This window comes from Odocoileus virginianus, chromosome 10 (assembly GCF_023699985.2).
Source record: "Odocoileus virginianus isolate 20LAN1187 ecotype Illinois chromosome 10, Ovbor_1.2, whole genome shotgun sequence".
In the NCBI taxonomy this organism is placed as follows: Eukaryota; Metazoa; Chordata; class Mammalia; order Artiodactyla; family Cervidae; genus Odocoileus; species Odocoileus virginianus.
In genome coordinates this window covers 27,064,969-27,288,013 of record NC_069683.1, presented here as the reverse complement: position 1 = coordinate 27,288,013, position 223,045 = coordinate 27,064,969, and the positions used below count along the sequence as shown (strand labels likewise).

General features: G+C 46.3%; 3 protein-coding genes, 2 long non-coding RNA genes and 1 pseudogene across 6 annotated transcripts; 3 read left to right on the top strand and 3 right to left on the bottom strand.

Moving 5' to 3' along the window:
* The first annotated feature begins 28,113 nt into the window (after nucleotides 1-28,113).
* Nucleotides 28,114-40,109, top strand: SERPINH1 (serpin family H member 1). The gene is given in 7 exon segments (XM_020913598.2): nucleotides 28,114-28,386; nucleotides 33,801-34,456; nucleotides 35,985-36,083; nucleotides 36,206-36,438; nucleotides 39,097-39,234; nucleotides 39,236-39,409; nucleotides 40,006-40,109. Coding segments are annotated over 6 exon segments (1,299 nt in total). The 5' UTR covers nucleotides 28,114-28,378; the 3' UTR covers nucleotides 39,401-39,409; nucleotides 40,006-40,109.
* A 5,228-nt stretch (nucleotides 40,110-45,337) lies between these two features.
* LOC139037113 (uncharacterized) lies at nucleotides 45,338-48,148 on the bottom strand. Its single transcript, XR_011489931.1, has 2 exons — nucleotides 47,858-48,148; nucleotides 45,338-46,149 (listed from the first exon to the last, which is right to left on the bottom strand). It is a non-coding gene; the product is annotated as an uncharacterized lncRNA (long non-coding RNA).
* Nucleotides 48,149-54,787: 6,639 nt separating this feature from the next.
* Nucleotides 54,788-134,943, bottom strand: MAP6 (microtubule associated protein 6). Of its 2 annotated transcripts, XM_070473233.1 has the most exons (5): nucleotides 132,437-134,943; nucleotides 76,721-76,934; nucleotides 73,840-74,039; nucleotides 55,802-56,271; nucleotides 54,788-55,771 (listed from the first exon to the last, which is right to left on the bottom strand). In XM_070473233.1, exons 1-5 carry the CDS (start codon nucleotides 133,984-133,986, stop codon nucleotides 54,930-54,932), a joined length of 3,276 nt encoding a protein of 1,091 aa, XP_070329334.1. In that variant the 5' UTR covers nucleotides 133,987-134,943; the 3' UTR covers nucleotides 54,788-54,929. The 2 variants fall into 2 exon arrangements, with proteins under 2 accessions (XP_070329334.1, XP_070329333.1); XM_070473232.1 differs by having other exon boundaries at nucleotides 54,788-56,271; nucleotides 132,437-134,942.
* Nucleotides 121,457-122,383, top strand: LOC110150579 (large ribosomal subunit protein eL6 pseudogene; annotated as a pseudogene).
* A 10,644-nt stretch (nucleotides 134,944-145,587) lies between the features above and the next one.
* Nucleotides 145,588-155,672, bottom strand: LOC139037112 (uncharacterized). The gene is made up of 3 exons (XR_011489930.1): nucleotides 155,466-155,672; nucleotides 147,065-147,235; nucleotides 145,588-146,326 (listed from the first exon to the last, which is right to left on the bottom strand). It is a non-coding gene; the product is annotated as an uncharacterized lncRNA (long non-coding RNA).
* A 9,987-nt stretch (nucleotides 155,673-165,659) lies between these two features.
* On the top strand, nucleotides 165,660-177,672 carry LOC110150581 (2-acylglycerol O-acyltransferase 2-like). The gene is made up of 6 exons (XM_020913592.2): nucleotides 165,660-165,791; nucleotides 169,394-169,572; nucleotides 173,775-173,979; nucleotides 174,296-174,470; nucleotides 175,109-175,308; nucleotides 176,724-177,672. The coding sequence occupies exons 1-6, from the start codon at nucleotides 165,701-165,703 to the stop codon at nucleotides 176,876-176,878; spliced, it is 1,005 nt and encodes a 334-aa protein (XP_020769251.2). The 5' UTR covers nucleotides 165,660-165,700; the 3' UTR covers nucleotides 176,879-177,672.
* Nucleotides 177,673-223,045: the final 45,373 nt, after the last annotated feature.

The following is a 223,045-nucleotide window of genomic DNA, read 5'->3' as shown; positions in this document are numbered from 1 at the left end:
GGCTGGCTTATCTGGGACCGAGGATGGGACAGTCAAAGGGTAGGAACAGGGATCGGGGTGGGAAAAGGAACAGGACGGAAACTAGGGTAGTTATCCTCGGGCAAGTGGAGTCCTCAGGAATAGGGAAGCCCTGGAGACTGGTGGGACATAGCCTCACAGTATCCTTCTCCCTCTCTGGCTTCTAAGGCTCAGCGTGAGATGAACTTGAATACCGTGAAATATTCAGGTTTCTGGAAGCAATGAAAAATAAGTTTTTGAAAATAAAGAGCGGGTCTTTCTTTAACATTCCTCCTTCCCAGAGTCCATCTGCGGGGGGAGGGGGGGCGGGGCGGGGCGTCATTGTCAGCTTTTAAAATAAGAGGCTAAGTAGAGGTTAGGTGGGGACAGCACACAGACTTCTCAGTAGTACTGAGTTTCTGTCCTGTACTCCCACCCCATCCCTCCCCCAGAGCCTTGGAGTTGGAGCTATGTCTGATTTTTCTCTGGGCGCCAGGTTCCCGGTACAGGGCGAGGCACAGAGCTAGTCTTGGAGGGTTTTGATGTATGAATGATTGAGTGTTGAACGTCCAGCAGGGGCCATGTAAAAGCCATTAATTGGCCTGGGAAGGGAAAGGATAGAGGCTACGGTTTTCTGTAAGCCTCACCACCAACCTTGTACAGTAGGTACCCCCATTTCACTGATGAGACCACAAAGGCAGAGAGATGTCACCAAGTGATGTTCCCAAGACCATATAGCTGGCACAGGATTCCTTCCACTCATCACTGTCACATTCTAGGGCAAAGCTAGATGGCTTTGAACAGGTTCCTTGATCCCTTTGAGCCTCTGGTGCCTCAACTGTAAAAGGGAAATAAAGATGTTGCTACTTAGCGAAGGCTGGACAGGCAACAGGCTTCAGAAGATGGAGGGAAGGTCTTCTGGCAGAGGAAATAGCATGTACAAAAGCATGGAGTCTAAAAGAACCCCTCTGGGGATCCCTGGTCTATTCTGGGGGGCTTAAGAGAGGTTTCCTTCAGGGAGTGACAAGCAGACTCAGGCCAGAAATAGGGGTTAGCTAGCTTAGGAGGGAACCTTAGGGAATGGATAGTGTTCTGTCTTTGTAAAGGCCAGCCTGGACTAAACCCTGGAGGTGAGGGAGAGCACTGCTCTGTTGAAGAATCCAGACAAGGTCAGGGTAGCTGGTGCTCGTAGAGAAGGCACAGAATGGATGGGAAGAGTCAGGTGGAGCCAGATATGAGCAGGAGAGTTCTTTTTCCTTTTTTTTCTCTTTTTTTGGCTGTACTGTGGTCTCAGTTCCCCAACCAGGGGTCAAGGCCGGACCCCCATAGTGAAAGCACTAAATCACAACCCTGGACCACCAGGGAATTCCCAAGACTTTTTTTCTAAGGGCCAAGAACTCCATTAGTGTCTTGCTTCTGGCCTTGAACCCAACAGGTTTTTGCTGAGGCCGCAACCTTGAAGCCTTTGATTCTTCTCTCACTGGTTATCAGAGGGGTGTCCTGAGACATTTTTAAGCCAGGTATTGATACGGGAAAGACAGGTAGGGAAGCCAGATAGCATGAAGACATTTAAAGCCCGGAAGAGGCAGATGGTATGAAGAGCTGGAGTCCTCTGTGAGGCCTGGACCCAGAGCTCTGCCCCATCCCTCTTCAGAGTGCACCTTAGAGTCTGGCTGGGAGAACAAGGAAAAGGGTGAGCAGAGGCTGAAGTCCAAGCTGTGTGTGTGTGGGGGGAGAAGCAGGTGGGGGGGAAGCAGGTGTTCTCTCCTGGCCAGGCCCAGGGGTGGGGGTAGGGGAGGTTGGCCCCAGGAAGCTAAAACTGGTGGCTGTGGCTGGAGGGCCTGCAAGCTATTTTGCTAAGAAACCTTGTGACTTCTCCCTCTGCTCAGAACCTTCTGTGGCTCCCAGTTGCCAGCATGATCAACACCTAGGTCCTAGCCTGTTGTTCCAGTCCCTCTGTTGCTGCTCTCTGCCAACCCCACCAGCCTTACCTCCTAATCACTCCCCTCTCCCCTCACACCATACTTCTCTCAGCTTCATCCGTAAGCCGGATACATCTGTCCCTTCCATGTGGTTGCTCCTGCTGTCTGAGGAGCCATGTTCCCCTTTGCTCCTGAGTTAATTCCTATTTCCCTGCTCACCTGAAGGGAAGAAGCTTTGGGGCAAATGCCCATCTGTCCTCCTCATTGCTGTATCCCCAGAGCCTAGCGTAGTCTGGCACGGAGTAGGTGCTCAGTAAATAATTGTTGAATGAATGCTCAACCTTTCAAATCAAGTGCCTCCTCCTCTGAGAAGCCTTCCTTGGATTCTCATAGGAAGTCCACCTTCAGTCTGGAATGGCTTGGTTTGAAGGCTCCATAATCAGGTATTTCATGTCTAGCTGGACCCACTGGGTCAGCCACAGCTCTGAGGCTGTGTGCCCCCACGCACAAGCACCCAGCAGAGAGCCTGGCACCCTTGTGACACCTCAGCATTGGGAGATGAATGAGGCTCTCACAAAGCTGTTCTCTGGCCACCCCTGCTGTGAAAGTCTCCAGAGTGGGGTCAGATGAGCAGAATGCCTGCGTGAAAAGGAGGCTTTCAGCACAGACCCTCTGTGATCCTTGAGGCCCCAGAGACAAGTGCCCAAGGTCAGTAGGAGGGGAGCAGCATGCAGGCCTCAGACACCCACATTCACCCTCTAACTACCCTCCCTGGGGAGGAAGTCTCCCGACCCATGAGAATCAGGCCTTTCTGCCGCCAAAGAGGCTCACGACGTGTGACAGAGGCACGGTCACGGTCACGGTCATGGTGGCTTGTCTGAGGGTGATTGACTCTGAACCCCCGGGGCAGGCAGGAAAGAAGAGCCTTGTCAGCCTGGTGCCTGCTCCAAGGACCTTCACCCTCCTCACATTCTTCTTCCTTTTTTTTGGCTGTGTCTTTCGGCATGCAGGATCTCAGTTCCCTGACCAGGGGTCAAATTGTGCCCCTTGCGTCTTAACCACTGGACTGCCGGGAAAGTCCCCCTTCCCACATTCTTCTGACCTTACTTTCTTCTGCAGTTTCAACTGTGTTGCAAGCTCCTTCCCAATTGCAATACAAATAAACATTCACTTTCATGCTTACATTTACATGAAAATTTTCGCATTTTTTCCTTAAGTCGGGCACCCCATGAGATCTGCTCTCAGTACACCCTTCCTGTGCACCCACCATGTGCAGGCAAGTGCTTGGTGCGGGTAGACACCACCCTCCTGCAGCTCACTGTCCAGTGTGGGATCAGCGGGCTCAGCTGAACTAGTTCACCCTCACAGTACATCCTGCTTTCCTGCCTCTGCCAGCCTGGAGCCCTTTCCCCAGCTCTCCCGCCCGCAGGCACCCCACTTGGCCACTGGACTTTGCGTCATCCTCAAGGCCTAGGACACAAGTTGACCTCTCTGAGAAGCCTGCCCGACTCCCCCAGCGTGGAGCACGGCATCATCAAACGGAGCTAGTGACGCTGCAGGCTCCCTGTGCCTCTCTTGGGGCTCTGATCTACTTAGATATTGGCTGTTTATGGGTCGGTTTTCTCACTGGAATGTGAGCTTCTAGAGGGTAAAGGATGGAATCTTGTTTCTCTGTGCCCCCTGCCTCTGCTCATTCCACATTTACCAAATAGTTCTTTTAAAGAGAAAGAAAGATTACTAAAAATAAAATTTTACTTATTTTTTCCTATTTATGTATTATTCCTATGTTATTTAATTTTTTGGCCACACCATGTGGCATCTGGGATCTTAGTTCCCCAACCAGGGATCAAACCCGAAACCCCCTGCATTGGAAGCACAGAGCCTTAACCACTGAACTGCCAGGGAAGTCTCTTACCAATAATTCTTAGGCTGGATGAAGTCTCAGGTGAAATACTGGGCATCCAGGGATGTAACAGTCAGGGAGGAACCGCCCTGAACATCAAGGAAGCCCAGACCCAGGCTGTCTGCAGTAGCCTCGTGTGTAGAGCGTGCTGTGAACATGGAGGAGGTTGCGTGATTCGGTGGGGGCGAGGGGAGCAGGGGGTTTGAGGCAGGTTCACTGAGAAGGTGACACTTGAGGTAGAAACGTTGAGCCCAAAAGCATGAAAGTGGGAACTAGCAGGGGATGGGTGAGAAGTTCAGTGCGTTTGGAGGAGCAGGAATGACAGGAAGGAAGAAATTGAGGGCGCAGTTAGAGCACAAACTCTGGACCCGCATGGCCTGGGTTTGAATTCTGGCTCTGCCATCACCAACTCTGTCATTGCTCTGTGCCCCGGTCCCCCCCCTCTGTACAGTGAGGGTTATACAACTACCTACATTGTGGTCTATTTAGGATTAAAAAGAGTTAACTTCTATCAAAGCTTAGGGTGGTGTTGGTACATGATAAGCCTCACTGTAAGTGTCTGATAAATAGGATGGAGCTGGAGGGGCCAGCAGAGGCCGTATTAGGTTGGGTTCTGAGTTTGGCCTTTATATCCAGAGGGCACCAGAACATTAGCAAAGGGGGAATGTTGAAGGGAGGAGGTGGCTTGGCTTAGATGCAGCCTCGCTCCTCCCAGCCTGTGAACACCCAGCTGGCCCCCAGCCCTGCCTGCTGCTCTTCCTCTCTGGCCTTCCGGTGCCCCCAGTGGCCCAATGGCATCAATCGACTTATAGTGAGACTGTAGGGGCTAGGGCCACCCCACCCTGGCATACAGGAGGAAACTTTGTCGTTGTTCAGTCGCTAAGTCATGTCTAACTCTTTGCAACCCCATGGGCTGTAGCATGCCAGGCTTCCCATCCTTCACTATCTCTCGGAGTCTGCTCAGATTCATCTCCATTGAGTCGGTGATATTACCTAACCAACACCCCTCTGGGGCTTCCGCAGTGGCTCAGTGGTAAAGAATCCGCCTGCCAATGCAGGAGATGCAGGTTTGATCCGTGGGTTGGGAAGATTTCCTAGAGAAGGAAATGGCGACCCACTCCAGTATTCTTGCCTGGGAAATCCCATGGACAGAGGATCTTGGTGGGCTATAGTGCATGGGGTGAAAGCTGATTGGACATGACTTAGTGACTGAATAACAACAGAGCCTGTGTTACACTGAACGGCCTGCCTTGTTATGCTCTGTATCCAATATGATAGTGAATATGTTGAACCTAAGATCATTGCCAGATCTAGAGAAAATTCTCTGACTTGTTGAGGAAAGTTTATGGCCCAATTAATCGCCAAAGATGGTCAAAGAGGGGTCCAGGGCTCATGGTCAGGGCCTTGTATCCAGGCCCTGGCTGGGCTGAATGGACATTGGGATTGGATCCAAAGGTGTATTGAGTGGAGAATGGGTGAGAGGGACAAAGTCCACTGCCGGGACTGGAGGTGAAGTTGGACATAGGACACTTGAGGCCTGATGCAACAGACTCCTCGGGAGCCAGACATGCATCCTGGCCTGGGCATCACCCACTCTATGTTTAGGCTTCTCCATGAATGAAATGGAGATGAGAAGAGTGGCCCCTTGAAGGTGAAGCAGATGGAAGGAGAGGTGGCAGGGGGACTTGTCACATTTGTCATTGAGTTTGGTTTCTCTGCTGAGGGAAGAGGGGACCCCTGGGAGGGTCTAAGTGGGGCTAGCAAGATCAAATTTGCTCTTCAGAGCTTGCCCTGGTCACTGTCTGGAGAAGAGACCGAAGCAGGGAGACTGGCTGGGGACCGTTTTGAGAGTCCAGGTGACAAGGAGAGAGGAGGGTCTGATTTGGGCTGTGGGGCAGGGGTGGGAGGTTAGGAGCATTTTGGGGAAAGGGGGGAGAGGCAGGCCGCTGATCGTGTCTCTGAAGGGTAAAGGAGAGAGAGAGTGAGAGGCATCAGAGCTCAGGAGAGGGGCTGGGCCCAAGGTTACAGCCCAAGACAGGGAGGAGAGGGTCAGACAGGGAGGAGAGGGTCAGGGGCCCCAGGGAAGGAGTGTGAAAGTCATCAGGAGAGGGGTGGGCAGGGGATGGGGCCCAGGAAAGAGCCAGAGAGGGATTGTCAGAGAAGGGAGGAGGGAAGCGGGGAATCAAACCCTGAGAGAAGAGTGAGCAGCAAGGGGAGGTTAGCAAGGCCAGAATGGAAGCATCCTGGGGTCAGTGGCTGGGACTGAGGGTGGTCCAGGGTGGGAGGCGGGGTGGGAACTGAGACAGGAGGAGGGGTGCATTTGAAGTTGGTGTGGTCACCCTCCCAGGGTCGCTGCAAAGGGTGCATGCTTGGGTAGCAGCTGGAGGAGGAGGAGGCAGGGATGGATACTTTTAGAGATGCAAGGAGGAGGTAACAGGTAAGGGTAGTGAGGCAGGCACTGGTCCGAGATGCAGGAGAGGCAGCTTTACTTTACTTCTGGGACTGGGAGGACCCGAGTGGGGATGAGGCAGGTGAGGAAGGTCAGGGCTGGGGTCTCACATGAAGCAGGGGGCAAGGTGAGGGCCAGGTGGAGCAGCCAAGGGAGTGGCGTGAAGCTGGGAGCCTTGATGTGAAAAGCGAGGAAAAAAGCCAACTGAGATGGAAGCTGGAAATCTGGGGTTGAGGGTGGCCTCAGGGAATGCCTATGTCAAGTGAGCAAGAAATGATACCAGGCCCCCCTTATTCTCCTGGATCCCTGCTCAGGCTCCAGGCTTTTCTTAATATTTCTGGCTGCCCTGAGTCTTCATTGCTCTGTGTGGGCTTTCTTTAGTTGCAGTGAGCAGGGCGCTACTCTCTAGTTGTGGTGTGCAGGCTTCTCATTGCAGTGGCTTCTCTTGTCGCAGAACACCAGCTCTATGGTGAGTGGGCTTCAGGAGTTGTGGTGCATGGGCTTAGTAGTTGTGGCACACTGGCTTAGTTTCTCCAGGGCATGTGGGATCTTCCCGGACCAGGGATCGAATCCACATCCCCTTCATTGACAGGCAGGATTCTTAACCACTGGACCACCAGGGAAGTCCCTCAGGCTCCAGTCTTGAAAGGGCAAGGAACTTCAGGGCCCTCTCTGACCCCAGATCCTATGGGCTCTCTCCCTTCCACCAGGCCTTGCCACCAGCAGATGAGAATATCCATGATCATGCCAAGCTCACCTTTACCTGCACCTCCTGATGCTCTCAAGTGGGGGGTGTCTGGGTTGGCTCCACCACCACCAATTGCCAGGGTCTCTTACCCACTGGACTATGAACTCCTTGTGAGGTTTACTTTTGCATCTCTAGTACAGGGTATGAGTTCAGTTCAGTCACTCAGTCGTGTCCAACTCTTTGCGACCCCATGGACTGCAGCACGCCAGGCTTCCCTGTCCATCACCAAATCCTGGAGTTTACTCAAACTCAAGTCCATCGAGTCAGTGAAGCCGTCCAACCGTTTCATCCTGTCATCCCCTTCTCCTCCCACCTTCAATCTTTCCCAGCATCAGGGTCTTTTCCAATAAGTCAGTACTTTGCATCAGATGGCCAAAGTATTGGAGTTTCAGCTTCAGCATCAGTCCTTCCAATGAATATTCAGGATTGATCTCCTTTATGAATGATACCCAACAAATGGGCACACAATACCTCTCACATAACAAAGGCAAAAGGGGTACCCTCATTTGGCTGCCTCTGCTGCCCCCTGCTGTATGATCCTTGTTGGTGCAGAACAATAATCCTAACCACTAACACCAGTGTCACTAGTAACACTGAACTGAACTGAACTGAACACGAGTGCTCTGGTTCTCAAAATTTTGGTCTCAGGACCATTTTTCACACCCTAAAGTTCCCACCGAACTTTATTTATACGGCTTGTATCAATATTTACAGTATTATAAATTTAGACTGAGACATTTAAAATACTTGTGATTAATTTAAAATAATAGTAACAACTGTAGTAAATGTAAACACATTTTAATGAAAAAAACTACATTTTCCAAAACAAAAAATTAGTGGCATTGCTTTATATATTTACAAAAAATGTTACTGGATGGTCTAATAGAAGACAGTAGGATTCTCATACCTGCTTCTGCATTCAGTCATGCAATATATTGTTTTTGTTGATGTTTACAAAGAAAATACAGGCTCAAACTGATATGAGTTAGAAAGGGAAGGAATATTTTAATGGCCTTTTCAAATAATTGTGGCTATTACTTGATACTAAGTTAAACTTGATGTATTTCTTGAAGTTCAGTTACTATTAAAACCTGAAACCATATCAGTGAGATTTTCTTACTCAGTTACGTTAAAATCCATTGGTCTCTTTTGCATGTATCTTTTACCATGAGTGATTTTGTAAAAGCATGCAATGGGCATTTGGGGAAAAAATAGTTTACCAAGTAATGCAGATATTTCAAATACTGATAAATTTCCAAATATAATATTAAACATCAAATTCATTATTATAACCACCAACCTTACCAGAAAATTTAAAATTTTGGAAGCTGTAAAGCTCACGGTTGGTGAACACAAGCTTCCCAAAATTCTAATTTTTATTTTAAAGCTTGAGTTTTATTATTAGCAACAAATACTGTAAGTTTACCTTGAAATGGCAGACAGATTTTATTCATTTTTGAGAAAAATGTCCTCCAAATACTCAAGTTTGCATAACCATAATTTATGTCAGTATTTCTTTCAAGGAAAAATGGTGTCCCATGAAAAAAGTGGCTAGTTTAGCTCACAATTCAAACTGCACAAATGCTTTTTCTGGAGAAAACCATTGTGCTTGAATCTACAGAAGAAGTGCTTTACCATTTTGTCACACATGATACTTAAAAGATGTGCATTTAAGAGTCAATATATAGTGAATTAAATACATTTTATTGCTTCATCAATGACTTTTTTTTTTTTGGTCCATGCTTTGGGGCATCTTAGTTCCCTAATCAGGGATGGAACCCAGACCCTCAGCAGTGACAGCACAGACTCTTAGCCACTCAACCACCAGAGAATTCCCAACAAAGACTTTCTTTTTATACATTTTATTTGCTTATTCTCATCGTGGTGGCTTATCTTGTTGTGGAGTACGAACTCTAGAGCACACGGGCTTTAGTAGTTGTGGCTCACCAGCTTGCTGCTGCTAAGTCACTTCAGTTGTGTCTGACTCTGTGCAACCCCATCCCTGGGATTCTCCAGGCAAGAACTGGAGTGGGTTGCCATTTCCTTCTCCAATGCATAAAAGTGAAAAGTGAAAGTGAAGTCATTCAGTCGTGTCTGACTCTTTGCGACCCCATGGACTGCAGCCTACCAGGCTCCTCCGTCCGTGGGATTTTCCAGGCAAGAGTACTGGAGTGGGGTGCCATTGCCTTCTCCAGGCTCACCACCTTAGTTGCCCTGAATCATGTGTCACCTTCCCATATCAGAGACTGAACCCACATCCCCTGCATTGGCAGGCAGATTCTTTCTCAGTGGACCACCAGAGAAGCCTCCATCAAAGACTTTCTTGAGTGACACTGGCAGGGATTTGCTGGGAGGATGTGATGGCAGAGAGTTTGAATGACTACTAATAGAATGTGGAGACACTTCTCTGATTTGTACTGAGATGCCAGCAGTTTTTACCACCATTGCTTTTGCCTTATCTGTGAAATGTCATCCCAGTGAAAAGACAACTGACACTTTAGGATCATTATGAAAAGAGTTTGGATCTTAAGACCACTCCCCTACTTCAAGAAGGGTCTGCTCTGGAGCGTGTATTATGCACTAGGTGTTGGTCCAAGAATTTTACTCTTTAAAAAAATACACTGTGGTAAAACATACATAACATAAAATTTACATTTTAACCATTTTAAAGTGCACAGTTCAGTGACATTAAGCACATTCCCTTTCCCATCTCTGTAACAAGCCCCAGAATCCACCTGCTTGCCCAGGCCAGATCCCCAAAGCCAGTCATTCATGGAACTCAGAAAGGGGGACTCCAGAGCTATTGGGGTTCCCATCCTTCCCACTCTGGAGTTTCTGTCTCTTAAACACCTAAACATCTTTCTTTTTAGTTATTTATTTGGCTGCACTGGGTCTTAGTTGCAGCAGGTGGATCTAGTTCCCTGACCAGGAATCAGTCCCAAGCCCCTGCATTAGGAGTGCAGAGTTTTAGCCACTAGACCACCAGGGAAGTCCCTAAACATCTTTCCAACCACTCCTTGACCCCGTGGCTCCCGTAATCACAACCCCTAAGGCTGGGTTCCGTCATCTTAGCCTCCTCACTGCTCTTCTTACCTCTTCTCTTGCTCACTCCACCCCACCTCCCACTCCTAACTCAGATCTGACCACACCAGTCCCTTGATTAAAACTCTCCTTTGGCCCCCCCCCACCCCGTTCCTGGGCACCTGCTGAACCCTCTACGTGAAATGCCTTCTTCCCTGGCCAACCTGGAAGACCTAGCTCCAGCTTTTCCTTCTCTAAGGAGCCTCCCTCAGACTGTGAGGTAGGCCTGTGGTCTGTGAATGGAGAGAGGGAAGGAAGAATTAGGTAGGCAGAGCCTCGGACTTCAGGGCAGCTCTGAGAGAGTCCTGCCAGCCTGGTGGGAAGACCAGAGCACAAATTACCTGTTAGAGGAAGCACCCCATTGGTCAGAAATGGCCAGGCCCTTGTTTTCCTACCCAGTCACTGGCGGGAATTGCCCAGGAAGGATGTGACCTCATCACAACCACTGCGGTAGATCCCAAAGGGGCTGCACCAGGAGGCTGTTGCTAAGAATACCCTACACTACAAGCTCTTTCTCTTTAAAATTTTTTTTCAATTTTTAATTTATTTATTTTGCCTGTGCCGAGTCTTAGTTGTGACATGCGGCATCTTTAGTTGTGGCATGCGGGATCTAGTTCTCTGACCAGGGATCGAAGCTGGGCACCCTGCATTGGGAGTGCAGAGTCTTAGCCACTGGACCGCCAGGGAAGTCTCGCAAGCCCTCTCTTAAAGGGAGAGCTGAGCAGTATGCCTCCAAGACTTGACTGATGCTTGAAGTTGGGAAGAACGCAGAAGCTCTAGGCCAGTAGCGGCCACATTTTACATGTGAGAAAACTGAGATGTGGTGAGGGCACACGATTTTCCCCAAGTCACCCAGCTGGTCAACCAACATGCAAACCCAGGTAGTTCTGCCTTTACATCCATGCCCTTCAGTCTCACTGCTGCCTCCAAGTCAAACCGGACTTCAAGTATTGGTGTGGGAGACTGGCAGGGTGTGGCTTCAGACAGGGCTCGCCTCCTGCCTCCTCGTGGAAGTGCCTCTGTGCTCCCACAGGCCCCTGGGTTTCCCTCCATCCTCTCATTTGCCAGCCACTTCTGTGGATGTCAGTGTAGGTGTCTGCCTCTACTAGGCCACATCCAGCACCTGGCTCAGTGCTGGGTACATTATGGTCCACACAATGGAGGTCGGTCGTCATGACCCCTGCCCCTTGGGCAGCCCAAACCTCCTGCACAGGGAGAGTAACTTCTTCACTTATTCACTGCTCCCTCCCTTTCTTCATTCTTTAAATTCATTTATATTGAGTGACTGGGCTTTCCCCATGTCTCAGTGGGTAAAGAATCCACCTTCGATGCAGGAGACACAGGAGACTTGGATTCTAGTCCTGAGTCAGGAAGATGCCCTAGAGGAGGGCATGGCAACTCACTCTAGTATTCTTGCCTGGAGAATCCCATGAGTAGGCTGGTGGGCTATAGTCCAAAGGGACGCAAAGAATAGAACATGATTGAGCCGCTAGGCATGAATTCTTAACCTCTGGGTGACCAGGGAAACCCAGTTCTAATGTTCTAATACAGCAGCACATATCTCTGCTTTCATGAAATTTACTTTTCAGTACGGGGACCTAGACAATAATTAAAAAAGAAAGAAAGGTATATATTAGATAGGATACATGCTTTGGACAAAAGAAAGAACAGCATAGACAGAGGAGAGTAGGAAGTATTGGTGAGGGGGTTACCATTTTAAACAGAGTAGTCAGGGACGGTGACATTTGAGTAAAAACCTGAAGCAGAGGACGGGTCCAGAGACCCCCAAGGTGGGATGTACCTGGTCTATTCAAGCCAGGAGGCCAACAGGGCTGGGCTGGAGGGAGTGACGGGGGTGGGAGGTGGGGGGTGGGGGGTGGAGAGATGTAAATGATGACATGCAAGGTCATTGAGATTAGATCACGAAGCATCTAGAGTCCAAGGTGAGGAATTTGACTTTTACTCCAATTGAAATGAAAAAAGCACTGCAGATTTCTAAGCAGAGGGTGTCATCGTGTGCCTTATGAGTTAAATAGACCAAGAGGCAGAGGGAGAGGAATGTGGCATCAGATAAGAGGATCAGGGCAACAGCAGGGCAGTGAGGTAATCAGAGGCTGGGTTGTTCCTGGGAGGTAGAACCACAGGATTTCCTAGTGAATAGAATGTAGTTTGTGAAAGAAAGAAAAGAGTCAACTATGACCCCAGGTTTTTGACTGAACACCTCCATGGATGGTGCTGCCAGGATCTGACACTGAGGAAGGTAACAACAGGAGTAGATGTGGGGGACAGATTAGAATTCAAGTTTGGATATATGAATTCACAGATGTCTCTTAGACATCCAAGTGGAGATGTTAGGCAAACAGCTGGGTTTACAAGTCTGGGGGCTGAGAGAAGTCTGGAGACTGGGGAGCTGCTGCTGGTTTCTCCTCTTCCTTAGATACGGGAGTCCTGGAGCTCAGTTTTGGGGCTTCTTTTCTCTTCTCCAGTGGAACCCTTTCCTTATCAAGCTCACCCAATTGCAAGACTTTAAATACCCTCTCTGTGTCTACAGCTCTCGTAGATGTGATGGCTGGGGCTCTAGCCACCATCTGGGTCTTTAAAGACATGGGCCATACCCTAGGGTTGGAGGAGCCATGAGTTAAGGAGCCTGAAATCCTGAGAATGTAGCAGAGCAGTGCCCGAATGCCACCCCTGAACCATCTATTTCCAGACTTTTATAGGACAGAGAAACAAACTCTCTTGTTGAAGCCAGAATGATTTATGGGAGACACCCAGGGGAAAGTTTTGAGGATGATGTGTGTGCATCCTCAGTCACTCAGTTGTGTCTGACTCTGCGATCCCATGGACTGCAACCTGCCAGGCTCCTCTGTCCATGAAATTTTCCAGGCAAGAATACTGCAGTGGGTTGCCATTTCCTACTCCAGGGATCTTCCCGACCCAAGGATCGAACCCATGTCTCCTGCATCTCCTGCATTGGCAGATGGATTCTTTACCACTGAGCCACCTGGGAAACCCTCTGAAGATGACATGGGCAGGCACTGTGGGAACTTCATTTTGCTCTGTGGAAGGTGGAATAGAAAGGGTGGGAATGACGGAGCCAGACAATGAGGAGACAGTTCCTGGAAATCTGAAGAGAAGGGATGAAGGTTTGATTCCTCTGGGAAGGAAGCAGTGGGGAGTATGAAAGATGGGGGAGCTGGGAAAACTTAGAGGCACAGGTCAGCTGCTGGTGGTCTGACCCCTCCCAGCTTTGAGTTCTGGGTCCTTCCTAGGACTAAATACCTGTGCAAAATGAAAATGTGGGGCTCCATGTCCAAAAATTATTAAGAACTTCAAGATAAAGATTGCAAATATTGCCCCAGACATATTCATATTAGTTCATTGTTCACCTGAAATTCAGCTTTAACTAGGAGTCTTGTGCTTTAACTGGCAACTCTACCTGGTGAATCCTGGTGTCTCCTCCATTACTTGGGGCTCCTAGGAGAAGGAACATCAAACTTGCAGCCTGCATCATAATTACCCGGAAAGCTTGTTAAAACAGATTGCTAGGCTCCACCCGAGAGTTTTTGACTCACAGAGGCCTGCGGTGGAGCCCAACAATTTCATTTTTAACAAGTTCCAAGGTGATGCGGACGTTGTTGGTCCTGGAGATACATTCCGAGAATCGCAGTTCAGGCGTCCATTTCTGTACTGAAGCCCATGAATGGTCTCCAGAAAAGTGCAGTGAGCCAAAATGACCACCAGAGGGGGCAAAAGGCACTCACTGTCTTGGAATTGAGCTTAGACCTCTGCTGAGCATTTGCTCTGTGCCCGACCAAGTCCGGGGCCCTGACCGTGATGAAAATATGGGTCAGGCTCAGTGTCTGCTCTTGAAAAGCTCAGGGTCCGGTTAGGGAGAAAGAGGTATTAACTGGCAATTATAATTGGTGCAGAGGGTGCTGAGAGCACAGAGTAGTGGGTTCTTGCTGTTCTGAGAGCATGCCCAATTTGTTCCAGCCTTGGGGCCCTTCCACATGTAGTTCCTTCTGCTTGGAATGCTATCCTCCACTCTAAGGCTTTCGGATGTTTGACTTCATTGGCAGGCGGAAGAATGACTCCCAGAGATGTCTGGGTCCAGTATATGTTTTAACTGCCATGGTAAAGGGCACTTGGCAGATGTGATTAACTGATGGGTCTTGAGATAGATTGCCTGGTGGCCCTGTGTAACCACAAAGGTCCTGTGGGAACATAGAGGAGGCTGGGGGAAGTCAGGCCTGAACCATGAGTAGGGGTCGCCCAGGAGAGAAGAGGAGTAAGGGCATTCTGCATGAATCCACAAATGCAAGGCCATTCAGGCTGGAAAAATCAGGTGTTCTCACGAACAAGTACAGAGGTGTGGAAGAGAGTTGAATGTGAACACTTGGCCAGGCTGGTGGGGGATTAGTTGGACCCTGAGGGTTTCAGGGAGCCTCAGGAGGATTTCAACTGATGGTATGTTAGACCTGCACTGTTGACCCTCTGGCAATGGTGTGCTAAAGGAAAGACCAGAGACAGGGAAGCTAGTGAAGAGGCTGCTGCAATGGTCCAGGAAGAGGTGATCAGCCAAAGCAAGAATGATAACAGTCTCATTCATTCATTCATTCCATGTATTTATGGGACAACACCTCTGATCCAAACCCTGGGCTGGGTGCTGGGACTTGCTGGACTTCTCAGAGAGCTTACAGTCTAACAGGAAAGGCCACCAACCACAGCGCACGGCACAGTCAGCCAGCTGGTGATAGCCGTGGTCCCTGAGGTATCAGGAAGCCAAATGGCAGGGTCTGGGCAGAAGCTGGGGTTGGAGGCATCTCCTCGGAGAGCCTCTGACCTGGGCATCCTGACCTCGTGAGCATAGATGCCTCATTCAGCCAGACTCTGGTGCCCTCCCCTCTGCAGCCCAGAGCTAACAATATGGCCATTGAAGGCGGCTGCCACCACTCGAAGTCCAGCCTTTCCTGCCCCCTCCCGCCCTCGGCCACATAATCCTGGCCTTCAGCAGGGAAGAAAGAGCAGGATTATATGCAGGTAGCAGGGGCTGGGCCCACTTCTCCACCAAAGTCAGTCTAAACCCCAGCTCCAGGTGGGCACCGGGTTGGCACCTTCCTCAAACACCCAAGGCTCTTGTGCTAAGTATGTGAAGGGTCAGCCAGCAAGAAGCAGAGGGAGAGAGGAGATGACCTTCAGTGCTGAGAGGAGGCTCTTTAAGGGCTGTCTTGGCTGCTCAGGATTCCTGGAACACACCACATTCATCTACAAGGGTGAGACTGGGCCCCACGGATGAAATGAATTAAAATCAGGCTACCTGGAGCACTGCTCTCTAGAAGGTTGGCCTTCTTGCTATTCTGAGGACATGCCTAATTTGTTCTAGCCTTGGGGCCCTTGCACATGTAGTTCCCTCTGCTGGGGATGCTCTCCTCCACTTGAAGGCTTTCAGGGGTTTGACTTCATTGGTAGGCAGGAAAGTGACTCCCAAAGATGTCTGGGTCCTGATCCCTGCATATGGTATAGCTGCCATGGTGAAGGGCACTTGGCAGATGTGATTAAATGATGGGTCTTGAGATAGAGAGATTACCTGGTGGCCCTGTGTAACTACAAAGGGCCTTATATGAGCGAGAAGGGGACAGGGGTCAGAGACAGAGATGTGATGACAGAAGCAGAGCTCAGAGAAAGGGGCAGTTGTGAAGATGATACACTCCTGGCGTTGAGCATGGAGGAAGGGGCCTTGGGTCAAGGAGTGCAGGCAGCTTCCTAGAAACTGGAAAGGACAAGAAACAGACTTACTCCAGAGCTTCCAGAAGCAACGCAGCCCTGCGGATCCATCCCAGTGTCCTGACACCCAGAACTGTAAGAAGATATACCTTTACTGTTTTAAGTCACTACGTTTATGGTAATTTGTTGCAGCAGCAATAGGAAACCAGTACAGCTTCTCATCATTCAGGCCCTGAGGTAAAGTACTCAGCTCCCTGGTTGCAACCACTGGCTTTGGTTTCTTCATAGCATTTACCTTTATCTGGAATGATCAGATCTGTTTCTTAGTGTATAGCCTGTCTCCTCCAGCCGCACGTGAGTCTCCCCGAGAGCAAACTCCTTTTTGTTCCCTCCTTTGTCCTTGCACCCTGAGTCCTTATGAATATTGGTTGCATGAAAGAAGGAATAAATAAAATAAAAGGCTTAAGGGACTTTCCTGGTGGCCCAATGGCTAAGGTTCCACACCCCCAATACAGGGGGGCCCAGGTTCAGTTCCCGGTCAGGGAACTAAATCCACATACTGCAAATAAGACCCGATGCAGCACCCCCTCCAAAAAAAATAGCAGGCTTAATATGCTCTCTCCCTCCTGTGCACATTGAAGGCAAGGGCGGGGAGAAGCTGTGACTGGCAGGGGAGGCTATGAAAAGGCAGAAGGGGTCTTGGGAAGTTGGAGGATGGAAGGAGAGGTATGGAGGGTGGGAGACCTGATCCCCGCATGTCCGTGGGAGCTGGAGGGGTCCCTAACACAGAACTCGTGCATGAATTTTCTAGTGGACAGGGCTCTCCAGTTTCAAACTCAGCACCTTTTTCTTTTTTTCGTTTGTCCCTCAACCTGGAAGACAGGCTGCTGAAAGGAACCATTGTTCTCACTTTGCAGATGGGGGCATGGAGGCTCTGGACAGTGATTTGACAGTGGGAAGACACCTAGGTGCATCTATGGCAAGGGATCGTGGAATCTGAGAGGTGCCTGAGGCTGCCTGTCCCCCAAAGCTTCCCCCGGACCCAGGCCCCACAGGCTTCCAGTTGCTGGACAGCCTTCTTTCTAGTTGTCTGATGCCCATTCCGCCTCACCTGCTCTCAAGGCTGGACCAGGGCAGGTGAGTGAGGCATTCACCCTGGCTACAAATTAAAAAGGACACCCCAAACCTCAATAAAATAAAATAAAAAAAATCTTTTCATGCAACATTTAAAAAAAATCAAAACTAATACTTGAAAAATCCATGATGAACGAAATATCAACATTTTAAATAAATAGTTTTGTTTTTTTCTTACCAGGCTCCAACATGACTTGACACAGTATTGTTTTATTCTTCTTATCCAGGATTGGCTACATGGTGTGTGGGTCCCCTCCTTCAAAATTTATTCTGAATTTCAAGATGGCAACCAAGTGCGGGGCTCTGTCACACTGCACAGGTTGTATGTCCATGAAGTTGGCCCTGATCCTGTCTTTATGAAAATGTTGATATTTTGTTCATTATCTTTTTTTTTTAACATTGACTTTTAAAAATATTGCTTGAAAATATTACTTATCTTCATTCCTGTGGTTTTTGGTGTTCCCATTGATTGTGCACCTGGGGAGAGCACCTCCCTTTTTTCACCCTCCCCAAGCTTTCTCTGCTTGATGTGAGCTCCTTCTTCACCCCAGGCTGCCTCCTCCAGGAAGTCTTCCTGCTTTCCCGTCCAGCATGGCCTCTGGCAGCCCTCTGCCTTCTCCCCTGTGTCACAGCCCAGATCACCCTGTGTAGGCTCTGTTGCTTAAGGATGGGGAGCAGGTTTGATTTGTTTCTGTGTTCCCAGCACAGGGCCTGGCTCAGAAGAGCTGCTCCGGAACAATAGGTTTTTCAGTGAAAATGAGTGGCTGAGGAGTCTGGGATTCTATGTCAACAGGATACCTTTGTCAAGCCCTTCTGTCTTGAGAAGGACCTTAGTAAACCCTCCTGGAAATACTCAGGGGTGGCAGAGCCAGCTGTGTGGGCACTGGGCCTGCTGGTCCCCCACCCCCCTCCCCTGAGACACTGTGGGAGACCTAGCCCCATTTCGGGTGGCAGGGCAGAACTCTGGCAGGAGGCGGGTATGGGCCAGCGCTGTTGACATGGAGGAAGGCAGTGTGCGCCCACTGTTGGGACTTTGGCATCGGGGCTACCTCATCTCTGCCCTGTGATGCCCCCTGCCTGTGGCCTGTCACTGACTCATCGTTCCCTGTACAAGCCACAATGACCTGCTGGGTGGCACCTGGCCTCAGGGACTCAGGGTTTTGCTCCTATAACCAGGCTTCCTGCCCTGTTCCTGAGACCAAGCTTGCCTAGATTTACAGCTGAGACCCTTTCTGACACTCAGCCCCATTCCTGCCTGTCTTCCAGGGCAGGGCCTCTGAGTCAGGGAGTTTGAGGGAGCTGCCCATGTGTCCCTGAGCTTCAAGCCTATGCCGATCCCTTTAGATCAGGGGTCCCCAACTCTGGGCCACGGACCGGTACCTCCTGAGATCAGCGGCAGCATTACATTAGAAAATAAAGTGCACAAGAAATGTCATGCATTTGAAACATCCTGAAACCATCCCCCCACTCCTGGTCTATGGAAAAATTGTTTTCCATGAAATTGGTCCCTGGTGCCAAAAAGGTTGGGGACCCCTGCTTTAGATCGCCAACTGTATCCTGGGACCCCATGACACCTGGCCGCCACTTGTCCAAATCCCCCTTCTTTGTAGGCCTGACCCTGGGGCCTGGGCAGGGTTAACAAAGAGGAGGCATGTAGCAGCCTGGGACATCTCTGATGGGTGTCAGTGATGTTAGTCTGAGACTCCCCAGTTGGCTACAGAGGACAAAATCCCGGACCCCAAGCAGGGAACCCTGGCTCAAATCCAGGCTCTGTCATTCCTGAACTTTTGGAGGCTCAGTTTCTTGATCTGCAAATTGAGAGTTAAAATGCTTGCCGCATAGCAGGGATATGGGAGTCAACAGAGAATGCACAGAGCTCCCTGTACAAAGTGAAAGTGAAAGTGTTAGTTACTCAGTCGTGTCCGATTCTTTGTGACCCCATGGACCCCAGAGAACCCACCAGGCTCCTCTGTCCATGAATTCTCCTGGCAGGAATACTGGAGTGGGTTGCCATTTCCTTCTCCAGGGATGTTCCCAACCCAGGGATCAAACCCAGGTCTCCTGCATTGCAGGCAGATTCTTCACCATCTGAGCCACAGGGAAGTGGCTCCCTGCACAAAGCGGGCATCAATAAATGATAATTCCCTTTCTCCTGTTCCAAGTTTGGGTGCCCAGACTGGTCAGCTGTGCCCCTGGTGACCCCCATCCCTGCTCCAGCTCCCAAGCCTTGAGTTCTTTTCCACGACTTTCTGTCCTGGCAAAAGAGATGGGGAAGCTGAGGCTCAGAGGGATCAGGGACTTGCCCAAAGTCACACACAGCATCAGAGGCTTAGCACAGACTGAAACCCCGGGGCCTGATGCTCGCCTAGCCTGGGCTCCCATCTCCCCATCTGGCCTTGAGAACGTGCAGCCTGAGAAGGACAACTGAGCTGCAGCATCCTCTGGGGCCCCTCCCCCACCTCAGGCACCGGCAGAAAGCCCAGGGCTCTTGGTGCTTCCATGAAAGGCGTATTTCCCTCCTGAGTCAGAGCAGACCCAGAACAGAGAGCTCCAGCCTGCCCTAAGAGCCGCCTCCCCCCTCCCCACTGGAACCTCTGGGCAACGGCCAGCACAGCTGCATCCCCTCGGCAGGGCCTGCAACGATAGGCCCACGTTGCATCAGCTGGTCCTGCCCCGGCCCCGGCTCCTGCCTGCCAGCCAATGGGGTCCAGCCGAGTGTACAGAGCCCGGCTCCGACCCACCCCACCCGCCATGGAATCACCACATGGTCTGGTCCTCCCTCGGCTTTCTCTGTGAGGGAGGAGGGGATGGAGGGCATCGTGGCTCTATTGCATCCAGCATGGCCTTCCTCCCTGTATACCCAGGCCCTGCCAACTCCTCCTTGATTCTCCCTCCTGGAGGTGGCAGGAATTCCCCACTCTGCCTGGCAGGGCCTGTTTCTCCCCAGCCTCCGTTCTTCTCCCCCCTGTGCCTGCCCTCCCCGACACTGGCCATCCCATGGCATCCGTCACTCTCCTGTGCCCTGGCTCCCACTGCCCTCTCCAGCCTGGCTTCCTCTCCTCAGTGCCAGACTCAGCAATGCTGCGGCCTCCTGGGTGCCCCCAGTCTGCAGACCATGGAGTTCATCGCCTCCCCCTAGAGTCTCCATCTCAGAGAGGACCTGCTGACCCAGGCCAGACTCCCGAGAGTCCCCCTTCCTCCTTCTCCCTGGCCCGCCATGCCCCAGTCCACTGCTGGACGCTCTTAGCCCCGTGGCCCCTCCCCGGACCCAGGCATCAGCATCTTCTTTTTCTTTTAATTTTTTATTTTGCCTTGAGATATTGGCAATTAACAGTGTTGTGACAGTTTTAGGTGAACAGCGAAGGGACTCAGCCAGACGTATACATGTATCCATTCTCCCGCAAACTCCCTTCCCATCCAAGACACCACCTAACATGGAGCAAAGTTCCAACGAGGCACCAGTGTCTTGTGCTGGGTTATTCTGACATTTTCCTCTCTGGCCGCCCTCTGTCCCTCTCCACTCACCAGATACAGAACTCCTTTAAACACTCCAATATGACCTTGTCACTGTCCTACTAAATTCCCTTCCGGTGGGGGGGCTCCCAAGCTCCTGTGAGACTGGCCTGGCCATTTTCTGCAGCTTTGCACTCCTGTCCCAGGTGGCATTAGTGGTAAAGAACCCGCCTGCTAATGCAGGAGACATAAAAGGCGAGTTTGATCCCTGGGTTGGGAAGATCCCCTCCTCCAGGACAGCATGACAACCCAGTCCAGTTTTCTTGCCCGGAGAATCCCGCAGACATCACACAGAATCAGACGCGACTAAAGTGACTTAGCACACACTCTTGTCCCCATACATGGTTACCTTTGTCAGGACTCTTGCCTGCTTTGGCTGCATGCCATGAAAGCCTGTTACAGTTCAGCTTATTTTAGCCTGAGGCCAAAAGCCTGTGGGGGTAGAAAATGCCTGGCTGGCCAGATGGGCTCCAACCCCAGCCTCCCAGCTTCCGCAGAGCTGCAACGAGGGGGCTGAGCCCCAGGCCCCTCCACAGCCCCTACTCAGACATGGCTTCAGGCCTGGCTTGATCTCCCACTGAATGTTGCTTTTCTATTTACTTTGTTATTGTTGTTTAGTCCCTAAGTAATGTCCAGTTCTTCGAGACTCCATGGACTGTAGCCCACCAGGCTTCTCTGTCCATGGGACTTCCCAGGCAAGAATACTGGAATGGATTGCCATTTCCTCCTCCAGGGGATCTTCCCAGTTCAGGGATTAAACCCATGTCTCCTGCATTGGCAGGCAGCTACTTTACCACTGAGCCATCAGGGAAACCCCCTATTTACTGATAGCTAAAAACTGATTATACAAGTAACATATGCTATTGAAAAAAATCAGAGAAGCAGAGAATTGAAAACAGATATAAAAAGTATTTTCATCTCCAAAGATAAACAGTATTAAGTCATTTAAGAGTATTTCCTTCTGGCCTTTTAAAATGAATATTATGCATCTCTCTCTCTACTTTTTAAACACATTCATTGAGAAATGTGCTTCCCTGGTGGCTCAGCTCATAAAGAATCCGCCTGCAGTGTGGGAGACCTGGGTTCAATCCCTGGGTTGGGAAGATCCCCTGGAGAAGGGAATGGTTACACACTCCGTATTCAGGCCTGGAGAATTCCATGGACTACAGTTCATGGGATTGCAAAGAGTCGGACATGACTGAGCGACTTTCACTTTTATTGAGAAAAAAAGCTCCAAAAAGTAGAAATGGTTGAAAAATCAGAGGGAAATTACCTAGTAACAGAAGTTGACTTTTTGGTGAAATTTTGGTGAACACCCTTTCACAGTTCTGTGCCTCTGCATATAGAATTTTCATAAACATGCTGGTTTATAAGCTGCTCCATTTTTTATCCACCAGTCCATTAAGCTCTCTTCTGCTTAAGGGTTAACACGACTTCCACCTTTATTATGGCTGCCAGTCTTCCTCCCTTACTGACATCGCCTCTAATTCTGGTCTCGCACTTACACATGAGGCCAGGGCTTCCCAGGTGGCTCAGTGGGTAAAGAATCTGCCTGCAGTGCAGGAGATGCAGGAGACACGGGTGGTTCGATCCCTGGGTCGGGAAGATCCCCTGGAGGAGGGCATGGCAACCTACTCCAGTATTCTTGCCTGGAGAGTTCCATGGACCAGAGTCTGGTCCATGGGGTCGCAAAGAGTCAGACATGACATAGCACACACAAATAAGGCCATAATGAACATTCTTGTACATGTATCTACACTCGTGTTTTTTAAAAATAATTTCCTTATACTATATTCCTAAAAATTGATTTTTTCTCCCCAAAAAACAAATAAAAAAGATAAAAATAAACTTATTAACAAGACAGGAATAGACCCACAGGCATAGAAAACAAAGTTATGGTTACCAAAGGGGAAAGGGCAGGGGATAAATTAGGAGGTTGGGATGAACACATATACACTACTATATATATATATTATGAAATAGATAGCCAACAAGGACCTACTGTGTAGCACAGGGAACTGTACTCAATATTTTGCAATAATCTATAAGTGAAAAAATCTGAAAAAGAATATATATTTCATACATGTATGCGTGTGTGTTCAGTCGCTCAGTAATGCCTGACTCTTTGTGATCCCATGGACTGTAGTCCCTGCAAGGCTACTCTGCCCATGGAATTCTCCAGGCAAGAATACTGGAGTAGTAGCCATTCCCTTCTCCAGAAGATCTTCCCAACCCAGGCGCTTTTGCATTGCAGGTGGATTCTTTATCATCTGAACCACCAGGGAAGCCTGCATCTATGCATAGATCTCACTGAATCACTGTGCTGTATGCCTGAACCTAACATGCCATTGTAAATCAACTATGCTTCAATATAATTTTTATTTTTTAAATAAAAAAATTTTTAAAGAACAAATAAAACTTTAACTTGTGTGAATAAGAAATGCATTCATGTAGCCTCAGAATGGCAGATAGCCATTACCCCTCCCCCTCTCCCTCTCACATCCAGTCCTTCCTGGCCATCAAGGAATGTTTCCAGTTTCTACCCAACTGCTGGGACTGTCTGTATGAATCTTAGTAACACCCCCCCCCCCCCCCCCTTCACTTCAGCTCTGAGATCAGAATCAACATTAAGACGCAAAGAACCTCCTCACTTTTTGTTTCTCCTGGTCTTCCCACCTCCTACTGATGGAGAGTTAGGTTGTTTCCAAGCTTTGCAATTACACACAATGCTGCAGGGAGTTATTCAGTTCTCTGCTTAAAGCTCCCAGTGCAAACTGCCTTCTGGAAAAACTGTGCCCATTTCCTCTCCTGCCAACAGAGGGAGGAAATCTTCTTCCTGTTTAAAATGAAATCCCTCAGATCCTTCCAGATCCTGCTCATTTCTTCATGTTACAGGTGAGGAAACAAAGGCACAGAGAGGTGTAAGTGGCTTTCCAAGGTCACTGGGGACGTGGCACTGGGCTTCCTGACTTCCAGGCTGGGTTCTTCCTCCTTTGCTGGGCTGCCACCTCGGCCTCTGTCTGCCCTGAAAGGCCCCATTCCAGCCTTTTGCTACCCTCTTGTGCCTGTGCAAGGCCAGGTGTGAGTGGAAATGACAGGATGGTACTCAGCAGACAGAGCCGGAATGGTCCGAGGTAGCTTCTTAAAGTTAGGAAGGATTTTTACATTTTATTTATTTTTTAATTATTTGGCTGCTCTGGGCCCTACCTGCAGCATGTGGGATCTAGTTCCCTGACCAGGGATTGAACCCAGGCCCCCTGCATTGGGAGCACAAAGTCTTGGCCACTGGACCACCAGGGAAGACCAAAGTTAGGAAGGATTTGACCAGGTGATGAAGAGGTGAGCAGAGATCCTAACGTCGTGCCTCAAAGTGCTCTCCAACTTGTTTCATTTGTGCTTCTCATCATCCTCCAGTTCATCATCCCTATTTGTCAGAGGTGGGGGGCTAGATCACAGGCACACAGCTAAAACAGAGCAGAGCTGGGCCAGGATCCCAGATCTCCTGACCCCCAAGCCAGGGCTTCTCATATCCCATAATGCCAGGATGGCTACACTGGACTGAAGCAGATTGGGGTGGGAGTGGGGTGGTCAGAGCTCAGGGGCCCTTTTCTGAGTGTCAGAGACCCTAAGACAGGGAGGGCAGCCCTTCAGCTGATCTGGGCATCCCTGTTATTACAGCTGCCAGCATTACCTGGGGGAGAAAAGAAGATCTGGGTCCTGGGTGAGTGGGTGCGTAGAGAGGCAACAGGGGAAGGGAAAAGGCAAGAAGGCATGCAATAGCCATCTGACCATGCTACCAGCTCTCCAGCCAGGCAGCTGGAGCCATTTCCGTAGGTTGCCAGAGAAGGCCTGGGAAAGGGAGCCTGACCGAAGGAAGGGAGCTCCCAGTCCCAAAGCTGAGCTTTCTTAACAGCATCCTCCCTTGCTCTGGCCCTAAGAAGGCAGAGTCTCTCAGCAGGAGCACCAAGCACCTGTACTTGGAAACTGGCTTGCCACAAAGGGCCACAAAGGGGCTTGGGCTTTCTCCTGGGGCCACTTGTTGTTCAGTCGCTGAGTCATGTCTGACTTTTTGTGACCCCATGGACTGCAGCACACCAGGCTTCCCTGTCCTTCACTATCTCCCCGAGTTTGTTCAAACTCACGTCCATTGAGTCAGTGATATCATCCAATCATCTCATCCTCTGTCACCCCCTTCTCCTCCTGCTCTCAATCGTTCCTAGCATCCAAGCCTTGGGGCTTGTCCAAGGCGACCACTAGAGAGCCACAGAAGGGTTCTGAGCAGGTGCAATGGACAAAACCCTGGGCTGGCATCAGGAGGCCTGTCCCCGTCTTCTGCACCTGGCTCATTCCACTTCCCAGGTGGAACTGTACCCCTGCTTTGTCAGATTTTGGACACCCCACACATGGTAGATGCTCAAGAAATGTCTTCAGGTTTTGGGGTGAAGGCAGGAGGGAATGTCAACTGGCAGGAGGTGGGGTGGCAAGGAGAAGTCACACTCTCTCATTTTACAACTGAGAATTGAAGCCCAGAGAGGGAAAGTGACTACCCCAAGGCTTCACAGCTAATAAAGGGTGAAAGATCCCGGCTCTGGTCTGTATCCTCCCCTCCTCCCCTTGAGCCTGAGCCTGTGTACAGGTTCCTATCAGGCATGTGTGCCACGTGTGAGTGCATTTATGTTGCTAAAGAGTTAGGCAGACATGTGTACCTGTGGATTGCATGAAGGGGCTGCAGCGGGCAGGTGGACACATGTGTGCCTGCAGTGTCACGTGTCAGTGGGCATGTCTCCTGGGCGTCCTGTCAGGGTGTCAAGCCTGTAGGTGAAGGCATTGAGGCTGCTTTGGCACGAGGAGGACTGTAGGAGGGTCGGGGTGGGGCTTGCTCAGGGAGGAGGAGCGAGGAATCAAGTGTCGGCCCACCCCTCACAGGCCTCCCACCCTCCAACGTGGCAGCTCACAGGACAGCCCTTTGGATCAGAAGGCCCCCACACTACACGAGAGAGCATCAGAGCTTGCAGAAATTGCATTTCCCTGACTCATGCTTGGGACTGCGAGCACATTCTTGGCTTCCGGACAACATCTCAGAGAACTGCCAGTGGCAGCCCTGGTTTCCCAGGGAGAGGGCCCACCAGAGGCTGGTCATCCCAGCCTTTCTTGGCCACAGTCTGATCCTCTGTAAAAAGAAGAAAAGGATGACACTTCCTTCGAATTAGCACCCTAGAATTAAAAGTGAGATACTGTTTAGGGTGCCTGGCCACAGTATTCAAAGTACCCCATGAATGTCACCTCCTTATCCTTTCCCTGCCCCCACAGCCCATCTACCATGGACAAACAATTCAAATCCCAGTTCTAAGTGCAATTTGCTATAAGGGCTTGAACTTAGCCTCAGTTTCCTTGTGTTTAAAATGGAGCCATTCAACTTAACCTGAGAGTATTAAATATGATAATATGAACAGACTGGGCACTTAACATGTTAGTTTCTGTCCTAGAATTCTATAGGGTGAGGACTGCCTGTCTAGCCACTGGGGCTAAAGACAGCTGTTTCTGCAATACCTGGTGGAACTGGGCCTGCCTACCTGGAAGACCCAGCTAGAGACGGTGTGGGAGAAGGAGGGCTGAGGCCCAGGGCGTGGGCTCTGGTTTAGATCCACCTCTGAATTGCTGTGTGACCTTGGGCAAATTGCTGGCCCTCTCTGGGGCCCAGTTTTCTTTTTCCTCTCTGTACAATGTGGATGAAGTTGCATTCTATGGTTTTCTACTTCCTCCTAACCACAATGCTTGGTACTTAGGATTTCCATCTGAGACCCTGTAGAGGGTGGGGTGGGGTAGGTGGGCTCCTGCTGGGAGCGGGGACACAGGAGGAACACACAGCTGAAATGCTCAAGAGTTTCTCTGCATTTCAGAATCTTTCCTCCTTCGGAAGAGTGCTTTTTCCAGAAAGTGCAGACTGGGAGTGTGGGGGAAGGGCTGCAGTCAGCAAGGCCAGGGCTGGGCTCAGAGCTAAGAATACTGTGGCAAAGGCTCTTGAAACTTTTTTGCTGATGTTGGAAATTTAAAGGAGCCGTTGCCTTTCTTTCTTCAGGGAGGTTGCAGGGAGGCTGTGATTGGAGTCCAGCTACTCAGGCAGACACTTCCCATCACTCACTCACTGGTCATGGTTCATCGTGCGCCTTTTCTGGGCATACTCGGTGCTGGGTACTGGGGACTCAGAGGGAGAAGTCTTTGCCCATCCAAAATCACCAATGACATTCAGGGACATTATAGGGTGACGATACAGAGATAATGCAGCAGAATGCCATAGAGGAAGCTACTGACCTAGTCTGAGCTAACGTAGAGTCTAATAAGACTGGGAGAGGCTCTCCAGTGCCCTCCCCAGGCCTCAGCTTCCCTATCTGTATATGGAGGGCATTGGTCCTTTCTACTCTGACCTTCTAAGGTACTAGGCTTATCTAATAGCATGCACTTCAGTTTACCCTGCCCCCTAGGTTCAGTCCCTGAGAGTTGTAGCACTCAGCTTCCTCCCAGAGTTCTGGTGAGGCCTCAAAGAGCAGAGAGTTTCGAGGAAAGGTGTAGAGCAAAGGTAATCTCTGTGGGATTCGGACATCTGGACCTGCTGGAAATCAAGACTAACATCTCCTTTCTATCAGCTTTGATGGACCCTTAGCTGACTGGCTAGGCTTCCCTGGTGGCTCAGCTGGTAAAGAATCTGCCTGCAGTGTGGGAGACCTGGGTTTGATCCCTGGGTTGGGAAGATCCCCTGGAGAAGGGAAAGGCTACCCACTCCAGTATTCCGGCCTGGAGAATTCCATGGACTGTATAGTCCACGGGGTCGCAAAGAGTCGGCTTTGACTTTCACTTCACTAGCTGACAAGTCAATTACCACCCGAGGTCCAAACTGAGGGTGGGATGGGGGTGGGGTAGATGGTAGATGAGCCTGGGACCCAGGTGGTTTCCTCAGTTTCCTCGAATTGCAAGGACTTCTCCTTAAAAGCAATACACAGACGAGGCGGGGGAAGTACATGAAAACCCGGACAGCCAGGTCAAAGATACGGACACCACCCCGAGGCTAAGAGAGTTTGTCAATGATCAGACCTGTCCTGAGAAAAGGATACTAGGCTGCCTACAAGGGAGGTGAGCTCCCTCTTCTTGGAGGAGCCTGGGTGCTTGCCTTTTTGGGATTCTTGCCTTTTGAAGTTCAGAGAGGACTTCTGCCTGGGGCTGCAGACAGGAACCCATGACCTCTAAGATGCCTCATAGTCCAGAGTCCTTAATATTTTTATTCTAAGATTCTTTGACTGTGAATCTTAGAAAATTTTTTTTATTTATTTGGCTGCATTGGGTCTTAATTGCAGCACGTGGGACCTTCACTGCGTTATGCACAATCTTTCTTGTGACACAAGGACTCTAGTTGTGGCGGGTGGGCTCAATAGTTGCCACGAGGAATGATGGATCTCAGTTTCCTGAACGGGGATCGAATCCTTGTTCCCTGCATCACAGGGTGGTTCTTAACCACTGGACCACCAGGGAAGTCCCTGACTGTGAGATTTAACATTCTAAGATTCCTTAGATGAATTCAAAGATTCCACAGGAATATCATATTCTGTGATGACCACCTTAAGATTCTAGTAATCTCTGATTCTTTGACTTTGATTTGAAGAGACTAAAGCTCTTGGGATCTAAGATTTCCCACAGTCTTTGTAATCAGACTGTGAACATCAGCAGCCTAAGTCAGACTGATAAATTAGTTACCACCACCACCTGGCTGGGGTGACCAGAAAAGACCTTCCACTCACCTCTACTGCTAGAGACCTGAATGATTCATCTGCTGGGTGCTGGGCTTCGTTTACTCCCCAAGATCCAGAGATGCACCTGGAAGAAGGATACTCAGCAGTTTGTTGACTGAATGAATGAATGAGTGAGTGAACTGTCTCTATTCTGTCCCTTCCTCTCCATACTGGGCCCATAGGGTTATCTATGATTTCCCTGTTAAAGATTTGGGGTGGGGATGTCCTTAATAATCTGCCTTCTCAAGTTCCCTACTAAGATATGCATACCCTACTAAGAGGGCTTCCCAGGTGGTGCTAGTGATAAAGAAACTGCCTGCTAATGTAGGAGGCATAAGAGATGTGGTTCGATCCCTGGGTTGGGAAGATCCCCTGGAGGAGCCTGGCAGGCTACAGTCCATGGGGTCGCATAGAGTGGGACACGATTGAAGTGACTTAGCATGCATGCACAGACCCTCCTAAGAATATGCGTCCCAAGGGCAGGTACTTTGTCCTGTTCTTGGCTGGGTCTTCTGCACCTGGAATAGAAATGAATACCCCAGCTTAGCTCAGAGCTCCAGAGGCTATCAGTTGTGGGAGGGTAGGGGAGAGGAGCTGATAGTGAGGCCTGTGGGAGGGGATTCAGATAGGGAGGGGGTAGGGATGACCAAGGAGAGAGAGACGGAGACAGACAAGGAAAGGAGGCAAGGAATGACATTTCACAAAGGAACTGAGGCCCAGAAAGGAAAGTAACTTCCTCAGGGTCACACAGCATATTACTTAAAGGTCAGCCAGGGTATTCTCCCTGTGCATCCCTCCAGGCCCAGCCAGACCTGGTGTTCCCCAGGTGTCTCCAAGACCTTCCTGGGGGAAGGTCAGGTACAGAAACCGGCTGCCACTCTTCCTGTCAAGGTGGTCACTGAGGGTGAGCTCCAAGGTGTTCAGGATAAACTGCAGACGGAGACGGGTCCTGCCTCCCAACCTCTGACCACCTCCCCTGAGAAGGAGAGAAGGTGGCTTGTAGGGGGGCCCAATTTCAGTTCGAGAATGGAGGAGTGGATGCACCTGAAGGCAGATCCGCTGTCGGGATAGGGGAGCTGGAAGGTGTGAGATCAGGGATAAGCCGGCTTGTGCAAAGAGCCTTGGGGTGTGGCGGCTCCTCTGAAGCCCCGTGTCTAAGCGATCCGAACTCCCACTAGGGAGCCCCGTGTCCCCTTCATCTAAGCGGTCTGAACTCAAGAGTCTCAACTGAGTGAAGGATGCCCGCTCGCTCCGCAGTCGTGAGGGCCCCGGAGCGCCCAGCACGGAGCTCACGGGCGCTGCGATCCCTTCCGATAAGCAGGGCAGTAGGACCCAGGGGCCGGGTGACTGCCTGCAGAAGGAGGGGGCGGAAGCCCGGGTGGTTTGGGGGAGGTCTCTGGCTTTTTTTGGCGAGGCAGGGGCGCCCTCCGGAAGCTTTTCCAACTTTCCAGAAGTTTCTCGGGACGGGCGGGAGGTGGGGTGGGGGAACGCCATATATAGATCAGGAGCGCGGGGGCGCGGAGGAGAGTGGAATCCGTTCGCGGCTCCAGTGTGACACTGTGACTGCGGTCCCGGCGCCAGCCCAGCCCGGCCAGGTGAGGGGCGGGGGCGGCCGGGGGGAGCGGGGGGAGTTTTTTAGGGGGCTCAAGGGAATGAGAGGGGAGAGGCGCCCGGGCGAGGGTTTAGGGGCCAACCAGAGCCACAGACTGAGCCCGCAGACTGGAGTCCCTGAAACTTTTTGGGGCAGCTGGAGAGTTGGAGACGGAGACTAGCTGGTGACGGCAGAGAGAGCCTGAGGGCCACCGCAGAGATGGAGCCTCGATGGGCAGTCGGGACACTCAGAGGGCCCGGGGAAAGTGCAGGGTTCCCCAGAAGTGTGGGGCTGGAGTGGTGGTGGCCAGGAGGGAACAGGGAGGCTGGGGGCCACGATGCTGAGGCTCCTCTCTCTGCAGGGCAAGGAGGGAGGATCCGGTCTGCAGTCCCTTCCAGTAAGAACAGGGAGGCCAGGCTGGTTGCATTTCCCTATGCCTCCAGTTGTGGGGTGAGGCCCAAGGGCCAGTGGACCAGCCTCCTCACAGGCTTGATGGGGGGCATCTGAGCCTTCTGAGGAAGGGTAGCGGGGAGAGGAGGTGAAACAACCTTGCCTTTTCCTGGGGGCTGTCTTGGCTTTTGGGGTCCCCATGGTTTGGGAGGAGTCACCCTCCGCGGCTCCATTGCTGATCAGCAGCCTGTATGCGTAGGTGATGGCAACTAAAAGAAAAAGAGGGACTTGGCCAGCACCAGTCTCCCCCACCTCCCTCCAAAAAGAGGCTGAGGAGGTGACCAGGTCTGCATCCCCCCAGAGAAGGGAGGGCGGCCAGGGGTGGAGGGGGCTCCCTGGAAGGCTTTTGGTCGCCCGCTCTAATCCTGTCCGCCACCACCTTCTTCCTGGAGTCACTGCAGCGTTAAGGTTACTTCAGAGGCCGGGGTTCCCTGCCCCCAGCTTAGGGACATTCCTGAGGTGACTGGAGTGGAGGGAGAAGAATGAAGCCGGCTTCCAGCATGGCCAGAAAGCCTGGCCCCGCCTCTTCCAGGGTTTCCTGCTGGTCCCCCTGGTCTGCAGGGCCCGGATGGAGGCCGCAGGAAAATCTGGGGGCTTTGGCTCTCTGGAAGTCGCTGGCTGGGACCACACCCTCCTGCCCTCAGACAGTTCATCTGCCCATCCCCCCTTCCTGAGGCCTCCTGGTCCCCTCCTTTTGTCTCTGGGCACTGGGATTCCCAGCAGAAATGTGTTTTTTTAAAACTGGCTGTAACCGGACACTGAATCCAGCCCTCTGGAGGGGCTCTGTGGGAGCTTCTGGGAGGAGGGATCCCTGTGCTAGGAAGCCCGACCCCCACAGATCCTTGAGGCACGGAGGTGGATCCCTGTCCCTCTCTGGCCTCAGTTTCTCCCACTGTGCAGTGATGTGGATGACCTCTGTGGTTGTAGATCTGGAGTTAGTTGTGGCTTCCTTCTGCCAGGGGCAGAGTACATGGGGGTCCCTTAGCGGGGCTGGGCCACCCAGGCCAGTCCTCAACCACCACCCAGCTCTGCCCTACCCCGTCCTCCTCACTCTTCTGCTTTCTTTCAGAATGAAAAAGGCAGGCCTTGACCTCCCCCTGAGGCAGTTTCAAGGTACTTTAGACCTCCTCAAGTGTTTGAGACCCTTTCTGGTGCTCCCACCCTTCCCCCAATCTGCTTCCCTTTCCTCTACTTAAAAAACCTGGAATCCAGTCTCCTTCCGGCTAGCTGTGGGCACAGGCCTTGGTTCTGTGATTGTATATTTTTCTTCGTGGGACTATAAATCATCCAACCTTGGCCTCAGGGCTGGGATTTTTCTGTGGCAACAAGGGCTGGGCTGTGGGAGGCTGGCTTGCTTGCAGTGACTTGCCTTCCTCCGTTCCTGCCATTGGGTTAACAGCCCTTCACCCTTGCTACATGTCTCCCTGCAGAGTCTCCCTGCAGAGTCTGATGTTGCGGGGCTCGAAGCTAGGGCCAGAAAGGCTCCGTGGCACCCCCCCGCCCCGGGACCTGAACCCAGGCCTCCGGCTTCCCGGGCTGGAAGCCCCCCTCTGCAGGCGGGTGGAGATAATTCAGTTTCCAGCCTGCCACGTCACCCGGAGCCGGCAGTAGGAACAGGAGCGCAGCTATGTGGCTGCCTGAGGAATCCCAAACTAGTCATTTGGAGCTTTCTTGAAAAGCCCCTCCCAGCCCTTTGAGGTTCTGGTTGGCTGGGGCTGGGGGTGGGGGCTGTCAAGATAGTGCCTGCCACGTGGCAGGACTGTGAACTGGGCTCCTAGATTATCTCTCTGGGGGATGCTGGTGACCTCTGCAGAGGTCCAAGCTCTGGCATCCCCTGTTTGGACTAAAGGCGGCCTTTGAATAGGATGACCGTATGCCTGTTGTCCTGGCATAATAATTAGTAGTATTCGCATTTTACTCTCTTAAGTGTCCAAGTGTCCTTGTTTGTACAATAATTATATAGGCCCTCTGCCTTTGAGGCTCCAGGCCTGGTGGGAGGAAGGTGACTTGGGCCCAGAGATATTCTTTAGGGTAAAACTATCTTACCTCTGAAATCCCTACTTTAGGCTACAGTTCTCTTTGGTACCTTCTCCCAGGCAGTTGTGTGTCTCGGTGGCCTTCCCTCCTTCCCAAATACTGAGGGTCGTTCCCCAGGATTTTTAATTTCCCACCTTGAGGACCACGAGTTGGGATCTGCTGGTGTAGTGGGATCCCAGCTTCTAGCACAGTTCCTTCCAGCCCTTTTCTTTGCCCTGTCATCTCGTCTTGCTTCATGCTGCCTGAAGGAGAGGCGGAAGTGACCTCAAAGCGGGGCGAGTATGGAAATAAGTCCACGTGGAGAGACTGTCCTGATGGAAGGCCCCAGAGAGGGGAGAGGGGCTTGTCGTAGGGGACACTGTGACAGCTGTGGTGTGAGGATGGCAGTCCTGAAGCCACAGTGTAGATGGGCATGTGTGGCGATCACTGCTGGATGGGAATGGGAGGGCAGAATGGAATCTGAGGTGGCCCCTGCTTCCTGGGAGACTGCACACACATCTGGCCACCAGCCTCTGGTGAACGGGAGGGGGTGTCAATGTTCCTCTGAGCTGTAATGTGCCCTGTCCCTTAATATCCTTCCTCTCAGGAAACCTACCCCACCTCCTATCCCCCTCCTGCTTTTGTCCTGGGGATTTCCCATCCGCTCGATGGGTGGTGGGCAGGCACGTCCTGTCAAGACAGAGGACTGGGCATGGAGACCAAGACCCTTAGAACTTGGAAAATGGGAGCCCGAGACTCAGTGAGGGGCGGACACACACGCACATGCACACTTTCAGACTGAAGGTCACCCTTGGGGCAACGGAGTAGAGCATCTGGGTTCTCTTATTTAATCAGTGAACCTACCGGTGACTCATTAACATCCCAGCGCAGAAGGGAAGGCATGGGGGAGGAACACTGCACTTCCCACCCGACATCCTCTGTCCAGGCCCCTGAGTTTCATATGGACCCTCAGCTCATCTGCCACTTTCCCCCGCCCACTGGAAAAGGGCCCCAGGGTTGTAAGAGATTTGAGCTAACCTTCAGCAAACTGAAGAGCCCAGGTTTGGCCAAGCGGCCCTGGTTTCTGTTCATTCAGGAATAGCTTAGGCCTGTGGTGTGCTGGGCACAGGGGACTGTAAAGGGAAGCCAGTGTGTCCTGCCCTCCTGGAGGACGCAGACCTCCAGGTCTGTGATGGAAACAATATGTAACAGACACATGAGTGTAAATGTTAAGTTCAGTGTAAGAAATAAATAGGGCTGAGGTAGCTATTTGCTTGCTTTAGATGAGGAGTCAAAGAAGGTCTCTGAGAGAGTGGGCAGATGGAGAGCCCCAATTTGGGCAGTCTGGAGTTAGGTCTGGGTTCCCCAGAGCTCTGGACCCTCCTGCTCCCATCTCCAGGGAACTTGGCTGCAGCCAGAAGGGTGGGGATTGGGCAGGGGAAGAACAACTGGGGCTTCAGGGGTGCCCTCTCTCTGCCACCCTCATAGGTCCTCCTCGGTGCTCACAACCCACCTCCCAGCCATGCGTGCCCTCCTGATCATCAGCACCATCTGCCTCCTGGCCAGGGCCCTGGCCGCTGAGGTGAAGAAACCTGCGGCTGCAGCAGCTCCGGGCACCGCGGAGAAGCTGAGCCCCAAGGCGGCCACGCTGGCTGAGCGCAGCGCCGGCCTGGCCTTCAGCCTATACCAGGCCATGGCCAAGGACCAGGCCGTGGAGAACATCCTGCTGTCACCCGTGGTGGTGGCCTCGTCCCTGGGGCTAGTGTCGCTGGGCGGCAAGGCGGCCACGGCGTCGCAGGCCAAGGCGGTGCTGAGCGCCGAGCAGCTGCGCGACGATGAGGTGCACGCGGGTCTGGGCGAGCTGCTGCGCTCGCTCAGCAACAGCACGGCACGCAACGTCACCTGGAAGCTGGGCAGCCGCCTGTACGGGCCCAGCTCCGTGAGCTTCGCAGAGGACTTTGTGCGTAGCAGCAAGCAGCACTACAACTGTGAGCACTCCAAGATCAACTTCCGCGACAAGCGCAGCGCCCTGCAGTCCATCAACGAGTGGGCGGCGCAGACCACCGACGGCAAGCTGCCGGAGGTCACCAAGGACGTGGAGCGCACCGATGGCGCGCTGCTGGTCAATGCCATGTTCTTCAAGCGTGAGTCCAGTGGGGCGGGGCGGGGCAGGGTGGGGCGGGGTTTCCTCTCCCCGAGGCCCCGCCCCTGGCAAGTCTGATCAATCAGTATTTCTGTGCCAAGCACCAGTCCTCATTAACAACTAACAACCCGTGGACGTGGAGGGAGTCAGTTGCAGAACTCTTTATATATGACAAACTAAGTTTAGCGAGGGGTAGTGTTGTGTCTGGGGCTTCCCTGGTAGCCCAGCTGATAAAGAATTTGCCTGCAGTGCAGGAGACCTCCTTTAGGTTACTGGGTCAGGAAGATCCCCTGGAGAAGGGATAGGCTACCCATCCCAGTATTCTTGGGCTTTTCTGGTGGTTCAGATGGTAAAGAACAATGCAAGAGACCTGGATTCGATCTCTAGGTCAGGAAGATCCCCTGGAGGAGGGCATGGCGACCCACTCCAGTATTCTTTTTTTTTTTTTTTTAATTTTTTTTTTTCACTCCAGTATTCTTGTCTGGAGAAACACAGGAGCCTGGCAGGCTACAGTCCATGGGGTCGCAGAGTCGGACACGACTGAGCGACTACGCACAGCACAGCACAGTGTTGTGTCTAAAGGAATGGGACACAGATCCAAGCCCAGCCGAAGGACTCCACAGCATGTGTTTCATCACATCAGAGTGCTGTTGATTGTCTTGGAATTAAATGCAGTAATCATTTCTGCCTCAGTAATGAGCTGGCTCCACACCTGTGATCATGCCTAATGCTCAAAGCAACTTTGAGGGTAGGAGGTGTTACCTCCATTTCATAGGTGAGAAAACAGGCTCAGCTAGGAGGAGAGAAACCATGTCCAGGTACATCTTGAATTGAAGATTTGATTCGGGCTTAATGTGTACTTCTGAGTACCTTATATGGATAGCACTGTTACTCTTACAGGCTGCTATGAGGATGAGGTGCCCCTGTTTGACAAATGAGGGGACCGAGATAGGAGCGGTGAAAGGTCTTGCAGCCTGCTGGTGACTGAGACTGAATTTGAACACAGGTCTGGATGTGACGTAGGTCAGGACTCAGGCCACTGTCACATACGCAAGGTTTTTGGGGTCATGTTTTTTGGTCACAGGGACAGGACTTGCAGACAAGAATTAAAGGCAGTCTTGGGGCATTCTCTGCTTTGGGCACAAACCTCAGCTGGCAGGGGGTGTGGGGAGTCTAGCTCAGCACATGTTGCCCAAATGCCTGGCAGGGGTCAGGGCAGAGGTGGACATGGCAGTGGCCGAACTGAGGGTCCTCCTTTTGATTGTATTTCTTGTCATGTGGAAGCTGCTAGGCCCTGACTATAGAGAGCCATGTCTTCAGGCAGCATGTCCTCGTTCCTAAAGCAGGAACATGTACTCTAGGGGGCTGGGTGCTCAGCAGGGAGGTGGGCTGCAGCCGAGCCCCAAAGACTAGAACGGAGGCCTGTGGCAGGAGTAAATCTTCCAGGATATTCAGTTGGGAGAGTGTCTTAACAGGGTAAGGGAAGCGGTGCATCTATTTCTGATCTTGTGTTCTACTTCCTGCTACAGCGCACTGGGACGAGAGATTCCACCACAAGATGGTGGACAACCGAGGCTTCATGGTGACCCGTTCCTATACCGTGGGTGTCACCATGATGCACCGGACAGGTAGGTGCCTTGCAGAGTAGGGTGGGGTGGGCAGGTGGGCAGTGTGGGGGCCCGAGGGTGCTTAGGGCCTGGCCCGCCCACCCCCCACAGCATGCCCAGTACCCTTTTTGCTTTTCTCTCAGGTCTCTACAACTACTATGATGACGAGAAGGAGAAGCTGCAGATGGTGGAGATGCCGCTGGCGCACAAGCTGTCCAGCCTTATCATCATCATGCCCCACCATGTGGAGCCCCTTGAGCGCCTGGAAAAGCTGCTGACCAAAGAGCAGCTGAAGGTCTGGATGGGCAAGATGCAGAAGAAGGCTGTGGCCATCTCCCTGCCCAAGGGAGTGGTTGAGGTGACCCACGACCTGCAGGTGAGGGGAGGCCCAACTCAGGGGCCTGCAGGGCTTAGAGTTTTGGGGGCGGGGGGGTCTCTCGCCAGCTCAGCGGGTCTGTCCTGAGCCTCTCTGGGGGTCCAGGCAGTACTGGCATGTGCTGAGGGAGGTGGGCATGTTCCCTGCCTTTGGGAAGATAGTGACAACATCAATACCTAAGTGTAATTGAGCACCTGCTGTATGCCAGGCATACTTCCTAAGCACTGTGTATGTATGAAATTCTTAATCCTCAACACTGTATTAGATAGGATGATCAGCCTTATCTTATGGATGAGGAAAGTGAGGCTCAGAAAAGTTAAATAACTTATCCAGAGTCATACAAAACTCAGACATTTAACACCAAGCCATGTCCTTAATCTTATGCTGCACTGCCTCTCGGCACAAGGTACAGGCATACCTCATTTTATCATGCTTTGCTTTATTGCAATTTTTTTTAACCAATTTTTGAAGATTTATGGTAACCCTACATCAAGCAAGTCTGGTGCCACTTTTTCAACATTTGCTCACTTCATGTCTCTGGGTCCCATTTTGGTGATTCTATCAATATTTTAAACCCTCCACCAGCAAAAGATTACAGCTCCCTAAGGACTCAGATGATGGTTAGCATTTTTAGCAATAAAAATTTTTAATTAAGGTACATACATTGTTTTAAGAGATAATGTTGTTACAGACTTAATAGGCTACAGTATAGTGTAAAAATAATGTTTATATGCATCGGGAAAGCAAAAAATTTGTGTGACTCACTTTATTGCAATATTCACTTTATTGTGGTGGTCTGGAACCGAACCCGCAATATCTCTCGGGTATGCCTGGATACACTATTCAAGCTGGAGGATTGTTCCCCTTGCACCAGTAAGACTAATAATAGCTTTCAGCTCTGAGTCACTTGGCTGGAAACTTAACCAACCTGCTCAGCATCATTTCCCCCTCATGACCACCCTGGGTGATGGGCCGAAGCTCAGAGAGAAGCAGTGACTTGCTAAGGTTACCCTGGCTAGTAAATGCTGGGGCTCCAGTTAGTTCTCAGGTGAAAACTCGGGAGAGATTTTTTTTTTTCTTTGTTCAAAAGGGAAAAATTTCATCTCATTCCTCCCTTGGGTTCCAGAAATGGTTCTGTAGGAGATCCCTTGCCTGCAGAATTAATTAAGACTTGCAGCTGAGGGAGTGTGGAGGAGAAAGCTTAAGATGAAATGGGGCTTAGACTCCAAGCTGGAGACGGTGGAACTTGTGTAGTCTGTGTGGTAGACAGTGCGAGGTTTCCAGAGAGAAGCCACACCTGTCTCCCTCCTGGGCTTGTCCTGACACTCCCCCAGCCTGTTCCTGCAGTTGCCATCACCTGACTCTCCTTCTTTCTCCCATGTTTTTCTGGCACCGTGGGTGGACATGTTATTTGCTACCCTATAGTAGATTGAGGTAGAGATTTCCAAGTGGGTGATTTGTGCAAAGTCATGGGGACTGGAATAGCTGGGCCTCGAATGCCTGTCTCAGGACACCTGGACTCTCAGGCTCCTAGGTCTCAGGCCGGTTTGGCCATGCTGGGGAAGTGCACTGTCCTCCAGAAGCTTGGGCCCTGAGGGGTGCTGTTCACTCAGTCAACAGTTCTTTACCACTGCCTCTTCTGCACTAAGAGCAGGGTGAGCCCTGAACATGGGCCCTGTCTTGAGTGACCACTGAGCCAGGTGGGAGAGACAGACAGGACCACACACTGATAGAGGGAGGCCAGGGGTGTGTGGCTCCAGTCTTGTGGGGCTGGGGAGGCTCCCCAGAAGACGTGGTGTCTAAAGGGCCCTACAGAGACAGAGTGGACACAGAGATGCTATTGAGGAGGCAGTTTCAGGGGAGCCGTTGAATGGAGAGCAGAGTGGAACATGCTAGGGGGTGAAACTGTGATGCAAGCACAGTTCCCAGGAAAGAGCTTGTCCTTGGCTTCCAGGGGCTGTGCAGAGCCTTGGAAAGAGAGAGAGAGAAGATAGAGTGTGTGTGTTTTAACTTTTGAAATACTATGGAAATATATAAAAATATATTAAAAATAGATTAATGTAAGGAACCCTCATGTATCCATCACCCAACATCAACCATCACACCCATTCCTCCCCTATCAGATTATCTTGAAGCAAATCCCAGCCTTTATATCACTCTGGAAAGGATTTAATTCCCAGAGTGATGTGGCCAGAGCTGTCCTTGGTCAGTCTTTTTCAAATGTTAGTGTGTCAAGAATTGCCTGGAGAGTTGGTTAAGAAAGGTTCCTGGTCCACTTGCAGACACTGTGATTCAGAGGCTCTGGGCTGGATCAGGAAACGTGCATTTCATATAAGCCCCCAGGAGAGGCCGATGCTGGCTGTCTACCACTCATACCATGGGTCAAGATTGCTGGGCAGGGCCAGGCATATATTCTGCCTTTTCCCCCTGAGTCTTGGTTTCCTCATCTGTGAAGTGGTGATTGGAAGCTCTTGCAGGGCTGTCATGAATTAGGAAAGTGGTTTGCAGTTTCCACACTATGTCTGGCATGCGGAAGGTGGTCAGGGAATGGTAACTTCTGGTCAGAGGAGAGGAGAAACAGTGGGTGGTGTGGGTGGAGGGTAAGGGTCTAGGAACTTTGCCTACCATGGCCTCACTATCACCCACCTGGTTCTACAGAAACACTTGGCTGGGCTGGGTCTGACAGAGGCCATCGACAAGAACAAGGCAGACCTGTCTCGCATGTCGGGCAAGAAGGACCTGTACCTGGCCAGCGTGTTCCATGCCACTGCCTTCGAGTGGGACACGGATGGCAATCCCCTTCGACCAGGACATCTACGGGCGTGAGGAGCTGCGAAGCCCCAAGCTCTTCTACGCCGACCACCCCTTCATCTTCCTGGTTCGAGACACCCAGAGCGGCTCCCTGCTGTTCATCGGGCGCCTGGTCCGGCCCAAGGGCGACAAGATGCGAGACGAGTTGTAGGGCCCCAGGGTAGGTGTGGGATGGCAGGGGGCAGCGGGAGGCTCCTGAGACACATGGGTGCTATGGGGGTGGGGGAGCTGAGGTATCGACCTTGGATAGTCTGTGGGGTGGGGGTGGGAAAACAGGGGGCTTCCTGTGTGTCTGAGCAGTCCTTCCCGGCCTGGATTCACTCTGCCTGGACACTGTCCCCCAGATGTCAGGGTGCTGAGCCCAGAGACCCCGTGTCCCGTGGGAGCTGGGCAGTAGTCGTCGAGCCCCGCTCTCAGTCCTGGGATCCAGCCTGCCTCAGTCAGTGTTCATATTTATAGCCCAGTGCTTTCTCATCTGTGAGATGGAATTGAGCTGGGGGTTCAGCCAAGCCCTCATGGAGTGGGGGCCCTCTTCCTGATATGACCACCACCTCAGCCCCCTCCCCAGCTCTCTCCCCATCTTCTCCTAACTTCCCTCATCTATAAAACTAGGTGCTGCAGCCCCTGGGACAGGTACTCCCACAGTGAGTCTGACCCCAGAGAACAGGTTGAGAAATAGCTCATGGAGGGGGGTGGGTTTGGGCAGACTCTGGTCAGGCATCATGGGGATGAACATTGTTTTTTTTCCTTTTATAGATTTTCAAAAATGGGGAGGAAAGTGGGGAAATGAGCCTTTGTTGCTGTCAACCAAGAACTTATTTGTACAATTGTGTTGTTTTTTTTTTTTCAATAAAACTTTTTCCAGTGAAATTTGTTGGATCATGGATGACTGGATCAGAGGTTACCATGTCATTCTTCCCTGGGGACAAGGGCTCCTTCTGTTAAGCCCTGTTTGCTACTAATAGTCCTTGTCAGGCCCCCAGATCCTGGCAGATAACTGGAGATAATACTGTGTGGCAGGCCCACTGTGTGCTGACTCTGGGGATTGTGGCTCTGGCTGCCCTGGAGAGGTGGAGGCTGCAGGGCTGGAATGACAGCACTGGTCCTGGAGCCCAGGGCTTTGCTGTCCTGCTGGCTTCAGGATCCCAGTCTTCGGCCCCCGAGGCTTTCCTTTCAATCTGACCTCATCCACATCCAGGGCCAGAGGGCACAAGCTCAGGCTGCCTGGCTGGGCAGGACTTTTGAAGGAGCTTGTGGGGTCCTTGCTGTGTACTCGGGTTTGGAGCAGGAGCCAAGGAGAGTCCCGAAACACTCTTCACATTGGTTACCTCTTGTGAGCCTTGGGGCTCCTGGCATCATGGCTTAGGGAAGGACGGGGCAAGTGAGATGCACAGGACAGAAGACCACTGGGCAGCAAGGCAGAGGAACAGAGGAAACTGGATTCATGGCCCATCTCTGCTGCTTGCTGGCTGTGTGTCGTTGGGCAGTTTACTACCTCTCTCTGGGCACCTCTCCGGCTTCCTTTTGCCAACAACTCTGCCCTGGGTGGTGTTGGTCTCAAAATGGAGTCCCTGCCTGACTGGGCAACCTAGGGTGGAGTCCTCCAAGAAGTGAATGGGCTACAGAAGGGCCAGCCGATTTGTTCTCATTATTACCACAATGCCACGGCTATTCGGAGCTCCAGGGCTGTTCTGTGTTGTGGACTCAGTAAATCAGATCTCTGTCCTCAAAAGGTTTCATCTAGAAGTAGAGATGTAGAGATAGTGACAAGCACGCTCAGTACTCACGGTGCCATGCTTATTCTCCTGTGTCAGGGCCTTTGCACTAGTTGTTCCTTCTGGAAAATGATTCTTCTAGATCTTTGTGAGACTGCTTTTTTTTTTTTGGAGGGGGGTATCATCCAGAAATCAGTCTAAATGTCTACTCCACAAAGCATTCTGTAACCTCAGTATATAAGCAGCTCCAATTGTTAGTTGTTCAATCACTCAGTCGTGTCCAACTCTTTCAACCCTATGGACTATGGCACGCCAGGCTTCCCTGTCCTTCACCATCTCCTGGAGCTTGCTCAAACTTGTCCATTGAGTCGGTGATGCCATCCAACTATCTCTTCCTCTGTTGTCGCCTTCTTCTGCCCTCAATCTTTCCCAGCATCGGGGTCTTTTCAAATGAGTCAGTTCTTCACATCAGATGGCCAAAGTATTGGAGCTTCAGCTTCAGCATCAGTCCCTCTGATGAATATTCAGGGTTAATTCCCTTTAGGATGGACTGGTTTGATCTCCTTGCAGTCCAAGGGACTCTGAAGAGTCTTCTCTAACACCAAAGTTCAAAAGCATCAATTCTTCAGTGCTCAGGCTTCTTTAGGGTCCAACTCTCACATCCATACATGACTACTGGAAAAACCATAGCTTTGACTAAATGGACCTTTATCGGTAAAGTAATGTCTTTGTGTTTTAATATGATGTCTAGATTTGTCATAGCTTTTCTCCCAAGGAGCAAGCATCTTTTAATTTCATGGCTGGAGTCACCATCTGCAGTGATTTTGAGCCCAATAAAGTAAAGTCTATGTTACTTTGTTTTCTTGTTTTACTGACTCAGTGCTCCTAAATTTTCTATGTATTGGACGCATTCACGGTCTGTTCCCACTACTAGAATGGAAGCTCATGAGAATAGGGACTATGTCTTGTTTATCTTATTTATGTCCTGCACCCAAATTCAGTGTCTCACACACACATAAGACACTCAAAACATGCGTTAGTAAGTGAAAGATCTGTGTTAGAAGGGCACCAGGGCTTTAGGAATCCAGAGGAAGAAGCCATGACTGCCATGGGGAGATCAAGAGAGATTTCCAGGAGGAAGTGACATGGTGTAAGTAGGCCTTGAAGGGTAAGTAGGCATTTCTTGATCAGAATAATGATTTTAATAATACCAGCTGATCCTACCTCTGTATTTTGCTTCTACTATGTGCCAAACACCATGTCAGTCACTTAAGGTTTTATCCCAGCCTCCTGACACCTTGGCTAGGTAGGGATTGTTCCCATTTTACAGATGAGATAACCAAGGCTGAGAGAGATTAAGTGATCCACCCGAGGTTCCCCAGCCAGTGGGCCTGAGCTGGGAAATGTTCCTAGTCAGTGAAGAGTTCTTCCTCCATGCCACATGGGAAGGGTTGGAGAGGAACTGGCCAGATTTTAATAATAAAGGTGTCTAACCTCACAGTCTCTATAGTTATCCCACTTAATCCCCATAATAGCCCAATTAGGTGGGAAGTCTTCCTAATCCCTCAGGTATAGCTTAGAGATGGGGAGACTGGATTAGAACTCAGGACTCCTGGACCCAAAGCTCAGCCTGCAACAGCACCCCCAGCAGGTGGGCATGGGACAGTGAAGGAAGCCAGAGCTGAGTGTGGGGCTGCCCAGATGACACCAAGGGGGCCCTGAGGCCACCTGCCTCCATCTGGGCACAGGTGGGAGGGTGGTGCGGGGTCTGTGCTCCCACTTCACAGTGAGGGGTGGCAGGGCAGGTGATGGAGGTAGGTAGATAGGTCAGGGTTGGACTGGGTTGGACCAGCCTTGTCAGTGCCCCTGATGGCTCATTACAGCCCAGTGTGGAGCTTTCTTGCCACCTTGAGGCCACTGAAAGGACCTCTTTGCTATATCCACCACGATGCTTGTTAAGTCTCAGAGAAATGATGACCCTGCTTCACTGTGTGGGTCCTGGGTTTGAGTGCAGGTATGAGAAGATGGGGATTAACTTTCTGTTGAGCACCACTGTGTGCCCAGCAATGCTGTGTAAAATCTCATTTAATTCTTAGAGCCTCCCTCAGGGGTGGCTATTACTACTACCTTGGTAGCCCCAAGTTGTAGATGAGAAAACTGGGGCTTAGAGAATAACGTGACCTGCCCAAGGCCACCTAGCAGGTCAATGACAGATCCTGGCAAGTATGGGAGTGCAGGTCTGCTGGCTGTGGAGGAGAGAGGTGGTTAATACACACGAGGTACTCTGGTTTATAGGAGGGAGAAAGTAACCAATGGGATCCTATATAATCTTTACTCCAGTTTATGTACCTGGGGCTCATTATTCTGCATCTTATAGAGGAGGAAACAGATTCCAGCTAAAACCTCATTGAAAGTGGGCCCTTGTCTGCCTGTGCCCTGCCACATCTCCAGACCCAGCACACTACTGGCACGTAGGAGGTGCCTAATAAATGCTCATTCAAAGGAAGTGATTCAGTGGGTCCTTTGGTGCTTAGTGGCAGAGACATTGGAGCCTGGCAGAAAGACTGGAAACTCAGCTCTGCCACTCCTAGCTGTGTGACCTTGGACCAGTTGCTTAACTTCTGTGAGTTTCAGTTTCCTCACTAATAAGATGGGAATGATAACAGTACATACCTCATAGAGTCATGATAATGAAATGAGAATGAATTTGCCCAGTAACCCATGGTACTTTGGCAATATGTGGCTGAGAAATACTAACTATTAAAAAGAGAAGGTAAGTAACTCAAGAACATACTACAGAAATGGGATTTGAACTCAGATCTCTACAACTTTAAAGCCTGATTCTTTTTTTTTAAATTAAAATTATTTATTTATTTGGCTACATTGGGTCTTAGTTGGGCATGCAAGATCTTTAGGTGCAGCTCAAGAGCTTCTCTCTAGTTGTAGCATACAGGCTTAGTTGCCCTGCGGCATGTGGGATCTTAGTTCCCTGACCAGGGGTCAAACCCCCGTCCCCCACTTTGGAAGGCAGGTTCTTTACCCCTGGACCACCAAGGAAGTCCCCCGAAGCCTGATTATTTCTATTATGCCATACAACCTGGGGATCAGGCTGAGCTGAAGTGGTCAGTGGAGACTCCCCCGAGAAGAGGTGCTAGAGGTGGGTAGGAAAGGGAGAAGAGGCATTCTGGAAAAGAGGCCCGGCATGAACAGAGATGTGGCCACTGAAAGGGCCGTGGGAGCTTGAGACACAGAGAGGCCTGGGGAGTCGGGGGCAGGGGAGTGGTGACATGGAGGAAGGCCTGGCTGCCAGGCTCTGGGCTGAACTGCTTAGAGAGGCTGGAAGGAGGGGCTGATGGGGAGGCCCTGAGGTCAGTGAATGGTTTATTTTTTCTCACTTTATCAGTGAATGTTTTTGCAGGAGCAGATCAGCTGATTTTGCCTCTCCCACTCCTCCAACTTCCCTCCTATCCCCAGAGCTTGACTTATGCCTCCCCTGGACTTGCCTCCCTCTCCTTTTGCTCCTGCGGCCTCTTCTGCTGGCATCATACCTCCCTCACCTCTGCCCATGGATGCCCTACTCATCCTTCAAAGCCTGTCTCAAAGGTTACTGACTCCCTGGAGACCCTCCCTGGGCCCTGTCAGAAGTCTGGCCATCTCTGCACTCCCAGGGCCCTATAGAAGCATCTCTGGGCAGCACACACCGAACATTCCCTCCAGATGCTCTTGGCGGGGGGGACGGTATTTGGACCTTCACTACCACTTGCTGTCACCTTTCTTCCTTCCTCTCTGTCATGGATAATGTCTGTTCAGCTCCTCCACATGCCTATCTCCAGTGTCTCTTTTCTAAGGGGAGCATACAGTCCACGTGTTTAGGCACGAGCTGACCCACCCGCTGTTTCAGCAAGAATTAGCAAGTGTTTTGACACTTCAAATACACCTACTGAGAAGTGGTCAGACTTTTCTTTTTTTCCATGTCATTTCTCCATTAGCCTAGTCTTGGTATAAGCCAGAGATGACAAACTCAGCAGGGGAGGGGAGAAGAGGCCGGAGAACAGGAGGGGAGTGCTAAGCTATGTTATATAACTTAACCAAGATGGAACTTTGATGCTGCAGTCAACAAATTACATTGTCAGTTTGTCAGTTGCATTCATGTCACTGCTAGATCTCGGGTGAAATTTAGGGCACTGATCTCAGGATGGGAATCAGGGGCCATATGGGAGGATTTGAATGACTTAGAACACCCCTAGCTCCACTAAATCCCTGTGCAGCACAAGCTGCCTTCCCTGAAGACCTTGAGATGACCTTGTCTTGGAAGTTACCCTGCAAAGTGTTTTAGTTGTTTATTGCAGAGAAACAAACCACTCCACACTTAGTGGCTTAAAATGACAATTTGTTCTTTTTCACAGTTCTGTGGGTTGGCTGGGTGGTTGTTCCGCTGGTCTGGTCTGGGTTGGCTCCGGTGACTGCATCCACTAGATGCTGGGCTCAGCTGGAATGGCCGGGCGCTGAGCTTCTCTCTCCTGTGGTCCTGCATCTCCATCTTCTTTCTGGCATAGTGGTGGCCTCAGCATTCTCAGATGATGAAGGCAGGAGCTAAGCCTCTGAGGCCTGAGCTCTGCAGCTTCAATCATGTTGCTTCCATCTCATTCTGTTGGTCAAAGCAAGTCGCCAAGCCAGCCAGCATTCAAGGCGCGAGGAAGAGACTCTTCCTCTGGATGAAAGGAGCTCCAAAATATCATGGGCATGATTTCAACCTACTCCCCAAGGGGCGGCCAACCCTCTTCATGTCCCAGCCCCATTGTCTCTAGTCCCATAATTGGATTTAGATGCTTTCCTGCCTCAGGGGATTAGTTCCAGAGTCAGACTGGGGAAGAAGTAGCATCCACATCAGAAGAATTGCAAGGTTTTGCTAATTCATTAATATATCATCCAAAAGTCTGCATAATGTTTATGGGGATATTGTCTGTGGATGCTAGTCCTTGGACAGAGGAACATAATTTTCACTGGGATGGACTATCAATGTATGTTTACCTCAGATTCCAGAGTCAGTGTGCTAGTTTGAGCACCTAGGAGTGGTTTTCATTATTTGCTTAGTTGGTTGACAGAAACCTGGATTCAGCTGAGGTCTATGCTTGATATCGAAATGCCAGAATTTTTGTTTTAACATAGAGGAAGGAATCCAGTGCTAAGGGAGGAAACAATGTTGATGTGAATTTACCCTGTGTCATCCACTCATATACCACCCCCAAGCCAAGTTCCACAGTCCCAACCTCCTCTTAGATAGCCTGGAAGAAATTTCCTTCACCAAGGCATGGAGAAACACGTCAGTGAGGGGAGAATCTTTGAACATGATATAGTACTTTTCTCTGCAGGCTAGGGATGCTAGTGAAAGACACTGTCACAGAAACGGACTCCATAATTTTAGTGGAAATGACGGGATCCAGGGGAGCAGAGCACACATAGCAGCACTTGGCCACCTGGGACAGCAGATGCCAAGTGATACTCAGAAAGATCTAACCCGCAAATGTCTTTAGCAAAGACTAATCGTTTAAGGGACAAATAAGACCAAAGGGAATAGACAGGCAGCCTCTAAGTCCTCCTTAATCTGTATAACAGAAACAACAAAGCAAAACCACAAACAAAGCCCTCCAGTCCTGCTAGCAAAAACCTGATTTGATCCATCATGAAAGAGAACAGCCAAGCCCCTTGAAAGGAAGAGAGACCAGTACCCTCAGAGTGAGTCCTTCAATAGAACCCCAGATACATACTGTAAATCTTCCTTTTAGCCTACCTTCCACAAAGGGTCCTAGACCATTTGCCAGAGAACTGTGCTCTGTGCAAGGAAAATACATAGGCCTTTTAGGGATTAGCACAACTTGAGTCTATCTAATGCTAATTCCTAAGAACACAGAAAACCACTGTGTAGAGGTTCACATGTGTCAGGCGACAACTGGCATTTTGACTTAAGTTCAAGCATGGTGCCTGGACTCATCCTGCAACTGCATTTTTAGTTTCAGGGAGAATAAGTGAAATTTACAGCATACATGCACCCGTAGACCTGTGATAAGGGCCATTATGGTAGAAAGGGCCAAGTGGAAGCTTCTGGAACTTTTTCTTCTTACTGATCAACAACCCAAAGTAATGGTGCAAATCCAGGAAAATTACAGAAATTTGTGCCCTCATCAAAGACTTGAGAGATGCAAGCTGGTTTCTATTGCATCTTGCTTAACTTACTTCTTCAGTCTGTGCAGAAGGCATAGGTCTTGGAGGATGAACAGGGAATTACCATAAGTTTACTCAGATGATTCCAAATAATGATTCCAGCAGCTCCCATTTTAGGTGCAGTCTTTTTTTTTTTTTTTTTTTTTTAAAGAATGAATAGGTGTAGTCATTTTATGGGAGCAAATATACATATTTTTTGTCACTTAATATGAAACTATTTATCTGAAAAAGAATTTTTTTTTTTCTCTTCCTCTATAGAAAATACCAGAAGCAGCTTTATTTTTCTTGGCAGGGGCAGCAATACAGCTTTCTCATCTTGTCTTGAAACTCCCCAAGTCTCTGATTCTCTGTTACAATGTAACCTGATCATCCTTCCATAACACAGACACAGAATGTCTATTACATTGATGACATCATGTTCCTAGGATTCAGAGAGTTAAAAGTAGCAGGTACTTCAAGATTAAAAAATGAGATGATAATGGGAGATGAATCCCATTAGGGGCCTGCCACCTGAGTGAAGTTTCTGGGTGTTCAGTGCTCTGGATCATGCCAGGAAAGAGATACTAGTTGGGGTTCTTAAGAGAAACAAAATGAATAGAAGATACAGCTATCGATATGTGTATATAGAAATAGAGAGATACAAAGAGATATATTATAAGGAATTGGCTCACTGGATTATTGAAGCTGAGAAGTCCCGTGATCTTCTATCTATAAGCTGGAGAGCTAGGAGTCCCAGTGGTATAGTTTCAGTTCAAGTTTGAAGGCCTGAAAAGCAGGAGAGGTGATGGTTAGTTCCAGTCTGAAGGTAGGAGATGACCGATGTCCCAGCTTGAAGATAGCCAGGCAGAGAGCAAATGCTGCCTTACTTAGTCCTTTGTTCTATTTCAACAGGTTAGATGAGATCCACCCATACTGGGAAGGGCAATCTGCTTTATCCCATCTGTAAGTCTGTAAGTCTAATGTTAATCTCATTCCTTACAAACACACCTGGAATAATGTTTGACCAAATATCTTGGCACCCAGTGGCCCAGTAAAGTTAACATATGACATTAATTCACATGCTGCAAAGTAAAAGGAACTTGCTGTGCTTTCTGCTTCCTAGGAGTAGTAAGAAAGAAGCATACTTGCTGGGTTTCCATGTATTTTGGTGGCAATGTATGTCACATTTTGGAGTGCTGCTCTGATTCATTTACAGAGTAACCAGTAAGGCTGCCAGCTTCAAGTGGAGCCCAGAGCAAAGGAAGTCTTCCAGGTGTCCAGGCTGAAGGGTAGGCAGCTCTTTCTCATAGCCTTGATGACTCAGCTGATGCAAAGTGATTCATGTGTTTGCAGCAGATGGGGATGAAGTCAGCCTGTGGCAAACCCTGAGAAAAGAGCCGCAATGGAGTGTCTAGGAGTCAGGAGCAAAGCCAGGCACTCCTTGGTAAACAATTTTCCTCCTTTTGAGGAAGAGCTCCTGGCTGGCTGCTGGGCATGCTGAGAAAAGTCCCTGTGTGGAGGTACCAACAGCTATGAAAAATTAATGACTGTCACACACAATCTTCTCTTTTCCCAAGAATACTTGGGGTGTATGTGCCCAGTGATTGCTTACTGGCATACCAGTGAGTCCTGAGTCAGGTATGAGAAAATCCTCTGTTACTGGAATTGGGTTTCTTCTCCCTCCAAAGACTATGCAATTGCCAGGTTCACCAGTAATCTCCTTATTGTTAGTCCAATGGATACTTAAAAAAATCACTTTGGAAATATGGACAATTTCAAATGTGCATGAAAGTTGAGATAGTGTAATGAACTTCCAAGTATCCATCACAAAACTTCAATAGTATTGACAGTTTGAACTTCAACTGTATTGACAGTTTACCCATTTTGTTCAATGGATGTTTTCAATAATCTGTCTCATAGGGAAGCACTCATGTCTCTGATCCTGTTGATTTGTTCTCCCTTGATGCTTTCTCCAAGGTAAATCTTTTCCAGTTCTCCTCTGACCTTGCTGCTGCTCTGTGGCATGCTCTGCTCAGAGCCTCCTTCCTCTCCTACCCCTGAAATGTTGGTGCTTCCCCAAACTCTGTCTTGGACCTTTCCCTCACTTTCCACACTCCCCCTGCATAAATGCAGCCTTTCTCATGGCCTCACATAACTTCCCAGGGCTAGCGAAGCCCACATTTTAATGAGACCCCCATCTCTGCCTTCATCTCAGACTCCTGTCCCAGACTGAGACTACAATATCCAGAAGTCCCCTAGATACATCTCCTTGTCTCAAAAGCTTGTCCCACTCAACATGTACCAGCCTGAGTTCATCCTTCTTAAACCTGCCATTTCCTGTTTTCCTGTTCATCCGCTAAACACACATATCTATTGGGTGTATAAGAAAGACTGGAAGATTCTGGAATAGGCAAAGAAATCACTGTTATAATAAAAAAGATTGACAATAACAAGTGTTGACAAGAATGTGGAGAAACTGGAATGTTCATATGTTGCAAGTGAGAATATACAATGGTGCAGCCCTTGCCCCCGAAGAATTAGTTCTAAGTCCATGGAGGATGTTAAACTGCATGAGCCTAGACGGAGAGGGGGTAAAAGTGTAGGTTTTGACAATGGCCTGTCTTGGGAACAGGGGTGTTTAGAAAGGGGGGGGAGCTGGGGGTCTGGATTATGGGGCCACTAAGGGATGGGCTTAGATGTGGGTGGTGGCAGGAATGTCTGGGGAATGATGTTAACACCACACAACCTGGGCAGGCTTAGGGGGCTCCCCAGCCAAGCATGGCTCGGGGGCATGGGGTCCCCAGTGTCCCTCTAGCTGGGTTGGAGCAGCCATCATGACAACCATCATGTCTTCTCAGGATGGCCTAAGCCTCTTGGACCTAGGGACAGGGGGAGGCTTCAGGAAAGTGACTGAGATTAGAGCTCCTGCCTACCCTGGCAGGGAGAGGAGGAGCTTCAACTAGATTTAATTTGATTTGTCAAAATAAGAAAATTCCTCGTTTCTTACATCCTGAGTGCCATCAGGTAATTCACATACAGAATTACAAACTGTGGTATGTGTGAGGTAAGAGGGGGTGGCCATAGAGATAGAAAAAAGAGGGCAGATTCATTATTTAGCTGGCAGAGGGCATAGGTCTTAGTGGCAGACTGGAAGCAGAGGCTGGAAATGGATGCAATTTACCCCCTAGGTTTCGGACTGAGACTGGGGTGCATTCCCCATCCCCTTCCTCTAGATGTCCATCCTCGCCGCGACAAAGACTGTGGAAGGTGCTGCTGCAATAGGACTCGGCCCTGTGATCTGCCCCGAATCCGCAGGCGCCGTCTCCTTGCTACCCGAAAATGCCAAAAATGTGCCCCGGCGGTACCCGCCCTCGCACCCCCAGGTGTTAAGGGCGGGGATCACAGCGCGAGAGGAGTTAAATCTCAGTCTTTCCTCAGATCAGCCACCAGGGGCTCCAGAGAGGCCTCAGCCTAGTTCCTAAAGGGCCCCCCGGACCCGCCTTCGGGTGGCGCGCGTCCGCGGGTCCCCAGGATTCTCCAGCTAGCCTTCTCCCCGGCCTTGTCTTACCAAGGGCCAGACCCGCGCCCCGAAGTTCTGGCAACTGGAACCGGGGCTGGGGGTACGAGATTAGGGTTTGCAGCCCTGGGGCCACGTCCGATCCCTAAATTCGGTGCCTGGAGCCAGGTTCGAGACTCTTGGGCGGAGACTGAGCATCTTCGGGCTCAGTCGCGGATCCCTGCAGGCTTCCAAAGCAGCGGCGCCGCCCTTTCTCAGACAGCCGCGTCTATGTGGGCGGGGTTGCTGGCTGCGGCCAGTCCGGGTCCTTAGTCTGGATTCGTCAGGCAGCGGAGGGGAGGGGTAGAGAGGGGTGGAGACGGTGCGTGCAGGGGAGGGGCTGGGAAGAAGAACGAGGTCAAGGAGGAAGTCTGCATCCGAGAAGAGATAAGAGCCTCTAGTTAATTTCCCTTCTCTCCCCGCCCCAGCCCAGAACGGGGGCCTTGAGCCGACAACCTCTCTCACTAGGCCTTCTTCCAGTGCAGTGGAGAGCTGGGCGTGATGCAGGTGAGGCGGCGGCCTGCAGCTCAACCCTGGGCTGGAGATTTTGTCTCAGGATTTCCTCTTATCATCGGGACCATTCTACAGATGAGGAAACGGGTGGCTGGCGCTGGACTGGAGGTCGACGGGCTCCTAAGTGGAAGCTGCCAAATCCCACAGCTTCCTGTCCGTCACCTTTCGCCTGAGTTGCACTCCCTCCCTCAGCTTTTGACGCTGGGCATCATTCTCCGTATTGAATCACTCCTGGCACCACAGGCCCTGGTTTCTCTATACAGTTTTGGACGAGCACTTCCTCAGCTTCCTTTGTGCCTTTCTCTTCCTGCCTTTAACAAGTCACCAGAGCCTCAGGCTGGGTCCACTTCTCTTTCCGTTCTGACACTGTCCCTGAGGAAGCTTAGCGGGGGCCCATGGAGGGGCTGACTCTCAGACCTTGTTTCCAGGCAGCTCTCACTTCAGAGGTGGGGCCCTGGTAGCCCATGGCTTTCTGGACATCTTCCCTGGGTGAGATGTTGCCCTCTCAGAGACAGCACCATCTGCCTGGCCCACGGAAATGTGTGTGGCTTGGGACTGGGTGTGTGGGTCAGAGGCAGAGCTGAAAGGAGGGGGTGGCGGTGCCGATACACAATACCGCTTTGGCCTCAGTGTGCCCTTTTCTTGTCGGCGGCAGGGCCCTATTAGAATTCATATAGCAGCAAACTTGTGATGGGCCAGGAAGAAGCTTCATAATCGGGGTGTGTGTGTGTGTGTTTATAGAAGTGGCTAGTGGGGGCAGAAAACCCTGGTTATATTAGGAATAGAGTGAGGAGACAGGCTTGGTACCAGTTGCTTAGAAAATTGGACCATTTGGAAATCATCAGTACTTCCTGGTGGTCCAGTGGTTAAGATGCAGTGCATGGGGGCGTGGGTTGGATCATGAAACTAAGATCCCACAAGCTGTAGGATGCAACCAAAAAGAAAAAAAAGAAGAGTCCTTTAAAGGGGTTAATGTCTATAATGGGTCTCAAAAGTCTTAAAGGGGTAGGAGTGTTCCTTGGGAGCCAGCTTTGGTGGGGGCAATAGTCGCGGCTTCCCCAAGGGTCCCAGGCCCCTGAGGACTTTGACTCCTTTTTATTTATTTTAAAAATATTCCTTTATTTGGCTGCATTGGGTCTTTGTTGTGGCAGGTAGGATCTTTCATTGTGGCATGCAGGCTCTAGAAGGCACTGGCTTAGTTGCCCTGTGCCATATGGGATCTTAGTTCCCTGACCAGGGGTCAAACCCATATCCCCTGCATTAGAAAGGAGATTATTAACCACTTGATGACCAGGGAAGTCCCAGGGCTTTGTGTTTTAAAGAGGAGGCTACTGTAATTTACCCCAGTGGGATTCTAGCAGGAAGCATCTATGGTCAAGGCTGAGTTTTAGCCTCCAGCAGTCCCCCAGCCTTTTTTCCAGTGATACATTCACAGCCTACAGGACTGACTCACTGCCACCTGACTTCCCCCCGAGGTCCTGGGCTTCAGAAAACTGGTCACCCCTGCCTGCTGTCAGTTGTCTGCCCCAGAGGCCTGCTACACTCCTTGGTCAATCCCTCATGCTAATCAGGCTTCTTTCATTCAAGGACTTCCAGGGAGGGCCAACCCTGCCCACACACCCCTGCCCTGGCCACATCCACCATACCCCTTCCTACTGCTGCTGTCTGTACTTCATGGCTACTTTGAGAAGCTAGAGATTTTTCCTTTACTCTCCTCTCAAAGTCGGGCCTTTAGTTGACCTAGGGCCTCATCTGACACCACCTTTTATTGTCCTAAGCGGGATTTCTTTACCACTGTGACCTCATGCGCAGCACGGAGCGAGGCACAAAGTGGGTGGTAAGTCAAACTGCATGCATGAATGAGTGGGGGACTTCAGGCACTGTTTGAGAAGTCCTGGCTGAGCTGTCCTGGATACTGAGTGAGGACTAGCAGATGCTAGGTTCTGCTTCATGTGTGTCCTGGGACTCTTCTGATCGGAGGCCTAGTTTTCTCAAGAAGCATGACCTCTGGATGATCTTCAGGACCCTTGGCAATCGATTGTCATCCAGAATTAACCTGGGTCAGCTGGGCCCCTGCTTCCATTTTCTTCTGTAGGCTTCTGCTCTGAACAATCCAGGGCTCAGCCTGCTGTGGTTTGACACCTGTTTGGTACCTAGGCTTTCATGGAACTTGACCTGTGAAATAATAGAAAATATATGTGTTGGTCTCTGCCCCCGGTTCCTAGCACAGAGCTCTTAAAACTTTTGGAATTTCCTAGGTGATAGGAGTGTCTTTTGTTTTATTTTATTTAAAAAAATTTAAATTTGTTTATTTATTGACGGCACTGGGTCTCCATTGTTGTGCACGAGCTTTCCCTAGTTGTGGCAAGTGAGGGCTTTTCTCTAGTTGTGGTGTGTGGGTGTCTCATTGCAGAGGCTTTTCTTGTTGCAGAACATGGACTCTAGAGCATGGGCTCAGTAGTTGTGGTGTGTGTGTGTCTCATTGCAGTGGCTTTTCTTGTTGCAGAACATGGACTCTAGAGCATGGGCTCAGTAGTTGTGGTGTACAGGCTTAGTTGCCGCTTGGCATGTGGAATTTTCCCAAACCAGGGATCGAACCTACATCCCCTGTTTTGTCAGGCAGATTCTTAACTACTGGACCACCAGGGAAGTCCAGGAATGTCTTTTGTTTTAATGAGGAGACTCTTGGTGGTCTCCTGGATAGCTTCAGGATGGAAACACCAAGTCACAATTAGAAGCTTGGAATTTTCAGTCCCGCCTCCCATCTGCTGGGAAGGGGAGAGGGGCTGGAGATGGAATTAATGTTCGATTATGCCAACATGATGAAGTCTTCATAAAAATCCCCAAAGTTTGAGGTTTGAAAATCTTCCAGGTTGCTCGAGGTACCGGGAGGGTGGTGTGCCTGGCCAGGGCATGGAGGTTGCATGTCTCTTCCTCTATACATTACCCTATTCTTTTCTCCACCTTGGTGTGTTATTTATCCTTTTAGGATAAACCAGTAAACACAAATGTTTCCCTGAGTTCTGTGAGCCATTCTAGCAAATTATTGAACCCAAGCAGGGAGTTGTGGGAACCTGATTAAAGCAAGTCAGTTAGAAGTACAAGGGATAGCCTGGGACTTGCAATTGGCATCTGAATTTGGGGAGACAAGGAGGCAGTCTTGTAGGATGGAGTTCTTAACCTGTGGAAGCTAATGCTGTCTCTAGGTAGATAGTATCAGAATTGAGTTAAATATAGAATCCCCAGCTAGTGGTAGAGAATTGCCTGATGTGCAGAAGTACTACCCTCTACCTGTGGTGTCACAAGTGAAATGTGGTCGGAGTGTGAGAGTTAAGGGGAAAGACAAGTGTGTCCTGCCTACACCCTCACAATGGGGTCCAGTTGTCAAGATCCTAGCATCTCCCACCCACTCCCATTGAATGCTGACAACTCACAGGAGGTGGGGATTTCTCAGATTGCCCAAATGAATAAATGCAGAGCCCTGCATGCCTGCTCTCCAGTATGCATGGTACACATACACACACACACTCAAATGAAGCCAGAGAGACACTGGTGAGCCAGAGGGACCAGTTTTATTAGATTCCAGCAAGACTATACAATACGTGTTTCATGCAGATTAAATAAGTGTCTTTGCTGCCCCTGAGAGGGAGCACTTTCACCTCCAGCTCCTTCTTTGGCATGTCAAGGGGTGAGTGTCAAGGGGAACCATCGACATATTCTGCATGGGGGACAGTTGGGATCATGACTGGGGGTGGTGGTGAGACCGTGGGCAGCTGAGGGCTCCTGAGACCTTGAGTCTTCAGAGGCTTAGGAACCATAGGACCTTGGTCCTTTGCTGGTGGTGGCACCTGAGGATCTTGATCTTTCAGAGGCACCGGGATTATAGGAACTTGACTCTTGACAGGCTCCAGGACCACGGGGCCTTGATCCTTGACAGGTGCTGCAATCACAGAATCATGATCCTGCAGAAGTTCTGAGACCCCCCTCCCTGGATCTTTGACTGACTGTGGGACCAATAACCCTTGTTTCTCTACAGACTCAGATAGCACAGAACCTTCCTTCTTCACAGGTTCTATGACGCGGGCACTTGTATCCTTCAGTTGCTCTGGGACCATAGGACCTTGGTCCTTGACAGGTGCTGGGACGATGGGACCTTGATCCACAGGCTCAGGGACCATGGGGCCTTGGTCCTTGACAGGTGCTGGGACGATGGGACCTTGATCCACAGGCTCAGGGACCATGGGGCCTTGGTCTTTGACAGGTGCTGGGACCATGGGGCCTTGATCCACAGGCTCAGGGACCATGGGGCCTTGGTCTTTGACAGGTGCTTGGACCATGGGGCCTTGATCCACAGGCTCAGGGACCATGGGGCCTTGGTCCTTGACAGGTGCTGGGACCATGGGGCCTTGGTCCTTGACAGGTGCTGGGACCATGGGACCTTGGTCCTTGACAGGTGCTGGGACCATGGGGCCTTGGTCCTTGACAGGTGCTGGGACCATGGGACCTTGGTCCTTGACAGGTGCTGGGACCATGGGACCTTGATCCACAGGTTCAGGGACCATGGGACCTTGGTCCTTGACAGGTGCTGGGACCATGGGACCTTGGTCCTTGACAGGTGCAGAGGCCGTGGGGCCTTGATCCTTCAGAAGCTCTGGTACCACAGAACCTTCATCTTCAATTCTTGCTGGAACCATAGGAATTTGATTCTTTAGAGGCATGGGGTCCAAGGAATCTTGGTCCTTGACTGGTGCTGGGATCACAGAACCTTCTTTCTTTAAAGGCTCAGGGACTGTGTGATCTTGATCCTTAAGTGATGCAGGGACTATGGGACCGAGATCCTTCAGAGGCCCCGGGACCACAGGAGCTTGATCCTTCAGAGGCTCTGGGGCTGTGGGGCCTTGACCCTTTGAAGGCTCTTGGATCCCAGGACCTTGATCTTTCAGAGGCCCTGGGCCCACTGGACCTTGATCCTTGTCTGGCTCTGTGGCTACAGGACCTTGATTCTTAGGTGAATCCCTGGTGGGTTCGACCTGGCTCCTGCAGAGGAGAGAGAGGTGGTCACTGTGAGGGCCAGCACTTGGACCAGGGATAGGGCAGAGCACAGAGCTAAGTCTTGCCTAGTGGAGCCTTGGCAGGGCAGCTCTCGCTGGGGAGTCAGGAGGAGAATCTGATCTCCAGATCCTTAGTATAGAATGTGGGGTAGGGTGAGGGGCAGGGTTGGGAGTTGGTCATTCAGTGTGCTTGCCAATTGATTATAACCTGCAGGTGGCATGGAGGGCGGCCCCCAGGTGACACTGGCAGTACTGTAATGGGACTCAGAGTCTTCCAGTGGGCATCCTAGCAGCCTGTCCACCCCACGCTCTCCCCAGGCCTCTCTTCCTTCCTCCAGAATAGGTGGGGTCCATCCTGGGGGCCCATCTTTGCTATCCACTCAGGTGACCCTACAGGCTAGAGTGCTTCTGTTCTCAGGGCTTCCCAGACTCCTCCCTTTCTCCAACCCCCTTGTTAAGCGCTCAGTGGGGAGCGGCAAGGGGTCCCAAAGCACATATGAGAGAAAGAGGGCAGTGGGAAGGTCTCTCTTCCCCCCTCCCTGAAAAGGGTAAAAAGTATTTTATCATATTGTTGAGCACAGCTGGCTGGGGTGACTGTAAAAAATAGACCAACTTTTAATCAGTTTTATTATAGCTTTTAAATTCTCTTATAGACCATGCACTGCATTGTCACCTGCACCATATTTGGTGGTGACTGGCTGGGACTCCCCATTCAGGCAGTGAAGAGGCCCTGCTCCCCTTGCTCTGTCCCCACTCTGGCTCCCTTTACTCTCCCTGGGCCAATCAAATCTTTGCACTTAAAACCGCTTCAGTATTATAACAGTTCCTGTCATTTAAAGCGGGTCCTGCAAGACTTCTAGTTGTACACTTTCTTAGCTCATTCTGGTTTGCCTCTCTGGGGATCAGGTGTGTCATCTATATCATTGGGTAAAATGATATCTACTCAGAAATTTGTGATGATTAGAAATTATATACATAGAGCACCTGTACCATGTTCCGTGTAATATTGCTATTATTTTTCTGTCTACTTAGAAATAAAGTTACACATCTTTGGACTATTTTTATTCTGACATGTCATCCCAGTCCAGAAGCTTCTTACCATATTTAGCATCTTGAGCCTCCTAGGAACTGACATTTCTCAACAGAGTACAGAGTGCCACAGGCAGCTTGTCCATCCTGTCCCTCTGGATGTCTCTGAGCATCACAGTGGAAGAGAGGGGCCGGGGTGGCTCCCTAGTTCAGAACAACATGGATCACAGCTGCCCTGGTCACATGGACTACCATTAGCAGGACCTTAGTGTTTATGGAGGGAGCAAGGCTACGAGGAGCATGCAAAACCTAAGAATGGCATTAAAATATCTCTAATATTTGGTGGTTGGCCAGAGAGGAAAAATAAAAACCTAATTCAGAGTAGAATCCAGCAGGAAATTGATTAGATCATCCTATCTGGAAGTGAACTACCTGGATGGAGTCATCCCAAATGGGGTGATGAAGCTGAGACATGAGACAAAAGAGGTGACTAAAGCTTAACTTGATCTCAGGGCTTGGGTTGCAAAACCTATCCCACTGGCAGGATATGGGGCCAGTGATCTCTGCTGGCATGGAGATTTAAAAGAGGGCCAGACCCACGGCATGGAGTGCAAAGTACCTTTCCCTGGATGTTTGTGGCACTGGTTCCCATGCCCTGCCTCATTTTTCTGCTTAGTGAGCATTCTCAGCCAGCTGTGAGCTAACCCCGAAATTGCTCTAATATACACCTCTATACTGATTTGGTTAGGAAACTTGTTTTCTTAGTAAGTGTCTTTAATCATGGAAAGATTTAGAATTAGATTAGAAATGATAAATTAAATAATATTACCTTTGGAGGTATTACATTTAGGAAAAAAATCTGTGTAGATTTAGTTTGAAAGTATTCATGCTGTTTAAAATAATTTGCATATTATATCTAATATAATATATATTGTTATAATATATATAATATATTTGGCATATTATATTTAGACTAGTTTTGTGATTCCAATATAAAATGTGTAATGGAATAATTAATTTAGAGTTGTAGTTTTAAGTTGAAAGATATGACAATTTTATAAATTTTATAAACAATGATGAACTTTTATTAAAAATCGATAGTAAACACATTTTTAAGCTTAGTTTTTTTAAAAAAAATTACTAATAATTAAAAAAATTTAGATGAATTGAATTAAGTTATAAAATCCTCCTTAAAGGGTTTGTTCCATTTTACTAGATTTTTAAGTTTGTTACTTTTGTAAATTAAACATTTCTTTTTAAAACCAAAGCAGTCTTGGTTGGTCTTCCTGTGAACAAAACCACCCTCAAGTGCAACATAAAACACTCATTGACACTGACTGGCCATCACTTGGTTCCATGGTGGCCTGCCAGTCTCCCCATCTGTAAAATGCCCCACCACTCACAGTGTCCTCTGTGTGAATGAGACAGAGCCGCACACCCAAGCTGGAAGCCAGCGTGTGGTTGGTGACTGGTGGTGGGCCATGTTCAGGCCACAGGCCAGCTGCCTAGGGGCCTGGTCCAGCCTGCACAATTGAGTCTATGTCTGGTGCCTTGAGCCAGCTGCACATCTCAAGACAGCATAGAGGACAGGCTCCTCCCGCTTCCCAGCTTGTGTACTCTCTCAGAAATTAGAATGACCTGCTGGCTTTTCCTTGGCTTCTGTGCTGCTTATTCCCTGCCAGGTCTTGGGCAATTACTCAACCACAACAGACCTCAGTTTCCTCATCTGTAAACTGGGGATGACAATACAAATGCCAAAGAGCATTATGACGGAGGATCAGATGATCCTGTTTGCATCTGAAATCATAATTGGTGACAGTTGTAGAGAGCTTTGGTGCCTTAAGGGCTTCTCTGGTGTCTCAGGTGGGCTTTCCTGGTGGCTCCTGCATTGCAGGATACCTGGGTTTGATCCCTGGGTTGGGAAGATCCCCTGGAGAAGGGAACAGCTACCCACTCCAGTATTCTGGCCTGGAGAATTCCATGGACAGAGGAGCCTGGCAGGCTACAGTCCATGGGGTCACAAATAGTTGGACACGACTGAGTGACTTTCACTTTCACTTTGGTGCCTCACATAAGTAAGTCCATAACCACAGTAACTGTGTAAGAGTTTACCAGATGCTCACAGGCGCATTATTTTAGCTCACTGAAGCCTCCTGGCAGCCCTGGAGGAAGGTAGGAAGGTGATGGACAGCCTTGCAGTCTCACCCTCTTGCAATGTCCTCTGGCCACCCTTGCAACTTGACATACTTTCAATGTTTATTTCTTTGTTTCTGCTGCCTGGATTGCCCTCTTTCACCTACTTTCCTCTGTCTGTCCCTGAGGGCTCGGCTCGGATTCCCACCTCCTCACAAGGTCTTCCTGGATGCTCAATTAGTTTTGCCTGTATCTCCCTGCAGCACCATTTTACAGTCTCTCCCTGCATTTATAGATGCCCTGATTGCAAGTTCCCCCCCTACCCCATTTGATTGTGTGATCCCTGAAGGCAGGGACCATCCACCTGGCCTGCAGCCCCAGTGCCCAGCACAGTACCTGGAACAAAAAAAGGTCAAACAGAATCACAAATTACTGTTGCTGAAACCTGGTTTATCATCTATCCCATGGCCCCAGCCAGAAATTCCGAGTCATCCTAAATACCTTCTGCTCCCTCAAAGCCTTCACCCAATCCATGTGGAACCATCTTTTCTGGCTCCTAACATGTATCTCCTAAATAGTCACATTTCTTTCCCTCCCTATCTTCCCCCCAAGCTGTGCCATCATCTCTGTGGACCACTGTCACAGCCCACTAACTGGTATCTCTGGCCTCTCCTCCAACATAGTCTTCATAAAGAAAAAAAAAAAAAGAGCAAATCCTTGGGACTTCCCTGGTGGCCCAGTGGCTAAGACTCTGCCTTGTCAATGCAGAGGGGCCAGGGCTCAATCCCTGGTCAGGGAACTAGATCCTACATGCTGCAACTAAAGATCCCGCATGCTGCAGCTAAGACCCAGTGCAGCCAAAAAAAAAAGAAAAGAAAAGAAAAGAAAAGAAACCCAAAGGAAGTCTTTCCCTCCGGCTGAGATGTCTTCAAGGCTTCTCCTTGCACTGAGAATAAAGAAGTTTTACTCTGTTCCACGACCCTCCCTTGCGGACCAGCCTGCTCCCATCGCCTTCCAGCCATCTGTGTCCTAGCCTCCCAGCATGCCCTGCTCCTTTCATTCACAACTTTGCACATGTTGCTGTCTCCTCCTGGGACATTCTCTTGCTTCCTCTTCCTTGCTAATCCTGCTCATCCTCCAGGGAAGCAGATGTGACCAGGCCACTGTACAGGCTCTCTTTGTCCCTGCCATTTTCTTTCCTATCCCTTATCACAGATAATTACTTGCATTCTTTTCCATTAATGTTTCCCCTTCTAGACTGAAGTGTTCAAAGGGCAGGACCATGTCCATTTTGTAAATCATTGTACCTAAAACAGTACCTGACTCAGGGAAATCTCTGACTTGTCCAATCAATGAATAAATGAGAGGCTTTTCTGTGCCAAGCTCTGTTCTATTTGCAAAATGTAATATTCCTAGGTTATATGAGAAAACCAAAGTCTTAGAAACTTAATTTTCTGCCTGTTTTCCTGTTTCCATGGTGACAGGCAGTGCCTCCTGGGTGTACACATGCTGACCTTGAAGCCAAGCTTTATTAGCGTCTGGAAGTAGGATTATCAAGCCCTGCCTGAGACTATCTGGAGAAAGGGCTTTCTTCCCTCCCACTGATTCTTGCCTTTGCACACAATTCTAATCTCATAATCCACCTATGATTTTTTTTTACTTCCCAGATTGACTCCTGATGCACCGTCACAGCGGGCCCCAGTTGAGGCCATGCTCCTGGCATAGGGCCTTGTTCAGAAATCAGGGGCCTTGTTCAGACATCAGGGGCCTGTGGACCCTGTCCTTGAAACCCCTGCTTCCACAGCTTGGAAAAGCTCTGAGAAAGAAACTCTTGTTCAGTAAAGAGCAGCCTGCTGGAGGAGAAAGTACTGACTGGACTTGAGGCCAGAAGAGCTGGGTTCAAATGCTGACTCAAGTCCATCCTAGCCGTGAATGTAATCATGGACATCCAGGCTGCCAGTTTCAGTTTCTTTAATCTATAAAATGGGAGACTTCTCCCTTCATCTATGGTAACCCTCATGGCATGACCCCTGGAATACAGGAGATATTTCACAAACATTAGTTCCAAAAAGGAACTTGGTGATCTGGTCCAATGTCTTATTCTACAGATGGGAAACCAGGCCCAGAGTAGGCAAGCAACTCTCCACAGCCACACAGCTAAGAAATAGTGGGTCTAGGACTTAACAGAGGCCTCTCAAAATTCACTGGGTGGGTGGAAGGGATGGAGCAAGCTCACTTGAAGTAAGGATTGGCAGGAGAGACTGAGAGGGGCCAGGCTGTCTGTACCTCATTGGCCCTACAGGAAGAGGAGGGGGGACAGTGGGCCAGGCGATTTCACAGCTTTGTCTCCTTCTGTCTGTCTCCAACAGCCCTGTACAGATGTGCACGTTTCCCAGACACAGAGCCCAACATATTATAAGAGATGCAGCTACTCGAGGGAGAGTGTCAAGGAAACTGCCTTTGAAAAGCTTGTTATTCTTATAAAGAATTGCGGGAGACAAGGCTTTCTCAAAACAAGAACTCTTGCCCCACCCCTGTCTCCCATGAGGCTCCATGGCCTCTATTTTAGCAATTATCATGGTGTTTGGTAATTACCTGCCTCTCCCCACCCCAGCTCATGGGTTGTGTTTTATTCATCTCTGCATCATGAGTATCTAGTGTCTGGCTCCTAGTACCTGGCAGATATTTGTGGGAATAATGGGTAGCTGGCGTAGAGCTGTTTCTCTTTATTCTATTGATATTTGATGTTTTTTCTCTTTTATCCATTCGTTGGATCAAGTCTGCCAAACCCGTGCTCTGGGTTAGGCCATGTGCTGGGGGGCACAGGCGGGCATGAGGGAGGCGGGAGCCCCCACTGTGGGGACTGCACCACAAACCCTGTAAAGCTCCCAGTGTACCAGGACCACCAGCCTTGGCCCCAAGCCCTCATCTGCCCATGTCTCTCCAACCAGAGAGGCCTAAGTTCCTGCAGTGCAAAGACATCACTGTGTTGGGCAAGTCCTCCCTCTCTGGTCCCGGAAAGCACAACTCCACAGAACCGATTCAAAGGTGCCTGGGCTGGAAGCACAGATCTGAGGGTCATGGGGTCTCCTGAACTTGTGCTGCTGTCTCCCCACCAGCCGGCCCCAGCCACTGCCTGAGCTGCTCAGGTCTGGGGGGTAGGGCACACAACTGCATGAGGCAGCCCACCCTCTGTGGCCAGGACCCTGAGCAGAAGGCTGGATTTCTGTCAGCTCCACTCCCTCCCATCCCTGCCCTGCTCCAGATCTTGTACTCTGGCGTCACCCTTCCAGAGAATGCCCTGTCGGCTGACCCAGGACTGATACGTGAGGATAGTTGAAAGGACAGCAATCATGTCCATATTCCTGACTTCTCCGGGCAACATGTGCCCCATCACAGCTCGGAGCCCTCACTGTTCCGCCTGCTCGCCTCACTACACATCTCAGTTGGCTCCCTTCCTTTGGAAAGTGTGACCCCAGAACTGAAAGGGATGTCCCCATTGGGTCTCCAAGCAGCACACCCCTCCTCTGCCCCAGCACCTATACCTCCATGGATACAGCCCCCGCTGCTGTCTTTTAGGCACAGCAATACTGCCACCCAACACCATCCTCCTCAGCAACTAATGGTTCAGTTTCAGGGTCACTTCCTGAGTGAAATCACCCTGACCCTCTACCATCAAGGGTCAAATACCCCTTCTCCTGTGTCCCCACATCTGCGCTCTGTTCCCACGCCCTCGCCTGGACACAGCAGCCCTCATCAGGTCAGCTGTCAGCAGTTTTGAAGCTGCCTCTCCAGACGGGGGCTCGGTAGGGCAGAGACCACATCTGCTTCATTCTCTTTCCTCTCTCTTTCCCTCCCTCCCTCACTCCTTCACCATCCCCTGCCCTCCCCTCCTTGTTACTCCCTCCATCCTTCCAGAGGGCTTCCCTGGCTGTTTAGTGGTAAAGAATCTGCCTGCAATGCAGGAGACCCAGGTTCCATCCCGGGTCGGGAAGATCCCCTGGAGAAGGGAATGGCAATCCACTCCAGTATTCTTGCCTGGAGAGTTCCATGGACAGAGGAGCCTGGTGGGCCACAGTCCATGGGGTTGCAAACAGTCGGACACAACTGAGCGACTAAACAATCCTTCCACAACATTTAGCTAGAGTGCCGTAGCATCAGGCTAGCACCACAGGAGGACTCCTCCCCAAATGGGAAGCTTAAAAAAAAAAAAAAAAGTCACACAGGATAAAATTCTAGCAACTGTATTTACATGATACACACTTGCTTTACTATTTCTAACTGCCTTAGCACTTTTTTGTTCTCCCAAACTGCAACCTCTCTTAATGGTTTTCTAAGAGGACTTTATATTCAAGGTGGCACATTGTATTCTCACAGCAGCCTGTCACCTAGGCAGATGGGCTTCACTTGTGTCCCTGTTTTCCAAAGGCAGAAGCAGGGCTCCAGAAAGTCACATAATGAGCCTGTTAATGCCAAGACCTTAACTGAGGATGACAGACTTGCAGTCAAACTCTTTCCTTTCTGCAACAATATCCCTTAGGGATGTGACTTCAACCACTGAGATCCCAAATTTGTCTGCAGATGTCTGAACTAGGTCTGGCTTGACATAACTCTGATTGGTTCTGTGTGGTCCAGAAGGCTAGAGTCACTGACCTCTACGGGTCCCCAGCTCTGAGCTCCCAACTGCATCTCCTGAGAGTTGCCCCTTTGGGACTCCAACACCCAGCTCCCCTTTGCCTCGGCCCTTCCTGCATCTGCTGCACAAGGACCTCCTTAATTTACCTCCAGGTGTTCAGCAGACCCTGGCAAAGAAGCTAGTCTCAGAAAGCTGGTGCATCCTGGTCTAAGAATGCCCATCTGCACCCACACCTGTAAGCCCTACCTGTATGGCTGCCAGTCAGTAGATCAGCCTGGGGCTACACAGAGTCCATCTATTTGTGACTTATCAGCACAGGAAGAGCAACTAGGACCATGGCTGGATAAAAGGCTGCCACCACAAGGCTTAATTCTGGGTGGGAAGTGAGGGGGGTGGAGCAGTGTGTGGTGGGTAGTAACTGTCTGAGCAAACTCAGCATCTGTGACCCTCATCTGATTCATTTTCCAAAGATGATTTGAGTCCTTAGGGTCACTGAACGCTTTGGAGCAAGGAAAGGACAGGATGAGATTGCTCTTGCAGGAATTCTTTACAGTAGGAATCCTAGAGATGGTCCCAAGTGCTGGACAAGAAATGGGTTTCAGTCACCCAAACCTGGCTCCAAATCCTGGCTCACCACGTACAACTTGTGTGACTTTGTTATCTAACCACTGAGTCTTAGTTTGTTTTTTTTAATCTGTGAATGGAGATGGTGCCTACAACACACCCTCTAGTCCTATTGTGAGGATTAAATGGGAACAAGTGTGTAAGGTCAAACACATGCTCCTTCCCTTGCCCTAGGCTGTGCCACCTCTGCCTTTTACAAAGTGGCACTAGACAGCTGGAGCAGACTCCTAGTTTGGATTTTTCTCCACCACTCCCAGGTCCCCTGATGGCTTCCCTGACTGCTCTGATGGTAAAGAATCCACCTGCAAAGCAGGAGACCTGGGTTCGATCCCTGGGTTAGGAAGATCCCCTGGAGAAGGAAATGGCAATCTACTCCAGTATTCTTGCCTGGAGAATCCCATGGACAGAGGAGCCTGTCGGGCTACAGTCCATGGGAATCACAAAGAGTTGGACATGGCTGAGTGACTAACATCAACTAACACTAACCGAGTCCCCTGTAGACAGATATATCCCTGTTTCTTTTTTAATTTCCTTTTTTTCTTCCTCCCTCTCTTCCTTCCTTCCCTCCTTCTTTCCTTTCCTTCTTTTTCTCTCTCTTTTTTAACTTTATTTTTGGCCACTCTGTGTGTGGCATCTGGGTTCTTATTTCCCTGACCAGGGATCAAACCCATGACCCCTGCAGTGGAAGTTTGGAGTCTTAACCACTGTACCTCCAGGTAAGTCCCTGCTTTTTCCTTTTTACTGTTAAATACCTTTTCTAGATATAACCTGCTAAGAACTAACTAAATTCCAAGTTGTATAGTAGATATTTTAAAAGCTTCTTTGGTTGTCTTAACACCAGGAAGGCTAAGTCAAGAGCATAGTTGACTGTCTTAATGAGCTATCATGAATCTGATAATCCTGCTAAAGACCCTTTTAAAAATGTGAAGTGCTGGACTAAGGCAGCCAGACAGTAATGGCTCAGTTCTCGTCTAGCTGGGAACTTGCAAATCTATCTTTGTCCTTCTCCCCATCCCATCTAAAGCAAAGGATAGGCTCTTGAGCCATTGATCAAAAATTGGTTTGGTGTGTTCAGAGTGAATCAGTGAAAATGACCATGTAATTGCAGAAATGGAGTCTGTACCAGATTGACTGATAGGGTGCTCAGGGAGGACGGGCTGGGGCAGGGCTGGGGAGGGGAGAGGGCAGCAAGAGCCAGTGCTGGAGGGGCTTCATCTCAAGCAGTTGCACGGCAGAGAGAGTGGATTTGCCATGTGTAGCTCCAGCTACCACCAGTCTGTTGGGGTGAAAGGTGGTAAGTAATGGAAAGTGGAGGTCAGCAAGCTACCCCAAAAATCAACTATGACAAGGGTGTTCCAGAGGCCTTCTGGAAGTTCACAGAGGCCTTCGCATGCAACCCCACGAGGCCCTCTCATAATAGTCCTCTGAATCACAAACAGGATTTTCTGTTACCACCAGCTATCCCACACTGGAACCAAACAGATTTGGATCACACTATATCCCTTGCTGGCCAAACTCCTACTTTCGGAATCTTGGGAGTCACATAGATGGATATCTGTAAGCTTGTTATCCTCTTTGAGGCTCAAAGAAAGTAAGAAACTCAACCAAGGTCACACAGCTAGTAACTGATAGAGCTTGGATTTAGAGCCAGGACTGTTGGTGTTTGGAGAAGGAAATGGCAACCCACCCCAGTATTCCATGGACGGAGGAGCCTGGCAGGCTGTAGTCCATGGGGTCACAAAGAGCTGGACACAGCTGAAGCAACTGAGCACTGTCGGCTCTAATTCCCAGCCCCTATGTCTAGGACATGCCCCTTGAGGGATGCCTCTGCCATCTCAGAATTAGGAGCTCTGCACTGGGCAAGGGATGGGCTCAGCCAGCCTCTTAAGATTACCCTGTAGCCTTAAATCTATGTTTATAAAGTCAGGACTGTTTAGGAAAAGCATCCATATAAAGTACAGAGGGGGCTTGCCTGGAGGCTGGCCTTTTTAAAACCAGCCATTGATGCCTCTGGGTTCTCCTGTTGCCATGACCTTTCTCAAAACCACCCCCGTCATGTGAGCAGAGCCAGTTACTGGGCAGAATAAAGCCTTGTGGAGGCATTGTGGTGGGTATGGAGGCAGATGGTGAATATCATCATTCATTCATTCGCTCACTCTTCATCCAACAAGCACTTTAGAAGACATGATCTGCAGGAGACAATGGGCCGGAAGCTAGGACTACAAAGATGAGCAGAAGAACTGAGTCCTTGCCCCGCGGGAGCACACTCTCGTGGGGGAACACATACACAGATGAGCAGACACAGTACATGTGCTAAGTTCCATGATGAAGAACACATGGGGAGCATCTTACCCAGCCTGGGAGCTTCGGGAAAGCCTTCCTGGAGCTGTCCCCTGAGCGGAGTCTTGAAGGATGAGTTAGCTGGGTGGAGAAGCAGGAGGAGGGCAATCTGGGCAGGTGGGGCGGCGTGGGTAAAGCATGGAGGTGAGAAGCGGCATGGTGCGCTGAGCAGACACAAGCTTCTGCAGGCCGAGAGGAGCCCACAGGCGGTTTAAAGCAGGATGTGACATGGTCAGAACTGCATGTCCTATAGATCCTTCTGGCAGCTTAAACCAGTACCAGTGACAGCAATTTGTGTATCTCAGTATCTGAAGCTCCCTTGGCCCCAGATAAGATGTCTGGATTGAGATAGATATTAGACAATACCAAATAAACCAGCGATCGAGGGCCACTTATATGAGGACAAGGGACAGAGAGTTAAGTTCAGTTCCACTGTTTGAAATAAAAAGCATGAGGTGATGGTCTCTGAGCAAAGCCCTCCAATGTCAGGTTTGGACACCAGTTTTATCTTGGTATCTCTAGTACACACCAGTTTTATCTTGGTATCTCTAGTACCAAGTGTATTTTTTACGAATGAAAACTGTTGGAACATTCTGTATTCAATAACCATGCATTTTAGTCCCCCGGTCAGTTATTTTAGCACCCTAAGGAGAATACCTATATATTTAGCAGAGACAATTGGTCAATTCATTCAGGATGTTTGAGCCAGTTGTGTGTGAAGACCTGACCCAACTCTTACTTCCCCTCATTTGTATCTAGTTCCCAAGATTTAAAGGGGACCCTAGGTGAGCCTGCAGATGCCAGAACAGACAGGGCCCCTTGAGGGAGGGAGGATATAGCTTAGTTAGGAATCCAACTCATCTGAAGCCTGTCTCACTTCAGGGTGCCCGCCCCACCTTGGGTGAAGGGGAGAAGCAGTCCAGGCTGTGACGCAGGCAGACACCCTTCCCTCTGAGCTGCCTTGTCCTGTCTGCCACCTGGTGTAAACACCTGCTCCACTATATCCGGAAGGGTCAGTGGGGTCACATGGAAAGGAATGCTTTGTAAGCAATCAGTAAATATAAATTCTTAGAATGTTACTGTTAAGGTTTGTGGGCTCAAGGTAATTCAGTAGCTGGAGTTTTATAAAAGAGTTCCAGTGCTCGCTTCGGCAGCACATATACTAAAATATAAAAGAGCTCCTCTTAATCAGTGTTTGCCTCAATCCACTTCATATATTGTCAGAGATTATCAGAAAGATGAAGAGATGAAGAACACAGACCTCTCCAGTGCTGTACAGGGAAGGTGGAGGGGCCTGAAATGAGCTCTAAGTAGTGTCCACTATGGGTTTCCTAGAGCCATCAAGTCATTTCATCCTCACTCCTCTCACCTAAGGTGAGTATTAGTGTCCGCATTTTCAGAGGACACCAAAACTCAGAGAGTTTAGTGAATGTCACAGACTTGCCTAGCTGGCATCGACATCCATCCATGAATCTGGTAAAGACCTAAGGGCACTGCCACTGTTAACCTGTATTCACATGCTGAGGAAGAAAATACGTGAAGATGGCAATTCTGTTATTAGAGCTACTCTGGGATGGTCTAGTGTCGTGAGGATTGATGCATTAATGGCAGTGGGATGGAGAGCTTTGGATCACGTGCCCGGTTCTGCATGAGGGGAGGCTGAGGAGGGTTGGTTCCATGCCTTTGAAACTGCTGCCTCTCCTGTCTCAGCTTGGCTGTCACCACCATCAAGCCCGCCGCTATTCCTGCCCTGTTGTCCTCAGCTGGGGCTGCAGAAGGGTCTCCCCTTAACTGTAGATAGTCCATGGCCCATGTCCTGAAAGAAACTTTCTATATCTGAGGTCCTGAAAATGTAAACCGCCTTAAGGCATTTTAGCAGGGAGAGAGCCTTGAAACCACCATGACACACGGAGGGGGTTCACAGCCTTTGTGAAAGCAGACTGGACAGTCCCTGCCAGTCCACAGAAAGCAGGCTGTGCATTGTTAAACCATAGTGGGCAAAAAATGAGGGAAGAACTTCACTAAAGAACACACAAACTCTAAGGAAGGATTAAACTACACTTACAGCTAATGTATTCATAGCACTGGGGACCTATTTCAAAATAAGAGGCTGGTTTTAACTTTGTTTGCTATTTCAGAGAGGTGGTGACAGTAATGGGTGAGGACTTGCCTCCTGGGCTTGGGCAGCATCAGAGAGCATGGAGGAAGTGAGGCCGAGGCTCTGGGCGAACCTGACCACTGGGTGGTTCCCACCTTCCTGCTTCTTCACTGCCCATCCTTGCTCTTTTCTCTGATTCCGAGTGCATCTCACCTTCTCCTGGGTTAATCTCAGTGCGTCGTCTTCTCTCTCTGCCTCTGTTTCTACCTCTTCTGCCTTTTCACCTCTCTCAAGCACTAGTTTTGATAAAAAAATTCTTAACTGATCAAAAGAGAGTTAAATAGCATACTGTTTTGTGTGTTTTATTATTGAACAGTATTTTGCATTTCTGCCTCATACAAAAGCAGGCAGGTGGGTGGAATGTTTTCTGTTCATCTGGAAAACAAATATATAATGTTTTTTTTCTTTTCATATACGTGACCCTTGATTATTCCGACCACAGCTCCTTCCCAAAGTCCAGATTTTGAGAACCAGCAACAGAATGAGTCCCAGCCTAGAGCTCTGAGCCTAGAGCAACAGAGGACTTGTGGCTGGTGCCCGGTATGAGGGTGAGGGTGAGCAGCGTAATGGTAGGAGCATGCACAGGTGGGGTACTAGCTGGGGGTGTGGATGGAGACCCTGGTTAGTGGCCCAAACCCCCCGCCATAGCATCAGGATGAACACACTGCCCTGACCCTCCCCGAATGAACCACTCCCCGGGACTGAGCTCATCTGGTGTGGGGCCCCCACACCTCTGCTTCTGGCCAGCCCTGGCTCTGTTCACTTGGTCACCACCTCCCCATTCACTGACACATGGAATCTGCTAGAACAGATTCCTCCTTCGTGTCTCACTGTGATTGGAGGTGGGGGGTCTGAGCCATCTTGGTTCTCTGCTCGGGGCACAATGCCCAGTACATGATAGGTATTCAATCAACATGCACTGGAAAAAGGAAGTGGGATCCCGAAGTACAGAATCTTTCATCTCCCGTTTCAGCAGGAGGATATTAAGGTGGGCACCACTGGCCCTGGCTCTGGGGTGCCCATGCTTCTGCTCTCCCATCTGTAGGCCAGTCCCTGCATGCCCCACACACCCACATCCCACCCTCTTTCCAAGGTCCCTCCACTCATCAAGAAGCTTTCTGATTCTTCATTCCCAGTGGGAAGAATCCTGACCTCCATCTGAGCTCCCCACTACCTGGTCTGTTGTTACGTTATTTGGACTCTCTATGGCAGTTTCCACACTCCCGAGTTAGGTACATGCCAAGACTGTCACCCCATAACCCACACAGTGAGCTAGCCCCCAGGGGGTGGAGCCTCAACAATGACCAGATTAAATGAGTAAGGGAAGGCATCTCTGCCATCCCTTGGGAGGAGAAAAACCAAAACAGACAGTCCTGCGGGTTGACAGGAAGAGGATGGGGGTCAGGGGCCAGCCTCCCAGCCTGGCGAGGCAGTGCTGGCCTCTCACCCCCAGCAACAGGGGATCAAATTGTTACACTACCTTGTTGGCCACTGGGTCTCCTGGTCCATCGTCGCCTTTCCCAACACTTAGCTCTGACTGCTTGCAATTAGTATCTGAGAGGCAAGTATCTAAAAGAGTCAAGCTGTGTTATGGAGGACCCCCAGAGAAACTGCAGGGCACAGCTCCTCTCGGGGAGAGCAGCTCAAATGGCAAAATGTGGTTCCTTCACCTACTCAGCTGGGCCTTACCAAGGAAATAAGATCAAGAAAGTGGTGTTCGTCTTTAGCATTTATTTATAATTGGAAAAACTGTTTGTTTGTTTGTTTCTGAGCAAGCACAGACCACAAGCACGGCACAATCAATTGGCTATACATGAATATTTTTGTCATTTTCTTACTAACAGCAGGAATGAAATAGCACCAAGAAAGGTGTGCGCTACACATACATAGACAATCTGTGGTACGCAACAAAACCCAGGCCACAAAATCGTAATTAGACGCTTCCGGTCTGCCTTGAGAGCAAAGGCATCAAGGGAGCACCGGCAGAAAAGGAACAGCATTAAGGACCCGACGCACAGCTGCAGGGATCGGGTTTGCGGGCGAGTGAAGCAGATGGTAGGGAGGCTCCAGTCCTCGCTCTTTTGTCAGGGGGGTTCAGGGAACCACAGGGAAGTGTACAAAAACAGGCCGAACAGGTGTTTGAAGCTTGGCCGCCTTCAGAAAGGCAAGGCCGAAACACTGCTTGTGAGGCTGAAATCAGTTTCAGTCAGCATGTTTGGGATGCAGAACAAGACCGACTGAGTTTTATTTGTAAACAGCAGAAATCAAGGAGGTTTCTTGCTAGTGAAGTGACACATTCAAGAGTCAAAGTGAACTACCAATGGATTTTTCTCAGTGGGAGGCGCTAAAAAGATGGGGAGACTAAAGACGTGAAGAGACACCCTACAGGTTATGGAAAACCTCAGGTGGGGCAGGGAGGAAGCTCGGTGCCTGGGGCTGCAAGGGGGCAGGAAACACTACAGTTTGGACAACACAAGCTTGGGTCAGACACAGAGATAAGTCCTATGCACCCTGGTGGTGCAGTGGTGGAGCCAGATTTATACACACTACCCATTATGGCTGGCCCCCTGTCAGGCACACAGGCCTTCAACAATCGAATGTTGAGGGAATGGTCCCTTGTGTGATGTAAAGTTTTGTTTACTTGATCTGCAAAGAAAACCAGATAACTATTCTATGGAGAAATTCAAACTGTGGCTAACATCAACATGTTTGATGAATAGCAGATATCAAAAGAGAACAAATGTACGTTGGCGAATTTCCTGGACAAAGTTAAGGTCATGTTGATGGAGCTCTCTGACATTGTTTAGACCAGCTAGCAAATACCTGAATCAGTACTTAGATCTATTCTAGCCCCTTCCATCGAGGCATCCAAATCTGTGATGCACAAACACTGACACTCACTCACATCTTCTACCTTCCTCAGTACTTCATCCTCACAGTTCCTTCTCTGGAACTTCTCTGGAAGTTCTCTGGAACTTCCATGGAACTGCCTTTTGGAAGATGGCAGAAAGGCCTGCCTGGCCCAGTGCTTTGTTTCTGCAGGTCCTGTCCTATTAGGAAATAGGGCCTGCATAGCGAAGGCTCAATTAATTTACAAGAGACATATTAATAAGCCCGAAGGGGACAAATAAAATGGTGTAAATGGGGATTTTGCTGCTTGAACAGTCAGAATATGAGAGAGCTTGTGGAGGCTCTATTTCCTCCGACCTGAAGGACCTAAACAGACTTCTGAGGTAGGGAACTGTGAGGACTTCACTCTTCACCACTTTCAGGACAAAAGAAAAGTACTCCTGAAGAGGCTGGCGTCACACAACAGCCCAGCAATTTCAGAATGCTGGCAACAGGAAGCACCCTGCATACATGAGAAATAAAGGGTACCGAGGAACGTACACGCCATGGGGTTTGCAAACGTAATTGTTCTGGCAGGTAATATGGGGTCTTTCCACGACTCCCTGACTAATGCCCACAACACAACTCAAGCACAGCCGGGGTGGCACTCCCACTCCCGGCTGCTTTGGCCACACAGACACAAGACACACAATACAGGGAGAGCTGCTTTTCTTCAGGAATGAGGTAAAAAAAAAAAAAAAAGCTTGCTAATCACCGAGCAGGGAACGCTCCTCATCTTAGGCTAAGTCACAGAAATCTCCCAGAACGTGGAGTTCAGCACGTTCCGTCCTCTCCAAGAAACAGAGCAAGAACAGTCCAGGCAGGGACAGCAATCATTGTCACAGTAGCCGCTATGTCTGCTTCCTGCTGTGTGTTCCTCAGAAGCAAGAAAGCCACATTCTAAATACACTATCGTTACACCTTGAACTTCCTTCCTCCAGTCCCCCGTAACCAGTCACTTTGCAAAATTAGCAGCACTGGATAGGTTGGGGGTTAACAGGAAAACAGGCTCATTTCTGTCACCTTCCTATGATGTCTGGAGTGTACCTCTGACACCTAACTATTTTGCCCTGGCCTCGTTTTGGTCATCAGTGGCACATCTCTTACTCAGCATACAGTTTAAAGCCCACTGATAGGAAACTAAACGTAGTCACCTGTTTCAAGCAAAAGAGTCTATGAAAAAATTACTTAACAAACACAACTCATTTTATTGAGATTAAGGCCAAAAAACCTTTTTTGTTGTTGTTTTTTTAAAAAATATTTCCACAAATCTTGTCAATTGCTGAAGCCCAGGTCAAGCTTCTATGGCACATAACTTTGCGAATTTTGGAAAAGAACACCTTTACCTAAGTTCAAAATTGATTACCAGCACAGACACTGGGGAAGAACAGGAGGAGGATGCCCCATATTCATGTCGAAGCATCAGGACAGTTCCTCCAGTGTCCTGCCTGCTTCACTAGGCGTGCCACCCCTGCTCGGAGGGAGGCACCGCCCTGCAAGTCAGCCGCTGACGGGTCCAGGGGCCCCGTGGCGTGGCCCTGGTCTAGATCTGGACAGGAGGCAAGTTGCCTGGTCTCTGAAATAGGATCCCCCTGCTCAGAGAAACCAAAGAGCTCCTAGAACACTCAGGACCCACGCAGACGGGAAGCCTCTAATCAATTTTGTGGCCTTTTTTGTTGATTAGTGAAAGAAAAAGAAAAGAAAGGAAAAAGAAGGGAAGAAGAAAGAGAAGTGCAGTGCATTACTCTTTAGCCTCAGCCAGCTTATTGTTCATCTCTGCGCTCTGCTCCTTGTCGGCGGCGGGCGGGGCGGTGCGCGCACCCTCCGCGCTCTTCTTCTTGGACGCCCGGCCCGACGCCCCCTGCTTGTCTTTGGCCTTCCTCGGGGGCTTATGGCTCACTGAGGTCTTTTTTGGTTTGGAGCTCTGGAGACTAGGTTTCTCCACCTGCACGGAGAGACAGACAGACCACAAACAGAAACACAGAGGGGGCGGGATTTGGAGGGAGAATTTAGAGAGAAGATATGATTAGTGAAAGGATAACCTTAACGAAAGCACGGGACTCTGAGAAGCATGGCATGTAAAGCCCCTTTGCTGACGCCTGGTCACCTGGCATCTCTCACCTGGAGCTCCTGGTCCCCCGTTATAGCTGCCCTCTTGCTAGCCACTCTGGCTCCTGATGCAGGCTCTGGCCCCCAGGTCCCCCAGGCGCTGGACTGTATCTCTGGGCTGCTGCCCCTCCCGGCGGGGAGACTGTATCTCACTATCCTGCTCAACTCAGGCAGGCACTGGAGTGGCTGTAGTTAATGAAATGTGAGCCAAGGTGACGAGTCCCCCTCCAGACAGAAGGCCAGGAGTCGGCCCACGCTTCCCAATGTACTCGTTTCCTCTGCCAGAGAGAGGCTGCTCCTCACCCTGAGGTTCAGCCTGAAGGGGTGTGGACGCAGAGAGCTGTAGCCCACCCACGGTGGACACATGGTAATAAGAAATCAACCTTTGTTGATGGAAGACATCAAGATTCTGGGTATCTTCCATTCACAGCAAAGAGTCGGACATGACTGAGCGACTTCACTTTCACTTTCCATTCACAGCAGCAGCCAATCTGCCCTGTTTCTGAGCTCCTGTGGACAGACGTCCTCACTGAGAGGCTTGGGTGGGCAGTCTTGCCCAGTGAGGCCTTCAGCTCTGCCCAGCATCCCCTCCTCCTCCTTGGCTGGCTCCCCAGATGGTCTTCTCCAGAGCTGCTGTTCAAGCCCACTTCACTCTCCCCAAGCTTTCTCTGCTAGTTCTGCCCCCTCATTCCTAGAAGACGGCAGTGGCTTTTTTTCTCAAGAATTCTGGGCTACTGGATATGGTCCCTCAATATGTTACCCTCCTTCCATCCATCTCTGGATTTCCTTTCCCCAATCTTCCCTCCTTCCTCCACTCAAATCTTCTTTTGTCCAGAGCCAACCCTATACCTTGGTCCCACTTCATCTGCAGAAGGGGGACAGAGATGATGCGGGGCCTCACCAGCTGGGTCATCCACTCAGTGAGATTCAGGGGCTCTCAGTCACTGTCAATCTATAAATAAGATCATCCTGGCTTGCCTAGGCCTGAGGGCTTTCATGGAATATGGAACCATTAATGTTATAACTGGAGTAGTCCAGGCAAACTGGGTTGGGTAATTCCCTTACCTGTAAACCAGTCCTGGATCAAAGAGGAAACTCCACTGGACTGCAAGACTTTAGGGCAAAGCAGAGCAAAGGCTACATAGGTTCTCAGACTTTTTCTGCTATTATAGAAAGGACAGCTGGTATTTTCATGATTCCATGTGACTTGATATCATAGAATAAGTTATGGCATGTGTGATTCCAGCCTCAACAGCAGAATCTCCAACAGGATTTTCCCCTCTCACGATTGCACATCGGGATACAAATAAAGCAAAGCATTGTTGGATGGCATCACTGACTCAATGATCATGAGTTTGAGCAAAACTCTGGGAGATGGTGATGGACAGGGAAACCTGGTGTGCTATATAGATCATGGGGTCACAAAGAGTCGGAGTGACTTAGTGACTGAACAACAACAATTGTCTTCATAGGAAAACACCTGAATCCATCGTATCTTACTTAGAAATGAAAATCATTCACAAACTGTTAATCAAAGTAACAAATTACTTGGAACACTTCTTGCAGCTGATGTGACAGGTGTGTTCTGACAGACTAAGGATTGCTGCTGGATGGAGGGAAAGGATAAGAAAGAGCAGGTGATTTTCAGGGACTTGGGAGGTGAGAAACTGTCCAGTGATTGGAGCAGAGAATGAGGCAGGGGCTGGGTGGGAAAGAAGTCAGGCGAGGATGCCCCCACGTCTGGGCCAGTGCTTTAGGGGCAAAAGCACAGTTATTTTAAGACAGGGGGGTTTAGGGCTCAGGTGAGATTTTCTACCATTTCTTTCTCGGTTTCTTAAAATCAGAAGCTAATTCTCTGGAAATCTAACAGTTTTTAAGCTGTTTTCCTTTTAGGTAATGTGTGATCAGTTGCTGAGTTGTGTCCTACTCTTTACGAGCCCATGGACGGTAGCCCAGCAGGCTCCTCTGTCCATGGAACTCTCCAGGCAAGGATACTGGAGTGGATTGCCATTTCCTACTCCAGGGGATCTTCCCAGCCCAGGCATCAAACCCTTGTCTCTTGAATCTCCTGAATTGGCAGTCTCCAGAATTTACCACTGACCCACCTGGGAATCCCTGTTTTAGGTAATGTTCCTTTAGAAATTCCCTTTCGATTTAGCAAAAGTTGGGCTTCCCTTGTGGCTCAGCTGGTAAAGAATCCGCCTGCAATGTGGGAGACCTGGGTTTGACCCCTGGGTTGGGAAGATCTCCTGGAGAAGGGAACAGCTACCCACTTCAGTATTCTGGCCTGGAAATCCCACGGACTGTATAGTTCATGGGGTTGCAAAGAGTTGGATAGGAGTGAGCAACTTTCACTTTCCCGGTAAGAAGCCATTCTATCTCTGTGTGCTAAGAAGGAAAGCAGGGACTTTAAGGAAGCTCTAAGGACCAGAGTTGGCAGTATCCCCGCCCCCATCTCTGCTACTATTAACCCCTCCATGCCAGACTGCTGATGGGTCCCCAGAAGATCTGTCTCACCTTTGGAGGTTCCTTGAAGGGCTCACTATAGAGGCTGCGTATTCTTCTGCGATCAATGACCTTATTGTCAGCTGGGGTTGGCTTATTGGCCTCCCCTTTGAACTGGGCACTGTAGCTGGTCTCATGAGCCATCTTATCATCTGGAGGCTTGTACTGAGGCTTGGCTTTTATGGGTTTCACAGGTTTGATGTCCGTCCATGCTCTGAATTCATTCCTGCAAATCAAAGAAAAGCTAAGTGATTCGATACATCCTCTACCTGGCAGCAGGGCCTTCTCTCAGACCTGCAAGCACAGCAAGCTCTCTGTTAATGCCTGTCGTTCTGACTGATGTGTGGCCGAAGAGTGAACTCTCTCTCCTCCTGCATAAATGTAAGCATTCCTTCTGGCCCAGTCGAGGTAGATTGTGGCAACAGCAGTAGTACCTCAGAGAGAGAGTGCAGGCTCCCAGCTCCCACTGCGTGACCATGGACAAGCAGTTCTAATCTTTGGGCCTCCTTTTCACAATATCTAAAATGAGGCTGAGAGAAAAAAAGATCAAAAGCTAAGATCATGGCATCGGGTCCCATCACTTCATGGCAAATAGATGGGGAAACAATGGAAACCATGACAGACTATTTTTTTGGGCTCCAAAATCACTGCAGATGGTGACTGCAGCCATGAAATTAAAAGACACTTGCTCCTTGGAAGAAAAACTGTGACAAACCTAGGCAGCATATTAAAAAGCAGAGACACTACTTTGCCAACAAAGGTCTGTCTAGTCAAAGCTATGGTTTTTCCAGTAGTCATGTAGGGATGTGAGAGTTGGACAGTAAAGAAAGCTGAGCATCAAAGAATTGATGCTTTTGAAATGTGATGTTGGAGAAGACTTTTGAGAGTCCCTTGGACTGCAAGGAGATCCAACCAGTCCATCCTAAAGGAGATCAGTCCTGAATATTCATTGGAAGGACTGATGCTGAAGCTGAAACTCCAATACTTTGACCACCTGATGTGAAGAACTGATTCACTGGAAAAGACCCTGATGCTGGGAAAGATTGAAGGCAGGAGGAGAAGGGGTTAACAGAGGATGAGAGGGTTGGATGGTGTCCAAACTCAATGGACATGAGTTTGAGCAAGCTCCAGGAGTTGGTGATGTACAGGGAAGCCTGGCATGCTGCAGTCCATGGGGTTGCAAAGAGTTCGACATGACTGAGTGACTGAACTGAACTGAAAATGGGGCTGAAGACTCAATCATCAGTCATTTATGAGTTCAGCACATATGACCCAATGCTGCTGTGTGTGAGGTGAGAGAGTTGTGACTGTTACATGGACTGTGTGCCCGGTAGGTTGTGGTCAAACAAAAAATGCCAGTTCTGTTCCTTCCTTTGTTGTGATGAAGACATTTCATAACCCTGAATCCTTAAAGTTCATTCCTCCCTGTGATAGCAGGGGGCTTGCTTTTTGTGTGCTGCCTGAAATTTAACAATCTCAATCATTGTAGATGAAAATCCTTATGAAATGTCTAAATGCCTGCAGATCATAAGCGACGTGTATTGAACACAACTGGATGTCATCATGAGGACGTGTGTTGGGATGTATGATGTATAGGAGAGTCTTGGTGGGGCTGGTGTAAATGGCGGCTGGCTCTTACCCTACGTGATCCCCATCTGCTGCTTTTCACAGTCTGTCAGTCTGCTTGCTCATAGCACTCTCTCTCCTGGTTCCTGATCTGCTACAGGACTGGTGAAGAGATGGTGACAATGTTGAAAACAGGGTAAAATTAATATCGCTGCTGATGGAGGCCACCGGGTCTGTCCTGTTTGTTGAGTGCTAGACATTGAGCGCCTAAGCTCTGTGGCTCTGAGCTTTTTATCAGGTTTCCCTTCACTGGGCCGTGAGAAGCTGTGGGAGAGGAAGAGCCAGCGCGTGACTCTCTGCCGAGTTAGGTTCTCCAGCGCCTTCTCTCATCCTCATGGTAACTCCCTCCTCTGGGCTCAGACATGAGTGCCACCAACAAGAGGCCCCAGGGCACAGTAGAGACAGTGCTCAGACTGTGATGGAGACACACAAATTCTAGCCCTGGCTCTACCTCTAGGTAGCTGCTGAGCAGGTTTCTCCCCTCCCTGAGTCTTAGTTTCCTCATTTGTCAAAAAAAAAAAAAAAAAGAAAAAAAAGACTGACTAGATGATGTCCTTACAATGTCCTTCGGACTCTGAGGGAGCTACACCCTGGTCATTTGAGCTCCTGAGGGGCACAAGCTCACATGTGAACAGAGAGACCACTGTTTCTTAAGAGACCTTCCCCAAGCTTCAGGCTCACCTTTCCAGTGTGGCTGGGACCTCCACCTAGATGCCCCCACCAACTCAAACTCAGCGTCCCTAGAACCAAATCAACTTGTCTCCCCTGCCACGTGGTCTTCTCTTCTTGGATTCCCTCACTGCTCCATCTCACTCACCCACCCGCCATTCATTCATTCATTAAACATTTACTGAGTGCTTAGGTCTGCTTAGGACGCTGAGCTCAAGGTGTGGGAGTGGGAGGGGTGGGAGGACAAGTGAGGCTCTGTGTAGGAGAAGGGGCTGGGAGCACAGGGGAGGAGCTCCTGGGCCAGGTTGGGAATTGAAGGACAGGTTCCGGAGGAAACCACAGAGGTTGGCAGGGAGCTGACGGAGAGAAGGGGTGGGTTCCAGGCAGGATGAGGAGCACACAAAGAGGCACGGCCCCCCAGGAGGATGTGTGGGAAGCTGGGGTGACAGGGCTGAAACCTGGTGGGGGCATGAGAGGCTGGGTACGTCATGAAGTTCCTGCCAGTCTTGCTGAGGGGGTGGTCTGGACTGTAACAGGGAGTTGCCAAACGAGTTCAAGGTGCATGTGGCCAGATTCCTTTTGGGGAAGAGAACTTTGGAAGCAGTGTGAATGGGGACAGAGCGGAGCGGTGGGCTGGAGGCCAAGAGGGCTATGCAGTGAGCTGGGAGGAAAGCGGAGGCCTGAATTGGGAAGGGGGTTGCTGGGAACACAGTGCTGAGGGGATGGGCAGGACTTGAACTCCGCTGAGCTGGGGAAGGCCGGCTCAGAGAGAGATTTGGGGGTTTGTGGGATGGGGTGGGGGGAATGTTACCCAGGAGCCAGGGAATCTTGGAAGAGAGGGGGTTTAGGATTAGGGCTGAGACCCTCCTGATTCTGTTAACAGCAGCACCTACTTAGCTTCTAGAGAGCTTTTTGATCCTCTCCTCCTCCCTACACCTCTGTAGACTCAACCCATTACCACAACCTGACTTCTGAGCCATTCTGTCTCCACAGCAGGCCCAGCTCTGGCTCGGGTTGTAGCTGGGTCTCTGATCACCATTACCTGCCTGAGGTGCCAGGCCCTCCCTCCTTCTTCCCACCCTCAGTTCCAAAGCCCTGATACTTGGCCCAGGTCTCCCAGTAGCCAAAGCAATAAGAACCTGGCTACCAAAATATGATGGCAGAAACCTGGGTTCTCTGCTCCCACCCCTGCCTGCTTGCTACAGAATGAGGGCTGAGGTAGGTATACACTGGCCCTAAGCACTGTTTCTGGGTCATCTCTCCTGGGCCAGCCTTCGCAGCTTTCTCTCTGCAGTGGCTGGCAAAGGTCTCACTGTGAGCATTATCAATGGGACGTGTCCTTGAGGGGACAGCTCGGTAACCCTGGTCTTGAACAACTTTGGTACATCATCTCTATGTGGGATGTGTTAATGAGTCTCATAGTAAGTTCACTACAGTTATGACAGGCTGATAGGTTTAAACCCAAATTTTATTACCTAGGACTTTCTTTGAACCCTCCACAAAGCCTTCCCCAGCCACATGGAACAACTAATCATATGTCATAAAAGAAGAATTATGTACCATTCACTAGTTACCTCTTATAAGCTGGAAGATTGTTTTTGTATATTTTCTATAATCCTTACAATGACTTTGAAAGGAGGTAGTATTATTTTCCCTTTTATGAAAGGGGGTCACCAAGGCTCAGAGAGGTTAAGTGACTTGCATAAGGCCACACAGCTGGCAAATAGCAGAGCTGATTCTCAGCCCAGGTCAGTCGAGCCCCAGAGCCCACCTCCTTCCCACTGCACTTGGACAATGTGCTGGAGCTGCAGCGTGCCCGAGGCTCCTGCCTGGGTAGGGTTGGGCCTGCTGTCTGCAACACCCTGAAGGCTTATATGACACAGACTGGACAGAGAATACCTGTGCTCCTCTGGCCCTCAGATGCTCCACCCAGAGCAGTGTGGGCCACGCTCCCAGGTCAATCACATCTAGTGTCTCTTGCCATGAGTTTCATGGTCCCCTATAACCATCAATTCCCCTTTCTGGGCCCTCTACTGTACTGTCTGACTCTGTGGTTACCTAGCAGTCACATGATGCTTTAACTCTTTCATGATTCCATTTGTCTCTTTTGGGGGATAAGATACTTAAGAGAAATTTCAGAACAGAACTCTCCTTCAAGTCCAGTCTCACTTGCATGGCTGTAGAGTAATATTCTTTAACTTGCCCTGTGGCAGACGGTAGGCAGGTTAGGGGCCTGGCTGGGTGAGGACCCCAGTCCCCACCTCCCTGCCAGGGCCCTTCCCTCCCCCTGGGCCATCATTCAGAGCCATACTCCATGTCTTTCCTATATTCTTCATAAGACTTGGCATTCAGTAGGCATTTATTAGAAACTGTTAAAGGAGTTCCTTTCTGGTCTGCTCCTGGCCCTCCTCTGAGCCCCTCTTGCCCACCCAAATGGGGCAGTGCTTGCTCCTTGGAGACAAGAGAACATTGGAGACTTCTATCCAGCGTCCATCATGCTGAAATGATGATGGCCTCATCAGCATGGCTCCTTCCCTCACCGGAGGCCCTTTCCACCAGGTACCAAGCTCTGTTATCTGTGTTTCCCTGCTGCCCTGCACAGCACAGCAAAACAACCAAGAAATATTTGGAGGATCTAAGAAAATCAAGTGTTCTGTTCTACTGCAGAGACTTGTGAAGGCTGCTTACATGTGGGGCTTCTATTATTACTTAAAGCGTTAGTTGCGCAGTTATGTCTGACTCCTTGTGATCTCATGGATTGTATCCTGCCAGTCTCCTCTGTCCATGGGATTTCCCAGGCAAGAATGCTGGAGTGGGTTGCCATTTCCTTCTCCAGGGTATCTTCCTGACCCAGGGATTGAATCTGGGTCTCCTGCATTGCAGGCAGATTATTGCTTAAACCACCTCCCCTAAAACCCATGAACTGCAGGTCTTAAGCCCTTGTCAGGAAGTTTCCCTTTCTAGGGTGAACATGCAAAGTCATCCAGCTTGCATAGACTCCATCCTCCCTAGATAGACAGGAGGCACCCAGCATCCCCGCTGAGTGAAGCTGCCGTGGTGGGAAAGGGGCTGATTGGGGGCAGTGGGAGACTCAAGGCAGGTAAGGAGAAGAAAACTTAACAAACACTTGCCCAACACCTACTTGTTAAAAGGCTGAGCCGTTTAAAAATCTAATCCCACTTTAGCCTTTGAACACCCTGAGTGGTCACTGTTACTCACCCCATGCTGTGTATGAGGAACTCAGTACGAAGCAAAGGGAAGGGACGCCAAGTCAGTAGAAGCTGGTATGTGGTGAGGCAGTTACTGGACTGCAGTCTGCCTGACTCCAAGGCCTTGTTATGTCCGCTTCCCTGCACTTGGGGATGGGTGTGTAACCCACCTCCAGCTCCTGGTGACTTGGCTCTTGGCAGTAAACACAAGAAAGCACTGCCCTTCAGCCCATCTGGTGCGCACCGCAGCAAGGCTCTGGGTAAACTGGGAGGGTCCCCCGGAGGGTTCCCCCCCCCCACCACCCCCTGCCATCTGCAGACTGCCACCCTGGCCTCCTGGAGTTGTTCCTCATCCACAGCTTTTCCTGTATTGGGATGTAAGGAAGTCACGGGGACAGGATGATCCAACCATGTTGCCAAGGGCCCCCTGTGCCCTCCACAGCAGACCCCCAGATGGACCCCATCATTGGAGGGTCAGTGCCTGACTGATGTCCTAACAATCCCTGAAGGGGCAGAGAGGGTTTGGGACTGTGATGTCTCTCTGTGGTGGGCCAGCTGCACAGAGAAGTGGCTGCACTACTGTGTTCAGATCTGGGCTTAAGGACTCCTTAAAGGACCCTGCTGACGGCTCCGTGTGCTGGGAAAACCTATGGAGAGAGCCTGGGCTGGTCCCCAGGCCCTAGCCAGGGATGGCAGAGCAGACCCAGGGTGTCAGGGGGACTCAGTGGACAAGACTTTCTTGATCTGTTCCTTCAGGACTTTTAAATCACAGCCCGGTCATGTTAGAGTGACTGCTGAAGCAGGGCTTTTAGATCGTGCTAACCAGGTGAAGTTTTTAAAGGGGTCAGCAGACACCCTACCTTCACCTTCTCTTGTCCAGCCCCTCTGTCCACGTCATCTGGGCCCCCAGCACCTCTTCTCTCTCCCTGGACCTAGCATCAGGATCCTGGTCCCTGTCCCCTCTTTCTGACCCACATGAGACATGCTGCAGGGTAAACCTGACTCCAGCTCAGCTGTGGGCACACTGCTCCCATCTGGAAACACCTTAGCTGTTCCCAGGGTCCCGAAGGACCAAGTTCCCAGCCAAGGGCCCTTCTGGTTGCCACGTGTCATGATTTCTCAGGATGATATGCAGGGCCCTGTGATGTGGCCTGACGTGACCCTTCCAGCTTCCTTTATCTTCCTCTGCTTCATCACTGAGTGAGTGTTTTCTGCATGCCAGGCGCCCTGTAATGCCCTTAGACTGCACTGTCCTATGCAATCCTCACAGGGACCCTGTGCCAAGGGGACCATCACTGCCTGGGAGGACTCCATGGCCCCATATCCCCAGACACAGACTGTGCTCTCCTGCCACGCTCTTCCCCTTTCTGGCATGCTATTCCCTCCACACCTCCAGTTGCTGAAGCATTGCATGACCTTCTGTGTCAGGCTCCAGTGCACTCCTCTCTAGGGAGTTCCCTAGAGAGATCACTGCTGAATCCAGCCTGCCTCCTCTGACCTTCATCTCTTGGTAGCACTCATTTTGCTTGTCTGTCCTAGGCTCCCTGTGGAGGCATTTTCCTTCCCTCCCAGACTGTGCCCCCGCTGAAGGTCAGGACTGTCTTTCCACCTCTGTGTGTAACCCTCACTATGCCTTGTGTAACCCTCACTGTGCCCTGTGACCCTCACTGTGCCCTGGAAAGGGATTCAGAATGCCACCTCCACCTCACCCCTGTGACAGCTAAACACGAAGTCCCTGGGCTGCCCCAGCTGGGAAGGGGAGATAAAGTTGCTACACAAGCATCTCATGGCCTGTATACCACTTCTCACAGTATGTCCACAAATTCCTCAACACTCTTCCCTTAGTGTTAGTATCAGTCGTTCAGTCATGTCCGACTCTTCGCAACCCTATGGACTATAGCCTACAGACTCCTCTGTCCATGGAATTCTCCAGGCAAGAATACTGGAGTGGGTTGCCAGTCCCTTCTCCAGGGGATCTTCCCAACCCAGGGATCGAACCCAGGGTTCCCTCATTGCTTGCGTTGTAAGAACCTGAAGGAGAACATTTTGCAGCCTTCACTAGAGGTAGTAAAGCCTCCGATGCAGCAAAGTTGGTTAAGAAATAACGTGCCTCGGGGCATGGTCACAAGCAGAAACAGAGAAACTCAGGCACTCATGGGAGAAAATGATGCCTCAGTGCACACAGCACATGCAGGGCTCAGGGAAGCACAGGTATGGAGGTCAGGGAGGTGGGAACAAGCATAGAAACTAGAGAACAGAGATGGTAGTTCCGTGGCAAGAGCGCAGGCTCTAGAATGAAATAAACCGGGGTGCCATCTGGGCACTAACTCTCCATCAGCCCCTCATCTGCTCTGGAGCTCAGTGAGCTCGTCTGGAAACTCCTGGACAAGGCCTGTTTCACAGGATTGATGAGGGTTTCAATGAGAATTGTTAGCTGCAGAAGACCTGAACACCAGAATTATCAAATCTATGGTGGATAATTATATACTAATGTATTTGGTTTTCATTACAGAGTCACGTGTTCAAGAAAAATGATGGCACGTCTTCTTCATTCCAGTCACGGAGCTGGAAACTGTGAAAGCCAGATGCTGCTTCTGCCTCACTGACCTTGCAGTCAGTGGGGAGGTCTAAACAATTACACAGACATCAAACATCCGTCAAGGCTATTGTTTGCTTCTTACCGCTGCAGTCAACGTTCCAGTGCCCGAAATGCACAAAATGTGGACAGAAGCTCCCAGTAGCAATTTCATTTTGTTTCCAATGATTCATTCTGAATGCATTTCATGTTAAACTCAAACAAAGTGGCATTCAACCAATGCCTGATTAACTGAATCTCCAATACTGAGGGTCCACTATAAGCAGATGTTCACTTCTTAAGGCCTTGTCCCACTTAAGCACATTTTCCTCCAGTGATTCAAGGGGAGATATTGAAAGAGCAATTACAGAGGGAGAGACGGAAGACAGGCGGGAGCTGGGTGATTGATGAAGCCAGGTCCCAAAAGAGGAAGGGGGAGGGAAAGCGTCTGGGGGATGCAGGGAAGATTTGGCCTTGGGGAGACATTGTAAAAGAAGAGAATAGAGACTAGCCCTTCGTTTCTCCTGTGGAAAAGCCTGACGTTAACAAGAAACAATGGAAGAGAATTATAGGAGGACAATTTTACAGCTGTGAAGAATATCTACGTGCATTAATTGGTATAAACCACTTCTTAGCAGAAGTGAAGGCAGAATAATAGATTACTGCCAACTACAATCAAATATAAATTCTATTTCTCTGCCCATAAGCTCAGATTTATTTATTAAGTGTCCTAAGTCCTTGGGAAAGAGAATGCTTTCCCCATTCTCTTGACAACGGAATTCTCAACAACATTCCTCAACTGCTTTATGAGGAAAGAAAACCACACTTTACAATCTTAATGGTTTAAAATCTTCCTGTGGATGCACATCCGTGATTTGTGTTGTCATGGAAACACTGTCTTTGTTCAAAAATCACGTCTACACTTGTTATATTAAAGTGTTCTAGAAGGGAAGCGGGCTCCTTCTTGAACTCTGACAGAGGCAGTCAGAGAGTGATGTCGGTTGCCAAGCTATTGTCAGGAGTTGGCTAAAGGACGCAGGATTTGTAGATGAAAAAGAAATGAACATCCCTGAGCCTAGAGGGTGGCAGGAGGCTTAGAAGTTCTCTTCTTCCAGAGGGGAGTGGATGGTCTCTTCTTCCAGCCAGAGATGTCTGGGTCAAGAGCGAAGCGTCATGATCTATGAAGGTTTATGTGCTTCATGCATCTTTCAGTTTCTTTTGGGTGAAAGGAAGCAAAGGGACTCTTATGGAGAATGCCAACATTCTAATCATTTAAGATTGCTCTTCTTACCCATTAAGACCTGGTATGCACGTGCACACTGTGTACGATGGTTTTCTAAAATAAGGAAAGCACACACTGGGCAAAAAAAAAAAAAATTGTCAGTATGTAAAGTTGGAAGCTAATCTAACGTGAACAGAGAATGAAAGGAAAAGAATCCTCCTTTCTCTTACATGGAGATATCTGCCATGGACATCAGTTGGCAAAGACAAGTGTCGGGATGTGGGTCCCCTCAATAGGTAAATGGCTCATTCTGCAGGTCACTGCCATCTCAGTCTGTCACAGGCTGAGTGGGGCTCACAGGCCCTGTGCACCTGGGAAACAGTGCCTCACATAGAGAAAGACACGTCATAAAATATATATAATTATGAGTTGTTGTTTAGTCGCTGAGTTATGTGTGACTCTTTTGTGATCCATGGACTGTAGACCGCCAATCTTCTCTGCCCACAGGATTTCCCAGGCAAGAATACTGGAGTGGGTTGCCATTTCCTTCTCCAGGGGATCTTCCCAACCCAGGGATCAAACCCACGTCTCCTGCATTGGCAGGTGGATTCCTTACCACTGAGCTACCAGGGAAGCCCATAATTTAGAATACAGATAGATAAAAGTGAAAACTGCTCAAACTAGGAGTCAAACATTTGTTTCTATACAAATTCAGATTGCAGTATTTATGCTAGGAACTGTAGGGAAGGAAAAGGGTGCAAAATAAGAAACTTACAGTTGGCAGAGTGAGAAAGCTTGGTGGTGAAGGGAAGTACACACACAAATATGCCTCATGCAGAAAAGAATAAAAGCTAGATGAGAGGTTGTGAGAAAATTACAGTTAACTCGCTCCTCGATCCCCTGCTCCCATGTTTGCATTATTATCTTGGTTTATTGGTTGCAGAAATGCAGGGGTAGTTGTGCTGCAAGATCACAGTTATCTGGTTGAGGCTGCTTTCTTCTGGATGGTTGTGTCCCCAAGGACCCATGTCTATTACTAGCAGAAAGATGGTTCCTAGGATAGGAAATGGGAACCCTTAGAGTTGTCCCAAAAATGGGAAAGGAGTGCTGCCTCCTTCTGGGTAAACCTAGAATTCTGGGAGAACACTCCCATGAGATGATCTATAAAAAGTAGTTGATACACCTTTTATGATACACCTAATGAAGTGCTTGATAAATATGTATCCTCATTCTTTGTTCTGTGTATAGGAGGGATTTGTAAATCTTTTTCAATAATCAAAGCTGATGCTGAAGGTATCATTTTATGACTTATTGAGATCTATGCTAATTTACTCTTTAAAGTTTAGCTCCATTATAAGGAAATACTAAGAACAATTTTATGTCAATAAACTTGACAATATAAATGGACAAGTTCTGAAAAAGATGCAAATCACAAAAGCTGACTCAAAAAGAAACAGAAAATCTAAATAAATGTATTTCAAGTAAAGAAACTGAATTGGTAATTTTAAACCTTTCCACAAAGAAAATCCAAATGCCTGGTGATTAAATGAATTAAAATTTACATTGTTGAATTCTATCAAACATTAAGGAAAAAATAAATAACCATCCTAACAATCTTTTTTAAAAATAGAGGAAGAGAGAATACTTCCCAACTCATTTTAAGATGGGTAAAATCAGGTATTACTCTGATACCAACCCAATGAAACACACTGTAAGAAAACTATAGGCTAACATTACTCTTGAATATAGATATTAAAACCCTTAACAAAAGATTATAAAAAAAAAAGATTATCAAATCAAACCCAGCAATATATTAAAAAAAAACAGTTAAAGCAGCATTAACAAGTGAGGTTTATCCCAAGAATGCAAGTTTGGTTTAACATACAAAAAATAAATTATGTAATACATCATTTTCATAGAGTAAAGAACAGAAATCATATGATCATTTTTAATAGATACAGAGAAAACACTAGATAAAGTCTAACACCTTTTCATGATTAAAAAAAACTCGGTAAACTAGGAATAGAAGGAAATTTCCTCAGCCTAATGAAGGACACCTACAGAAACACTAAAACTACCATCATGCTCAATGGTAAAAGACTTAATGCTTTCCCCCTAAGATCTAGAGTAAGATAAGGTTGTCCACTGTCATTATTTTTATTCAACATTACGGTGGAGTCAATAGCCAGTATATAATAAAGAAGATGAAATTAAAGGCATACAGATTAGAAAAGAAGTAAAACATCTTTATTTGCATATAACATTAACTTGCATTTAGAAAATCCTCAGGAAACCACAAAAAGTTCTAGAACAAATGAATGAGTTTAGCAGGGTTATTGGATACACACTCAATATACAAAAATTAACTATTTTCCTACAGACTAGTCACAGACAGTAAGAAAATAAAAAATTTAAAAATCCGTTCACAACAGCATCAGGAAGAATAAAATACTCTGGAACAAATTCAACAAAAGAAGTGCAATGCCCGAATACTGAACACTACATAATATTGCTGAGAAAATTTGAAGACCTAAACAAATGAAGGTGATGGCACCCCACTCCAGTACTCTTGCCTGGAAAATCCCATGGATGGAGGAGCCTGGTAGGCTGCAGTCCATGGGGTCGAGAAGAGTCGGACACGACTGAGCGACTTCACTTTCACTTTTCACTTTCCTGCATTGGAGAAGGAAATGGCACCCCACTCCAGTGTTCTTGCCTGGAGAATCCCAGGGACGGAGGAGCCTGGTGGGCTGCCATCTATGGGGTCGCACAGAGTCAGACACGACTGAAGCGACTTAGCAGCAGCAGCAGCAAACAAATGAAGACCTACACAATGTTCTTAAATTGGAAGATTCAATAATCCTAAGATGGAATTCTAGAAATTGATCTTTAAATTCAAAGCAAATCTTATTAAGACCCCAGCAAGACTTTTTGTAGAAAATTACAAGCTGATTTTAAAATTGCTATAGAAATACTGGAGACCTAGAATTCATATAACTTTTTTGAGAAACAGAAACAAAGTGAGTATTTCTATTTCTTTATTTTAAAGCTTATTATGAAGCTACAGTAATCAAGTGTGCTACTGGCATAAAGATGGACACATAGATGCATGAACAAAATAGAGAGTTCAGAAATTGATCTTCGTAAACAGTAGTGTGTTGAAGTTTACCTATCTTAACTCACAGAGCTGATAGTCAAATTTTCAGAAATTTGGTGAGCTAATTGTTAAATTTTTGGTAGTTTCAAATTAGCTATGTGAATGTATTCATACTAGGAAATTGGCCAACACTACAAATTAAGCCCTTTCTTTCCCCAGCGTTAAATATTTATCATCATACCACTACTCACAAATTTTTTTTTGACAAAGGTGCTAAGATAAATCAATGGAGGAGAGGATAGTCTTTTCAACAAATGGTTCCAGGAAAACTGGGTGTCCATATGGAAAGAAAATTAACCTCAATCATTGCCTTATACTACATACAAAAATTAATTAAAATGGAGCTAGATGAAATTCTAGATCAATTTCTAGAATGCCGTAGACCTAAACTAAAGGTAAACTCTAAAATGACACGACTTCATAAAGAAAATGTGGAAGAAAATCTTGTGACCTTGGAGTAGGCCAAGATTTCTTAGATATGACACAAAAGCCAAAAAACAATAAAATATAAAAATGATAAATTCAGTTCATCAAAATTAAACATTTTTACTCTTCAAAAGACACCATTAAGGCAAGGAAAAGACAAATCAGAGTCTGAGAGAAAATATTGCAAAAGAAGTACCTGATTAAAAAAAAAATCTGTATCTAGAATATATAAAGATCTCTTAAAACTCAATAATAAAAAGACAGACAACCCAATTTTAAAATGGGAAGCCTACTGATAGACACTTTACTAAAGAAGACATACAAATGGCAAATAAGTACATGAAAATTTGGTCAACAGCACAATTTATAGGGAGATAAAGTTAAAGCCACAGTGAAATACCACTACACACTCACTAGAATGGCTAAAATAAAGATCACTGACAACACTAAATTTTGGCAAGAATGAGGAGCAACTGGATCTTTCATACATTGCTGATGGGAATGTAAAATGATACAGCTATTTTGGGAAAAAATTTGTTTTTAAGTTAGCCACACACCATTGTGCTCATTCACGTCAGTCGTGTCCAACTCTTTGCAACCCTATGGGGTGTAGCCTGCCAGGCTCCTCTGTCCATGGGATTTCCCAGGCAAGAATACTGGAGTGGGTTGCCATGCCCTCCTCCATGGTATCCTCCTGACCCAGGGATCAAACCCGCATCTCTTGTGGCTCCTGCACTGTAAGCAGATTCTTAACCGCTGAGCCACCAGGGAAGCCACACACCACATAACCTAGCAATTCTATTCCTAAGTACCAAAGAGAAATACACTGCAAACAACAGATACAGAAGTGTTAACAACAGTATTATTCATGGCAGCCAAAAAAGCTGGAAACAACCCACATAAATATTTAACAGCTAATAAATGAATAAAGAAAATGGTAAATCCACACAAGGGAATAATACTCAGCAACAATAAGGAATGAACCAATATGAATGAAATCTCAAAAAATATCATGCTAAATGAAATGGCCAGACAGAAGATACAATGCATTATTTGATTTTGTTTATACAAAATTCCTAGAAAAGACAAACTGTAGAAACAGAATGATCAATGGTTGGCTAGACCTGGGAGTGGGAGGAAGGATTGACTGTAAAATAGCAGGAGGGTGGTGATATTCTAACACTGTCTGGTTGCCCCAATGCATAAACTCACTAAATCTCATCAAACTGGACTCTTGGAAGGGGTAAATTATTTTTCACGTAAACCATACTTCAATAAAGCTGTTAAAACATCCAGCTGGATCATCCTCTTTCCTGACGTCCCCCCTCATCTTGTAGAGCTGATCTCTGGCTCTTTTGGTGCCCCGGGACTTCTCTGTACCAGCTTCTGTGTCTGATTGCTCACAGCCTGCTCTTGGCTGTTTCCAAGCCTGTTTGGGAGGCCTGGGAGGACAATAGGGACTTCTAAGCCCTTTCTGTGACCCAGGTGCTTGGTTTGGAGGCGGGAACATTTCATCATGCACTCAACCAGTGTTGCTGAACAAGCAGACATGTACTCTTGTCTTTGCTTTTTTTTCTTTTTTGGTCACGCAGCATGTGGGATCTTAGTTCCCTGATCAGGGGTTGCACATGTGACCCTGCAGTGGAAGCATGGCCTCTTAACCTTTGGACAGCCAGGGAAGTCCCTTGTCTTTACTTTTTTGATTGTAAACGTAACATGTCGTTGTCCATTTTTCTTTTTCCCATTAATTGGTAAGAATTTCTGTGAGTGTTACAGAGAAAAATAAGACATAATGTTTCCCTGCCACTGTGTTTCCCAGTTTGTCTTTTGCCTACATCTCTATGGCTCTATCCATGTCTATGCAAATCCCAGTGGCCTGCCACGGCCTCCCGTCGGGACTAGAGCCCTGCTGCTTGGGGCCTCAGGGTGTTTGGATGAGTCTATGCTGAGAGACCCCAGTGTGTTCTACAGCAGTCTTCTGAGCATTACTGGAAAGCTGTGTACATAAGGCCTGAGAAAGGACAAGAGTCAGTGCGGCTTCCTTGCTTGTGGCTACATCCATATATAAGCTTTAAATTTCCACATGGCCTAATCTATCAATTTTTTCCTTTATCCTTTTACTCGAGGTTATGCTTTAAAAGTCCTCTATGTCAAATCATATAAATATTCATACCTTTTCCTTTGTGCATTTATGTATTTATTTTTCACCTTTAAATCTTAAGCCATTGGGAATATACTACTATTTTTACATAGACTGCCAAAATAGACAGAGCATCACAGTACTCACTATTGGCAAGGATGTGGGGAAAGTATAGCCTGGTCCAGCACAACAGGGCGTCTCTGTAACCCTGGGGCCCAGCAGAGGGTCTGGAATATCACATGTGATCACTGCATACTTGTTCAATTTGTGAAGTTAGTGAATGAAGTTTTAAAATTGCTATCCTTTGATCTCACAATTCCATTTTTAGGAACTTTCCTTAAAGAAATAACTGGACAAGAAAGTTTTTTTTTTTTTCATGTATCATAACACACTTGGTTATCAACATGTGTGAAGGCTGCAGATCATTCCTTGTTGGGAAATAGGAATACATTCTCAGTCTGACAGTGCTGGAGCGTGGCTCCAGAAATTATTAAGTAATATTGAGCATAACATATTAAACAGATGATCCCCATGATGCCACTTTTTGTGCATTTAATGCCAGTTTGTTTCTTGCTGCTAATAATTCACTGGAAGTAATACTGCTTAAATTCTGCCTTCGACTGCCCACGCTCCACTCGTCTGAGGTCAGGGGGGCCCTGAGGTGCAGCAGGAAGAGGGTAGCCTGGAAGGAAATGGGTGGGTGGTCTGGTGAGTGAATAAAGGACTTCATTTACCCAGGCAGACTAACCTTTCTCTTTATGTTGTAAGTTTACTTCCAGGAAGTCTTTCAGCAATCTGCAAGTCTGAGGAAGCAAGAGACCATCCTCAGAGGCATCAGAGGCTGAGAGAATGTGAGCCCATGTTCAGGCCACACAGTCTGGAGGGGCTTCTTCAAAACTGGGGTCCAGAATCTCTTCCTGAAGCTACCATGTAGAGTGTAGTCTTGTTTGTTGCTTGCTTGGGTCAGAGGCCAGCGTAGCAGTGATTTGATGTGGCAGATGCCTTTAGAGGCCGGTTGCTAGGGCGCCAGAGAAGAGCTAGGGCTGCACTGTGTCTGTCTTCCTCTCTGTTCCAGGGAGGGAGGAATTTACTTGTTCACTCTTCAACCTTCTGTGTAGTCCTTATGGCTGGAGGTCCCCTGAGTCCAAGACTAGGGCAAGAACTTACTTGGGCTATGTCTGTCAGTCAGGGCCGGATCTGAGCCCAGGTCTGTGCAATTCCACGTTTCAACACCATAGGCTGCCCTGTGAAACCTGAAACACTCCCATTACTTTTTATGTTGTACATAGCTGTCCTTACTTGGGATATATTATTCTTCCCCTTTTTTGGCTGGAAAAACTGCTATGTCAAGATGCAATTCAAATACAGGCCCCTAAAGAGGTTAGATACAAACCTGTATAACACAGGGGCTGTTAGGAAAAGGTCTATGTTTCTGACACGGGCAAATGTTGGGCTGTGACTAGATCCTGCCTGACCCCTGGCCGCATCTCGATTGAGCAAACAGGATTGAACCCGGCACATCACACATAGCAGGTACCCAAACAATATTTCAAGTCCTGTTTCACACCTCTGAACCTCTGCTAGCGCTTCTGTTCAATAGGCACCTGTGAAGCATCAATGAACACCATGAAGTATGAACTTGACTTACAGGAACTTTCTGTCCCATAGGGCAGGAGCCCCACCAATACTGGAAAGCACAGGCAAATGGCAGGGCCTGAGGAGGGCAAGTGCTCCAGAGTTGGAGGCCTCCCACCTCAAGGAAATCTGAGGGGATTCAGAAGGTGAGTAGGGGTTTATAGAGAAGGGGAGGCACTGACATTTCTGGAAGCAGCATGGAAATTTCTTTCCCTCTTTGAGCTCTCCAGGGCTGTTGAGAGGAAGAAGATCCCATCCATAAACTCAGGAACACAGCCCATACTTGGAGCCATCTCAGAAACATCCCCCAAAGCAGCCTGGAATGGCAGGTTCTAGCTGGGAAGGTCACGAGCTTTCAGCTGGGCAAACACAGCCCTTCAGAACACCTAGTCTTTGGGGGAAGCAATTAATATTTCATAGGTAAATTCTTTCAGATCAGTGACCTGCCTTCTTTATCTAACACACTGGCAGGTCATCAGAGGGGTGGCTGAGGAGGAGAGAAGAGAAGGAATGTGTCGAGCCAACAGTGAGCCATGTGCTTCACAAAAATACGCGCTGCCTGCATGCTAAGTCATATCTGACTCTTTGTAACCCCGTGGACTGTAGCCCATCAGCTCCTCTGTCCATGGGACTCTCCAGGCAAGAATACTGGAGTGGGTTGCCATGCCCTCCTCCAGGGGATCTTCCCGACCCGGGGATCAAATCTGCGTCTCTTATGTCTTCTGCATTGGCAGGCAGGTTCTTTACCACTAGTGTCACCTGGGAAGTCCCACTCTCACGTAAATCCCCACCTCAGCCCCAGAGCACATCCTCTCCGCTGTCTTTGTCTCTTGACAAGCTGGCATCTTTCTCTTATTGGAGGTTCTTGAGGGAAGGAGTTGCGTTCCCAGAGCAAGTCCAGGGCCAGGCACAGAGAAGACATTCAGAAAAGGCTTGTTAAGTGAACACGACTGCAGGAGAATCACAGAGGAGCAGACCTGGACAGCCACTCTGAGACTCTCAGAGGCTTCCACAAGGGGCCGTGGAGCAACAAAGGAGAGGCAGCAGAAGACACTGGAGACTTCAGAGCAAGGGAGTGATGTGATGATGTGGCTGGGAGGTACTCTGGTTGGGTGACTTGGGGGCAATTAGAGATGGGGAAGATGGAGAGACAAGATTGCACATTCATGTATGTTTTAGTAAATGATAGAATTACAAACTTAGTGTCAGCTCTGCTAACAAATCACTGAATTCCTCACTGAGTACCTTCAGCAGTTATAAGATGGTTCTTCTCTGTTGAGGGCCTGCTGTGTGCCAGGTGCTTTGCACTCATTATTTAATCATTTAATCCTCAGAACTACCTTTCCAGATGGACATGATTCCTTTCCATTTTAAGGGTGAGGACAGCAAGCTCAGAAGAGTAAAGTGACTGTCTAAGGCCTCAGAGAGCGCCGGGGGCCAGGTACCACGGAGAGAGGCTAAGGCACTCCCCGTCTATGAGGGCAGAGGAGAAAGATAAGCAGCCTTGAGACCTGTGGTATGGGAGGTGCTGTAATCGACAGACACAGGGGAGACCAGACTGTTCTTAGGGGGTGAAGGACAAAGTCTTTTCTTTTTTTGGCGTGAAACTAGACTATGCAGAACCTAAAAAGAAACAACTAAAAGCAGAAAGAAAAGTATGCAGAGCATCACTGCATGAGATTCTAAAACCATCTTCACGCTTATAATCATTTAACACAGAGGCTCCTGCATGTGATTTCCTAACAATGGGATAAGAATGTCTTTCTGCTTCAGGAAACACTGGGGCCATTAGCAGAGTCCAAGGGACTCTGGGAGAAAGATGGCTGATAATCTAGCAGCAGATGGCTCCACATGGGCCACCACTTAATTAGGGTGCTGTGAGGGACCAGTGTAAAAGACACATGAATTAGGGGTGGTGGGGGAGAGGGCACCTAGGGTGCTGTTGCAGGACAGCCAACATCAAAGGGGGTCAGGGACTGAGACACCCCCAAATAGCCACTACTCTGTGCAAGCAGCCAAGCCCGTATGTCCCCTGCGTGTTCATATGCATCAGTGTGTGTGTGCGCGTGCTCTGGCCAAGCAGTAAAAGGAGAGAGGGTTGGCAACAAAAGGAAAATGAAAATGAGTGATCTTCCCACTTGGACACTGATTTGCTTAGAGATTAATCACGATGACGGTGATGGCAGTGAAGGTAGCTCACATTACAGAGAAACTTCTCGGTGCCAGGGACTGTAGAAAAGTCCATTGTGTGCATGCTCTCCTTTAATCCTCATGGAGGACTTACGAAGCTAGCACTATTATTATCATTCTCATTTCACAGATGAGGAAACAGGCGCTGAGGATGTTAAGTATTGTGACCTTGGATGGCAATAAGAGGAGTTGCTGGAGGTAATTTATCAAGGGACTTCTAGGCTGAGATCTGTCGTGCTAAGTGGGGGCCTCAAGAGAACCCCACACAGTGCCCACAAGAGAGTCCACCCCCCACATCTGCTGATCCAGAGAGCACCGATCACCACGACCGTGCCAGTTCAGACTAGAACCCGCCTGGTTCCGTCTCTTGGCTGTTACTCCCTGAATACCAACCCCCAGCAGGTTAAATGCTGCAGGAGGAGAGGAGGACAGGCAGGGCAGGGTGGAGATACAAGCCCCAACACAGACATTTGTTCTGCAGTAGGCAGAGCTGCAGGGGGGTGGGGGAGTCTTAACTTGAAATAGATGACATTTTGACTACAATGTGGGACTGGACTGCTTATTGACTGGAGAGCTTTTCATTCACTGAAATCTGCTGTACAAGTGATGGGACTTGCCCCAAATTTCATGGCAGGGTGGGGGAAAAACTTATCCCACAGAATAAATTTATAGGGATAGAGGAGGCAAAAATAAAGTCATCTTACTATTCTGTCCTATCTTACAAGTTACAATTAGTGAAAACTTACTGTGTGCTGGAAGCTTTCATAGTTGATTCACATACTTGATCTAGTTTAATCTCAAACCAATCCTTCAAGATAGAAGCTACTATTTCCTATTTCACACATTAGACCATGAGGCTCAGAAAAGAAAAGTCTAAAATCACAGAGCTGGCAGAGTGACCCAGATTCACAGGGACTCCAGGGAGTCCAGGGATTTTTCTCTTGTATCTTTGTTCCAGATGCTGTCAGGTCAAACTGAGCTGAGGAAAATTGGGATGGGTGCTTCTTTAACATTGTGAATCACCAGTACATTTATTCTGCATTAATTTTGCTCTCACTCAATAAAGACTTCACTACAAAGGATAAAAGGCTTTGATCCATGCTGTGTAGCACATGGAACTCTGCTCAGTTATGTGGCAGCCTGGATGGGAGGGGAGTTTGGAGGAGAATGGATACATGTATATGTATGGCTAAGTCCCTTCTCTGTTCACCTGGAACTATCACAACCTTGTCAATCAGCTATACCCCAATACAAAATTTTAAAAAATTGTAAAAAGGTGCTGGTCTAAATACTAAGTGACTCAAAGGAAGTCAAAGGGATTGGAAAGGAAACAGTTCATTCTGAAGATGTCATCACTTGACTGACAGTCAAAGGACTACCACAAACGGCAGGAGCCATAAATAAATGAAACAATGAAAGAGGCTCGATCTGGATCTGAAATCAAGTTGGGAAACAAGGCTTAGCTCTTACTGGCAGGGGTGTGTTGGTGTTCTATGGAGCGAGCTCTAATTACAGGGAAGGAGGGGGTAGGAGGGGAGTGACGGCTGAGAGGGGAGAAGAGATGTCAGGGACAGTAAGTCTGGCTGACATAGGAGCAAGAATTCTGATTCTTGCTCATAAGATAGACATTTTATTTTAATATCTCTGTTAATACATTATAATTATCCACAGAAAGGAACTTTCTAGAGAAAGGGAAAGACCAGGATCTACCTTAGAAAAATGCTTGACAAAAACATAGGGCTGGATTTCGGTCTATGTCTGTGTGCATGTGTGCACACTCTGCTGTGATGATAATCACCAGCACAGTCACTGTCATTGTCTTCATTGCAACTGATGTCTCTGTCTCACCTGCTCCCTGAAATCCGCTTGCCAGAGTCAGAGAACGAGCAGGTGACTCGGGCTCACACCTCCCACCTTCCTCGGTGAATCTCATGCCTTTGCCTGATTTTGGTATCAGGGAACACTGGCTTTATAGAATGAGTTGTGAAGTGCTCCTTCCTCTACTATTTTTTGGATGAGTTTGTGGAGGATTGGTATTAATTCTTTTTGAATATTTGGTAGAATTCACTAGTGTATGTATTGATTTATTTTTGGGAAACCCATTGCACTTAGCACAGAATTGATATTCATTAAAGGATACTGAGACACAGAGGGAAAACTAGTGGGAAGAGGGAGGGGCAAATCAGGGGCAAGGGATCAAAAGGCACAAGCTACTATGTATAGTGGAAATAAGCTACAAGGGCATAATGTACAGCACAAGAGATACAGCCAATATTTTACAATAACTATGAATGGAGTGTAGTCTTTAAAAATTGAGTCTCACTACATTGTACACCTGAAACATATAACATTGTACATATAATATTAATATTGTTGCTATTTAGTTGCTAAATATCTGACTCTTAATTTAGAGTCAGTCTTAAATATCTGTCTTATTAATTTAGTTGCTAAATTAATATCTGACTCTTTTGCAACCCAATGGACTGTAGCCCCGCCAGTCTCCTCTGTTCATGGGATTTCCCAGGCAAGAATACTGGAGTAGATTGCCATTTCCTTCTCCAGGGGATCTTCCCGACCCAGGGATCAAACCCGGCTCTCCTGAATTGGCAGGGGCAGGTGGACTCTTTACCACTGAGCCACCATGGAAGACTACATATACTATTACACCTCTATGAAAACTTTTTTTTAACTTAAAAAAGGATATTTAGAAAACAAATCTGTTTCTATAATTTTGCGTCTTATCTGATAAAACTTATTACAAATATTTTACTTAAACTTGGAAGAGGCTACTTGCTATATCATAGAATATTACAGAAGTCCAGAATGGAGGCTACTTTCCCAGCTATTTATACCAGAACTTGAATTTTTATAGTTGTGACCTACAATCAGTCCTAAAAATAAATTCCCTCAAATTCCTCTGGCTGCCCAGAAATATTTACTTGACTCAACATGTACTGAGTTCCAGCTTCCTCCTTTTATTTTTCTTAAACTCATTCCCCGTTCACTAGAAGAATCCATAACTGCACTTCAAATACAAAATGCTTAGCTTAGAAAGTCTTCAAAAAAGGTAGTGATTTTCAGTGTTTGCCTTAATTACGAGAATTTATTACCTTTTAAGAACTGTCCTCCAACTGTGGGTGGCAAACATCACCAGTGACTCTGTTATTAGTGAAAATTCCACTGCTTCTTCCCTTGGGGTTAAGTCTTGGGATTTGTATTTCACCAGGCTCCTTGGGGTGATTCTGATACAGTTGGTCAGAGATCTAATAGAGAATTGGTCAACTGTATTCTAATACAGCTTGTCTAGTACAGTTTTCATTCTGAGAAACATCACTTGAAGGTTACCATGATTGTGTGGATGGAAAGGAATGAGTAAAGAGACAGTGTCTGGGAAGGGCCTGACACAGCCCAGGCTCAAGGCACATGCCGGAGCCAGTATGACTAGTTTAAGTATAACCTGAATGACCTCAAAGAGGTTGCACTTGGGTAGAAAGCTAATTGTTATAGCTTTGTAGACCATATCCAGGTATTTGGGGTCACTCTTCTACAATCTCCATTCATTCTCAACAATAGCAAAGCCTGGCTTATCAGAAAGAGCTTGGATCTGAATCCCAAACATGCCATTCACTAGCTGTGTACCCAAGAAAGACACCTGCCTTTTCTAAGCCTCAGTTTCCTCATCTGTAAAACAGTGGTAATATCATCTACCTTGCTTTCATAGTGTGATGATTTAACAAAATTTAGCAACAGTATTTTCTTACCTGACTTTTGCCCTTTGCTAATCCCCTTTCCTGCCCCTCCCCCATATGGGAACATTTAAAACAGGGCTGTCAGGACACAGCAAGATGCACTTTCACAACTCTGATAATGGTTAGCAGTCGGGTGGCTCTCTGAGCTAAGAAAACTCAAACATGAAAAGGGGCAAAAAGAGGCAGATTAAAAGGCTGGTGACTAGAAGATCACAGGCTTGCTTCTGAACCCAAACCTCAGCATGAGAGCAGTGGAACTCAATTGAAGGAGAAAACACTTAAATCATGGGTGCTTTGATATATTTAGGGGGAGACAGGAAGGAATACCAAGGTCAGATCTAAAAGGAGATCAATGAAAAATGATCATTTCTGCCATCCCAGGAGAGAGGCACTGAGTATCCAATTATGCTACTTAGATGGAATCATACAGTTCCATCCAGCAAATACTACCTGCTGAGGCATTTCTGGCATATTTTACTGCAATGGACACCAAGTGTGTGAGTGAGTAAATGTCTAGGAATGGTGAAATTACTTCTGCAGGAATCGTATAGACATTTTTACTTTAAATCAGTTAATCAACAGATACTCTAAAATTATGAGTCTCTTTTTGATTCTTTTTATACCCACTTCCTAATAGAGCTTTAGGGTTCAAAGATTAGTTCTGTGACCTTGAAGGCAAATTACTTTACCTCTTTGAACCTTTTATTTAATTCTTAACTCTATTAACTATATTCTTCAGGGAAAATGAGATATAGTGGGTACTTTACCCAAGGTCACCTAGAAAGTGAGTGGCAGACAGAATCCGGACAGGCTTCTCTGTGTTCTCACTTATGCCATCTCTGGGCATTTGCCCAAGGATACCAAGTCAGGTGGGCAAGATCTCATTTACGTTTTTTTTCCTGGATCTTTCCATATCCAGCCATCTGGGATTATAATTTGCAAGGGGAAGGATTCAATGTGTAATTCTCTGTAATTTTTGTGTGCAAAAGTGTGTAAAGAAATGCTTCTCAAAAACAGACAGTAACAAGTAAGGCCAGCCCCATGAACTTGATCTTCTTCCCCAATTCTTGGATGTAAGTCAATATATTTATCCCTCTTCTTTCTTCTTTTCTCACAGAAAAAACATACTTCAGTTACCACCATTTCTGGTTTTGTTTGTTTTTACCAATCTACAATCTACTGTTTTCTAACTGTCTACTATTCAAAAAGGACAGAATGACCTCAGGGTTATACATAACAAATTTTCAGGTAAAGAGTAGGGATCTTTTGGACCAGGAAAAGATCCAGAAACTAGAACCTACCAGGAGAGTTAATACTGTGGAAATGTGGTGGGATTTTAGAGCTGGTAGATTGTGGAGATGATTCAACCCAATATATTAGTTATACAGATTGGGAAAATGAAGTGGTGAGAGAGGGAGTAACTCCATGGAGTCACATAAAAACTAGTGGCAGAGATGGAACCAGCATTCAAGCCTCTCAACTCCTAGTCCAGGTTTTTGTTTTTTGTTTTTTTTCTGCACCAGAATAGACTGATTATTATTATTATTTAACTTTTTATTTTACATTGGAGTATAGCTGATGCTGGGAGGGATTGGGGGCAGGAGGAGAAGGGGACAACAGAGGATGAGATGGCTGGATGGCATCACCGACTCGATGGACATGAGTTTGAGTAAACTCTGGGAGTTGGTGATGGACAGGGAGGCCTGGTGTGCTGCGATTCATGGGGTCGCAAAGAGTCAGACATGACTGAGCGACTGAACTGAACTGAACTGATAGCTGATTAACAGTGTAGTGATAGTTTCAGAATAGATTGATTATTTTAAAATTGCTAATATATGCTGTTAAAAACAAGAAATAATACTTGCACAAAAGCTAACAAACAGGTTGCAATGTAGGTTACATAAATATTTCACTTGAGTCACCATTTAGAGGGCATTAGAAACCATCCCACTGTGTCCTCCAAGTTCCCTGGCGTTTGCTCATAAATCCCCATCCCGCAGGATATGTGAAGGCAAATGATCCTTTCAACAGATCCACCTGTCTATTGTTCTTTAGGTTAATCCTCCCATGACTTGAAATTAAATCTCTCTCTTTTGGCAGATACACTGAGCAAACAGGATTTTCCATCAGTAAGTACTGAGGGATGGCTGAGTGATGCTCAGTAATTAACTCATTCATTTATTTGATGTGTATTAACCTAGATTCTATGGACAGGAGATTGGGATACAAAGAGGCCAGAACAGATCAAGTCCCTGCTTCCTTGGACAGAGTGACATACATTATGGTGAAGGGAGATGGGCAATAGATCAATAAGCAGTTGTATAGTAAATGGTGGAGAGTTCTAACAAGACTGATAAAAGTGACAGAGAGTCACAGGTGCGTGTATCTGTGTGTGCTGTGCTAGCAAGTGTCCAGGACAGCCTCTCTGATGAAGGGACACTTGGCAGAGACCTGAAGAAGTGACCCTTGTGAATGAGCGGGGAAGATTACTCCAGACAGGATACTGAGATGCTGAGGCAAGAGCTGTGTGAGGAACCAAGGCCAGCATTCATGGACTGGAGTAAGGTGGCAGGGAGGGGTCAGTGGGAGACACGAAGGAGCAGGAAACAACAGGCAGATTGGGTGGGCCTTGCACGTGTTAGTGAGGGATCTGGTTTTATTCTGTGAGAGCTGGGTGTCACTGCAGGATTTGAAAAGACCTCATCTGGTGCTGAGCACCACGATTCAGTGGTCATTTTAGGAGGCGAAGAACAGACATTACTTATGCAAGGAGGAATCAGGGAGGCCGGGGAGAGGCCATGTCAATAGTCTCCATGAGAGATCACAGGTGATTGGGCTACAGTAGCTGTGTCCCCATCCCCAGGCCAGGCAGATGAGACTCTGAGTGGAGATGGGTGCTGAATGAATGAGTCATCTTATACAGCATCTATGTGAACAGTGCTAAGGGCAAATACAGGAGAAAACTTATTTCGCTTTATGGGAAAGGGGGCAGAAATGTCAAAGAGTTCCATCTTGACTCTTAAGAATGCACCAAAGATGGGGAACATAGGGTTTTCATGGCTAAAATGGTAAAAATAAATTCATAAAGACCTGTGTGATCTGTGTCTTGAGGGAAGGGAACAAGGGGGTGTATGGCAGTCAATGGCCAGATGGCGGGGAGCCAGACCAACTGTGCTGAGCAGCCCCTTCTCATCCCTCCATACTTCAGGCCAAGAGTCAGGCCGGAAAGGTCTGGGCAGAACAAAGACTTGGCCTCCAGGGGCTCCTGACCTGGTTTCAGCAAAAGGACTTTGAGGAACTGGCACCAGGGACCAATGACCCGGATGCTAGCTCTCTTACTGGGTGTGCCTTTTCCAGTTTTATGAGACCTTCCCCTACATTCCGCCCCTCCCCTGCCCCTATCATGGTCAGGATGGGGGGCAGCGGGGCATGTGAGGCTGCTCATCATTGTTGCTGCTGCTCTTCATTTCTAGAACTTTTAGAGGGCTCAGTTAGGAATGGGCTCTTCCGACCACAAGGAAAACTTAGACATGTGTCAATTAAGAGTTATGCCAATACTTTTCAAAATATCATGCAGGAAAAAATTCTCCCTTTTCTTCTAGTGAGGCTTCAAGGGTTGTGAAAACTGCATTTGTCATTTGTAATTTCTTCGCTATAAAGAGACGCCCCTTTTATTATTCTTTTGCAGAGCTTTCTCACACCAAATTACTAATGATGTAATTACCAACATGATAATTACTGCATGATTACTAGTGGAGTGCAAGGGAAATGCAGAACAGCAGCAGCAGCCAGGGTCTGGGTTGTTCCATCAGAGATTCGGTAAGAATGGTCTCCATGAAAGGCAGTAACTGAAAGTTTTTCAGTTCATAAACGAAGAGCTACATCCATGGCTTTATAAAGTAGTTAGAATCATGCCTTTTAGCCCCAGCCCTGGGAATCAGCTATGACAAACCTAGACAGAGTATTAAAAAGCAGAGACATCACTTTGCTGACAAAGGTCTGTATAGCCAAAGCTATGGTTTTTCCAGTAGTCAAATACGGATGTGAAAATTGGACCATAAAGAAGGCTGAGTGCCAAAGAACTCATGGTTTTGAACTGTGGTGCTGGAATAGATTCTTGAGAGTCCCCTAGGCAGCAAGGAGATCAAGCCAGTCAATCCTAAAGGAAATCAACCCTTAATATTCATTGGAAGGACTGATGTTGAAGCTGAAGCTCTAATACTTTGGCCACCTGATGGGAAGCGCCGACTCATTGCAAAAGACCCTGATGCTGGGAAAGACTGACGGCAGGAGAAGGAAGTGACAGAGGATGAGATGGTTGGATGGCATTACCGACTCAATGGAGATGAGTTTGAGCAAACTCCAGGAGATGGTGAAGAACAGAGAAGGCTGGTGTGCAGCAGTCCATGGGGTGGGAAAGAGTGGTACACGACTCAGCGACTGAACAACAACAAGAACTGGGGATCCAGCATCTTCTTGAGGCAGACTGGCCTGGAAAGTAAGGGGTCCCCGTAATTCAACAGTTGCCTGGAATGACCCCTTACCCCTCCTTCCTTGAAACCTACATGAGCCTCGCTGAATTAGAGACACAACAATGTGGTGGGGACACACACCTTGGAGGCCTTCTAGGAGGATTAACACAGCACTGTCAAGGCCAGGCAACACTGCTCACCAAGCCTTCCTCTCCTTGACCCTCCCAGTGACCACCAGTTCCTATAGCTCCAATTGCCAAGACACCAGTTAGGCAAGGACAGAGGACCCAGCATTATTCGTAATTCTTACGTATTTTCCCTTGAAAGTGCCCAAATCACTTTCAGTTAGTCTGTCAGATCTTATTTTAAAAAATCTGAGCTAAAGATACAAACTCTGTAGGTAAACATGGAATTTGAAAGACCAAACAGCTACGCTGGAGGCCAAGCCATGCGTGGAGCCTACTGGTCATCTGAGGGAACTTGGCTCCTTGGCTGTGTCCTTCCTGGAGCCATCAGAGAATCTGTAACATCAGCTACCCCAGCAGTTAGCTGCAGACAGCTGGGGCGGAGGAGGCGGGGCCGGGGCGGCATCTCTTCTGTCCCGTGTTTAATACGGAGCTCAGCAGATGCCGTGTGAGGCAGACAGCCCAAACACGTTTCTTGTTTTAAGAGCTGACATGTAGAAGATACTGAAGGTTAGCAAGGGTAAAGGTTGGGATAGTACCTAAAATCTCTTTACGTATGTATTTTACCCCATAGATTCTATGCACCTAGCTTACTTTCCTTAGGCTGATCTCCAACTTCAGTGTCCCTGAGGTTCAGCTAGGGTGGAAGAGTGGATTTATAACATGCAGATCCTGGGCTCCACCCGCAGAGTTTGATTCTGGGTCCCAGGAAGCTGCATTTCAAACAGACCTTCCATGTGGTTCTGACACAAATCTACGTACTGTCACAGGGAGAGAAACACTGAGGTATTCATTTGTTCTACATAATAACTTTGATATAAACTGAATAGATGCAGATGTACACAAGATATAAACAGAATAAACTTTGGTCAGAGGGTTTAAGTGATTTGCCCAAGGTGGGCAACTTGCCAGTGAGTGGCTAGGGCTCCCTCCCTTTGCCCTGTCTTGCTGAAAAGCCATTTTTTCTTTTCTTTGGCTGTGCTGCATGGCATGAGGGACCCTAGTTCCCCCACTGGCCTCCTCTCCTCTCCCGCTTCCCCCAGGGACCAGGGATCAAACCTATGCCCCCTGTAGTGGAAGTACAGAGCCTAACCACTGGACAGCCAGGGAATCTGAAAAGCCATTTATTCCATTAGCCGCTGTCAGGACAAGTATTCTTGAAACAATCCTTTCCTCTTAATACTCCAAGCGTGCTTTCTTTTTTTTCTTTATTACTTAGTTTTCCTCCTTGTACAGTGCTAGAATAGGCATCTGCCTTGTCTCTGCAGTAAGCACGTGTTTTAGTCTGGTGTTTTGGCCTCTGGGGCCTTACTGACCTTGGGGAGACTGTTCCCACCCCTACTGCAGGGCTAGCCATTCCTAGAGAGCAAACAGACTTTTCACATGCAAACCACCCAAATCCAGTGCCCACTCCCATCACCTCCTTTATTGGGCTTTCATTCTTGGGCCCCCACCCTCTTGCTCTAACCACCCTAGACAACTGTGGACAGCCTCTATGCCCCAGAGCCCACTGGACTTGTTCAAACTAGTCAATCCTGACCCTGCTCAGCCTGCTTATTCTGCCTCACCCATTCCTTTCTGTGAAACCCGCAACAAAGCCCTCTGCCAAGGTTTTCCTTCTGCCTCCTGACCAGCCCTGGTGCCTCCCCTAAGGAGCCCTGCAGAGCCTGAGCAGCCTGCCTTTCCTCTTGAGAACGAACTGTCTTTTCCTGATGTGTAATGGCAGTCCTCTCCTGATGTGTTGGCTTATCACACCTGAGTAATAATAAAGCCTATACTTTCTAGCAGCCTCCCAGAGTAAACCAGAAGCAACCTAAGGGCAAACTGTCTCTCTCTGAACAGCTATTGGATTAACTCAGTGTCTTGTTCACTACGGGTGTTCAAATATATTTGTTGAATTGATTCTAAAATTTAATCAAGAAGCCTTCTATCTGTGACTTTGTTCACTTTGGGGGATTTGAATTTTAAGTAAAATTTGAAGTTTCCCTGAAACTGTTGTTGTTTTGTTTTTTTTTTAAGTAGAAGTGTACAGCAAAACAGCATATGGTCATATGGTGGTTGAGTTATTGAAACTATGGGTAAAATCTACTTTGCCTGCCTTCATTAATCAAAGTCTTTTTAAGACCTGCACGTCCTCCAAGCAGTGCTTCGTCTAAACAACATGATGTTGGCCCCGAGCTGTTGTCCAGGAACATGGAGTCGGCTGTGTCTTTTTCGAGCTGAGCTGATGAAGGCTGGATGGGACCACTGACCGTTCAGCTGGGCAGGTGTGAGTGTCCACCCTCCGTTCACTGCCCTTTGAACGCGCAGTCTCTGCTGCGCAGAACAACAGTTGTCACACCTTTTCCCAATCACTTTTCCCCTGCCCCTTGAGCCTCATACCACCTTGCTTCTTTATTCTTTACCTTCTAGATACCCTGAGCCCCTTGCCTTTGGGAGGCAGGTCTGAGACTTGTTCTCCTGTCTCTTCGCTTGTCTGCCTTGTGAATAAACCCTCTCTTGGCAGCAAACTTTGATGTTCTCAGTGTTTTGACTTGCTGAGCATAGGGGAAAATGAACCTGGTTTGGTAACAGGATCACAGGCTCCCTTCAGTCATTCAAGGACAGTATTTACTGACACCAAGTGGAAAAAGACATATTTCCTGCTTTCCAGTTTGCCAGGAAAAGTTTTGACTCATTAATAAACTTGTAAAAGGACAGAAATATTTAAAAGGGCAGAAGCACATCCAATCAAATAAACTCAGCTATTTATATAGAGGCTCAAACGGACTAAGCTGGGAGTATTCCTGTGAAAAGGATGTGAAATATGTGAGCAGGCCAAACAAAAAGATGGAGCTGAAGGTTGCTTGGTGAGAGAAGAGTGCTCTGGACCAGTGCTCAGTCACTGGACTGGTCCAGTGCTCATTGGACTGGCCTGTCTAAAACTGAACTTGGGGCTTCCCTGGTGGTCCAGTGGTAAAGATTCTGCCTGCTAATGCAGGGCACATGTGTTCAATCCCTGGTTTGGGAGGATCTCAAATGCTATGGGGCAACTAAGTCTGCGTGCTGCAACTAAGCCCACATGTGTAGCTACTGAAATCCCCCGTGCCTAGAACCCATGCTCCTCGACAAGAGAAGCCACTGCAATGAGAAGCTCACGCAGGGCACCGAAGGCCCAGCGCAGCCATAAATAAATAAATATAAATTCTTTAAAAAAAAAAAAACCAGGAGTTAAATGCCTCAGGAAATTTTGAGGCTACTACAGTAGCCCTTATTGAGTCCCACTTGCTTACACTCTCCTCACTCATCACCAGCAGCCCTTATTACAGCCCTTCTGTTATCTGTGGAGTGTCTTGTTCAAGGTCATACACAACTGAGTGAACCCATCAGAAAAGAGTTGGTGTCGACAATGAACTAATCTGAGAAATACTCTGTTTGAAACGGCATCTTGGTCTCACCAGTACTTTGCACATTTCAGTGTGTGAAGTCACTTTTCCTCAAATATGACTGGTCATTCGAGGATGCTGCACCTGCTATGTGGCATAAGTACTCTTGGGGCAACAGGAATGATTGGGTTTGGTTCTATCAGGAAAATCTGGAGAAATGATCTAGATATACAGTTCTTACTCACTATGTCATGTTTTATGTCCAGTACATCAATTCAAAGTCAATGCTATTCCTAGAAATATCTCAGCAAAACAATCTCCTTTCTCTTCTTCCTTTAGAAGTTGCTTTTCTTTACACACAGGCTTCACCAAAGTAGCTTAAATGCACAAGAAATGCTCAATTCAAAAACTGGTGAGATGACTGAAATGGATGCCGCTGGCTCAGATGGCACAATGAGCCATCACTTAGGAATATCCACTTCAGATTAGTTTGTCATTTTGCCCTCAACCATTCATTTTCAACCAGGCAGATCTTTGATGCACGCGCGGGGGGCGCGGGGGGTGGGCATCTCATTACAATTCCAATGGTTTTTTTTTGCCCTCAAAGCTAAATGCCTGACTCAAAAGAACCTTTTAGAAAACAGAATACCGAACTGAAAATGCATGATTTCAACCTTACAAAAATACGCAGAGAGAAAAAGACAAACACACACCAAAATTAAAGCAGCCAGTTATTGAGTGGTGGGATATGAGGTGATTAGAAATTTCATGTTTAATTTTTCTGCTAAGTTGTACTTAAAAAAAAAACAGCTATTAAAGTAAGGAGGGAGAGAGAGCAGGAAAGAGGGAGGGAGGAAGAGAGAGGGAGAGAAATGCTAACATTTAAACAGCCTCAAGAGATCCTTCTGGGCGCAGCTGCATGAGTCACACTGCTGTCTGCACTTTCCTCCTGGGGCCAGACGCTGGGCTGCCTGTGCTCATGCCTCCGCCTTGCTCTCACAGCGGATGGCCTCCCACTCCATTGAACACACATGAGTCTGTCACTTTTGGTTCCACTTCATTTCCACTCTCCCCTCTGGCTGGTGGCCCCGAAGCCCTCCTGGCAACCTCCACACTGGTTCCCATGGATACCCTCTGACTCTCAGACAGGCGGCTGCTCAGAGCAGATGGTCACTGGCTCTGGGTGAGGCACAGGCTGGGGGACATGGGAGTTGCCCAGCACTCGGCAGCTTCCTTTTCCCCTCCTCCCAACAGACTGAACATAGACACACACACACACACACACACACACACACACACACAGAAATGTTTTTCCCTAGATCCTGCTTGGTTTTGGTCTTGACAAAGAACTCACGACATTTCAAATATCACAAATGCTACAACAACAATGCTAACGTTTTTTGAGTACCAACCCACCTGCCAGCCATTGACCTATGAAGCACTTTGCATATGAAGGGAAGGAAATACCTTACCGAAACAGTCTGAGTTCAGTTTTTCTGACCCAATTCAAACATGATTATTTGGACCAAGTCTTTTTGTCATTAATGTGATTGCTGGTGTGCCTATGAATAATCTCAGAAGCATACTGAAATTTCAAGTTCCTGGGTCCAAACTTAAAAATGCAGACTCAGGAGATCAGGCATTGGACCCAGGATTCTGCGCAGGGGGCCGGGTGATTCCAACGCAGTTGGTCTGGACCACCTGAGAGAAAGCCTGTCCTAGCTCAGGGATGCCCAGACTTTAGAGCACCCATGGGGTCTGTTAAAATGCAGTCTGACTCAGGATACCCAAGGCGGTCCCTGAGATTCTGCATTTCTGATTAGCCCAGATGAGGCTGATGCTGCAGGTCATTGGAACACACTTTGAGTAACAAAAACCTAAACAGTCAGTCTTCCAGAGGCTGGTTCATGCAGGACTTAGCTACCAACAGCCCAGTCTGCGACCCCATGGACTACAGCCTGCCAGCTTCCTTTGTCTATGGGATTTCCCAGGCAAGAATACTGGAGTAGGTTGCCATTTCCAGGGGATCTTCCTGACCCAGGGACTGAGCCCTGGTCTCTGGCATTGCAGGCAGATTCTTTACCAGCTGAGCCACCAGGGAGATCTCAAGCCATAGGATTTAGCAATTATTCGGTAGTGTGGTTCGGGGTGAGTGCAGAACACTGACCGCACTTCCGGCCAGTGGAGTCCAAGCACAGAACTATCTCCAACACATCCACTGGCACAAGGCTCCTTGACGCTGTGTTAACAGTGCCCGGATTTCCAGCCACATCTCTGCTATTCTCCAGCCGGAAGTCTATGCCCAGGCTTCCCATACCATCCCCGCTTCCTGTGTTTGGTTTCTCGCACCTCAAGCCTTTGCCCATGCTGTCTGGGTGCACTTGCCTCACCACGTGACCTCCCTAACCTGGCACCTTACTGACTGCACCCCAGCACCATGGCATGCTCTGCTTCCAGCCTTGCCCCTCTCCAAACCTCTCACCACACAGCTCCCAGACAGGTCTCTTGAGAATGCAAATCCAGTCACTCACTCTCCTCTTTAATACCCATCCACAGTTCCCTAGAATTCAGGGGTAAGGGGTTCACAAGACCCTTCAAGAATTACAAACTCTGCCCGTCTTCTCTGGTCTTCTCCTATTTCCCACCCTGTTCCTCAAGAGGCCTGGGGATGTATTTTCCCTCACTCTGTTCCCTCTGCCTGAGATGCCGCCCTCTACTTTACCCAGTAGACTTCTACTCAACCCTCAGAACCCTGCTCAAACACCAGTCCTTCAGAAGCTTTCTCTGATTTCCATGTCTGTTTCAAAGGTCAGTGATGTGCTGCAGCCAGCTCATACTACCTTGAGAGAGCCAACTGTTGGATGTTCTGAGCCAGTTGTTAAGCACAGCATTTATAGAAATGTAAATACATAATACAAACATGTGATTAAATAAGTTACAGCCACTATGGAGAACAGTGTGGAGATTCCTTAAAAAACTGGAAATAGAACTGGCCATATGATCCAGCAATCCCACTCCTGGGCATACACACCAAGGAAACCAGATCTGAAAGAGACCCGTGTACCCCAATGTTCACCACAGCACTGTTTATAATAGCCAGGACATGGAAGCAACCTAGATGCCCATCAGCAGACGAATGGATAAGGAAGCTGTGGTACATATACACTATGCAATATTACTCAGCCATTAAAAAGAATTCATTTGAATCAGTTCTAATGAGATGGATGAAACTGGAGCCCATTATACAGAGTGAAGTAAGCCAGAAAGCTAAAGACCATTACAGTATACTAACACATATATATGGAATTTAGAAAGATGGCAATGATAACCCTACATGCAAAACAGAAAAAGAGACACAGATGTACAGAACAGTCTTTTAGACTCTGCGGGAGAAGGCGAGGGTGGGATGTTCTGAGAGAATAGCATTGAAGCAAGTATACTATCAAGGGTGAAACAGATCACCAGCCCAGGTTGGATGCATGAGACAAGTGCTCAGGGCTGGTGCACTGGGAAGACCCAGAGGAATGTGATGGGGAGGGAGGTGGGAGAGGGGATCGGATGGGGAACACATGTAAATCCATGGCTGATTTATGTCAATGTATGGCAAAAAACCACTACAATATTGTAAAGTAATTAGCCTCCAACTAATAAAAATAAATGGAAAAAAAAATAAAGGTAATGAATGCTCAAAACATACCACTTTCTAACTATTTTACCATATGTTACTGTTATCTGTGCTTTGGGAGTGATTTAGATCTATTGTATGCATTGGATGAAAAGGTTACATACTGGTGTGCTCCTGACCACCCTGTGGGAGGTGATGTCAGGTGGGCAGTTATTGCCATGGTGGGATGTGCTGGGATGCTGACACCATGGAAATCAGCAAATGCCATTAATACAAATCAGCACGTGTTTTCTTGTTTTGCTGACTGTTCAGACTTAAGCAAGTGATAGGGTAAATGTTTATAAAGCAGATTAAACTTAAAAATGTGCTATATCTGAGGCTGTTCCATTGTGCACAGCACAAAAAATTAAGGAACTATTTTTCCAGCATTCAAAACTATTATCTGATCAAAGAAGCTCACAGTATTGACTAAAGAGTGAAGTTCTGACATGTCTTTGCATCTTCATTGCTTCCTTTTCACCTCCTCTTAAATATAAACAAAAGTAGTGGCTAACATTAGTCAGAACCACACTCATGTGTCTTAACATCAATATCTTTGCAGAGTCAAATAGTGATGAAGCACATAGTCAGTCTGGTTTGTGATCTCTTTGCTGGTGGTGGAATTGTAAAAACTGATGGTGAATGTGTTAGAAATATAAAGTCATACTGAAGTTATAGGTGTTTGAAATTTACAGTAAATAATATTATGTGTTTTATTATTTGTCAAGTGTGTGTTCACATCCTTTACGTCAATAAGCTATATTGTATTTTTGTCTTAAGGAGCTGGTTATTCAGCACAAAACTGAAGATGTTCCTCCTTTGTTTTCTTACAGCAGCCCAATCTAGCATTTTTAAAAAAGAACTATGAGTTTGTCATCTATAAACACATAGTTTCTTCTTCATCCAGAATGCAGACTCCTTGATAGCAGAGACTAGAACTTTCTATCTTATAACCCTGCTAATTAACAAGGTTCTTGGCACAAAGGAGGACATTGGTAGGTGCTGAAGGCAGATCTGACTTCATCTATCATGTCTTTCTTGAAATTCATAGTTGGTAGAACCAGCTAATTCTGTACACTTGTGGCAATTTCCACCTGGAGAAAGAAATGGCAACTCACTGCAGTATTCTTGCCTGGGCAATCCTATGGACAGAGAACCTGGTGAGCTACAGTCCATGGGGTGGCGAAGAGCTGGACATGACTGAGTGACTAAAGAACAACAGCAATTTCCACATATCTCATACATCCTTCCTGGCGGTCCCAGAGATGAAACTCAGAGCAGGCCCTTGACTATATGCAGAAACAAGTAATAATAATAAAAGCTGACATTTCCTGCACATGTTATGTGCTAGGTGCTTCTCTAAGTGCTTTACATGCATTAACCCATTTGATCCCCACCCCAATAAGGTAGGTGCTGTTATGATTTATTCTCATTTTATAGATGAAGAATGTGAGGTTTAGTGAAGTCAAAAAGCATGGCCAAGGTTAAGGAGCAGAGTTGAGATTAGAACCCAGGCCATCTGGCTTTAGGCATCCAGGGATGAATAGGTGTATGTATAGATGGACAATTTGCAAAGCAGCTCCTCTCCTATGAAGCTTCTGGTTCTCTATATTATAGATAATGCTTTCAACACACTGGAAAACAGGAATTCTTATTCTTAGAGGTGAAAGGCTATAGGCTTATTTCTTTCTCTAAGGTCCTTCTCAAGAATCCTGCCTAGCCCTGTGCTTTTCTCCCAGTTTGTTCTGGAAGTGCTAAGCAAGGTATCAGGACCTTTGTCCTCCAGGTTCCCACTGATGGCCTGCCAAGTTCTCTGCCCAGGACCTGATTCTGCAACAGTGTACAAACTACTACTCCAGTCAGGGGGAGCATGATCTAGGGAGGGGAAGATACAGTCTCAGAGGACCTGTTCAGGGCTATAACGTATGCTTCCCGTTATTAGCTAGGAGACACTAGGAAAGTGTTTAACCTCTCTGAGCCTCAGACAACAAACCAGTACAATTGATTTGGGAAGACTAGTTATAATGTATAGTAAGCTACTATTGGGTTGGCCAAAAAGTTCATTTGGGTTTTTCTGTACGCTGTTATAGAAAAACCAGAATGAACTTTCTGGCCAATCCAACATTACTGCTGATAATTAATATTTATGATACTTGTATTATAGGTCAGGGACTAATCCAAGTGGTTTACCAATAGTAACTAATTTAATTCTAAAAATAATTCTTCAAAGTAAATACTATCATCCCAGTTTATAAATGAGAAAGCCAGGTTTAAATAAGTAAGCAATCTGCACAAAACCAGAAGTATTAGGTCACAGAGCTTGAATTCAATCCAGATTTGCTAGATACCAAAGTGAGTGACTATATTATACCTCCTTCTCTGCTATACTAGTCTATGGAGAAGCTTTGCAATGTTGTACTGGTGTTCCAAGACAGTGAATTAAGACAAAACTGAATAAATTAGAGGGAGAGAGGTTATAAAGGCAGAGAAAATATTGTCATTAATTGCAAATAATATGATCATTTACATAGAAAAATCAAAGAATGGAAATTTGGTTGAGTAAGCTAAGCTCTTCTCTCCCCATTAAAACACATAGAAATCAGGATAAATTATAATAAAATATAATAAAGATCTTTTTACATTAGAGATGAGCCCAAAAGAAATAAATGTGAAACCTCAGATGCCAAAAACGAAGGCACCTCCGCATCAGAGCAATAAGCCTGAGAAGTGACTCCACTATGGCCAAGGGGGACCTTGGACCCCAGTGTTGGCTCTAATGGTAAGAATACCTGCCCTCTGGAGTCTGGGCAGTGGGAACTGAAACTCCTGCATGGAACAGGGCCACAAAGGTGCCCCTGCTGTGTAAGGGCGTCGCTGACCTAGAGGAGTAACAAGGAAGCCCCTTTCTGCTAAGGGTCCAGGTAGGGGTATCACAGTCCATCAATACACTAAGCATGGCGGTGGAATCTCTCATTGTGCATAAGTGCTCTAGGGGCCCACTTTTACAACCCACAATAAAAACTTTAAAACCATGTGAGAAATGGTTTGCCATAATGATTAGTATCCTAAGAACTTGAAATAACATTAAGACCTGAAACAGACTATTTAATAAATGTTGAAAGAAACAAAGAAAAAAAAATCATAATAAGACAGTAGGGAACTATGAAAGAAAGAATAGCACATTTGAAAAAGTCAAATAGAACTTCTATAAATGAAATACTATAGAAACAAAAACCTCAGGGAATGAAGTAAAATCATGTGTGAAAATTAGTGACATATTGAGGACATTATCCAGAATTAAGCACAAAGAGATAAGATATATGAAAATATGAAGAATTTTCAAAGACAAAGAGGATATATGAGAAGAAACAGTGTATGTAAGTTCTAGGGGAGAGAATAGAGAAAATGGAGAGAAGCATTATTCAGAGATACAGGTCAAGAAATTCATGGGATTGAAGAAGTAATGCATCTTCAAACTCAGGAAAACAATAACACTCAAGCAAAAATATAAGTTCATGAGGCAACTTGCTATGAGATAGAGGGAACTTTTTAAATTGGGGGGAAAATGACCCTTCAAACAAAGTGGATTTGGGTCACTGGTCTTCTACAGAGAAGAACATGAAAATGTGTCCGTATCTCACACTAAACAGGGAAACTAATTCCAGGTGTAAATATCACAGACCTCAATGTGTAAAAATAAACCTTGAAATTGTCAGGAGAAAACATAAAATAATGTGTCTCTCTCTTTGGGATAGTGAAGTATTTCTTCAATTAGGAATAAAAACATAAACCATAAGGGCAAGGACTAAATACAGTAAATACATTAAAATGAAAATTTTCTGTGTGACAAAAGACACTATAAATAAAGGTAAAAGAAAAGCCACAGGGAAAAAAAGGATTAATAATCAGAATCAATGTAGATAAACAGAAAAAAGATAACCTCCTCATAATACAAAAGCCACAATGAATATCCAGTCCACAGGAGAGGAATGCACATTGCCAATAAACACACGAAAAGCATCTTAATTTCACTGAAAATTAGGGATATATGAATTAAACAACATACCATTTCCACACTATGAAATTGGCAAAAATTTAAACTTTAAATTCTGACATTAGAAGAAAAAGGGATACTTTTATACACTGTCAGTTGAAATAAAAATTAGTCCAGTAAATTTCCAGTAAAATTCATATAACCCAAGATTCAATAGTTTCATATTTAGCTCTTAAATATATTCACAGAGAGACATATACAAGAAAATTCATTGCAGCATTATTTGTGATAATTAAAGATTAGGAAAACCAAAATGTAAATAAAGATAAATAATAACATGTGATATATTCATTTGCTGGCAGATTATACAGCCGTTAAAAAGAAGGAACTGTATAAGAGTGGATGTTTAGATATGCATATTTGTATTTCTTTCAAGATATATAATGTTGAGTGAAAAAATAAAGTCACAAAATGATACATAGCATTGGAGGTCATTTAAGAAAACACACACATACACGCATAAAACAATGTCTTACATAGTTTATGGATAAAGAGGTGTGCACACCAAGGTTGATGGTGGTGACCTCCTGGGGGTCGGAGTGGGGGCAGAATGGGTCTGGACCAGGTGGGCTAAAAGATGTTTGAAAACAAAAATGAATGAAAGTAAATATAATAAAATAATTTTTACAATTCTGGGTAGCAGCAATATGGGTGTTATTCTATTCTTTGTGGAGTATTTTTTAAAGTTCTAAAAAAGAAATAAAAAGTGCTTTGAAGATTTCTTGGACAAGATGGCATCAGCTATTTAGAAGGGAATGAGAGCAGTATCAAATGAATGAAACCAAATCCTGAGCCACAAACTCTCTCTTCAATGTCACTGAGTTTTCCCATCACGGTCATGCTCTCTCCTCTACACAGGGTTGTTTACTGCAAGCCAACGACAAGGATGCTTTGGCATCATGCATGGGGGGTCTTTGAGTTTGGTCCTTCAGCACTGGAAGGACTTTAGTAGTGGGGGACTGGGCCAGCCCTCTAGTGACAGATGAGGAGAATGAAATCAGTGGAGGAGAGGCTTGTTCAGGGTCACCCAGGAGGCAGTCATCAAGGCTCACCTTCATCCTTCCGGGCTCAGCTCAAATGCTGCTTCCTCAGATGACAGCTCCAACTCCTGGTCTAGGTGAGGCCTGTCAGCTCTCATTAAGTGCTCTGTTAGTATCTTGTACTTCCCCTGTCTAGAATTCCTCTCAGCTGTGTTTAATATTAGTTACCGGAATGCATGTTTAACACTGTATCTATTGTTGTACTGCTTACCCATGGTGAATCGCACCTGTCTTGCTCATAGCACTAGTCCAGCAACTTAAGTGCAGAGCCGAATCCCAGAGTGACTCCACTCCTCGCCTCTAGGCTGCTGTGCATTTGGATTCCATGCTCTTTCGGAGTATTAACATTTTACAATTGCAAGACCTAATGGTTTACAGAACACATCCACATCCACACAACCTATGATGTATAATATTGCCCATTTTCTGGAGGAGGAAATTGAAGTTCTGAGACTTGAAATAACTTCACCAAGGTTACATAAATGGTAAACAGGAAGGCTGCAATTTGAACTGAGTTTTATCTGATGCCAAGACATTTGGTTGATCTATTGCACTGTGGCTACCAGATCAGTATAAGTGACTATTAATTTCCCTTATGTTCCTCACTAATTTCCTCAGAGCTCGCCTCTCTTCTTTTGCCCCCAGTACTAAACACCTTTCTGGTTAAAAGCATTCATGCTTCTGCCAATGCAATATCTTCTGCTTTTTCCTCCTTTTCCATCATCATCATCACCATCTTCTTCCTCCTCATCTATCTCCCTTCTATTGAAGTAGGAACAGACATTGAGCAAATTAGGATGTTCTGAACTGTGGACCTCACAATCATTTCCCCAGAGCCAAGCTCAGTGTCTTATACATAGGAAGTACTTGATAAATAGGAATTGAATTAAATTGAATGAATGAATTGAATATGAATTGAATCCATTCATTCATGAAGTAATACTCTCTACCAAAATCCCTCCATCTAGAAAGAGATTAAGGTAGCACTTATAAAATATCACCTTCTTACAAATGTTGTTTGAAGTAGGACTACTAGGATGTGCTAAAAAAAAGTCTCCCCGGAGGATGGTATTAGATTAGATTCTTTGCAGCTAGAATCACCAAGTCTCCAATTCTTCAGCCAGTCTTAGGCTAACTCTGGAGGGATGCTGGATCAGGGGCTTCTTTGAGGAGTCAGATAAAACTCTTATGAGAGAGCTTTCTTCTCTACTTAGGTGCAAGTGGGTTAAGTCTCAATGCACTTTTTAACACCGCTTTTCCCTTGTCTGTTTAAAACAAAAAACAAGCACCTGTTCCATTCCTGGGGAACTCCAAACATGATCACAGCAGCCAGAGACTAACATATTTCACAATGGCGACGCCCGTACCTTGTATCCTTGTTGCTATGAGAGATGGGCTGGTTACCCATTATATATGAAGACAAAGGGACTCTCACATACATCAGTGTCCTGTTGCTTTTCAGTTGTAAGGAAACAAGAGAGGGACTATGTCACTTGGGAAGAAAAGGCGATGTGCTAAATCAGGCATGGTCAGACCAAGTATCCTCAGGCACTCTGTTCAGGAGGTGATTTGCTACTTAAATTCAGAGCCTGAACCTTGGTAGCACAGTGTTCTGTCCTCAGTGATATAGATCAGAGACTGGCAAACCATGATCCATGAATCAAATCCAGCCCTCAAGTTGCTTTTGCTCAGCCAGGAGCTAGGAATGGTTTCTGAAGATAAATGTTTGCAATCAATATGAAGAAAAAGAACACTAATTTTGGATCCATTTTCAGCAGATGTTATCCCCTAAAGAATCCAATCTTCTCATTAGTAGAGTCTCTATTATTATTATACTTTGAATTTCATCAATGAAACTTTTTGGAAATTTATTATTTCTGGTTACATAAGGGTCAGCAAAGCCTAAAATATTGACTATCTTCCCCTCTACAGAACAGATGCTGATCACTTTTCGGACTTGCCACCTGCCGTATGACCCCTCACACCTGGACATCTGTCATATCTGAATAGCTGTGGTTCCCCAAATGCACCTTGCTCCACCTGCTCCTGCTGTCCCTTCTCCCCGCTGTCCCTTCTGCCTGCAGTGTGTTACCTCCCTGCCCACCTGACAGTGTGTTTCTACCGAAATCTGACTGAGCCCTCAAAGTTCAGCTTAGGTGATACCCTCCACCCTGAGGTTTTCCCTGATCCTTCATATCAGACTAAAAACACAGAAAATCTTTTATCTGAGTATTTCATGGTTCTGTTCCCAGAAATTCAGACTGTGTGCACACAGAAGGGCAAAATTACCTCTTTATATTAGCCAAGTGGTTCTCACACCTACTGAGAGTGATGAGGAAGAGAGTTGCCATTTATTTAGTGCTTACTATGGGCTAAGCACCATGTTAAGTGCCGAACATACATCATTCATGCATTTGTTCAATTAAAATCTATTTAGCATCTCCTAAAAACCATGCACTAAGCTTGGTGCTGGGAGTGCAATGGTAAATATGACAAGCGAAAGAGTCACAGATTTCATGAAACATTAAGTCATTTGAAAACCTTACAAGATAGGTATTATTGATTCTGTTGCACCAACCAGGAAACAAAATCAGAGACGATAGGTTAAATAACTTGATCAAAGACATACAGTTAATAAATGGTAAGCAGGATTTGAACGCAAATCTCCATATAGAGCTAGACATCTGGGAGGAGCTGGAATTCCTATTAAGTATTGTAGTCTTAAAAGGCCTTCTTTGTTCTTATCTCATTGGGAAAACCTCTAGGGAGGACTATATAGTTCCTATTTTTTGCTTTTCTGGTGGAACTAACTCTGCTCTTGACACACTGCACAGGTCACTTACTCAGGAAGTGGTCCCTAATTCAGACTGAGTCAGATCCCCGTTTCCTCTCAGTTCGGTTCAGTTCAGTCGTGTCCAACTCTTTGCGACCCCAAGGACTATAGCATGCCAGGTCTCCCTGTCCATGACCAATGCCCAGAGTTTATTCAAATCTATGTCCATCAAGTCGGTGATGCCATCCAACCATCTCATCCTCTGTCTTCCTCTTCTCCTCTTGCCTTCAATCTTTCCCAGCATCAGGGTATTCCCCAATAAGTCAGTTCTTACTTCTCCACTTTTCTCTAGTAGCATACTGGGCACCTGCCGACCTGAGGAGTTCATCTTTCACTGTTGTATCTTTTTGCCTTTTCATACTGTTCATGGGGTTCTTAAGGCAAGAATACTGAAGTGGTTTGCCATTCCCTTTTCTAGTGGACCACGTTTTGTCAGAGCCCTCCACTATGACCTATCCATCTTGGGTGGCCCTACATGGCATGGCTCATAGTTTCATTAAGTTAGACAAGGCTGTGGTCCATGCAATTGGTTTCATTAGCTTTCTGTGTTTCTGGTTTTGCCTTGTGCTTATTTCTATTATTGCACTTAATATCATTACTGTAATTTTCTTATTATGTTTCACTTTAGACCAAGAACCCTTGTAGGACAGATTCTGTGTAATTTATTTCTTTTTTGTGTTTTTGTGTGTAATTGATTTCTATAGCCCCAGGTTCTAGCATAGTGCCTGATACCAGATGTGGTAGATGTTAAATAAATGAATCAATGAAAGTCTTATTGGTAACCTGCTCCGTTTCATTCTCTCAATGATAACTACAAAAGTGGGCAGCACTTACTGATGGGCATACACTCGTAAAAACATTATCTCCCTTCACCTTCATCATGACTCTGTGAGGTCACTACTGCATAATTATCTCCATTTTATTGATGGCTTCCCTGGTGGCTCAGATGGTAAAGAATATACGCGCAATGCAGGAGACCTGGGTTTGATCCCTGGGTCTGGAAGATTCCCTGGAGAAGGGAATGGCTACCCACTCCAGTATTCTTGCCTGGAGAATTCTATAGACAGAGCCTGGAGGGCTATAGTCCATGGGGTCGCAAATAGTCAAACATGACTGAGTGACTCACACTTTCACTTCACTTTATTGATCAGAAATATAAAGGGTTTCTCAAGGTCATTGATTTTTAGTTAGAGAGAGATGACACAAATCCTAGGTTTACTGGTCACCAAATCCTTTACAGCAGGGATCTCCAGGCCTTGGGTCACACGGTACCTGCTGTCAGATCAGCAGTGGTGTTAGATCAGAAATAAAGTGCACAATAAATGTAATGAGCTTGAATCATCCCCAAAGCATCCCTGCTCCCTGGTCTGTAGAAAAATTATCTTCCATGACACTGGTCCCTGGTGCCAAAAACGTTGGGGATCGCTGCTTTACAGGGCTCCAGGACATCACCCAGGACTCATACAATCATCCTTCCATGAATCTTCCAACAGAATTAACCAGCCCTAATTTCAGACCTTGAGAACTCAGATCCTGATTAAACTTCAGCAGGCCCTGCCTGGTACTTTAGATACTTGCATGCATGTTGCCTTCCACATAAGACTGCAAGCTCCTATACGGGGTGGTGGGGGGGAGTGGGGTGGTGGGGGGGAGTGGGGTGGGGGGGGGTGGGCATCCATTTCCATGTGCTCTGCACCTTGAATCCTCATAACGCATAGCCCCAGCCCTTGCATGCTCTTAAGATGTTGCATTGAACTTGGAATAAAAATGATATTAAGCCCACTGTATTATTATAATGATGATATTATGATCAAATAAATCCAACCTAATTCCCTGCTTTTATAGTATAAGCCTCTTTCACCATGAACTAAAAGCCCTGAAGGATAGAAGGATTTCGAAAGAAGATGGAAGGTGGATGGAACGGAAAATTGTGAGCAAAATCCAGCAATGGTTATGTGTGGAGCTTGTCAAGGGTCAGCTCAGCCAGTAATCTGGCTATATCACTCCCTGGGGTCCCTGAGATTTTAATGTTCAACCAGAACTGAGAATCTGCAGGAAAAAGCATCAGGTGTGCGAAGTGAGCAGAGGGAAAAAGTGCTGACTGCTCCAGATACATCAGAGCCTGGGAAGCCTTGACAGGAGGCTAAGCCGCTAAGACCTTGCCCTGGAAGGGAAGAGGATCCAGGGAGCCCAGGACAAGGAGGAGTGAAACCACTCATCCTTCTGCCACTGCAGAAGATGGTGAAGGAAGAGAGTATGAGCTTAGGAGAGTGGAAACTGGGGGACAGACGGCTGCCCTCCCAGGAATGGCATGTCGAACTGTAGGAACAAGGCAGAGGGCTGCTTGGGCTGCACAAGAAAGACACAGCTGGAGGCTGGAATGAGGAGAGCCAGGCCCCTGAACCAGCTCAGCCACTGACTGGTGGTCAGTGACTTTAGCCCCCAGACCGCCCTGACTCTATCCTTCATCTTTTAAGAGAGAAAGGTTTACCTTAAAAGGTCATGATAAAGTCTAATTAAAAGGTATGTTAAGCTCTTTCCCATCTTGCAAGATGGCGGGTGAAAAGGCTGAGAAGCCAGATACTAAGGAGAAAAAACCTGAAGCCAAGAAGGCTGATGCTGGCAACAAGGCTAAAAAGGTGAAAATGGTGAAGAAAATTAAGAAGGGTAAGCCCCACTGCAGCCGAAACCCTGTCCTGGTCAGAGGAATTGGCAGATATTCCCGATCAGCCATGTACTCCAAAAGGGCCCTGTACAAGAGAAAGCATTCAGCAGCTAAATCCAAGGTCGAAAAGAAAAAGAAAGTTCGGGTTCTTTCTACTGTCACAAAACCAGTTGGTGGCGACAAGAATGGTGGTATCTGAGTGGTCAAACTTCGCAAAATGCCTAGGTATTACCCTACTGAAGATGTGCCTCAGAAACTGTTGAGTCACGGCAAGAAACCCTTCAGTAAGCACATGAGGAAGCTGCGCGCCAGCGTCACTCCTGGGACCGGTCTGATCATCCTCAGGGGGCGCCACAGAGGCAAAAGGGTGGTTTTCCTGAAGCAGCTGGGCAGTGGCTTGCTTCTTGTGACTGGGCCTCTATCCCTCAATCTAGTTCCTCTGCGTAGAACACACCAGAAATTTGTCATTGCCACCTCCACCAAAATCGATATCAGTGGTGTGAAAATCCCAGATCATCTCACTGACACTTACTTCAAGAAGAAGCTGCATAAGCCCAGGCACCAGGAGGGTGAGAACTTCGACAGAGAGAGAGAAATACGAGATCACAGAGCAGCGCAAGGCTGATCAGAAAGCTGTGGACTCACAAATTCTGCGAAGAATCAAAGCTGTCCCTCAGCTCCAGCGCTACCTCCGCTCTGTGTTTGCTCTCACAAATGGAATTTATCCTCACAAAGTAGTATTCTGAACTTCTTGCAAAGAACCTAATTAAATAACCTGTCCATTTCAAAAAAAATAAAAGGTATGTTAAATCAGTATGGCATTGTGTGCTCAGTAAATGAGGTTGAGACTCGGTTATGTCTCGAACAATCTGCTTTTTTGCTTTCTGCCACTGACTGTTTTTCTCCCGCTATAGTTTAATGAGAAACCGTTCTTAAGGGCCACTCTAAGATATTCTACAACATGGGCCAGCTTTTTGAAGTCACTGCAGGAAATAGACAGTGACCACAGGCAACAACACAGTGAAAGGCACTCAGGGTGGGTTTTGTGGTTTGGGGCTTGGGCCCTATTTTCCCATTGAAAGAATTATATGAGGCTCATTCCTACAAAGCCTCTTCATTCAGTCTGAAAAGAAATACACACCGACAATGGACTGTGATGGGATCAGAAGGACGGACAAGATCACTACTATGCTATACACGTGAGGGTAGCTTTTGCGGGACTATAGCGGGCCCATGCTCTCAGTCTCAGATGAGAACAACACAGACATGTACGCTCCTTCCTTGACTGACTCTTCTGCTCATCCCTGAGATGTCGGGGTGGCTGGGCTCTGGCTGCAGCATATTCTTCGTCTCACCCCCTTTCTTCCCAACCACTCTGACCCCCACATGCTTGATCCTCACTGACAGCTTGATATCCAGATTTTTCTTTTCTGTTATGCCTTTTCTCCTGAGCATCAAATTTGTATTTCCATATACTTAGTTTATAATTTGTTTCTTATTTTTTATTGAGGTATAACAAAGTTTCTAGCAGCCTGCCAGGCACAGGGGAGGCACTTGATTATTATTAGTATTTCTAATGGTGAAAACTAGCATTTTTAAAAGTGAACATCAAGAGAATTTTTAGTTTGCTGGTCAAGGTCCATTTTCAGTTTTCTTCATTTGGCAGAGAATTAGAAGCTCACTTGTCTACGTGTCTACAACTGACAATCTGAAAAACCAAAGCTGCATTGATCACAGAGATGGCTCTCTTTAGTTTTAGAGGACACTGTTGGATTATTTGAGTTATATATCTGGGACACTGAGTGGTTCTTTGTGATTATAGGTTTAGAACTGTCACTGCCTTGGCTGCTTTTTTGAAAGCTCATAGATGCATTAGATGCCTCTTTTTTTTTTTTTTTCTTTTTCTAGGAGAGCAACCAACTGCTAATGTGGGTATCTTCTCTCCTCTGGTCTTTGTGGGTTAGTCTTGGTAACATTATATCTAACTGTGCAAGGTCAATCAATGATCCAGAAAAATGCTTTGCACACAGTAATTCCTCAGTATTTTCCAGGGTGGCATAAGGTTTTGCTGAGATAGGTACCCAATGTGGTTTCCATGATTAATTTCTCTCCTACTTTTCTTCCCTCCCTTCTGATCAATCGTTTGTCTTTTTCATGGTTATTCCTCCTGCTGTCAGTACCCTCAATGCATGTATCCCTCAGGGCTCCATTCTCTGCTGGCTAATTCTACTTCTTCTCTAGGGTTGATTTCACCTCCTCCCATGTCTTTAATCATTTCCACAGGATGTTTCAAATCACAGCCCTGAACTCTCGCTACACTTCAGATCCATTTATTCATCTGCCCCTTGAAACTTCTTGTCAGATATCTCATAGACAATTCAAATTCTAAAAATAAGCTCAACTTCCACTCCTGACTTTTTCTTCTCTACATTCATCATAGAAGTCTGAATAAGAGTCTGTTCCAATGACTAGGACCATTACCAGTTATGCAAACCAGAAAAATTTATTTTGAATTTATCCTCTTCCTTGCATCTCAGTTGATCATTGAGACCTGTTTTTCAGTAACTATATGTACTATGCTTTAAATTTCAAATCCCAAAGTCATACTCCAGGCTTTATCATTCTCTCTGTATTACTCCAATAGCCTCTTACTGGCCACCCTTTCTCTCACCTCCCCAGGTCACCAGCCAGTGGGACATTTATAAACTTTAAATCATATTCAACTATCTGTAGTTCCTGAGCCTAGATTCTTTCAGTGACTCATTTATTTAAAAAAGAAAATCCAAACTCCTTAGCCAGGGATATAAAACTGTTCCTAGTATGACCTCTCACAGCATAAAAATAAAGGAATGGTAAAAATAAGAGGAAAGCTTACTAAAAAGGGAGATGATTAACAAAACCAAAATGTGACTCTAAAAAAACTAAACAAACTTTAATAAAACAACTATGAAAAAAGAGAGAAGGTACCAATTAAGTGTGAAAGAGGATTTAACTGCAGATAAGTAGAATTGAATATAAAATCCACAAGATAATGCTATGAGGACTCATGTCAATAAATTTAAAAATTATAAAAGAGTGATCACATTACCTTGAAAAATATAAATTACTAAAATTGGCTCAAGAAGAAATACAAAAGCTGAATAAATGAGTCACTATTAAAGACATCAAATTGATAGTAAAAAAATAGTCTATTCATGAAAAAAGAGATGAGTACAGAGAATTTTACAGAAGATTCTTATCAGCTATTTAAGGAGGAACACTTGTTATAAGCGTTGTTCCAATAACTGAAAAGGAGAAAAATCTGCCTATCTAATCGTGTAGATACAACCACGATTGCAATATTGCACCATAGTGATATAAAAAAGGAAAAAGTTTTAGACTAATTTTACCTATGAATATATGTGCTGCGAAGAGCTGACTCATTTGAAAAGACCCTGATGCTGGGAAAGATTGAGGGCAGGAGGAGAAGGGGACAACAGAGGATGAGATGGTTGGATGGCATCACTGACTCGATGGACATGGGTTTGGGTGAACTCTGGGAGTTGGTGATGGACAGGAGGCCTGGAGTGCTGCGGTTCATGGGGTTGCAAAGAGTTGGACATGACTGAGCGACTGAACTGAACTGATATGTGCTGCTGCTGCTGCTAAGTCGTTTCAGTCGTGTCCGACTCTGTGTGACCCCATAGACGACAGCCCACCAGGCTCCCCTGTCCCTGAGATTCTCCAGGCAAGAACACTGGAGTGGGTTGCCATTTCCTTCTCCAATGCATGAAAGTGAAAAGTGAAAGTGAAGTTGCTCAGTCATGTCCAACTCTTAGCGACCCCATCGACTGCAGCCTACCAGGCTCCTCTGTCCATGGGATTTTCCAGGCAAGAGAACTGGAGTGGGGTGCCATCACCTTCTCCGGAATATATGTGCAAACATTTCAAATAAAAAGTAGCTAAAGAATTCGGCATCATAAAATACATTTTTATCTAAGTAAGATTTATCCTAGGAATGAAAAGATGGCACAACATCAGAAAAATCTATAAACAGACTAAAAATGAAAACCATATGACTTTCTCCGTTGATGGCCCCAAAAACCATTTAATAAGATTCAATACAAATCCATAGTTTTAGAAACCCCTAGAAATTAGTATAAAGACAAATTTCTTAACCTGATATGATGCTGTCTCCTAATGACACAGAGCAAACCTCATATTTAAGGAAAAAACTTCAGGAGCATTCCCCCTTGTCTCAAGACAAACATGCCCGCTATCACCTACCATCAAAATTATACTGGATATCCCTACCAATGTGGCAATATACATACACACAAAAATACACGAATATCAGAATGAAGATGATAAATTGGCATTTACTAAAAGCATACATTATCTCCACAGATGGCCCAAGAGAATCTAAAAACAAAATTAGAGAGTGGTAAAAAGTTGCTGAATATAATATGAACATATAAAAATTAATACATATGAGTAACAACAACAAATTAGAAAATGTAATAAGATATATGTTGAAAGCAAGAAAGCTAACTTTAAATAGCTCAGAAAAAAATGATAGTATGGTATTAGCTCAGATGAATGGACTAGAAGAGAGATCTCAGAAATACTCAAGCATGTGCTACCTTATGTGATAAAGAGATATCAGTGGGGATATTAATGCAGAAATAAACTTTTAAAAAATGTATTGGAATAAATGGCTTTCCATATGAGAAAAGGAAAATTAGATCCCTACTTCATTCCATACATAAAGTTAAATCCAATTATGTTATTAGAGGCTTAAATATAGAAAAATAAACTTAAAAACTATTTTGTATGTGTGTATGTTGTTTAGTGGCTAAGTTGTGTTTGACTTTTTTGCGACCCCAGGGACTGTAGCTCGCCAGGCTCCTCTGTCCATGGGATTTCCCCAGCAAGAATACTGGAGTGGGTTGCCATTTCCTTCTCTAGCGGATCTTTCCGATCCAGGGATCATATCTGAGTCTACTGCTTGGCAGGCAGATTCTTTACTATTGAGCCACCAGGGAAGCTGTATGTGTGTACATGTGTGACTTTTGCAGAGAAAATTACAAAATGTAAGTGAAGGACATAAAGACAAATAAATGGCAAACAATACCATATTTGTGTATGGGAAAACACACTACCTTAAAGATAGCAAATCTCCCCAAGCAGTGTTTTCCCAAGTAAAGCCTGAAGTTCACTTGCATCAAAATTAGCTAGAGTGCAGGACTTGCCTGGTGATCCAATGGTTAAGAATCCACCTTGTAATGCAGGAGATCGACCCCTGGGCAGAGAATTAAAATCCTACATGCCTGTGCACTGCAATGAAGATCCTGCATGCCACAGCTAAGACCCCACACAGCCAAATAAGTAAATATTTAAAAAATTACCTAGAGTGCTTGTTAAAATATAGATTCTTAGGCTCCATTTTAAACCTGCTGAATCAGCATGTCTGAGGATGAGGCCAGGAATCTACATTTTAGGAAGCTCTCCAGATGATTCTCTTGTGAACTAAATTTTGAGAAATTCTGCCTTAAGGGAAGAGGGTGTAACCTGAATTGCACATGAGAATTATCTGGGGGCAGTTTTCAAAGACTCACATGCACAGGTCATACCCCAGACCCATTAAATCAGAATATCTGGCAAGGCAGTTATGTAACAGTTTTTTTTTTTTTTTTTTTTGGCTGTGCTGTAGGGCATGAGGGACCTTAGTTGCCAACCAGGGATCAAACCCTCACCCCGCCTCCACTACAGTGGAAGCACAGAGTCTTAACCAATGGACTGCCAGGGAAGCCCTTGCAACAGCATTTTTATTTTTTTTTTTTAATTTTTTTATTTATTTATTTTTTGCAACAGCATTTTTAAAGTTCACCAGTGATTCCATTGTATGGCTCAGGTCGAGGACCACCACTGCCCTGGTTAAAGTGCACCTAGAATCAGGTCTGTAAGGTTTGCTGCCCTTCCCCATTTGAACATTTCTTCTAGTGCTAACCGAGTAGGAATCCCACTTTATTTTGATTAAGGAAAACACAATTTCTTTACATAAGGGTTATCACCTTTCGGTGTCCTGAGATTCCTGTCTGATACATAGCAGGGGCTTGGTGGTCATTTTCCAAAATTAATTCAGTTAAATGAAACAGAGTGAAATGAATCAATCTGTAAGTGAATAAATTCTTCACCAAACTCTAAAAAGTTCACTAGATTCAACAAAACAATATGGTCGTTAGGCACAATGTTAAGCTGTGAGAAATACAGAGATGAACAAAATACAGCCCTTCTCTTTAAGTGTTCCTATCTGGTAGGGGAGGCAGATAGAGACAAGAGTATCCTCCAATCAAGCAGACAATGAGAAGTGCACAGAATACGAAAAGGAAATGAGAGAAAAATTAGTCCCTGGTGGCAGGACCCGGAAGGCATTTTTGAAAGCTAGTATCTGAGATTGGCCTTGAAGAGTTGCTGAGATTTAGAGAAACAGGCAGTTGGCTGTAGGCATAGGGCAGTTCTGTATTGTTGCTGCTTAGTCGCTTAGTTGTGTCCAACTCTCTTATAACCTCAGGGACTGTAGCCCACCAGGCTCCTCTGTTTCTGGGATTTCCCAGGCAAGAATACTGGAGTGGGTTGCTGTGTTCTTCTGAAGGGGATGTTCCCAACCCAGGGATCGAACCTGCATCTCCTGAATTGAAGGCGGATTCTTTACCACTGAGCCACCTGGGAAGCCCAGGGCAGTTCTGAATAGCATAGCCATGTCAGATGGACCTTCCTGTAACCTTTATGGAAAACTGTAGGGATAGTAAAGACTCCTTTTCTTTCTGATTTCCTTGTTACCCTTCTCATTTTTCAAGTATTATTTTGCCTCTGGTTTATTAATTCTACCTCCTGGTGCCCCAGCTGATTTCTTCCAGGAAAAGTTGCTTATTAACATTTCTATGGGGAGCACCTCCTACTCTATCACTCTTAACTAATGGCTGGGACAATGGGGTTGGCTGAGAGAGGAATTTTAATCCCCTCCTGTGACTTATCTATTTTCTGATTGAGAAATCTAGGTCTAAAGTCACAGACAGCTGCCCAGTGAAATCATCCTTAACATTAAAATGATAATAAAGACATGTTTCTCAATTTTTATAATATTATTTATGTAATATGAAAGTAGTGAAAATCAATTTCATGATTACAAATAATTCTAAAGATACCTCAGATACCACTTGAATGCAAAAATACCTGGCTAGTCTGGGTAAGCTATGAATTAGAATGGTTGAAGAGGGATACTTTCTCAAAACCATAGCATCAAAGGACATTTGATGTTAACTAAGGCTTCCCTGGTGGCTCAGATGGTAAAGCACCTGCCTACAATGCAGGTAGACACGGGTTTGATCCCTGGGATCAGAGGAAGATCCTCTGGAGAAGGAAGTGGCAACCTACTCCAGTATTCTTGCCTGGAAAATCCCATGGTCGGAGGAGCCTCGTAGGCTACAGTCTATGGGGTCGCAAAGAGTCGGACATGACTGAGCGGCTTCACTTTTTTTCTTTCTTTCACTCACTGATTGTATACTGCAGGGGAAAACCAAATAGCACGTGCTGATATATGACTCTGGATGAATATATATTTTATATTACATACCAATATATTAAGCTGATGGATTGTGTATCCTTTCTCTAGTTAAGCAAACTACTCACATTGATGTTACATGACTGATGTCATTTGTAAAGTCCATAAGATGAACCAGTCACCATGGTATAAACTACCATTATTTATGTAGAGTGACAGAAGAAATGGATTTGTCAATCAAATTATTGGTAAAATGGAGCCCAGTTTGGCTTCTAAGGTGATGTAAGACACAGCATACTTAAATTCAAGAGATACTCAAAATCCTGGCAAGGAAAAGGATGTGAGAGAATAAGGAGGAAAAAAATCAAGTTTACAGATAAACCTATAATTTACAGGCATTTTTTTCCCTTATTGTATATTTAATTAATTATCTTATTTCTTCATACCTGCTTTTACTCAAAGTGCATTTCCCTATTATTAGTTAATTTTTCTTCTGGAACAAAAATAATATTAAATTTCACATCAAATTTGTCATGCACTTAAATTGTCCATTAGAGAAATTGATGTCTCTTAGCAACACTTATTCTCTTAATGCTTCCAAACCCTTCTGATTACACAGCAAAATGGAACAACTGACCCCAAAGTCATATGCATAATTAAATTTTACAGAGGACTCAAATTAGAAAAAAAAAAATTGAGGTATGCAGAGATTTTTCTGGACAGGTTGATGAAATTTTGATAGCTATGAAAAACCATTCTTAATGGCTGCAAGAGCATAGTTCCCCTATTCAATCCAATCACTTGCATGATGTGTATAATTCTAACTAGCAGTATGACACGCTTACTGCACAGTCAAGGTATTGTTTAGGAGGAAGAGGCTACACAGAACAAAGGTACATCCCAAAATATTTGGAGTGAATTGTCTGAAGGGTGATTTTTAAAAATTTTTATCTTAATTGGAGGATAATTGCTTTACAATGTTGATTTGGCTTCTTCTGTATAACAACATGAATCAGCTATAAGTATATACATATCCCTTTCCTCTTGAGCCTCCCCCCACCACCCTATGAAGGGTGGTTTATACCTTGATTGTCTGGCCAATCGCTGATGGACAAAGCAAGTCCTACCTACCTGGAAACACAAACTAAGTAGGGTCATCAAATGAAATTTGAGAGTCTGGATCTCTCTTGATTGGTATTGACTATACTGAGGTGCTCATGCTCATTGCTCAGTCGTGTCCCACTCTTTGCGATCCCATGGATTGTAGCCTGCCAGCCTCCTTTGTCCATGGAACTTTCCAGGCAAGAATACTGGAGTGGGTTTCTGTTTCCTACTCCAGTATTGAGGTGAGGAGAGGTTGATTCTGACTGGTAGGTGATAAGTTTCCACCTGCCTCAGAGTGGTAGTTTGGGAGTAAGATGATGAAGATGTCAGTCCAGAAAACTGATGTTAGGCCAGCCTTAGGGTTCTTAGGGAACAAAGTAGAGCCTTATAAACAAGAAAGCTGTGGCAAAGTCACAAAACTGTATCTTGATTTTGCTTTTGTATTCCCCTTGCTTATTCATTTCCATTCTTTTCTTTTAGATCCTCCTTGGTAACAGCATAAAGATTTTGTGAACATTCCACTTTCTCATAGCTAGAGCCAAGGGAAAAGATCTGTGTCCTTGTCTGACCCAGAGCTTTAAAAGGAAGCGGTATACTCTTGGGTGACCAGTATGATCATGATACTGGTAAACGAAGAGAGAAATGCCAGGTGAGAGGTAGAATTCAAGAGGAAGGAATAGGGGCCAATTGATAAGCTGCCCCTTTTAACTGTGAAATGCTTTCCAGAGGCAAAACCTGGAAGGGGTCTTAACAAAAGACCTTGTCTATGAATGCTGTTCTTTCCTCAGCATAAGAGGGAGTGTCTGTCATATTTACTGGAGAGGGACATCAGTGTGATGAGGCTACATATAAGGTCTTGGCAAAAGACACTAACTCTGCAGTCCTCCTGTCCACACCCTTCTGCAGGAAGGAGGCTGCTGGCTGTGGCATTCATGAAGGACCCCATAAGTCACATTTGCACACTTCTAGCTCAATCACTCATCATGAACATCTACTTCCCTGGTGACCCCAAGCCCAATGCCATGTATTCAAAGTCAACAGTAATCTGTTAGCTAATTGTTTTGGTTTGAAGCATAAGGGCAGGACTGAAAGCTAAGCATTCAGAAATATATGTTAAATGGAGAAAGGGTGAGAAAGCAGACTGGAAGAGCTGAGGCTGCAGCAGAGGGAGAATTCTAGAAAGAAAGAGAGTGAATGAATATGCTCAGGTTTGAAGGCATTCATTTAAAGGGAATTTAAGTATGCCGAAGAGGGGGTTCTTGATGGTAACAGGATGATAACCACATCTGGCGAACAAGAAAGGAATAAGGGAGAAGGCTGGAAATGTCTTGGACATGGAAATCAAAATAATGAGAAGGTCAGAAAGGAACCAAGATGTACTAATTACCTATCATGTGCCAGGCATAATTCTTCTGAATCATCTCATTTAATCTTCAAAATGTCTAGCACAGTGTTCAGCATATAATAGGTGCTCAAAAATAAGTTGAGTATTTAATATTAAATCAGTATATGAGCAGACAGTCTAAGAGAAGAATCTGTTATCCATCACATTTTACAGATAAGAACCGGAGGCCAAGAAAGGTTAAGAAACTTGCCCAATGTGACACAAATAGAAGCATAAGCAATCTGCTTTCAAAACCTAGGGGACTGAAGGAGGAGGGTGCTCTGTAAGCATCTGGCAGGGAATCTTGAAAAGGGTGTGGTGCTTGGGTGTCTGCCAAGGACTGAGATGGAGGAAGAAAGAAGGAAGGGCTGGGTGAACCAGGCTAGGGAGGTGGAGAAGGGGTAGAGATCACTCTGTTTTGGGGGAGGACCTGCCCTGCAGCAAGGCACCAAGACTCTGGCGTCAGCTGAGCCGGCAAAGGGCAGCACCCAGGCTAATGAAGCCGGTGGCTTGGGTGGGGCAGAATGGACGCAAAGCCTGTGAAGAGACTGCAACGGTCTCTGTTGGGCAAGCAGGGACTTGGGGTGGGGCGGGGATGGGGAAAAGATGGCTGAAGTGGTTAGTGAAAGACTTCAGCAAGATGGGATGGATAACAGCTTTCACAAAAGAGTCAAAGAGCAGTCGGCCGGGAGTTGGGGGAAGGAGGGGGTGTGTTTTGGAATGGGAAGGGGAGGCTGCCAGGGATGCCTGCGATGCGGAGAATCTATGGGAGAGGGTAAGGATGACCAGCCCCGAGGCCTGAACTGTGGACCGCGTCTCACCTGTAGGAGCTGCTCACTGCACTCGCCACCTCCTCGCGGATTTGCCTGTTGAGCGCGTCGGCCGCCGCACGCCCTCTGCCCGCCTCGGGGCCAGTGGCCTGGACCTGGTCCTGAGCCGCGGGCAGCGGCGTCTGCTCCTGCCCCAGCGCCTCGGCGCGCCGCACCATCCAGGCCGGCCCGGGTTTCTTGCGAGTGTCGCGCTCATCTGCACCGGACGCTTTTCCAGCCGCAAGGACACCTGTTCCACTAGGGGCCGCCTCCTGCTCCGGGGCTTCGGCGGCCTGCCCCAGCCAGTGCTCCTGGCTCTGAGGCACCTCGGCGCGCCGCACCATCCAGGCCGGCCCGGGCTTCTTGCGAGTGTCGCGCTCATCTGCACCGGACGCTTTTCCAGCCGCAAGGACACCTGTTCCACTAGGGGCCGCCTCCTGCTCCGGGGCCTCGGGGGCCTGCACCAGCCAGCGCTCCTGGCTCTGCGACACCTCGGCGCGCCGCACCATCCACGCGGGCCCGGGTTTCTTGCGAGTGTCGCGCTCATCTGCACCGGACGCTTTTCCAGCCGCAAGGACACCTGTTCCACTAGGGGCCGCCTCCTGCTCCGGGGCTTCAGCGGCCTGCCCCAGCCAGTGCTCCTGGCTCTGAGGCACCTCGGCGCGCCGCACCATCCAGGCGGGCCCGGGTTTCTTGCGAGTGTCGCGCTCATCTGCACCGGACGCTTTTCCAGCCGCAAGGACACCTGCTCCGCCAGGGGCCGCCTCCTGCTCCGGGGCCTCGGCGGCCTGCAACAGCCAGCGCTCCTGGCTCTGCGACACCTCGGCGCGCCGCACCATCCAGGCGGGCCCAGCTTTCTTGCGAGTGTCGCGCTCATCTGCACCGGACGCTTTTCCAGCCGCAAGGACACCTGCTCCGCCAGGGGCCGCCTCCTGCTCGGAGGCCTCGGCGGCCTGCACAGGCCAGCGCTCCTGGCTCTGAGGTCGGCGCTGGGGGGCACGGAGCGCAGGCACTGCCGCCTGGGAAGAAGTGGCGATCTGCACGGGCTTGGGAATCCACGGGTGGTCCCCGCGGCGCGGCAGCGGCCAGGCGCGAAAGTCCTTCTGGTACTGGGTCTCGCGCTCAAAGGGCGCGTCCGAAGGCTGGTATTCGCTCCGCGGCCGGCAGCTCGGCTCAGGCCGCTGCACCTTCCAGGCGCGGTAGTCCTGCCGCATCACCGAGTCCGCGGGACCCGCGCTGGAGGTGGAGCCGGAGCCAGAGGTTGGGCCCGGTCCGCTCCGGCCAGAGGAGGCCCCAGCCTCTCGTTCTCCGCTAGGCCCCGGCGCCAGCCCTGTTGCCCGGGCAACCGCATCCCCGTCGCCCTGGGCCGGCTGTGTTTCTATGGCGACCGTGCGCGCCGAGGGGGGCGCGGGCGCCGGCTGCTGGTGCGACGGCGGGGCACCCGGGTGCTCGGTGGCCTCCGAGTACTTGGTGAAAACCAGCGGCACGGCGATATCCGCCTTGTCCAGCTGGTTCCAGAAGCGGGCGATGCAGCAGGCTCGCGTGATGCACGGCCACGCCATGGTGCTCGCTGCAGAGCTCGCCCTCCTTCTTGCTGGATTCTAAAGCAAGTCCCTAATCTTCCTCAGTCCCCTCGACCGGCCAGTCTGGTTCCCACCTTGTTTTCCTTGGTGGCCTGAGCTACCGCGCCCTCCTGTCTAGAGAGCACCCGGGAAGGTCGGGCTGGCAGAGCTATCACTGAGATAAAAGTCGGTAAAGTCCTTCGATACCTTGCTATAAACGCCTCCTGGAGCCGCAGCACAGGTCTCGGGAGCGCGTTCTGCTGCGGACGCCGCAGCGGGAGACACGGCGACCCGGGTCGCCGGCGAGGGCGTCTGGGACGCGCCCCTCCCTGCGGCTGCGGCGGCGCGCAGACCCCGGCCAAGCGAGGCGACGCGAGGCGAGGTGGCTGCAGGCTTAAGCCATGGCGCAGAGGAAGGGACGGGCAGTGCGGTCGCAGGGTCGCGGACAAAGCTCTCTCTTCTTCTTCCCGCCGGCGTCCAGTCTCAGCTAGCCGCCTAGCAAGGCTCGGAGGCAATCACCACTCGAGGAGACCGAGCATTGCTGCCGCCGCCGCCGCTCCCAAGGATGCTGCAGCCGCCGCCGCCGCCGCCGCCGCCGTCTCTGCAGCAGGGAAGCGGCCCCACCCTTTTCTCCGTTCAGCAGAGGGGGGAAAAATCCAGGAAAGATGCTGAGAGAAAGAGCGCTGCGGGAAAAAAAATCACCTGCTGTCGTCAGCTAGCGCTGCTGGGAGCTCGCCTTCTCTCTTTCCCCTCCCTCTGATCTGGCAGCTCCTCCCTCTTCAGCTCCTAGGCAACCATGGAATCTGGGGCCTAGGTGGGTTCAAGTCTCAGGCTCCTTATGACTTGCAGTCTTTATTCTGGTTGCTTCGGGACTGGGAGCCCCAGGCTCCTCTTTTGTGAAATAAGGGTTAAACATGGGGGAAGGGGGGAGATTCAATTTAAAAATACGGAGGAAACCCCTAGTGAGATGTCTGTCCCAGAATATATGTGTTTTTTTTTTTTTTTTTTTAAAGGAGCTCCTGTTATTGGCCAAAATCTATGGCCTGAATTTGAACCCCTTTGGCTGGCTTCTGACCTAAGCACTTGTCAGTCTTATGCACAGGCTTTGCTCATATGTGGAGTCAGAAAACTGCAGGCTGATGGTACCTTAGCTGTTCTCTTTCTGGGGGACCCTTTGCAGAGAGAGATGTCTTAGAATGTCCCAAGAACTACAGAGTCCCTGTTCAGCCCAGGGACCACACAGGAAGAGATGAAGTGAGAAGAAAATTCTCAAAAGGGGCCTAAGTGGGGAGTTTGGGGTGGGTGGGAAACAGCCAGATAGTATCCTGGGAAAGGGTGGGGCCTGACATGCAGTGGCTTTCTGCCATGTTCCTGACCCCTGGCCTTTGCTCTTCTTCTATCTGGGAGGCAGAAAAATTTTGGAGTCAGATGTTCCTGCTTTTGCTCAGACACTTACTACCTGTGTCACTTGGACAAGTTGAGTCATCCCTGGACTGCAGTCTGCTTACCTGGAGGAAATTATAGCTACCTCATAGTGGTTTTGTGAAGATAGTTAAAGACTCAAAGCTTTGAGTCAAATCAGATCCCAGAGGATTCAAATCCTGGCTTTTGCATGCCTTAGCTCATGGCCATGGGCACATTACTGCAAGTTTCATCCATGAATGAGGGTGCCAGTTCTCAACTCATAATGTTGCTCTGAGAATTAAAATGATCATCACTAAAAACCCTTGCCACAACATCTGGAATATGGCAATGGTTCAATAAATGGTAGCTATTAGTATTCACAGAACCCACCCGGGGAAACCCAGAGGTGGAGCTTCCCAAGCAGGCCAGCCTCTTGGATACATTCTCCAGCAAGACTTCTTGTTCTTCCAAGTGTCTCCTTTGGGTATCTCCTTGCACTATCTTCCACTTCTGACTCCTAGCTACATTCATTGGCCTATAGCTCTGTTTCTCTCCAATACAGCCACAGTTTTCAGCATCAGTTAAGTCAGGGGGGCATTGATATCTGTTGGGGGGGGGGGAAGTAATTTATGTGTTTAGATTGGGAATTGATTTTAAAATATAGCTCTTTTTAAACCTTAGAATCAAACACAATGAGAAGACAGCTCTGACTAGTCAATTAAATGCTGAACTTCCTCCTGTGTGGGTCTTTGCCTGTTGGTAACTTGATTTGAGTTCCACAAATAAAATGATGCCTGGCACTGTTTTCCATTCATTAGGAGATACATTTCTATAAACAAAATAATCTGGTCTTGCCCTTCCTCTCCCCAGTTCTGGAACTCCCTGGGATTTGGCTTATGACTTTCCAGTAACAATTTCCAAAGATAAAAAGATGGACTAGCAATTGGAGTTGGAAGTCATTAAGAGTCATGAGATTTTACCCTTCCTTAACTTAGATGCCCACTCTGTGCCTTGGGCCCTATGGAACACAGATGGGTTCTAGCTCGAGGGAAGCCCTCGATTACAGGGGTGTATTATGAAAGGACTGGGAGACTGATACATAAATAATTAGCAAATAGTATGGTCAACACAGAGGTTCATTCACAAGGTGCTGAATGAATGACTAATGATAACTGAACAGGAACTCTCCTAGTCAAGGTGTAAGCATTAATAAGAGTGCTCCAGGCAACTTCTTTAAGGGGCTTCCCTGGTGACTTAGACAGTAAAGAACCTGCCTGGAATGCAGGAGACCAAGGTTTGATCCCTGGGTTGGGAAGATACCCTGGAGAAGGGAATGGCAATCCACTCCAGTGTTCTTGCCTGGAAAATTCCGTGGACAGAGGAGCCCGGTGGGCTACAGTCCATGATGTCGCAAAGAGTCAGACACAACTAAGCGACTTTCACTTCTCACTTCAGGCAACTTCATCATCAGTATCACCTTCCACATACATTCATTTAGATTTTTAAAACACATTCAATTGTATAATCTCCTAGAACCATCTAATGGCCCAATGGGATAATCAAGTCTAATGGTTATCTGTTAAATAGATTGCTTAGCATCAATTCTGATGATAACAATACCTCATTGGTTGACTTTGGATATGCCTCATTTCTAATTTCAGTCCATATGATTTGGGTGGGGTTAACCTTACTTAGTCTACCTTCCAGAGCTGACTCTGTGACCCACACCCATTTACTAGGCCCTGCATCATTCTGGCCAAAGTGACTATAGTGACTGACACATGATCCATATTAGACCAGCTGGAGGAAATCCTAGACATTAGCTGAAACCACCCATAAAAAGCCACTCTCTTTTCCACTGAATTGTTACATGGGAGACCATGAGGCTACTGTTGTTAGTGACCATCTTTGCCATCACTGGGGGAGGCTGCCTGCCTAAGGCTGAAGCAAACAGAGAAAATCAGAAGAGGATGCAGGATTCTGATCATGTCAATGAAAAACTGCAATTTTTCCCCTGCACTCATTCTCTCCTTATATTCCTTCTAGTAGCAGAAACCTCCATGTTTTAGTTGGGCTCTTGTTTACCCAACCAGAGACATTTTCCAACTTACCTACAGCAAAGAGCAATTGTGTATACTTCCAGGCCACTTCCTTAAGGTAACTGTTTGGGTTCAACTTCATCTTTCTCCTTCCCATAGCATAGAGTGTGGACATGGTAGATGTAAAGTATTACCTGGGCATTAAGGGATAAGAAAGTTCTGGTGCCAGGATTTAGTCCTGGGTCTGGGAGGATAGAGAACAAAATAGAGGAAACTTGTCTTGGGTGACCTCCTAGAACTGAGCTCTCTCAGCAACCTTGGGCCACCTGCCTGCTTCTGCACCATCATGTGAGTAAGAAATGCATTTTCTTTTGTCTGAACCACTGCTCTGGGGTCTCTGTTTAGCTTTTTAGTCATTTGAGCATGTGGATCCGGTCATGCTTGAATTAATATGAGGTACATGAAAACAGTGTGAAACTAAGATACATGTAAGATGGGAAAGGGTGATCAGAGTTAAAGTATTCCAAAGTCCTTATTTGTTTGTGAGGAAGAGAGATATCGATTCATTTATTAACCTAAAATATTTTTAACTTAAAAATGCACATGGAAGGAAAGAAAAGAAGATATAGAAAACTTTATTAAGGCCTGCAAAAGGGCAAAACTAAGCAAAGAAAATATCTAGAAAATAGAATATAAGGTGGTGGGAATATTTCCAAGTATATCAGTGACCAAAGTAAATGCACATGATCAAAACTTTCCATAACGACTTCTCTGGCAGTCCACCGGTTAAGAATCGACTTGCTGGGGCTTCCCTTGTGGTCCAGTGGTTAAGACTCCGAGCTCTCAATGCAGGGGGCCTGGGTTTAATCACTGGTCAGGGAACTAGATCTCACACATAGCAACTAAAAATCCCATGTGTTGAAACTAAGACCTGGGGCAGACAAATAAATAAATAAAAATAGGTATTAAAAAAAAAAAAAAGACTCCACTTGCCAGTGCAGAGGACATGGGTTTGATCTCTGGTCCAGGAAGATTCCACATGCCTCAGGGCTGAGTCCACAGTGCCCTGGGGCCCATGCTTTGCAACAAAAGTCACTACTAGAGAGCAGCCCCCACTCACTAGGGCTAGAGAAAGCCTGCACACAGTAACAAAGACCCGCCCAGCCAAAACAAACACAAACACAAACTAAAACAACAAAAAACCAACAAAACTTTCCAGTTAAAAGACTGAGAGTGTCAGGTTGGAGAAAAACACAAAGCAAAATGCAACTAACACATTGTATGTAGGAAACATATTTGGAACAATGACACAAAAGAAAGTTGATACCATTATATTAACATCAGACAAAATGATCTTAAAACAAAAAGCATTATTGGGGATAAGAATGAATGGTCATCATATAAAAATAGAAGAAACAATTCATCAGAAATATATGACCTAATTTGTATCTAACAATATACCCTTCAAAATATATACAGCAAAACTTGGTAGAATCTATTATTTATTTATTTAGGCTGTGCTGGGTCTTCATTACTGCACAAGGACTTTCATCTAGCTTCAGCCAGCTGGGGCTACTCATTGTGGTGGACAGACTTCTCTTGTTGCAGAGCCTGGGCTCTGGGCTCACAGGCTTCGGTAGCTGCAGCTTGTGAACTCTACACTTGGGCTCAGAAGTTGTGTCACTTTGCTTAGTTGGTCTGAGGCATGTGGAATCGCCCCAGATCAGAGATTGAACCAGGGTTCCCTGCATTGGCAGGTGAATTCTTATCTACTGTACCACCAGGGAAGTCCCAAAACTGGGTAGAATTTTAAGAAAAAAATGCACAGCTCCATAATTATAAAAAAGAGATTAAAAATTAACAACTAAGTAACTGGTAACAACATAAAACATTCAGAACGCAGAAGATTTAACAGTTAATAAGCTTGATCTGATGATTGCTGCATTCAACAATTAGAGAAAACACATTTTTCAAATTTACATTATATATATACATATATATACATATATATATATATATATATATATATATATATATATATGGATACTAGAAAATATTCAGTGCTGAAAGAAAATGAAACTATTATCCATCAAAGTTTATGGGGTGCAGCTAAAAACAATATTAACAGGAAATTTATAACCTAAATACATACTTTAGAAACAAAGAAAGGTAAAGAATACTCTAGTGATTAGACTTAAAAAATTAGAGATAGTCCAGAGCAAACCTAAAGGAAGTAGAAGGGGAAAAAATAAAGTAATAAGATAGATAATACATATAAAATAACCATACACTAGAGATTTTAAAAAAAGAAAAATCTAAAAGCAGCTTCTTTAAAATAGACAAGTCTCTGACAGATTGATCCAGAAACAAAAATCGCACAGCAGCAATTTCAGGATAGTAGGAGGGACAGTTGTAGATACAGCAGAGATTTAAAGACTCTTTGGCAAACACTAAAAATTACTGTCTGCTGATAAATTTATAAGCCTTGTGTGGTAAGAGCCTCCAAGATGGCCCACAATAACCTTGACCCTCTGGAAGGCATAACTCTGTGTAGTCCTCTCCCACACTGCCTAGAGCTGACCCATGCAACCAATAGGATACTGTGGAAAAGATGGTGTGTGAGTTTCAAAGCCAGGTCAGAAAAGACATTGTGGCTTCATCTTGATGTCCCTTGGATCATCCACCCTGGGGAAGCCAGCCACCATATTGGGAGGATATTCAGGCAAGCTCAGCTCCTAATGATGAGGAACTGAGCCCTCCTGCTCTCAGCCATGTGAGTGACCCAAATTAGAAGTGGATCCTCCAGCTCCAGTCAAACCTTCAAATGATAGCAGCGCTGGCTGACATCGTGACTGTATCTTCACATAAGACCCTGATGCAGAATTACCTGGCTAGTCATTCCTAAAGTCCTGACACACAGAAATTATATGAAGTAATATATATTGATAGCTCAGTTGGTAAAGAATCCGCGTGCAATGCAGAAGACCCTGGTTTGATTCCTGGGCCTGGAAGATTCTCTGAAGAAGAGATAGGCTACCAACTCCAGTATTCTTTGTCTTCCCCTGTGGCTCAGCTGGTAAAGAATCTGCCTGCAATGCAGGAGACCTGGCTTCGATCCTTGGGTTGGGAAGGTCCCCTGGAGAAGGGAAAGGCTACCCACTCCAGTATTCTGGCCCAGAGAAAGCCATGGGTTGTATAGTCTATGGGATTGCAAAGTGTTGGATGCAACTTTCACTTCACTTCACTTTGGGGTAAAATATTCCTAATTCTTTCACTTATCATATGCAAATATTACACTAAAAGCCAGATACTTTGATATGCTATAGATCTCCCATTACCCATCAAACTTTCATCCACTATTTTAACAACTATTGATGGCTCTTGCCTGAAACAGTTATTATGCTGTTTGCCAAATAGTGATTTTCTACCTCCACCATTCCTTCTACATTTATTAGTTGACATCATTGTTTATACCAGCATGAATTTTTTTTCCAATGGACATAATTTTTATTACTATCACTTTTTATTTTGATGCTCAAATTTTTCCAGATTTTCACAGTGGGAGCCACTTGATATGACTCTGCAGCTCCCCTTAAATAAAATGATACAGATATATATTAAGGTCCATGGTGAACACCCTCCCTATCTTCTTTTCTCTGAAATTACCTCCAAAAGAAGATGGTATAGATGCATGTTTTTGTACATGTATTACATACACATGTACCTACAATAAATTTCGTATTTTTTTTCTGAGTGGTATCATAATTAATGAAGCTTTTCAATGTGCCTTCTCCTTCATCCATACTGATATAGCTTGATTTAGTTAGGCCATTTCAACTGCTCTCTAGTAGTCTGTTGCATGATAAACCACTTAAAAAAATCTAAACTTCCACTGCCGAACAGTTACGATGTTGCCACTTTTTAGTTGTTACAATTGGTACAGCATATTTTTCCTTATGTCTGTCTCCATTTGAGAGAGTTAAAGCTTAGGCAGGTTGATAGGCAGTCCAAGGCTCTTTCACATTCTTTGGCTTTAGTCAGGGTAGGCTGCACAGGCAACAATATATCTTGCTCATACTTTCCTTAAGCCTTGTGCAATGATGTATCTTGCCCGAGAGAACTAGCTTTTTTTAGAGCTGGACCTAATGAACACACAGCAGTAATATATCTTAATCATGGGTATGATTTTCTTAGTCTCTATGTTAATGATTCTAATTGTAATACATCTTGTGTCTGGGAACATGTTTTCTCATATCACTGCTTACTAAGAAACAATATATCTTTTTTTTTTTTAAATTAGTTGGAGGCTAATTACTTTACATCATTACAGTAGTTTTTGTCATACATTGAAATGAATTAGCCATGGATTTACATGTATTCCCCATCCCAGTCCCCTCTCCCACCTCCCTCTCCACCCCATCCCTCTGGGTCTTCCCAGTGCACCAGGCCCGAGCACTTGTCTCATGCACCCAACCTGGGCTGGTGATCTGTTTCACCCTAGATAATATACATGTCTCAATGCTGTTCTCTTGAAACATCCCACCCTCGCCTTCTCCCAGAGTCCACAAGTCTGTTCTATACATCTGAGTCTCTTTTTCTGTTTTGCATATAGGGTTATCGTTACCATCTTTCTAAAGTCCATATATATGTGTTAGTATACTGTAATGGTCTTTATCTTTCTGGCTTACTTCGCTCTGTATAATGGGCTCCAGTTTCATCCATCTCATTAGAACTGATTCAAACGTATTCCTTTTAATGGCTGAGTAATATTCCATGGTGTATATGTACCACAGATATCTTGCCCAGAGACATTCTGCCAGGAACTTGTTCTTGACGAATCTTGGGTCAGTGGTATTTGGGGATGTATGTTGTGGGAGGAGGGATTTGGTAAAACTTTTACAGCCTTGTACAGACTTGAAGTATTCTTTTTATCTATTTTCAGCAGCCAATTGAAAAGTATATAATGCCTTGCTTAAACTAATGAGGCGGATACTCTTTCTACCCCCTTCTGATGTCTTTGTCAGAAGTTTTCTCTGTCCTTTCACTTTAAATAAAAATCTTTGCTGCACGGACTGAGACTGCTTCTTTGGTCCCGGAGTTAAATCTTCTCCTTTGGAGACGATGAACTTAGCACCAAATGCTGTAAGCTATCACATTGCCTATATGAGAGCAATTCTCCAGGGTTGACAATCCAGAAGTAAAATTTCTAAGTCATATACTATATGTTTCTTTTAATACAGAAGGAACGATTTGTTCTCCAAAGTGATTTTACCAATTTACACTCCCACCTGTGACGTGAGAGTTCCTGTTTCTCAGTATTGTCACCAATATTTGGTATTACCAGACTTTTATAACATTTGCCAGTCTGAGGGATATGAAATGTTGTATTATGGGTGTTTAAATTCAAATACTAGGAATGTTAGGCATCTTTTTATATGCTTACTGTCTGTTGGAGTTTCTGTGCATTACCTCTTTGTCTACTAGGTTAACTTTAATGAATTGTTTTGAGGTCTTTATATATCTTGCAATATTAATTACTATGACTTGTATGCATTAAAAATATCTTCTCTCAGTGTGTGGCTTATCCTTTAATCTTGTTTATAGTATAGTTTGGCATACAGAGGTTTAAATTTTAACACAATCAAATGTATCAATGAAATCAAAGTTTATCAAACTTTGCGGGTTGTAATTTTTGCATCTTTAAGAACTCTTAGCAGGACTTCCCTGATTGTCCTGAGGTTAAGAACCTGCCTTGCAACACAGGGCACTTGGGTTCAATCCCTGATCAGGGAACTAGTATCTCACATGCTGTGGGGCAACTAAGCCCTTGTGGCACAACTAGAGAGACCACGTGTTGCAATACTGAGCCTGCATGCAGAGTGAAAGGCCCTGCATGAAGCAATGAAGATCTTGCATGCTATAGCTAAGACCTGCTGCAGTCAAATAAATAAGTATTATTTAAAAAGAACTCTTAGTTACTCTGATGTTAAAGATATTCTCCTTTATTGTCTTTAAGATTTTTGTTTTTATATTTTTATGTATCCTTTGTGCATGATGTGCTTGTGGCAACCTCCTGTTCTTCCTTACTTACCATGTTCCATGTTATTTCAGTTTCCATCAACACTGTACTTCCTTGTCTTTCTGACTTCCTTAGAGCCAGAAGTGGTTACATGACTTGATTCTATCCAATGAGGTGTTAGCAGAAAGCTTCTTGAAGAAAGTGCTGAAATACTGCAGAGAGGCCCCTGTACCCATCACCTATCATCTCCTGATGGTAACATCTCAAATAACTATAGTACAGTACCAGAAAGAAACTGACATTAACACCATACAATTAAATAGACTACAGACCTCACCTGGATTTTACCAGTTTTTGCAAGTACTCATTTGGTTAAGTATGTCTTTGTGCATAGTCTATGACATTTTATCACATGTATAGATTTATATAAACACAACCACAATCAAGATATAGGACTGTTCTATCACCACAAAGGATCTATCTCTTTCTTTCTAACTCTTCATAGTCACATCTGTCCCTGATTTTCCTGGTGGAAAATGTCCAGAGGAGATGTGGCAACTACTAGTCTGCTGTCCATCTCTAAATTTTTGAAGTTTGGAAGTATTGAGATTGCTTTTCTTTTTCACTCAGCAGAGTTCCCTGAAGATCTACCAAAGTTGTTGTATATTTCACTAGTTTGTTCCTTTTTATTGCTGAACATTATTCCTTTGGTTTAACCATTCTCTTATAGAAGGACATTTGCATTTTCTTCCAGTTTGTGGATATTACAAATAGAACTGCTATAAACATACCTGTACAAGTTTTTCTGCGAACATGTTTTCATTTCTCTAGGATAAGTGCTCAGGAGTGCATTTACAAGTTGTATGTTAAGTGTATGTTTAACGTTTTATAAACCACCATGTATTTCCAGAGTGTCTGTACCATTTTACATTCCCATTAGTAATGGATGAGAGATCCAATTCTATCAGTACTTGGTGCTATCAACCTTTTTCACTTTAGCCATTCCAGTGAGTGTGTAGTAGTATCTCATTATTTTAATTTGCAATTCCCTAGCAGCTAGTGATGCTGAACATATTTTCATGTGCTTCTTTGAAATGACATATTTAAAAACTGTTTCTTTCACTGTACTTATAAACAAGATAATTGAATTTCTGCATGTATTGCTCTCTATTCAGGAGTCATACTAAGCTCTCTAATTAGTTTTAATAGTTTCTAGATGAGCTTGAACTTATTGTTCACAAAAATGACAGTGATGCCTCCTTCCTTCTTATTTACACCTCTCACTTCTTTCTCTTATCCAGTTGTTCCTAATGTACCCCTAGAATTATTATTCTCAACTTCAATGGAAATGTTTCCAGTATCTCACCATTAGGAATGACATTGATTTTTGGCATATGATATTTATAATTCATTTATCTACTCCAATTTTACTAAGAATTAAATAAAATTGAGAATATATGGTGAATTGATCAAATGTCTTCACAGTCTCTTCAGAGATAATCATGTCTCTTCCACTTTTATCTTTCAACATATTTAATTATAATTTAATTACTAAAATTAAACCATTCTTGCCTTTTTGGTATAACACTAATTTGTGGGTGGTATGTTATTCTTTTCGAGTGCTTCAGAATTCTACTTACTAAAATTTTGAGGATTTTTGTGTATTAATACTTATAAACAAGCTTGGATTGTTTTCTTTTTCCTGAAGTTTTTTGGTCACAGTGGCCAACAGTGTTATGATGACTTTACAAAAAGCATTTGGATAGTTTCCTTTTCTGTGCACTCTAACAGTTTAAATGGAACTGGAGTTATCCCTTCCCTTAAGATAACTCACCCATGAATCACCTGCACCTGGGGCTTTTGGGGGCAGCTCCTTGCCACCTGCGAGATGGATCATGTAATTCTCCAATTTGAGGCTCTTCAATGACTTGCCAATTTCCTTAGAATAAAATTTGACTCCTAACCATAGCCTTCCAGGCCCTGCAGGCCCTGGCCCAGGTCTGTTAACACCCTCCTCTGATACATTCACCTGCTGTTCACAGCACTCCAGCCTCACTGGTCCCCTTTTTGAACCTGAAACACACCAGGCTCTTTGCAGTCCTACAGCCCTTTCATTTGCGGGTTTCTCTGCCTGGAATGTTCTTCTTTTTGCTCTTATATTCAATGGCTTATTCTCATCCTTCAGGTCTTACTTAATATCACATATCAAACAAGCCCCCCTCCCCACCAGCTTATCTGCTGTGAGGTCCTTTCTTTCTATCTCATCATTCTCTTTATTTCCTTAAGGTATCACTCATTACGCTCCGTTATCATCTTGCTAACTTCTTACTTGCTGACTGTTTGCTACATCACCTTCCACCCTACTGTGGACTGGGAACTTCTTTGAGTCCCTTGGAAAGTTGCCTGTCTTAGGGACTCTGTCTCCATTGTCTACAACTCTGGCACACAGCAGGTAGTCAAACAAATGAGCAAAAAACACTGCTGACTGAATGAACTAAACAGAAGACCGGTGAAAGGAGCACCATTGTCAGAAAAGAGATAAGAAATCACCTAGGGTAGCGCTCAGGTTTGTACAGGTTGAGATGACAGCAAAAGAGCCAAGTGGAAAGTCCTAGTAGGCGTCTGGAGATGTAAGAATCGAGTAAACTGAAATGCTGACTTGAGAGTTACCCTTAACCATCTGTTAATGCACTTAATCATCTCTCCACTCATCCATTAATCCATCTGTCTCTTCATCCATCTGTCCATACATGGATATATTCATTCATGGATTCAGTCTACAAACTTCTGAATAAACTATGAGCTAACCATGAGCCAAGCCCTGGGCACCTGGGTTACACTGACCAATAGGCAGTCTCCATCCTCAAAGAGTAGAAGTCTGAAACAGATGGGAGAATAGTGGACATAAGTAATAACAGACTGTATTAAGCACTGCTATGAGGTAGCTACAAGAGCATAATACAGAGCGTAGTCAAAAACATACAGATAAAATACAGAATTTAATCTTGAGGGTATGCCAGAAATGAGGGAGCACTGGAAAGGAGGAGCTTACGAGAGCTGATAAGCAAAGGGAGAGGCAGTTCATGGTGATAAAAGGAGAAACAGGAGAGACATTGTATCACAGTAAAACAAACAAACAAATCTGGGCTTTAGAGTAACCACACTTTGAATCCTAGCCCTTATCAGCTGGGTAAGATTGGAGAAATGATTTATCTTCTCTGAGCTTCAGTTTTCTCTCTGGAAAATAGGGGTAACAGTGCTAACCTCATAGCAATGTTGTGTGGTGTATCCTGCCCGATACACAGTAGATGCTCATGATGATGGGTGGATAATGGTGATGGTGGTGGTAATGGTGGTGGTAGGGATGATGGTGGTTGGTTGGTGGTGACAGTGGTGGTATTGATGATGGTAGTTGGCTGATGGTGATGACAGTGGTAATGGTAATGGTAGTAATGGTGGTAGTGATAGTGGTAATGGTGGTAGTGATGTTCCTGAAGCAGTGGTGGTGGTGATGATGATGATGGTGATGGTAATGATGGGGTGGTGGTAAAAATGGTAGTGGTGATGAAATGAAGATGGTGGTGATGGTAACTAGAAGACAGTTTAGAGAGCTTACCTCTTGCTTGTCGAGTAGTCTTTGACTTGGATTTCTGGAGGCATTGCCCCTTGTTAGAAGAAAGCTGCAAGAAGTTTTGGTGCACAACAGAAGGCTGGGTCAAGTTTGTGTTGCCATCTTTTGCAGGATGACTGTAATTCTGGTGGAAGCTGGACACAGGCCATCTGCTTTCTGTAAGGAAAATGCATTAGCTACAGTCCATTAAGTTGGTTTGCTGACTCAAAATCTTTTATGATGAGCACTGAAATTAAGTGATTATATTTTTTTCTATTTTAAAAGATATGCCTTCCTGCTGGGCTTAAATAGTAGGGTTGAGTTCAATGGTCAGGGGAACCAGTTTTAGTTATAATCAATTTTCTCTTGATGAATACAGGAGACTATGGCTTATAACTTCACCAAGAGGACCCACATTTTGCCTTCTGCACCTCTGTAGAGTGGTGGAGCACCAGGGATACTGAGGGTGGGGAAGTGGAGCAGAGCCTGTTGGAAAAAGATAACTATTTCTCTCTAGCAGTCCTTGAAGGGTGATAGTATCACCTGCTTAAAGCATCCACCACTATGCCCAGTACCTATCAGCTATGTGGCAAACAGACCTCTCATTTTCTTCCTCACATAGGCTTGGCATTCTCACAGGCAACTTAGTGGCAACGATCACCTAAAAAGGGCAGGAAACCAGGACATGAGAACCACATTCAGTGACTGGTGAGACTGTGGGTTCAGAAATGGCTGGAGGGAAAGATACTACTCTTTACTATGCGCCTACAGTCTGCCAAGCACTGTGCCAGCGGCTTCATGTTTGATCCTTACCATAGCCATGAGTTAGCATTATCCAATTCATCTTGAAAATGAGGAAATCAGGTCTCAGAGAAGGGAAATGACTTGCCCCAAATTATCGAACTAATTCAAGGCCTAGCCAGCATGCCAGTCCAGGCCTTTCTGACCCCAAAGTCTCCACTCTTTCCATTATACAGCTCTGTGAGGCTGGAATGCTGGGGACATGGGGTCTTATAAATGGAGTATTGGAAAAGAGATTGAGATATGGGACAGCCAACATCTATGATCTCTCTTCACTGAGCTCACAGCCTAAGTTCCTGGAGGAGCCAAAGTTCTAGAGAGCTAGGTCTGAGCCAGCCACATGTGGGGAGGGGGCGTGGGAAGCAGGAAGGCGCAAGATGAAGGTGGGAGGGCATGTTCAGAATTTCCATGATCGCCCCCTACCCCAAGCCTCTTTCCCCGTTTCCTTATCCCCAGGCACAGTGCATGCCAGGAACCACCTGGCTCTGGTATTAGTTCAGCCCTAAGCTCTTGGGGGAGCCAGGCCTCTGCAAAAACCCAGAAACATTTTAATAACCTCATAGCCTCATAGCTTGGGGCCCACAAGCTTTCCAAGATCTTACACAAATAGTTAAGCCCCCAGAAGAAAATTATATTGACTCTAAAACATGAGCAGATAGCAATATCAAAATTAATAAATGTTCAAATGTCTACAAATGCAGTATGATGCCAACTAGTCACAGGCATCCCAAACTAATTCTTAACTTAGTTAGAATAAAGTTAAGTTACAAAACAAAGTGAATAGTTTACTCCTCACAAAACTCAGAATTATAAAAATCCTTTTCAAAACTTGTATTGCGGAAAATGGTATTTGATGCAGGAGCCAGTTATATAATGCTTGGCACAACGAGTTTATTATGCTTGCCAGCCTATGAAGGCCTTAGGAGGCCTCTGCTAGCCTTGCAGGGCTGGGTCCCTTTGAGTCATAATGGTGGCCACAGAGGAAGCTGTTGCTGATTTCCTTGCAGAACTGGGTATCATAATTTAGTAGACAGGGACGTAGCTGGGGGCCATCTGCCGTCAGCAGTTGTGGTCTCCTAGGAAACACTGGAGCAGGACAAGGAGCAAGGCGGCTGATTGGCCACACATAGGAGACTGAAACATCCATCTGTCATCTGCTCTGTCTGGGCGAGGAGAGCAAAACGCTCAGATGCGGGTTTTAGCAGCTCTTTCTGGCTGCTGCTGTGTGAAGAAGGGGCTGGTTGGAGGAGAAAAACCATGAAGGAGGCTGAAGCAGGGTCCAGTGAAAAGGTGATGGTCGTCTGGCCTCCAGAAAGGGGCAGTGGAGATGGAGAGAGGAAGATGGGTTTGAGAGATGAACATATGGTAGAAATGGCAGGACTTTGTAAATTAGATACGGGAAGTGAGAGAAGGAAGAGGCCCGGACTGGGGGTGGGGGAGGGGTACATGGTGGTGCTGATGACCTGATGGCATCAGGGGATACAGCGGAGCAATGTTTGTTACATGCGGTGTCAGTCTGCATCATGCAAACCCAGTAGGCTTGAGGGGCTTGTGCGATGTCCAAAGGAAACCATCCAGGATGCAAAGTGATGTACTGGCTTCACAAGGTGGGCCCAAGGTGAGGACACAGATGAGGGCATCCACTCAGGATAGACAGAGCATGTTTATTTCACTGTGGAACCAGAGAGCAAAGCCCTCTTCTAGAACCTTGGGCTTTCACCTTATAACACCATTCATTCAGTCTGTCTATGAAACCTCCTCTGATGTTCACAGTCTGGTGGATAAAGAGATATGAACGAGGGCAACTGTGCTGCAAGGTGGACAGGGCTCCCCACTGTCAATGCTGTGGACTCTACTCTATCTGGTGGGTGTGGTGGGGTCATAGCAGACCGTGTGATGGAGGAGGTGTTGAATTGGGCCCGGGAGGTTGGGCTGGCTACCCATGAGAGCAAGTCCCTCTGGGCAGAGAAAAGAGCAGGCTAGCTCATGGTGCACAGATTACGGGCTAAGGGTTTTGCCATGGTCATTTGGGATTGCAAGAGAAAAGGAAAAATTTCCAAATTAAGACTTACTGAACCTCTTCAAGGTGCTACATTAGCTTCCCATCACAATTACCACAAATTTATTTATTTATTTTATTAATACTATAGTATATGTATTTCCAGATCTTTTTTTTCTTTTTTTAAAAAATTAATTTATTTATTTTACTTTACACATTGTATTGGTTTTGCCATACATTGACTTGAATCCACCATGGGTGTACATGTGTTCCCCATCCTGAACCCCCCTCCCACCTCCTTCCCCATCCCATCCCTCTAGGCCATCCCAGTGCACCAGCCCTGAGCATCCTGTATCATGATTGAACCTGGACTGGCGATTCATTTCACATATGATAATTTACATGTTTCAATGCCATTCTCCTATATCATCCCTCCCTCATAAAATAATACAAAGCTATTCTTTTACACTTCTAGAAGTCAGAAGTCTGAAATCAGTCTCACTAGGCTAAAGTCAGGGTATCAGCAAGGCTGACTTCTCCTGGAGGCACTGACGCAAGAAGCTGTTATCTTGCTTTTTTCAGCTTCTGTATTCTTTGGCTTGTAGCCCTTTCCTTCATATTTAAGGTTCATCACTCCAGCCTCTGCTTCCATCATCACACCGCCTTCTCCCATGATTCTCACCCACCTGCATCTTTCTTCTGAGGATAGTTGTGATTGTATCGGGCCCATGAATAATGCATGATCCAGGATAACAGCAAACTTCTTTAATCATGTATGCCATGTCCCTTCTGCTATGTAATGTAGCATTCATGTCTCTGGGGGTTAGGATGTGGTCATCTTTGGGGATCATTATTCAGCCTACCACAGGTGCCCAGTACACTCATCACCCCCAGGGTATGGAGAGCACACTCAGGCCCTGGAAGCCTGTCTGGCCCAAGGTCCAGGCTTTCAGCTTCTACTCCAGGCTGACTCTGCAGCGATTCTGTATGGAATCTGGCCATTGTCCTTGAGCTCAGAAATTGCCATTTCTGATTAAGTTGTACTGCAATATTGAGGCAAACAAGGTAGGTAGGGAGCAGAGGAACTGAACAGAGCTAAACAAGCTCTTTATAACAGGACCTCAGCATGCTGTAAGTATGGACAGTACTATAACTCTCCAAATGTAACTCATCATGAAACTTTTCTGCGATAGCAAGGCTTCATTGAACATAGTTTAGGCAGTGCTGCATAGAGCAGGCTACTGTGTTGGGTGTTTAGCCTGAAGGGGAAAATGCCACAGAGGAGGAGGTGCTTCCTTCTGCTCTGGGACAGGTGAAAGTGAGAAGGAGAAAGCCTCAGTCCTACATTTTTTAATTTAATAAATGTACCTTCTAGCTGCTGGATATAGACTGGTGAATTATATAATCATGATTCTTGCCCTACAGGGGTTTACAGTCTATGTAGTAGATAAAAGTAAAAATGATTGATTTTAATACCACCCAGGGAGATAAAGGCTATGGAAGAAATGTCCAGGATGGAAGGAGAGGGAATAACAGGGTGTTCAAAGGTGTCATTTACATCAAGACCTAAAGAAGAAGGAAATAGCAATTAACACTCCAGGCAGAGAGGACAGCTTGAGCAAAGGCCCTGAGGTGGGAGGGAGTGTGACACAGATAAGGAACTGGAAGGATGAAAGGAGGGCAGTGTGGCTAAAGCACATGAACATGGGTAGAGAAGAGGAGAAGGTTGGCAGGAGAAACTACCAGAGAGGCCAGATCACTTCTGTGCTTGTGGGCCAAGATGAAGAGTTTGGAAATCACTGTATAACTGTTAAGCAAGCAAGTTGCATAATTTGAAAAAAAAAACCAGTTATAACACAATGATAACACCGAAGAACACATGACAAGAAGCCAGTGGATAAGTCTTGCTCCTGCTGTGTTCCCAGTATCCAGAACGGTGCTTGACAAATGGGACGTGCTCGTTTGACAACTATCTGTTGAGTGAATAAGTCAGTAAGAGAAGTAGGACCCTGAGTACAGAGGCTGTTGTGGTAGTCCCTGCAGATGGAGGAGAAGGGAGATGGGAAGACATGGAGGCATTCAAGATGTATTCCAGATCTAGAAATGACAGATGTTACTGATTGGTTGAGGGTAAAGGGAGTGTTAATAAGGGAGGAATTTAGAATGTCTCCTGGATTTCTGCCTCAAACTACTGGATAGATGATGGTGACATTTTCTGTGAAGGAGTAGACTGGAAGAGGTTAAGGAATATTGGGAGTGAGAGTGAAAAAGAGAACCAAGAGTACATCCTTGAACATGTTAGCTGTGAGATGCTTTTGAAATAGCCAAGTACAGATATTAAGTTGACAGTCTGGAGGACAGGTAAAGCATGTATTTATAAATGTGGAAGTCATCACACATGGATGGGTAATAAAACCATGTCATGAGGAACATCACCAAGGGAGAGTGTGTGAAGGAAAGAAGAAGATGGCCAGGACATAGGTGGATTCAAAATGGCGGTCTTAACTTCAGACAACACTACAAAGCTACAGTAATCAAAACAGCATGGTATTGGCACAAAAGCAGACATGGATCATGGACAGATTAGAGAACCCAGAAAGAAACCCACACACATGTGGTTAATTTCTTTGACAAAGGAGCCAAGAATATACAAGGGTGAAAAGGCAATATCTTCAGCAAACAGTGGTGAGAAAGATGGACAGCTGTGTGTTAATCAATGAAGTTAGAACACTCCCTCATATCATACACGAAAATAAGCTCAAAATGGCTTAAAGACTTAGATATAAGACAGGACACCATAAAACTCCTAGAAGAGAACATAGGCAAAACATTCTCCAATGTAAACTGTAGCAATGTTTTCCTAGGTCAATCTCCCAAGACAACAGAAATAAAAGCAAAAATAAACTAATGAGATCTAATCAAGCTTATAAGCCTTTGCATAGCAAAGAAAACCATAAACAAAATGAAAAGACATCCTACAGAATAGGGGGGCAATATTTGCAATGAGGTAATTGATAAGAGCTTAATTTCCAAAATTGATATATAATATAAATAATAATATAAATAATATATAATATATAAATAGTTCATACAGCTCAATATAAAAAACACAAACAACTCAATCAAAACATGGGCAGAAGACCTAAATAGACATTTCTCCAAAGAAGACATCCAGATGACCAACAGACACACAAAAAGATGCTGAATATCTCTAATTATTAGAGAAATGCAAATCAAAACCATGAGGTATCACCTCACACCAGTCAGAATGGCCATCATCAGAAAGTCTGCAAATAATAAATGCTAGAGATGGTGTGGAGAAAAGAGAACCCTCCTATACTGTTAGAATGTAAAATGGTGTAGCCACTATGGAGAACAGTATTGAGGTTCCTTAAAAACCAAAAAATAGAGTTATTATATGATCCAGGAATCCCACTCTTGGGTGTGTATTCTAAAAAGATGAAAACTCTAATTTGAAAAGATAACATGCATCCCAGTATTCATAGCAGTACTATTCTCAACAGCCAAGAATGGAAGTAACCTAAGTGTACATTAGCAGATGAATGGATAAAGAAGTTGTGGTATATATATATATATATATATATACACAATAGAATATTACACTCAGCCATAAAAAGAGTGAAATAATGCCATTTGCAGCAGCATGGATGGACCTAGAGATTATCATACTAAGTGAAGTAAGTTAGAGAAAGACAAGTATCATATGATATCACTTACATGTGGAATCTTAAAAAAGATACAAATGAACTTATTTGTAAAACAGAAATAGACTCACAGATATAGAAAGCAAATTTATGGTTACCAAAGTGGAAAACAGAGGCAGGGATAAATTAGGAGCTTGGGAGTGACATATACACACTACTATAAATAAAACAGATAAACAACAAGGTCTTACTGTATAGCACAGGGAACTATATTCAATATTTTGTAATAACCTATAATGGAAAAGAATCTGGAAAAGAGTATATATACATGTGTATAACTGAATTAGTTTGCACTGTATTCCTGAAACACAGTATTGTAAATCGACAATATTTCAATAAAAACAAACAAAAACAAACAAAAAGGTTATATTATTGTGATGATCTGGAGAAATCTGTTTAATCCCTCTGAGTTTGTTTCTTCCTCTGCAAAGCGCGAGTAATTCCTCCTCCTAGGTCCATGCTTCAAAGCACCAGACACACAGGAGGGGCTCCACAGGGGACACAGCCCTAGGAAGGCTTAGAATTCCCCATGCTGACAAAGCTGGAAAAGGGACAGATTTAGCCGCTCTGCAGCCACACCTAGCAGAAATAGACGACTTAGCCATCTCTGTGAGCAAGCTCTCCTCAACAGCTCTGCCTATTACTCAGGCTCCTCTCCAACCCTCGCCAGCCCTGGGCTACAAAGGAAGTCCACCCCGCCTGCAACTCCAAAGAATCGCCACCAGAGGGAGCGCCTCCCCAGGGCTGGTACTGGCTGGCTCTCTTCCATCCCAAACTCTCCTCGCTTCCTCTTTACTTGCTTTCTCCTTTTCTGTTTGTTTTAATTTCAGAAGCACCCGAGAGTCTTAAAAAGCACAAGAATCCAAATAGAATTTGGACAGCTCCCAAATCTTCTGTATTGTTTCTGCCTTTTATTGTCTAGTTGTTAATTACCAACAATCCTGTTTGAAGACTTGTTAGAACCTTGAGAATTTGATCATTTAATTTGGGCCTTAGGAGCATCATTTCTTTAAGGAGAAGATGATTCTACTTAAGATGATGTTCTAATCCAGAAGTTTTAGGAATACAGGCTGGTTGGAGAGACGGGCTGAGGAAGGAGCCCTGAAGGGCTGCTTTCTCAAACAGCTCGAAGTGAAGGTGGGATGTGAGAGGCAAGTGGACCACAGATACTGGAAAAGGGTGGATGGACCACAGGATTCCACGTGGTGGCTACAACCTGCGGGTGGACCCAGGAGCACCAAAGGCTGGGCAGGAGTGCAGAGCTCAGGCCCTGGCCCTCAATCAGGCCGCTGGCCTGGGAGAGGGGCGGGGATAGGGATAGGGGGCAAGAGGTGGGGCAATAAAAGTGGGAATAGGGCCAGGGGTAAGAGAGCAGAATCATCTTCTCCTTAAAGAAATGATGCTCCTAAGGCCCAAACTAAATGGTCATATTCTCAAGGTTCTAACAAGTTTTCAAACAGGATTGTTAGTAATTAACAACTAGACATTAAAAGGCAGAAACAATACATAAGATTTGGGAGCTGTCCAAATTCTATTTGGACTTTTGTGCTTTTTAAGACTCAGGTACTTCTGAAGTTAAAACAAAAAACAGAAAAGGAGAAAGCAAGAGGTGGAGGGACAGTTTGGGGTGGAAGGAAGAGTCGAGGGTCAGGGGCTCGGGGTCAGGGTTTGAGGCTAGGGGTCGAGGGCAAGGTTAGGCATAGGGTTGGGGGCAGGAGGTGGGATCAGAGACAGCGGTGGGACTGGGGGTGGGGGAAAGTCAACGGTGGAAGGGACAGTCGGGGGCAGGGGTGGGGGAGATAGTCAGGGGCAGGGGGGATGCGGGTGGGCGCGGGTCCCGCACTCCTCGATCTGCTGTTGGAACTCGACCCTGATGCCTCACCATGGGGTTCCAGCAGCCAGATTGTTGCGGTTCTTGAGCGCCGGGCTCACCCTCCTGGACAACGTCTTCCAGTCGTAGACGAGGAAGTATTGATATACTTCTTCCCATTGTCCGTCTTGCGCTCGGCTGCTTTCCGCTGCCCACGTGGTTGAGGAGAAAGTCCACCTCCACTCTACCCGAAGCCAAAGAAGCGCGGGCAGATGTCGCCCGGCGTGGGAAGGCGGGAGGGCGTCCGCGCTCACTGCGCAGGCGCAGTTCCGCCGCCGAGCCTGCGCGACCCCCGCCCGCAGTGCGGTGGGGGCGGAGCGGACCAGCCAGCCGCCCGCCTTGGAGTAGCGGTGTAGTGTACACCGCTTTGGCCGCTCCGCTGGATGTGCAGGCCTTCTCCCTTTTTTCAGTTTTTTAATCAAAACATTTCTATCCTCTCGGTCTGTCTCTCATACTGGGGACACAGGATTACTGAGCTTCGAAGATTTTATGGACTGTTCAAGAAAGGAAACCAGTCGTAAGCATGGAATGGAGAGTGTGAAGAAGGGGAAAGAAGGCTCTGGAGTCAGGAAGACCCCAACCGAGCCCAACTCCTGTCGTCTGTGAATTGAGAGACCTTAGATAGATCACTGCACCTCTCAGAGCTGTGATGGGACCAGCATTTATATTGGAGAGGTGAGAATAATGTGAGATGCCAGTTTTTATGTGTGTAAATTAGTGATACCAGTAGCACCTACCTCATAGGGTTGCTTTGAGAACTGAATGGAATAGTGCACATAGATCGCCTGTTTCTTAGTAGACAGTCAAAAATGTTGGCTCTTTAAAAAGTGTTAATACAAAGAACAGCTCATAGTCCTGTAGGCCCTTAATCTGAGTACTTTCCTTTATAGCTCTAACCTCATCTGTTCTATAGAGGTAGAAACAGGTCCAGAAAGGGTGGGTGCTTCCTCAAGATCACCTGTAAAATGAGAATCAGAGTAGGGATCACCATCTTCCTTTAGTCCCCAGTATAAAGCCAGCAGCAAAGACAGAAATCCTGGGCTCTTAGGGTGAACTGTCAAGGAGGGTTTTCTTCTTTTGCTAAAGTTAGGAGGCCACCTGGATGGCAGAGCAGACAGGACCTTGCCCACAGGCATGGGGGCCCAGCACCCAGCAGCTGATAAAGTCTTCTGCACAGTGCCCACCTCCTGCACTTGAGTTTGGACTCAGGTCCATTTGGTTATTTCTAGTTGGGCAGTTCTGCCTGCTTTCTGGGAGCTCAGAGGAAGTCAAGGTCTTTTACCAATGAGTTATAATTGAATTCCTAATTCCATGCTTATCATCCTGTGTTCTCTCAACACCTTATGTTCCAGATACTTTAATTAATTGATCCAATAAATATTTGAGTGTTTACTTTGTAGCCAGATCAGGGAGGTCTTGCTCCTTACAAAAGGGCAAGGGGAGGAGCTACCACTGGAGCCTGGGGGAATGGCAGGATGGAGAGGGTTGCCTGGAAGGATCTATGCAGCCAACCCATGAGACCCAGAAGGGTGTTAGTAGATAATAAGAAACATAGAAGAATGCAGGAACAAGGAAGCACATATCTCAAAGATAGGCAGACGGCTGTACTGAGGACCTAGTGTTAAAATGAACAGAAAATTGGAAATAATAAGAAAGAGTCAAGTGGAAATACTAAAATTATTTAAACAAACAAACAAAAAGAGATGAAGAGCTCTGTGCTCATCAGTAGACACAAGATATCCAAAGAAATGATTACAGATATTGATGATAGGTCAATAAAAATTACCTAGACTGAAACACAAAGAGAAAAAGGAGTAAAAACAAACAACAGAGCTCTAAAGAGTTGCAATACAATATTGAACAGTCTAATACCCATGTAGCTGAAACCCCAGAAGAGATAATAGAGCAGAAGTATTCAAAGAGGTAGGCTGAAAATGTCCCAAAAATAATGAAAGAGATGAAATCATAGATCCAAGAACACAGAAACTCTCAACAGGATTTTCTTTTCTTAATCTAGATGCGTTATGTTAAAATTGCTGGAAACCAAAGCTAAAGTGAAAATGTTGAAGGCAGTCAGAGAAAAAGATACATTACATTCAGAGGAACAAGGATAAGAATTGCTTCTTTAAGGACCTGAAAGAAAAAATATGGTCAACTCAAAAAGGTATACCAGTAAAAATATCTTTCAAAAATTTAGGCAAAAATACAGATGCTTTTGGACAAACAGAAGCCAAGAGAATTAATTCCCAGTTGTCTTGTGCTATAAGAAACATTAAAGGAAGTTTTTCAGGCAGAAGATATATGATACCAGAAAAAAAACCTGGATTTATAGCAAGAAATGAGCAACATCAGAAATGATAACAATGAAGACAAATGCAAAATACTTTGCAGGCTTTCCAGATACATAATCATACCACCTTCAAGGGATAGGTTGACTCCTTTTCTCCCCCATTCTTAGGCCTCTTACTGATTTCTCTTACTTTTTTCTTAATGCCTCCAGTACAGTGTTGAGGGCCTCTTTGGTTTATTGCTGATCTTACGGAAATACCCTTAGTGTTTCTATGTTAAGTTAGATTCTAGCTTTAGGAACAAAGTGTATATATTTTAACATATTAAGAAATCAGTCATAAATTTCACTGTGTGGTGAGTTTTGATCAGGAGCTTTTTCAACATCTATGGAAATAACCATATAATTATCTTCCTAAATCTGTTAATCTGATGTACTATATTAATGGTTTCCCTCATCCTACCAGTTCATGGTATATGGTGACGAGACGTTGAATTGTTTCCTAATATTTTTGAGTGTAATATTTCTATTTTCCAGGCAAGAATACGGGAGTTGGTTACCATTTCCTTCTCCAGGGGATCTTCCCAACCCAGGGATCAAACCCTTGTCTCCTGTATCTCTTGAATTGGCAGGCAGGTTCTTTACCACTGAGCCACCTGGGAAACCCATTTTATTCAAATAGTTTGCTTTAATATTCATAAGTAATTCAGTCTATAGTTCTCTTTTTCATGCTCTTTTCTACAATATTGAGTTTAAATATCAATATAATACTTGCTAAAGAAGAAAGAAATTGGAAGTTTTTCTTCATTTTAAAAGCATTGCAGTTGATGGTGCATCAGAGGTCTCTATCTTTACAGATTTGGTTAACTTCTATGAAACTTTCTGGAGCTGATTTTTTGTTGTGTGTGTGTGTAGGAGGGGGAAATTCCTTGGTAATGTTCTCTGTTTCTTCTTTGGAAATTCATCTGCTTAAGTTTTCTATCATTAATTGGCTTGTTTGGTAAATTGTATTTCCTTAGGAAACAGTCAATTTTATCTAAACATGCAAATGTTTTTGCATTAAAGTTTGCAAAGTAGTTTCTTTTGATTTTTATTGATTTTCTTTATTTATTTTTTGGCACTTGACACAGCTTGTGAGATCTCAATTCCCTGACCAGGCATTGAACTTGGGTCACGGCAGTGATAACATTGAATCCTAAGCATTAGGACACTAGGGAACTCCTTCTTTTGATTTTTAAAATTTCTTCTATTTCAATTATATCTCCACTGTGCTTTCTTTCTTACTTTGTGTATCTGTGATTTGGCCCTTTTATTCTTGATTACATTAGCTAGTAGTATGTTTCTTTCATTCTTTTTTTAGAAAACTAAAAATTTAATTTATTCATTAGAGCTGTTTTTTTCCAAACCTCTCATTTATTTCTACCTTTATCATTATTATTTTCTTCCTGTGGTTTCTTTGTTGTTCTTTTGCTAGATATTGTGACATGTGTCCCCTAAGTTGTGTCTGACTCTTTGTGACCCCACGGACTGTGGCCCACGAGGCCCCTCTGTCCATGGGATTTTCTAGGCAAGAATACTGGAGTGGATTGCCATTACCCCCTCTGGGGGATCTTCCCGACCCACGGGTCAAACCCAGGTCTCCTGTGTTGGCAGGCAGATTCTTTACCACTGAGCTACCTGGGAAGCCCAGATAGCATGACTTGCGAATTAATTTATTTTTTCTTTCATTTTTATTCACGTGTGTTTCCTCAAAATGAACTGTGATTCAACATTTTATGAATTCCAACATCCAAGAGAGAATTTTTGAAAACTGTTGAGATGATTTCAAAATGTATATGGAAGAGTAGGATTGAATTATAGCATGGACACTTTTAAGATATAAGAGCCAGCAGACTTGCCCTCCCAGATATAGGAACTACATAAATAATTAAGATGGTGTGGCACCAGCAGATATAGACAAATAGACCAATAAAAGTTAATAAGAGTCCTGACACAGGCCACATATGTGTAGAAATCTGTTGTATGACAGAGGTGGCACATTACATCATTGGGGAAGAGAGACATGTTCAACAAAAGGGACTGCCCAGAATGGTTCTCATATGTTAAAGATACAATTGGAACCTAACTCATACTCATACTACATAAGCATCCAGAAAGGACTTACATATGAAAACAAACTTTAAATTCTTAATGGTAAATATAGGCAAGAAAAATTTTCTGAATCAGACCAAGCAATGACTATTTAATAAAAGCCTGATAAATAGGAATATATTAAAATGTAAAAGGTTTGTTCATCCAGTGACACCTTAAAACACAAGCTAAAAATTAGGAAAGAGATTCACAGCATGTGTAACCAACAAAGGTTAGTATCATGAGTGTATTAAAAATTTCAAATTTAGGTAAAAAACACAAAAAACAGCTGATGCCATGAACAGTGCAGGGGAGGCACAAGTACAGTGCTTCCGTTACAGTTTTGCTGAGAAGCTTCTCACGGGGGATGGCTCCAGAGACCTGTCTGTTGACCTCTTCAAGCACTACCAGCATTGCAGCTTTGCCGAGAAGCTTCTCACGGGGGATGGCTCCAAAGACCTGTCTGTTGACCTCTTCAAGCACTACCAGCAGTGTGTTCAGAAAGCATAAAGGAGAAGGAGATTCCTGTTGAAGGACTGGAGAGTTCATGGGCCATGGCAAAGAGAAGCCTGAAAGCTCTTCTTGACCTTGAAAGTGGACTCCTCAAATCAGGAAATTGAGTACTCTGGATCTCGTCAATTAAAACTGAAGATAGCATTGATTTGACAAATTTAAGAGGGAGGAGTTTCCTTTCCTCCTTAATATTTTTTTCTCAATTGTAAAAGATGATGAGCCATCACTCTTTGCTTTGAGATTTCTGGTTTTTTCATCTCAGCACGAACTCATTGTTCTGAATAATGGGATTATTTGGGATTGTGGTTGCAATCTGGATTAAATTTGCCCATTCCCATCCATTTTAGTTCATTGATTCCTAAAATGTCAGTGTTTACTCTTGCCATCTGCTTGACCACGTCGAATTTACCTTGATTTACCTTGACCTAACATTTCAGGTTCCTGTGCAATATTATTCTTTACAGCATCAGACTTTACTGGCACCACCAGACATATCCACAACTGAACATCATTTCCACTTTGGCCCAGCCTCTTTTATTCTTTCTGGAGCTATTTCTCCACTCTTCCTCAGTAGCATATTGGACACCTACTGGCTGGGGGTGGGGTGGGGGCTCATCTTCCAGTGTCACATCTTTTTGCCTTTTCATACTGTTAATGGGGTTCTCAAGGCAAGAATACTAAAGTGGTTTGCCATTCCCTTCTCCAGTGGACCATGTTTGGTCAGAACTCTCCACCATGAACCGTCTATCTTGGATGGCCGTGCATGGTGTGGCTCATAGCTTCATTGAGTTACACAAGGCTGTGATCCATGTGTTCATTTTGGTTAGCTTTCTGTGATTGTGGTTTTCTTTCTGGAGGCTGTGGAATTGTAGTTCTTGCTTTTTCTGTCTACCCTCTTCTTGATGAGGATAAGAGGCTTGTGCAGGCTTCCTGATAGGAGGGACTAGCTGTGGGGAAAACTGGGTCTTGCTCTGATGTGCAGGACCGTGCTCAGTAAATCTTTAATTCAATTTTCTGCTGATGGGTGGGGCTGTGCTTCCTCCCTGTTAGTTTTTTGGCCTGAGGCTGCCCAGTCCTGGAGTCTACAGGCTCTATGGTAGGGCTAAAGGTGACCTTTAGAAGGACTTATGCCAACATGTGCCTCCCAAGACTGCTGTTGTCAGTGCCCCATCCCAGCAGCAGGCCACTGCTGACCCATGCCTCCATAGGAGATCCTCTAACACTCACAGGCAGGTCTGACTCCGTCTCTTGTGGGGTCACTGCTCCTTTCCCCTGGGTCCTGGAAAGCACAAGGATTTGTTGGCACCCTTCAAGAGTCTGTTTTCCCCAGTCCTGTGGAAGTTCTGCAATCAAATCCCACTGTCCTTCAAAGTCAGATTTCCTGGGGATTCCAGTCCCTTTGCGGGATCCCCAGATTGGAAAGTCTGATGGGGGCCTAGAACTTTTGCAACAGTGTAAAAGTTTTTTTGGTATTGTTCTCCAGCTTATGGGTTGCCCACTCAGTGGGTATGGGATTTGATTTTGACGTGATTGTGCCCCTCCTACTGTCTCATTGCAGTTTCTCCTTGGTCCTGGGATGTGGGGTATCTTATTTTGGTGGGTTCCAACTCCTGTCAATGGTTGTTCAGCAACTAGTTGCATTCTGGGTGTTCTCACATGTTAACCAAAAGGATGCACAATGTGAGAGTTGTAAGTTGTTAAGTTTCACTTGGGGCAAAATGAGGACTACAGTCTGGGAGACAGCATTTCAGATAGCTCTGAGAGACTGCTTCAAAGGAGGGGGGAAGATCAATATATAAGATTTTGGTAAAGGGGGAGTTCAATGCAAACCAATGCTTACTTTACAAAAGGTTCTCTGCTAGTCATGAGGAGCTGATGTTCACCAAGAAGGGATTGAGTGATTTTCTGAATATGAAGAGATGCAAGGATTGGGATCATGAAATCAGTTCCTGAAAATACCCAGTGATTTAAAGATCTACCCCATCAGTTTCCCTAGAGCACAGAGTGCCTCACTCTCCACCCTGAACTCCCCTCAGTGGATATTGAAGGTCAGCAGCTGCAGCAGCATAGGGTTGAATCTCCACAGACCCAGATGGCAAATGCTTTTGTTGTTGTTGTTCAGTAGCTAGCAAATGCTCTTGGCAGGTGCCAATTTGTAGTTGACACACAGGAGAAGATGAGCACACATCCTTTTACTTTGCCATCTTGTTAACGATGACTTCATAGCAAATCACTTCATGGTCCCATCACTTCATGGTAGATAGAGAAAATGTGAAAACAGTGATTCATTGGAAAAGACCTTGATGCTAGGAAAGATTGAAGGCAAGAGGAAAAGAGGTGGTCAGAGGATGAGATAGTTAGATAGCATCACCACTCAATGGACACAGATTTGAGCAAACTCCAGGAGATAGTGAAGGACAGGGAAGCCCAGTGTGCTGCAGTCCGTGGGTTTGCAAAGAGTTGGACGAGACTTAGCAACTGAACAACCTTAACAAGGGTTATCAGATTTCATATTAAGATGTGAAATCTTCATGAATGCTGTGGTGAACACCATTTCAGAGCTCATGGTGTAGTTCAAGAATTCAAATTCTTGGAGAGACTATGGAGGAAGATCCTAAATTACAAAGATTTGCTGCTGCCAGTTTTTAACTTAAGTCAATGAATTAAGTCAACCTGTATATAATAAAAATGCCAAAATCCTGCATCTGGTTGAATGGGGGGATGAGGAGAAAAGAGTTAAGCTTTATTTCCCTTGTTTACTCACCCTGCCCTGTAATGCCTGTAATCATGAAAATGAAATAAATCGTTCCATTTATTTAGTTTCTATCATTAAAGAAAAAGCACAAAAAACACTGCAGAGGAATGGATGAAAATTAAGAATGAGTTTTTCAAAGAAAAGGAAATTCCTATGACTAAAGCCATGTGCAACATGCGTATTAAGGAAATGCCAATATCCCAACCCTAGCTGGCAAACAACCCAACACTAGCAAACAATAGTAAGTCTGACCACACCGTGAGGCCAGCATCCACATGATCTCACATACATTCCTGGCGGGGGTGTAAACTGGTGCTGCTGTTTTGGGGAAAGCCTGGCACTACTCCTCCCCAGCTCGTGCAGTCACATACCCTTTGACCCTGCAGTCCCTCTGCCTGTTGAGAGGGAGAAAGGACACAGAGACAGAGGCCAGTGAGAACCCTGGTATCAGAGGTGATCAAAGAGGCTGGCTGTGGGTGTAGCTTTCCCATGCAAGAGATATTTAAATCAACGGAAGACTCATGGGTGAACCTGTGATAAAATGATATTCAAAGGGCCAGTGAACATTTTAAAACATGCTCAGCCTCATTAGGCAACCTCATTAGGCACAGAGGAAGCCACTGTGAGCACAACAAAGTGTCCCCACATCTTCACTACAACGGATTAAATGTTGAGGAGGATGTGAAGCAACTGGAATTCTCATGTGAAGCTTGCGGGTATAAATTTATACAATCACTTTGGGAGATATGTGACTTTATACAAAAAGACCCAGCTGTTGTATTTCCAGGCACATACTCAACACAAATGTATATAAATGTGCACTACAAGCCAGGTACAGAACACATCTCCTGCTGTGTGATACGTAAAAGAGCTGTGAAGACGGTAGATCAAAATTCTCATCAAAAGATTTTTTTCTCTTTCCTTTTATTGTACTATGTGAGACAATGAATGTTAACGAAATCTATTGTAATCATTCGCAATGTATCTAAATCAAACCATCATGCTGTATACCTTAAACTTGTACAATGATGTATGTCAATCTTTTCTCAAAAAAAAAAAAAAAATTGGAAAAAACAGAAAAGAATGCTCATAGCAGTACAGTTGACAAGAGCCAGACTCACGCAATACCTTACATGTCCCCCAGCAGATGAATTATGATATATTCACCCAGTGAAGTCTTATGTAGCAATGAAAAAAAACATACTACAAATATACACAATTTGGGTGATTCTTGAAATATAATCTTTAGCCAAAGAACCAGTCTCAAAAGAATATTTTCTGTGAGACTCACTTATAAATCTCAGAGCAGACGAGGCTGGTATGAGGTTTGGGGAAGAGCAGAGTGACAGACAAGGACACAGGTGCTGGTCAGGTCCTATTTGTCCATCAGAATGGACATCACACCAGTACGTTCACTCTGGGACAATGCATCACTCCTATACTTAGGATTTGTGTCTTTTCCTGTATGTTTGATACATTTCAGTTCAAAGTGCACATTTAAAGGAAGAGATTTAGGAGAACCGACTGAGAGAGGTGAATGGAGAGGGACAGAAAGAGTCTAGAGTGATGCTAAGGTTTTGGCCTGTGTAACCAGGTCACTGGAGTCCCCTTTCCTGAGATGTCAAAGAGCAGAGGAAAAGCTGGCCTGGGTGGGAGAGGGAAGATCAAGTTCAGTCTTAGACAGGCTGTGAAGGAGATGCTGAGCAGACTACCAGGGAGGATATCAAGAACCCACCTACATAGTCAAGTCTGGAGCCCAGGGGAAAGTCAGGCTGGAGATGCTGTTTGGAAGTTAGTCCTGTAGACAGACTCCAAGGCCATGAGCCTGGGTGAAGTCTCTGCGGGAGAGAGGAGGGAGGATCCAGGGACAGAGGGGACAGGAGGGCCCTCAAACACTTAGCCTGGTGAGGAATAAGAGCCACCATGGAGACCCAGGGACAGCCAGAGGAGCAGGGGGGAAACCAGGTGAGTGTGGTGTCCACAGGCCAAGTGGTTTCGAGGAGGAGGGAGGGACCAACTGTGTCTGAGGCTGCTGAGAGGTCAAGATGAGGGCTGAGAATTGACCATTGGATTCAGCAGTGTGGAGCCCACTGGTGAACTTGCCAAGGGCAGTTCCACAGGACAGGAGCTGTTACTGTATATTTGAGGAGGGGAACAGTGGACATGGAAGAAGAGGGGAGACAGCTACTGCAGCCAAGTCACTGGGTAGATGTGGAGGACAGAATTGCCCTATACTTAGCACTTGACCTGTCAAGTGGAGGACAAGATTCAAGCAAAAAGAGAAAGCTATCTGGAAGATAAGGTATTGCCTGAGGAGGCAAATGTCCTTCCCTTCCTCCTTCCTTTAGCTGACTCCAGGGCAGGTGGGTTCAAAGGTTTCTCCTAGGAGACAGATTCCTGCCAGGGTGAGGGCAGGGAACCATAGGCTGGGCCAGGTGGGGTGTGGCACCCTCCTCCCTGACCACTAATGCTTACTCAACCTCTGGCAGCAACAAAAACCAGTAGGTGCCTCAGACCACAGCAGAGCTCAGAGAAACGTGTGGAATCAACCAAGGAGACAGCATGGTGAAGTTCGCACCCTTGTCCGTGCCGTGGGAGCGCAGACTGCAGACCTTTGTGGTTCTGCAGTGGATTTTCTCCTTTGTGGTCCTGGGTAAGGCGGGCTGGGCTGGGGGGACTGGAGACCATAGGATTCTCCATCTCATCTGCTGGCACCATACTAGTTAGGAACAGCTCCCCCCAGGGCTAGTATTCAGCCTGTGGACAGACCCTACTAGACTGGGGTTAAAATATGGACATACTCTGTACAGGCTCTGAAATGGTCAATAGCCATTTCACACACTCACAAACAAACATGCATACACACACGCATGCATGTATCTTAAATATTACCCCGTGTCCTCCCTCAGAACTTCCCTAAAATTTTGCAGCTAAAGCGTTTATCCCCAGGAAAGCAAGAAACCCAGTTCTCTACCGCTGGCATCCTTGATGACTGACTTGTGTCTCTGCTCTAGAGGTTGTTGAAACATTTTAAATGTCCCTAGTTACCCCCATTACACAGATGAGCAGGGAAGCTGAGTGCCTTAGATGTGCAAGGCTGTAGGTCTGGGCTCCTGTGCTGCCAAAAGATGAAAGGGAAGGAAGCAAAGGGAGGAGACAGGGCTGAGGTGTGGGAGGGGAGGGCTACCCCAGGGCAGGGGACAAGTCCCTTGGCTCCTGGATGAAGGATTCTGGGGGCCCAGAACCAGGTAGGCTGATGACTGAGGGTCACTGTGCGGGAGTGGGGGTGGGAGGATGAGGGACATCTTGCTCACCTGGCCTTGGTGCAGCTTTGCCAGCACGAGTGTATCTGTCTGCCCTCATCCACCCCCAGCTCAGCCCAGGACCTGGGAACATCAGGAAGAGCACAGGGAGGTTGAGTAGCCCTCGGCCTGGAGCTAGAAGGAGGACAGTTGAGAAGAGAGATCTGGGCCAGCTGGTGCCGGGAGCAGGAGCTTGTACCTTGTCCCTTATCCTGGGGAAAAAGGGGAGCCCCAGGAATGCTTTCCAAAGGGAGGCACAAGGTTCAGTCTGTGCAGTACTGGTCCCAGTGCTTGAAGCCTATGGATCTGCTGTGTTTGGAGTACAGGGGTAGACTGCTGGCAGGGAGTATATATAGGGGGAAAGTGAGTGCCTTAGATGTCTAAGCTATATCAGGGGTCCCCAGATTATGTGGTATGGGTCAAATCCAGCCCACTGTTTTTTTTGCACTTGTACAGCCCAAGAATAGTTTTTACATTTTAAATTCTTGCATAATTTAAATGATTATGGGCCTAAGTAATATCCTCCAAGTTGCCCCATAGAGCCACAAAGTATACAAAATATTTTCAATCTGGCTCTTAATAAAGATTCCTTACCTAGATCTAGGGAGGCTTCCAGTGGGTGGAAAGAAGGGACCGCTTCCAAAGACACTCAGGAGATGGGTCACAGGGCAGGATATATAGGCTGGCAGGAAAAGAAAGGGGTTCCAATGGGCCAATAAATGCTGGACATACGGTGAACAGCCGGTTCACACTGGACATAGAGCAGGCATTTGGGGGAGAGGCAAAGAAGTAGCCAGAAAGGTAAACAAGGACGTGTCACCAAGGACTCAAGGCCCAGAAACAAACACTTTCCAGTGGGTTACTTGTTTACTCTGTTTCCTCTCCTCTGTAGCTCACACACTCACACAGGAAGGTAAGCTCCTCTCAAACAGTTGGTCTTGTTCTCAGCTGAATCTCCAGCTCCTAGAAGAGTTGGTGTCCACGAACATTTGTTGATGAATGTCTTGTCCCATCTGACTAACTTGCTGTGTGGGCTCAGCCAATTTGCATACCCTCTCTGGGCCTCTATAAAGTGGGGTTTTACATTTTTCCTTCTTGGTGTTATGAGGGGAAGGTAGAGGTCTCCCTTAGGGACTGAAAAGATCCCCAAGTTTGGTTTTGCCTGCTGACAGGAGTTAAGGGTGATGAGGATGGTAGGAAGTTCTTTCTAAGTGCAAGGGCCTCTTGAGTGGGTTTTTCCTAACCTTAACGTGCCAAGTTAATTGCAAAAACCAGCATGTGCTGTTGTGACACATCCAAACAGAATGTGTATCCTACAAGTCAAAGACTTCCCCAAATCCACTATATATATATATATATATATATATATATATATATACACACACATATGTATGTATGTATACATATGTATATATATATATAATTTTTTTTTTTTTTGGCCTCTAGCAGCACGGCTTATATGAAAGCAGCAGTAAAAGCACAGAGTCCTAACCACTGGATTGCCAGGGAATTCCTTCCAGGGAGCCACTGTTAACAACTCAGTTTTATTCTCTATAAGCAGTTCTCTTAAGTTTTTCTTTTTTTTTTAATGTTGACAACTTAAAGTCTTTATTGAATTTGTTACAATATTGCTTCCATTTTAAATTTTTTGGATTTTTAGCCCCTGAGGCATGTGGAATCTTAGCTCCCTGACCAGAGATTAAACTCACACTCCCCCTGCATTCGAAGGTGTGGTGTAAAATATATATAACTTACACTTTGTCATCTGAACCATTTTTAAGTGTACAGCTCAGTGACACGACATTCATTCACATTGACTGTCATGATTATCCATTTTTAGAACTCTTCATTTTCCCAAACTGAACCTCTGTACCCATTAAACAAAAACTCCCATGTCTCCCTCCCTTAGCCCCTGCCAATCAACATTCTCATGTGAATGAATGTAGTGTCACTGAGCTGTACACTTAAAAATGGTTCAGATGACAAAGCATAAGTTATATATTTTTTACCATAGAAATTTAATAAACAAAACAAAGTGCCCTAAATACAACAATGTGGAAAGTCAGCTCCATGAAGGCAGGGATTTCTGTCTGTTGTTCATGACTGAACCACCAATGCCTGTCATATTATAGATGTTCAGTGTTCTGTGAGCTCCAACCTATTTTCTCTGGTTTATGAATTTTACTACTGTTCAGACTGGGTCAAAAGTCCCCTCTTCCTGGAAGCCGGCCAGGAATGACAGACCCAATCTACTCTCTTTCATGTTCAGTACAACTGGAAGCTGACAATTTTAAGAGTGTGAGTGCATGGTATTGAGTAGAAGGAATGGGATGGGGTGGGAGAAATATTCTCTGAGAATGATGCTCCGTTGGCATTAGGTTAGGGTCAGCCCCTCAGACATCCTGACCCTGAGATGAAGCCAAGATTAGCCTGCAGCAAGGGACTGGGAATTGTAGGTAAGAAGGTATTTCCTCACTTGACCAGGTCATAACCATGCTGCATCCTTGACCCATGGGCCAGCCACAGGTTGGCCTCTTCCTTCCTCCCTTCAGCAGCAAAGGGCGTGGTAGAAAGCATGTCTCCTTTTTCTTTGGGGTCCTGAAGGGTGTACATTAGAAAGTGTTAATCTAGTCACTTCTCTCCAAGGCATTTATTGAGCACCCAGTGAATACAGGCTACTTAACTGGACAGAGATGGGGGTGGAGGGGTAAAACTGGAACAAATAAGCAGCCTGGTACAGTGGGAAAAACTTAGTTTGGAGTTGGGTCTACTTGGCTTCAAATCCAGGCTCCCAGTGTGACACTGGACAGGCTGCATTCTTTCTCCTTGAAGTCAAGAGAGTCTCACCCCTTCCTCCTGGGATGAGGGCTGGACAGGACAGTGCTGCTAGTTGTAGGAGGAGAGCTTGTTCCTTCATTCCTCTGATCACTTATCTTCCTGCTTCTGTTCCCAGCCCAGATCTGCATTGCTGTCTTCATAGGCCTCCTGTTCACAAGATTCTGGATCTTCAGTGTCCTGTATGCAGTCTGGTGGTATGTGGATCAAGCCAAGCCTTGGCAGAGGGGCAGGCAGAGTGATGTACTAAGGCACTGGGTCATATGGAGGTACATGAAGGACTATTTCCCCATCTCGGTGAGTAATGGACATTTACAAATGTATCCAGTGATCACACCAATCCCTGACACCTGAGTGCTTTTGAATCTCTGACTTTCTGACTCAGGGCACCTGATGGCCATTTGGACACTTGACCCTGGACCCAAAGTTCAGACTTGAGTGGAACAGGATCCTTGATTTGAATGAACTGACCTATGACTCCTTTTCTGAATCCCAGACAGACTAAAGTCTTGGATGTAAGCAGCTGGGCGAGGATGATTTATTGACCAGATAGAATGGGGAAGGTGACAGGGACACAGAGAGGTACAAGCAGGGACAGGTGTCCCTCCTCTGGAAACAGGAGAGTGAGTGGACAGTGCTGAGCCAACCTGAAGGGACCAGGTTGGGGGGTGGTCTTCCCAGACCCCATATCTGCTTCCTCTGTAGGGTGCCTTCCCAGGACCTTGTCAGCAGAAGCTGGTAGGGTTTGCTGGGGCCCTAGAGGAGCCATGGGCCTGCCACAGGCAGAGCCCCTCATCCTCACCCCAGAATTTCTTAACTTTGAGATTCTGAATTCCCATCTCTCCCTCTCTTCTTCCTAGACCAGGGCTTACTCTTCTATGCCAGGAAGGTCAGAGTTTCCATGGGGAAGTGTTGTGACATCAGCCAGCAAGCCAAGGAAAAGCCATAAGCAATTTCTGGCCTCAAGTAGAGCTTTCTGGCTTTCTTTGTGGATTCTGTCCCTGTGGTCTCACTCCACACTGTGAGCTGAATCCCAAGTCCAGCAGGGAAGGAAAGGTGGCCTGCAAAGGGAACAGTGCAAGTGCAGTCCCAGAAGCGGCCAGGGCATGGTTTCTGAGCATTAGTGTGACTAAAGCTGAAGGTACACTGGGGATGAAGTTGGAGAGGTTTTTAGGGATAAGATAAGAGAGACCAGTGGGCTTCCCAGGTGGCGCTAGTGGTAAAGAACCTGCCTGCCAATACAGGAGATGCAAAAGATGTGGGTTCGATCCTTTTTTGGGGGGGTTCGATCCTTGACTCAGAAAGATCCCTGTAGGAGGGCATGGCAATTCACTTCAGTATTTTTGCCTGAAGAATCCCATGTATAGAGGAGCCTGGTGGGCTCCAGTCCATGGGGTCGCAAAGAGTCGGACACGACGGAAGCAACTTAGCACGCACATGTAAGGGAGACTAGGATAGCCTATTCCACAGAAATGAAGTCTTCAACTGAAAGCTCTCCAGCGGGCTGTCTTCCTGCTATCCTGGGGCTTCCAAAGACATATCTGACTCTCTTTGCACCTGGAGTTTCTGCCAGTTGCAGAAAATGATTCTGGGCCTGTCTTATTCACCATCCTCCTGCTTCTCCCCCAGAGATTTCTCAACTGTGACACTACTGACAATGGTGGGACACTGGACACTTTCAGAAATTCTACCTGCACAGTGTTCAGGATTCTTGCCTACTTCAGGCCTTTGGCATCACAACCTGCAGAAGGCGAGCAGTACCACCTAGTGGCCAGCAGAGGGCTGGATGATGAGCACTTTAACTTGCTTGTCCAGGCCTGGGAGCCTGCAGGGGTGGGGCTATGGCCCAGATTCTGGATCCCTGCACTTCCCGGGAGACCCTCCAACTCTTCCACACACTTCTACAGCACAGGGCTGAAAGGGATCTTACGGTGGCTAGAAGGCAGGGGGTCCCAGGTAAGGAGTCCGCACTCGACTGGAGCTCCCCCACCTCCCCATTCATAAGCCTCTGTACTCTGTATCAAATGAGCTTGTGTTTCTGGGCTGCCTTCAGCTCTTACTGATTTTATGAGCTAGGGTCTATCAGTGGAATTTCAAGAAAAGTTGGGAAACTATTATATTTCTGAGCATTGGATCTTTCTAAGTGCAACATTTGGGCTTCCTGAAGAGCTAATGGAGAATCAGGAATATTCCCCCAGGAGGACCAGTCTCCATTTGCTGTTCTCCCGTCACAGCTGGTGACATTCTGCTTACATGGTCTTGCCCTTTGCTTTTCCACCTGATGAGTGATCGTGGCTGTCTTCCCCTATCAGGACAGGAAGAATTGCATTGTATGTCCCTATGTCTACACAGTGGCCCACAAGGAAGTATTTTGTAATTTGTCTAAATAGGCCCTGTTGATGGACATTTGACTGGATGCCAAGTTTTGGTATTACCAAAGGGGGAAAAAAAAGCTTCAGTTAATAATCTTGTTCAGATGCCATTTTGCACAAGTGTGAGAAATTCTGTAGCTAAATTCCTCAGCAGTGGAATTGCTGGCTTAAAAGGTCAGTTACATTTTTCCATTTTAATACCAATAGATATTGCTTCATTGCCTTTAAGGGGGTTGTAACAAAATTATTTTCCTACTAGCTGAGAAAGAGAATTCATAAACAAGTACTTCAGTGTGGGGAGTCAGATATGTTTTTAAAGAAACATGCTGAGATGGATTCCTAAGGGAACACCTTTCCCAATGAGAATAACCAGAATATCTCTGCTTGACCTTATTTTCACACTCAATAAATTCCCTCTGTATGAGTGAAAGAAGTTTGCCTTTTTCTGTGAAGCAGTGGTCCCTCTACCTAAGGTCCCCTCAGACTTTCTGCAAAGGGTGAAGGGTAACCAGAGGGAGAGGTTGATCACTACAGTGATCAGAGGGAGTTTGCAGAGATCCAGTCAGATCAAGGACAGGACAAGCTGGGACTGTTCCGCTGTGGTAGGGCAGACAGGCTCAGACTTCCAATGCGTCCCTTGAGTCTGCCTCCAATGCTATCTCTTGGGTCCCTCCAGGCTGCTCTGAGATGGGCAGCCAGGCCTCTGGGGCCTGAAGGTAACAAGAATCCTCAGAGCCAATGCTGAAAAATTTCAGCTTGTTAACTAGATGATCTTTCACGGTGCCAAAGCTGAGCCTAAGTGGAACGGACTGCCCGTGCCTGGAAGTGCAAATTACAAGGCCTGGGTAGTCTTGTCAGGGAGCTTCCTGCCAGGGGCTTAGGGCTTGGGTCAGGGGCCTCAGGGCCTCTGACTCTAAAGGCTGTGCCACCCAGAGCACAGGGCTCTGTAAGGGGTGGACCCTGCAGTTCCTGGCAGAGTGGGAAAGGGGTTGGTCACACACAGAATCATGGGCAGTTATCTTTGCACATTGAAGCCTCTCCAGTAACTGGTGGGAGCAGCATTTTTAAAAAATTATTTTATTTTTGGTTGTGCTGAGTCTTTGTTGCTGTGTGTGGGCTTTCTCTAGTTGCGGATAGCGGGGATTAGTCTTCATCGCGGTACGTGGGTCTCTCACTGTGGCGACTTCTCTTGTGTGGCATGAGCTCTAGGCACACGGGCTTCAGTGGTTGTGGCTTGTGGGCTCAGTAGTTGTGGCACATAGGCTTAGTTGCACCACAGCATGTGGAATCTTCCCGGACCAGGAATCGAACGCATGTCCCCTGCATTGGCAGGCAGATTCTTAACCACTGGACCACCAGGGAAGTCCAGGAGCAACATCTGTTAACTCAGTTCTGCCCCCTCTGTCTTCACCCCACATTGCCTGGAAGCTGCTAGTGATGAAGAGCTCTCCTTTCCCTCTCCTTCTACAATGTCTGGTGATTTCTGGTGCACCCTCTGTGCTGCAGGACCGACCAGACCTGGGAAGAGCTGCCAATAGCCAGGGGAAGAGGTGGATAGATGATAATGAAGGTCTGACACAGGGGGAACAGAGAGCCATCAGAGAGACACTTGCATTGTACAGAGGGGTAAACAGGACTAAGGCCAGCCTCCAGCTTCGCAAACTCTTTCAACCACCCAGATATAGCTAGCAAATTCTCACTCCCAGGTCCTAAGTGCTGAGTTTTCTCATAGGGAATTTTGTTAGAACAGGACTATTTGAGTGGCAGCCCTGTGTGGCCCTTGATGGTGTATGAACTATGCCAAAGTATGATTATCCTGTCCCGTAGTCTTGGTAATTCCAGGGAACTCACGGGCCTGAGATCCTCAGCAGAATGTAGGCAGAACAGGGTCAAATGTCCACATTTAATACATTGAAAGCTGGAGAGGGAGACAATTTGTCTGAAGCTCACAGCAAGTCTGAGACATAGATAGCAACAGGATCTCCCTGGGTCACATACATATCTCCATCTTCCTAAGAACTGGAGGCTCAGAGAGGAGGAGCAAGTTACCCACGGTCACTCTGGTGCTGGCAGAATGGGGGAGGGTATGAGGTGCAGCTCCACTTCAGCAGGTTGCTGTCCCTGCAGCTGGTCAAGACTGCCTATCTGGACCCCTCCCGGAACTACCTCGCTGGTTTCCACCCCCATGGGATTCTGGCCACTGGAGCTTTTACCAACCTGTGCACAGAGAGCACCGGTTTTTCCTCACTGTTCCCTGGCATCCGCCCACATCTGATGATGCTGAACTTGTGGTTCTGGTCTCCTTTCTTCAGGGATTACATCATGTCAGGGGGTGAGTTTTCCCAACCCTGGGTAACCCAGCTGGGTGAGGGCTGCAGGCACGGAGGAGGGATTTTACAGAGGGCTGTCAAGAGTTCTATACTCCTTCCAAGTGAATGTGTGGTGGAGAAGGAAGCTAGATTCAAGGAAGCACTTCCCACAGCTCTGTGCTCAGTGATACACTCAGTTGGGGGTTGGGAAGACCTGAAGGGCTCAGTCCCAGTCCTCAGGGAACTCACGATTGGGAACTGGAGTGGAGCCCAGCCCACATCTCTGCCCACGGTCCCTGCCCCTTCACCCTATACCTAACCACCTTTCTCTCTCCCCAGGGCTGGTCCCAGTAGACAAGGAGAGCGCTGCTCACATTCTGAGCAGGAAAGAAGGCGGCAACCTCATGGCCATAATTGTTGGGGGCGTCCAGGAGGCACTGGATGCCAGGCCTGGAGCCTACAAGCTGGTGCTGCGAAACCGCAAGGGCTTCATCAGGCTCGCCCTGACGCACGGGTATTGGGGAGAGGGCTCTGGGTTCAACTGGAGATTGGCAAGGATTGTGCTTTGGTGGGAAGACAGCACAGATGAATACACATCCTATTTTGGCAAGGAGAGTCACAATCCATGGACAGTGAAGATTCTGTGTTGGTGATTGATGTAATGTTTCATTCCCAAATAGCCAGAGAAGATTCTAGAAGGGAGATTTGGTGATTAAAGGGAATAAGGTCAAGGGTCATATTACTGAAAACTTGCATTACATCTGTGTCTAGGGCTTCTAGGAGAATGGTGTTTGGGGCATAGCTTAGAGCTGTTCTTTTACCTTGAAGCATCTGTGAAGAATACAAGTTAACTGGGGAAGAAGAAATTTTTCCAGGAAGTTTGCATGTTTTATACCTGGAAGGGCTCTCTGAAGCATTCTGTTCTCTTGTCATGGTGCAACTGGGAAGCCATGGTCCAGAGAGGAGCCATGACCTGCCTAAAATCACAAAGCAAGGCCAAGGCAGGTCTGGAGGACACCCGAGGCCTCCTACTTTTGTCCCAGGGCTCTGTCCTCTGCTCCAGTTCCTGCTCACTAGGTCCCTACAGGAGGCTAGGGGACCAGCTTGTGCCTTCTTGCCCCTACACACGCCCTCTCTCCTGTCTCCCTCTAGGGCAGCTCTGGTACCTATCTTCTCCTTTGGGGAGAATGACATATTCAAGCAGGTTGAGAACTCCCGTGGCTCCTGGGTGCGCTGGTTCCAGGACCGGCTTCAGAAGATCATAAGAGTCTCCATCCCACTCTTCTATGGCTGTGGAGTCTTCCAGGACAGCTTTGGTCTTATGCCCTATCGCCGACCCATCACCACCGTGGGTGAGCCTAGACTCGGGCTGGGAGAGGAAAGGGCTACACAGCAAGGGGCTCAGGCTGGTGTTGCAAAGGGGACTAGACATGAGCCGAAGACATCATTAACTTTCAGGGAGTTCACGTTCCAGAGCGTGAAACAGACACACAGGCAAATAACCCTGATGAAAGGAAGTCTGGGATGGGAAATCTAACCAAGACAAAAGAAAAACAGTCACCACTACTGATTACTGGGCACCTGCTGTGTGTCAGGTACTGCACTGACTACTTACATGCAGCAGCTTAGTTTTCCCAACAACCTTGTAGGCAGTGATTATTATCACCATTTTACTAATGGCAAACTGAGACTCAGAGAAGGTAAATCACTTCCAAAAGATAACCCTGTCCTTGATACAAAGTTGAGGTTTGATCAGGGTCTATTTGAATTTTTATGATGCCAGAGAAGAGGGTTTAATTCTGACAGGAGGATCTTGTAAGGCTTATTGGAAAAGTGGATACCAGGGAAGGGTGTTCCAGGTCTGTTAGAATTGTGTGTAAAGTAGCAGTCAGCAGGCTGTGAAGGAGAGCCTGAGGGATTTCCCTGTAATTAATGGGCATGGGCCTTAGTGCATGGACTTAGCACCATCTTTTCAGCTTTTGATTGTCTCATTTGCTTTCGTCTTGGATTCCAACTAGGTTTCAGTGGCAAAGCTTGTAAAGTGAGGTCTTTTCATCTCCACTCACCCAGTCATCTCTTAGTTGAGTACAGACTTGGCCAACCCTCTACACCATGACTTTCCCTCAGTTGTCTGCTAATATTTTCATGAATATAATTCACAACTGATGCCTCCAGAACCATTTTTCAAGAGAAGACAGGACAGGTGCTTTCTGAGCCTGGCAGAACTTGAGGAAGGAGGTTGATAGGTCCTCCCATGTCCTCCCTAGAATGGGGAGCACTGTAGGACACTGTGGAGGGAGAGGAGGTAGAAGGCACTTGGGCTGTGGGCCACCTCCTCCCAGACATACAGACACTTCCACTCATGGCATCTGAGACTCCCAGATCCACGTGCCCATGAGGCTAAGAGCACATCCTCAGGGCTTATAACCAGTCACTGGTTCTTCTTAGGTGACCCTGACCAATTTACTCAACCTCCTGGAGTCTCAATGCCTCAGCTGTCAAATAGGAATACTAGCAGGTTCTATCTTCTTAGGATTGTTAGGATGACCTAAGAGATAATGCATTAAAACACCAGCTGGTGATATTGTTAATATATCAGAATCTTGGAGTTGCCCTAACATCTTAGAATCTATGACCCAAAATAAAATTGAAAGGGAAGGAGAAAGAGTGCTTACCTGCTCAGATGACCATTGTAGTGGGAACACCAAGGTCCCTGCGCCTTCATAGGATCCGGCTATGAGCCACCACGTACCTCTGTGTCTTGCAGTGGGGAAGCCCATTGAGGTGCAGAAGACGCCACATCCCTCCCAGGAGGAGGTGGACAGGCTGCACCAGCGCTACATGCAGGAGCTGGAAAACCTCTTCGAAGCCCACAAGCTCAAGTACAATGTCCCCAGAGACCAACACTTGGAGATCTGTTGAGTGCCTCCCCAGAAGAGGGGCTCCTCCAAAGGGCAGGGCTTGTATTAGGGAGGATGAAGGGAGGTGCTGTGATCCCAGAAGGCTTCCTGGAGGTGTCTGTTGAACACATCTCCAGAGCCTTCACTGACTCCTGCATCTCCACCCTGTGCCAGGCCTTGGGTCACAGCTGGCTCCATGGCAGAGGAGACCAGACTCTGGCATAGGTGATTTGCCCTCCTGCACTGACTCTTCTGTAGTGGGCCCTCTCCTTCATTCTGCCCACCTGAGAAATGGGAGAGGATGATGTGTGGTGTCTTTGTCCTCTGTGGTCCTGTCACTCAACGGGCAGGACAAGAACAGCTCCAGTTAGCAGGTTGCTCTTCCTCTGCCTTGAGTGACAGCACAGATGCAGCCCCCAGCTGCAGCCCTTTCTCCTACAAGCTCCCTCATCCGGCATCCTACCTGTTCCAGCTCCTCCCTCCCTGAGATGAAGAGGAGGGCGAGGCCACAACCCCCTGACTTATTCTGGCACTTTTGAATTTCTGGATCCTCTGAGCCCCAGAGTAGCAGCCAGAGAGGCCGGGAAGTGGGGAAGGAGACTGTGGCTTTATCACTGGCTAAATGACCATGGCAGACCTCTTTACCCTCCCTCTGAGTTTCAGTTTCCCCCAAGGACTAAGATAACCTCTGACCTCAGCTGTGATGTCACATTGACTGAGAGCTCCATGAGTTAGCTGCGACTCCTTCTTTGTAACTTCAGCCCTGACTTTGACACAGAAGGGAGCTCCATAAATGTCAACTCATCAATTACAAAATTCTGTTTCAGCCTTCTTCTCTTCTCTTACCCTACTCCCCAACTGGGAACACTGGTCAAAGTCTCCCATTTTTGTCCCAACCTGGCCCTGCAGCCCTGCTGCTCCGTGTCCTCTTCCCAGATGGTGGATTGGATGGATGGGCCAGAGAATGGCATGTTACTTCTTCCTCCCTGACCCATCAGCTCCAACTTATCACCTCTGGCCTGTTCTGTGGGAGACAAGGGGGAGGCTGTGTACAGACACAGGGCAGACCAGCCAGAGAAAGAACATGAGGAGTGAATGGTTAGTGTCTGCAAGCAGGGCAGTAGGGGACAAGCCTCTGATAAGGAAAATTCTGGGTCACTGGCTCTGGGATATGTGTCATGAGTGATTGGACAGGATGGTAGGGTAGGACCAGTACTATGAACGCCCACATCTGAAGTGGGAAAGCAAGTTCTTTTCCCTCCAGAAGCTAATCACAGCAATAAGTGCAAATGGGGTGTTGGGGGTGGGGGGAGTGGGGAGAAATTCTGTGGATGTAAATTTACGTTCAGTGACCCTGGGCAAGACCCATCCCCTTTCAACCTCAGGTTTGTTATCAGGGAAATAAGAATTACAGTAGCTAACTTGGGTTTGTGAGTGGAGTAGATAATATGAGATGGTTAACCATTCCACATTCTGTGAGGAGTGCTGGGGAGTAGGAGTAATTAGCAGGCAGGCCATAAATGTACTTAGCATCTCTTGATGGCCTGTTCTGACCCTAGGAGGTGGGAGCTATAGGGTCCCAAGAGAGGGGGGAATCAAGTGCAGTGGGGTTGAGAGGGGAAGTGATGGTTTCCATCAAGGGAAGAGGGAGGAAGTGGCAGGTAAGCAGGGCCATTAAGAAAGGGCTAGATTTTCCAGGAAAGAAGTACTGCAGTTTTCTACTGCTGGTATTGAACCACTTCAGACCTTAGTAGCTGAAGGCAGTAAGGATTTATTAAGTCCACATCTTTGTGGATGGCTGGGTGGTTCTTCTCCCTCTTTCAGCTCTCCCACCTGCTGTGTCTTGGTACCTGCTGATCTCTTGGGACCAGGATGCTCTGTCTCCTCAATTTGATCATCCAAAGGTCACCTCCTTGGCCAAGCCCTGCACACCCACCACCTTCAAACTAAAACCCTGCTCTCCCAATCCACTGCCTGATTCAAAGTTAGTTATCCCTCTTGTAGGGAGGTTTGGTGTGAAAGATCCATGACTGATGATAGGTCAAGTTTGTCACCAGAGAGCTGGAAGCACCTAGGGGTTCCCGCTCAGTCACTCAGGAGGAGGCAGCCGACCTGCTCCAGCAGGTACAGTTTCAAAGCCTAGAGTGGGGAGTCACTCCCAAGCTCTCCCAAGTGGCTGCTGGCAGAAGGCTTCAGAGCCCTGCAGGTGGGCCTCTCCATCGCGCTGCTAATTGACACCAGGATTCCCCAGAGTAAGCCAGTAACCAAGGAGAGAGAGACTGAGAGGGAGCCCCAGACAGAGAGAGAGAAGCACTACTGCCTTCTAGTACCTAGACCCTGAGTCACTCACCATCAAACCTGCCTTATTTCTATTTGTTTGACCGGAGGCCCTAAGCCCAGTCCACTCTCCTCCATAGGAGGGTGTGACACCTGGAGGTGAAGTCATTGCAGGCATCTTGCAGGCACTACCACAGTGACAGCCAATGAGCCCTCAGAGAATGGACTGGGCAACCTCAACACTGTGGGGTTGCAGGAGGCTGTCTGCCTGGAGGACACCGGCTGAGATGTCCACACAGCAGAGCCCCATGTGGGGCAAAGTTGTGAGCACAGGTCAGAGGTAGGAATCATGGTTGTGATCCCAGGCCTGGCTGGGACGCAGTACAAGGTGATCAGACTTAGGGCACCTGGATGGGGAATGGGGACAGATTGGCTGGGCCAGAGGGAAAGAGATACCCCTCTTTCACTGCAGCCTTGGAGGCCACACATTGAAGACCTCAATCAAACAAGTTAAGAGCAGAGAGCCTGATCTGAGAGGAAGGCTGCCTACAGAGGTACCCTATTAGGAACATCCACACTGGACTTAGTGTGGAGAGAAATATCCTTTCATGTGTTCAGCACTGACACTGAGGTGTTTGTTACACAGTCGGCCTCCCCAAGGATACAGAGGTCCAGGAGCTTCACAGCAAGGGTCCAGTACTATACAGCACCTGCTCCCTGACACCCCATGATCATCCTAACCTTCCTTAGTGTCCTTGCCCTTATGGGAAGATCTTCCACCAACACACAGGCCAACTCAGATAGCCCGAGGAGCATAGGTAGAGGTAGGAGCACAGGCTCTCTAACTGTGGTAAAGAGGCTCAGAGGTCTGCAGGAGTGTCCTCCTGAAATCAGGCTGCCCTTTGTTCTCAGACATCATTACTCACAGGAAACACATAGCCTGTTGGGGCCCTGCCTGGTGACACTGCTGGATGGTGACAACAATTGGGACAAAGGTCAGCCAGCACAGATCTATCAGCAACCACCTGGCCTGACCCAACCTCACCCTCTCAGGAGGACTGGGCTTTGCTAGAGATCAGGAGGAGGCAGAGGTGGGAACATGGGAGCTGCTGAGAGAGCCAAGGCAGAGAGGAGGAGAGGGCAGAGCACATGTAGGTGAGACTTCCTGGTGAGGGTCAGGGTCAAGGTGAGGTTTAGGGAACAGGAGGCTGAGGTTTAGGCCTTTGTGCAGCAAAGTTCTATTGAGATAGAGAGGGAACAGGGCAGATAGGGTCCCTGAGGATACCCGGCCTGCTGTCTGGAGGAACTACTGTCCGTCCAGTCCAGGGGTCAGGAATTCATCTTCAGGTTGGGAGGAGCCCTGGAAGGTGCTTGAGCTGGAGCAGGTCATGGGCCAGATAGAAGGGCAGTGGATGCCTCAGGGTTGGACTGGGCATCTGTCTTGGTGACCCCACAGCAAACTGTTCAGTGATTACCTACTTTGTGCTGGGCTTTGAGTGGATGCTATACATGCAGTATCTCAATGTAACTGACAGTGACTTCCTCATACAGATGAGGTTCATATCAGAGGTTAGAGACCTTTCTAGAATCCTGGTCCCAATATGAAACCTGCTTGCAACAGGTGTCCTGCTCTCACCTTGCCTACTGTGGCCTCAAACTGAAGCTACTTAGCACACATGCATGCAAGGTTGTTGTGAGGTGAGGGGCACAGAACCCCTGGTGGACTGCTGAGCACTGTAAACAGGTCACTAGGGGCCATTATCTTAGCCCCTAATACCTGGTAGGATGAGGGGCTCTGGGAAGGGAAGGACTTGCCTGAAGTCACTCAGCTGGAAAGTGGCCAATGCAGGACTGGTCTCAGCTCTCACCCAGGGCTCTTCCAATCTGCCTTGAGGGTGGACCCTGGAAAATGTCTCCCAGATGCACCTTCAAGGAAGGAGGGGTGGTCTGAGCTGCAGAGCTGCCTGCACAAGGGCAACTGATCCTAAGACAGATCCAGGTGGGATGTCAGCCTCAGCCACTTTAGCCCAATTCAGGACCACTCTGATGGGTCATTTTGGTTCACCATTGCCTGCTGCCCAATTCCACTGTCTTCCTTCCTCATAAAGTTTCACACAGAGGAAATGTAACAAATAGTCATGTTCACCATTCATGATAAGGAAATGGAAATCAAGACCCCAACTGGATATCTCTACTCACCAGGAAATAGGGTGTCTGAATTTACCAACAAGGAGAGAGGATCTGCATCCATGGGACACTGGTATAATCCAGGTGAGATGTAAACTGGTGCTGTTGTTTTGGAAAAAACCTGGCACTATTCCTCCCCAGCTCGTGCAGTCACATACCCTTTGACCCTGCAGTCCCTCTGGCTGTTGAGTCTATGGGAGGGAGAAAGGACACAGAAACAGAGGCCAGTGAGAAGACTGACGTCAGAGTCGATGAAAGAGGCTGGCTGTAGGGGTGAAAACAAGCTTTCACATGCAAGTCATATTAAAATCTACAAAATAACCAGTGATAAAATAATATTCAAATGGCCATCAAATTTTTTTTTTTTTTTACATGCCAGTCTTTGTTGCAGGAGGAATTCCCTTTTGTGGATCACAGGCTCTAGATCGTGAGGGCTCAGTAGATATGGCCTGCTGGCTTAGTTGCCCTGCACATTTGGAATCTTAGTTCCTTGACCAGGGATCAAAATCATGTCCAGTGCATTGCAAGGTGGGTTCTTAAACACTGCACCACCAAGGAAGCCTGCACAGTAAACATTTTAAAATGTGCTTCACCACCTTTAGGCATTAGGAAACCACGGTAAACACAATGAAGTATCTGAGCAGCCAGGCACTTAACAGTGGAAGTCCTAACCTGTGAACCCCAAGGAATTCCATGTGTAACTACTTTGGAAAGCTCTGACAAAATGTGGTCCACTGGAGAAAAGAATGGCAAACCACTTCAATATTCTTATCTTGAGAACCCCATGAACAATATGAGAAGGCAAAAAGATAGGACACTAAAAGATGAACTCCCCAGGTCGGTAGGTGCCCAATATGCTACTGGAGATCAGTGGAGAAATAACTCCAGAAAGAATGAAGAGATGGAGCCAAAGCAAAAACACCACACAATTGTGGTTGTGACTGGTGATAGAAGCAAGGTCTGATGCTGTAAAGAGCAATATTGCATAGGAACCTGGAATGTTAGGTCCGTGAATCAAGGCAAATTGGAATTGGTCAAACGAGATGGCAAGAGTGAACATCGACATTTTAGGAATCAGTGAACTAAAATGGACTGGAATGGGTGAATTTAACTCAGATGACCATTATATCTACTACTGTGGCAGGAATCCCTTAGAAGAAATGGAGTAGCCATCATAGTCAACAAGAGTCCAAAATGCAGTACTTGGATGCAATCTCAAAAATGACATAATGATCTCTGTTCGTTTCCAAGGAAAACCATTCAATATCACAGTAATCCAAGTCTATGCCCCGACCAGTAATGCTGAATAAGCTGAAGTTGAATGGTTCTATGAAGACCTACAAGACCTTTTAGAACTAACACCCCAAAAAGATGTCTTTTTCATTATAGGGGACTGGAGTGCAAAAGTAGGAAGTCAAGAAACACCTGGAGTAACAGGCAAATTTGACCTTTGAGTCCAGAATGAAGCAGGGCAAAGGCTAATAGAGTTTTGTCAAGAGAACCTACTGGTCATAGCACACACCCTCTTCCAACAACACAAGAGAAGACTCTACACATGGACATCACCAGATAGTCAACACTGAAATCAGATTGATTATATTCTTTGCAGCCAAAGATGGAGAAGCTCTATACAGTCAGCAAAAACAAGACAGGGAGCTGACTGTGGCTCAGATCATGAACTCCTTATTGCCAAATTCAGACTTAAATTGAAGAAAGTAGGGAAAACCACTAGACCATTCAGATATGACCTAAATCAAATCCCTTATGACTATACAGTGGAAGTGAGAAATAGATTTAAGGGACTAGATCTGTTACACAAAGTGCCCAATGAACTATGGACAGAGGTTCATGACATTGTACAGGAGACAGGGGTCAAGACCACCCCCAAGAAAAAGAAATGCAAACAAGCAAAATGGGTGTCTAAGGAGGCCTTACAAATAGCTGTGAAGAGAAGAGAAATGAAAAGCAAAGGAGAAAAGGAAAGATATACCCATTTGAATGCAGAGTCCCAAAGAATAGCAAGGAGAGATAAGAAAGCCTTCCCCAATGATCCATGCAAAGAAATAGAGGGAAACAATAGAATGGGAAAGACTAGAGATCTCTTCAAGAAAATTAAGGATACCAAGAGAACATTTTATGCAAAGATGGGCTCAGTAAAGGACAGAAATGGTATGGATCTAACAGAAGCAGAAGATATTAAGAAGAGGTGGCAAGAATACACAGAAGAACTGTACAAAAAAGATCTTCACCACCTAGATTGTGTGATCACTCACCTAGAGCCAGACATCCTGGAATGTGAAGTCAAGTGGGCCTTAGGAAGCATCACTACAAACAAAGCTAGTGGATGTGATGGAATTCCAGCTGAGCTATTTCAAATCCTAAAAGATGATGCTGTGAAAGTGCTGCACTCAATATGCCAGCAAATTTGGAAAACTCAGCAGGACTACAGGCTACAGGACTGGAAAAGGTCAGTTTTCAATCCAGTCCCCAAAAAAGGCAATGCTGAAGAATGCTCAAACTACCGCACAGTCGCACTGATCTCACACAGTAGTAAAGTAATGCTCAAAATTCTCCAAGCCAGGCTTCAGCAGTACGTGAACTGTGAACTTCCAGATGTTCAATCTGGTTTTAGAAAAGGCAGAGGAACCAGAGACCAAATTGCCAACATCCACTGGATCATCGAAAAAGCAAGAGAGTTCCAGAAAAACATCTATTTCTGCTTTATTGACTATGCCAAAGCCTTTGACTGTATGGATCACAACAAACTGTGGAATATTCTGAAAGAGATGGGAATACCAGACCACCTGACCTGCCTCTTGAGAAATCTGTATGCAGGTCAGGATGCAACAGTTAGAACTGGACATGGAACAACAGACTGGTTCCAAATAGGGAAAGGAGTACATCAAGGCTGTATATTGTCACCTTGCTTATTTAACTTATATGCAGAATACATCATGAGAAACACTGGGCTGGATGAAGCACAAGCTGGGATCAAGATTGCCAGGAGAAATATCAATAACCTCAGATATGCAGATGACACCACCATTATGCCTGAAAGTGAAGAAGAACTAAAGAACTTCTTGATGAAAATGAAAGAGTATAGTGAAAAAGTTGGCTTAAAGCTCAACATTCAGAAAACTAAGATCATGGCATCCAGCCCCATCACTTCATAGCAAATAGATGGGGAAACAATTGAAACAGTGACAGGCTTTATTTTGGAGGGCTCAAAAATCACTGCAAATGATGATTGCAGCCATGAAATTAAAAGACGCTTACTCCTTGGAAGGAAAGTTATGACCAACCTAGACAGCATAAAAGCAGAGACATTACTTTGCTAGCAAAGGTCTGTCTAGTCAAAGCTCTGGTTTTTCCAGTAGTCATGTATGGATGTGAGAGTTGGACTCTAAAGAAAGCTGAGCACTGAAGAATTGATGCTTCTGAACTGTGGTGTTGGAAAAGACTCTTGCGAGTCCCTTGGGCTGCAAGGAGATCCAACCAGTGCATCCTATAGGAGATCAGTCCTGGGTGTTCATTGGAATGAATGATGTTGAAGCTGAAACTCCAATACTTTGGCCACTTCATGTGAAGAGTTGACTCATTGGAAAAGACCCTAATGCTGGGAAGGATTGGGGGCAGGAGGAGAAGGGGATGACAGAGGATGAGATGGTTGAATGGTATCACCAACTCAAAGGACATGAGTTTGAATAAACTCTGGGAGTTGGTGATGGACAGGGAGGCCTGGTATGCTACAGTCCATGGGGTTGCAAAGAGTCGGACACGACTGAGCAACTGAAGTGAACTGAGGCTATGTTGCGACTGTAGCATGGACAGGTGAGTGCAAGGATTATCAACCGCCCATTCATCTGGCTAAGCCATGAGAAAATCACCATGGGGAAAGAATAAAAGCAAAATGTAGCAATAAAGAATAACCCAAATAAAAGTGCATCAGGTTGATTAGTTGGGGTCGGCATATCCTGCTAAGCTAAGGAAAAACATAATGTGGACCTTGGAACACCGGGTCAGTGCAAGTTCAGAACGCTACTTGTGCACGCACTAAGATGTTTTCCCAAGGCATATGTGGGTCTATGACTTCCAGCTAGGTGATGGCCCTTGTACAAGAAAATAACAAAGATATTTTAAAGTAATCAGTAAAATGGGAGACATGACCAGTGGCACAGGAGGCTGACTTCATCGTATCACAACAGTTATTTTCTGCTAGTTAAGAGACTAAATAAAAGTGATGTGGCTCTGAGGAACAGGGCTCTTGATCCAAGAAGTCTTGAGTCCCCTGGTCCCACCTTTAAAACTTTAATTCTGTCTCTAGTTTCTTTTTCCCAAACTGTGTGTGACCTCTTTTGATCCCTACCTGCTGCGCTGGCTGCAGCAAGTGGTGCCCAACATGGGGCTCGAAAGTGAAGGATCACCGAGAGTGAAGCCAAAGTTGAAATATCGGCACACGGTCTGAAGAAGAGTGGGGCGAGGCCTCCAAAAATTCCCCCTTGTGGTAAGTAATACTCTCTCAGGCATTGAAACCAGGGTTAAGTATGGGAAATTAAAAAAGCTCGGAAGAATACCGGCTGTATATATGCCTCTTAAGGCAGCTTTTGAAAGCAAGGGGAACAAAAACAAGTGAGGGCCAGCTATTGGAGCTTTTATAAACCATTGAGGAATATTACTCATGGTTCCCTTCTCTTTAGATTTAGGAACATGGGAGAAGATAGGTAGTGAATTAGAGAAACCTCTTTGCAAGGGAGTGGCCTTGCTTGTATCTATCTGGTCAACTTGGACACTGATGAAATCTATTTTGGGAACTCTTCAGACCCCTGAAAGCTCAGAAGGGAGTAAAGATGAATAGGAAACCCCATCAGAGGGAGGACCTAAGTATGCAGAGCCCAAGTGGGTAGAACAAAAAACTCAGGAGGCTCTTAAAACTGCAGTTCCTTCTGCGCACCTTTGTTTGGGGAAGATGAATTTCCTTTACCTCCTCTTCCTCCCTCTCCTGGCTTAACCACTGGAGAGGCTCAAGCTTTTCCTTCCTTGAAACAGACAGCAGTTCTGTCACCCCTCCAGAAAGGTATTTGTTGGATCCAACAGGAGGGTGACTTGAACTCTATGACTATGGCATTTCCAGAGACAATACATGAATGGATAGCTCCTGGGACAGATCCTAATAATCCTACTGGGGTATATGAGGCTGTACACAAACAGATTCCCTTCAAAATACTAAAGGAACTTAAGCAAGCTGTTCAGAATTATGGAGTAAATTCTCCTTTTACCTTGGGAATAATGCAAGGACAACTGAGGGCTCCCATTTCATTATGGTGGCTCATTACCAAGCCAGGCACATCCCCATCTCTTTAGATCAATTGATAGGCAATGGAAATTGAAGGAGAACTCAAGATCAAGTGCTTATGGAAGATCAGGGTATAGAACAGGTGAGGCAATACTACATAAAGCTTGGGAGGAAATAGAGGTTAAAGGACAGGCTTTTTTTACTTCTCACCTCCCCAGAGAGACAATCCCTGCTGGGACAACATCTTATCAGTCAGGCTATCCCTGCCATCAGAGCCAATTTGAACCTTTCCTGGTTTTAATTTTTAGCTATAAAACTATGACTACAAAAAAAAGAGATGACATTTTTGACACTGAATGGCCATGATATTCTTTAGACTGTGGAGAAAACTGGTTAAAATAAAATCTGTTTTGAAATTGGAAAACAGTTTCTTCTTACATGTGCAATTAAGAAAAAGTTGACTTGTTAAAATACTTATTTGGAGCTTCAGTTCTGCCTGAGAAACAAAAACAGGCCAGGAAAAAACCTGAAGTTTTTTAACTCTTATCATGTCCTTGGGATACACAGCCCACTCTATCTGGGACTCCAGCCATGAACAAATCGGTAGAACTCAAACCAAGAGACAAAAAAAAAGAAGAGACAGAGAGACATGTTAAATTTCAAGTGGAAAACTATGAGATATCTGTCTGTCTATCTGTCTAAACTTCTCTGCGTCTCAGTCTGTGTCTCTGTTTTTGGATAATATGAAGTTAATTTACAGATGAGCTCTATTTAAATTCAGGTTCACATGAACTGAAAACTATTCAATATTTAATATCTAACTAATGTTTGTTTGCTAATCTAATTAAGACATGTCTTAAGTCATCAACATTGTTTAATACTTCTATTGTGCCTAGGTTTAAAGGTAAACTAAATTTGTCAACAAAGAAAGTAACTCTTTATATATATATATATATATATATATATATATATATATATATATATAAATGTATGTAAATGAGATAAAAACTTTCAGATAAACTCTATTAAAAATAATTATATTTTAGAAATGTCTGTCTCTGAGGTTTGGAGTAACTTAAATTTCTAGAGTTGTACTAAACTAAATGATAACATTTATTAAATAGCAAGGTCATTTCTAAATAAAGTAAGATTTTGAAACATTAACTACTGAACACTAACAGAGAAACTAAAGAGATTTTAGACTGTTAATAAATATATTCGGTGCCGTCCTGAAATATTCTTTAAATAGATAAATGAGGTGATGACTACAAAAAAGGTAAAAAAAAATTATGACAAGTGAAAAAAGAGTTTTGTGCATGATACAAATTTCTTAAGACATTAAATTGCCTTTAAAGTCTTATTGTTACTTTGACTAAGTAAATAATTATTCTTTCACAGTGAATATAAGGCTGGTACCCATCTGGAATTTGGTTTTCTCTTCCTGTTAAAGAACAAAGTTTTCTTGAAATATGGCTTTTGATAACAGACTATGTAAATTTGTCTTTAAGTGATTCATACTTGCTTTTAAAATCTTCTGTTACTTTGATAACATTGTGTTATTTCACAATGATCTATGGAAACCATGGCACACACAGACAAAGCTCATTCTGCATTTACAAAATTAACCCCTCATCAGAAAATTTAAAATGGATAAACAACGGCTATAAACCAAACTGTCAAGGCTATGGGAAGTCCAAGATGGCTGCCTGGCTTTTCCTGGCTCCCTGACAAACCTCACTTTTATTTGATAGGCTGCAGGGTTAATATCTCACAATGGAAAATATGGTTAAAATGCATTTTCTGCAATCTCCAGTGGTCAGGCTACCCACTTTGCTGGACAGATACAGACACTGGCAAAAACTTCATGAGCTTCTTGGAGACTATCACTTTCACTGATGTCCTTTGTCATCAGACAAGGACCACAGAACAAAGGAATTGGTACATGAGATTAGACAGACTGCTAAATATAATGCAATTTTCATGACTTTTTGTCTGACATATTACTGGCTTCTAATCTTTGTTTTCAGATATAAAAGAAACTCAAGTCACTGATGGCTTAAAACAATTTAGTGATTTACACCTGTGGGTAAAATTAAAACATTTTTCTTTTCTCTTGCCTCATCCCTCCAGAAATTGGGTATATTGAGTTCTGAACAGCCTCATCAAGGTAAAAAAGACTGTTTCCAGACATACACAAAAATCTCAGAGTATACTGGAGAGCCCAAACTCATACAGATGAGATAAGCAACCAGTTGGTGGATTTAGAAAATGCAATGATACTCTTAGAAGAAGAAACACAAAATCTTAAATTATATTTAAAATACATTTAAAGTGTGACTGGAACATTACTACTTTCTGTGTAACTCCCCAGAAATAATCTATCTAAACACACCTGGAAAAATGTTAGATGGCACTTGCAGGGCCATACGCCTGACAACCTTATTCTAGATATTAAAAAGCTGCAAACAAGAATCATTGGCAACTAGTATGCTTCTCTTAGACTATTACCAGATATAGATACACTTCAAGGACTAGCAGAAGGCCTTAACTCACTGAGTCCTCTTGAGTGGATCCAAGGTATCGGAGGTGGTCTCATTGAAACACTAGCTATGTTTTGCTGTTTCACTATAATCTTCTCTTTAGTCCTCAGATGCACACAAAAAGCCCTCCAAGAACTAATGAAGAAAGCAGTTGCGAGATCAACATGTCTTCTGCTACAAAAACAAAAAGGGGGATATGCAGGGATTAATAGTCAGCTGCCCATTGCTCTGGCTATGCCATGAGAAAATCACCAGGGGGAAAGAATAAAAACAAAATATAGCAATACAGAATAACCCAAATAAAAGTGCATCAGGTTGATCAGTTGGGGTTGGCATATCCTGCTAAACTAAGGAAAAATATAATGTGGACCTTGGAACACTGAGTCAGCGCAAGTTCAGAATGCTGCTTGTGCACACACTAAGATGTTTTCCCAAGGCATATGTGGGTCTATGACCTCTAGCTAGGTGAAGGCCCTTGTACAAGAAAATAACAAAGATAGTTTAAAGTAATCAGTAAAATGGGAGATGTGACTGGGGACACAGGAGGCTCTGACTTCATCGCAGGACAACAGATAATTTCTCCTGGTCACGACATTAAATAAAATGATGTGGCTCCGAGGAACAGGGCTGTAGATCCAAGAGGTCTTGAGTCCCTGGTCCCATCTTTAAAACTTTAGTTCTTCCTCTCGTTTCTTTTTCCCAAACTGTGCATTGACCACTTTCGATCCCTACCTGCTGCACTGGCTGCAGCAGGTGAGGGGAAGTAAAATTCAGTCTTAGGCTGTGATGGAGATTCCAAGCAGATTATCAGGGAGGATGTCAAGTACCCACCTACACAGTCAAGTCTGGAGCCCAGGGGGATGTTAAGCTGGAGATGCAGTTTGCAAGTGTTCATCCTATAGACAGACTCCGAGGCCATGAGCCTGGACAAGGTCTCTGCAGGAGAGAGGGTGGAGAGAAGAGGGAGGGTCCAGGGACTGAGGGGGCAGGAGGGACCCCCAAATACTTAGCCTGGTGAAGGATAACAGCTACCATGGAGACCCAAGGGTGGCCAAAAGTCAAGAGGGAAACCAGGAGATTGTGGTGTCCACAGACCAACTGTGTCTGAGGCTGCTGAGAGGTCAAGATGAGAGCTGAGACTTGACCACTAGATTCAGCAGCGTGGAGGCCATTGGTGAACTTGTCAAAGGCAGTTCTGGGAAACAGTGATGTTTGAAGTCTAGAAGAGGGAGGACAGGATGGGAGGGAAGGATGTGGAAAGCAGACGGCTCTTGCAGTTGTGCTCTGCAGGTGAGGTGCAGAATAGGTCAAAAGGCGAAAGAAATGGTGGGGCTGAGAGGTATTTAGGTAGAAGCTGGTACTGTACATTTGTGAAAAGGAACCTGGCAGGTGAAAGGAAATAGTTATTGCAGCCAAGTAGTTGGGTGGGTGGGAAAAGGACAGGACTACCCTATAGTTGGTGCTTCACTTGCCAAGTAAAGGGCAAGATTTGAGCAGAGGTGGTCTAGCAAATAAGGTATTGCCTGAGGAGTGAGCTGTAATTATCTTCCTCCCTATTCAACTCCGTTCAGGGTAGGTAGTTTCAAAGGTTTCTCCTAAGAAGTCAGTCCTTGCTGGATCAGGCATAGTGAGACCTTAGGGCTGGTCTGGACACCTACCCACATCCCTCACAAATCTTAGACAACCTCTGGCTGAAAAAAAAACCAGAAGGTGTCTCAGAGCTCAGAGAAGCCTCCAGAGTCAGAAGAGGAACCAGGGTGGTGGAATTTGCACCCTTGTTCATGTCATGGGAGCACAGGTTTCAGACTTTGGGGGCCCTGAAGTAGATTCTCTCTTTCTTGATCTTGGGTAAGGTGAGCTGGGATGGGAATGGCCAACCACGGGCAGCAGCCACTTCAGATGTATGTGGTGCATTTTTAGGAGAAAGACACAGATATAAAGGGGCTGCTGATCTCATTGTCTGGGGATCACCTGGGATGGGGGACATCTTTCTCACCTGGCCTTGGGGGAGATTCACCAGCAGGGATGTGTCAGACTAGCTGTGCCTACTTCCAGCCCAGCCCAGGACCTGGGAGTGTGAGAAACAGCACAGGGAGGTGAGTATTTCTGGGCCTGGAGCTACAGTGAGGGCAGCTGAGAAATGGGATGTGAGCCTACTGGGGCCAGGAGCAAGAAATTATACCTTCTCCCTTATCCTGAGGGCAAAGGGGAGCCCCAGGAGGGCTTACGTACCAGAGTGACATGGTCCAACCTGGATGCGACAGACTGCAATCCAGGAATCTACAGTGTTGGGGTGTCTGGGGAGATAGATGACAGGAAGCAGTTGTTGCCAAATCAAATTTGGGTCTGCTTGTGGGAGCACAGTAAAGCCCATATACTGACACTGGGTTATGGTGAAAGAAAGTGTAGCATTTATTGCAGGGGCCAAGCAAGGAGTCCAGGCAGCAAAGACTCAAACTATAATTGAGTCCCCCATAATTTTCAGGGTATGGTGTTAGAGACTGGGTGAGGTAGAGTTGCTGGGTACATGATCAACACCAGTCATCTTGGTGTGATATCTGGGAGCCAATATCACCAACCTCTGGTTCCGCCTGTTCTGAGATCTACTGGCTGGTAAGCAAATTCTTCTACCTGGTGGAAGCTCAGTATCTGCAGAAAGCTCAAAGATAAGGCTCAGAATATTATCTCTAGCCCTTGGGGATGAACTAAAGGTTCTTAACACTGTTGACTGGTTAAATGATTATTATTTTGTCTTGCTTGACCCTTATCCTTTGTCTCTGTTGGGCTTCCCTGGTGGCTTAGATAGTAAAGCGTCTGCCTGTAATGTGGGAGACCCAGATTTGATCCCTGGCTTGGGAAGATCCTCTGGAAAGGAAATGGCAACCCACTCCAGTACTCGTGCCTGGAAAATTCCATGGACAGAGGAGTCTTGTAGGCTATAGTCCATGGGGTTGCAATGAGTTCAGACATGACTGAGCAACTTCACTTCGCTTTGTCTCTGTATTTATTGTTTCCCTGAATAATTTATTCTTTGACAAAGGTTAGGAGGTGAAGTGAAGTGAAGTCACTCAGTCTCCCACATTGCAGGCAGACACTTTACCATCTGAGCCACCAGGGAAGCCCAACTAGGAGGTGAAAGTGTTTCTAGAAATAAGAGGCAGGCTGAGGATGTGAAGGGTTTTCCCCAGGAAGGTCGCAGAGATCCTGCTCAATTACAAGGTCATAATCTACAAACGGGATTACCACAGAAACCCATCACCACACAAACCACATAATCCAACCCTCTGATTTTTTTGTAGTTGTATACCTCATGAGCCAAAAATGGTTTTTACATTTAAAAGCTTGTATTTTAAATGATTTATTGCCTATATAATATTCTCCAACTTGCCCCCAAAAGAGTCACAAGTCTAATTATTTACAATTTGGCTTTTTAAGGAAAGAAGACTTTCCTAGATCTAGGGAGGATGGTAGTGGGTAGAGAGAAGGGCACCCTTTCTAAGGATACTTAGGAGATGGTCCACAGGCAAGAATGTACAGGCTGGCCTGAAAGTAAGGGCTCCCAGTGGACCAGCAAATGCTGCACATGTGGTGAAAGCTGGTTCACATTGGACATAGAGCAGGCATTTGGGGAAGATGGCAAAGAAGTGGCCAGATAGGTCAATGAGGGCCTGTCACCAAGGACTCAGGGCCCAGAAACAAATACTTTCTAGTGAGTTACCTGTTTATTCTGTTGTTTTCTACCCCCCTCTCCTCTGTAGCTCAAATACTCACACGGGATTTAAAGCTCCTTTCAAATACTTGGTCTTGTTGTCAACTGCATCTCCAACTCCTAGAAGAGTTGGTGTCCATTTTTGGATTGAATTTTTTTTTTTGATTGAATGAATATTGGGAGACACACTAGCAGAATTGAACGCCAGGTTCTATCCTACTGGCTTGCTCTGTGAGCTTAGCCAAACTGCACACGCTTTCTGGATCTTGGTAAAGTGGGGTTTTACATTTTTTCTTTGGTATTATGAGGGGAATGCAGGGGTTTTCCTTTCTCACAGACTGAAAATACTTCCAAATTAGGATCTGGCCAGCTGACAGGAGTTAATGGGTGACCTGAGAGTGAGGAAGAGGTTGAGGTTGGGGGTGTTCTTTCTGGTCAAGTGGAAATGCCCCAATTTTCCTAAGCATTTTTTTTTTCTCACTAAAAAATGAATACATGCTATTGTAATAGTTCCAAACAAATTCTGTTCTAGAAGTGGAAAATTTCCCCAAATCTTACCCTCCAGGGAGCCACTATTAACAACTTGGTTTTATTCTCTAGACATGGACATGGGAATTTTTGTTTCACGGGTATAGAAGTTCAGTCTGTGAAGATGAGAGAGTTCTGGAAATGAACAATGGTGATTATTAGATGACAACATGAATGAATTTAATGCTGCCGAATGGTACACTTAAAAAGTAATTTTGGGTATATGCCCAGGAGTGGGTATGCTTCGTCCCATGGTAGCTCTATTTTTATTTTCATGAGGTACATCCATACTGCTCTCCATAGTGCCTTTGTCAAGAAAAGAATAGTTTGAAAAGGTATGTGCACCACAATGCTTATTACGGCACTGTTTACAATGGCTAGGACATGAAGGCAACATAAATGTCCATAAACAGAGGACTGGATAAAGAAGATGCAGTACATATATACATCGGAATAGCAATCAACCTTAAAAAAAGAAAAACAATGCCATTTGCAGCAACCTGGATGGACCTAGAGATCGTTACACTTGAGTGAAGTAAGTCAGACACATAAAGACAAAAATTATATAATATTGCTTATATGTAGAATAGAAAAAAGGTACAAATTAGCTTACCTAAAACAGAACTTAAGAGTCACAGATGTAGAAAGCAAATTCATGATTACAAGTGGGTAAAGGGGGAGAGATAAACTGGGAGATTAAGATTGACATAGGCACACTACTATATATAAAACAGATAACTAATAAGAGTCTGCTACAAAGATAGGGATGTACTCAAGACTCTGTGATGGTCTACATGAGAAAAGAGTTAAAAAAAAAGAGTGTATGTATGTGTATATATAATTGATTTACTTTGTTGAACACCCCAAACTAACACAATACTGAAATGAATTATACTCTAATGAAAATTTTAAAAAATAAAGAAATTTTAAAAATTATTTTGATTATAAGTATGTTAAATATATTCTGGGTGATCAGGCACTCAGTTGTCTCTGACTCTTTGCAGCCCCATGTACTGTAGTGTGCCAGGTTCCTCTGTCCGTGGGATTTTCCTGGCAAGAATACTGGAGTGAGTTGCCATTTCCTCCTTCAGGGTATCTTCCCCAGCCGGGGATCAAACCCGCATCTCCTGCATTAGCAGGCAGATTCTTTTTTTTTTTTTTTTTACATTTTTATCTCATGCATTTTATTTTTTCCTTTTTTTTTCCATTTATTTTTATTAGTTGGAGGCTAATTACTTTACAAGATTGTAGTGGTTTGTGCCATACATTGACATGAATAAGCCATGGATTTACGTGTTCCCCATCCCGATCCCCCCTCCTGCCTCCCTCCCCATCCCATCCCTCTGGGTCTTCCCAGTACCCCAGCCCTGAGCACTTGTCTCATGCATCTGACCTGGGCTGCTGATCTGTTTCACCCTTGATAGTATACTTGTTTCAATACTATTCTCTCAGAACATCTCACCCTCGCCTTTTCCTACAGAGTCCAAAAGTCTGTATGTACATCTGTGTATCTTTTTCTGTTTTGCATATAGGGTTATTGTTGCCATCTTTTAAAATTCCATATATATGAGTTAGTATACTGTAACGGTCTTTATCTTTCTGGCTTGCTTCACTCTGCATAATGGGCTCCAGTTTCATCCATCTCATTAGAAATGATTCAAGTGAATTCTTTTTAATGGCTGAGTAATATTCCATGGTGTATATGTACCACAGCTTCCTTATCCATTCATCTGCTGATGGGCATCTAGGTTGTTTCCATGTCCTGGCTATTATAAACAGTGCTGCGATGAACATTGGGGTGCACGTGTCTCTTTCAGATCTGGTTTCCTCGCTGTGTATGCCCAGGAGTGGGATTGCTGGGTCATATGGCAGTTCTATTTCCAGTTTTTTAAGGAATCTCCACACTGTTCTTCATAGTGGCCATACTAGTTTGCATTCCCACCAACAGTGTAAGAGGGTTCCCTTTTCTCCACACCCTCTCCAGCATTTATTGCTTGTAGACTTTTGGATAGCAGCCATCCTGACTGGCGTGTAAGGTACCTCATTGTGGTTTTGATTTGCATTTCTCTGATAACGAGTGATGTTGAGCATCTTTTCATGTGTTTGTTAGCCATCTGTATGTCTTCTTTGGAGAGATGTCTGTTTAGTTCTTTGGCCCATCTTTTGATTGGGTTATTTATTTTTCTGGAATTGAGCTGCAGGAGTTGCTTGTATATCTTTAAGATTAATCCTTTGCCTATTGCTTCATTTGCTATTATTTTCTCCCATTCTGAAGGCTGTCTTTTCACCTTGCTTATACTTTCCTTTGTTGTGCAAAAGCTTTTAAGTTTCATTAGGTCCCATTTGTTTATTTTTGCTTTTATTTCCAATATTCTGGGAGGTGGGTCATAGAGGATCCTGGCAGGCAGATTCTTTACCACTGAGCCACCTGGGAAGCCCATAAAAAATGAAAAAACAAAACAAAGTGCCCAAAACAAAACACTGAAGTCAGCACCATGAGGGTAGCAATATCTGTGCATTGTGCATGGCTGTACCACACCTGGCAGCCAACCTACTTTGGCTTATGCATTTTACTACTGTTCAGACTGGGAGAATCCCAGGGACAGGGGAGCCTGGTAGGCTGCCGTAAATGGGGTCACACAGTATCGGACACAACTGAAGCGATTTAGCAGCAACAGACTGGGTCAAAAGTCCCCTCCCCCTGGTAGTCAGCCATGAATGACAGGCCCAGTTTACCCAACTTTCAAATGCAATACAAGTGGAAGCTGACCTTCTTTAAGAGTTTGAGCACATGGTGTCAAGTGGAGGGAATGGAATGGAGAGACACATATTTTCTAAGAATGAGGCTCCGTTGGCTTCAGATTAAAGACAGCCCCACAGATCCCCTGACCCTGAGTTGAAGCCAGGATTAGCCTGTGAAAGGGACTCAGAGTCCTAAATCTGGGAGAAGTTCTTCACTGGGCCTGCTCCTAGCCCTGTTGCACTCCTGGCAGACAGGCCAGGCATGAGATCCCCTTTTCCTCTCTCCCTCCTTCGGCAGGACAGGGCCCAGCAGTGGAGGAAAGAGCCGCAAAAGCTAAAGAGCTCAGGGAGTTGTATCAACACTGAGCAGCTTAGTGTAGCCAGAATTTGGGGTGCATGTGGGTGGGTGAGGCTGGAGCAAGAAGGGGATCAAGTTAGCAGTGGGGAGCTTGAAGTCAGGCTGAGCTGCTTGAGCTGAGTCTCAAAGTTATGAGAAGTCTGTGGGGACTTCAGCTAAAGGGGAGACATATCTATGGAATATAGGATTTATCTATGGAAAGATGGGCTGAGGTAAACAGGAAGTGGGCTGGATTGAACAAATATCTCTCTTCTCTGGAGTCTCATAGAATGGATACTAGAAAGAGTTCATCCTGTCACATTCCACCAGGCATTTATTGAGCACCTGGTGAATACAGAGAGGGAAGTGGAGGGGGAAGACCCAAGTGAGAAAGCAGCCTGGTGCAGTGGGAAAAAGTGAGTTTGGACTTAGGCCTACCTGGCTTCAAATTCAGGCTCTCAGAGTGACACCAGCAGGTGTTGACTGCATTCCTGTCTCCTTGAAGTCTTGGGAAGCTGATCTCTTCCTCCTGGGGTGAGGGCTGGACTGGACAGTGCTGCTAGTGCTGGGCAAATGGGAAGAGCTCGTTCCTTCACATCACTGACCACTAATGCTCCTGCTTCCCTCCCCAGCCATTCTCTGCAGTGTGGTCTTCATAGCCCTCCTGTTCACAAGATCACCGATTCTGGATCATCAGTATCCTGTAGACCATCTGGTGGTACCTGAATTGAGCCAAGCTGTGGCAGGGGGGCAGGCATGGCGAAATGGTAAGACGCTGAGTCATGTGGAAGTACATGAGGGACTATTACCCCATCTCGGTGAGTAAAGTGGTGGCGAGGGTCCCACATGCCCATGGGGAAGTGTGATCCTGTGTGCAGCGAGCAGAATACTGGGCTTGGAGACAGGAGCCAGGCTTCCATCATTATGTGGCCTGGGGAAGAGTCAGCTTCTCTATGGCGATGGTTTCCCACCTACAGGGATGTTGGGTCAATATAAGGACTGATGAATGAACAGGATTTGAAAGAGCTCTGTAGTGTAGTGTAGCAGGTACATGTATCTTACAGGTGTAAAGTCTTCAGTAGCCTAAATTTGGGGTGAGGGAATCCATACAAATGTAAGATTTTAAGAGACCAACTAGTCCACACTTTATCAGATGATGAGATTGACACCCCAAGAGGGCGGAAGGTGTGACCAAGGACATAGAGACAGGGTTTTTGTTTTGTTTTTATACTGTTTTTAAAGTTTGTACATTAGCTCTGAGAATGGAAGCAGAACAGAGAGCCCTCAGGATCTATCCTGCCCGAACTCTGATAAACTGTGTGTCCTTGGACAGTGCTTTGTCCACTCTGAATCTTAGTTTACCCATGGATCCACTAAGCAATCTGATTACTCCTCTTCTGTGTGTCACTGACTCTCTAACTCAGGGTTCCTCATGTCCATTTGGACACTTGATCCTGAACCCAAAGATCAGTCCTTAGTGATGCAGGCCCCTGAATTTGAGTGAACTGAATTTTGACTCCTTTCCTGAATCCAAGACAGACTAAACCCTGGATGTAAGCACCTGTGACGGCTAATTATATAGTGGGGTTAGGAAGAGGAAGGCAGTGAAGATGGAGAGGTGCCAGGCAGGGACAGGTGGCCCTCTCTGGACACAGGAGAGAAAAGAATGTATATGGTGTCACCTCTGAGGGTGGACACATAGGTTTTAATACAGGTTCTGCAACATACCAGCTAAATGGCCTTGGGTTAGTTACACATGCTCTGTGAGCCTTGATTTCATGTGTTAAGTGGAAATGCTGCCACAGACATCATTGGGTTGAGTGGATTCCATAAAATATCAGGTTATTCCTGGGGCCTTCTAAGGACTGCATCTTGGTCTCTTTTCACACCTGGAGGTGCTGTCAATTGCACATTTGGCAGAAAAAGTGTGCTGAGAGTCTCTGTGACTGTCTCATCTACGTCTGTTCTGTCCTTCCTCTAGCCAGGCATCTCTCTCAGAGGGTTTCAAAACTCAGGCACTATTGACACTGGTACATGAAATTGACTGGCAGAAATTCCACGTGCACAGTGTTCAGGATTGGAGGCCACTGCAGGCCTGTGTCATCACCTGCAGAAGGCAGGCAGTACCATCGAGTGGCCAGCAGAGGGAGAGATGACATGCACTTTGAGTCCCCAGTCCTGGGCTGAGAGGGGGCTGTGGCAGGCAGATTTCTGGACTCCCTTACCTCGCACGAGAACGTTCAAGTCATCCACACAGCTCTACAGAGCAGGCACTGCAGGGATCTTAGGGTGGCAGGAAGTAGCGGGGTCAGAGATTCTCTGCTGTCTACTGAAAAAAAAATGCACAAACTAGAAATTGTCAGGTGTTTTGTTCTAAGACCTTACTGAGGACTGTAGGTGGGAGATAGCCTCTCAGAAATCCCTGAGGAGCTGTTCTAAAAGGTAACGGAGGGGTCAGGACTTCTGGGTTATGCTGGGGGGGCGGTGGGAAACAAACTCATGTAGAGAAACATCAAAAGATTACTGCCAGTCAAAAAGCAGACATCTCCAGTTAATGATTTTCATGTTTTTCTACATATGGGGAGATACAAAATCTGGGCTCCCTGCAGTTATTCCTGTGATGTACATCCTCACTCTCTGTGACCAGTATCCTGTTTTCCTCCATCCTGAATTCCTTTCAAGGCCCATTGTCAGCGGCAACTACAGTGGCTGCTGGCTTGAAGGCAGGTAAGCAATATTCCTTGCCCTAACAACTCTGCTGGGCCTACTCCACATTACAAGCCATTGTTCTATGATTCTATGAGCTACCACCTAGTGGTAGAGTTTCTAGAGAATTAGGAGATTAATTCTGAGTACTGGAGTTTTCTAAACACACCCTATAGGCTTCCTAAAGAGCTAATGGTGGAGAATCAAGCAATCTTTCCTCAAGAACAATCTGTTTCCACCTCATGCTGAAGATCAGTCCAGGAGCTGGGTTTCTGTGTGAAGGTTTCATTATCCCGGAGCAGCAGTGTCTACACAGGCCAAGGCCTGAGCAGGGGTGCAGTGCTGCGGGCAGGCTGTGACCTGGTGTCAGGAAGTGCTGCAGACTTGACAGGACACCTCCCTGACCCCTCTCCACCAGACCTGTGGGCCTCACCAGGGACTTCATGCCCCTCCTCCTGGCCCCCACTTCCCTGTGCTCTGGGGTCTCTTACACTGAGTCACAGGGACTCGGGGTCAGCCTCAACCTGGGCCAGAGCTCCAGCTGCCACAGCCCTTGGAGAGATGCTCACTCCCTCCTGTGACTGCTCCTTCATTCTGGGCGGGCTCTGCCTGGGATAAGGTCTCCCTTCATGTAGGATAGGGGCTCGTGTCCCAGGCACCCTCCTAGGAGTCCTACCTCTGCCTTGGGCAGAGGCCTCCCTTCCCTAGGGGGCTGTACCAGCTTCATTCATTCATGGGTCCGTTCTCTCCCTCTTCATTCCACGGTCTCCCAGAGCATCTCCTTTGCTCCAGGCCTGCACTGGGGACAAGGATCCTCAGACAGGCCATCTCTAATCTCAGGACATTCACATGAGGGTGTGATAGCACTTGGGCACAGGGGAGACATAGAAGAGGTCAGTACAGAAAGTCAGCAGGGAGACTGGGTTGGGGGGTATGAGTCAGTCAGTTTGGTCACTCAGTCATGTCTGACTCTTTGCAACCCCATGAACCGCAGCATGCCAGGCCTCCCTGTCCATCACAAACTCCCGGAGTCCACCCAAACCCATGTCTATCAAGTCGGTGATGCCATCCAACCATCTCATCTTCTGTCGTCCTCTTCTCCTCCTGCCCTCAATCTTTCCCAGCATCAGGGTCTTCTCAAATGAGTCAGCTCTTCGCATGAGGTGGCCAAAGTATTGGAGTTTCAGCTTCAACATCAGTCCTTCCAATGAACACCCAGGACTTATCTCCTTCAGGATGAACTGGTTGGATCTCCTTGCAGTCCAAGGGACTCTCAAGAGTCTTCTCCAAAACCACAGTTCAAAAGCATTAATTCTTTAGTGCTCAGCTTTCTTCACAGTCCAACTCCCACATCCATACATGACCACTGGAAAAACCATAGCTTTGACCAGACGGACCTTTGTTGGCAAAGTAACATCTCTACTTTTAATATGTTGTCTAGGTTGGTCATAACTTTCCTTCCAAAGAGTAAGCGTCTTTTAATTTCAAGGCTGCAATCACCATCTGCAGTAATTTTGGAGCCCAGGAAAATTTTGTCAGCCATTGTTTCCACTTTTTCGCCAGCTATTTGCCATGAAGTGATGGGACCAGGTGCCATGATCTTAGTTTCCTGAATGTTGAGCTTTAAGCCAACTTTTTCACTCTCCTCTTTCACTTTCATCAAGATGGGGGGCGGGGGGTGGGCGGTGGTGGGTGGGTATGAGATGCAGCACCAACTCACCAGGCTGCTGTCCTTGCAGCTGGTCAAGACTGCCGAGCTGGACCCCTCCCGGAACTACCTCGCTGGCTTCCACCCTCATGGGATACTGGCCTTTGGAACTTTTACCGACCTGTGTACCCATAGCACAGGCTTCTCATTTTTTCCCAGCATTTGCTCACATTTGACCGTGTTGAATTTGACTTTCCTGGTTCCCTTCCTCAGGGATTACATCATATCAGGGGCTGAATCTTTCCCCACCTGGGAAGACCTGGGCTGGAGGCATGAAGGAGGGATCGTAGGGAGGGTTTCTAAGAATATATTTCCTCTAAGAGCATGTATAGTAGAGAAGACTAGACCCAGGGAAGCCCTTCCCACTTCTACGCTCAGCAGTGAGCTCGGTGAGGGTTTGGGAAGAGGGGAATGACTCAATCCCAGACCTCAGGGAACTCCCATTTGCAGTGGTAGAGTGTGTGGGGACTCACCACACCCTCCCCTCGAAACAGTTCCTGGCCTCTCACCCCATACCTAATCACCTTCCTCTCTTCCCAGAGATGGTCTCACCAGACAAGGAGAGCGCTGCTCACATTCTGAGCAGGGAGGGAGGGGCAACTTTCTGGGCATCATTGTTGGCTGTGCCAAGGAGGCTCTGACAGCCAGGCCTGGAGTCTATAAGCTGGTGTGGTGGAACCACAAGGGCTTCATCAGACTCGCCCTGATGCATGGTGTAAGGCGAGTGTGGAAAAAAGAGCGAGCCAGGCATTCAGGCAGAGAAAGATTTATTATAGGAAAAGAGAAAGAAAGTGACTGGCTTTAGAGAAAAAACAGTGCCCTCCCTTAACAGCCAACCCTTCTTATACCCTAAAGATGGGAAATTGTGCCCCAGTGGGAGGGGGCCTCAGTTTATCTTTAGCCGGCAGCTGGGGTCTTGTCGGGTCTAGCTGAAGGGGTCTCATGGTTGGGTGGTCATGTAGTCTTGAGACACTGGCACCAGGAGGGAAAAGCAGGATGGAAAAAACAGGATGCTCGCTAGGGCAAGATGGCCACTGTGACTTCGTCCCTTGTTTGTCAGGTCACCACAATGGTCCATATTTTAACTATACGCTATGAGCCTCTTGTAATCTCTAACATTCCAGCCTTTTTGATATAGGATAAGGGCTGAAGGTCAGTCTTCTGTATCTGTTTCACGCTAGTTTGGGACGATGTCATGGGGTCAGATAAGAAAAGACTGGAACGTGGGTGAAGGACAGTCTGAGTGGGTTCAAAGCTTTTAATAATTGGAGCGAATTAGAAGTAGCTCATGAACAGTCTGGTTGGTGAAGGCTCATAGGCAATCATGGAGAAAATCTGAAAAAAGATGCCTTAGACAGGGGCCAAAAGTCAGAATGAGGGTTAATATGAGAAGGGGTCCCAGTAAAGGTAGGACTCATGGCATCCAATCCCAATTGCTTAGCCAGTTTTCCCGTGAATTAATGAGATGTTGATGTATCCTTGAGGCCCTATTTATCAGATTCCTTGCTGAATCTGATTTATTGATGTAGAAACAGCAGACTTTGTCTAGAAAAAGACACATGCCTCCTTTTTCTTCTGTGAGAAGGTCTAACCCTCTTCTGTTTTGAAGGACCACAGCTGCCAGGGAATCTAGTTGGCTCTGGAGAGTGATAAGGCCAATGGCTACTTCTTCTAGGCTTTCAGTAAGAGCCTTAGAGAAACTCTGATAGAAGTTTAAAGAGGTTGTGAGCCCTGCAGTCCCTGTTCCAATCCCCACCACTATTCCTAATCTTATCGATAAGGGAATGAATTGAATTGTTTGTTTGGATTGGTTGTGGATTAGTGGATAGGCAGGGTTTGGTTGTTAGGAGCAATAGAGATTTGTCAAGCAAGATCAGAGTTATTTAAAGGGACAGAGGAGATATGGAAGAAATGAGGTATCAAGTTTTCCAACGTCTCATTACAAGTGTGAGTTGGAGGCTCAGAAGAATTAGGGATAAGGGTGGCGGAGTTAAGAGTAGGGCAACGTTCAAAGGAGAACTCAGGAGTTTCTAGGAGAGAGATGTGAATTAGTTGGATGTGAGAAGGTGATAGAAAAGCCATGGCCTCGTGTGAGAGTAAATTCTTCAGGTCATGTGGTGAGCAAATGACCTTGGGTGTCCCAAAAGTAGGTTTTTTTTTGCTTTCTTGAGCAAGAAGTGTAGCTGCGGCCAGAGCACAGAGGCAGGCTGGCCATCCTTGTATGGTAGTATCCAGTTGATTTGACACATAAGCAGTGGGGGCAAAGGAAGGGCCCTGCATCTGTCCTAAGACTCCCAGGGCAATTTTTTGTCTCTCGGTAGTATAGAGTATCAGAGAAGGCAATGGCACCCCACTCCAGTACTCTTGCCTGGAAAATCCCATGGACGGAGGAGCCTGGTGGGCTGAAGTCCATGGGGTTGCGAGGAGTCAGACACTACTGAGTGACTTCACTTTCACTTTTCACTTTCATGCGTTGGAGAGGGAAATGGCAACTCACTCCAGTGTTCTTGCCTGGAGAATGTCAGGGACGGAGGACCCTGGTGGGCTGCCATCTATGGGGTCGCACAGAGTCGGACACGACTGAAGTGACTTAGCAGTAGCAGTACAGAGTATAAAAGGGTGAGAGAAAAAAAAAGGGGGGTAGAGAGATCAGGCAGTGTTAAAGCTGGGGCCAAGAAAATAGCTTGTTTTAGAGCATTAAAGGCTGAACGGATGTTTGACTTAGGCTCAAGAGGCTCTGAAAGATTCCGCCCCACCCCCGCCGGGTAGCTTAGCATAGGGGTTGTGCTAGGGGGCAAAATTGGGGATCCAGCGGTGTAGATACGCAGCCAAGCCCCAAAAGGACAGAATTTCTGTTTTTGATGTAGGGAGTGGAAGGGCAGATAAAAGGGGCTTTCTATCAGGAGTTACATGGCTCTTTGATGGTGTCAGGAGAACTCCAAGATAGGTGACCTCAGGAGGGGAAAGTTGAGCCTTAATAGGAGATACTTGATACCTCCGATTGGCTAAGAAGTTGAGGATTTGTACTGTATGTTACTGAGAGTGTATGAGGGAGGGGCTACAAAGGAGAAGATAATCTACGTATTGGAGGATAGAGCTTGGGACAAGATTGAGGGAGTTAAGTCTGAGGCAAGAGTTTGGCCAAAAAAGCAAGGACTAGCACAAAACCTTGGGGAAGGACAGTCCATGTTAATTGTTGGGAGCGATGAGTGTCTGGATCTGTCCAGTTGAGCTGCTCAGTCGTGTCCGACTCTTTGTGACCCCATGAATAACAGCACATCAGGCCTCTCTGTCCATCACTAGCTCCCGGAGTTTACTCAAACTCAAGTCCATCGAGTCAGTGATGCCATCCAGCCATCTCGTCCTCTGTCGTCCCCTTTTCCTCCTGCCCCCAATCCCTCCCAGCATCAGGGTCTTTTCCAATGAGTCAACTCTTCACATGAGGCAGCCAAAATATTGGAGTTTCAGCTTCAGCATCAGTCCTTCCAATGAACACCCAGGACTGATCTCCTTTAGGATGGTCTGTCCAGGTAAAAGCAAAAAGATCTTGAGAATCTGGGTGTAAAGGGATAGTGAAAAATGCATCCTTGAGGTCCAGGATGATGAAATAAGTAGTAAAAGGAGAGATAAGGGAAAGAAGAGTATAGGGATTTGGGACTACTGGGTGAATGGAGATGACAGCAGCATTAACAAGTCTCAAGTCTTGAACCAGGTGGTAGGAGCCATTTGGCTTTTTAACAGGTGGGATAGACATGTTTTTCTGGAACTCTCTTGCTTTTTCGATGATCCAGCAGATATTGGCAATTTGATCTCTGGTTCCTCTGCCGTTTCTAAAACCAGCTTGAACATCTGGAAGTTCTCGGTTCACGTATTGCTGAAGCCTGGCTTGGAGAATTTTGAGCATTACTTTACTAGCGTGTGAGATGAGTACAATTGTGTGGTAGTTTGAGCATTCTTTGGCATTGCCTTTCTTAGGGATTGGAAGGAAAACAGACCTTTTCCAGTCCTGTGGCCACTGCTGAGTTTTCCAAATTTGCTGGCATATTGAGTGCAGCACTTTCACAGCATCATCTTTCAGGATTTGAAGTAGCTCAACTGGAATTCCATCACATCCACTAGCTTTGTTAGCAGTGATGCTTTTTAAGGCCCACTTGACTTCACATTCCAGGATGTCTGGCTCTAGGTGAGTGATCACACCATTGTGATTATCTGGGTCATGAAGATCTTTTTTGTACAGTTCTTCTGTGTATTCTTGCCACCTCTTCTTAATATCTTCTGCTTCTGTTAGGTCCATACCATTTCTGTCCTTTATTGAGCCCATTTTTGCATGAAATGTTCCCTTGGTATCTCTAATTTTCTTGAAGAGATCTCTAGTCCTTCCCATTCTGTTGTTTTCCTCTATTTCTTTGCATTGATTGCCGAGGAAGGCTTTCTTATCTCTCCTTGCTATTCTTTGGAACTCTGCATTCAAATGGGAATATCTATGTGGAAAATTCTGAAGGAGATGGGAATGCCAGACCACCTGACCTGCCTCCTGAGAAACCTGTATGCAGGTCAGGAAGCAACAGTTAGAACTGGACATGGAACAACAGACTGGTTCCAAATAGGAAAAGGAATACGTTAAAGCTGTATATTGTCACCCTGCTTATTTAACTTATATGCAGAGTACATCATGAGAAACGTTGGGCTGGGAGAAGCACAAGCTGGAATCAAGATTGCCAGGAGAAATATTAATAACTTCAGATATGCAGATGACACCACCCTTATGGCAGAAAGTGAAGAGGAACTAAAAAGCCTCTTGATGAAAGTGAAAGAGGAGAGTGAAAAAGTTGGCTTAAAGCTCAACATTCAGAAAACTAAGATCATGGCATCCGGTCCCATCACCTCATGGGAAATAGATGGGGAGACAGTGGAAACAGTGTCAGACTTTATTTTTTTGGGCTCCAAAATCACTGTTGATGGTGACTGCAGCCATGAAATTAAAAGATGCTTACTCCTTGGAAGGAAAGTTATGACCAACCTAGACAGCATATTAAAAAGCAGAGACATTACTTTGCCAACAAAGGTCCATCTGGTCAAGGCTATGGTTTTTCCAGTGGTCATGTATGGATGTGAGAGTTGGACTGTGAAGAAAGCTGAGCGCCGAAAAATTGATGCTTTTGAACTGTGGTGTTGGAGAAGACTCTTGAGATTCCCTTGGACTGCAAGGAGATCCAACCAGTCCACCCTAAAGGAGATCAGTCCTGGATGTTCATTGGAAGGACTGATGCTGAAGCTGAAACTCCAATACTTTGGCCACCTCATGCGAAGAGTTGACTCATTGGAAAAGACCCTAATGCTGGGAGGGATTGGGGGCAGGAGGAGAAGGGGATGACAGAGGATGAGATGGCTGGATGGCATCACCGACTCAATGGGCATGAGTTTGAGTAAACTCCGGGAGTTTGTGATGGACAGAGAGGCCTTGCATGCTGCGATTCATGGGGTCACAAAGAGTCGGACATGACTGAGGGACTGAACTGAACTGAACTACTGATAGACATGTTATAAGGAGAGTGAGTAGGGAGCAAGAGACCCTGACGCAGCAGCTTAGAGATGATGGGTTTTAACCCCTGTTGATGTATCTGGGAAACAGTGTATTGAGATTGATCGGGAAACTTTGTTGGGTCTTTTAGACAAATATAAACAGGAGTATGGTGGGAGGTGAGGAAATAGTAGGCTCAAGAAACAGTAGGCCAAGTAGGGAAAAAGATTTGGAATAGTGAGGAAAGCCTTGAATTTGAAGAGCAGATCCCTTCCAAGGATTGGAGTGGGGCATTTTGGGAGTATGAGGAAAGAACGAGAGAATGGGGTATTTTGAAGTCTGCAAGGCAGAGGCTCAGTAATCTGTGGTATAGACACTAAACTGTCAACCCCCACAACAGAGATCTGAGAGATTTTAGTTTTCCTGGAATAAGCCAGCATGGCAGAATAGGTGGCCCCCGTGTCGATAAGAAAAGAGATCTGCCTGCTTACCTGCCACTGTGAGAGTTACCCTGGGCTCCGTAGAGGTGATGAGAGTTGGGCCCTGGGGCCCTGGGCATCTTCATTCTTCAGTGGTGAGTCCGAGGAGTCTGGGCAGAGCTGGGTCTGAGGACTCCTACTTGGGACCAGGAGGACCTACTCAGGACCTACTCGGGACTGGATCCCTAGAAGGGAATTAGGGCAGTCTACCTTCCAGTGTCCCTTTATACCACAATTAGGACATGGACCCGGAGCAGGCCAAGGCTTTGGGCATGAGCAGGCCCAGTGCCCTTCTTTACTGCATTTGTAACAGGGCCTAGATGATTTTTTCCCTTAGTCAGAGGATTGAGATTTGGAGCTATACAGGGCAGTGGCTAAGAGATGATATTTAGCCTCATCTCTTTGAGGCTTTGCTAGTTTTGCCTGTTCTTCTGGGTTATTGAAAATTTTAAAAGCCAAATTTAAAACATCTCTTTGAGAGGTTTGAGGGCCTTCCTCTGCCTTTTTTAGCTTTTTTCGAATATCTGGGGATGACTGAGAAATAAAATGAGTATTAAGGACAAGAGTACCTTCTGTTCAAGTTGGATCTAATGTTGTACATTTTTGTAGGGCTTCTGTTTAGCTAGAAATTGTGCTGATTTTCATCTGGTCTTTGAGTTATTTCTCTGAGTTTATCAACGTTAACAGCTTTACATCCTGCCTTTGGGAAGCCTGCAAGAAGGCCAGTCACTATGCCATTATGGGCTGTTCGCCCTGGATGCCCTGCCTGGTAGTCCCAATTAGGGTCGTCCCTGGGAATGGCAGCTGAGCCTGCAGGCTTAGTATCATCAGTTTGATGTATTTCATTGGCATGAACCTGAGAGACTTGCCAGATTCATTCTTTTTCTTCCAGGAGAAGGGTAGAGGAGAGTAAAATGTAAATATCATGACAGGTCAAGTCATAAGACTGGGTGAGCTATTTAAATTCTTTTAAATAAGTGTCAGGGCCAGAGAAAAAAGAGCCAAGACATTTTTCGATTTGAGATAAATCGGAGAGGGAGAATGGCATGTGTACCTGAACAATGCCTTCTGTACCAGACACCTCTCCTAAGGGAAGGAGGGGAGCTGGGCGGGATTCAGAGTTCTGCTTCTTTAAGGCCACAGCAAGGTATGAGGAGGGGATTTAGGGAGGTCTGGATAGGGACTTGAGATAGGGGGTGGAGCAGAAGCCCCAAAGCCCAGTTTTCCTAAACAGGCCCGGGGGAGGGTCAGTGGTGGCCTGTGCCTGAGAGGGAAGAGGAGTGGAGGGGTGGGGGGATGGAAGGTGGAGGTTGTGAGACCGGGTCTGCTAGGATAGGATTAGAGGCGATTGGAAGTGCACTGTGGTCAGAAGGGTCAAAAGAAGAGGAGGAAAAATCTGAACAGGGATCAGGAGATATAGTATTAGGGGGCTGTGGCCCAGAATGGGCTAAAAATATTTGAGAAGTAGAACAGGAAGTACAGAGAGAAGGCCAAGAGCGGAAAGCAAAGAAAGCCTGAACATAAGGGATCTCTGACCACTTGCCATAGCAGTGGCAAGAAGTTATCCATAGTCAGAGTTCCTTTTCCTGGCCACTGGGACCTATTATCCAGTAGATATCGTGGCCATACAGTGTTAGAGTAATAAGTGAGTCGCTTTGGCCTATCTCTCCTTGAGAATCCAAGGTTTTTGGGTTTTGGAGAAGGCAGTCTAAGGCGATAGATTCTGTAGGCTGGGACTGAGAATTTCCCATTATAGGTGAATAGGGAGGGAGGGCAAACAAGAGCAAGAGAAAGCTCCGAGAGAAAAGGCGTCCCCATTCCCACGGCGTTCTCAGACAGCCAGAGTCTACCTTGAAATGGGCATCCTCAAAGTGAGACTAGGGCCCAAGGGCCGAGGGGAATCTTTCTCCTGGGCTTCAGAAACCAGACCAGAGAAAGAGGATCCCAGAGAGCAGGAATTCACTCAGCCCTGCTGCCGATGAAATTAGAGCCCCTGTGTGGATGTCAATCCAGCCAGGCAAGTGGAGAGTCCCGTCCTGGGGGCTAGTCCCAGTTTCTGGCACGGTCCAAGGGACGGAAACACCGAAAGTGGGCTCAGGAGAGGAGCCCCGCTATCCTATCCTATCCGCGGTGGGTCTTCTCTCCCAGATTTCGGCACCAGAAATGTAAGGTGAGCGCGGAGAAAAAGAGAGCGAGCCGAGCATTCAGGCAAAGAAAGATTTATTGTGGGAAGAGAGAAAGAAAGTGACTGGCTTTAGAGAAAAACCAGTGCCCTCCCTTTACAGCCAACCCTTCTTATACCCGATAGATGGGAAATTGTGCTCTGGAGGGAGGGGGCCTCAGTTTATCTTTAGCCAGCAGCTGGGGTCTTGTTGGGTTTAGTTGAAAGGGTTTCACAGTCATGTAGTCTTGAGAAACTGGCACCAGCAAAGAAAAGCAGGATATTGCCTTGAGGAGAAACAGGATGCCCTCTAGGGCAATGTGGCCACTGTGACTTAATCCCTTGTTTGTCAGGTCACCACAATGGGCCTTGTTTTAACTATATACTACGAGCCCCTTGTGAACCCTAACAGTTTTTACCAAAATAACCAAATTAAGACTTGCTTGAGAAATAGGTCTGGTCTCAATAAAAGTGGCCTGATGATTTATATAACCATAATTGACCTTAAATTTTTTTGCTTTACTGAAACTTTTATAGGGTCTCAGACTGAACTTTTAAACTAAAACCTTTCAGGGATAAGAAAGTCATGTCAAAGGCTTATCACAGATTTTGCCTAATAGATCTAAGTGAATTCCTAAACCTAAAAGTTTCTAATCTCTGGAGGGGTTAGAGAGAGAAAAGATAAATGTTTCAATTTGTTTACAAAGTACAATTTTACTCAATTACTGTCATAATTAGTTTAAGGGGAAGGTTTCCCCTACTCCTGGAAAATACAGATTCAAACTTATAATTTTTCAGATAGAAACCATAAAAGTTATAAGCATATTTGCCAGTTCTTTTAGTCCTTTTGTTAACTTTTGTGAAGTCAATAGATTTCCCATTCAGTTCAGTCACTCAGTTGTGTCTGACCCTTTGCAGCCCCATGAACTGCAGCACGCCAGGCTTCCCTGTCCATCACCAACTCCTAGAGATTGCTCAAAAATCATGTCCATCGAGTCGGTGATACCATACAACCATCTCATCCTCTGTTGTCCCCTTCTCCTCCCGCCTTCAATCTTTCCCAGCATCAAGGTCTTTTCTAATGAATCAGTTCGCATCAGGTGGCCAAAGTATTGGAGCTTCAGCTTCAGTTCAGAAACTGGTATTTATCCAAAAGTCTTCCCCAGTGACTCAGCTGGTAAAGAATCTGCCTAATGATACAGAAGAGATGTGGGTTTGATTCCTGGGTTGGGGAGATTCCCTAGAGAAGGAAATGGTAACCCACTTCAGTATTCTTGCCTGGAAAATTTCATAGACAGAGAAGCCTGGCTGACTACAGTACATGAAGCTGCAAAGAGTCAGACATGACTGAGCACACATGCCTTTCTATAAATCTTGAAGAGTAAACATTTTTTGTGAAATTTGGTTAGTGCTATGACACTATTTTAAGATAGTAACTAGAATTATGACTGATAACATTTTACTCGGACACATCAGAATCTTAGGAACTCCATATAGTTTCTAGGATACCTCTATTAGTAAGATTTACCATACAATATAAGTTATTACTTGTCAGGAAGCATTTAACAAGAGGCTTCCTGTGTGCTGTTTTGGATCTGTCAGGAACCCGCTGGCCCTTATTAATTCCTGAATATTCAGAAATTAAGAGGAGAGGGACTGAGCAATCCAGGCATTTCTCATTATGGTGAGAAGTACCCTCTTCTCTCATTAATAGGGATTGCCTTGTGTTTTGTAAGTCTGGAATTTTAATCTTTATCTTTGCTGAGAATAACTACCTTGTAAAACAGTATATATGCCCACGCCGTGTTGATTAAAACACCTTTGCTCCATCAGAGCTTTGGTCCCTGTCTCTCTCTCTCTCTTTCTCTCTCTATTTCTGGCTGATTCCCTGGAGCATGGAAGCCAGCTGCGTAACCCAGGGAATGTTAACTTCTTTCCTTCTTTCACTCTCTCATCGTGGACTCCGGACCGCCAGGTTCCGGTCCATTAGAAGATCAACAATTACTTACTTGATAATACTTCCCACATAATTCTGCATACAAATGAACCTAATTAGTGTAATATCTCTTTGAGATGTTTCAGGGGACCTCTGAAGCATCCCAAAATTAGCTAGAAGTCAAAAGTGCTTCATTAGAATGATTTAGGAAGTTTTGTCAACAAATACCAAAAAGGTTTAGAACACTTAGTCAGGTAGGATGATAGCTGTTTGTGAAACAATAGCTATCCATTTAGCCAAACTATAAAGGATTTCAGAACAGATCATTAAAGAGATAAAGAAAGTTAAATCTCTCATCAAAACAGTTCAACATCTCAAGAAAGGGTGTCTCAACAGAGAGAAAAGCTGAATTTTTGCACCAGCTTACTTTTGAATTTATTTAAAAGTAAACTTAATTTATTTTGAACTTAGTCAATCCTAACCATGCCCCAGGAGTTGGTGATGGACAGGGAAGCCTGGCATGCTGCAGTCCATGGGATCTTAGAGTCGGACACGACTGAGCAACTGAACTGAACTGAACTGAACCATGCACAAAACGCTTTTCTCATGGTCCATTTTCCACAAAGCCACTTTCTGTACCCAATACTTTGTTCTCCCATCCTGAAATGGCCACCTGTAAGTCAGGCCTACTTTCTTTTCCCTTCAAAAAATGCAATTCCTTTTCTCATACCTTCTTTACCGAAAACACACTTCCTATTTTCCTTAAGCAACCAAGAATGTATGTTTATATTAGTATCCTATAGATTGGTGAACATAGGTACCAGTGATAATTTCTAAAAGCTTTTGTTTTCTTATAGAAAACATTTCAGAATGGCACCAAATATTATTTACTAATAGTCAAAAATCTTTTTAGTTTCTCTGTAAGAGGAAATTAGTTTTCAGTAATCAGTGTTTCAGAATCTTATTTCATTTGGAAATGACCTAGCCATTTAATAAATTTTATCACTTAGTTTAGCCCAACTCTGGAAATTTAAGTTACCCAAATCTGGAGAGACTATTTTAGACAGACACACCTAAATTATAATTATTTTTAATAGAATTTATCTAAAAGTTCCTATTTCATTAAAAATTATTTTTCACTTGAGTTGCATTCCTTGTTGACAAACTTGTAACAGATATAATAATATTTAACACTGGCACAATGAAAATATTACCCCTTAATGTTAATGAGTCTTAGACATGTCTGTAACAGGAGGGAAAGGGGCAGGGGACAACTTTTGAAAGAATGACATAGTCCAAGGACACAATATAAACTGACTAGAATCAAATGGGACCAAGATGGCAGATAAGACTAGACCTTGATCCTGAATCAGCAAGTGAAATGACACACCTAGAGGTGCCAAGACAGTTCCCAGGCACTGTTAAAAGACCAAGGAGTGGGTGGTGGCCCAAATCCAGGAATCTCTGCCCCTTCCCCAAAATAGTTGGATTAGTCCTCCCACTCATTAGCATATGAAATTACCCAGCCTATAAAAACTAACCATGCCACATTTCATGGTCACTGCAATCACCCTCTGTGATGGCCCACACTGTCTGTGGAGTGTTCTTCTCTCTGTATCTGAATAAATCTACTTATTACCTATCACTTGGTCTCTCACTGAATTCTTTCTGTGATGAGATATGAAGGACCCAAGCTTCATTAAGTCCTGAAACCAGGTACTGTGGGTTTTGGCTGGGTTCAAGTCCCAAGCTGGATTTTGGCTGACTTCAAGTCCCAACACATGGGTTTGAGTCTCAAACTGTGGTAAATGGTTTTATGTCTACATTAGTTAAATCAACAAATAAATACTAATACCAGGTATTTAATACTAAATATTTTCCAGTTCATGTGAACCTGAAAATCATTTAGGTTAATTTCTGTTGTATTTAGAATTGTTTGATTTATAAGCACTTACTTTTCTTTAGGCCAGTTATATTAGTACTCATTTACAAACTAGTTTCTGCAATTAGTAATATTATCTAAAGACAAAGACATATACTGAGACATACATATATCTAAATAGATACAAGGGGTTTTGTAGTTTTGTTTTTCAAACTTAGCTATAAATCAGATATCACAATATAAAACTCACAAATTGTAAACTAGAGTTGGAATAAGAAACTTTTAAAAAGGCATTGTTCCTTCCTTCCTTTTTTTTGTGCATGCAAAAATATAAAATTTGAAATATCAAAAGAACCCCATTAACTAGGTACTTGCAAGTATGAGCCTCCTATGTATTGCACGTGGATCTGGCCGGAGTGTTAGAGGTTGGCTTTCTGACACGCCTCATTCTGTTTTTAAGACTTTGTTTTTCTTTTCTCTTTTCTAAGACTTTGTCTTTCTTGTCTCTCCGTGGCCACCACAGAGATGAGCAGGACAGGAGGGCCAGGAGGAGAAAGCCCCAGGGGCACTGCATTCTCGCTCACTAACCCCCACTCCCACCCCCACCTTTGCTTCACTCCCTCCCCTGATCTACCTCTTACCTAACCGCTCAGCAAGACCACTCAGGCTTTTATAACTGAGTAAACCTTGGGCCCAGAATTTTTTTTTTTGGTCTTTTTTGAACCCTCAACATCCTCCCAATGGGTGATCCAGGGGAATGTCACAGGAGAATCCTTACCTTCCTTTTCAGTGGTTCCCTAGGCCTAGAACATTTTTGACTGGTCCCTGCGTCTGAGTTTTCCTGTACACTCAACCACTCCCACTGGAGGTTTCTTTTATATCCTGAGAATCTCTTCGTCTGCTTCCGGTCACCTCCCTCACAAGAGAAACTGCAGATTGTGTTTCCCTTCTCTCTTGGAGTCTAGGACACAACTCACTCACACGCACTTGATCACTGAAAACGCCCAACCACCAAGGAAGTACTTGTAGTCCAATTTTCCCTACCTTGGCTTGTGCATGAAGTTGCCTGGTTGCCTTAGTGCTGGCTTTCTCTTTCCCACGTAGCTCCCGCTGTCCTCCAAACAGGTCTCAGTTCTTTCTATGACTTCTGCAGAGAGCTGGGCTCCAATGTAGTGGGCTGCCCCTAGTGGGGCAGGACACGTCTTCCCTACTACCAAAGTCTCACCTCCACGCAGGCACAGTGAACCTGGAGGAGCCCCCAGAATTGTGGAAAATAAGACCCACCAGCCCAAACCCAAAGAATGGATTTGGAGACACGAGGTGCAGCGGGAAGCAGGGCTTTAAGACCTAAAAGCAAGGTTTTGCAAGGAGCATAGGAGTTGTCAGGTATGGCAGAGAGTCTCAGAGGCTCTCAGGGTTGGGTGGAGCCAGAGTCCCCTCCTGACATCAGGCTGCTCTTTGATGTGGAAGAAGTTCTCAGACATCATTCCTTAGAGGGGACAAAGGACCTGCTGGGGCCCAGCCTGGTGACACTGCTTGATGGTGACAACAAGTGGGACAGGAGTCAGTCAGCAGAGCTCTGCCAGCAGCCACCTGGCCCGACCCAGCATCACCCTCTCAGGAGGAGTCAGTTTTGCTAGGGATCAGAAGGTGGCAGAGATGGCAACATAAGAGCTACTGAGGGCACAAAGGCAGAGAGGAGGGAGCAGTCAGAGCACATGTGGGAGAGATTGCTTGGTGAGGGTCAGGGTCAAGGTGGGTTTTCAGGAACCTAAGGCTGAGGTTTAGGCCTTTGTGCAGCAAAGTTCTATTGAGATAGAGAGGGAGCAGGGCAGACAGGGTCCCTGAGGATTCCTGGCCTGGGGAACTACTGTCCAGTTCAGAAGTCAGAATTGATCCCCCAGGTAGGGAGGAGCTCTGGAAGGTGCTTGAGCTGGAGTGGGTCATGGACCAGATAAGAGAGACAGTGGATGCCTCAGGCTGGACTGAGCCTCTGTCTTAGTGACCCCACAGCAGGGCAGAGTCAGCTGATGGAGCAAGTTGCTAGTGAGCACCTACTACCTGCTGGACTCTGGGTGGATGCTCCACATACACTAAGAACCACTTTCTCAGAACCTACTATGTGCTGGACTGTCTGGAAGGATGATTCACATGTGTAACTAACAGTGACCTCCTCATACAAATGAGGTTCACATCAGAGAGGTTAAAAGCCTTTCTAGAATCCTGGTACCAATTTGAAAACTGCCTGCCCAAGTGTCCTGTTCTCACCTTGCCTACTGTGGCCTCAAACTCAGCCAAGTTGTACATTGAAAAGATCAACGGCACCAGCTATGCCTGTGGACTCCCAATACCACCTGCACTCTGTGCCCATACAACTCACATCCTCTCCCATATTCACCTGTAAATGGTTCAGCCATAAATGAGGGGTCAATCAATGCCAGTTCTTCCTTGCCCCTTCCATTTATAAATGCCTGGAAGTGGTTTTAAAGACTTGGGAAAGTTTGTGTCAATCATGAACTAGGTTTGGATTTTTCGTAGATTCTATGTCTTTCTCTCACTCCCTGCCAGAAAGCTGACCTGAGTGTTTCCTTCTTCAGCAAGTTGAACTGATGGTCAAGTTATATCCTTAGTAAGAGAATGGATAGAATAGATGTGTTGGAAGATTCCTTCCCTCAACTGTTTCAAAAAAGGTTCTGAACAGAAAACCACAGCATCAAACCCTGATCTTATCTGTAAATGTCAATGATGAAGGGTCAAAATAGTCTTCCTGCCTCAAAAAATGTTAAAAATGTCAGAAGTTACTGTTGGAATTGCCCTAGATTATGCTTCTCAGTTAATTGTGGTTAAACATCAGGTTTTTGCATTTTTTATTTTTCTAAGCTACCATGGACTTATTTACTTGTAAAATAAAATATAAATTACCCAAGAAAACAAAGATAAACAGTTCAAATCTAATTTTAATTTTTACTTTCAATACACATAGAACTACTGTGCCACGTTGCTCTAAGGTTTCTGAGCAGTCACTCTTAAACTCTGTACTTACCTTGTCAGGAACCAGTAACAGGCAACTCGTGGACAAGGCAGGTCCTCATACCTCACAGGAGCAGCACTGCCCCAGGAGGTAATGGTGCTGCCTGGTTGTTGGCCTCAAAGGAGATTGTGGGGTGAGGGACACAGAACCCTTGGTGAACTGCTGAGCACTGTGCATGGGTCAGTCGGGGCTGTCATCTTAGTCCCTGATACCTGGTAGGATGAGGGGCTCTGGGAAGGGAAGGACTTGTCTGAGGTCTCACAGCTGGAAAGTGGCCAATGCAGGACTGGTCTCAGCCCTCATCTGAGGCTCTTCCAATCTGCCTTGGCGACTTTAGCCCAATTCAGGACCACTCTGATGGGTCGTTTGGTTCAGCTTCTCTCTCTGCCCAATTCCACTACCTTCCTTCCTCATAAACTTTTCAGAGAGGAAATGCAGCGAATAAAGTCATGTCCATTCATGATGAGGAATTGGAAATCAGGACACCAACTTGATATCTCTCTACACAACAGGAAATAAGACGTCTGAATTTACCAAGAAGGAGAGAGGATCTGCATCTATGGGACACTGATATAATCTGGGTGAGATGTAAATTGGTGCTGCTACTTTGGGAAAGTCTGACACCACTACTCTGTAGCTTGTGTAATCATGGAGCCTTAGACCCAGCTGTCCCTCCGACTGCTGAGAGTGTGGGAGAGAGAAAGGACACAGAGACAGAGACCGGTGAGAACACTGGTGTCAGAGTTGATCAGAGGTTGGCTGTGGGAGTGAAAAGCAGCTTTCACATGCAAGAGATATTTAATCAATATTTATTGAATCAACAAAAGACAAGAACATGAACATATCATAAAATGATATTCAAATGAATAGTGAACATTATTTTTCACAGAGACATTTTAAATTACACTACTCTTTGCACTGTGTATGGGAACAGTATGTTTAATTTATTAAGCCCAAGAGAAAAGATAATTCACTGACAGAATGAAACATCCAAACATCCAAATATCTTCATTTAAAATTTAAAAGTTTTGCTGGGAGAAGGCGAGGGTGGGATGTTTCAAGAGAACAGCATTGAAACATGTATATTATCTAGGGTGAAACAGATCACCAGCCCAGGTTGGGTGCATGAGACAAGTGCTCAGACCTGGTGCACTGGGAAGACCCAGAGGGATCGGGTGGAGAGGGAGGTGGGAGGGGGGACCGGGATGGGGAATACATGTAAATCCATGGCTAATTCATTTCAATGTATGACAAAAACCACTGCAATGATGTAAAGTAATTAGCCTCCAACTAATAAAAATAAATGGAAAAAAAATAAAATTTAAAAGTACTTTAACTATAGACAGTATCAGGTAGAGCAGAATTCTAATCCAGATCCTCCCAAATTATGTTTCTATCTTTCAGAAAAGTCTCTTCTTGACAGAATTGCTTTTCTTGTAAGCTTAGTAGGTTCAGGAGCGGATTACCACAGTGCTTGCTCAACCCCAACAATTGCCCATCACCAGCTAAGTGAAGGATGAACATTCCACAAAGCCTGCAGCACCACTTTACATCTAGGCAGGGGATCTTTCAACACATGATTCCTGATTCTAATGAGACAGCTATTACTGAAAAGGCAGCAATTTCTCCATCAGCCACTGACTGAAGCTTATTTGGGAAAATGGTATTCTTCCTGAGAATTGCTCCATAGCCTCTTTACTTACAGGCCTTTTTCTTCTCTTCTGAAGATGCATATTTTCCAGTCCATATAGTAACTTCTAACTTGGCCTGAAGCTGATGAAACAACAACTTACCGGACAATCCACAAAACAGAGCCAAGGATGGAGGCTGCCATATTGTCCTGCCCCATTCAGTCAGTCAGCTCAGTTGCTCAGTCGTGTCTGACTCTTTGTGACCCCATGAATCACAGCATGACAGGCCTCCCTGTCCATCATCAACTCCCGGAGTTTACTCAAACTCATGTCCATCGGGTTGGTAATGGCATCCAACCATCTCATCCTCTGTCATCCCCTTCTCCTCCTGCCCCCAATCCCTCCCAGCATCAGGGTCATTTCCAATGAGTCAACTCTTCCCATGAGGTGGCCAAAGTACTGAAGTTTCAGCTTCAAAATCAGTCCTTCTAAGGGACACCCAGGACTGATCTCCTTTAGGATGGACTGGTTGGATCTCCTTGCAGTCCAAGGGACTCTCAAGAGTCTTCTCCAACACCACAGTTCAAAAGCATCAATTCTTCGGTGCTCAGCTTTCTTCACAGTCCAACTCTCACATCCATACATGACCACTGGAAAAACCATAGCCTTGACCAGACGGACCTTTGTTGACAAAGTAATGTCTCTGCTTTTTAATATGCTATCTAGGTTGGTCATAACTTTTCTTTCAAGGAGTAAGTGTCTTTTAATTTCATGGCTGCAATCACCATCTGCAGTGATTTTGGAGCCCAGAAAATAAAGTCTGACACTGTTTCCACTGTTTCCCCATCTATTTGCCATGAAGTGATGGGACCAGTTGCCATGATCTTAGTTTTCTGAATGTTGAGCTTTAAGCCAACTTTTTCACTCTCCTCTTTCACTTTCATCAAGAGGCTTTTTAGTTCCTCTTCACTTTCTGCCATAAGGGTGGTGTCATCTGCCTATCTGAGGTTATTGATATTTCTCCTGGCAATCTTGATCCCAGCTTGTGCTTCTTCCAGCCCAGCATTTCTCATGATGTACTCTGCATGTAAGTTAAATAAGCGGGGTGACAATATACAGCCTTGGCATACTCCTTTTCCTATTTGGAACCAGTCTGTTGTTCCATGTCCAGTTCTAACTCTTGCTTCCTGACCTGCATACAGGTTTCTCAGGAGGCAGGTCAGGTGGTCTGGTATGCCCATCTCTTTCAGAATTTTCCACAGTTTATTGTGATACACACGGTCAAAGGTTTTGGCATAGTCAATAAAGCAGAAATAGATGTTTTTCTGGGACTCTCTTTTTCAATGATCCAGCAGATGTTAGCAGGTTGATCTTTGGTTCCTCTGCCTTTCCTAAACCCAGCTTGAACATCTGGAAGTTCCAAGTTCATGTATTGCTGAAGCCTGGCTTGGAGAATTTTGAGCATTACTTTACTAGCATGTGAGATGAGTATAATTGTGCAGTAGTTTGAGCATTCTTTGGCATTGCCTTTCTTTGGGATTGGAATGAAAATGGACCTTTTCCAGTCCTGTGGCCACTGCTGAGTTTTCCAAATTTGCTGGCATATTGAGTGCAGCACTTTCACAGAATCATCTTTCAGGATTTGAAACAGCTCAACTGGAATTCATCCCCTCCACTAGCTTTGTTCATAGTGATGCTTTCTAAGGCCCACTTGTCTTCACATTCCAGGATGTCTGACTCTAGGTGAGTGATCACACCATTGTGATTATCTGGGTCATGAAGATCTTTTTTGTACAGTTCTTCTGTGTATTCTTGCCACCTCTTCTTAATATCTTCTGCTTCTGTTAGGTCCATACCATTTCTATCCTTTATTGTGCCCATCTTGGCAGGAAATGTTCCCTTGGTATCTCTAATTTTCTTGAAGAGATCTCTAGTCTTTCCCACTCTGTTGTTTTCCTCTATTTCTTTGCACTGATCGCTGAGGAAGGCTTTCATATCTCTCCTTGCTATTCTTTGGAACTCTGCATTCAAATGGGGATATCTTTCCCTTTCTCCTTTGCTTTTTGCTTCTCTTCTTTTCACAGCTATTTGTAAGTCCTCCTCAGACAACCATTTTGCCTTTTGCTGTTCAAGACCTTTTTGATGGTCTTGATCTCTGTCTCCTGTACAATGTCACGAACCTCCGTCCATAGTTCATCAGGCATGCTGTCTATCAGATCTAATCTCTTAAATCTATTTCTCACTTCCACTGTATAGTCATAAGGGATTTGATATAGGTCATACCTGAATGGTCTAGTGGTTTTCCCTACTTTCTTCAGTTTAAGTTCAATCTCTGTTAAGCATTAAGAAACCACTGTTAAACCCAGTGAAGTACATGAGGAACCCCAGACAGAGCAGTGAAAGTGCAGAGTCCTAACCAGTTGACCACCAGTGTAATGTGTAATGACTTTGGAAAACTCTATGGCTATGTGGAGACTATAGCAAGGGCAGGTGAGAGGAAGTCAAGTTCAGTTCTAGATAGGCTGTGATGGAAGTGCTGAGGAGACTGGCCAAGAGAATGTCAAGTACCCACCTACAAAGTCAAGTCTGGAGCCTGGGGGAGGTCAGGCAGGAGATGCAGTTTGGAAGTCTTCGTCCTGTAGACAGATTCCAAGGCCATGAGCCTGGATGAAGTCCATGCAGGAGAGAGGGTGGAGAGAAGAGGGAAGGTCCAGAAACTGAGGGGACAGGAGGATTCTCAAACATTTAAGCTGGTGAAGGATAAGAGCCACTGTGGAGACCCAGGGGCAGCCAGAGGGGCAGGAGGCAAACCAGGAGAGGGTAGTGTCCATAGGCCAAGTGGTTTCAAGGAGGAGGGAGGGACCAAGTGTGTCTGAGGCTGCTGAGAGGTAAAGACAAGAGCTGAGAACTGACCACTGGATTCAGCAGCACGGAGGCCACTGATAAACTTGTCAAGGGCAGTTTCGTGGAAGAGTGATGTCTGAAGACTGGAGGAGGGAGGGCAGAATGGGAAGGGAGGGTGTTTAATGCAGATGGCTCTTCTTGAGTTGTGCTGTGCAGGTGAGCTGAAGAATAGGGCAGGAGATGGAGGAGATGGTGGGGCCAAGAGATATTTATATGGCAACTGTGAAGGGAAGATATGTGAAGAGGAACCCCTGACTTTACAGGTGAAAGGAGACAATTACTGAGGTCAAGTAGTTGGGTAAGTGAAAAGAGTACAGGATTGCCCTATACTTGCTGCTTCACTTGCCAAATAAGATTAGAGCAAAGGTTATCTGGCAGATAATACATTGCTTGAGGAGTAAACTGTACTTTTCTTCCTCCATATTCAGCTAGGCTCAGGCCAGATGTCTTTAAAGATTTCTCCTAGGAAATTTGTTCTTGCTGGGGCAGGTGCAATGAGATCTTAGGACTGGCTAGACATCCACCCCCAGTCCCCGTAGATGCTTAGGTAACTGCTGACAACAGTGAAATCCAGCAGATGTTGCAGAGCTCAGAGAAGACTCCAGAGCCAGCAGAATAACCATTATGGTGGAGTTTGTGCCCTTGTGTGTGCCATGGCAATGCAGGCTGCAGACATTGGTGGTCCTGCAGTGGGTTGGCTGTTTGGTGTCCATGGGTAAGGCAGGCTGGGTTGGAAACGGGCAACCTAGGGCACCTGTCACATCTGGTACACACTGTGCACTGATGGGGGGAATAATCCCCAGCTCAGTGCCTGGGGATCACCGGAAATTAGGAAGATCTTGCTCAGCTTGCCTTGAGGGAGCTATGGGAGCTGTGTCTGACTAGTTGCGCCAACCCCCAGCCCATCCTGGGTCCTGGGAGTGTCAGGAACAGCACAGGGAGGTGAGGTAGCCTTGGGCCTGGAGCTAGAGGGAGGGCAGCTGAGAAAAGGTATCTGGGCTCACTGGTGCCAGGAGCAGGAGCTTGTACTTATCCCTTATCTGGGGACAAAAGGGAGGCCCAGGTGGGCTTTAGATATAGAAGTAACATGGTCCAATCTGTGTGTGACAGGCTGCAATTCAGGGATCTTCTGTGTTGAGATGTCTGTGGAAGACAGATCACAGGGAGCGGTTGTTACCAAATCAAATTTGTACCAGCTTGCCTGAGCACAGGAAAGCTCCCATGCTGACACTGGGTTGTGGTGAAAGAAACTGCAGTATTTATTTCAGGGACCAAGCAAAGAGTCCAGATAGTTTTGGTCAAGACACTTGACCCCCTCCCCTTCCCTCTCATGAATTTCAGGGAATGAGAGATTGGGTGAGGTAGAGTTGCTTGGGCACATGATCAGCTCCTAGACAACCGTCTGATTGCTTGGTGGTGAGGTAACTGGGAGCCAGCATCACCAACCTTCTGGTTTCCCCTGGTATGAGCTCTACGGGATGGCTAGAAACTTCCTCTACCTGGTGGTGGCTCAGTGGTGGCTCTGCAAAGAAGCTCAAAGATAAGGCTCAGAATAGTATCTATAGCACTTATTTTTGTTTTTTCTCAGTTGCTCACTCACATCCAACTCTTTGTGACCCCATGGACTGTGGTATGCCAGGCTTTCCTGTCCTTCAGTCTCTCCTGGAGTTGGCTCAAACTCATGCCCATTGAGTCAATGATGTAATCTAATCATCTCATGCTCTGTTGCTCCCTTCTCCTACCTTCGATCATTCCTAGCATCAGGGTCTTTTTCAATGAGTTAGCTCTTTGCATCAGGTGGCTGAAGTATTGGAGCTTCAACTTCAGCATCAGTCCTTCCAATGAATATTCAGGATTGGTTTCCTTTAGGATGGACTGGTTGGATCTTCTTTCTGTCCAAGGGACTCTCAGGAGTCTTCTACAGCACCACAGCACTCAGCCTTCTTTATGGTCCAACTCTCACATCCATACATGACTACTGGAAAAACCATAGCTTTGACTAGATGGACTTATGTTGAGACAAAGTGATGTCTCTGCTTTTTAATATGCTATCTAGATTTGTCATAGCTTTTTTTCCCCAAGAAGCAACTGTCTTTTAATTTCATGACTGCAGTCATCGTCCACAATGATTTTGGAGTCCCAGAAAATATAGTCTGTCACTATTTCCATTTTTCCCCCATCTACTTGCCATGAAGTGATGGGACTAGATGCCATGATCTTAGGTTTTTTTTAAAAAATAATTATTTATTTGGCTTTGCTGAGTCTTAATTATGATATGTAGGATCTAGTTCCCTGACCAGGGATGGAACCCTGGCCTCCTGCATCAGGAGCTCAGAATTTTAGCCATTGGACCACCAGGGAAGCCCCATGATCTTAATTTTCTGGATGTTGAGTTTTAAGCCAGCTTTTTCATGCTTCTCTTTCACCTTCATCAAGAGGCTCTTTTGTTCTTCTTTGCTTTCTGCCATGGGCTTCCTTGGTAGCTCGGTTGGTAAAGAATCTGCCTGCAATGTAGGAGACCCCAGTTTGAGTCTTTGGTCAGGAAGATCTGTTGGAGAAGGGAACAGCTACCCACTTCAGTATTCTGGCCTGGAGAATTCCATGGACAGAGGAGACT

Excerpts from the sequence above, each read along its gene's own strand:
- MAP6 (XM_070473232.1), bottom strand. The coding sequence starts at position 133,986 with ATGGCGTGGCCGTGCATCACGCGAGCCTGCTGCATCGCCCGCTTCTGG. Across the intron at positions 74,040-76,720 it reads CCTTCAAGGAACCTCCAAAG|GTGGAGAAACCTAGTCTCCA; the intron begins GTGAGACAGATC and ends CTCTCCGTGCAG. Across the intron at positions 56,272-73,839 it reads AAGCTGGCTGAGGCTAAAGA|GAGCCAGGTCGAACCCACCA; the intron begins GTAATGCACTGC and ends TCTCCTCTGCAG.
- LOC110150581 (XM_020913592.2), top strand. The coding sequence starts at position 165,701 with ATGGTGAAGTTCGCACCCTTGTCCGTGCCGTGGGAGCGCAGACTGCAG. Across the intron at positions 173,980-174,295 it reads GGATTACATCATGTCAGGGG|GGCTGGTCCCAGTAGACAAG; the intron begins GTGAGTTTTCCC and ends CTCTCTCCCCAG. Across the intron at positions 174,471-175,108 it reads AGGCTCGCCCTGACGCACGG|GGCAGCTCTGGTACCTATCT; the intron begins GTATTGGGGAGA and ends GTCTCCCTCTAG.